Below are 235,468 nucleotides of genomic sequence, written 5' to 3'. Positions count from 1 at the left end.
CTAACCCTAACCCTAACCCTAACCCTAACCCTAACCCTAACCCTAACCCTAACCCTAACCCTAACCCTAACCCTAACCCTAACCCTAACCCTAACCCTCAATGTAAGTTTGGGCTACGTCACTTGAATTGGACTGCCCAAGGTCAAGTCTCAGGCTATTATTGCTATGCTGAGAGCAATTGCAATAGTTTATCATACCTGAGTACTTCCCACGGGAATGCGCCTGTTATTTCTCAATACTAGAGTCAGTGATGTGATCGGCACGCCATATCCAAGGCGACGACGGTGCAGTCAATGGGCAGCTCTGATGCTGTGGCCTGTTCTCCTAGATCATGTACCATCCAACCTCGACCGTAAACGTCGTTTCCCTATTGCGCGAGTCCAATGCTCAACTTCGCTGTTTGTAATTCAATCAGTGAGAATCGTGTACTGACATGTTTCCTGGTAATGGCAAGTCTAGCCTTCTCGTGATGAGAGTCCGAGGATAACGGGTGCCCAGCTGAAAAATCATGACCGAGCCCACTTTTGGATATGCTTGGTTCATGTTACCATTCACCTGTTCAGATTCGCTGGGATGTGTAAATCATGTTACCATCCACTAGAAGCTCGCCTTGTTATAACGGTAAACGCCGAGCATGATCCATTTCATTTGGTGTCTGTTGTAACGGTCGGACTGTGATATACACTTGATCATACGTCTCGTTTCCAGTGACGCGATCAATCTCAGAATCGCGAGGATGAGGCTTGGTATCACCGCCAATCACCTGTTTCGGTTCCTGGACGAAGGCGAGAGATCTCTCCTACTTGATGGCAATCCCGCTGGCTATTATTGTGAGTGTTCCGCGGGCATGAGTATAGTTGAAGCGGTTCCATTATGTGGAATTGGCGATAGTGACCAATTTGTAGAGCCTCGTTCATCACCTGATCATGAGCTTCGGCGGTGATTTGTCCTCAAACGTCTTGACCGTGTTGTGAAAAGTACGATGTCCTTCAAGCCGAGATTCGCTGCTCTGGCTCTTCTGTTGAGAAGGCATCGGCCAACCAACTTGCCCCCTCCCATCTTTCACGGTAGATTCTCGGATCGTCCAGGCTGCTGCTGCAATATTCCTACTTTTCCAAGTCTGACAGTCCCAGAGCCATGATTAACCTAGAAGAGGTCACTGTGGGATGCAACATCATATGCCCCTCCCCGTAGCGGATCCACGTTGGCCAAGCTCTTGTCCGTGATTCATGTGACCGCTGCACTGAGAACCAACCTGGGCAAATGTAATGATGAAATTAGTAAAGGTCAAGTCGACGTGGTGGTGAACTTGTGATCTGTGCTTGAAGTCCTGTTCCTATTTTCAAATGTCGGATCGCTCTCACGGGTTCTAGTGTCCAGGAGCAACTGATTAGAGTACTGTTAGTTGACCTCCCAGCTAGTGACACGGGGGGACTTGGAATTGCAATTTCATCGAGAAATCAGGTCGACTGGTAGATGTGTGCACATCCTGCTTGGTTCTCCACGCTATCCTGGCGATGAACAAGAGTAAGATGTAGGCAGTGACGTTTGGGGCAGTGCATTGGCATCCGACGGACAGTTCACCTCCGAGTCCCTAAAACGGTGCCCAACATTAAGTACCAATGGTGATGGACAAGTATATTCGTCTTGCAACCACACAAGTCCAAGAGATCACCAGAGCCAATGGAAATGAGAACAAGAAGGCAAGACCCATCTCGGACGAGTACGGTTGGACGCCTCCTTGACCTTGAGTACACTCGTAGTCACATTGGCATGCTTCAGGTTCGCGGCTGCCGTAGGCATCTTGAACACATCGGCAACTTTTATTGGTTCTAATGCCTTGGATAATGTACCTCTCGATACTGGCAGCCAGCGATCAAACGACTACAATGCCAATACTCCCCGGAAGAATCCAGACTTGGATAAGCCAGTTCTCTTCATGCCTGGATACCGCCACGAGCCGTCAGGGGACTGCTTTTTCTGCGGGATACCAACCAGCCCAGACAATCCAATTGTAATTTGTCCGTTAGATCCCCAGAACCCAACGCATCAAGGCTGTTGCGGTTTCCATGCTACATTGTGAGGTTGCCAGGCTCAGCGCACAAAGCTTGATATTGGAAAGAACGATGCGGTGCTCTTGGTAAATCCTGCTTGGAGCACTGCCTCGAGACCCGGGAAACCCCCGGACTGACCGCAGGCTTGTGAGACTGTTCACCATTCCTGTAAACTTCGAGGGCGGTGCTCTCGAGCAACTGTAGAGTTACACATGCAGGGCTCAACGTCGTACTCCAGTATCCTCACCTGGATCAGAGTCTCCCCAACCGCTTAGCCAAGGGATGATCGTTGGCTGAGGATGTGGCCCGGCTGAGTCTGCCAACCTTGAGAAAGCCCAGGACAGTCCAGCGGCAGACTACTCGTCAGCCAACCCGAGCTTACCTAAAGCTTGAACGCCACCTTGCAATGTCTTCCCAGTTGGTCAGACCAGGACTGAATGGCGGACCGGTTGCTTGCCTGACGATACCACTGCCGTGATGAAGAATCTGCTGCTACAAGGGGCCCAAAGTTGCCTAGATCCAGACTCATTGGTGTCCGTTCACCACAGAATCAGCAATGCGTTATCTCCGAATCTCTCACGGGTAAACTCGCAGAGTCAGATACAAATTAATGTTTGCACGGGACAGCTCATACTGACAGCTAGAAATCCGATAAGCCAGGATGAACATGCTCCCCAACTCTGATAGTCAGCTGTATCAGAGTGGAAACTATACATGCGAGACGGTCTGAAGTGCATTGGTGGTTGCCCACTAGACTTCTTGGTTGGCTATGGAAGACAGAGACTCCCATTTACGACAGACTGCGAGGCTGGAGTAGCCCGACTGCCTTCGTGGGTTGCAGAGCACTGTGCTATGGTGAAGCCTCGATGGCTTGGTGCCCCTTCCTCTCCGTGAGTAACCGTGTCCGCCCTTAAACCTTACCAGCAGTGGTAACTGTGAAAGCTTGCTCGAGGTTGGTCCCGTATCTACGGCCTCTGTTTGCTAATCCTTTTTGCTGAGGTCTTTCCGGTTGTAAACCCTAGACACAGGACGATGTCCGACCAGAGACCCAGCGAAGTTGCATCTTTCTGCAGTGGTCTCGTCCTCTCTAGTAGAGCAGTTACCAACATGCCGCCGACAGATTACCGCTAGTCACATGTTGATATACCACAGCGTGACACTGTGAGCCAGGCAGCACCAGTAGCAATGAGCCGAGGTGTTCGAGCAGCTAGCTTTGAATACTGGAAACGTCAGCATGGTGTGGGAGACTGGCAAACCTGAGAGCCTCTGTTGATCCCGATGCACTTCAGAACATATACTGGAGTTGAGACACGCTGTAGCTGTTCCAGAACCCAGGCAGACCCAACAGCATTCTCACATGCCAAGGAAAAGGGGGAAGTCAGTGCCGTGTAGTCGTCAACCACCCCTTTTGCCATGGCATGCTGCACGATGTACTCAATCAGAAATATCTCTTTCGCAATAGCTGTTCTTGACATGATCATGTAATCTGTTCAGAATGCCAGCTAGAAGAATGCTGTGGGAAGTCGTGGAGTTGATTGTTGTCTTCATTGGCGGGTGGCGGGTGCTGCTGCAGCCTGCACATGAGTTTGACTTAGACGATTTCAAAATTCACAGCTGGGGTCTGGGCTTGGGCTTGCCCAGCGCTGCCACACGCCACACGCCACGCGCACGGCCACCCGCCACATTGCAACTGGGCGCTGCATGGCAATTTGGATTGGGCTTGGGTGATTTCAATTGACTTGGAGATTTTCGATTGACTTGGATGGTTCGCATGCGATGCACCACCACACAGTTCGATGCACCACGGCGATGCAGTGCCCCATGACGATGCGCCTCGATGCAGTCAGATGCCTCCTGATGAAATGCACCCTATCAATGCACCTATGTAGTTTGAACTTGACTGGAGCTTGGAACGGACCTGCAGACAGTTTCAACGAGCTGAGCTCATGTGCTGCCAAAGTTGCGTGAGCGAGTGCAGTGCAACCGTGGGACTTGGACGAATTCCAGAATCCATCTCAATTCTGCCAAGTCCAATCGCTGGCCCGCCGTTGTCAGATCTGCTGGAGCTTGCGCAGGTACCCGGATGGCCCCCACGTGGGTTTGGCGGGCGCCCCAAGCTAGGCCACGTGCCGGCGCGGGGTTGATGCCTGTACACAGCAAGTCTTCCAACTCCAGCTCCAGTCTTCCACCCTCCATCCTCCATCCTCATCCCGGCATCACCACCGTCATTTGCTTTCCACGCTGCTCCTCCGCGCGTTGCCGTTCGCCCACTGCGTCTTCTCGCGTGGTGCTCTGACACGTTGCGTCTGGTCGACGTTGCTTTCTCGCTTGCTTTCCGTTGATTTCGTGTCTGCTTTCTTGATTTCGAGTTTGCTTTCCCACTTCATTTCGAGCCTGATTTCCCATCTGTCTTCGAGTCTGCTTCACTTCCTTTCGAGCTTGATTTCCATCTGATTTCCTATCTGATTTCGAGCCTGGTTTCCCTTGATTTCGAGCCTGTTTCACTTCATTTCGAGTCTGGCTTCCATCTGATTTCGAGTCTGGCTTCCCTTCATTTCGAGTCTGCTTTCCATGATTTCGAGTTTGGCTTCCCATTGCTTTCGAGTTTGCTTTCAAGTCTGCTTCATTGCCCGTTCGCCCGCTCGCACGCACGTTCGCCCGTCTGCTTTTGCCTTTCCATTGCTTCATTGCTTCCTTTGCTGTTCGTTCGCATGTCCGCACGCATGTTGGCATGTTCGCTTGTTTGCTGGTTCTTTGCTTTCCGGTGGTGGTGTCGGGCCCCTCCTCTTCTTCTTCTCAATCTTTGCCATTCCCGTCCCCCATTTTCTCTTTCATTTCGAATATGATGGTGGTCCGCGAGACCATCGATGGTAAGATCAAGGGTTGCGACCGTGTGACAGCTGTCCGGTCGCAACCTGCAATCCCCCATCCCATTGACAATTGAACTTGACGCTGACACTTCGCAGATCCGATGGCTCGAGCCGACGACACGATCCGACCGATCTCTCGAAGCTTCAACTGCCATTCCCCTCTCCATCGGCCATCGCTCTCCTCGGCGGTCCATGCCTTCAGCACCCCATTCCATAGCATACACTACCTTCAGCTAGTTACCTCAATCCACATCTCTCTGCATCTCCCTGTGTCCCGGTGATCCGCTGTCCCACTGTCTGTCTAGATGTCTATTCCCGTTCTCTGTCAGATCCGACCCTGCTAACTGTCTCCGACTTCCTGCCCGCTGTCAATCAGCTGAGCAAACTGGCGGACTTTCGACTGGCTGATACTCGACTGACTCCCGACTTAGCATGCTCGTCATACTGCTATGGATCTCACTCAGTTGGTTGACTCCCCTGCCCCTTGCCCTTGAATGATTGAAGCTAACTTCTGCTGGTACAGACCTCCCGTGACTCGACTGCCATCTTGACCGACACTTCGATCGACTTCTGCCGCGACCGAACGCTCGAGCCGAGGGCTGCTGCCATGCCGATGCCCATCCCATCTCCTCCACACACACACACACACATGCTGGCCAGCTCTGCGCCGAGTTGATTACCCATCCATGTGGAAGGGTCTGTTGGCACTCTCCATCACCAGCCTTGTCCCGCACGCCCAGCTGTCCAGCTTCGTGGCCCGACAGTCTCGAACACGTCGGTCTGCTGTCTTGCTGACCTGCGGGGCGCAGCCCTCTCCCCAACACCATGAATATCCTGGACAGCTGACTTGGTCACCTAGGTGTCATTGCCATGCTGCCCGCCAAGCTGCCACTTGGTTCGCGGTCGCCACCCTTCTCCTCTCTCCTGTCCTGCTGCCCGCCGGCTGATCGTCCCGATGCCACCACTGACCCTCCCCTCTGCAACACCTCATCGTCACCAAATCTCCTTTCCAGCCTGAGGAGTGAGATCTCGAACAAACAACCAATCACCTCTCTGGTCGCTTGGATGCGAACGGTCCCAGCACTTGCGTTCAAACTGTCTGGCAAGAGGCGTCGTGGGCGATGCAAACAACATCTTTGGGCGCTTCTCTTGTGCCTTTGCTTTCCAGATCCCCGCACCACAGCCTCTCTTCACCATGCTTATCGGCTGTACACCACCAGCACCTGCCACTGTTTCGGTCAATTGACACCACAGTCTGCTGTCAGCCCATCATGGCGACCGTCTTTCCCCACCGTGGTACCCCCGTTTCTTCTTCACGGTCATGACTGGCAAGGCCCAATGCTGCACCCTCCGTGCTACATTCCATCTCAGGACTTCCCTTCCCCGCTCGCTGTCGCACACTCTCTTCTCCGTCGCCCTTCTCTGTACCCTCCACGCCAGAGGTTCCAGTACGGTCTTGTTTCTTTTTCAAGTGGCGCTGGCGACTCCGCATCCACATCATAAAGCCGAGCTCATCATGAAGAACCTTCTCGTACAGCACATCTCCCAGCACAACCCACTGACCCGTTGTCACAGCTCTCTCAGATCCCCTGATCCTAGTTCTTTCTTTCCCGGGAGCAAGCTTCTCACCTCGCTCCTGGGTCTGCCCATGGCCTCAGTTCCCTTCTTCAGTCAATACCGCGGCTCTACGCGATAGTTTGGATTTGTACTCAGCAACTGGCTTGCCCCCGCTCACTCTTGCGCTCTCCCATCTACCTCACCTGTCGGCACCTTCGGTGAGAAGCTCAGTCATCCACACTGGCACTCTGTGATGCGGTCCCATGATGAACGACGGGTTGCAAGCTCGTATTCTGTTGTGAGGTCTTGTTGTGGGATGGGATGGGAGGAACGGCATGAGATTTGGGACTGGGAACAGCTAGGACGTTGTTTGGTGACTTTCAACATGTAGATAGCAATGTAAACGATGGGATCGAGTCATGTCTTCATGCTTCCAAGAGTTCATCGATCAGTCCCGATTGTGCAAATGCATCGCGTGTCACTCTCGTCGCACTTCCCGAGGATACTTTGACCGAATCCCTAGCCAGTTTGGATGCACAAGACCCGCGGTGCATTCTTGCCATGCCAACATCGCTGTCCAACCGCTGTCCGATACACCGCGAGTCTGACATTCACGCTTGAGCTGCTTCGTAGTGAACCCGGCCTTCTTGAAGCTGTATTCTCCACTCGAACTCAGGAGCTCGCTGAAAGCTAACGCGTGTACCCCTGGAGGTATCTCGAAATGCAAATTCCGTCTGCTCGCTGTCTCCATTGCCCAGTTTTTGCTCGCCATCTCACCGTGCAAGAGAGACGTAGAGGTTCGTGATGCAGTACAGGTGAGTACAGCCAGAGATGGCTAGGACCGTGGGTATCAGTGAAGGTCGAAGTCAAGGGAAGCTGAGTATCCAATGTGAGCTCAGCTAGACTCGTGTCCATCCAGAACTCACTCCACCCTTGCTGTGACAGAGCTTCCAGCTTTCCGTTCCCTCTTTGAATCCGATGTGGAAAGACAACTGCTACTGAGAACACTCTCCCCGTATCCCTCTCCATTTGAACGTGCATCACCGTTGCTTCTCGTTGCTTCTCGCTGCTGTGTCAGGCTACTAGGGCCAGTGTGCAATAAGTTGCAGTCCTGACCTTACTCAGTATGAAGAAACCACAATCTTAAGCCACGGTTATGCTCATTCTTGTGATGGCTTCCATGGTCAGCTATCTCGAATGTCGAAAAAACGTACGCATTGCCGAAGCCCAGTCTAGCAAAGATGTCTCGAGGCTGTCGCCCCTTTTCCATATCTATGTGATCAGCAATGAAGCAGTGGTCGTTCGTATGGCAAAAGGAGGTTGACTAGAAGCCAGCTTCATCGATGAGACCAACTCAGCTACACTTAGCTTAGCTACCCATCGTTGCTCTCCGCTGTGCTGGGAATGTATACGTAGTAGCAGATGCAACTGAAACGCCAGCAACCCGCGCCCAGGGTCCTCCCACGCATCGTGCTGAGTACCATGCGACGATATAGGGTTATATAACATCCCGGACAACTCATTCCAGCTCAGTATAACGGACCCCGGAGCTCACTGGATTGAAAAACTGGTATTACGAGTATGACGAAGCCACTACGACTGCTCATGTTGGTATAGATCTCTACGCCCTTCGTGGCTCGGCAAGCCAGAGTTATTAATCGAAACCCATACCGACATCTTCCAATGATTCTGCAACGCAATTTCAAGCTTACATGAGTTCGTGGGCAGCCGCATGCACTTGAATCTTCTTATCACTTGAGGATCTTCCTATCACTTGATAGAATCCCAGATTCCGGGAAATGCTCCAGGAGCAACTCACATACCAGAGCTACTATCAGCGGCCGGTATCACGAATTCTAAAACAGGGGTCCGATATCCATTTCACCTGACAAACGATGCTTGGAAAGGATCATGCCCGCGGGGGTTCACTATTTCACTTGAAGCTAGGCGGAGCTGGAGCCATGACGGCGACCACATTGTAATTTGCTAATATCCAAACAAGAAGACTCAGTTCCGGTGTATGCAACTTGGAACTAGTGAAAGCATTTGAATTCGAACGGTAGGGGTGGTACTTCTCTTGAGCTAAACTGCTAAGACCCTGGCAATCTGTGGTCAGAGAAGTCGCCCACTGCACCAGGATAGTAGGCGTGAAGTTGTCAAATACTTTTTTCAAGCAAAATACCGACTCACTCTGCTTCCTTGTCAAGACGGACAGGAGGAATCATTTTGGATGTACGAGTCTTGCTGCCCCAGCCTTTGCAAGCGGCGGCCGACTTCCAGGAGTTCTCATGCCAATACCATCGTGAAGCTGGAATCAGAAAGTTGTAGAGGCCTTTCCGATGAAACAAGTTTACTGTTCCTTTCCATCGTGACATTGGACGCCTGGACTTGGCCGCAGAGTTGTGAGTCTGGGTGCATTCACAGCCTGAAGTGTTGCGCTCAGGGAACTAATTATGGGAGACATAGTTGTCGAGACTAGCCCCGTGGGAAATATTGGTCTGGTATGCTTTGGTCGGGAGGAAGAGGCGACGATACAGCGGGAACTGCGGGTGCCGGCGTTGGAGGTACCACACTATATACTAGAAGTGCTGCACCCGGTGCTGAAAGGGGCGCATGTTGCCATTTCCGGTGGCGGTGATGGTGCTGTTGCTGGCGATCCCGGCACACCGGAATCTGATGCTGGTGCCGGAGATAGACTCTGGCCAGAGGTCAGGGGGTGCTCCCTGCTGCAGCTGGATGTAGGCCAAGGAGGGCTCCCAGTGGTGCTCCGGATGGTTCTCAATGCGGTATATGAAGCGGTACACCAAGCCCAAGTCTCATGCTACGGACATCCCGTGTACGGCCTGCATATCTAGAGCAACTGAAGGGCAGGTCAATGAAGCTAACTTGAGCTCGACAATGCACAGGGGCATATGGAAAAGCAAACTTCAGTGGCAACTTACAACAGTGGCCCGATCTGATCTCCATCAAAGGGCATCCACTTTAACCTAGATGCTGTACAGTGGAGGGTGTACTCCCCTGTTCTCAACGGAAATAGTAGATGTGAGCAGCGGATCAAGGCCATAATGGACACATCATGGTATCCCGTCCCCATGTCCTAGACAAAAACAATATAAGCATGGGTGCAGACATCGTTCAGGCTGACCAGCATACAACCTGGATCATCTTAGCCACTTGATCACGATACCAAACGAAGAAACAGTCGTACCAAGGACTTTGGCGTTCCGAAGTCGAGTCCCACCTGTTCACGCGAAATTCCAACACCACTGCACCCGGGGCTTCGCCATGAAGTCAGGTCCACGTCACCAGACCTTCCAATTTCACGACAAGCGAAATGGACGAGTCTTCCATTGCAGACAGGCGCTTCCCTGAACTGATGGCTATCATTATGACAGATGGGCCGCTCGCTGGGCTATGCTGAGTACCCTTGACATTATTCTCGCCCACGGATGTGTTCTAGAACGTGACGCTTCCCCGCCGAGTCGTATGCGGGTCACTGGATACTTTGGCGAGTTCCGACTCGCCCCCCACACGTATGCCCGTAGCTGATTCGCATTGGCGGCGCGGCCAGCGACATGTGAAGTGTTATTGGATTCGCTAAACCAATACTCCACAAGTCTGGTCAATTCGAACGAGGGCGTTCCATAGTCTGGGGGTATCGCAACCTTGAGTGAGCGCAGGTAGAATGCAAGGATTGCACGAGTCTATTGCAGATGCGCGGCCTAATAGTATCGGGATCACTCGCGTAGACGAAGAGAGGAATGCACGATGTCATGACTCAGCAGGGGTGCTTACTCGAGTGGCACGACTCGACAGGCTCGCCTCGCGACGGGACGGCATCCCTCTTCGCTAGCCGCTATGAGAGACTCGGACAGTTGCAGCAAAGCAGATACACGTCGAGACTGACACACTTGGCTACATGATAGGTGAGGCATACGCATACTGCAATTATTCCAGACTGGTTGCGTCGTGAGTACTAGTACAAGCGCCAGGGGATGAGCGATTTGTGAGCAAGATGCTCATCTTCATTTTGTAAAGGAAATGAAAAGAGTGGACTTCTCGGCTTCTACTTTGATATACAAGTATATATGCGTGCCCGGTCTACTCTTTTAGCCTGTCTCTGGCCGCCTATCACAGCTTTGCGGAGTTCGCCGGTGGCTTGAAGTGCACTCGCTTATCCGAAGCGAGCTCTCTTTCTGGATGTGAGTTTTGAAATACGGAGTTGTGGTCATCGCCTAAAGACTTCTTGAGCCTACTAAGAGTGTGTACATCTTCTATTGTTTTATATCAATGCTTCTCGACTTTCTCTTCCCGTAGTTATCCCTTGCCCCGCGTCACGTTTCAATCTTTCCGCCATGCCAGTCACAGCAGTCATATGAGCCTCGTCTGCTTATCGACTATGGTATCATTGGGTTTCGTCTGGCTATTCCAGGAAACCGCCATCACAGCGCGAATAGGCCTTAAAGTTTACAGGAAGCGAGCGTAAGACTTCTACAACACTATAAGCATGGCAGGACCGACACCGAGGAACCTGGATCTGTGTTCGGTAACAATACCTAGATCGAAAAGTCCACCATCACCGAGATCCTGGTTGCATCAGAGAAACTGACAATGCTGGCCAAGTATACGATATCCACAAGCTCAACTTAATATACCCGTGCTCCTCTCGTCACTGCGGTCCCTACCACGCGTGCCACGGCTCGCATCGTCCCCAGCCCACCGCTACTGACACGGGATGCCAATCTCCTACTAGACTCTCTACAAAACGGTGCCCGGAGGTGAGAAGCGTAGATGGGATCTCACATGCTCAGAGAGCCGTATGGTCAAGTCTGGAATTATCATGTATGGGAAGTCGAGCGACATAAAAAACCGTTCTAAACAGGATCAGCAGGGGGCTTATAGTAATCTTCAGTGAAATATACAGGCTCAAAGCTGGACACGTGTCATTCCACCAAGCTTCCCATCTTATCCAAAGTATTTAGTATCAGGAACGAGAGCTGAGGCGTTGCCTTTCGCCCTGTTGTCTCCGAGTGCTGACTGTAATCGGCACGGGTCTCATGAGGCTGTGTTTGGGGAAGATATCAGATCAGTCCGAATCGTCAAGATGATTGGAAGAGAGGAATGAAGTGTCACAGCCGAGACTGGGCAAGAACCTATCTCCTCACGATTATCTGGCGAATAAAGTCGGAACGGCTGGTGGGTAAGAAAGGAAGCAAGCCGCCTGATTTGAAGTCCATCAACTGCGCTTTCTCCTTCCTCCACTTTCTTCCCAAATCAGCCTTCCCTGTAAGAAACAAGAAACTCACGAAAACCAGACCACCACAAGGTTTTAACTTCCCAACAACACCTCATTTTCGATACGTCGACATACAGCTTAGTCTTGAACCACCCCTGTGAAAGACAAGAGCGTTGACACCACAGACGATGGTGAATTGGAAGGATTGGGCGCCCGTAGCCTTCTTACTTCACACTCCTGCCGGCAGCGTGCACAGCGTAGTTCGTCTTCGAGGCTCGTCCGGCCAATGTGGATGCCGCCATGTAGCAAGTAAAGAACCTGAGATCAGCCGATTTGCTCCAGGCACTGAGAGCACTTCGCCGCCTGAAAGACGTATACTGGAAAAGTGTCCAAGAAAACGGCTTTCCCAAGACTGGTCCCCGTGATGCGAGTGTAGGGCAGGGTAATGTATACTTAGGGTTAGAAATTAGAAAGCCTCCAACGTGACAGCATAGAACATCCGGATTCCCTTGATGTGACCAAAGGCTCGCTTCCTTCGCAGTACTCCAGCAACGGAGAACTGCTGAAATACACATGTAGACTGGTTCTTCTCATCTCTGGCAAAGTGTTGACACGCGACTGTGATAACCTGGCCATCAGGCCATGTTGGAGTGCAGTACATCAACTCTGCTATGTGTATCGTTAACGTGACGCTGAGTGCCAACTCAAGGTTCGAATAAAGACGACTGTCATCATTTGAGTCACCCGTGGTCATCAGATGCAACAAGGAAACCATCGTGCGATAGTAGCTTGGACATGCCATCAGCTGGTCTATCTGGATTTTGACGAAAACTTGCTCGCTCTTGTGGCAGCTGTTTCTTCAGGACGCCCGGAGTTGACTGAAACGATGCAGATACCTCACCATTTGATATACTATTCGCAACCTATTTCTCCAATAGTCATCCAACTGTATTGCTGTACCTGGATGCGCGACGTAAGCAGGGGAACCTTGTCTGGGGTTCTGAACCGCCTGCGGCCCGATTGGCGGGTGCACATCGAGACTGTGTTGACAAATCCGAGCACCCACTCACGCGCTGGTTGAGCTCTGCGGGTCTCCGGCCCATGGCAGCATAGCGAAAATCACAATTACAGCAAGTGGCGCCGCGACAAAAGACGGTTGGAAATGGAGACCAGACGAGATGTCTCTTTTGATATCTTTCGGCTGAAATGCAGGGTCGTGTAAGCTTTGGGCGTTGATATATTGGATCCGGTAGTGGAAGGATCTGCTGCGGCGTGATTTTGATCTTGGTCTTCGTTCTTAGCCCGGACTTGCTTCGGCGACGACACTGATGACGACGGTGCTGCTACGGGAACGATGGGGGCCTGCGGCGAGGACGAGCAAGCTTGGCTCGGTGGCGTGTACAACGAGGTCGATTACTGTGATACGGAGACTGACTGCTGCCGGCCAAGGGAAGTTGTCGGCGAAGCAACATTTCTTCTCACTCCCCTGAAAATCAAATGACTTGACATAGTGTCTACTCGAGACGGTGCGGTCTCCTTGGCTGGACTTGTTAGTGAAAGCAGCTGCGCAGCTACCTGGATGCACCGAGCATGAGTGCGGGATGCTTACCGGGCTCATGACCGACATGAAGTCATCCTCGGTTGTATTGGTGACCTCACGTAACATTGCACCCTCAACTCGCCGGGCTGTTTCGACGGGTCAAGAGCCAGGGCTGTTTCGATCGGCCTCTCAACAAAGAACTCTGGTATTGCGTACACCCCAAGACAGCAACACGATACTTATGCCAAGGGCGGACCTGGCGGATGGCCCGGCCGCGTTACCGGCCCGACTAGGTGGAAGGCTCGTCACGTCGACTGGGAAAGAAGGTGGTGGACCTCGTCTTATCAGGGGCCATCGTACATCTATTCCTGTCGCTACGGGTTTGAGATTAGCGCAAAAACGAAACGCCGGAGTACTGGTCGCACCCAATGTGATGCAACATCAACTAGGATACTTGTGATTACACGCTGGTCTTGAAGAGGTGGCATCATGAGAACTATAGTCTGCCTTATTCTCATGAATATGATGGATGCTAAAGATAGGTGATCCACGAAGTTACGAGCACCGTTAGCCTGTATTTCCGGAAAGTGACATCCTGTTTCAGGATATAATGGACTCTGTTTCGACAAGTATGGAATAGAAACACTAGACATCATGAACAGCACTGTAAGTGGTATATAGCCGTCCTGTCAATGTCGGCGTCCGCCTCCTGTCCACGATAACAAAGTCAAACTTCGTGATTGGAAAAAGCCTGCCGTCCAAGCTAGCTACTCCGGCTATCGTCAAGTAATCTGGCCCAGGCACGCGTCGTCGACCACCACCGGCAGTCCGAGATCAACAGCCGCGCAGCAGGGCTCGCAAGCGGGGACATGCAGGTAGGGTAGGCACTTAGCCGGGGTGTCTTGGTCGCGGCCTGGGAACGCCAATGGCAGCTCGCGTTGTGGGTGGGCCACCGAGGCTTTGGGATTGCTAGGGCACTGATAGGAGGGCGGCACCCCACCTGGAACGGAGTGCGCTCCGTTGCGGGCACTACAGTCTAGCCTCGGTAGAAAACAAATGCTGATCACGACACCAGACCGACAGTCTTTCCAGGTCTGCACCAAAGTGCGCAGCTCACAAGACCGCGTAGAGGGCTTTCGCATATGACCATGAGCTGTCTTTACGCGTTGAAAGCCACAGTTCGATCTGGTTGGAAGTCGATGAACAGTAGAACCGTCGCACGACATGAGAGCGCGCCAGAGAACCCCGCATCAGTAAAGTCGTCCCTAGCTGCACGAATCCATGCCACTCCAACCACTGCTCTTTTCAACAGTTTCACCACTCCCACACTGTTCGTGACGGCGTCGAAAGCGATCAGCGTCAAATGCATTTGATTGATAGCTGACCCAATGCGACCTGAAAATCTGCAATGTCCGATCTAGATCCCCGATCAGATTGCGGGGTCTGCCGGCCCCCCACCTGCAATGCACCCTCACGAATCGAGGCCCCTGAGGATGCCTGCGTGCACGGCGGCAAGACCAGGGACCGCCGGCAGCGTAAGATTGCGCATGGCGCCAAACACGCCCATTTCAAGGGGCTCAATTTTCATCCAGTCGGTCCATACCGGCTGCGACTCGCCAAGAATGACGTGGCTCGACCAGAATTACGCGGCTCGGCATCTATCGCGACAATGTCGGCTCATTTGAAGTGATCGCCAACGAGCGCTCGTTCGAGTGCCGGCGTGCTATAAAGGCGGATGGCCGCTCCCGAACAGCAGCACAGGAGATTCTACCACACCCACACGCACCATCGCCATCGCCATCGCCACCATGTTCAAGTCTGTTCTCACCGCCGCTTCCCTTCTCGCCTGCACGTCCGCAAGCCCCTTGGCTTTGCGAGACTCGAGCGCAGGAACAGGGCCTTATCCCGCTGTACGATCACCTTCTCGTGTCGCGATTTTGGAGCTTCCTACTGACAAGCGGAGCAGGGGTGGTTCTTCGAGCCTGCGCTGGCCAACTTCACCGTGTACATGCCGACGGAGCCCCCGGCCGACGTGAAGCTGCCGGTGCTCGTGTTTGGCGAGGGCGGCTGCACCAACAACGGCACCCGGTTCGAGCCGTTCCTGACCGAGATCGCGTCGCACGGCTTCCTGGTCATCGCCAACGGCCCGCCCAACGGCACCGGCAAGACCACGGCGCAGTTCCAAAAGGACTCGAGCGCCTGGATCAGTGCCAATGCCGGGAAGCCCGGGCGCTACGCCACCGTCGACGCCTCGCGGATGGCGGCGGCCGGCCAGAGCTGCGGCGGCCTCGAGACGTACCAGCAGCGCGACAACCCGTACGTGAGCTACCTCGGCATCTTCAACTCGGGCTTCCTGCCCCCCAACGACACCACCCTGGAGGGCCAGGAAGACCCCGCCACCATCGCCGAGGTCCACAAGCCCACCTTCTACTTCCTGGGCGGCCCCACCGACGTTGCCTATCCAAATGTATGTCTGGTCCCTATTCCCTCTTTCTTCTGTTCTGACTAACGAACCGCAGGGCGAGCGAGACTACCACGCGCTCACCGGCGTGCCCAAGTGGATCGGCAACTTCAACGTGGGACACTCGGGCACCTACCGGAACCCCAACGGCGGCGAGTTCGGGGTGGCCGCCGTGCAGTGGCTGCAGTGGGTCCTCCAGAAGAACGAGACGGCCAGCTTGTTCTTTACCGCCGCGGGCGCTCAGGCGGCGAACTGGACCGAGGTGGAGAGCGAAGGACTGGAGGGACTATGATCCTTGAACGCACGAATGTACATATCACCACGATGTTAACCTTCCGTTTGCAGCCGTCACTAAGAGGATACCTTGCCTGTCATTCTATCCTTCCTCTGATTTTGTGTAAAAGCTTTCGGTTCGGTGCATGTTACTTGTCCCAGCTCTACTGTCCTTGACGCAATGTCGATCCATAGCTGGAAAACTCAAGTTTCTGCATAAACTATCCTCGAGAGTCTTGAGAGGACCCATGTGCCACCCTTGATCTCGCATCCTTACTTTCCAAGCTCGTGCTGCCTTCCACAACGTCGGTGTACGGCCCATCCAACACGACTTCACCCGCTCCGTATCCCACCCGCGGGAACTCGGGAAACTTCCTCACGAACCAGAAGCGGATGCCCAAAATGATGAGAATGGCAGACGCCGAGAACGCCACCGCCAAGGGGAACCCAATCGGGTACTGCGGGCTGTCCGTCACCTTCCACACGCCCAGTGGAATCGTGGCGTGCCCGACATAGACGACGGTGACAGTCAACCCAACAATGATGGAGCGGGCCTCGGGCTCCGCACGCAGGAGCTCGGCCAGCCAGGCGATGACGGCAGGCCCGCCGGCACTGGTTGCGTAGGTCAGGAAGTAGGCGAACATGATGACGCCATGACTCGAAGGCCAGGCGGCGAGGATGGCGCAAGCGACTATGTGGACGATGTTGGATCCGATGCAAATTTGCCAACGCCAGCCCTTGTAGTCGCCGAGAGCGTTGATGCCGACATTGGTGACGATCTGCAGCGCGTAGCCGCCGAGCGGGATCAAGTTGACCTGGTAGGTCGAGTAGAGGGGCCGGCCCGTCGAGGGGTCCGTCACGCCCTTGAGGTACAGCAGGATGTACGAGTTGGCCCGCCCCGCCCAGGCGTTTTGCGCGAAGACGGCGAGAAACATCCAGGTCAGCGGGTGCCGCAGCAGTAGTACCAGCTTGGCCTTCAGGACCCGCCAGGGGATGAGACGCGCCGGCTGGATGTCGTGGCGCTCCATGCGTTCGCGGGCGATGCCCTTGTCGGTGGCGGTCAGCCAGACAGCGCGGGTGTTGGCGGGAGAGTCGGGCACGATCAAGAGACCCAAAAGGCCCAGCAGCACCGTGATGGCGCCCGAGATGATGAAGAGCCATTGCCAGCCTGCGAGACCATGCACGCCGTTCATGTGGACATAGAGTTGAGCCTGGAAAGGTCAGCCGTATACTACTTCTCTTACTGGAGGAGTACGCTTACCTGCACTACACCCAAGAACATGGCGCCGGCTACATCCGACACTTGGAAGATGGCCAGTCGCAATGCAAGCTCCGCCGGCGTGTACCAGGTCAGGATGAGCGACGTGATGCCCGGCCAAGAGGTGGCGGACATCATGCCCAAGAAGAAACGCAAGACATAGACAGTCTGTGCGGTCTTGGCTTTGTATGTGCTGTAGTCGGTCAGTACCACACATCTCATTACACCCAACAGCCTCACTCACAACATGGTCAGGAGCCCCCAGGTGATCTCGGCAAAGGGCAGCCACAGCGAGGGCCGCAGCTTGGTCTGCAGCATCTGCGACGGCACGATGAAGATGGCGTAGGCGATGCTGAAGTAGGTCTGGAACCAGTTGAGCTCGTTGCCCAGCAGTCCCAGGTCCTCGCGCATGCCCGACACGTAGGCCTGCGTCGTCGCGCTCTGGTCCATCTCCTTCATGATGCCGGCAATGAACATCCAGAGCAGCAAAAACAAGTCCAGCTTGGCGCGGAGGATGTTCTCGGGGTTGCGGAAGTAGGGGACCATACGGGCCAGGCCTCGGTGCTGGTGCTGCTGTGTGGACATGTCGGCAACGGGCGACATCGCCGGAGATGATTTGGTTTCGTCCATGGCTTCACGTCAAGGTGAAGGCTTTGCTGAAGATGAAGTTGGACCTGCATCGCGAGCACGGCTTCATGATATAACTTGGCATTTCGCATTATCTTGATTCGGTCGGACATGACCCCGACGTTTATTGCCTTTTTCAATGCCAAAACCCGCCTTCGGGATGCATCCAACTGCGCATTTGATTGGAGGCAATTGCGTGCTGGGATGACGTGATCCTTGGCACGAATGTTGGAAGACCTGCATATCACCATTTCAAAAATCAAGGAATACAAGCATTGCGATCGCAATTCTAGCAAATCATGGATCTCAGAAACTCCCTGCCCCTTTCCAATCCGTGAACCCTAATCCAGCGTGACGCGCAGCCCCTTGGACTCCCGGCTGGCCAGCGCATTGAAGGCATCCTCGGTCAGCATCAGATCCCGTCGAAAGTCCACATCCCGCAATTGCAATCGATGCCCCAGCCGCCGCACGACGACCGCGATGGTGAGGTACAGCTCAGTCCAGGCCATGTTCATGCCGGCGCACATCCGGCTGCCCCCTCCGAAGATGACCAGGTTGTCGCGACATCTGCGAGCCGCTGGGCCGTCGAAAGGGATCCAGCGCTCCGGTACAAAGGACTCCGGATCCGGATAGACTTCTGGGTCCTCGAGGAAATCCATCAGTGTCATGCCGACGGGAACACCACGCGGGATCACCACGTCGCCGTATCGGTACGACGTGTCGGGCGAGATGCGCATGAAGCGATGAGGCACGCCTTTGCTGAGACGGAGTCCTTCATGCACGACCGCCGTCAGGTATGGCAGCTTCTCGAGGACCGCGCAGGAAAGGATGGAGAACTCGTTGGGCATAACGGCCTCGAGCTCGTCCGCAAGGCGCCGCATGCAGTCCGGGTTGCGGAGCAGGAAGTAGATGGTGTGTTCCATGGCTCGGGCAGTGGTCATGGTCCCGGCGCCCGTTAGCGCATGAGCCTCGTCGATGAGTCGCAGCTCGGACTTCTCCTCGGCCGGCACATCGGCTTGGAGGATGCCGTCGAAAATGGTGGGATGCTCCGGCTGGGGTGCCCCTTTGATCCTGCTTCTTTCATATCGCCGCATCACCTCGCTCACCTTTGCCAGCAGCTCTTTCTGCCGCCGACTGGACGCCTGCATCGCTGCCGACGTGGAGTCTGTGACCAGGCTCGGAAACAGAGGCAGGAGTGTGTGGATCCAGGGGAAATGGCGCATCAGATTGCCACCTCGACTTGACGCCACCAGGCTCTCGTACCAGTCCTTGGCAAACTCGTCATCCTCGAGGGTGTCGTAGGAAACTCCGAAACAGAGATGCGTCACGATGTCGAGGGTCAGCGCCGCAAAAGCATGTGTCAGCGATACCACTCGCCCATGAGAGGCCAGCTGCTCGAGACGCTCGCACAGGCGGTCGACTTTGCCGGCAATCAGAGGCTCGAGCGCACGAATCGAGGCTTTCGAGAAAAAGGGGTTGAGCTGGCTCCGGCGCTGCTTGTGGAGGTCGTGCTCCACTGTCTTGAAGGCCGAGTTTCGTGTCCATCTTGGGGATGTTCGACTTGATCAGCACCTTCGGTCCCAAATTACTGGAGCAAAAGAACCTACGACTGCCTTATCAGCCACTTGGACTTGTCTGATTTTCTCTTGAAAGAGTTCGTATACAACACAGAAAAGAAGTCGGGATCGTCACAGTGCACCTCGTAGGGGTTGATGCGGACTAACGGCCCTGCAGCCCACGATCAGCGAGTGGCTCTCGTGTTCAGAGAATTTCAATTCCAAACCATATTTCTCATGCAGCTCGCGGATCTTCCACGTGTATCGACCTCCTTTCCAGACATCGTAGTAGAACTCGTACCAGTACGTCAGTGACGCCAGTCTGGGCCCGGGAAACACCGACGCTGGACTCAAGTACAGCCGGTAGATCGAGAGACCTGTGATGTATAGCACAAGGAGCAGTGGGCCAAGAAGAATGATGGTTTCCCCCTGCTGGAGTTTCGAGAACCCGTGAGCCAAATGTTCCATGTTGAAGACTTAACAAACATCAAAAGGATTCATTGCAACCGGCGAAATTACAAACAGTCGTGACCATCTATGGCTGCTAAGTCGCAAGAATATGCCGAAGTATGCTGTCTCAAACGCGGGGTAAGGAGATGATAAGGCCCTGCAGGCTGTTACTCAGCCCGTGTCTGCTGACGACGAGAGGGTGTCACCATGTAACCTGAGATGCAGCTCTTCGTTGGTGCGTGCAGATGGAAGACAACAGGAGCCAATCCATTTGATTCGGTCCGATAGCGCATGCCTGTATGTAGCTGACATGTCGAGTTGTTTTCAAGTTCTATGTAACCCCTTGATGCAGTAGCGCTGGGCTTGGTATAGTTGCTCCCATGAAGGGTCGACAGGCCGTTGATGCAATTGGATATTTTATCATTTAACAAACTCAATGGTAAGATCTAGTTTGAGCAACACTATTGTATCAAAGACTTAGCCAGTCTTACGAGTTTCCCGCTTGGCTCTACCAAGCTGACATCAGATACAAGCAAGACTTTGCAGGTTCGCCTTTCTCTTTTGAATGTACACTGCCGTCTCTCAGCACAGCTCTGGTTTCTTATTTGGTTTGTTCTGCCACTCTCCAATCTATTCCGCTACGGTCCCCTCACGGAATCATGAGTGACGAACTTACCAAAACAACCGAGTCCACTGTAAAGGTGGTTCAATATGACCAGGTATCTCAAACAGAAGCTGAACGTCTGGGACTGGTAGCTGACCCAGATCAGGGCGTCGATGAGGCAGTAGACCTCGTACTCGGGCATGATGAAGCCGAGCAGCTAGACCCGGTAGAGGCGAGAAGGCTACGCAACAAGATTGACAAAGTCATATTGCCTCTCGTGTTCGCAATCTACATACGTGAGGGCCTCTCCCATCCGGCGAAGTGATTTCCTGTGCTCAACATGAAATCTTACAGTTCAGTACATGGACAAGTGAGAAATACAGACATGTTAAGAGGGTTGGCAAAAGCACTGACTGGCTGGATGCTAGAAACACCGTGGGATCCTCGGCCGTGCTCGGAATCATCGAAGATAACCACCTGTCGGCCGACCAGTTCAACACGCTGGGCTCGGCTTTCTACATTGGTAGCTCCAACTATTGTCGTGTCACTCCCCCGATCGCTAACCATGATAGGGTACCTGGTGTTTGCCTACCCGCACTCATGGGCGCTGCAGCGTTTCCCTGTCGCCAAGTACCTGGCTGCCAACATCTTTCTGTGGTCGGTTCTGCTGGGCCTCCAATGCCTATGCACCAGCTTCGGCGGTCTATGTGAGTGAGCCTCTACATCTATACGGATTCCACCACTGATAAGCCCCAGTCGTGCTTCGCTTCCTGCTTGGCGGCTCCGAAGGCTGCGTGACCAACGCCTTGATGCTAGTCATGTCCATGTTCTACAACCGTACCGAGTCCGGCCAGCGGGTTGGCTGGACGTTCCAGAGCAACGGCCTCTCGCAGATCGTCTCGGGATTCCTTGCATTTGGCGTGGCACACTCTAGCCCCTCGAAGAAACCCGCCCCCTGGCAGCTGCTGCTCATCATCTACGTAGGCCTCACGCTCTTGATCTCGGTGTGCTTCCTCGTCTTCTTCCCCGACAGTCCCGCCAAGGCCAGGTTCCTGTCGGATAAAGAAAAGTACACGGCCGTCAGGCGGATCGAGTCCAACCAGAGCGGCACCGAGACAAAAGTCTGGAAGCCCGAACAGGCCAAAGAGGCCATCAGGGACCCCAAGACGTGGCTGTTCTTTCTCTTTGCTGCTATATCGTATGTCCACCTTCATATGCCTCACTTTGCGCGTCGGCTGACCCGACAAGGAACCTCCAAAATGGGTTTGGCACGCAGTATGGCCTGATCATCCAGTCATTCGGCTTCAACGCTGTGCAGACCACCGCTCTCAATATCCCGGCAGGCGCTGCCATGATCATCTCCATCACCCTGTCCACCATGATGCTGCGTCGATTCCCGGTGAGTGGCATGGCTGACGTGTTTCCAGTTCTCTACCTCTGACGTGTCTGTTGCCCAAAGAATTCTCGGTGCTACATCGCTGCGCTCTTCTTCGCGCCCTCTGTTCTGGCTGTCGTACTGCTCATGACGCTGCCCTGGGGCAACCGTGTAGGCCTGCTTTGCGCTTACTACGTGCTGAACTTTGGCGGGGCCCCTTCCTGGGCCATGTTTGTGTCTTGGGTAGCCGTGACCACGTCAGGTCATACAAAGGTGAGGAAACTACCGTTCGACGGGAGGATCAGCTCTGACAGAACAAACAAAAGAAACTCGCAGTTAATGCCATATTCCTGGTGGGTTATGCCCTAGGGCAGACACTCTGCACCCAGTTCTGGCGAGCGCAGTACAAGCCCAGAAACTACGTGCCGTACTCCATCTTTCTGGTAGGTTTCGTTCTACTCGTTGTTATCTGCGCCATACTCACCCCATTGTCAGGCCTCATACGCTGGGGACTACGTGATACTCTTTCTTCTTCGGTATCTGCTCAACAAAGAAAACAAAAGACGAGATGCATTACTAGAAACCACAGCCCACGAGGAATACGGCTACGTTGCGAGGGTCGACTCGGCCGGGCATGTCACGCATCAAAAGGTGGCCAAGGCGATGCTGGATTTGACAGACGGGCAGAACTTGGCGTTCCGGTACGCCCTGTAGGTCCTTGTCTAGGCGGTGCAAAGAGATCGTAGTCAGAGTGGACGGGAATGCCTTTGTTGAGCGATTGACTCTGACCGCAAACGTGATGCTTAATAAAGAAATAAAAGCATAAGGAAGCAACAGCGATCACATGCCTAGTTACGAACACAGCTACCATAAAACTCAGAGGTTGAGAATTTCAAGAAATAACGTAGCCTGTTCATGTAAGCTAATTAGAAACGATGTATACCAGCGATCTCGAACACATCCACGAAGTGGAAGACTCTGCCACGGCGCTTGTTGTTTATGAGTCTGGCCCACCTCCTGCCGACACAAATATCACGCCCGAAGAACAACTAGAGCAACAGGACCACACGCAAAGACGACTCGGCATGGATGAAAGCCGCGATGAGGCCGGCTCTCAACATGGGTTTCTGGATATACCAAACGAAGCGACGGTACAGGATCAAGACACGTTCATGAGTGGACCACCGGGTGTGTCATTCGGAACCGCATCCTATGATATACGCAGGTACTCTGACTGGTCGGCGGAAGAGCGTCATCAATTTCACTTGGGACAAGAGCAGGCCGACCAAGCTGTGGAGCAGGCTAACCGAGATATGGCAGTGGCCATAAGGCAGATGAAAGTGGCAGGGATCAACGTGGGCACGCTCAAATCCATCGTGATTGACCATGGTGATGGTAGCAAGACCAACTTGCATAACTTCCAAGGGGAAATCAGCTACAGTCTACCCAACTTCAGCTACGGTGAACTGCCGGAGGATGCGGTCCGCCTTTTCAATTTGCTACGCGAAAAGACGAAGAATGCCGGGTCACAAGTGAGGGCTGGAGTGAGGATGGCTATCCAACAGGTGAGAAGGGTTATTGAACAGGTGGACCGGGTCACCGAGGGGCCGACGGAAGATGCCACAGAGGCCGTGACCGAACCTTCGCCGGAACAGCAAGCCAAACGCATTGCCGAACTCGAGGCCTACGTGACCAAGCAGGCGCGCGGCATCCAACGGCTCAAGGCCGAGCTGGACAGCCTCCATCGCGACAACATCAAGCATCGGTACAACATTGGCGAGCTGGTGCACTACATCCAGTACACGACGGCGGGCGCCGGCTTTCCGAAGGAGCTGCTCGAGCGGGCTCGTCGGGACGGCAGGCCGGAGCTAGTCAAGCTGGCCATGGAGGTCTACGGTTGGCACAAGCAGAGACGCCGGGCGCGCAAGGCGGCGCGTCGAAATGCACAAGCATCGTCACAGTGAAATCCAGGAGTCATGGATTCCCAGTTGGAGTCCTGGACAAGATGGCAGAGGGGCCATTCCACCATGATATAGAAGTGTAAAGATTGCTAGTCGTAATAATTACTCACAACTTTCTCGAATTCCTCCTTACTTCAGAGCGGTGCTTGCACAGCGAGACACACTGCTGCGATCAGACAACTAACTTGACATTCCCACTCCATCAGACTGTGATCCCCACGCCTCCTCGAGCAGATCTTCAATCAGTTGCGGCGCCGGAGCTTTCCCATGAAATTCCTTGACGAGATCCAGATGATCCGTCAGCTGCGTCAAGTCATACGCACCCAAAACGACACTTGCTTCCAGGTCGGCAATCAAAGCGCGTAGTTGGTCCAACCCGCCCCTTTCGGTCCAGCGTTCCTCGGCAATCTCCAAGTTGCTGGGAAGGTCCGCCCCCGTGTGCTGCAAGAGGGCCTCGACGGGCTGGTAGCGCACCTGGAGCGGGCGGCCCAGGCTCTTCTCGACCAGCCGGACCAGCTCGTGCAGGGTGACGGTGCTGGTGACGGTGGACAAGACGCGGGGCCACTTTTCCAGGTCGAGGGCCAGCGCCAGGTATCGCGCCATATCTGTGGTCGACGTCATGCTCATCCTGGCCTCCCCGCCGTCGGTAGGCAGGATCGCCTGGGCGTGGGCCGGGTCGACGAAGAAGCACAGCGGGCGCAGCACGCTTTTGACTCGGGGCAGGCCAAAGTAGTCCATGAACATGCCCGGGTAGACGTAGGCGTACTCGAGCGTGCGCGTCCTCTCCTCCAGTTCCCGCCGGGCCAGCCTGTGGAAGCGCTTCTTGGGGTACGGCAGGACATCGTCGCCGGCGTCGTACTCGACGTTGAACTCGGTGGGAATGAAGCGCCGGACGCTGGGCGACCGCTCGGCCGCCCGGATCAGCCGCACCTGTGCGTCCGACACCGAATCGTTGTCCATGATGAAAGCGCAGATGACGACCTGCACTTTGTGCTCTGTGAGTAGCTCTTGGAGCTTGTCCTCGGAGGAGTAGTCGGCTTGGATGATGGGCAAGTAGCGCTCGCCCGTCAGAGGCGATATGCGGCCGGTGTCATCCTCGACTGCCTGCGCGCATCTTCTTAGCCACGATTCCGAGGACAACAGTGCTGGCTGAACAGTGTCTAACCTTTCTGGACATGACATAGACCTCGTGCTGGCCCGTCTCGAGCAGGGCGTTGGTGATGAGCTGCCCGAGGGAGCCAAGACCTCCAGCCACTGCGACCACGACCATGATGCAAGAATCACTTTGAACTGAATTAAGCAAGAAACATGAAATCAGCTGGAACGCCTGAGGGAGACACAGAGTACTTATTTATGACAAGGATCGGAAGGATGTTGCGAAAAAGAACGTTCAGTCTAGGAATTTGATTGATTCGGCTCAGATCAGCCACCCAGACCCCTCCTCTTGGGGGTGCTGACAAAGATGCCATAGAGAGATGCAATCATTCGCCCCACCACACCGTTTTCCATCAGCTGAGCCGCGTGTACTCGCCGACTGCTGCAACAAGTACGCCGAGCTGTAACGACCGGAATTTGATGGTTTTCGGGGTTAGGAGGCACTGTTCCGATGAGGTTCGATTGGCTTGGATGGCGGTGGTGTTCGATCACCAACTGGCGCAAAGACACGGAGGCATGTTGACACAAGAGCTTGGCTGTTGGGAAGCAACGCTCTCGCTGGCAGTTACTGCCTCGTGCAACTCGCCAACGGGCAGTTGAAAGTCACATATTCCAAGTGTATCTACTGCGCGATTCGAGAAGAGCGACTTCCCGGCACCAGCTGGGAAGCACAATTAGAACGAGTGCTGCCATGTACAGAGCAGACAAGCTACCGATCAATTGGAATGAGTGCTCAAAGCTCTGAGCTGAACCACTGAGTTGATGCTGGGGAAGAGAGCTACAGGTGCTGTGCTATGCCCCGCACCCCGCACTTGTCCAATCCAGCGCCCACAGGTGCAGGCTATCAACCAGAACACTCATCGGCAGATTGCATTTGGAACGTGAATGAAGGAGAGGCTCATACTTACCTTCTTGGAAGTATCATCGATCGGTTTGTTTCGATTCTGGGGTTTCCATCTCGACATACTAGTTCTGTCAAGATGCACTCCCTGTCAAAGGTACCGTGTTGCTGACGTTCGTCTGCAAGACTTCGACCTGCTGCAACCCGGAACCCCGAGTTCCTGTTGGCGTCGGGACTCTGACCAAAACCTGGCGCTCCGAGTTGGCCAACAGTCTCGGAACCCCGAGTGCCGAATTCGACGTTCAAGATGGGGAGAGGGCATTTACCTACGCCGTCTGGAGGACTACATTTTGGAAAACTCGATGACAGATTAGTTGCACCACAAATTCAGCGATTCTCAAGCGTGGGGTTCGGGGTTTCTGGTAGAGGGCCGCTACATTGCACCCAAATCCGACCATGATGTCGCAATTCAAGGTAGAGAGCAGCTTCCTTTTCATGTCCTCTACATGTAGCATCTTATAAATCCAAATGGTGATTTGCTCACTCAGCGTTCGTCATCACTGCAAGCTTCAGCATGTTCACCAAAGGGTATTTAAACACGTCTCATGGCGGTGTCGAAGTGGTTGCTGAAGCTCTGCACAATACACCATTAACCGAATTGACAGCAAGATGCGCATCGCCAACCGAGCAATCCCCTTGGACTCGACGGTGGTAGTGATTGGCGCCAATGGCTACATGGCTGTAGAGACCTGCGAAAAGCTTCAGCAGGCAGGATACCGCGTCCGAGGCACCGTCCGCAGCGTTGAGCGACACCGTGGTTGGATGCATGCGCTGTTCGATAACGAATGGCCCGGCAAATTTGAGCTGGTCGAGGTTCAAGACTTTCAGGCCAAAGGTGCCTTCGATGAAGCCTTCACAGGTACATACGTACTCCATCATCCCAGTCTGCTACTATCGAACTACTTTGACATTCGGTACTGATTGGCTTCTTATCAGGTGCCGCTGGTGTCATCTACCCTTCGATGCCCATTATCTTCGATACAGACCCCGTTAAGGTATATGAGCCCATGATCCAGGGGGTGGTCAACACGTTGGAAGCCGCTGCTCGTGCCGGCGTGCAGCGCTACGTCCTCAGCTCGAGCTCCAAGGCCGTCCATTCTAACGTCTACGATGGCCCGCGCAAACTGACCAGCGACATGTTCAACTACGAGGCCATCAACAAGGTGCGAGACGGTCCGCCTCCAGATGCCGGTGCTTCGTTCGAGAAGATGGTGAGTGTGTACAGCGCCGGACGGACTTTGGCAGAACTGGCGTTTTGGGATTGGATCCGGGAGCACAACTCGCCCTTCGTGGCCAACTGCGTCGTCCCCGATGGCCAGTTCGGGCGCGTCCTGGACATGGAGAACATCAACACCGGCCCATCCTCTTCCACCGGCCAACTGAAACATGCCCTTCAGGGGCAATGGGACCAGATCGGCTTGGATCTCGGTGAGTTGTTGTTCATATTCGAGGATTCTAGCAACCATGCTAACAATGCTGAAAGCCTTCTTCACCGACGTTCAAGACTCGGCCCGACTGCTGGTGGCAGCTGTGGCCTCGGCATCTATCAAGAATGAGCGCATTTTCTCGTACTATATCAACACAACGTGGAACGGCATGCGCAATAAGGTGCGCGAGATGTTCCCCGACCGGCCGGAGCTTGTGCAAGGGGAGGACCGTCAACACGAGAAAAGAGACTTGTCTTGTGCACCGGGTCCCATCGCGCGGGCCGAGTTCATTCTGCGCGAAGTTGGTCGGCCGGGGTTCGCAAGCGAGGAGGACATCATCCGAGACTTTGTGGCTTCAGTGTTTGGTCAAGTCTGAGCTCTGTGAGGTGTAAAGGAGAGTTTCCAAGCATAATCAATGGTTGATGGACAGGAGAAGAGGCACGTAGGCCAAACAAGAGTCCAATGCGAGTTCTCAATGTTAAAATGTGATTATATCCATTATCCTTCACTAGTTGAGGACTATAACCCTGGGAGATCTTCCCTCATGCCTATCTTCCAGCGCCTCAACATGAATACAAGCGATCTAGTCGAAAACTAATTAATACGAGAAGGCAATATCCAGGGGAAAGATACTCACCAATCGAATAGGTAGCCTTGCTTGCTCGATGACGCCGAAGCACGCGCCCAAGCAGAGTCAAAGTCGTCGATGGCCTTTTGAGCTTTGGCCACGTGGTACTCTTCCCGTTTGGATCCATCTGATGTGAGTCTCTCGACGGTGTACCCCTTATCGTCGATGAATCTCTCCAACATCACCGACTTGGCTTTGCCGGATTTGCTGACACCGTGTAAGTGTCCCCCCATAAAACCACCTTGGAATGAAGTCTTGTACTCACCTCTTGCTCCCGCCGTGCTTCTTTGACTTATGATCAGGACCTTTGGTCATTTTGATTCAATAAGAGACGAGTGGGTTAGGTTGTGGATGTTTCAACTTTCGTGGCGGACCTTGTCAAGGGGCAGCGTTGCTTTGGATGTGTGTCCACCGTGAAGACAGGCCCTCATCATCACCTGGAGCTATTTCCATTGATATATCCATATTGAGTCCAGCTTTCGGAACTGCGCTGTTCCAAAACCTAGGGGATCTATCTGTTGTGTGTATCGATGCTTTCTGGAGGCGGATGCCATGAAGCTGGATAAGTCTGCATAAAGTCCAGATTCTGTCCGACTTATTATACAAGTTTGCATAAAAGCAAGAACCGTTCAGTAACGACTTTGTCAGGTTTTGGACTGCACATGACTGCGCCAAAAGTCTCCACCGGGCTCGGCCGCGATCGGTGGGCCGCGAACTTGGGGTTCCAAGGCAGTAGGTTCGGTGGGAGCAATCATGAGGCGTGATCGTAAACGGTTGGTTGAGATCCAAAGGATCTGCAATGCATAAACTTCGTATTTACATTTCGGCTACAGCCAGCCTTATCTCACCGAAAGCAACCGACGAATCACGAGTCCATAGTGAGGGCTCGCAAGCGGGCTCCAAAATCTGGTGCTCTGTGCCAAAACCTGATGGGAAAACTTGGCACATAGCCTGATGCCAAAGTCTGGGGTCAAAGCCTGCTGCTCAAATCCTGAGGTACGTACAACGCAAGCCAGGCACCGCTGTCGCTTCCAGCACAAATGCTGACATAGCTCAAAACATGCTGGGCTATCAGGCAAAAAGTTATATCCACCTGGCCATGCCCATCCTCAAAAGTCAAAACTGAAAGTGGCAGAGCCATGTAAAACTCCTCCCTCGGTGATATTTGTCCCGCCCCTGTCTTGACGGCTCCAGTCATCCTCATCAATTGTGATAGCACTACACTTCTCTTGGCAAAAGCGTACCCTTTTGTTCTAAGCACGATGGCAACTTCCACATCTACCATCCCCAGAGAGGACTGGGAGAAGCATAGAGCAACCATATTTGAGCTCTACTGCGAGAGAGGACTACCCCTCACACGACGAGGCGAAGCCAAGGGAACGGACCAATGTGTCGACTGGGTCATGAGGCGTCAGCACAACTTTGCCGCAAGGTTGGCTACCCGTCCATCTCATGCTCGCTTCCCTGGCCACGCTAACGTTTTACATAGTCAATCGCAATATGAAAGCCAGTTGAGACGGTGGGGAGTCGCTAAAAACCTCAAGAAGGACGAATGGCTCTCGCTTCTAGCTGATCATGATCGACTTGAGGAGATGGGGAAAGAGGTCCGGGTCGTCATCTCTGGCAAAGTCCAGACCAAGGAAAGGGTCAGGAAAGCCCGGCATCGTTATGCGAAATCGTCGGTGGCGAGAACGCATGGCAGTGTACAAGGTATTTCAATCCTGAAACATACCCGCATGTACTATCTCTGACTTCGGGCAGGCACAGCGCTCACACCTGGTCGCCAGGCTTTCGTCGAGATCAAGGAACGTGGCGTATGGAAGCGCTGGTCCTCAGACGGTCTCCTCGCGGCGTCAAACGCCTTGGTCCCGAGCCTCAGCCCTCATCAGTCATCTGTCAGCAGACCCCCTCAAGCATTGCCGAGTATGCCGGCCTCTGTACCATTACTCCAGCGAATTGAGACTTTTCCTAGAAGCCCGGACGTGCCTCAGTCAATACTCCCGGCCCATTCGCCGGAAGAGTATTCCTTCGGAGCCGGATTGTTCAACCAGCCATTCTCAAGCCCAGACTTTGATATCAATCGCTTTGATCCAGAGCTAGGAGTTGTTGGAAGTGGCACAGGCTCCCATTCTACTCTTGGGGCTGGGTTTGACTTCTTTGGATCATGCATAAGTCCACGGGTTCTTCAGAATGATTTCATCTGGAGCGATGACATATGGCCTAACTTCCTGAGGCACAACACTCTCAGCAGTCATGCAGGCTCAGATACCTCAATGAAACTCACCCAAAGGGACTCTGCAGAATCACAGCCGTCCTTAGCGTTACTGTTGCGTGGAGAATATGCCAACATCACAATCAACGGTTCAATACCTCGCGTCATAGAGCGATTCCAGTCTTTGGTTTCACCGGACTCCCTCTTCTGGCAGAGCTATCGCTCATCTACAACTGTTGGTGCAGCGTTTTGTGTTGAAAATGCCCATTTCACTACACTGCTGTACTCGATGATGAATGGATTTGCTAGTCTGGACGATGATTCCCAAGCTTCAGTATTGGGGATGCTTAGCGGACACGAAGGATATCTCAACCACTTGAGGCATCTTCTCCTGAATGGACCAGACTCTTTGGCCAAACAATTAACGGACAACCTCTTTAGGTCAGCTGTCACATCGAACGATGCTAAAACTGTTTCAATGGTGCTTGAAATTACTCGAAACAGATCGAGTATCACTATCGACTTGAACGGGTGTGCGTGTAAGGACCGCGGAGAAACCGTGAGTCCGATAGTACTGGCCTTGCGTTCTGGAAACGAAGAGATGACGAAAGTACTCTTAGAGGCCGGGGCTGATCCAAGGATAGTACAGCCTGCTGGCACTGAAACAAAGTTGTGGCCTGTGGAGCCAGCACTCAAAATCGCCCTCAGGCAAGAGAATTCAACGGATCCGGCCAAATCTCGCATTGTGTCGTCTCTCATAGAGTATGGCGCAGAGGTTACTCGTGAAACGGTCGGGCTAGCTATTGAGCGAGCTGGGGAGGAGCTGCTGGTATTCAAAACGTTGATGGAAGGCCTCCCAGCCGCCAGTCACATGATCATGTTCCAGAAACGTTACGCTTACGCTGAAGAGACGGTGGCCGAAGAGGCTGTGCAGTTCGTTGAAAATTCGGTTGCTACATCCGTCATTCAATGGATGATAAAAAGCTGCGAGTCAACTAGCTGCGGAAAGTGCGTCGCAGATCACCCTGAGGCAATCAACAACATGTTAGCACGTGCTGCTAGGCGCGGGAACGCCGACCTGGTCGAACTCATTGCTCAGTATGCTACATCACCAACTGCTGCTCTCACAGGCGCAGTTCGAAGCGGGAATTTGCAGCTGGTCCGCCTTCTCATCGACAGGGGAGCGCGTGCAGATACTTACGTCAGGATTGAGGGTGACTGGTCTACACCTCTGGCTGAAGCGATTAGTCAAGAGGACATGGGCATGGTCGAAACTCTACAGGAATATGGAGCTTGGGACTGCATTAATGAACCAAACCATTTCGAAGCCGCTACTACCGCTGCAACAAGGGTTGGAAGTATCCGTTACCTTGAAACAATTCTTCATTGCGCTCAACCACGAATGAGGAATTACCTGGACGAGGCTACCTTGGAGGCTGTGAAGCACGACAAACCTCAACTTGTTTTTGCATTATTAAAGCTCGGTGCGAGCGGCGAGAAATTGGTTCACTCCCGCCATTTACATGTCCGCTACGCTCTACAAAACCAGAGTCGGGCAGTTGTCGAGGCTCTCCTCGAGTCGGATTGGGGATATGGTGTATTCGACGACGAGTATCCCTCAGATATCTACGATGCAGCGGACTTGGGCTTATCCATGGAACTTGCGTATGAATGGGGAGAAAAAGACATAATAGCCGCGCTCAGCAGCATGGGGTTCCCTTTGGACCGGGGGTACCACAAAACCCCCCTCGCCATTGCGGTGATGTCAAGAGACATCAGATTGGTGGAACACCTGCTGGAGGCCGGAGCCGATCCAGGAGCAAGGGCCAACTCCGGTTGCACACCTCTTGGGACCGCTGTTGAAGGTCGAGATCACGAAATGATGAATTATCTGTTGTCCAAAGGCTCGACGCCCGCGGACATCAAAGCCTTCAGCAAGGTATTGAAGCAAGACATGACGGCTTTCTCGAAACTCCAGTCAGCGTTCTCAGCCAAGCATCCCTCTGGATTGAAAGGGTTTGGTGGCGAGCTGATCATCGAGGCTATGTATGTCGACGACGGGCCTCGAACTAACTCCCTTATTGAAATGAAGGTTGATCTAGACACTTTAACAAGCTGGTACTTGTTTAGAAAACGAAACAAGAAGGACCTAGGTCTTACAGAAGGCTTTGAAAACGACATGGTGAAGAGGGATTTGCACGAAAGGATAAGTCCCCTGGGATTTGCCATACTCCATGGCAGGGGCCGGAACCTGCAGCTCATTGGCCGACTATTAAGTTGCAATGCCCAAGTCGATAACATCGCTACGGAAGGCGAGTTATGTGTGCAGACACGCAGTGGCGATGGGAAGCGCGTTATATCTATTAGACCGATCAGAAAACTTCTGTTTTTACGAACACCATTACTCCTTGCGGTCGAAATAGGATCTAAGGAACTCGTTGCGATGCTGCTGGGAAAGGGCGCCGATATTGATAGACCTGCGCGGCTGGGAATCGTTTACACCCCATTGCAAAAGGCCTGCGAGATAGGCAGCTACGCCATGGTGGAGTTCCTGCTCCAGAATGGAGCTAAAGTTAACAGCCCTGGCGCACGGCAGCATGGCGGTACAGCGATACAAATGGCCGCCAAGAGTGGTAGCTTGAAAATATCTGAGCTATTAGTCCAGCATGGTGCTGAACCGCATGCTCCTGCACCCGAGTTAGGACGTGGCCACACGGCATTTGAATGGGCTGCTGAGATGGGTCGTTACCACATCTTGCTCTTCCTCTGGAACACGGCGCCGCGAGATGGCTTCAGAGGGATCCTTGATAGCGCACGTGAGCTTGCACGGGAGAATGGACACAGGGGGTGCGTCGATATCATTACATCGATGATGTTCAATCCATCGTCTAGGTTGTTAGTCTCGTCGGACGCGGAGGGAGATGGATGTTGAAGGGTTCCTAGCGTTCACGTTCTTATATTTCAGACTCATATGTCACAGCACCACTTTGTGTGATCACTGTAGTAAGCTTTTGCGAGTATCTCAGTGGTGACTGCGGAGAACCTTCTAAGGCCATTTGCATCATTCACTGCGCCATCAGGACCCGACCGTATGGGTGCCAGGATGCAAGGGGTCTCCGTGAAGTAAGGGATGAGAGTGGTTGTTGGCTCTCTGCGCCGTTGGAGCCCCACTCCACCTGATCAGTCGCCTGCTGCAACTGGGAGACCTTCCGCCGTGGCTGCCTGTTATACATATGAAGTTCTACAGAATATATCACAGTGTTCGATTATTCCACAGCCGCTTGATTATTCCACGGCCGTTTGCCTCGTAATTACGCCACTCCCGAACTTACACTTTCTCACTCGACAGGAACCCGCCCGGATTTGGTGGCACGATGGCCAGTAACAAACGCGCGGCGCTTCTCGGCGCCCACATGGGAAAAATGACAAAGCCATCCGAGCTTCGCCCCGTTCTGACCTCGCTGAACGGCGACAACAGCTGGCTCATGTCCTTCCCAGTCCCGCCCGACGAGGGGCCCACGGCAACGAAGCATCGAAAGGTGTACTACCACATTGTCTTTGATCCATGGTTCCAGTCCTCGGGCGCGGCCGTCACTGTGGCCAGCTGGATCATCTGGGCGGCCCTGACAGCGCAGTCGACCATCCAGAATGGTGATGACGTCGAGCAGATCGCACGCGAGATCGAGCTCAGCGCGGCCAAGGCGGGCTTGGTCGCTGGTAACGAAGAACCAGGAGGAGGAAACGAGCGGATGGTAGACGCCATCGTCATCAGCTCCCGCGTCACCGACCACCTTCACGAGGAATCTCTGCGCCAATTCGACCGCCGCATCCCTGTGGTGGCGGTGCCCGACGCGGCTGTTATCCTGAACGGGTGGGACTACTTTGATACCGTCGTCTCCATGCAAGATATGGGCGGCGACGACGGATCGGAATGGCAAGGCTTGCATCCTAGAGGCCCCTTACCAGGCTGGCTAACCCCGTTCCGCCTGAGGGAGAGCGCGCTCAACTTTGCAATTGTGATCGTATGGTCTCGAGGGCTTGTAGATATCGAGGTTAGTGGAGCTGCTGCTGCACAACAAACACCCCAGCACGAGGCGCTCTGGGTGTCGCCGCACGGCATGCATCTGGAACAGCCGCCGTTGCAGGCGTTCCTGCGCGATACCACCAAAACCGTAAATGTTCTGGCTATGCTTCACCCCCTCAAGGAAGGCTTCACGTGGGGCTGGAACACCGTGTTGGGGGTCACCGGCGGACTGGCCGTCGAGAGAGCTTTGGGCGGCCCCAAGTATTGGATCCCCACGGCGAATGCGGCGTTGAGCTATTGGGGGCTGTTCATGTTGCGCGTGCAGGACATACCGAGAAGCATGGAGTGGGGGCTGGCAAAAGAAGAAAGAATTGCCCGGGAGAAAGGCGAGGCAGTGGTCGAGAGACGTCCCAATCTTGTTCAGGTTAAGAGCGGCGAGTCTTTGGTTCTTGAGTAACTATTTTCGTAGCAGGTGCGGACCACAACGTTTCATTGGTTGGAATTGTAGTACCGTATACAGAAATGTCATCTCGGCCTGCTTGTCTGATTTGAAATGGGAAGATCCTGTCGCTCTTCAAACCCACATCTTGGTTCAGAATGTACCCTCGTTGGCCTCCCTATCATCATGTATCCTTGAAATAGTCAGGCAGCCCAGTCTTGTCGGTCTCGGCAAAGGCTGCACTGAAATACTTCTGCGCAAAGTCAATGAACCCCGTCCAACATACGAAAGCGAAGATGTTGTTCCGCACCCAAATACCCCAAGCCGTTTGCGGTGCCAAGAAACTGTGGACGAGCGGCGGGATCTTCTGCAGCCCGGCAACGATGGGCCGCATCCGGTCGTCGTACCCCTGAAGTCCCGCCGCCAAGTCCCCGCGGTGTCGATGGATCTCGCCCGCCAGCACATACGCCCCGGCCATGGCCAGACTCGTCCCCGTCCCAGTAGGGCCCGGAGCATGGCCTGCATCGCCGACGAGGGCGAACTTGCCCTTGTACAAACTCGGCAGTTTAATCTGCACCATCTCGGAGGCGTAAAAGTCGTCTGCGTCCGCGATCAGCCCGGCAGCCTCGTCACATATCCAACCCGCACCCGTATACTGCTCTACAACGTATTCTCGAAGCGCTTTATCTCCCCTTTGGGCGGCGTCCCGGAAAGGCTGGGTGTCCGGGTGAAACTTCAACATGGTAAGGCGATTGGAGCCAGTGGCGGCATTGGGTGCGTCGATTCCCAGCATGCGCCCGCCGACAGCATTGTACCCATGCCCAAGTCCACCACTGGCTCCCTTGAGGAGATCGCGGCCCGGCGGCGTCGAGTAGTAAGCAGCCCAAGCGTTGGCGGAGTGGACATAGTCTCGCGCGTCACACCCCAAGCCCATGGCGCGGGTTCGAGACGTGGCCCCGTCGCAGGCTACGACCAGATCAAAGGTGGTGGTGGGATGGCCGTTCAGGAACTCCACGGTGATCTGCTCCTTTTCCTCCGAGCTCGTCTGCGACTGCGGCTGCTGCCACTTCATCGAGGCGACTTGCTCACCAAAGACGTAGCTGATGTTTTTGTTGTCCTTGGTCAGGTCAAACAGAACCCGGGATAGGTCGCCCCGCAAGATCTCGTACTCGGAGACCAGGGACTGCTGGTCCGGGTTCCCCGTGGCCGTGATGGTGCCGAAGCGCCGGCCGTGGGTGTCGACGAAGCTGATCCCCTTCATGGGGAGGATCTTGGCTCGAACCGCCTCCTCCATCCCGGGGATTCTCCGCATCACCGTCACCCCGACGGTGCGTATGTCGACGTTTTGTCCGTTGGTTCGCAAGGTCGGGAACCGTTCAATCACGGTGACTCGAGCTCCGGCTTTGGCGAGCCAGTAGGCGGCCATAGGGCCTGCGATGGATGCGCCGACGACGAGAACCGTGGGCTGCGACATGATCATGCTCATGAACAAGGTTGGCCTCCAGAGTGAGAGTATCTTGTGGTGCCATGGCGAATATATAAGATATATATGTAGACGAAGTACAATTCTCCGTGGCAGCGCTGACACTAGCGAGCTGGCTTATTTGGGTTGGATTGGCCAAACAAACCAGCCTTTGGCGGCTGACTAGCTCGGAATAATCGAGCTCGGGAGATACGACAACCCGAATAGTTCTTCAATTACGTCACCGACTGCAACAACTGCCACCCACCCATCAACCAGCTCTTCGAGATCATGCGACATTCGGACATGTAGCGTTGGCCGCAAAGTCCGGCGCCCAAGCTGCGGGCGACCGGACAAGTCCACCTAGTCACCATCAGAAACGGGTGGCTTAGCCTTGGGGAATGCAGTGAGGCAGGAGGCTATCGAGACTTGTAAATTCAACGAAATGTCAAACTCGGCGGTGAAAGCCTAGAAGATGGTAAGCCTAGAAGCGGGCTCCAACTCACATCTGCCCAACGGTTTATCGAGGACAATCTCGACGAACACAGCATACTGTTTATACCGTATAAAGTACGAAGCAAGCGCGGCACACCGACAGCGTCGCATACGCTGGTGCCGCCCGCCTCATCCCTCAACACGGATTTGAAGAGTGGATTTGAACCAACCAGGGAGGAGATGGAAAGTCGAGAACCGCCCCGTTTTTGCCAATATTCTCGAAGGGTGTTCCTCATGTGACCGCAACCACCATTATGGGAATTGACTTCGGTGGGAATGATTGAATTGGTAGAAAGGGGGACGGGGGCGTCAAACGCAAAGTTGAAGATCTGGAGCGTGGCCAAGACCAAGCAAGAGTTGTCAACGGGATTTCAGCCAGCGAAGAAGATGTAGCCAGGAAAATGTCACCAGATATACTTTCTATAATCTAGTCATGTTTTAGCAAACCATGTGATGTCAGGGTCGATTGCCAGTCACGCAGCCATTCAAGTCAAGACCTAAATCTCGGGAATGCATGTCACTTTAGTATGGCCCTAGAGAAAAGAGGTGAGATCCATGTGGTGGTAGAAAAGGGGACTCGCCTATGCACTTGCCATGTTCACTGCCTGCCTAGGGAACCCCCTTTCCCACTTCCAAGCCCAATACGTGCACCTTGTGGCCACGGAGTCAGTCCCGGAGTGGCAGCGAGTCGGATCACCGGTAAAGTACACGGCATCAAAAATTCGACGGCTCTTTTCGTTTCCTGTCATAATGAGTTCCAACGGCCTGAAGCACACGGCTAGAAAGGTTGTGGGCATTTCTTGAATCCAAGTATCCCCAAAACCACAAGATGTTCACCCAGGAACCAAAATCGTTGCCAAACTATTGTTGAAACCTAGTGCCTTCAGGCTATGTCGTCGATAACGATGAGTCGCCAAGATAGACATCACACCCAGCAACCTCGTCCTCCTTCTGACGGGCAAGGGATCAATCATAGGGGCACCGTACGTCCAGAATTGCCCGTCATGCCCTATCCAGAGTGCAGTGGCAGGAGAGTAAGCCAAGGTCGACTTGGTCCTCACCTGCAGACAGTTTCCTTCATATGGCCCAGCATAGATGCAAATCGTCACGATCGATACCTCAATCTAAGCTGTCCGCCTACCCAAGATAACAATAAACCAATCGGTGACAAGTACCACTAGACTACATAGACAGGAGACAGCATATAACCGTGGACGAGCCGAAGGCAAACCGGAACATCGCGTGAGATCACCGAGGCACGAAGGCAAGAAAAAGCCACGTGGGTTGCAGTCAATTAAAATCTTCATTTGCGTGTATTGTGCATAAACCTATGACTGGGTCACATACTGCTCACTGACTATCGTGGTATCAACCGATATCCCTCCCTCTCGCTCACTGGGTTGAAGATGCACACACAACGCCCCTGCTGCGTGGCTGGTATATCTCCATCTGACTGATCAACGCCAAGCGGCCGTCTCTTTTTTTTTCGTCATGAAAATTATCTAAAGATTCGCAATCATTCAAAGCTCTCAGAGGTGTAGTCCGTGGACACGGCCATCTTGTATAGAAAAACTCCCGTAACGCCGCGCGCAAAGAGAAACGATTCCCCGTGGTGAGTAGACACTACCGCATACGGAATACTGCGAGAAAAGAAGGCCAGCGCGGGCCGGCTGCGTTAAAGGATGTACAGGGAACTGAACAGAAGGCTGAATCGAAGCGTGACGTATATACAGCTGATTGTATAACTTGTACAAGGTAGCTCGAGGCTTTATTATTTTTTAGTTGGGTTATAAGGATGCCTTGAAAGCATTATCCTGGTTGGTATCTTCCTTTTTTATCCTACTGTGCCTGGCGCAGCGGGGTAGACTAGACGAGGAGTCAGTGACAAGATCGAGAAATGGAAGGGGACAGCAACACTTACACCACGCGCAAACTGCTATTATTATGTAAAGACAGATGAGCAGCACGCCCTCGAGCCAGTGACTCTCGCCGTCGCCAATGAGGTAGTTGACCAGGAGCACGGACAAGAACAGAACGACGATCTGGAACGTGTCGAAAGCAAGCGTCATCTCCTCGGCGCCCATGCCCCAGCCGATGATGATGAGAAGCGGGAGGAGGAAGAGCGAAACCTGCATGGACGAACCGACAGCGACACCGATGGCCAGGTCCATCTTGTCCTTGATGGCGACAGTGACGGCGGTGGCGTGCTCGGCGGCGTTGCCGACAATGGGAAGGAGAATCAGACCGACAAACTCTTCACTGAGACCGCCCTCGGTGGTAACGGCCGAGATGCCGTCGACCATGAACTCGGCGCAGAGGGCGATGATGACGGTGGAGATGGTGAGCTGGGCGATGGCGACCCAGAAGTGCAGCTGGGGGTCTTCGTCGTCGTCCTCTTCCTCGTCGTCGCCGTCGCGGGAGGCGTTCTGGCGGGCCTGGCTGGCTTGGGGGCCGGCGGTGGTGGCGGCCATGACGGCGATGCTGGCGACGGTGCCGTGCACGCCCTCGGAGGCCACGTTGTTGTTGTTGTTGGAGTGGGTGTAGGTGGCCGTCTTCTCGGAGGTCTCGTTGAAGACGTCGGCGTGGGTCTTGAGCTGGAAGTAGAGGTAGCAGCAGTAGACGAACAGCAGGATGACGCTAACACCCCGCGAGATGGCGGCGACGTGGCGGTCGTCGACGGCGTGGTTGTCGACCTCGTTCTCGTAGACGTTCTGCTTGAAGACGGTGGGGATGATGTTGCTGGCGACGGCGAGGGCGAGCAGGCTGGCGGCGGTCTGGGCGACGACCTGGTTGAAGCTCTGCTTGGGCCGGTTGAAGCCGCCAAAGAAGAAGCACATGCCGAGGACCAGTAACAAGTTGGACAGGATGCTGCCGATGAGGGAGGTCTGCACGATGATGTACTCCTTGTGGATCAGGGCGATGACGGCGACAATCAGCTCGACGGCGTTGCCAAAGGTGGCGTTGATGAGGCCGCCGAGGGTCTCGCCGGTGCGCAGGGCGATCTCCTCGGTCGCGTTGGACAGCATGTTGGCGAGCGGGATGATGGCGATGAAGTTGACGGCGAAGATGATCTTGCCGTCGAAGCCCGTGTAGTTCATGGCGATGCCGATGGGCGCGGCGACGAGCAGGATGTTGATCCAGGAGCCGAGGATGGTGCGCCGCAGCTGGTTGCTCACCGTGAAGGGCTCCTTGGGCTCGACGTGCTTGAAGAGGGCCGAGTCCTTCTTGGGCTTCTTCTTCTTGGAGTTGTCCACCTCGTGGCCGGCGGCGTTGTCGCCATCACCCAGGCCCGTCGTCTTCCTGTTCCTCACGCCGTCGGGGTGGGGCGCGATGGGCACCTCGCGCGAGGCGCCGTTGGTGTTTTCGGCCGTGGCGAGGGCCTCGTTCTCCTTGCTGTTCTGCGACTCGGAGCGGCCGTGGGAGGAGGGCAGGCGGTCGGGGACGGTCTGGCTGTGGGCCAGGAGCATCGAGTTGCGGTTGCCGCGGCCCGTCTCCAGGTCGGCCGTCCGGCTGCGCGAGCCGTGGTGGATGTGGCCAAAGGGATTCCACCCGTCTTTGCCCTCCTTCCGGGCCTGGGATTTGCTGCCAATGAGGTTGACTTGGCTCAGGTTAGCTAGTGACCCTCCGGTTCCCCGCCGCTGCAGCGACTGCATCTCGTGGTCGGACGACATGGACATGGCTGTGCTCCCTCTCTCTCACTACGCAACACGAGAAGGCGCACAGTGCCAAGAATTGGAGAAATAGTGCGCGACAGAAACGAGGCCAAACGAATAGGAGATGATGGAAGAATCATAAAAAAATCAATAACGACAGTGAGAGGTGGTCTGTGTGGGTAAAGGTAGTACGTATGTGAATACGAAGAATGACGAAATGGCTGCCAATGGATGGGGCCTGTCATGTAGCAGCAGCAGCTAGTCGGCGCTCTCTGGCGGCTCTGGGTTTGCTAGGCGAGGAACGCTGGTCCTGTCGCGCTGGTAGCCGGTGCAGGAAAAAGAGAGGTCGAGATGAAGGGAAGACAATTGCAACGGCAACGGCAATGGCCTCGGAGACAATGTAAATGGCCGGCGACCCAAGGGAAACATTGTTCCAGGGGGGAAATGGGCAAAAGAGAAACGTGCAATAATAACCACGGGTTGACCATGCAATTCGCGCGATGGAACAGGAGCCGCCAAAGTTGTGGTTCGCCAAGTGCTGGGAACGGGGTCCCGGTGACGACGGTGTTTAGGAGGTTGATGCTTGTCGGCTCGGTCGCCCTCTCGCCTTGCTTGGCTGCTGGTGCTTGGTGCCTTTTGGCTATGGGCAGCGTACTATGGGTGCATTGCTTGGCCTGCTTAGGCTGCTTTGCCCGGCGTTGGACGAGAACAAATGAACCGAGGGTGGGGGCAGTGGGTCGTCCGCCGCAGGAGGGCAAACGCAGGGGCACAGGCGGGCAGGGTTACTGGGTTACAGGCCTGGATTGCACGCTGCCGGGTGCTAACGTTGTAGGGAGACTTGCTCGCGGTGGGAGATGGGGATGGGGGGAAGTGGAAGCTGGCTTGGCTTTTTTTGTGCTTCTCTTCTTGGCTTCTTTGCTCTTCGGGGCCGACTCGGGGCTCGCTCGTCAATCAATCAGTAGTAAAGAAACACCTGCACTTACGACGCTCATTCTTCAGGTTGTGGAGGGCATTGCGAGTATTTTGCGACATGTTGGCCGGATGGTCGAATTAGACAATGCAAAAGTAAAAGATTGCAGAATGTCGGTGATGGTTGAAGCTGACGGGATTATTTCTTCCGGGTGGTGATTGTTGTTATTGTTGTCGCAGATGCAATTGCGGCGTACAGTAACAAAGAAGGGCGGCCCCGAAATGCCAAGCAACCAACCAAATGATGGCGATCGATCTCTTCCCCTTTGCCCAATTATTAATAATAACAGATAGCTGGTCGAAACGGTTCGTCTAGCAGATGTATGTCGAAAGGGATCTCTTGTCGGTCCCAGGTACTGTCGAATTAGGCCCCTCGATCGATGCGGGAGGTAGATGTAGATTTCCAGAGATGCGAGGGTGATGCAACTCTTGGCTTGGGCTTTGGGGCTTGGCAGCGGCGCACAAGGAGTTGGTTGACGATGAGGAATCAGAGAGAGAGGGAAGAGGAGCGCAAACCAGCTTGCCAACAACAGGACGGGAACGGGCTTGGCTATGTATGTGTATGGGCAGCACTATTGATACCGGATGGGAGAATGTAAAACAAATACCATGGGAGAAGCGGACAGGGGGGGTGGGAGGTCTGGGCTAATAGGATCTGGCCAGGTAGTGTGAGATGATCCAGAGGGCTAAGGTTACGGTCACTGCTGCAGCTTTTCTGTCTTCTGGGTGGTCGGTCGGTCAGTAATGAGATCTCAGGGACTTGTCAAGCTCCGAGACTGGGGTCCGTGGCTATCCAAACTGGGCCCGAGGGGCATGTTGGCTCATTTCCTGGAGGCCAATCTGGCTTGCGCGACGAGTTTTTTGCGTCTACTTTGGGCCAAAGATGGCAATCTGCCTGACTCGCGGCGACGATCTGACACGAAGCCCCCAACACAGCTACACTTGTGCGCGTGGCAATCCAAATTGCGCCTCACATGGAATGCATCGCCATGACATATAAGAATCAACATCACCCCGACAATTGCTAATGACTTGCTGTGTTGCTGGCGGTGCACTCTCGCAGCTTACCGACATCTCACTGACATGCTGCACCGAGGTCGAATGTGGGGTGACGATGGCCCCATACTACAAGTACTGTATGGGCGGCCTCCGAGAATGCTTTGGCTCTTCGTAGGCCAACCGTCCGGCTCATACCACGGAAATGATGACGATCCGAGTGCGCTCGCTGGTCACGAAACGCTTTTTGCCCGCTAATAATCGATTGACTTCCCGGGGGTCAGTGAATGGCACAGCAGAAACGGTCCAGTGCATCCGTGTTTGATGTTTCCCGTTTCCATTGGCCTGGGTTCTGATGTGCTCTGCTGTCGGATGACGTAGGGCAGGAAACCTTCCGTGTCACTTAGTCACGGTTGAGCAAAGTGACGGGTCATGACTGTGTTGCTTTCGCATCTGCCATCGTGTTTTCTATTCGACTTCAAGCCCCTAAAACTCTGGCTAAGCTTTGCCAATGGCCAAGGCCGCTCTTCGTTCGATTTCCCGTCCGGGGGGATCAGCATGACAGTCGATTGCCAAGTCCAGCTGCAATTAAGCATCTGCTCCCAAGACGAAAAACACTGGGACCGTTTTTGCTTGGCCGACCCTGCTATCTTGGAGGGAGGGTCCTGGGCGAGGATCTCTCATTTCACGATAAGGACGACTTTGACGACCTCCCTTCTTGTCGCGTCCTGACTGACGGCTGATTCCCTCGCGATGCACAAAAGCCCTTCCTCATTTGCTTTGGATAAATGCCTCGCCATGCCGCTCTTGAATCGTCATTTCAGCAGTCGCATTTTGGCCTCGACCCCCTGCCGGTCTGCGTCCAAGCCTCTGACCTAAGTGAAATGAGGTCGCCCCCTTAGCTAGGCGCCGTTGACGTCGCATTTCGCACCACTTTAACAAAAACAAGAACCAGGTCCACCCTGAAGCCCACCCACGCGCAGGGGGGTTGCAGACTTGCAGAGTGGCCCGTCCTCACCTCAGCAGCAAGTAGCTAAGCTTAGAAGGAAGCTTAGGGGGAACTATCTCCGAACGACCGGCTAAAACCAGGCTGAGTCGAGCTGCAGTGCCGACTAGGTACTTTGAATTTGGAAAATGCTGGATGAGATAAGCGCCACCATTTGCAACCGCTCACGCATGTGGAAATACTACCTGCTGGAGTTGGTCACGATAACTCCTCTCTGCCTTGCCTGATTAAGCGCGCGCACACGAACTCGATCGGGTACAGTTCCATGTAAGCCATGTCATGTCACGGGAAAAGAGAAGACACGCAGCCCAGTCGATTCCCTATGACGCCCGGCATCTGCGTCGACCGTGGGGAAGAGAAAGCAAGGAATGAAATAAATGCATACACGCACACATGGCGGCCGGGCGAATCAGGTATTATCCTCCGGCCCTCGTAGCGTTTTCTCGACGTGGCACTGCATTCATGTCGCATGCGTTGCTCCAATCACATTGCCGTCGCAAACTGGCACTCAACCGGCTTTCTGCCACACTCTTGACTCCCAAGTACTGTCCCAAGCAGAAGTTCCAAGGGCAACAAGACCTGATTGTTTGTACACCCGATCGGCAGGCAAGGGGTAACACATGTCGCGGCCAGGCCATGTGTGGAATTCCCCTTGGAACCCCCGCCCAATGCTTCCATGCTTCTTCCATCCTTGGTGCTCCGTCAGTTAGTCAGTTCAGGCCTGACCGCTTCCCACAGCCCGGAAAGCCCTTCTCGGTGCCAAGGATGCGTACTCGTACAGCATCTCGTATACATACGTGGGAGGGTGTACAAGTCGTGCATGCAACTTTGTGATTCGTACTACCGATGCATCATCGTACATGGATATGCGCATGCCATGCGTGCCACTGTGGCGCCGGAAAACGAGTTCCAGAATATCTGCATGACATGAACAACTATATAAAGTTTCACAACCCACCAGTGCGGGAGGCTCCTCATCCAGCTGTGCAAGACTCCCTCTCGTACATGTAGAATGGTCAAGCCGTACAAGCATAAATCACCGTGCCTCGTACCAAATTTGCACACGTTCCAGACATCCGGTTCACGGGTATGGTATTCCTGGTTTTCAGCATATACAATAAAATGCTAGCTATCTGTAACATAGATTCGTCATTGTACACGTACACATGGCGCGAGAAACACAGACGACCTACATTTCTGAATTCTTCTGATACGACCAGCTACTAGATATTGCGGCTGGTGATGTACAAACTGCGTATCCAGCACGTTTGTAGTTAAAACCTCTAGATGTGTCTTAGCATTAGCTATAGTATGATTTGTATGCATCGCTACCAATTCGCCATCGTACACGTTGATCTATCCTAGCACATGGCTATTATCCTGGCACATGGTAATGCCTTTCTCGTAAGTGTACTGGAAACCCAGACTACATACACTTGATGTGATCATAGAAAAGTATCGTATCACAACTGATAATGCTGATGCTGCACACTCCCCCGCCGCAACAGCGACCCCCCCGCCAAACCCGGCGTCCCCACCCGAAGACTCGGCGGCCCCCCGCCAAACTCGCGCTGGGAATCCCGGGAATCCGCCCGCTCGCCCAGCCCCAAGACGCCCGGAGGCAGCCCCAGCGACGGGATGGCCGCGTCGGACACCACCGACTCCCCTCCTCCGCCCATCCCCGAAGCCCCGAACCCGGGCGTGCTGACGGCCGCCCCCTTCTCGAGCGTCTCCTTGTAAAAGGCCTCGAGCGCCTCCTCGTCGGCGCAAAAGTTCATCAGCGCCTCCCGCAGGATCTCCGGGTCCCCGTGCGTCGCAATCATGCCCGGCCGCCCCGCCATGGAGCCCAGCCGCGGCGACGACACGGGCGGCGGGTCGCGTTCCCGCTCGCGGTCCCGGTGGATCGACGACGCGCCCCCGTTGCTGTTGCCGGTCTGGGAAGACGAGGTCGAGTTGGAGAAGAGCACGGGCCGGAACAGGGGCGACGAGATGGGCGTGGGCTCCGACATGAGGCTGCCGTGGCCGCCGCCGCCGCCGGTGCTCAGGAGGCGCGAGATGCGGTCGTTGGGGGCGAGGGGCTCGGCGCGCGGCTGCTGGACCTGCTGGAAGGCGGCGGCGCGGTTGCTGTAGAGGCGGTTGGCCAGCAGCAAAAAGTCGCCGTCGTCGCGGATCTCGACAATGACCATGCCGGAGCGGTGGATGTACTGCGAGTACTTGAAGTCGGGCTGGCCCCACGAGTACGAGACGTCGACGTTGGCCGGGAAGTGCGAGGCCGCCTCCATGTCGAGCACGAAGTCGAACTTGCGCAGCAGCGCCCTCTGGTAGTAGTGGCGCCCCGGCTGGCTCTGGGGCGCGAACGAGTTGGGGTCGTAGTACGTCACCGGCCGCTTGGTCGGCGGCGGCAGCGACAGCTTGATGTGGTACGGCTTGCGGAACGGGTTCACGTCCGAGATGGCGCAGGCCTCGGCGATGGGCACCTCGACCAGGCGCAGGCCGTGCTGGGCGGCGATGGCGGCCCAGCTCTTGACGGCGTCCTCGATGAGCTTGGCCGTCACGTTCATCCAGTCGATGCGGATGTGGTAGCAGTTGTCGGGGTTGTGCAGCCGGTCGTAGTGCAGGTTGATGCGCTCCGGCCGGTACGACTTGCGGCGCGGGTCCACGTCGTACTTCATCATCTTGCTGAGCACCACCTTGGCCCGCTTGCCGCCGGGGATGGACGGGGTCGGCGTGGTGGCGCCCGACGTGGGCGAGGCCTCTTCGTGGAGCGACGACGGCCGCGATGCGCCACTCAGGCCCGTGCGAGGTGAGTCTCGGGGCGTCTGCTCGGCCAGCGGCGTCGACGGCACCGACGGGTTGCCGGTGTTGTTCAGCGTGTTCTTGCGGATGTTGAGCCAGCCGGCGGGGTGCGGCTTGGCGAGCTCGTTGGCGATCTGGTAAAAGTACTGTCCGTCGCGGAAGGGGTGCCGGCGCTCCACGTGCACGAAGATGCCCCGGCCGCGCTCCTTTCGGGGATCCCGCGATCCGCCGCCGTCCTTGGGCCGCTCGTCGTCGTAGACCATCAGCGAGTTGCCCAGCTCCACGGCCTCGTCGCGGCTCTCGAGGTCCTCAAAGTTGTCCAGGAGCCACGTCGTCATGTCGGAGCCGATGAAGCAGTTGTAGTGCAGCCGGAGATGCCACCGCCGGTTCTGCATGCGCACCCCGCCGTTCTCGACGGGCTGCTGGATGGCCTCGGCCAAGGTGGAGATGTTGAAGTTGGACTTGGAGAAGCGCTCGCGGTTGGAGACGAGCTGGCCCCGGCGCGACGTCGACTCGACGCTCTCGAAGAGCGGGAGCGTCTCCATCTCGGCCGCAATCACGACGGACGAGTCTTCGGTCTTGTAGACAATGTCCAGCGGGTTGGGGTCCCGCGCCTTCTTCTGCCCGGCGCTCTGGAACTGCCGCTCGGACGGGGGCATGTAGCGGTTCTTCTGCCACGTCTGGGCGAGGCGCTTGATGCCCTCGAGCCGGATCTCCTCGTCGTTGTCCATGTGGTGCGACTTGGAGGTGGAGTAGGGCCGGGAGCTCATGGGGATCAGGACGAAGCGGGCCCGCCAGAACCGCAGGTTCTCCGTCATCTCGTCCGTGTGGCCCGCCAGGTACGAGTCAATGTAGTTCCAGTTCTTCTCGGGCTTGGGCGTGAGGATGTCGATCTCGCAGTTCTCGTACTTGGGCTCGATGTAGGTGCGGATGGCCGGCTTGTACGTCCGGAAGTGCTGGTCGGCGGGCAGCGCGGGCTCGGTCGGCTTCCGCACGAAGATGTTGACCTCAACTTCGGTGCCGTTCACACAGGACAGCTGGTGGATCGTGTTGCCGACGCCCATGAACAGGCTGGTGCCGTCCTCGACCATGTGGTCGCGCGAAAAGACGTCGGCGATCTTCATGAGCTTCTGCCCAAACGCCTTGGCCACGTTGGGCCCCACCACCACCTGGAACCCGTGCGCGAACCGGGCGCTGATGAGCTCGCGCAGGAAGTCCTCGCGCAGCTTCGGCTCTTCCGTGAGGTCGTCTTCCAGGTTCTGGGCGATGTTGTAGGGCTGCCGCTGGAACTCGGTGTCGAGCTGTGCTTTGGTGGGGAAGTACTCGGTGGTCAAGGGCACGGAAGCGGGCGCCGAGAGGGATTTCCACTGCATGACGCGCATCTCGCTCGGGCGGGGGAAGACGTGCTGCCACCGGCTGAAGAGGATGGTGTCGTTGACCTTGTTGATGTCGGGGTTGGAGGGGTTCAGCACCACGAGCCAGGGCGCCATGGCCGTCGTCGGGGACAGCGTCGTCGGGAGCTCGGGCATGGCCCCCGCCAGCAGCTTGTTGATGTTCATCTTCTGCTGGTCGTCCTGCCGGAGCGCCTTGGAGAACTGCACATCGCGGTCTTCGTCCAGTCGAGACGATCGCCCGCCCGCCGCCGCCATGTACGACCCGGCTCCGAGATGGGAGCCCGATCGGAGTTGGCTTCCCGAGTCGTTGCTGGCCCCCGGCTTGATCAGAATGGGCCGGCTCGGGGTGTTCTGGGTGAGTTCTTGGAGGTGGTCTGTCAGCGACACGTTCGACGTCGACCGCTCCATGAGGCGCGACATGCTGTCTTTGGGCGCTATCCGCGGCGAGTTGATCTGGATGGAGGGTCGGCCGGGTGTCGTCGGCGTGATCACCCTGGCCGGGGTGGGTGTTTTGGGGGCCGTCTGGTGCGCGCTGACATGCTCGGTACGTACTTCGGCCAGCGACGTCTTGGGCGCGGCAATGCCGAAGCCCTTCTGGCCGAGGCTGATCTGCCTCATGAATTTGGGGGCCTTGGCGGAGGACTGCAGTCGGGAATGCGGTGCAGTCGCCGTCGCCGCCGCCGTTGATTCCCGCCGCCGCTCGGCCGTGCTGCCCTCGGCGGTAGATTGTGATTGTGATTGTGACTGTGATGGTTCCGGACGGGTCGTAGAGCTGTAGCTGGACGAAAGCATCTGTAGTGAGACATCGTGTTTCTTGTCCCCCAGAGACGTCCCGAACAAGCCGGCGGTATCCTCCAGCAGTTGCCTTCGGCTGGCTCCATCGAGATGGAGGTCGTGCGCTGCTTTCGGCGCCAGTGGAAACCCCCGTGTCGGAGGGAGCCGGGCGCGCGACTCGTCGAACGCCTGCAGCCCCTTCCACAACGACTTCTCGCCCGACTTGGTCAGCCTTTCCGGCACAAATTTCTGAAGTCCGTACACCGGGTCGTACAGCCCATCGGCGGGTTTGCGATGGTGATGGTTATGCGACGATGATGGCGTCGAGGTGGGATGCAGGCTGCTGGACGAGTGCCCGACGCTGCTGGCGAACCTCGAGGGGTCCGGGTACTTGGGGTCGGTATGGAGCGGGGGCGTCTCGATCTCGTTGGTCTCCAGCACGCTCCTCATCTGCAAATCGTAGAGCCGGCACCGGATGGTGAACTCCTCCTCTTCCATGTCCTTGTTGGAATGCTCGGGGGCGAACAGCGTGATGCCGTGGTACGACAGGGCATCTTCGGATTTGCCCGTCCAGTAGGAGACGTGTAGCCACTGGGGTAGAGCAAACGACCACTCCTCGTTCTGGAGTCGATTGAGCGGCGCCAACCGGCCGGACTCTTCGACCAGCCGGGACGGTGACAGGGACTCGGTCATGGTGCTGTAGCTGCCCACCAGCGGCGTGGGCTGTTTCGGGGTGCTGTCGCGGCTTCGCGTGCTTCTCGTCCGCGACTGCTGGTTGGCGCCGAGATAGTGCGGGTTGCGGTAGCGAAAGAGCGGGACGGAGTGCAGGGGGATCTTGGGGATGCAAATCAGGTCGATGCCGATCCCGTTGCCCACCAGCGCTTCCGTCGTCCGTCGCAGGTTCTCGTAGTCGACTTCAAACACGCCAGAGCCGGGGCTGATGACGGCAATGGAGATGCCGGTGCGCAGCAGGTCGCGGTCGATGTAGTCGGTGGCGTACTGGGACGAGGCCATGGTGATGGCTTCGAGGAAGTTGCCGTACATGGCGAGGGACGAGTGCGCCTTGACGCGAGACGCCGTTGCGGAGGCGTCGACGGGGGTGGCGGTGTCGTCGCGGGCCTCGAGGTGGAAGAGGCTGATGTCCTTGCGGAAGATGTTGAACTCGCGCTTGAGCTGGTGCAGGATGGTGGTCCACTCGCCGCTGGCCATCTCGCTGACCACCACCCGATAAAAGTCCTTGTAGGGGCGGCGGTCGCCAAAGGTCTGGTAGCCCGTGTAGAAGTCGTCCTCGAGGGCGTCGGTGGAGAGGTTGGTGTTGATGCCCGTGTCGTACTCGACGCGCGCAAAGAGGACGATGGTGACGAGGTGCTTGACCTGCAGCATGGCCCACTTCTTGAAGAGGGCGGGCAGGAAGCCGTTGACGACCTTGTAGAACATGATCTCGCCGGACCCGTCCGAGTCGAAGTCCCACATCTCGCGCGCCATCTGGATGAACAGCACGTACCGCGCCGACTCGCTGCGGAAGATGGGGCGCGTGTGCCGCCCGAAGAAGGCCGACGGCGCCTTGTGCCCGTCCACGTAGACCGTCGCCACGGTGGCCTTGATGGTGCCCATGAAGAAGACAATCTGGCCCTTGTAGACGGTTCGGTCTACCAGGTCCGACACGGCCAGCCGCCACATGTCGGACCGCGAGAGGTACATGTCCTTGAACGTCAGCTCGACGTGCGAGGCCTCGACGGCGGGCGCCTCGTCGTCGACGGGGGCCAGGGTCACCTGGGTGCCCTTCCGCATGCCAAAGGCGTCGCCAACGTGCTTGGCGACCAGGACCTCGATGGCGGGGTTCCGGGCGCGCACCTCCTTGGACATGTCCTTGACCACAAAGATGTAGCGCTTGTTAGGGTCCTTGGAAGGGTCGTCGGAGGAGGCGTTGCCGCCGCCGGTGTTGGTGCGGTGCAGCAGCAGGGAGGCCTTGGTGGAGCCATAGTTGGAGCTGGCAGTTCGGTCTTGGTCGCTCTTGGCGGGCACGATGGACATGAGGCTGCCGGGCTTGATGTCGCCGCCCAGCAGTTCGAGGTTGAGCAGGACCTCGTCGCGGGTGGGGATGAGCGACTCGTTGATGGCGACGGTGCATGTCCGCGGGGCGATGCGCTTGGGGCCGTTGCGGACGGTGGAGTTGCTCGAGACGGAGACGGTGTCGGGGGAGCGCGGGCCGCTGCCGACGCTGCCGAGCGAGACCTTGTCGAAGCTGTTCCGGCTCAGCTGGCGCAGGTGCGACAGGGGCCCGCGCCGCGACGACGTCGGCGACGTCGTGCTGTTGTTGCTGTTGCTGTGGCTGTGCGACATTGGGACCGTTTCTTGACTAACCCAAGTCGATGGCGGATAGCCTCTTCATCCTGGTGGGACTCGTATGCGAAGGGCGTCGTCAGGGGCAAGAACGGATCGGAATCGCAAGCATGTCCGAGGCAGCTGTAGAGGAGGTGCTTTGCCTTGTTGGCGGTGTTAAGCTGCTGGAAGGTAAGTCGGCGCCGTTAGTTGTGATTGCTCAATTGTCCAGACGGGTCGACCTCTTATCATCGATAAGCTGCACTGGACGGCGGGCAGAAACCCCACTGTCCGCCATTTTTAGTGGGTAGCTCCAGCGACCTCGGCACCAGCCTGCCAGCTCTAGCTGCCATAGATCGAGGTTGTACAGCAGTTTGCAGTAAGCCAGCTCTTCAAGGATTATCAGCATCATCAGCAGTGTGGATGCAACTTCAGGCATGAATATGGGCATTCCAGAATTCATGACAAGTACATAAAATCATTGCTTCAATATTCTATACGATTAGGTATATATTACATCAATGCGACACGTCGATGCCGTGGTCAATTGAGTCCCCCGTCTTTTCCATGACCACCTTCCTGGTCAGCTCCATCAGCCGGTCGGCGAGCGCGTCGTCCTGCGCCATGGCATTCCCGGGTTCGGGCACCGCCGGCGGGCAGATGTACTGCCCGCCCTTCTCGGTCTGGGTGGCGGCGAACATGCTCGAGACGCAGCCCTCGAACTGGGACTTCTTGAAGGGCTCCATGACGGTCGACACGCCGTAGCCCAGGATGGGGAAGGGCTCGTGGATGTGCTGCTTGCTCTGCCTGGTCGACACGAAGCCCGGGTGCACCGCGTTCATGAGCACGCGGGGGTGCCCGGCCTCGGTCACGGTGCGGGTGAAGTGGCGGGCGTACAGGATGCCCGCCAGCTTGGAGCGCCCGTACTGCGGGTTCGGGCCCAGGTCCCGGTTCAGCTCCTCGAGGCTGGCGAACCGGGTGTCGCTGGGGGCGCCCTGGTGGGCGTTGCTGGACAGGTTGACGATGCGCACCGTCTCGCCCGTCTTCTCTGCCGTCGACTTGAGGAGGGGAAGCAGGTGCGAGGTCAGCACGGCGTGGCCGAAGTGGTTCACGGCCATGTGCCGGTCCACGCCGTAGTCGGTGAGCTCGTAGGTCATGACGCCCCGGCCCGCGTTGTTAATGAGGATGTCGAGCCGGTCCGTGTCCTTCTTGATCTCCTCGGCCACCTCCTTGACGTGCTTCCAGTCGGCCAGGTCGCACTGGAACCACTTGGTCCTGCTGACGGCGTCCTCGCCCAGGTCCTTGGCAATGGCCCCCTTGGCGCCCTGGACGACGTCTTGGGAGATGGACAAGATGTAGACCTTGGAAATGTTGTGGTCTAGTAGCGTGTGGATGGATCCATACCCGATGCCTGTCGTTTGTCAGTTGCCTCGATCATTGTCGATCAAAAGGCATGAGCGCGGCAAATACCTTCGCTGCCACCGGTGACGACGGCGACCTTGCCAGCCAGGTCCGGGACGTCAGACAACTTGAACTGGTGTGTGGACAGTTTCTGCGCTGGTCCGCCAAAGTTCTCGCCGATTGTGTTCTAACACGACAGGGTCACTTTTTATGAAGTGTGATGGTGATTGCAGACAAAATCGTGGTCATACCTTGATAGCATCCATGGCGGCGGATGCTGTTGAATAACTAGAAACGATATTGGCCTGGTAAGTGCTCGGAGGGGTTCTTTGGCTCGATGTTGATACTGAGGATCTAGAGAGTCCGGCACGTGCACAGCGTAGACTTGGGCGGTATATAACAAGACGGAGGTTTGCTTGGCCGGCAAGCTGAAGTCCACGTTGGATAGAAGTAGTCATTGCGTCACAGTCATGCAATTTGATTTTCCGTTCTATTGCTATATAGAGTACGAGTTGCAGCGTCTATGGCCGAAACCGCGGGCACTTATACCAGATGCATATGCTTTGATTGGATCATGGGGCGGTCGCCGAAGTGCTGGTGCTGCAGTCTACGGAGGTGGGTGATGGATGACGGCTTGACTCTGCAGGGCCGGGCCAAGACCTCCGTCGTCATGACTGCAAGTAGTGGCGCATACATAGGCCTTCGAGTCTGAATGAGCCCCGGTCCCTGGGGAAGCAAAGCAAATCGCAGATTCGATCTGGGAGAGATGGGTCCAGCTGGTAGGATCTCAGTTTTCTTCTTTTTCCGAAAGGGAAAATCGGGTTCTCCAGATCCCATCGACATTTAACCTATGCCAGGCACATGCCAATAGGGCCCATTCTTTGACTGCACCCAACGGCCACCCCACTCTACCGCAATCGATAGGCCCTATCAGCTACGCTGCTAAGCGACTCACCACCAATAGCTTCATAGAATGCTGCACACATATTCCAAAGCTCTTCGAGCATCATCTTGCTTGCTTGCTTGATCTTGCTTGCCCGCGTTCCATCCGTGCGACATGCACCTCTCCCCTACTGCAAGGTGCCGCCCAAGACAGCAACGGCAGGCAGCATTTAAATATGCTGTCTTGTGTCGTGTTAGGCCAAAAAGTAAGGGGAGTGCAGCTCCATAGCATCGTCTGGTTCGTCCCAAGCTGCACTGGACCGCCGTTTTCCCTTCGTTCGTCGCCACCAAGTCTCGCATACACGCCAACTGAGGTGCAAACCAACCGACAGGCAATAGTAGCCTACAGTAGGTAGTTAACCGTATCCCGACATCCCGTTGCATTGCATTAGCATTGGCTGTCAGGAACCTTAGGCAGGTCGCGCCTGGGACGCGGAGGTGCAGCAGCAGTCCTGAGTAAATAAGTAAATAGCAACAAGAGCAGCAACTGCTGGCTGGCAATAGATCACCCGGTTCTTGACTCGCCTCGGCCCCAAATCGCTCTCCCAAAGGCCAGTTGCCAGTTCATCCAGTGTGACCGATGCGCATACCTGTGTTTTGTTTGCCTTTGCCTGGTTACACACTCATCTTTGGTCCTCCAAAAGCTGCATCTGATCCGCCGCTTCTGGTACTGTCTATCTCGCCCCTGTGCCTCCGAAATATCTTCGCCCTTCTCTTTGATTCCGATCCTGCTCCCCTCTGGCGGGCTGGGTCGACACGGTTTTCTCCATGGCAGGATTCAAGCTCACTTCCAAGCAGAAGCTTATAGGAACCATTGCCATCTCGTTCTCGTTCTTTGTTGCCGAGATCATCGGTAAGATGTCTGTTGTGAATCTAATGTGGTAAGACACTGACTAATCGGACGTCCCTACGTGCTGCAGTTGCATTTATGACTGGATCGTTGGCTTTGCTTGCCGATGCCTTCCACTATGTACGTCTTCTCGCCACTGGCAACAGAGCATTCCGGAGCTGTTCTCAATCTAATATTTCTACTCCAGTTGAACGACCTCATCGGCTTCGTTGTTGCTCTTGTGGCGGTCATCGTACGTGTCGCTCCCTTAAGCTCACTCAAACAAACAAGCAATGACATCTCCAACTCACTTGCACCGTCGAAGGTCACCGAAAATGCCGACTCGCCGTCGGGCTTCTCCTTTGGCTGGGCGCGCGCCTCTCTCCTGGGGGCCTTCTTCAACGGCGTGTTCCTCCTGGCCCTGGGCGTCTCCATCTTCCTGCAGTCCATCGAGCGGTTCATATCCCTGAAGAGTAAGCAAGTCAGCTGGCATCGCGTGGGTGTATTTCCACTGACGCAGATCTCACAGAAATCGAGGACCCCAAGTTGGTTCTGATCATGGGCTGCGTCGGTCTCGCCCTGAACGTCCTGAGCGCGGCGCTTCTACACGAGCACCACGGCCACCACCATAACGACTCGGGCCACCATGTTCATCCAAGCCACGACCTGGCAGCCAGTCCCCCTTCAGATAACGAAGCCGGACTGCCGAGTACGGATACCTCCGGAACCTTGACGGTAGGCTTTCAATCCCCTTTACTTCTCAATGTCAAACAGAGCAGCTGTATGTAAGCTAACCCCAGTCGCCCCAATAACAGCCCATCCTCAGCCCCCACGCCGACCACCGCCACACCCTCGCCGCCAACAGTCTGCCACTATCCGCGAGCCAGCGCGACCTCGGCATGCTCGGGGCCCTCACCCACGTCCTCGGCGACGCCCTGAACAACGTCGGCGTCATCGTGGCCGCCCTCGTCATCTGGCGGGCGACGCGCTACGACGCGCGCTTCTACGCCGACCCGGGCGTGGGCCTGGGCATCGCCGTCATGATCCTGCTGTCGGCGCTGCCCCTGGTCAGGAGCAGCGGCCGCATCCTGCTCGAGAGCGCCCCGGGCGGCGTGGACGTGGGCGACGTGAAGCACGACCTGGAAAAGGCAGGCACCTTCTCTTTATCCTTCACCCCCTCCCTGTGCCCTTCGCTCGATTCGGCAACTAACCTATTTACCTACTCCCCAACAGATCCCCGGTATCGACTCGGTCCACGAACTCCACATCTGGCGCCTCGACCAGCAGAAAGCCATCGCCTCGGCCCACGTCGTCGTCGGCGCCGACGCCACCGTCGCCGACTTCATGCGGCGGGCCCGGACCGTCAACGAGTGCCTGCACGCCTACGGCATCCACTCCACCACCCTGCAGCCCGAAATCGCTCCCGCTACGCCCGCGTCTTCGACGACCACGACCCTCGTGTCGTCGTCCTCCCCGGCCCCGACCATCAAGCCGGAACAGGAAAGCGGGGCGGTTTGCTGCCAGATTGTGTGTGGCAAGCTCTGCGAGGGTCTCAAGTGCTGTGCAGGCGTCGAATGAAGGGGAATGGGAATGGAAATGGAAATGGGGCATGACGGTATCGATACGAAGAAGATCTAGTCTTTGGAATCTCTATGCATGGCCAAGAGACAACGTTAAGCACTGGGTTCTAGGTGGCTACTGCTAGTGACACCAATGCGACGGAGGCCAGCTAAGATTCTGCATCCCTAAGTGTTGTCAGTCGTAGCAACCCATCACGTTGCGCGTTGTGCTCGTTTCAAGCGAGTCGGCATACATACTCAACCCGGACAGAAATTGAATTCATTTTACCAACAGTATCACCACAACCGATAGCCCGTAGCAACTACGTACATTACTGAAATTCAGGATTGTGTTCGGACCAGTTCCAATGTCACAGACAAGCAGCAGTAGTAGTTCTAATCAAATTGTTCTCATTTCAAGCATCAACATCAATCGGCTGACTCCTTGTTCTATCTTCCGCCCCCTCTTCTACTATACATGATAAGACTTTCCCAAAAAACTACAGCATCAAAATGCTTCCTTCCAAAACGCCATGCTGTGCGAAGAAAAAAGACATCAATCCACTCATTGCGTCGTCCAAAGTCAATTTCCCCCTTCTTCCTTTGACGATCGGTGAAGAAACAAAGACAAGCTTTGGAAAAGAAACAAAACCGAAAACAAAAACTAAAATAGTACTTCTTGTGGGGGTATCTCAATGCATATGGTAAAATGATTGGCCTCTCGGCTCGAGAGGACTTGGAAAGTAGTGTCGGTGGTGGTGGTACAAGGTGCCCGTCGTTGGCACCTGTTTGATATGGTATGAGTTGATTCGAGGGAATACGCCTTTCAATTGGCAACGACAGCTCACGCGTCTCCGAGTTCGACCGTATCGAGCCAGCCCCGAATCGCCATCCGCAGAACACTCTCCTTGGTCCTCTGTTGCGGCGGCGGGTGGCCGCCCTGGCCCTGTGCGTCCTTCTCGCGCTGGTCCACGACGTCCTGGACGATCCCCTCCAACGTCCCCAGCACGACCGCCTTACACTCGGCGCGGGGTACCTCTTGTTGTGCCGGGGGGTGTTGGACGTTTTCCGCCACCGAATCGGCGGGTGGTGCGGCTACCTCGGCGGTATAACCATAACCTTGCTGTTGGTCCGAACACAGTTCGCTGTCTCGTCGCTCTCGCCGTTTGCTGGCGGACCGGGACGACGTGGCCGACGAGGTTTCCTTGGATTCGCTGCTCTGCGGCAGGGCGACGACCCTCTCGATAGCCTCGATCAGCGTCTCGTCGAGCGACACCAAAACCTCTTCCTCGATCTTCTCGTTCAGCGGCTGCTCATAGGGGGACAGCGCCGGCGTCATCAGCGTCGAGCTGAAGGGATAACCGCCGCCGCTGCTGCCGCCGCCGGAGCTGGAAAGATGCTGATGCTGCGTCGGTCCACCACTGCCCCGGTCCAAAGGGGAATACTTGGGCTTGATCAGGCGCTTGTACGACAGCCGCTTAATGGTGAAGTTGGTCGTGTCGGCGATGATGGCGCTGCTGACGTCCACCCACTGCTCCGCGGGCGGCCACTCGGACTGCTGCAGCTGTTGCAGCGACACGGGCGGCGTGGGCTCCGCCATGAGCGACTCGCGCACCTTATCCAGCAGATCCGCCTGCGGTGCCACGGCCTGCAGCGCAAAGTCGCGATGGTACTGCTGCAGCCAGCCCGCTACATTCAGCGGCGCGTCGCCGTCGATGGCGATGCGGGACAGATGCCCAAAGCTGTCCATGGCACTGCCGATGCCGGGGGTCGACAGGTAGCCGCTGCTCGACGGCGAGCTGACGGCCGAGTCGAGCGTGGCCAGGTAGTCCGGGAACTGGATGTCCACGTCGATGACGCCGTCGTCCGAGTTGATGGTCGTCTTGACGGGGGACTCGAAGGCGCCCATGGGGTCGGGGATCCGCTTGGCCGCCGAGTCGGAGCGCTCCGCCTTGTTATTCTTGGGCGTTTCCGGCTGGTGGTCCATCGACGAGGTTTTGGGAGAGCAGCTCGAATCCGGCTCGAGGTGTTGCTGATGCTGCTGCTGCTGCTGTTGCGGGGTTTTGCTCTTGGGAGAAGTGTCGACAGAGACGGTTGGCACCGGCGCCTCTTCCTCGGCCGTCTCGGATAGCCTTCTCTCGTGCCCGTGCCCGTGCCTCGTGTTGGGCATGAGGGGAGAGGGGAGCGGGCTGGGTCGGCCGCTCGGCAGGTCCAGCGTGGTCTGGGTGATGGACGCCGTCGAGCCCTTTCGCCGCGCGTTCCACAGCGTGCTGATGACGCTGCCCCAGTTGGAGCCCCGGCTGCTGCGGGATTCGGCAGTGTTGCCTTCGCTGATGCTGTCGCCGCGCCGCAGAGTGCGCTTCAAGTCGTCGGCCGCCGTGCTGCCGCTGCTGCCGGGCCGGTTGCTGCGACGCGTGTCCGCCCGGTGCAGAGACGAGAAGTGGGGGACGGCGGCATCGGGCGTAATGGTGTTGGTGGTGGCGGCGCTGCTCTTGCGCGTGTTCAGGTCGTTGCCCGGCATGGGCAGCGTCGTGTGCCGGAAGGTGGCGTCCGACATGCGTCGTCCGTGCTGCTGCGTGTCCAAGCTAAGGTGGGCCAATTGCGCCGGGATCCCCGTGGCGGATCGGGTAGTGGCCTGAGACTGGATGCTGAAGCTGCGGCCGTGCGAAGCTCCCCGGGGCATGGTGTGATATGGCTTGGTGCGATTGAGTTTGCGGCGCAGTACCTCTTCCTTGAGGATGGGCACGACGACGGGGGGCGAGTGCGAAAAGGAAGCCGATGTCGTAGGCCGGAACGATCGCACCGACGGCAGCTGCTGGTTCGTGGGTAGAAATGCCGACAGCAAGAAGATGAGACGCCGGGCGACCATCTTGTCGTTGGACACGACGATGGTCCGGCAGGGTAGCGACGTGTCTTCCTCGCTTCGGCCTTTCTGCTGCTGATAGTAGCGCCGCCGATACCAGACGGGACTGAGAGCCTGCAGCCAGTCGTTGTGCGTGGCCAGGAATCCCGTCAGCAGGGTGAAGAAGAAGGAACCCTGTTCTTTGCCGCCCGCCCATTTGGCAACCCACCTGGCTTCATCTCGCCAGGGACCCCAACGACCCTGCCCGGTGATGACGCGGGTGGCACGGAGACCCGTCACGATCCGGATGCGAGCCGCGTCCACTTCGCGGCCCAGCACCGTCTCCTGCATCAGGCAGTTGGCCGGCAGTGTCACCAGCTTGGCGTTGGTCTTGGGCGGCTTGGCCTGCGAGGCCGTCGAGCCCCGCCGATGGGTGCTGACGGACGGGGTCCGGGCGACGATCTGGGCCGGCAGGTTGGGGTGAAAGGGCTCGGGGGACGAGTAGTCGACCGCCTTGAGCATGGGGAACAGCATGGTGGCGACGACGGACTGCAGGTGGGTGAGGGCCCGCATGATGATGTCCCAGTGCTGCGTGATGGCGTCCATGCCGTCTTCGCCGCCGTCGCTGTAGGCCGTGTCGAACGACTCGGCGCCCAGCCCCGAGCCCGCCATCGACCAGCCGGACCGGCGCGTCGAGTTGAAGGACGAGGGGAACGAGTCGTTCTCCGAGTAGGAGCTGGGGCCCTTGAAGACGGGCTTGGTGGGGGCCGACCCCGTCGTCGGGGTGCTGGGCGGCAAGTGCAGCACCAGGGCCACCGCGTACATCGGCGTCCTCTTCTGCTTGGGCTGCGGCTTCTTCTTCTTGGGGCCCGACTCGTCGGGAGATATGGGGAAGGGGAAGCCGCCGTCCTCGGAGTGGCGGCTAAGAGGGGTAGGACCCGTGGCCGAAGCAGGCGTGTCTATCTCGTCGTTGGGCAGGTTGACGGGAAAGAGACGGGTGATCAGGACCTTTCTCCGTTCCAAGGGCCGGAGGGACGGGCTGGGCGCCTCGAAAGCGGCCGAGGCCGACTCGGAGGTGAAGGACTGAGCCAGTTTGCTGGAGCGCATGCTGGAGCGGCCCATAGAGCCCTTGCCGTCGCCCACGTAGGGGATCGAGATGTCCGACTTGGACTCGGTGGGGACGATGTGGACCTTGGTCGACGTGCCCTTGTAGGACATGACTTCGGAGTTGGCAAAGATGCAGCTGGTGAAGTTGGCAATTTCCTCGCGGTACTCCCGCGACGCCCGCTGCGTGTCCGATTCAACGTGGTGGTAGTGCCGGGACTGCACCGACGGCCTCCGGTCAAAGGCTCCCTGGCGCGGCTGGGGGCTCTCGGGCTGGATGACCATGGGCCGCGAGTAGCTGAGGCTGGTTTTCCTGGGCGACGTCGGGTTCCGGCGTTCCTGCGCCGACCCTGCAGGGTATCCGTGGGCGGTGGGCGGCCGGTCGCTCACGGCCGGGCCCGGGTGGCTGTCGAAGATGAGGGCCGGGTTGACCGAGCCCAGGCTGTCCTGCATGACGACGACGCGCACGTCGCGCACGTCCAGGTCGATCTCGCCATCGTAGTCGAAGCTGCTGGGGGAGCTCAGCGGCAGCGAGGGCCCGGCCGCCAAGGGAAAGACCTGGTCTTGGCGGTAGTGAAGGGCTTGCGTGTCTGGAAACAGCAGACTGCGGGTGTGGATTTCCTCCTGGACCGACTCGGGTGACGGCGACGGGGGCGCTTGGGATGCTGGCGGGGGTGGGTGGTGGTACTGGTAGAGGACGTCAGGTTGAATAGTTTGCCCAACATGATGAGGTCGCAGGAGTTGAGCGCCGCTCGCCTCGCTGTGGCAATCGAGGGAGAGGGAAGATGGAAGAAGAAGGAATGTAGGTGACTAAGTAAGTAGGTAGGGCAGGCAGAGCAAGTCGCAGCTCACTCCTGGGCAAGTCCAGTCCAGGTCAGGCAAAAGTGAAGATGGCGCCGGCAAGCTTAGCGCTCCTCTACCATGGCAGTAGAGAAACCGATAGCTGAACCCATCACGAACGGCTGCTAGATAGGGCCTGGGGTATACCAGTCACGGGGTTGGGTTCTGGATTCGGGGGATGGAGAGGGGCGCGACTGTTGAAGGTGAGCGGGTTTGAGCAGGCCAAGGGCGGTGCTGGCGCGGGCGTCTCCGTCGCTCTCACGGCTGGGGCGGGCAAAGGTGAGATGGAGATTGACGTAAGCGACCCGAGGTTGAAGCGTGCAAATGCCTGAGGGAGAATGATTTCGAGTGCAAAAGACCAGGACCAGGCTGGAGAAAAGCGACGGGAAAGGACCGAAGATGAGGATGCGCCTGCAGTGCCGTTGAAGAAGGATGCGGCAACCGATATCCGCAAAAGAAGGCTTGCTGATCCACCGCGAGGAATCTTCTGTTGGGCTAGTCCCGGGCGGTAGTCTCGTTGACTAATAACTAGCTGCTAGCTGTCGGAGAGGGTCGCAACAAGCGATGCGATGCGATGCGATGGGGCAGCTGTATGTACGTATTGATGTATCGGGCTTGGGGGGCCTGGGTGGTGACTTGCAGCAGGGAGATGCGAGGTGATGACGACAATGCACGAGTGGGTGGCTGAACCAACCAACCGATTGATTGTCGTAGAAGATGGAGAGAAATGCAGCAGCTGATGGCAGATTGCAGCGCGACCCGAGAGGACGGGTGAGATGAGGGCAGATCAATTGGATTAAAACCAGGCCATCTGACGGTTTGGCTGGCTGACTGATTGACGTCTGTCACTTTGACTTGCAATCCTATTCCTGGCAGTATTCCTGGACCCTGCTTGCTGCTTCGGTCAGATGGGCGGCGACGCGAGTCGGTCGTCGGACGCAGATCAGCAGAATACCTAGGCAAGATGCAGGCGGGTATAAAAAGAGGAATAATGGCCCCAGGATGATTTTAAGTAATCAGCAGTCAATCAATCAATCAATCATCAACAAGTACTGTGGGAATCCCGATGTCGAGAGGGAGTTGGTGGGGAGATTTTGGGCGAGCAGGAGGAGTACTGGGAGGGGGGTTTTGGAGGGGGGCTTTTGGATGTGGACAATGTGACAATCAAGTCTAGTGCTTGTGCCTGTGCTTAAGAATCGACCAAGACCAAGGCTAGACGGCGACGGCGACGGGCTTGACGATTCAAGTCTGGTCTAATCTGTCTGGTCTGATCGGGCTGGATTTGGCACTGGCACTGGCACGGGCACTGGACATGTCCGATTTATGTAGGCTTCTCGAGTACAACAAACACATGCACGCATGCCCATGCCCGACACCGAATCGATTGACCGATCTGCGCATCTGGCTTCCAGAACCTGACAACCTGATGCCATCCCAAGTCTGAAGTCGTGTTGGCCTTCCTTTTCTTTTCTTTTTCCTCGCCGCGGACCCCTCGATGCAACGGTGTTTTGTCCCTTTTGTCGATAGCCCGGCACTGCCCTGCCCGTTGCGGGCTGGATATTCGGCCCCTCCAAGGCCTCTAGTGCATCCATGGTGCACATGCGTAGAGGGGAAATTGGCACGATCAAGTTGCGGTGAGCGAGCCCAGAGAGGGAGAGAGAGAGGGCCCTTATGGAGTCCTCCATCGCAAGCGCTTAACAACGAAAAAAAGAGAGAAGCGCACAGCAAATGCCTTCCGGCGCTATGCCCAGTTGGCTCAAGCAAAGTAACCTCGCCCTAACACCAGCCGTTTGAACCTCACCCCCCATGCTAAGACACGACATGGATGCCATCCCCATCCCCAGATCCAGGCGCACGCCTCACGCCTCGCGCGCGCGCGATGCAGCCTTCTAGGCCTCGTCTAGATCTCGAAGCCGGCCGGCAAAGAAGCCAGGCTGCAGCATCCAGTCAAAAACGCCTCTTCTTGTTCGGCATCTGGGCACGATACTGCTGGGTCAATCTGAATCCATAACAACTGAGACCTGATTATTTTCATTATTACAATCCGAACCAGTGTGATAGGCGATTGGGAATGCCTCTGGCGAAGCGCCCAAGCTAGCAAGCCCGTCGGTGGGTTGGGCTCCAATTCGCCATGTGTGAAAACTTCCGGCCCAACTCGAGCTTGACCAGATTCACACACCGGCCTCTTCTTCTGCTACGATGTTCCCCCAAGTTTCCCGTGGGAATCATCGATTTGAACTGCCACAGCCGAGATTGCCAAGGTGGGAGCTAATCGTTGGCTTCATCTAGGAAGTTGACCGAGTACGCTCCTTCAATGTCCGTTCCCATGCCAAACACGTCAGGTACAGCCAGCCGCACGGAGTCCTCGACAAGAATCCCCTGGTTCCGTCTCTTAGCGTCCGGGTCGCGTGCCCACGGGTTTGGGACTGTCACATCTCAACTGCCACTGCAAAGCTGTACATAGGTACGGTGTGTGGTGGCCGGCCCGAACTGCACTTTTCTACGCACTTTGAGCATCGATGACTACCTGTAGGCAGTGCGAGCGTGCATGTGTCTCTCGAAATGGTGAGAAAGTCGCTCTGCAATTGTGCAGTTATCCATGAGTTGTAGGATAACTGTCAGCCGGTGTCAGTGATTGATGAGCGGGTCCGGGCTAGGCCTCTACTCCGTACATAGGAGGTATTTAATGAAATAGCAGTGAACCTGGACTGGCGGATGAGCAGAAGCCGGTGCATCGCTTCTCGCTAAGATTGGCTCTGCTGGCCATGGTATTGTATTGTTCCTTCGCCATTTCAGCTTTTCTGCTACATCGGAATTCATGCACGCACATGCCCAGTCGGCACCCGGAGCTGGGACAAGCCTCTAGTATCTCGTCTTGTCGAGATTGGAAAGCATCACGTAATGAAGGCGGCATGGCGATTTGGATAGACGAGATTGACTCTGCGCATGCATCTGTCGTATGCGCCAGTGACCCATCTGGACGGGCCGCTCCTTTTTAGCCAGGACCCTGGAAATCTCCTGCCTGCCATTGGCAATCGGGTCTGGCCTGGCTGGCCTGTCGAAGGTCAGATCGCAAAGCAACCGGTGTGAGAAAAGGTGACTGATTCAGCACTCAGCCCTGCCTGGTCAGATGACCTTTTGTTTCTTTGCTTTTCTCGTCCGCGGCTGAGCCAACGGCAACCCCAGCAGCTCGGTGGTCATGTCACATACAGTCTGCTTGTCCCCCGTCGCCCTCTATCTAGTAGTACTTCCAATGGTCTATGAAGATCAACGTGCCTTGAAAGGCTCTTCCGGCTGCTGCGTTCCTTCGACTGCTACGCATCTATCTACATACATCCACCCGCCTCATTCCGGGTGTTCTTGTCGATCGCAATAGATTGTGAGCCGGCAGCAGCGAAACACAGCGTCGTAATGCTAGCTGTGTCATACTTGACGCTTGCCTCTCCTCTCCTCCAGTCGAATGGGGTCTCCTAGTTTTCCTTCGCCTGACACATAAGTATCTTCTTCTCGAGGTTCCCATCCAATCACGGCCGTGGTTACCGTGACGCGCATTGCTTTTGGCCAGGCTCCATGGAGGTTGGGAGGGGAGGAGGCAGTAGAGGAGGGTCTGTTTGGGACTGTTATGCGTGAAGGGTCTTGTAGAGGGGTAAAATGGGTGTGAGGGGTTGTAGAGAGTCGACCCCTCCATGCTAGCCCTCGACCAGTACTGCGAGACTGCCTCGACCCCTCTGCCCCCCCACACAAGACCAAGCTACATCCGGGCCAGATCTTCGACGCCATTCGACTCTGCTCTTTCGCCTCGAATGGTATGGTCTCGTGACCTTATCTGATTTCCAGAAGACACTTTTCATTTGCTCGCGTTGGAACGATCTGCAAAATGGTATTACAGTATGTAGAAGCTGAGGGATATACGTTCTCCTAGCCCTCATTGTCCATAAGCTGCAGTGTACTTTGGTGCAGCACCCGGCAATGACGAGCAGCCGCGAAAGGCATCTGATCTGACGGCTTGTCCCCATGTGTAACCCTCTCTGCAGACCTGTACCCCAAGTTCTTTCCTCTCCCCCGTTCTCGTCCCTTTTCGTTGTCTCGATTGGCCCGACGCTGCCGAACCGCATAGGCTGACTGCATCATTTCTCGCGCATGTGAACCACTCTTCCGACACGCTGGTAATCAACGTAATGGGCTGACCAACCTCTGTACTGCTCTGCCGACGTGTCAGCACTTGACGCCGTCTCGTCGATCAGATACCAGATGCTGGTTAGTATGAGAATTAAATCCAGATAGTAACTATGTCCTGTATCAAATTCAACAGACACATGTGCGGATTCTGCCAATATGTCAAGTAGATACTTGAGCCGTGTGTCCACGGCTACGTCAAGGCTCTTCATTTACAACGAGTTCATTGCTTCGTACTTTACGAGTATATAGCTGTAATAAGTGATATAGGCCTCGAATCAAGAACCTCATTGCTCACACGTTGTCATGAGCGTGTCAGTCAGTGCCGTCGCTGTCCGCTGAGACGATGACGGCAAGAAGAGGGACATGGTGGAGGTGGGGCACAAGAAGTCTTTCTCGACCCGGTCGACCGGCACCTCCCACCCAAAACTTGCTCGACTCCCAAGTAGGCCATAGGGTCCAATCCCACGAAGCACCACCACGAGCCCACCACCTTCCGTTCAACAACATCCGACTGCGGAGTGCGGCTAGGTGGGGAGAGCCGGGGCGCCGTGGTGACCAATGTCTTTGGCCAGCCCAGAAGCCAGCCTTCCTCAGCCTCAATGCCGGCTCCAATAAACGGCATTGCGTAATCTTCAGGCCGGGGAGGCGGATAGAGGGATCAGGAGGGGCAACAATAAACGGGCGATGCTGCCCCATCTCCAGCCGGCTTGGTCTTTGTCGACAGCATCGGAGCTTCCATCGAGCCGACGCTCTATGCATAGAAACTCTGGGGATAACTCGTCCCGCTCCTTGCATTAATTGCGTTGATAAGGCGTCTGCGGCTCCTGACTGGCTGTGACTTCCCCCGATACCGCGCGCCCGTCGGCATCGAACCGAAGACGGTCAACCAGCCAGCATTGGCGGGGTCCAGGCTAGGCAAGATACGGCAGCTCCAACCTTGTCGGCTCTTTCCGACCGCGCCGGCCCACCGCTCCTCCAGAATTTGTCTGGCAATTCTCGAGGGAGTACTCCTTATTGTATTGGTTTTTGTTGTTTGCTTGTTCTTGGTCGGTCTCCGTCTTTGCTGCTACCAAGTTTTGTTGTTGGTCTGTCGATCTGTTGCGACTCTCGCTACGTGTAGTTAGTAGTAGCCTGCCTTTTCTTGGTCCCGCGTCTCCATTCGCCTACCGCTCGCTCCCTTGCCCAGCCGCTACGCCCAGCCGCCATGACGGCCACCGACGAGCGGAGCCCGCTGCTCCCGGAAGCCAAGCAGAACACGAAGAAAAACGCCGTGTCCAGACTCTGGTCGCGGATCTGGAGCACGCCCAACCGGGTCGTCTTCGCCGGCTTCCTGATCACCATGTCCTTCTCCGTGACCCAGGTCCCGTACGTTGCTCTGATGCCGAGGCCATGTGACAATTGACGCCGCAAATCCCACGCTCAAATGCTTATCATGCAACCTTACCTCGTGATTCTTGTTGGCGCTAATTGTGATGTAGTCTGTTCTACATGTTCCACATCATGGAATGCGACGTCTTCTACGGCAAGAACCCGCCCTTCGAGGGCGCCGGGGACCGGTGCAGCCGCAACGAGATCGCGGCTGGCACCGCCACCCAGTTCTCCATCCTGGGCATGAGCACCACCCTATGCGGCACCCTGAACCTCTTCTTCTCGGGCTGGCTGGTGAAGCGGTGCGGGCCCCGCCTCGCCCTCATGCTGCAGACCACCATCCCCGCCGTCCGCGTGCTGCTGCAGATCCTCGGCGTGCAGGCCGGCGGCGAGGCCGGCATCATGATTATTCAGACGACGCAGCTGGTTACCGTCTTTGGCGGGCCGGCGGGCTATATGTGAGTGTGCTGTGTTGGTGTTGGTCAAAGATCAAGGGGACTGACTTTTGGTTGGATAGTCTGGTGGTGAACACCATCGCCGGCGAGGTGGTGGAGCCGCTGCAGCGGACGGCTCTCTTTGGCAAGCTGCAAGGCATGATCATGCTGGGCATGAGTCTTGGCCTCTGGGGTAAGTCGATTCGGCCCCTTTCACATGAGTGCGAGACCTGACCTGTTATCACAGTGGGAGGCATGATTGGTGACCGGTACGGCATCCAGAGCCCGTTCCTGACGGCTTTCTGTCTGTTCTGCTTTGCCAGTGTTTACGCGCGCGCGGCCTTGCCCTACATCTCGCCCGAGTCTCTGACGGACGGCAAGAAGACCAAGACCAATGGAGTCTCGGGCTTTCTGGCGCCGCTCAAGGTGTTGGCACCTCAGCGGCTGCAACTTCACAGTGGGCAAATACGAAAGCATTACGGGGTTTTCTTCCTCTGCTGCGGTATCTTCCTGGGTGTGGTGAGTATCGTTCGATGCTACTTTCTTACTTTCTTGGAGAGCAGAGCTGACGATAATGTCAGGTGGCAACGGGCTATGCGCCCATCCTGATCCAGATGTACGCCACGGCCGAGTTTGGCTTCGATCAGGCCGACAACGGTTACCTGATGGCCGGGAACGCCTTGATGCGCGCCTTCTTCCTCATAGTCATCTTCCCCCGCATCATCGCGGCCGGGCGGAAGTGGTTTGCCCGCAGCGCCACGATCCAAAAGAAGAACCACGCGGTCCACAACCAGAACAACAGCAGCGACGCCGAAACGCCGACGGGTGAGATCCCTACCGACCCGCGGCAGTTTGAAGCCCCGTCGGCAGGGCAGGCCGAGGAGGAGCCGGTGGCGATGCCCGAGATAGCGGATCCGGCCATCGAGAAACTGGCGTCGCAGTTTGATCTGCTCTTCCTGCGCTGGAGCCTGGTCGTGGATGGGCTGCTGACGGCCATGACGGCCTTTGCCACGCAGGGATGGCACGTGTATATCGGTAAGTTCACAAATTCTGCAAGACTGCAAGCCACCGAGGCACTTGGTTTGTGTCATGGCTCATGGCATGGCATGGCATGTTACATGATAGACTGACTGACTGACCCGATGACCAGCCGCCTTCATCCTCCCCTTTGGGTCGGGGTCGGCGCCTGCCGCCAAGGGCGTCATCACCGAGATGTGCCCCAAGTCGCAGCGGGCGGACGCGCTCAACGCCGTGACGCTCGTCGAGAACATTGCGCGCCTAGCCACCCTCGGGCTGTTCGGCTTCGTCTTCGCCGCCCTGTCCGAGGTGGGCAAGTCGTATCTGACCTTTTTCTGCAACGCGGTAAGCATGAACTTTTCTGGTCCCTCCCTTCTCATAATATATTATGCGGTAGAAATCAAAAAGCTGATCACATGTTTGCTTCCTCCAGGCCATCGCCGTACTCGGGATGGGGGTTCTCCTATTCTCCCACTTCCCGCCGAACGAGAGTACGCTGGTGGAAGAGCATGATGACGTTGATGATAATGAAAACTGCGAGACCGCAGTATAAACTACGTGGGTGAATTATGATTAGATCAAGGGAATGCATAGGAGATCTCGTAATTAGACAGCGCCATCACTTTCGCATCCAGCCTTGCATGGATGTTTTGCTTTGGCTGTTTGAAAGGGTAACGTTGCATGAGCTGGACAGCAGCTGACTTGCGAAGTAAGAAGAATGATTCCATGCCAGGTTAACCGTTAGTATAGACTAGATATCTCGATACGGCGTAATGATAATAGCTGCTCAGCCACATCGTACTATGCGGTTTCCTCAATCAGGCATAAGCCCCACGACGAGTTTTGCGTCTTACTTGGAGCGCAATACGGAGGCTGAGTAGTGTGATGGCTCTTTGTCCAATGACAGAGATGGTTCTGCCATTTCGATTTCAGCTAAGGGGCTTTGGTGGCTTGGGTGGCGCCAGGAAACAACGTGGTTCGTCGATGGGCCGTTGGGATCTCCCGTCAGCACTATGACGCATGTTTGGCAAACCGTCGCCGCCTAGGCGTTCTGGAGCCTCGTTCCCGAACCTCGTATTTCAGCTAGCCTCGTAGGGGTCGTAAGCATGACCTGCAGTAGGATTTAGGACTTGGGAAAAATGATTGCAGATTGCCAACAACTCCCCGTATCCAGAAGCTGACCGCGACCGATACCCCGAAGCCGCGTCTTAGCTCAGAAACAGACACCATCGGGCTATAAGAGGGGATCTCGACTATAAAAGGGGATGTCTCAGTCGCATCACCAGTGCATTCCAGTCTACGCATCAGACAGCAACCACTTCCGATCCCTCGACTCAAAACCCTAGATATTAACAAACCTTTCTATTTCACCAAATACCAATCACAACACTTCGATACAATGGTCCACAAGGTGATGGCACTGGCCGCCGGCCTCGTCTCTTTCGCCGGCGCTAGCCCCATGGGCGCCCGGGATGCCGGAAGCGATCTCTATTGGCCCGTGACCGAGTTCCAAGCCAGCAAGCCGCACCTGAGCTCCTATGTCAAGTAAGCTTTGTCGGTCTTTTCCATTCGCACGTCCCTTCTGTCATCATCATGAGATGGCTCCTTGACTAACGCCATGCCCACAGCTACCACTTCAAGATCGCCCTCCCGAAGCCCGACTCGCCGGTGCTCGAGTGCCGCCTGACCCAAGACGCCGGGTCGTCGGGCGCCACTTCCCTGCCCTACGTCTGGCCGACGGCGGCCCCCTGCAAGGACGCGGCCGGCAACGTGGTGGACAACATGCAGTGGACGTTCTCGCAGGCGGCGCCGGACAAGGACACGCCGGCCGTCAGCAAGGACGCGACCTTCAGCGTGACGTACAGCGAGCAGCCCAACACGGTCTACCGCGGCACCTACGTCATCCCAGGGTCGCAGATCTTGGTTTCTCTCAACGACGAGGCCAACCCGTTCGACAACGACGTCGGCTACGGGGGCCCTCAGGAGTTCCGGTTTACCGACATCCAGGTTGCGGTTTGAGCCACGGGAACGGAGCTGGGCGGCCCGGGTAGACTGAGAGACAAGAGATTGACGAGATTGATAAAGCTTGAATGCGGATCTACAGGCGGAGGGTTGCAGCGATGTAAGAGCCGCGCGTCAGTTGGGTTGTGTGGAGCATGGAGTTTGGCGGACGGTCGATCATGATATGCCGGCCTTGCTTGTTGGTAATGGTATGCTACACAGATAGATTTCAATTCATTCATCCTTTTTCTTCCGTCTTTCCATCGTCATGGCTTCAATTGAGAGGCCTTATCGACACTATCTGTAGGTTCCATCCGGCGTGCCACATTGAGGACTCGACCGGTTCCCGACAGGCATTGAGGAAAGCTTGGCGCAAGCTGGCAGTTTGTGGTGGGGCCCCAGGCTCGGACCGACTCTGACGTAGCTCTTGCGATTTGGAAGAACAGTAAGCATTTTGCACAAGCGAAAGATACTGTGACTGTGACACGAAATACGGGATACTGTAGCCAGGTGTACAGTACTGGGAGACTGGCCAGGTAGCCATGCACCAGATTCATGTAGATAGCCGCCGTTGGTGCTGCATGCTGACAGGATCAAGAGTGACGGTCTGGCAGAGGTCGAATGGTCTGATTGATGCACTACCTAATAGCGCACCGCACCAAACGGCTAGGCTAGGCTGCATCGGGTAGAAGCCCAGGGGGACAGGAGTGACACACGACCTATTGCCTTAGGCCCTCCTTGGTTCTCTCCAAACCCTCACCTCCTCAACGGCTTTTACATACATCCGACCTTTGTCGTCATGATCATCGCCATCAATCAATTCAATCCGTCAATCGCATTCGATTGTCTACTTACTTACTCGGTGACAATGGCCTGGATTGACGAATAACTGAAGATGGTAGCCCACCCAGCTGCCGGGTCGGGCTCCCCACAAAAGCACCCCCGGCGGCCAAGGCAAGGAAGGCCAAGGCAAGCCATGGAGCCATGGAAGAGAGGCCTGGGGTTGTGTCTTCTAGTGCCACCAGCCGTGGGCAACCTGCAACCACGGAGCACAGCACTTTGGGCACAGTGGGTTTCTCTTTCTTTCAAAGGAGTGCTGGGCGTAAGCATTGGCATTGGCAATTGGCACACGACCACGCAGCCTGATTGATGAAAGAGCGACGCGCGATCGAGGCAGCACGAGAAGAGAAGAACACGGCAAATCCAAGACAATCAAACCAGACCAGGACTCCACCAAAATCCCCATTCTTGCTGGTGCGTGCTGTGCCGTTTCATCTTGTTTGCTGCATCCCTACACGTACTTCTTTAAATCCCCCCCCCTAGCCTGCCACTTGGGTCCTGGGCAAATAATAAACTGACAAACGTCCCCAGTCCTGTTCCTCGTCATGCTGGAGTTGCTGCTGTTGTCGCTGCTGCCAAGTCCCAACTGCTTCCACCTCTAGAGACAAAGAGTCGGTCGGACCTGATTGACAAACAAAACAAGACAAGACGCAAACACGCACGCGACACCATGCTTGCGCCCGGCGTGTTGCGGCTGGGCGTGCGACTGGTGCGCCAGCTCCTCGTCGCCGTGCCCGTCGTCATCTTGCTTTTATGGGTCCTGCTGCCGAACGACCACTTCCTGCGTCTTTGGGCGCGCTTCAATCTCAGTCCGGTGATTGACCCGACCCTGACCACCAAGCAGTTCTACACGGCGCCCTTGCCGCACCCCGTGGACCTGAACAGAGATGTCGCCCTGCTCGTCAAGTCCGGGTACGGCACGCGCCACCGCATGCGCGGCTGGCTGGACCTCATCCAGCGCGGCATGCACTTTGACCAGTTCCTCTTCGTCGCCGACTTCGACACGGACGACCTGGCCATGGTCGACGCCAAGGGGGAGCCCGTCGTTGTCCACAACGTCGTCAACATGACGATGCACCGCGTCATGGACAAGCTCAACTTTGAGGAGCAGAAGCGCTACCCGCGCATCGAGAAGTACACCACGCTCGAGGGCGCGCTCAAGCATGAGTACAACACCATTGCCGACAAGGTCGCCCAGGAATTTGGCTGGGAGATGGACGCCATGAAGGTATGTGGAACGGAGGAATGTTCAATTATCTATGTACTTCTGCTGACCTTATCAGTTCATCCCGAGTCTGGAACTGGCCTACACCACATTCCCCGAGGCCAAGTGGTATCTGTTGGCGGACGACGACACATATCTGATTCGTCCCTCGCTCGAGATGTTCCTGGGCCACCTCGACCCCAGCAAGCCCCTCTACGTGGGCAATGCCGTCGGCGCCTGGAACGGCCGCTTTGCCCACGGCGGCTCCACCGTCTTCGTGTCGCGCCCGGCGCTGTCGCTGCTCTTCAACGGCCACCCGGACGTGGTGGAGGCGGCGTACATCAAGTCGCTGCATACGCTGCTGGGCGACCACCTCGTGACCAAGACCTTCCAGCGCATCGGCCTCTACCTCAAGGAGGGCTACAGCCGCTTCTTCAACGGGGAGCCGCCCGCCAACGCCAAGATCCGCCACGACCGCATGTGCGACCCCATCATCTCCTACCACCACATCAAGACGCCCGAGGCCATGATGGCCGTCCACGACGTCTTTGGGAGAGCCACGACGCCGCCCCGCTGGCTGGACACGTGGCGTCTTAAGGGCGCGCCGACGATGCAGCAGCTCGAGAAGCAGCCCATCATCGCGGACTGGGACCACGTCGGCGGGCTCGACGAGTACACGCACAGCAGTAAGGCCGACTCGGCCGAGGCCTGCCGCGCCAAGTGCAACGGCAAGCGCTGGGGCACCTGCGTCGCCTGGACCTTCATCGCCGAGGGCAAGGTCTGCAACATGAGCCCGTGGATGATTGTCGGGCAGACCGAGGTGGGCCGGTCGACGGGCGTCAACACCCAGCTCGTCCGGAAGCTGGCCAAGGACTGCCTCTCGTCCATGGATAAGGTATAAACCGAATGGCCGAAGACACGATACGAAATAAAAGAACAAGACCAACTTCTAATGCTATGCTACGATTGAATCCACTGCCAACTTTGTCACATCGATTCGACCTTTCCCCCCAGAAGACCAGAAACCAAACCCCAACCCACCCTCAATGGGCAAACCGGAAATCGAGCCGTCGGCTACCTTGGAGTCTCGTGTCCCGTGTGTAAGCCGTTCTCTCCTCTTCCGTCATGGCGTTCCAGATCGTCTCGCGCTGCTTGTTCCTCCACATGTAGTATGCCTTGGTGGCGAAGAACAAGAAGATGGCGAGGACGTTGATGGCGACCAGCGAGCCATTGCCGCGTCGGTAGAGGGGCTTGTCGTCGTCTCGGTAGATGAAGTTGCCTGTGATGTAGCCTAGCTGGACTGCCATCTAGCAGGGTGTGCATGTTGTCAGCGGTTAGGTGAAGCTGTCGAAAATGGAGGTAGGGGACCAGACCACACGCACATTGTAGACGGCGGCCGACACGGACCGGGCTCCCACGTTGTTGGAGTTTTTGGAGGTCCAGGCGACCAGGATGGCGTCTATTCATTTATATTCTGGTGATCAGCCAGGAATCCATATTGGATTGGCCCAAACAAGACCAACTCACGGCAGTACGGGTATGACAGGAGAGTCGTCACCAGCGCATACGTCCCCCACATGTCGTGGATGAGGCCGGGCCAGCAACGCAGCGCGATGAAGCAGGGCAGCGTCCACCAGACCTGGAGGGACGAGACCAGGCTCTGCTCGCCGACGCGGTCGGACAGGCGCGTCAGGAGTAGGAGAGTGACGATGTGGGCAACGCTCTATGGGGATTATGGGGTTTCACCCCCAGCTGTTAGACACTTTCATAGATATTCTTGTTCCCCCTTGAATTGATCGACCCATGTTGTTGTTTTTTCTTCTTGACTTACAGACGGGATGGTGAGAAGGTTCGTGTCGAAGGTGGTGAAGCCTGCCGACCTGAAGATCAAGGTAATGTACTTCTCCGGCGGGCCCTGGGTGATGCAGACCACGAACCCCAGCACATACAAGGGCCACAGGTCGTAGTCGCCCAGAGCGCTCCAGAGACGCCGCGGCGTGATGGCCTGGCGGTTGTGCATGTCGCCCTTGGAGGGGTCGTCGCGCAGGACGCGGTTCACGGCGATTACGGTCTCGTCGTCGGTGAACCAGCCCCGGGGGCGGAACCACGTTTTGGTCTGGACTGCCGAGGCCGGCATCATGAAGAAGGAGGCTAGGCCGATCTGGGCGGCGGATAAGCAAGCGGCGGCGACTTGTGAATATCATGGAATATTGCGGGACGGTGCTTATGCGAGAAGGAAACAGTGCTTACGAGAAGGGTAATCAGGCCTTCGATAAGGAACAGCCAACGCCTGTGCATCATATGGTGTAAGTTGACTAGTCAGTCGAGTAAACATGAGAGAGGGATATCGGAATAACTAAGTATCAGCTCACCAGCCGCTCCAGCCAAGTATCCCACGCATCCGCAAGAGGGCGAATGCGAGCAGGGAGGTCAATATGCCCGTGACCGACAGAGTCGTGAAGAAGTAACTTTCACGTACGCATGTCAGCAAAGCTCCGGTTCCCTGTATGAGCATGTGGATGTGTGGGTGCACCTCTCCCTCTTCCTCGTCAGCTGGGGTTAAAGGAAGATGGACCTACCTGAGCCGGATGGGCAGCTCTCTCGACGTGTAGAAGTAGCTCAGCCATAGAATCACGTCGGGTATGAACCCACCCTGCCATTTTGCCATTTCGGGTGAGCAAACTGCACGATTTGACCAAAGAGCGAAAAGAAAGTCCGGTGGAGGTGAAGGATGACATTGCACAGTGTTAAAAACGCACCTCTAGCAGTCCGAGCAGAGCCCTGGTGGCTAGGAAGCTGCCCCTTCCTCTTAGAGCGCACTGGGAACAGGCTACGACGGACCAGAGACAGATCTGGGTGGGGATCCAGCGGTCCGGCCCGATCTTCTTGGACACGAGCTGCGAGGGCAGTTCGGCGAGGATGAACGAGATGAGGAAGACTGTGTTTCCGTAGTTGTAATCTAGAAGGAGGGGATTTCCCCTCAGTCAGAATATATGTTCTAGAAGATGAGGTTGGATCTTGGGGTTTCTCAGGAGAAGTTCTCTGTGCTTGCGGAACTTACCATCGGTCGTGAGGCGGAGGTCGTCCAGCAGGTTGTCGGAGACGGCCTGGACCAGGTTCCCTCGGTCGACTTGCAGGCCAAAGAACATGATGCACTAATGAGACAAAGACAATCAGATAGCGCCCGGATGAGAGGGCAAGGTAGCGAAGAGCCTACCGCCCAGAGACATACGCGCCAGTCCACCTTGCGGACGACGGCTCTCTCCTCCGGCGCAGTCCAGGTCGCGGCCGGGTCGAACACGTGGCGGCATTCGTACCGGGAGTCCTCGTAGGCCTGCGTCCAGTGCGCCGCCGCGTGATGGTCACGGAAGGGGTTATGGCCTCGGTGCCCCTCGACGGTGGCGTCCGGGTCCGAGTGATGGCTCGAGTCGATGCCGATCGCCGTGGAAGTGGACTCGACATCGAGGGCGGCAGAATGGCCGGTCCGGGTCGGTGGGACGGACATGGTCGAGGGAAGGCGAAGTTGCATGTTACACAGTGGCTATGTTGTGGAAGCTTTGTCAATTGAAGTGATTTACATTACACCGACACGGAAGCTGGAGTAGGAGGTTGGACTGATAGGAGCAAGGCTTTTTGGAGAATGACCAAGTGCGGGGATACTCATGTTACACACACTACGGGGGTCGTTTACGCGAGTCTCATATGCCAATTACCTATCCTTGCCCCAACCCCACAACCACCTACATGTGCCCCTGAACCCAGCGCGGCCGGTACTGCTCGTCCAGATACCCCTCCTCCTCGGCCGTCAGCACCTTCCCTCGCGCCCCCAAGACATCGTCCAGCCGCGCGACCGAGCCGAGGCCGACGACCGGGGCGGCGACCCGGCGGTTGAGCCAGGCCAGGGCGACGTGGCTCATGGGCCACCCCCGCCGTCGCGCAGTCTCCTGGACGTGGCCCACGATGGCCCGCGACGCCGACGCGTCGTCGTCGTGGTACAGCGCGCCGTTCTGGGTGGCCGTCGACCGCGGGCTGGCGCCGTTTTGGTCCCGGGGGCGGGCCAGCTGGCCCGAGGCGAGCGGGGCCCACTGCAGGTTGTGTGTCAGTCAGAGACGAGGTTATCCTTCTTGTCCCAGTCACTTCTGTTGGAGAGACCAGAAAAACATACCGGAATCAGCCCCACCCCCGTCTCGTGACAGTACCGGTTCATCTCGCGCTCCTCCTCCCGGTAGAGGAGGTTGTAGTGGTTCTGCATCGAGACGAACTTGGCGTAGCCGTGCTTGTCCGCGGCCTGCTGGAGCAATGCGAGCTGGTACGCCCACATGGAGCTGGCGCCAATGTACCTGACCTTGCCGGCCTTGACGAGATGATCCAGGGCCCCCATGGTTTCCTCGGGGGGCACCTGCTCGTCGAAGCGGTGGATCTGGAGCAGGTCGATGTACGGCGTGCCCAGACGCTCCAGCGACGCCGCGACCGCGTGGAAGATGGAGCTCCGTGAGAGGCCTGTTGATGATAGATTTTATTAGCCGCCATCGGAATCGTATGGATCAGCCCGTGTCTCACCCCATGCGTTCATGTAGTCCTTGCTCCTCGCGGCCTCAGCGCTGTGCGCGGCGACGCCGCTGCCCACGTCCAAGTTTTCGGGGCCGCAGACGACCCGGCCGCACTTGGTCAGCAGCACCACCTTGCTCCGGGGATGCCGTACTTCCGGAGTGCTTTGCCCATGATCCTTTCCGACTCGCCGTTCGAGTAGACGTTTGCCGTGTCCCACTTGCGGCGTAGGCAAAAGGAATGCGTCAGCTGTCATGAACTCCTCGCACACGCAAGCATATAGAGGATAATGCACAAGGTATGTAGCCGGCTACTCACCGTATTGACCCCTCGATCATACGCCGCCTTGAGCAGTGGCAGTGCCTGGAGGATGCTCTCTTGTCAGCATGGAATCACCTCCATACTATCAGATTCGGTCGCACTCCAGGTAGATGGCCCGCCTCACCTTGTCCTCGCCCAAGACCCACGGGAGCCGCTCGGGGCTGCCTATCTGCAGCCCGCCGAGTATGGGGTTGGACACGCGGAGGCCGCTCTTGCCCAGCTGGGGGTATTCCGCTTTGGTCTGGGCCACGGACGCCTGCAGCGATGCGGGCACGGTGGAGAACTTGCTGGCCTTGATGGCTGCATGCTTCGCGATCGTCATGGCGCTGGACCGTCACTGGCAAAGGTTTCGAGTTCCTGGAAGGATGTTGGCGAAGTAGAGCTAATTACCAGAGGAGAGAGTGGTGCCAGTGTCAGTTGTTGCTCCTCAGCCACGAGCTGCGATTTCGACTGCATCGGGTTGATCGTGGCGTGTGGGCGTTTCTGATATGGTCATCGTCGAGGTCATCAGATCCCTTTCCGATTCGGCTGAATCACTTGGATCACACTCAGGCACGCGAAGGGGTTGTAGTTCTTGGAATTGACCCCAAGAAAGGAAATAAGGACAGTGGTTAGCTTCGTGGCCAAATCTGCGTTGTGTGTGTTCGAGAATCCAATGGACCACCCGTAACTGCCCTTGGCCATTATTGACTATGCCTACTGGGCCCCTCGAATCGGTCGTAAGGGCCGCTGGGAGTTCCTAGAGGAAGCCCAGTTGGCCTGATCGACAGTTCCTCTGGACCGATTGAAGCACAAGGCCTTCTACCATCCGAACCCGGACAAGTGCGGTCGCTTCTCCTCTAAAGGGGGCGCACTTCTTACCCGACGACATCTACACCTTTGACGCGGCCTTCTTCTAGCTCAAGGCTGACGAGGCGCGAGCCATAGATCCCCACCAATGTCTCCTGCTGGGCAAGATGGTCCTCGTTAGGGACCCCGACGACGCGGTGCTGGCAGAGCGGCCGTCTCCCTTGTTGCCGGCATTTAGACGAAGACTCTTGCTATGAGGAAGCGCGGTTCCTGTTCTCTCTGCGCCATCCATAGAAAGACCTAGGAAGCGGCGGCGGCAGCGGCGGCAAGGCGCACGGGTATCGGAAGGACGGCAGCCCCGAGGGTCTCATGGCGGCCCTGGCGGGCGAAGTTGCCGACGTCACTATGATGGACGTCGGCGAGGTCGCGCCGGGCCGCAAGCTGGACGACTACGGCCTCGAAGCCTGGTCTCGGTCGAGCTGCGCAACTGGGCCAAGCGCGAGTCGGGCGTGAACTTGGCGCTTGGCGCCATTGTCGAGGCCAAGAGCTTACGGGTGCTGGTCGACGACATTCTCGCCAAGATGGGGTAGAATTTGATTGGGTGGTTTATACTTTATCTGAAGGACATAAATCTAGAAATGCGTTCATTTCTAACTAGCTCAGCTGTGTCAGCCCTAATCTTCCAGTCATTCAGAGTCCCGGCTTTATCTTCTTGACCTTCACCGGCATCTACCACATGATCACTGACCCCAAGCCCAACCCCACCTCACGCCCCCAGCGCCTTCTCAAAGACGCGGTACTCGGTCGGCCCGCGCAGCAGCGCCGCGATCTTGGGGTACTCGTCCTGGAACACGCCCAGCCGCACGACCCGGTAGCCCATCCTGTCGTACCAGGCTTGCAGCCGGGCCTTGAAGGCGTGGTGGAAGCTGGACGGCACCAGCAGCTCGAGCCGCGAGATGGGCAATTTCAGCGTCTCCTGGATGTGCCCCTCGGCGAACCGCACCAGCGCCGAGCCCGTGCCGCCGCCCTGGTGCGCCGGGTCCAGCGCCATCATGCCCAGCTCGCCCACGTCGGCCGCGACCTGGCGGATGCGGATGCAGCCTATGGCCTTGCGTTCTTCTTGTGTCTCTTGCTGGTCCGGAGGAGAGGTAGGAGGGGAAGTAGGAACAAGGTAGGCCACGGCCAGCTCGCCGGCCTCGATGATGCTCCGCACCTCCTGCGCGTCGGTGCGCTGGAAGCCCTCGACGAAGATGTCGCTCTCGGTGTCAAAGTAGACCCGGTTCACGATGCCCGTCAGCCTGGCGACCAGGGCCTCGTCTTGGCCGTCGCTGCTGGCCGCCATTTTGATTTCGACGCTGCCAGGGGGTTGCTGGGCTGCGGACTTGGGCGGTGGCGGCGGCGGTTGGGTGGTGACTTCCGGCACCGGCGTGATTGTCGTGGCCGGGACCACGGTGTCGGCGATGAGCTGGGACGCGGTGGAGAGCGGCGGTGGTTGATCCATTTTGGCGGACGACGGAACTAAGTAGTTGCCAGATAGCATGTATTGAAAGAGACCGGAATGGTTCTGGTACCGACTTCAAGCAAGTGGCATATTGTGGCCAGCAATGACTCGAACCCCGTTGGATGGCTTCAGCTACTTGCGCCGCATGGCATCCATCCCTTTCCTAGATCGGCGCGCTAGAACAACCAACAGGCTTCGGTGGGGGCCGTTTTCCATACATATTCCATCCCTTCCATCAATTGATTGCGGCTGTCGCAGAAGCCGGAAAATGTTCCGATGCGGCTCCCCCATCCAATGCAGTTAGCTGCCGCCGCCACATTGGAACAGAAGAAAGTGAGACATTGGGTTGAGTTAGGTGCACGTGGCGAGATTGAGATTGTCTGGGATTGTTGCTAGCAGTAGGTAATCTGCCATTTGATTGAAATTATTAAGGTAAGGTAGAGTACGTCCAATCAAGCACATGACAAGCATCAACTGGACAATCGTATTGACACGAGATGTCACCGACGGCGTAGATGATCGGTTTTATGCATGTATGTACGTGTGACAGACCGTTTCCACCGAGACCTGGGACATTCATTGCCTTTCGTATTTTTCCCCCCTTCGTCTATATCCATCCATCCATGCTGCTCTCGCTCGCTCGCTCCCGCCCTTTGCTGGGGTATCATCAAAGTGAAAAAAGTATTAACACGCCATCGCGTCTAAAAAAGTTTGCCGACCGTAACCCGATCCAAAAGAAGAAGAAGAAGAATGTTGTTTTTCTCTATCAAAAATGTCGTCAAAAAGAATTGATGTAGGTTTTTCTTTTCTACAGAACGACCACGGCGCCCAGGAAGCCGGCGGCCGCGATCGCCAGGCCGACGACGCCCGAAAGGCGCTGGGCGCCGCTGGTGTCGGGCGTTTCCGACGGCTGGGAGGCCGCGTTGAAGGCGTTGTCTGAGTCGCCCTTGTCGTCGCCGCCCGAGGCCGCGGTGGGCGGCGCGGCGGTGGTGGTGGGCTTGGGAACGGGGGTGGAGGAGGTGGAGGTGGTCTTGCAGAAGGGCACGTCGGAGGCCATGTTCATGAGGGCGGGGCACTTGCTGAGGGCGCCGAGGATCTGGGAGCTGTGCGACTTGTACCAGTCGCCGACCTCGCTGGTGTAGGAGGCGTACTGCGCCGAGAGGGTGCCGTTGAACGAAGGCGTCTCGCACGGGTCGGTCGGCAGGGGCACGGCGGCCAGGGCGGGCGGCGGCGTCGGCACCAGTTTGTAGAAGGGCATGACGTCCTGCAGGGCCTGGGTGCACTTGGCGTCCAGCACCTCGCGGTGGGCCACGGGCGACGGCTTGGACGACGGCGCGGGCGTGGCCGTGGTCTTGGGCGGCGGGGCGGGCGCGGCCACGGTCACGTCGACGATGACTACGTGCTTGTCGTCGTTGCTTTCGTCGGCGGGCTTGTCGGCGGCGGGCCGGCCGAACTGCGAGTCGGCCGCCGCGAGGGCGAAGAACAGGGCAGAGACGACTGACGGGGCGTGCATGTTGGCGGATTTGTTGGTGAAAGAAAGACTTGGTCGGATGGTGAAAAAAGAACGGAATTGGTCTTGGTGGAAAAGACTAGATGATGCTATTCCCAGAGCGCTTCAATAAAAAGTTGAACAGAGATATTAGAAAGAGAGACTGTGTTGATGAAACGAAAAAGGGGAGGCGCAAGCAGGGCGAGCGCGCGAAGCCGACGGGCAATATGGGGGTCTTTATCCCAATCCATTCGCCAGGAGCAGGCCAACCAACAGGAACGGGGACGGGTATCTCGCGCTGGCCTGTCGGTCTGTCCCTCCACTCCCAGAGCAGATCTGGGATGGAAGCCGAGCCAAGATGGAGCAGGGCCAAGGAGTTAGGGAGCGCAGCCCCTGTCCGTCATGCAAGGTACAGAAATTCAATGCTGGCCATGCCGACAGCCAAACAGCACACGGCTCTTATTTTCTTCCCTGCTAGCACCGACCAAGGACCATGCTTAATTTGGGACGAACACTCCGCCACTCAGCACCCAGAAATGACCCATTCTGCCATGACCACAAACAGTATTCTGGAGCGAAGCTTGAATGAGAAAATCACCGAAGCGCCCATGATGAGTAATGAGTGATCTGGAAGATCGCCATTGTGTATCTTTTTGACAGGTACTGATGTGCGATGCATTGCGACTGCACTTACATCCACTCGGGTGCTACGATCAGTACTATTTAGTAGTACGATGACACCGACCTGACTCCAGAAGCTGACTCGACGGACGGCGGTGACAGGCGGTTGGGTTGGGCCTGAACCCGCCTGACACAGCTTCAGTAGCCTGCCCAGACGGTTTGGACGGTCGCAGGTGTGAACGCTTAGACCAAGTGCCGAAGCGCCCTCCCCAGATTGGCACAGGAGCGTCCGGTCCCACAGCGTCGAGCGTTTCATCCTGGCTGGGTGCACTGCGTTCCTGGCAGTCTGTTTGGCAGAATGGTCACAACGAGCATGCAGGATGACAGAATGACAGAAGGCAATTCATCGCTGTGGACGGGAACTCGGCAGCAAGCCTGAGAAACGTTTTCCCTGGTTTCCAGATCAAACAACATTCCTATTCATAGGCCATGTTCAAGTTATTCCCTTGTCAAATAAAAATTTCTAGAAACAAAATGCGGTTGGCGATCGAGAAAGTCTTTCATCTGATGGAAAAATCCAAATCTTTCAAAGCGAAACGCTAGCGGGCGATGGGCGCCAGGATCAAAAACGGGCCACCGAGATTAATCCCACAGCGCCCATTTGCGCCCTCTCGGCCAAACCCCATCCGCCATTCCATTTAATCACGGCCGTCAACTGTGCTGCATCCCCAGCATCGGGGAGTGTCGGTACCTATAGAAAGCGTAGATAGATAATGGTGGTATTGTCTGTTTGTCGCCACCCTCATTATAGCCGTTACTAGACACAACCTTGTCATCGACATTTCGTCGTCGCATTTGAGAGGAACTCGCTCAGTCTACCCCGCGACCCAATTGCGGTGCACCGGCTGTCCCAGCAGAACTCTCGGGGCAGGACAACACCACTTCCACCATCGCCCTCGCGGTATTGACGTGGTCGTGGCTCTGCATTCTATTGATAGGTAGATGGTACTAAGAATAACCAAGCTGACCTTGTTCAAGTGTGGCATAAGGCTTACAGCAAGTATCCAATTGCCATCCATCTTCTCTCTGGCCTTGAACACCTGTACTTATATTGCAGACTACGAATAGACCACCAGTGGTGATTGCCGTGTTTATGTATCAGTTTCGTCCAGATATGTGATCTGTCCGAGCATGCTTCGTATCTTTAGTTGGTCGAGTTTCCCAGTCCATCCCCCCGAGAGATGCAGCGGAGGCGACACTGACAACAGCACTCATCTCACAACTCGCCCAAATCCCGCCGGCCGTTCCGGCCAACGTCCCGACGCCTCGCAGCCGTGCCGTTCTGCTTTTGCAAGCGTGCCTCCGTCGGCAGGAAGGCCGTGGGGAACCACTCGAACAGCGGCTCGTTCGTCGCGTTGGCCATGTGGTTCCGGATCATCTGCCCCAGCCCCTTGCCGCTGAGCCAGGCATAGTCCATGCCCTCGCCGTTGAAGCCTGCCGACACCCATTCCTGGCCGGCGGCCGGGTTCTTGACGGGCCTCTGGGTGAACTGCTCGGCGAGCGGGCCCACGAGCGGGAGCGCGTCCGTGGTGAAGCCCTCGACGCCCGTCCAGACGCGCTTGGTGCGGCCCGCCCAGATGTCCGGGTGCAGGTCGGCGGGGAAGTCGGTGCGCTCGGCGCCCCAGTTCTGGTAGCCGAAGTAGGTGGGGAGGGCCCCGTTCAGGTACGCGGCCACGACGGAGGGCGGGGTTCCGCTGTCGTCGTACTGGTCCCGGTCGTCTTCGCCGGGGAAGGAGACGCCCGCGCCGCCGCCGTACATGTACTCGCCGTGCTCCGGCTCCTGGACAATGTAGTCGAGGCCGCCGCGGAGAAAGAGGGACCAGGCCCGGCCCCCGGGGAGGCTGACGTTGTTGTGGTAGGCGGGCCACTCTCCTGGCTTGGGTAGCTATGACCAAAGGAGATGAAAGTCAGTGATTGAGTGGCTCCTCAACGACAGAGGGGATGAGATACATACACCGGCGCCTCCGAGCTGAGCGCTCATGCTCAGGAGACTACCCTGGAGGGCGTTGCCAAGAACGGGGACGAAGTGAGGGGACCAGGAGTTGGTGGCGTAGACGACGTGGTTGGCCAAGATAGTCCCGCGGTCGGTTGTCACTTCGAAGTTGTGCGTCGAGTTCTTCAGGGCGTTGACGGAAGTGGCCGTGGTGTGCGTGTCGAGGGACAAGGACTCCGGGTAGGCATCCAGCAGCATCTTCAAGCCGTTGGTGACGAAGCGGTACCCCCAAATGGCGCCCGCCACCCTGGCCGTCCCCGTCAGCGCGCCGACGGCGCCGGGCATGAGCGAGACCCGACGGGCCTCGTCGCCCGCCAACACGGACCACTCGTCGCCCACCTCGGGCACCTCCCGCCGCAGCGTCTCCCACTGCGCGACGGCCTCGGCGAACGGCGCCTCCTCGAAGTAGACGTCCAGGCTGTCGACGGGCCGGACCGAGGCCGCCTGCCTCGCCTGCTCGGTGGGCAGCCGGCCGGCGGCGCGCAGCAGGGCGTCGACATGGCCGGCGCGGAACTTGGTGATCTTGGCCGCCTGGTCCTGGGTGGTGACCTTCTTGGCGTCGACGTACTCCTCGTACGACGAGGGCCGGATGTGGCCTCCGTTGCGGCCCGTCGCGCCCGAGCACGCCTGGCGCGCTTCCAGCATGGCGATCCTTAGAGGGGCAGGAGGAGCCTTCTTGGTGGTGGGGGTGGTGGTGCTATTGTCGTCCATCAGCAAATGCCAGGCGATGCTGGTGCCCGACATGCCGGAGCCAATAATGACGATGTCGGCGCTCTCGGGGAGCTTGGGGGACTGGTGGTCGGCGACATCGGGGTGCGGGGGGATCTGCCAATACGAGATGGAGGGGTTTTTGACAGGATAGCCTGGGTCGCTCTGGCCAAGCACCGCCGACAATAAGATACTGGAGACAAAGATAGATAGTTGCATGATGAAGAAATGTTGACCTAGGGTGAGGGATGAGGGAGGAGAGTCGACAGCAGGCGAGTGTCGGCGGGCTCTTGCAATAGATCCCCTGGTCGGCTCTCTTCTCAAGATTCGGGTGCCTTCCACATATCTATGCCTACCCACATTGATCGAATGCGTTCTTTTTCGGTGAGTTAGTTCAGAGAAGGCAGGTGCGATCGGATGAAAGCGGGGTTCTTTCGGGTGTCCGGCGCATCCAAGGACTGTGTCCCGGTGCTGCTGCAGTGATACGCAGTCCAGCAGTGGAACGATTCGGAGCGCAGATAAGGCACCACGGCGCAGTTACTGCGTCATGAATCGACAGCCATTGTGAGATCCCTTACACTCAGTATCTCGGTCGCCGTCAGAGATTTGACTGTCACAATCAAGAAAGTCCTGCATAATGAGAACAGGGATGTAGATAAGGCAGGCTGCTCCAGCATTGTTGCACTTCCCCCCGCGCGCCGGGAGGTCGCCGCGGCAATCCTACCGCCACCGAAGCCGCTGCTTCAATGCAGGCGTATTCTAGCCCCCCCTCCAAGCGAGCAAATCAGATGGCGACCCTGCATTGCGGGATGCCCACTACCTTAAATGGCATGCCAGACTTGGAAGCTCTCATCGCTTACTTCCCTTAGCCCCAAGGTAATTTGTTCTAGTTCTGCAGTAGTCAACATCTTGTTTTTTTACTGTGGCGTCAGTGTTGATAATTGGGAACATCGGGTTTCGCTTATTGTCGCCATCTCTCGCTTCCGCGCCCGCCGGATCCAATCCACCGCCGAGTCAGTTCTCCGAGCGAGAATGAAGAACACGACGGATTCTATGATCGAATATCAGGCCATCATGCGTCATTCTATACAGTACCAAGGAAGCCAATCCAACATCGAGAACCCTCCCGCCAAGTTTTGCGACCATGTAGATCCACGACATGCTTATCCGTGCTTGCGGGTTTCCAGATCTTCCTTCAATGACACAGACTCCCGCGGGCGGAACACCAGGTACGGCCCATCGTGGGACGAATTGAACACGTCCCAGGTGCAGAACTCCCCGGGCCTCCCCCTATCCCTCCCTTCCCCGACGACGCCCAGGTCGCCGGCGGCGGCTGCAAAATCAAAGTACCAGAGGGACTTGGCCAGGACGACGGACGTCTCCAGATAGGCGAGCGGCTTGCCGACGCAGTTGCGCGGCCCGATGGAGAAGGCGGAGAAGCCCTCCCGCGCCGCCTTCCTCCTTGCCTCTTCTTCGTCACGCTTGGCTGCCTCCGGTGGGTTCGCCGCCGTGTCATCATCGAGAGGCAGCCAACGCTCCGGCTTGAAGGCGAAGGGGTCGGGGAAGATGGTGGCGTTGTGGGCCAAGGCGTACAGGTTCACGCCAAAGAGTGTCCCCCTCGGGATGAAGTGGCCGTCGACGAAGAGCGGCTTCTTGTCCGAGGCCACCTGCTGCCGCCACAAGTTCCCGGGCGCCGGCGGCGACATGCGCAGGGCCTCGTCGATGCAGGCGCGGAGGTACCGACAGCCCGCCAGCCGCGGCCCGTCGCAGATGTCGTTGCCGCTCGGGAAGGCGGACCGGATCTCGGCGGCCAGGCGCTGGTAGCAGTCCCGGTCGCGCGACAGGTAGAAGAAGGCCGCCGCCATGGCCGTCGTCACCGAGTCGCCCCCGGCCGCCAAGAATACCAGTGACTCCTTCCAGATGACACTGTCGCGGGTCTTGGCCGCCTCGCCCGGGGGCAGCTCGTCGGCGACGAAGGAGAAGAAGTCGGGGACGGCGTGGGTGTCCAGGGCGAGACGAGATTGCACCATCTTCACCAGCAGGCGGCTGAACTTCTCGCGCGTTTCGTAGAAGATGTAGTCGAACACCCAGTTAGTGTGGACTTTGTAGAAGGCCGGGAAGTGGTGCGAGATGTTGCCGACGAAGAAGCTCAGCGTCATGGACCTCGGCAGGAAGCGGTTGTCCTCGCGCGTCTGCGTGGCCAGGTCGTAGCCGAGCGCGAGCTGGCCGATGATGTCGGCGGCTAGGTGGCCCAGCTTCTCCGTCATGTTAACGGGCTGCGGCGACGACCCGAGCAGCTGCTCGAGGTAGATGTCGACCTGGGACAGAAGCGCCGGCTCGAAGGACCGGATCGAGCGTTGCGAGAAGGCGTGGCCTACTATCTTGCGCTTGTAGGCGTGCATCTTTCGATCGAGGGTGTTGAACACGCTGTAGACGCCGTTCCGGGTCAGCAGCTCATATGTGAATGACTTGGTAATACGGTCGTCGTTCTGATAAATGGCTGGGGGGCAATGTGTCAGTATCTTTGCCTCAGCCTTGAACCACCGAACACAGCTGTAAAGCACATACCCTTGAAAGCACTAGGAGAGTTGAAGAGAAGCCTGTTTGGGGCAGGCCTGATGACCGTCCCTGGTGACTTGTTAGTGCCGCAAACAGACGTTCACAGTCTGAGTGTCTTCACGCGTTGACGTACCATGCTTCTCATGGAGACCATGTACGACTAAGTGTAGACGCTTCTGGGTAGCGGCTAGACCGGCGTAGACATCAGTCAATCTCGCCAGCAGTGGCCCAGGGTAGTTGCGCAGCGGGTGCAGCAGAAGACGGTACGACGCGGTGAGGACGAGCTACGAGATGGCAGACAAGCATTGCTCCAGGTTAGCAGACAACCAGCGCCTCAAATAACGGAGAGAAAAGAAGACACAGTCTCTTACGATTAGAGCAAACCCATACACCCCATACCCGACGGCCATCCCAAGTACATCAAGAAACAGCATGATGTCCCTTTCCAGTATGGATGGCTTTGTTCATGAATGGGTTGGAGATTTGAAGTGGAATGGAATATGAGATTCAGAAGAGAGCACAATACACTACGAAGAAAAGAGGGCGAGTCGTTGCCTGAGGTGCTTGTAAATACGCGTCCGACCAACTTATCCCTTACTTCCCTAGGCATTCCAAGCAACATCACTTGTCCGCCGTCCATTGGTTTCATCCGGATGTGCCGGCCACAATGTTCCTCCGAGCTGATGACGGCACTCAGACGATGCATGAAACTCCAGAACGACACAGTTGGTGGTTTGTTCTATAATTGAGAGTTCTTGACCAACTGTATGGGCTTGCCTCTTGACCCAATTACTCGGTTGCTGCCAGCTGTCTCGGATGTAGGCTGATATCGATGCCAGATGCCAGAAAATGCGCCAGCCCATACTTGGTTAGGCGAAGGAGACGATCACTCCTGCTTCCCCGCGTTTTCCTTCGATCATCACCCCCTGTTTCCCCACAATCAGACCCTGGTTAAATGGACGGAAATATGTAACCTACTCGTTACAAGGGAACATCCCACCAGTGGAGTTTTGCCGACAGACATTCTTAACATCCCACTGGGGGCGGGCCAAATAAATTCTCGACAGGAATCTTCGACACTGCCTTTCATAAGACCTACTTGGTCGCAATATATTCAATGCCCTGAATGTCTCTGAAGCGAGAGATTCTAAACCTTCTGTTCAATCTTCAGGGGTTGTAGTTCCAACATGCGTTACGCCAGCTTACCGATATCTGCGGCAGCAATTACTCTCACATGGGCTCGTCTGATTGCCAACGAGACATCGGGATTCCTGCTGTTAGCCAATGACCGCCTGGTGACCAGCGTAAGCAAATCAACAGGCTCCGTCAATCTCTTGACGCTGGACGGACAGGACCTCCTCGGCAGCACGGATGGGCGCGCCGGCAGAGGCCCGTATCTGGACTGCTACTGCGTGCCGTCCGGCTTCTACACCCCGGGCTCCAAGGATGCCACGTACAAGCTGATCACGGGGGCCGACAGCTCTGGGGTAGCTTATGGCGGCATCGTTATGGGCGAGGTCTACAAGCCAACCGGGCAGCTACTGGAGCAGTACTGGTTCCTCCGAGACGGCGAGACGGGACTCCACACCTTCAGCCGCATCGCCTACTACAACGAGACGACGCCCTTTTTACGCAACTTGCAGGAGTTCCGGACGCTCTTCCGGCCCAACACGCCGCTTTGGACCGACCTCGTCACCGACGCCTTGTTTCACGGACCCGCGCCGCGGCCGAACCCGGCGGCCGGCGGTTCGGGTATGGCCACGACGGTGCAGGACGCGACGTGGTACTTGGGAGACCGTGAGGGAGACCCGTACGTGGAACAGATATCGGATTACTTCACCAAGTACACTTTCTCGGCGGTCTGGCGGGATCAGCTGGCCCACGGCCTCTTTGCCGACGGGACTCAGGGGAGCGCCGACAACGCGACTTTCGGCGCGTGGCTCGTCATGAACACCAAGGACACGTACTTCGGGGGGCCCATCCACTCGGACCTGGTGGTCGATGGTATCCTCTACAACTACATGGTGTCGAACCACCACGGCGACGGCACGCCCAACATCACCCACGGCTCTGACCGGACGTTTGGGCCCCAGTACTTCCACTTCAACAAAGGCCCGGCCGGGGCCCCCATGAAAGATCTGCTGGACGATGCGCTGCAGTATGCCTCGCCGGAATGGAATGCCAAGTTCTATGACGATATTGCACACCACGTCCCCAACTACGTCCCTTCGTCTGGTCGCGGTTCCTGGAAAGCCCGGATCCGTCTGCCCGAGGGAGCCAAGAGGCCCCTTGCTGTCTTGTCCCAAAACGGCGTCGACTTTCAGGACAACGTCGAAGACACCACGGCCTACCAGTACTGGGCCGACATCAGCACCTCCGACGGCACCGTGTCCATCGACCGCGTCAAGGCGGGGACGTACCGACTGACGGTGTATGCGGACGGCATCTTTGGCGACTACGTTCAAGACGATATCGTGGTGGCGGCGGGCGCGGCTACAGACAGCGGCGAGATCGAGTGGATTCCCGAGTCGGCTGGCCGAGAAATCTGGCGCATTGGAACACCGGACAAGTCAAGTGGCGAGTACCTACATGGTGACGCTCCCGACCCCACTCACCCCCTGCATCCGCCCGAGTACCGGATCTACTACGGCGCCTACGACTTCCTGGACGACTTCGCCGAGGGCGTGCGCTTCCACGTGGGGCAGAGCGACGAGGCGCGGGACTGGAACTACATTCACTGGTCCGTGTTCGGGGGATATGCCAACTTCCGGCGGCCGGAGCAGGAGGTGGTGGGTATCAACGGCAGCAGCATCAACAACTGGACCATTGCCTTTGACATCGAAGATGCTATCGTCCTCAGGGACACGACCGAGGCGACGCTGACGGTGCAGCTCGCGGGCGCCAAGACGGCGGCGGGGAATACGGACGTCTTCAACGCGACGGAGCGGTACAATGACCTGCCGTTTGTTGTGTCGGTCAATGAGCATGGCTTGGAACCGTGGATTATACCGTGAGCAAACACTCCCACATAATGGCCTTACTGGTTTGCAAGAGAACTAATCGCAATTGGTAAAAACTAGGTACTACCACTCCTCTTCGTGTGGCGTCCGGAGTGCTATCGTCTGCTACCAAGTCGCCCACAAGTTCACCTTCCCTACCGAGTACTTGACAAGCGGTCTCGGCATGACCAATGAAGTTGTGCTGAGCCTCCCTTTCAATGCCACCGACTACGAAAGTGCGTTGCTGCCGAGGAGCGTATATGTGCAGTACGATGCTTTGAGGCTCGAGGTCAAGTAGTAATCCGTCATAGAGAGCCGTCTTGATAGCACCCATTTTTATTTGATTATTCCAATTACTCTATGTTACTTCAAGGAAGCAATATTAAATACTTCGATGCTTTTCTGCTATAGTAGTCGTTCGAATGAAGTAATGGGTTGTCGATACGTCAAAGACTTGGCCATTTTACTTTGGGAGGGACTTGGTGGCGTGCGGTGATTTCTCTGCTCATCCTGAGCCAGCCCATCTCGCAATCTCCGCCGCCGCCTTCTCCCTGCCGGGCCGCGCTTTGGCCTTCTGGCTGAGCTTTCGCACCTTCTCCCTCATCCCCGCCGCCTTCTCGTCGTCGATCACGGTCATGAACGCATTTGTCAACCCTTCCACCGTCCAACCCGGGGCAGTGCCGCGACTGCCGTAGATGCCAATACCAGACGTCTCGGCCAGGGCCGCAAAGTTGTACAAGTCGGCCCACAGGGGCAGCACGACCTGCGGCACGCCCGCGTAGATGGCCTCGTGGTAGCAGTTGGAGCCGCCGTGGTGCACGCTGGCGACGATGTCGCCCGTCTCGAGCAGCGAGACGGGGTCCACGTCGATCCAGCCGGAAATCCTCACGCGCCCGCCCGCGACGAGGTCCGAAAGCGGCTCGAGCTCCGCCGTGCGATTGCCTGCGTTGACTAGCTTCCATAGCACCTGCGCGTCTGGGTGCTGCTCGAGTGTTGTACGGATGGCTGCCGCCATGGTAAATGCCTGTTGTGGGCTGTACTCGCTTACGCTGCTGCCGAGGTTGATCAATAGAGTCTTCCCTCGCCCCCTAGCCAGCCACGACGCCAACTCAGCGTCCTGCTCTGCCGCCGGCGCGGCCGACAGCACGATGGGCCCGGCGCAGGTCACGTTGGGAGGCACCACGTCGACGGGGATACTAGCCCCCTCAGTCGTCTGCGTGACCCAGGGCACGTTGGGCCGATGCAGCTTGTAAAAGTTGATGGGCTCCCGGATGCCGCCGTGCTCCTGCAGGAACCGCTGCTTGGCCTGGACGGCGGGCATGTTGAGCACGGCCCCGACGAACCGGACCGCCGACAGCGCATTCTCGGGCACGCGCCGCCACGGGAGCGGGAAGCCGAAGTCGGCGCCGACGACGGGGTACTTCCACAGCATGCCGAGCCGGGGCTGGTCCGCCACGAAGTTGTCGACGAGCGTGTTGGGCGTGACGAAGGCGCGCAGGCGGCGGGCCTCGCGCGCGGCGTCGACGCCCGGCAGGAAGAGCGTGTCGAGCACCACCACCGCCGGGTCCACCTCGTCGATGACGGCGCGGGCGGCCCGGTAGATAAGCAGGTACTCCTCGCCCGTCCAGGGCGCGAGGCACTGCTGGAACTGCCGGGACAGGAGGGCGACGCTCTGGTACCCGGGCGGCTGGGACAGGGTCTCGACCCCGATGTCCGTGTTTTGGTACATGGCGCGGACCCACGAGGGGCCGGGCAGGCGGTGGAAGGCGACGTCGCCGGCGGCGGGGTTGACGCGCCGGGCGAACGACGCGATCCGGGCCAGCTTGGCCTCGTCGCGGCCGTGCACGCCGTCGGTGCTATCCAGGTCGGACATGGCCGTGGCGAAGTGGACCTCGATGTGCGGGTGGCGCTCCAGCAAGGCCTGTATTGTGGCGAAGTGCACGTTGGACAGGCCATGGGCGCCCGTGACGAGGAAGAGCACCGTGTTGTTGATTCCAACCACCGTGTCGGCGTCAATCTCTGGCTGCCCGCCCTGTTGGTAGAGAACAAGGGCCCATGACACCACAGCTGCGATCAAAGAAGCCACGAGGCCGAGCTTTTGGCGCGACATCTTGAATCCCAAAAGCACACAAGAGGACGTTATGTTACAGGGACGGTTTTGCAGAGAAGAAAGAAGACGGAGGACCGCCGCATCATTCGAACCGTATTTCTGTAGCCGCCGAGCCCCATCCCTTGCTTCGTTGATTGCTCCCGGTCCGAATAGGAGGCGGACCCCTGCGTGGTCTCCATCACGAACTGGTCACTGTTCAGTGGGCCAACCGGACGGTTAGCGCCAACAGCCAGGATAAGCCCTGGACTATAGCGAAGCCCACATTTCGATTGACAGAATCGATACTAATGCTACTGCGTAGTTCAGGGTGCAGGTGAGTGTCCGCAGAAGAATACTTGGCCGGATGATATGATGTCTTGGCATCCTGCCTGCAATGTAAAGAGTACAAGTAACCAACGCCGGGGAGGGAGTATCATCAAAAAGCCTCTCTGCGGCGGGCGTGGCCATGTTGTACAAGCATGTACATGAGAAACTCAAAGCTCGACATGGATGTTGGACATGGAAACACCGAATGATTTGTTCCTCCCGACCCGGCTGGGCGGTTCGTTGGTCATGGCTGAATGGCAAATGACAGGGTAGGTTATGTGGCAAGGGGCAACGGCACCGTTCCAGGCATAATAGACCGGGTCACGACTCGAACTAGACCCAAAGGGGATTTCTAGGTTGTGGAAGCGAGATCCGCATTTGGGCTACCTGTTCGTATGAAAGTAACAGGGAAGCAATAACAAAGATCTTTTAATACTCGCGAATTAGCTGGTGAGAGGTTCTTTTAGGGCCTCAATGAATCCTACTGCCGTGAGACGGCGGGAACCATGGGAAGACTGAAAGGGGACAGCCCAACATGCTCCAAGCACTTTACTTCCACTCTTTATCAAAGAAACGCAGCACCGTCTGATAGCCCCGAGCGTACTCCTCCCTCACACGCGGGTCCGCCAGGTCAGCGCGTGCGGCCATCCATCCATGGACCTGGTCACCAAAGACTTCGACGTGGTGAGGCACCTTGAGCTTGCTCTCAAAGTCCTTGATGGCGTCCTCGGGCTCCTCCTGGGAGGCCAGCAGGACATACGGCACGGGGATCTTGTCGGCCATGGCCGAGTCCACCATGGCGGGGTGAGCAGCCGCCGCGACGCTGAAGAGGTTGGAAGAGCCAGTGGTCACAAGCTCGACGACCTTGCCACCCCAGCAAAACTGTCTATGGTTAGTCTTTTGGTGGTAGCAAGGGATACTGTGGGTTTCTGTACTTACACCGATGATGGCCCATGATGTGATGGCAGGATGGGCAGCCTGGACGGCCTTGACGTAGTCTGGGAGTGCATCTGCGACGCCACTAGGCATGTTCTTGCCGAAGAACTCGCCGACGAGCTTTTGCTTCTCCTCGGTGTCCGGAGGAAACCTGTTGAGGTGTTATTAGTCCACAGAACGTGTTTCGGGGGCAGTACACAGGAGGCAGACGTAGAGTACTACCCACCATTCCATTGGGCAAGGGCTGCCATGGAACCAGTCAGGCATGAAGACCTTGTGCTTGCTCGCTAGAATGTCGGCGCCTTGCAACGTCTGGTCTGTGTAACCGAAGATATCGAACACGGAAATGATACCGCGAGTTGCCTGCGCTGGGCCGGTGATATCTGTAGATATGACCAGTTAAAGGACATTAGTCGGTGTTGGTGGACTGGGTCTCACATGTCTTCATGCCACCAAGTTGCTTGTAGGAGCCTTTGGCCGTGTATCCAGACGCCTCAATCGGCGGGATGTTGCAGCAGGCCTCATTGTGGCCATGGGTAGCAGGCATGGTAGACATGGCGGCAGCGTGGGAAGTGTTGCGGATCAGTGTCAAGGGAGAGTTGTAGGGGGACTCGGCGATGGAAGTAAAAGCTGCTCGGGGTGTAGCGACTGAGGGGACGGTAAGTGAGGACGATGCAGATAGTAGTAAAGGAGACGGGACGTTTCCTCTACCTGTATTCGAGACAAGCGACAGTACAGCACGGTTGGGAAAGCGCAGCTTTGAAGACATGATGTCAAGCCCAGGTTGGTAACTAGAGTATCAGAGCAGCAAGCAGGCAAGTTGGGACGACTAATTTATAATTCGGCAGCCAGATTTCAGGTTCATCCTTGAGGTCATACACCATTAGGTGTTCTGTTTGCTTCCATGTCGCACGTCCGCTGTGTGACTGTTCCGGAGCTTCAGCTTCCCTCCGCGGAGATATTAGTGGGGCTGCGAACCCCTGCATTGCCTCGGGGATTTGCTAGGTGCAGGGGTAGTGAATGAGGGATCCAGGCTGACAGCTTGAGCCGACCCTTCCATTACAGACTATGCATTCAATGCCTGCGATTATTATTACAGCGGATAGTGAGCGAGGCAGATCTACTCAGGGGTAGAGTAACCAGCTTACTTGAAAAATCGTTCAAGGCTGGCTCTTACTCCTGAAATATAGCAACATTCAGTTTTGAATTCATCACTTGGTGGGTGTCTATGAGACTCTATTCTGAAAACCCATTACGTGAAACAAACAGGACTTGTGAGGCACTTGTTCATGTTCGATGTATCTACGAACATGACAAAATTCCAAAATCAGGGGATGTTGAGACACAGAGAAATGGAGTTTCAAGTGTCTTCGTTTGGCCAATTTATCTCCATCCAATTGTGTAGCGCCTGAGCTCCAGGTCCTTGAAAATCCATACCCAAATCGACATCTGCTTCCTCTTGCAAGGGGCTCGTCGTAAACGTACCCCAAAACGACGGTAGCATACTTCCATTGGCTCCTGTTCGAGTTAATGCTATTCACAAACAGAGGGGGGTTGGGGACTGACCGACAGAGAACCCTGTATCTGTGTTGAAAATGGTGTCTTGGTCGCTGACAACGTCATTGAGGTTGTCCCTACTACTACTTATCGCGGATGCAGACGACTCGTGGAGTGACACTAGGGTCTCGCGAGCCTCTCCGGCCCTCGCAAGAACAAAGCCAATCGTATCAACCGCCCTCTGAGCTTCTTTTGAAGCTGCGATTGCTCGGTCCCAGATGTCTCTTGCACCTCGCAGCGCCGACATGATGGCATCCCTCTTTTCGAAGGTCTTTCCACGGTGGAGCAATGAACACAAAGTCATAGTCGCCGTAAGAAACTGATGATTCATGATGGAGGTCACACGCCAGCGCAGTGTGTCAAGTTGACCGCCGGGGCGCGTTTCCTCATCGAGATCCTGTTATAAAGATTGAACATTAGTACAACGAGAAGGCAGTTAGTGGACAATGAACCGCTTGAGATTTCATATGGAAGTAATTGAATGACTCAAAGAAAATGACTGCGATTGGTATGAGAGAACCGCGTCACTAACCTTTTGTAGCTGGAGGGAACCCAACGAGGCGTCGAGACAAGCTCTGCGAGAGTGGGCAAACGTATCCTCATTGGGATACGAGGACTTCAAATGAAGGAAGCGTTGGTGTAAAAGCAACTGTCCTTTGTAAGACAGATGACTGAGAAATACACGCGACATGATGACCTGAGGGGAATCTGTGATGCTGGCCGTGATCGGCTTCATCTGCAGAGGTTGAGGGATAGTAGATGCTGCCTGGTGCAGAGCTTGGTCAAGTCGCATCACTTCATCGTAGGTACAGACCTTGACGCCCCCAGTCAGGTCCGAGATCTTGCCAAGGACTACCAGCAGTCGTCTGCGGGCAATGACGCCGGTACTTGTTGTGTATTCAGTTTCGGGTCGGGACGGAGGTAGCTCGGTAGATCCGACTTCCAAGTCGGTGTCATTGTGGTTTCGAGGCTCGCCGGTATCGCATTGCGACTCGGCTACCATGCGCGGCATTCCCATCTGGCTGGAGATCAAGATGTCACTCAGCAGAACCGTACCCCACAAGCGGCGGCGCATCTCACGTTGGAGGGGCGTGAGGGCAGGGAAGTTGCTGGGTTCGCGGTGATAGCCCATGCGCATGGCCGTGTTCACCTCGAGTCCAAGCAAAAACCAGAGGTCGTGATCCGCGTCAGGGCTTAGTAGGAACTCGATATACAAGTAGTGGATCATGGTTTCCAGAACGTACGGTCCAGACTTGGTATATTCGCCCGCGACCAGGCACTGGGCCGTCTTCTCTCGGTAGATGTTCACGGGGAGGATCGCGTGCTCGGCATCACCCGCGTGACTCATCTCAGACGCACCAGAGGTAATAACAGCAAGGCAAATCATGCCGAAGAGAAGACCAAGCCAGATCACAGGAGTTCCGGTGGGATTTGCCCAGAAAGCCTCATACTATTCCAATATTAGCATGGTGTATAAAGTAAGGCATACCCAGTGAGTTTAATCCACTTGCCTCCAGTAGAAATGTTGGACCATGGACAGCTACTGGGCGGTCAACCATGAAATCGCGGGCCGTCGATAATAAGACTTGATGCACTCACAACATGACACGAGATCCATCCGATTGAAATACCGAGAGACATAACGGTCGACAACTGTTTTAGAAGGCATCGCAGCTAGTATCTCGGTACGCGATCCGGGTTGACAGCCATACAGGAGTAGAGCACGAGACGACCTCCCGACTGTCTCGCCGCGCGAGTCGCCTTCCCTTGAGCCCTCGTCGAGAGTCTCCACTGATTCAAGATGCTCTCCACGGTCGACATAGTGTCGTAGATCTGCTATGCTATCTGCAATGGCGGCCCAGTGGTCGCTGCCGACATAGGAAAGTTCTGTGGCACTGATGTGCATGCTGCCGCATTCGGATCGCCCGCAGTCTGGCGTGTTGTGGGCCGAGCTGCTACCAGCCGACTCCGGCACCGCACTAGGAGGGCGGGGCACTGGAGGTGGCGCTGTCTTTTGGGACATCACTAAGCGCTCGAGGTGCACGAGACGGTCGTGGAGATCGGGCACCCTGGGGGCCGCCGGGGATTGTGGACTTCGTAGGAAGCTTGTTTGCTGGTTTTCGGCGTACAGGCATGGCTGACCACGAGCTTGGCAATTGGAGCAAGGTTGTTTGCGATCGCAACGCGATCTACAGACAACACGGGCTAGTAAGCATCACTCGCTGTGAGGAAGACACAGGTTAGCTGAGGGGGGTTATTACTTGCGGCGGCGACAGTCGACACATGACAACTGCGGCTTGTCTCGACGGCGCCTAGCAGCTTGGGATCGCGATCCAGAGGTAGAAGGGAGCCCGCCGTTCTCGATGGTGTCGGCTACGAACGGTGGCAAGGCCGGCAAGTGCGACGTGGGTGCGGGGGATGACATGAACCCGGTGTGGCAAGGCGACAGGCAGAGACGGATTCAAGCAAAAAACGAGAGCAAGAAAGGGGTTGGATGTGTACCGAAATTACAGAAAGGAAACTACTCCAGCAATGGTGGTAGAAGGTCGGAACAAAGCAGTGGCATCGGCCGACTGCAGGGATTCGAATACCGGCGGCATCCTGCGTATGTACACTAACCATTTGCAAAGCAGTAAATCCTAGCACTGCTTCCTGGTGAGGGACATGCATGTAAGACGGCTGGCAATGGGAAGACATTGATAAGGCAGCGCAAAAGTGGAGCAAGTGAAGTAAGGGGGTAGGTAAGCATTGGCGTCAAAAGGGTACCCCGCGTTGGTCGGATAGAAGAAGCGAGTCGGATCAATTGATGCGTTTGAACAAAAGTACCTACTCGCACCGCGGTTAAGAACATACCTATGCGCCTCGAGTGCTACCCTGCGGCCCGCTATCCATCCCACTGGGCCCTGCCACGCTAGCAGCCACCGTCCGCGGAGCTCCGCCAACTGCTCCGCGGCCACAAGGCTGCTAGCTCCGCTTTGTCTCCGTTGAACGGGCTTCAGTTACGATCGAACCCACGTAATAGGGTTCAAGTCATGTATATTCTCTTCATAGAAATCTCATCTACTTGGGCAGGGATCACCAGCTCCCTTCATACTTCGATGAGATGGTGACCCGTACGCTACGCTCACGTGACGCCTCTCTTGGGCAGTGCCAGTAGCCCCTGAGCTGGCGATACCGACTGTCTCTATCGCGCAGCAGTTGGAACTTAGCCCTTGACTATGACCTGATAGTATCTATTGTTCATGGCATTGCCTCCGTTTGCCTCCGTTTACATCCGCGGAGGGCCTTATTTGGCTTTCGCGCTGGGCTGGGAGTCACCACGAAGCCTGTGGGCAGCGCATAACCGCAAGGGTATTGAAATAGTGTCAATGAGCCCTCCAATCTCTGCTCAATGTATGTTTTCGTTATCCAAGACTTTTGTGGCGCGATCTCAACTTTGCACGGAAATACTTCGTGTAAGTTCTACCATCCTACTTGCAACCATGTCCACAACACCAAAATCTCAACCTAACAGCGGCACATCATCAGCAGGTGTTGCTTCACAAGCCGCCGCACTTGAGGATGGTCCAATTGAGAAGACTGCTGAAATGGTCGATCCCAATGTTGTCGACTGGGATGGACCAGAAGACTTGGCCAATCCGCAGAATTGGAGTGATGGCAAGAGATGGCTACACATCGGCATTGTGTCCCTGCTTGCACTTGTGACGTAGGTTACCATCCCCGATTGCCTGCAACCTAGACAAGGCATTCTGACACTTCCATGGCAGAAATATGGCCCCGACCATGTGTGCACCCGGAATCGAGCAAGTCGTTCATGAGTTCGACATCGCGTCTCCCACCGTGAGCACGCTTGCGATCACGCTTTATGTCCTCGGCCTGGGCGTGGGACCGATGCTCAGTTCCCCACTCAGCGAGGTGTACGGTCGCTTGCCCGTCTACCACACCGCCAACATCGTTTTCCTGGCCTTCTTCGTCGGCAACGCGCTCAGCCAAAATGTGGCCCAGTTTATGGTGTTTCGCTTCATCTCTGGATTCGCCGGCGGGACGCCCATGGCACTTGGTGGTGGAAGCATAGCGGATGTCACCTCTCTCCAGACGAGAGCGAGTGCTATGGGTCTCTTCAGTCTGGGACCCCTCACCGGACCGGTAAGTAGCCATTACACTTCGGATGTCCTCGACCGCGTCGCTAACGTGTCGTGACCGCAGGTTCTCGGGCCCGTCATCGGAGGTTTTGTTGCCAGTAGCCTGGGTTGGCGCTGGACATTCTGGCTTCTCTCCATTCTTGGGGGCGCCATCGCCGTCGCCGCCGCCGCTTTCTTGCGCGAGACCCACCCCAAGGTCCTGCTCGAGCGCAAGACTGCCAGCCTCCGCGTTTCATCCGGCAACGTTAAGCTGCGTTCTAGTCTCACTCGGTCGCACTTAACACCCAACCAGGTCCTCACCCAAGCACTTGTTCGGCCGACCATGCTACTCATCCGATCCCCTGTCCTGCTCATCATGTCTCTTTACGTCGCCTTGGTGTTTGGCCTCATGTATCTGCTGATGACCACGTTCACCGATGTCTTCGAGGGCCACTACGGCTTCACCACGGCCACTTCGGGGCTGGCATACTTGGGCCTTGGAGTCACTTTGATAGTGGCCATGGTCGTTTTTCGCACCGTGGGCAGCCGGGTTCTCGCGGCCCGCATGGAGGCAGAGGGGGTGACCCGACCGCGGCCCGAGCATCGATTGATATTGATGATCTGGTTCAGCCCCTTTGTGGGCCTGGGTCTGTTTCTCTACGGCTGGACTGTCCATTACCAAGTTCATTGGATTGTACCCATCATCGGCACTGCGCTGATTGGCTTCGGGGCCTTTTTCGTTCTTGTAAGTAGTTTCAACTTCACTTCTTTACTCTGGCTTTTAGTAAGGCGACTCACACGCATGATGGGAAGATGCCCACGCAGTTATATTTAGTCGATTTGTTCGGATCCGACGCCGCCGCTTCTGCACTTGGTGCCAACAACCTGCTACGGTTTCTGTCCAGCACTTTTCTTCCGCTAGCGGGTCCGCCCATGTACAGGACGCTTGGAGATGGTTGGGGAAACACCATGCTGGGGTTTCTTGCACTCGCCTTTGTCCCCGCCCCTGCTATTCTACCGGTTTGGAGAGCGGCTCCGTGCCAAATCGGCCGTCGAGGCCTGATATACTGGCTGTACCCACGATTTACCCCTGGAAGGTCAATATCCAGAGTAATGAGAAAGGGACAGATTTCAGTGTGGCCTGCCCTACATAGATTGTAATTATGGACCATCAATGGTTGAGGAGTGATGGACAAGTAGACTATATCGATGTTGTCAATCAAATTCCTGTATTCGAAACCAATGTCACTGGAACCAACCATTTTAACAGCAGCGGCTTGCGAGATGATAGTGTGATATTTTCTGGAGTAAGACCTGAAAGAGGATCGATGATAATTTGACAAGTTGCCCGCTCAATGATAATTATTAAGCGGACTTTCAAGTAGCCACAGACTCCGACACGAATTTCGAGTCAAATATTCGATAAAGAATGCCATATTACAAGTCAATATAACCAACACATTGTCATTTGCATGAGAACCGGAGTCATCCATGATTACGTGAGACCGCGAGTCCCCCGGGCGGATGTGTCGGGTCTTACTTGACCATGACCTGCCAATCGGGACCTTCAGCAGGAACTCGGTGAAACCTCCCGGATACGCCACATACGTGCCTGCTTATGCTAGCTACGTGGTTCAAGGCGGAGGGGATGCGAGAGTCCCTTTGATTCTGTTGCCCACTTTCACCACCTTTCGTCAGCACATTGCTGCGTCATACTGTGTTAGCTGATCTCGAGTCTTCTCAGCTTTGTTTCTGGTGTCCCGCTGTCATGGGAGACCAAAGGGATCTCTCCATCGAGGCGTTGCCTGCAGTGTCCATAATGTCGTCCGCATATTCTGGAGAGAGCGACGGCGAGATGCCCGCCGATCCGGGCAGTAAGTTCTCCAGGTTTCGACCCGGCTGAGGTTTTACCGTGGCACACCATGGAACCGGCACACCGTACTGACGAAGTCCAAGCTACCCTGCGAGTTCGACTGTATGATAGCGAAACCTCAACCACTACAGATGCATTCTTTCTCAGTGTGCCGACTGTGAGCATTGAACATGGCGACCTGTCCAACCTCCGCGCCGAGATGGCCTATATCAAGGCCCATAGAGAATGGTACGTCACTCTGGCCTTGTTTGTGATATTTAACCCACTGACCGCCTTCGGCCTCTGCAGCGCACTTTTGCCATTCTGCGACAGAAATGGAGCTACGGTGGAAGACACCTGGATAACTAAGGAGTATCTGGAGATTATCTTGGAGGTAGGACTGAGTACCTCTCTCGGCTTCGCCATCTTCTCCTGCTTTCCCGAGCCTATTGGGGTGGATTATTGACAGTACCGTCTTCAGGCCGACGCGGCGGAGACGAAGATACGAGACGTCTTTCTCAAGAAAGCCACGAGGCGTACACCGATTGGCAGAACCTTTCCCAGTTTGGATCAGAAGTAAAACTTCCTGCCTCCAGAGAGAGTGGCTGCAGTATACTGAAATTGTTGCGCCAGGCACCCAGCAGACCTGAATGAAAGGGAGTGGGCTATGGTGGCTCAAAACAACTCGTTCTTATACGGATTTACCATCATCCGCGGCAGTCCAGAGAAGGATAAAGAACACCCCAAGGACGGTGGGAAGATTCCAATCAGAGGCATAGAGAGGGCAAAGTTTCCGGGTGAGAAACCATGCATACACCTACTCCAACTTTCTCGCTCAGTGGAGCTTACCTGGTCCAACATCTCAGCGTTTCGTTTCAAGGAAAGGAGCATCAGCTCTTTTGAGCTGAGGAACGATCTGGCCAACGATGATACCCAGTTATACCTTCGTATCCCCGATTTTGTCGTAGACGATCGCTCTTACGTGTCTGTCTTTGACACTAGTAACGAGTTCCAGTCTTCCCTCGCCATGTCCTCCTTTTCCGAAGGGGACATCAAAGCATCAGCGTAAGTATCGAGTAAATGCCCTAGTGACATGGAGAGTCCGCTTATCATCTACCATTCATAGGAGCGGTAGCGTATTTGGCATGGGGATCGGGGCCTCCGGAGGATACGGGAAGACCAGCAGACCCGGCTCTCCTGAAACCACAATGAAGGCATTGAAGGAGCTGCACGTGGCCTATGCGGTGAGTTGATACTGTCCAAGCCACGTCCCAACCAGTGAGCCCATCAGGATTCTGAACAAGGCACCCATCAACAGTTTCCCAGGGTAACTCTGAATCTCGACGAATACAGTTTGGAGATAACGCCCCAGTGCGCCGATGCTCTCAAGAGCATCGATGATAAGGCGTCTCTCACGGAGTTCCTCGATACATTCGGTAAGACATCCCGAACTGTGTTTGGTCAGAGACCCAGCTTGCTGTTGTAAATGCTCACACAATGACCCAGGCGAGTTCTTCACGACCAAAGTCCAACTGGGTGGACGGCTATATGCCTCAGATGCGATGACTACCGCCGACGCAGCCAACGTACAAGACGCGAAACAGTCCATGAGAGCAGGGGCAGCGGCCTCATTCAGCTCATCCCGGATTCCTGGGTCAGCTAGCGTCAAGCCCGGCTGTGGCTCTGCGGGTGAGAGCGGAGAATCCTCCAAGTCCTCGGCACGCCCAATATGCTGGGAAGCAAGTGGCGGGGACCCTCTGCTGTGCAGCAAGTGAGTGTCTCATGTTATCCGGCTCTTCTTTACCGAGCCTCTCCTTCGCGTAAGAAGTACAGTTCGGTCCTGACGACGACTCCCACGTATAGCCCTCCTGCCTGGTGCTCGACCGTGGCATCGTTCCACAACTGGCGGACCATCAAGGTAAGCGAGACTCGCTACCCAGCCTCGAACCCGGGCGTAGGTCTGACGTGTTTCAATTCCAGCAAGAAAAGGTGCACCACATGATCGACATGCTGGCGCAGTTCGCAGGAAGGGACCAGTTGCCATCCCAAATCAAGGACCTGCCCGACAAAGCTCCCCCGCAGCCACCCCGATTCCGACTGACACTCGTCGACGACGTGCCGCGAAAACGGCCGCTCAATCTCACGGTCATACCACCAAGTGAGTTCACTGTAGGTGAGTATCTCTCCGCTCCTTGTCTACCTCCTATTGCAAGTCCATCGCGTTGCTGAAGTAAGTGAACCAACCCGCCCCCACATAGAAACCGCCTGGTCCGACAACTGGTACGGCGACCACCGACCCGACCCCATCCCGCCCGAGGCCGCCGACGTTGGCGAAGTGGGCTTCTGGAGCTTCCAGTGGCCCGAGCACGACCGCCTGGGCCTCGTCAACGGCAACGACGACTTCGAGGCATACGAGGTGAGTTCAGCGGCTTGTGGAACGGGCCACGCCACAAAGCGACATGTAGTAACGATCCTCCCGGTCATAGGTACTGTACCAGTTCCCCTACCGCCTCGTCGGCGGCGACGCCGAGGCGCCCCTGTACGTGAGCGGCTTCCTCGTCGACCGCGAGAAGCCCTCCCGGATCGTCAGCGACAAGCTGCACTGCGGCCCGAGCCTGGACTCGGGCGACCTCCTCGTGTTTGAGGACGCCGGCGGCGACACCGACAAGCACTCCAAGCCCATCCGCGCGGGCGCGCTCGTCACCGTGCGCATCATCGAGGCCGCCGACTCGGAGAGGGGGTACGTCAGTTCGGGCGGGGACGATCTCCGCACGGGCGACGAGGATACGCGGAGTCCCATCACGACGCTGGGTCCCAGAGAGAACGCGATCGTGTTTCGCTACCAGCCGATTGAGCAAGGGTCGCGGGAGGGGAGAGGACGGTAGACAGGTTGATGCCATGTATGCTTCATCTGGGATAATTGTTAGGGTTGCAGCGATATATATGACACTCAGGAGGCCAGTCAATCAGAGATGAGTGCAGTCGTCAGGGTTCCTCCGGTGTCTGCATGTACAGTTCCACGTAGCAAGCAAACTGCCTTTCCACCAAGGCATACATGTGTCTGAAAGCATTGCTTTTATTGTCATTGTGTATATATATAAAGTCTTTGACCCGATAAGTAAACAACCCAAAGTGCTGTTTTGGGGGGTGACGCCGACCCCGCAGAGCCGCCTGTCGCTCGGGAACCCATAAAGATGATGATCGGGATTTGACGCCTTAGAACGCCGCCGAGAAAAGGAAGAAGAAGAGCAAAATGCCTTCCGCTGCTGACTTTCGCCCACTACCGATGGGGAAGAAGAAGAAAACAGATAAAAACGCCCTGAAGGAGTAAGCAAAGCTTGGCCGCCCCCTATATGTTTCGTCATGGTCTCTTTTGTATCATTTGTCTCTCTCTCTCCGGTGAAATATGCATCTTGGTTTTGTTGGTGTCTTCTTCCCCCTGCCTGCTGCCCATAAATAGACGAGTCCCTCTGTCGTAGTTGGTAAGAATGCTTTTCTCTTTCTCGCTCTCTATACTTGCTTCTTGCTTGCATCATGCGATCGGTCGCCCATTCCACTTGGCTTGACTGATTGCCTCAAACTCTCTTGCGGCCGCGCTTCTTCTTTGGCTTGCCAATCTCAACCACTCGCCTGCCCATCGTCGTCATCACAGACTTAAACGATCCAGACTCAGGCGGTCATTACTCCGCACTCTCTTCACGACACCCAGCTTGAAGAACTTTTCTTCGCCGCCCGCCGTCCGGCCGCCAATGTACCACTTATCCGCGCCCCTCGCGTCCCGGAACCCTTCGCTCGAGCTGTCGCTGCCGCGCCGTTGTCCCCGGCCGCCTCCGGGTGACGACGTGGGTATGGGCACGCCGTGTCCCGCGCGAGGGGAGTGGATGGGGAGCTGGTTCATGACGCTGCCGGCGCCTGGTGCGCCGGCTGTCGTCGAGGCGGTGGAGGAGTTGGGCCCAGGCGTCGAGCTCGCGATGCCGCGGGCGGCCCCCGGCGCGGAGCCGGACGAGCTGCTGGACTGGTTATGTGTGTGGGTCTTGGACTGCTGCGAGGCCGAGAGGGCGGAGGCGGAGGGGGGCGCCTGGGGTCGGAAGGCGGCCAGGAAGGAGGAGAGGAAAAAGGGCCGTTGCGAGGACGGCATCGTGGGGGACGGGGTGGGTGGTTGGGGAAAAACAAAGATGCCGGCAGCCGTGGGTGTGCGCGCTGCGTCGATCAAGACAAAGTAGAGATGGTCCAGAAGCAAGCGGTGACGGGTGTGTGGTTTGGTAACCCCCGACCGCTAATTGCCCACAAGTTCCTCCGCCGAAAGGGCTAGTAGTGGTGGTGTTTGTGGGTGGTACTTGTGTGTGGATTGCCGACGATGAACCCTATTGATTGATTGTGCGAGAGACCTGCGTGTTTCAAATCGGATCGTTTTGTCTGTCTCTGTCTCTGGTATATGTAGCTGAGTTGGTTGAGGCTTGTCTGCGATGCACCGTTGATTTCGTACTTGTGTGTCCGTGGGGGTGTGAGTACGTGTGTGTTTGCCGTGGACCCGAGGCTTTTCGCAGGGGTGGTGGCTGTCGGGTTGTCGGGTTGGCTTGGACGCTCGTGTGATTGATCGTGATGCGCAAAAAGCAGACGCCGTTCAATTGTTACTTGGGCTGGTTCTCCGTTCAACCGGTACCGCAAACTCGAGTGCTACCAACCTAAAAAGAAGCTTGATTTGATTCGATTTGATTCCGGCCAGCTGGGTTTCCTTCTTTTGTGCTTCGAGGTTACAACCGAGAGAAGACCGAAGTGTGATCGAACTATAGTGGATTTCGCGGGGGATCGAATATACGGTTGCGCTGCTGCAGAAGCGAGGGGTTGGTCTTGGTTGGCACAGCAGAAATCGGTCAGGTTATCATCGTACGACTACGACGGTTATCTGATTTGGAAGGGCAAGCAGAAACCCTTAGCGGTTACGTCGGTTTGTCGTGGCCAAGCGCTCGAGGGAGGGTTGCACACACAAATGCAAATGCAAGTTCACACATCCAGCCAAGCACCAAGGCCAAGTTCGGGGAGAGTGGGCGGTCATCGCACATGCAAGTCCCCAGCGGTTTTGCAGGCGACCCGCCCAGGCTGCTGGCTGGGGCTGGTTCGGGCCAATCAAAGCAAGACAGTTGGTGAGCGAGAGGGCACGCTAGAACGTTAGAACACACGCTATGGGTACCCCTCTATCGGCCATTGTCGGGTTGTCTTTTTGCTCTGTTCTCGCTTTCTTTGATCCCCAGCCCACTCAAATGCTCAAACCGCAACCGCTCTGGGAAAAGTCACAGGTCACAATGGCACTTTGCGGGGAGCTTGGCTCTTGCGGGGGATTATTGACAGATCGTACGATGACTCGATTCCCACTACTAATAATAAAATGTCAGCTGGTACACACACACTGTGACCTGACTCCCACGGATCCGGTAGATGAGCACATGGAAAGAAACGGGGACACCGAGTGGCCGGTTAATCCTCTTCTTGCGTTGCGCCACACCACCCAGCCCGTATGTGGCTTTTGCGGTTGGGCGAACGGATTGTCTCCCTTGCCCCCCTGAGCGCTCTTTATTAGCAGTACCAAAATCGAGATCTATTAGCAATATTAAGTAGCTGTCTCATCTAACTATGTAGACACCCCATACAATCACCACATGAAACGCTGCACATTGCCGCCGTCGAGAAGACTCCCGTCCTCGGCTTTCCAGTAGAAAGGTCTGGTCAGGAAAATGTACATGGTGATGACGTTGATGAGAAGGAACCAGATAGACTCCAAAACCAGCCGGACATCATACCGATTGCCAACTCGTACCAGCCAGATAGACGACGGCTTGTCTGTCGCGATTTGGTCGGTTCCGAAAAAGTCGTCCATCGACCACGCAGGCACCAAGAGTCTCCAAAACACCCACGGCAAGATGAAATAACGGGGTTCCACCAGTGGGGCCGTCATGAGCGACAAGGTCGTTGTCAGCAGGAGAATGATGACGGTGGATGCCGGGGGTGATTGAGAGGTCCCGCCATTCAGGATTGAAAATGAAGGTCGCGTCGCAGAGGTAATGATGATGCTAGGAGTAACGGCTGCAGGCTTGGACGATTTGCTGTCGTACAAGGCAGACCAGGAGAGCCAGCCGCAGAAGACGTACACGGGTACGAGCGCATGCCTGACGATGCTTCCGCGAAGAATAGAGTACCGGAAGACGTAGAACATGTAATGGCGGTTGTCGGCGAGAGTGAATGGATGGATGATAGTATTGAAGTGCACAATCATCAACCCGACCATCAGGCATGCAGCCACCAGCAGCGTTGAGAGTAGCGGGCCGTTTGAAAAGACAGCATTGAACACCTTCAAAGCGAACTGCTTGTTCTCAACGTGGCTGTCAGACTCGCGAAGCCAGCTACTGGCTGAAGTTGACGATGACTTGGTAAGAAATCGGCATACTGTGGAGAGGCACCGGACAACTTGTGGAATGAATAAGGGTGCTGAGAAGAAGGCAAACAGAGGCCAAATGTATAGCATCTGGGCTGCATGCAGAGTCGCAACATGATTCGACTTATCACCCAACACGACGCCCTCGTTCCAGACAACAAATGCTGCGAAAAGACCCATCGTTATGATGTGGGGGTAAATTCGTCGCAGCAGAGTGAAGAAATTCCACCATGCAGCACATGCAAGACTGAGGACACACAAGGCCAAGTCGCCCGGCCACGCATCGCCGACAGGAGGGTCATATACTTCGCCCAGCGTGTACCGCCAAGGGAAGAAATGGAGCTGTGCACCGCCCACCGACGGGTCGTAAACATGACCTTGCGTGTACCTCGGAGGGAATAGTTGGAATTTTGAGTGCGTCGCGGTGAAAGGAGCATCGGCAGGCTCTTGGTTGAGATCTTTGAGAGCTGCCACGGCTTCGAGGCCACCCATGTACACCACGACCCAGAACACGTTGGTCTGCCTCATGCACAGCGCGCATACACCCAGCGCGATCGTGTAAAGATCATTGAGAAAACCGGGGGGTCCGGTTTCAGAGGACACCCTCGATGAATGATTGGAGTAGGCCACAAGGACGACGCATGTTGAGAGGACATCAGTGTAGAACAGCCCGGAGAAGAAGAACAAAATCGGGAACAGTGCGATGTTGAGACCGGAATGCAGTGCAAAGTTTGATCTGAGGGGAGACCATCGTGTTCCCTTGACAAAGAATTGGGAGAAAGTCGCGAAGAGTGAGGTCCAGAAGATGGCGACAACATTGAACTGGCGGAGGGTTTGAGCTGAGCAATCAGTCTTGCCCGCAAAACGAGACCATGCTATGGCCGCAAGATACCTGCAAAAATGTCAGCCAGGAAAATTCAAATAATTGACAGGATCGCAGACAACTGGGTTAGCTTACAGTCCAGGAGGAGTGGTGATCTTGTCATCCCATTGTGAGTATCTGCCCTGGCAGTAGACCTGGGTTTGCGGGATGTGGAAGAACTCGTCCTTTTTACCCCTAATTAGTACACTGCTCATTGAAGAGGAATCTCATCTCTTCTTGTCAACTTACCAAGTAGGGCGAAGGGACCGATGCATTGACATAACTTAGCCATAGGGACGCGAAGGCGACAAGGACCGAGTTGAGAAGCCCAAATTTGACAATTGCCTTTAGATCGAGTTGGTCGCGTTTGTACTGCTGCGAGAAACTGCCCAGTGCAATGGCAAGCACGCCTGAAGAGGCAATGAGAAGGAATTTCTGACCCAAGACCAGATCCAGGGTCCCAGTCAGAAGCTCCATCATGAAAACTCTGGAGATGCTCAAATCATGATCCTCTGGTATACAGGCAAGGCAACAAAGGAGTGTAATGTGCTGCTGGCAGTGTGTTGCCTGCTGTTCTCAGATCTCAGATGATGAAGTTGCGATGTGGCAGCTGCAATCCAACACGGGAGTGGAAAGACAGTGTGGAGCCGGGGCTTGGTGAGCATTGACACACTGTATCTTGGGGTCAGCAATTCACCATTACTTCAAGAACGGGCATCCGCACACTGTTCGGCGCATTCTCCGATCATATCAGGTGCATCTTAATTTTTTACAACTGTGAAAACTGAAGGGTCTGATTGATATTAATAACTTCAACAATCCAAGCCTTGGAGGAGATTGTCAAGTAATGAAGCTCGAAATGCCCTGTAGCACCTGCCAAAATACATAAACACCAGTTCCTGATTCAGTTTCTGTTCAGCCTCCCAATTGATCCCTGACCAAACAATCCTGCTTTCCATATGCCAGCTCGATCACATTAAATTTGAACGAACAAACGAACAGGTCACATTGTTGCGCTTACTGACCTGCCAGGATGAGGTTTGGTTAAGTACTTAACCTGGCCGGCTTTCAACTGGGTGCTCAGCTCCATCCTCCAATTCTCGTAACGTAAAATGCTACTTAGATCTGGCAGGTCAATAGCAGAGGAAAGCCAGGCTGCCGATAGCTGCATTCTTACTGGCTTGACTACATCATTTACCGCTATGAATAGATGCAACAATTCTCCAAGAGCTGTGACATAGAACTGAAGTGACAGGAGTGAGATACAGAAGGCTAGCCGCATGCCCGCCACTGGCGCACTGTACCTTGGACCCCTACGGCTAGGCCGTTTGGGGCGAGCTTAAATCCCACCCCCACGGCAACGCAAACGCCCTAAGCTTTTTGACTGCATTCCAAACATCGGACCTTAGCTGAGCTGAGAGACGTACGACATCATACCCAAAAGCCTCAATTCAACCGATCCTCCTCCGGTTCAACTTTTTCTGTTAAATCCCCCCTCCCCTCCAACTGAGTGTCGTGCTACCCAAGTATGCAATCGCCGAAATGGCGTCCTCAATCCGATTCACACAGCGTGCCGCACGCTCTTCCACAGCTCTCTTAGCTCAGTCCTTGACGAGACAACAATGCCCACGCCTCTCGCGGTCCCTGCCCGTCAAGCGATATAACTCGACTACCCCGACAACTTCTACTACAACCTCGCCTGCTCCGTCTACGCCTTCTACGTCGGCCCCTGTCACTCCCCCGACCCCTGCCGCCTCGTCCTCGTCGACATCGTCGTCGTACTCTGCGCCGCGAACAGCCTCGTACAGCCCTTCCCGCGCCAAAATACTGCTCTACTCCACGATCCTCGCCACCTCGGGCTATCTCGCCTACTTTTACGCCACCGACACCCGCGCCTCGGTCCACCAATGGCTCGTCCCGCGGCTGATCCGCACCCTCTGGCCCGACGCCGAGGACGCCCACGACGTCGGCGTCAAGGCGATGAAGTCCCTCTACCCCGTCAACCTGCACGTCCGCGAGCGCTCTGGTGCCAACGCGGACGCCGGTCTGGGCCTGTCCGTCTTCGGCCACCCCCTCGCGAACCCGATCGGCATCTCGGCGGGTCTCGATAAGCACGCCGACATCATCGACCCTCTTTTCGCCCTCGGGGCCGGTTTGGTGGAGGTGGGCGGCTGCACCCCGCTCGCCCAGCCGGGCAACCCCAAGCCGCGCATGTTCCGCGTGCCTGGCATTGACGGTCTGATCAACCGCTACGGTCTCAACTCGCACGGTGCCGACGATATGGCTATGCGCCTTCGCAACCGTGTCCGCTTATACGCTCGTGCCAACGGGCTGACAGAAGCCGAGGTGCTGAACGGCGAGGGCTCCGTCCCGCCCGGAAGTCTGGCGCAGGGCAGACTCCTGGCGGTCCAGATTGCTAAGAACAAGGACACCCCGGAGCAGGACGTCGGTGCTGTGAGCAGAGACTACACCTACTGCGTCTCGCGCTTGGCACCCTACGCTGACATCCTTGTGGTCAACGTATCTTCGCCCAACACCCCCGGTCTTCGCGACCTTCAGGCTGTCGAGCCCTTGACCGAGATCCTGAGCGCCGTGGTGGACGAGGCGCGCCGCGCCAACCGCAAGACCAAGCCCAAGGTCATGGTGAAGGTCTCGCCCGACGAGGACGAGGAGGCCCAGATGGAAGGAATTGTCCAGGCAGTCTGGCGAAGCGGCGTTGACGGCGTGATCGTCGGCAACACCACCAAGCGCCGGGTCGGTATCGTCCCGCCGGGAGTGGCCGTGACTGCTAAGGAGGCCGCCACCCTGGGCGAGACCGGTGGCTACTCGGGCCCCATGATGTTCAACCGCACGCTCAGTCTCGTGAAGCGCTACCGCAAGATGCTGGACGGCCAGAGCCTGGCCCTGACCCAGCCGGGCGCGGACGGCAAGCGCGCCATCCACGAGGCGAAGAAGGACATTGCCGACGAGGCCGTCGGCGCCAGCCTGGCCGGCCTTGAAGGGACGCCGACGGGCATGGTCGAGGACGACACGACGACGCCCTCTCTCCAAGCCGTCCACGCGCAGCCGCGAGCCGGTCCACGACGACTCGCGCGCCCAGAAGGTCATCTTCGCCACCGGCGGCATCTCCACGGGCGAGCAGGCCCTCCAGATCCTCAACGCGGGCGCCAGCTTGGCCATGGTCTACACGGGGCTCGTGTACGGGGGCGCCGGCACGGTGACCCGCATCAAGGGGGAGATGAAGCAGGTCATGGAGGGTGGGGAGAAGAAGGCTTGATTGAATAGATGACGCGAAGAGCATGGCAAGAGAGAAGTTGGAAGTTGTTTCCCTTGCGGTTTAGACAAAAACAAATGTTAGCATACGAGGGGCAGAGAAAGATGACATGATTGATTGAGTCGAAGAAGAAATGAACAGTTTCATGGTGTATGATAGCGTTACCAGGTTCTGATGGGGGTTTCAGCGAGGTCATATGTACATCACGCGACAAGGGTTTGCCCATAGAGCAAGAACAGCATAGAGTACAATGCGAATTTGGCTATGGAGAGCCAACAGTTTTCAGCACCTCAAGTATCACGTAAAAGCTTCCCAGTTTGGTCCCAAGTCATGTGTGTGGTAAGAAAGCAGAAGTCTATTGTGTCATTTTGTACAAGAGTTGGCCGGCCATGCTGGGACTATCGATCCGCAAAGCTGTTCTAGTTCCCCTTCCTGCTGCTGCTTGCCTTCTAACCTTCTCTTCTCTACCACGCACGCGTACGCTGAATTGGGTATCTACCAACCATCATGGGGAGAGACGCTGCCGTTCGTTGTCGTCGACGTTGCGCTTAGAAGGGGTTGTCGGAGGCGGGGATGTCCTTGACGTAGTAGCTGCGGAGGCCGGGGACCTTCATCAGGATGTCGCTCTGGACGCGGGGGATGCCGGAGGCGTAGAAGATGACGGCGAAGAGGGCGACACCGCCGAAGGCGCCGGCCTTCATGCCCCTGTGGCAGTGGAAAAGAGTCACAGGTCAGCTGGTTGGTTCCTGGTTCTGCAACCTTGACTGGTTTCCGCCCCATTGACTGCCTCAGACTGGGTGGGAGTGTAACTTACAGCTGGGTGAACTGCTTAGGAGTCCATCCGGCCACGTTAGGCTGGTAGTGGTACCTGTTTTTGGTGAACCTTGGTCAGCCAGATGCCGCAGAAACCGTAATCTGCATCTCCGATGGGCGATATATAAAATATCGAGGAGATCGTCTGGTTCCCAGGTTTGGAGCCCCCCAAATAATTTGCCAACCATTATTGCACCGGCAGTACGGCTCCAGAACCCCTTTCCCTCGACGAATTCTCCTCTCTCAACGACAAAATGGAACGCGGTCCGCTCGAAGACTTCTATTTCCACTCACTTAGGACCGTATGGGCTCTTGTAGGACGGGTACGCGCGGTTCTGAGGGCCGCGGCCGCGGACGAGCTCTTGCTACAACGGAGACGAGAGTCAGCAGCTTCCCTCGCATCTTCTTCCCGGCGGCCGATCCCCGGCAGTTGGCCAGAGAGCTGCGATGAGTGGTCGTCGTCGTCGTCGGAAACTGAGGCGGTGGCAGACAGCGAAGCCAGCGAAGACAGCGGATATGACGAAGATGACGAAGATTGGGTCGGCGACGACGACGACGGCAGCGACAGCGACGACTACGTGGTGATACAGTGATTGGGCCTCGCGGGGTTGCAACGTACCGTCTTCTCGAAAGGCATGGCTGCGAAGGTGGGATGGCGGACAATTGGGGGTGGTGCAATTGGCGTTGTTGGCTTTGGAGGGTTCGGTCGGTAACTCTCAGCTCTTGCGCGACATTCAATCTTCAATTCCTGAAATCTGAAGAGGCCGGAACAAGCCGGCCGGAGAAGCCAACGCACGCAAGCCACAACCAACTCTTTTTGGGTGGAAGCTTATTGGATAGGCACGCAGCAGCCACGTTAACCGGGAGCTTGAGCCACACCACCCTCCAACCCTCTTTCCCCAAATTCGCATTCCTCAGCTGGTGTGGAGAAAGCAATTGGCAAGCGGCTGCTGCTACTGGATTGTCTGTGCCTGCTTTTGCGTTCATCCATCCATTTTACTTGCATCTGTCAAACTAATAGAACCGACTGATCTCCCGAGATCATCGAGGTCGCAAGGCCGCAACAAGTTCTGGTTTTCTTATTACTTGATCACATACATAATACCACATCGTTTTTTTTCTTCCTCACTTTCTCTCGTGCTTTAATTAGTCATGGACAAAGTAATCGACGTGCGCTTCGAGCGCATGGAAAAGGCCCTCGCGAACCTGGTCGACTCCATCGCCAAGTACACGCCCAACACCCACGCGGCCACCGAGCTGAACGCCGCCTCGGCCGACCTCGCGCAGGGCCTCGAGGAGCTGCAGACCCACCAGCGCAACCACGCCCGGATCCAGCAGCTGCGCGGCGTCTCGGCCAGCCTCGACGGGCAGATCAAGGACACGCTGGTGCAGCTCGCCCAGGCCCGCAAGGAGCTGACGAGCACCTCGACCACCGTCTTCCCCGACAAGGGCACCTACCCCATCAACTACACCGAGCTCCTCAACTACGGCCGCCACATCGCCAAGACCACGGTCCCGCCCTCGGGCGTCGCCAACGCGCCCCTCGCCAACAGCGCGCCCCCGACCCAGCCCGAGAGCGCCGTCGAGTCGGCTGCCCCTACGCCGGGCGGCACTCCGAACGGCGTCGCCTCTGCCCCCAACGGCGCGCTGGATCAGCTCTCGGGCCAGCAGACCACCACGGCTCTACCCGATCACATACAAGACAGCCTGAACCCGCTGGCCGGCGCCATGTTCGTGCCGTGGCCCAGCGAGGCGCACATTCGGAACGGCGCACTTGCCCAGCTGGACTTCCTGTCCAGCCGGGGCATCGAACCCGAAGGCTTCGATCCGGATGAGGAGGAGGCAGAGAAGAAGCGCAAGGAAGAAGAGGAGCGGGCACGCGAGGAGCAGGAGCGTCTGGACAGGGAAGAGAAGGAACGCCGCATCAGGGAGCAGATGGAGCTCGCTAGAGCCGAGCGGGAGAAGGCGCGCGAGAAGGAGGCGGCCGAGCGAGAAGCCCGGGGCGACACCGGGAATGCGGATGGTCAACCGGGCGGTTCTGGCGCGGCCGGCTCGAGTGCTGGGGGCAACAAGCAGGCCCAGTTCCAGTTCCTCCAAGACGACGATGACGAGAGCGATTAGGGTGCGATTAAGACGCACGTGTACTGGACAGTTGCTCCAGAGGAATGATCGTCATTCGCGGTGTGTTTCGCGGCAGGAGCCGGTTCAGCAGACCACAAACCATTTGATTGTAGTGGGTCGCGCGAACGTCTCATCAGGGGCGATTCCACTCTGGCCATAAACAGGATAAATGGGCGGTGTATCCTTATTAGAATCAATCGCGAGCATTGAAGACTCGCTGCCCCGGCGATGCTAATCTCTGCCTGTCCCTGATTGAAGGCGTTGGCAAATCGATAATTCTGCCGACTAGTTGATTTACGGCTAGTCGTCCTACTTTAGGGGCTCAACATTCCAAAGAAGGGGGACTTCTGCATTTCCAGTATAAGGCATTTTGAGCTCATTAGCATTGCAGTGACGATCTTGACGAAATCTGTCTCATGTGAATATTACCCACTTGTCTCATCGATAGTCCTGGGCCTATCCCTCCTCCAGTTTCGTCCCTGCGTTCCCTTTTCTCTCTCGTTCAGATTCCCTGTCACGGCCATTCCTTCCATCCTCATGGAATTCAGGTGCATCTTGGTCCGAATGCCGTGACGATGCCACGAGCTTGTCTACGGATCGCCTGCGGGCTCCTGTTCCTGGGCACGGTGGTCTTGCTCCTGTGTATCCCCCGGGAGCTGGCCTTGACGCGTGCCGTGTACGAATACCACCGGAAGCTCACCGTGGGCTCGTCGGCAAGCAGCAGCGGCTGGTACGAGGAGTCGGACTCGCCCGTCCCGCCGGGGCCGGCCGGTATTTCGTCGTCCGATGGGACATCTTCGGCGCCGCCAGCAAGCCACTCACAGCAGCAACAGCAGCAGCAGGAAAACAAGTTCCCCCATCTGGCGAACCTGTGCCGGGACGCGCCCTGGAACCCGAACCTGACGCTCCACTGCCACAGCGGCTGCGGCGCCGATCAGCTCTCGCTGTGCGGCGGCCTGGCCGAGGCTCGCAACCGCGTCCAGACCTGCCTGCGCCTGGCCATCGACGCGGGCGCCGGGGGCGGGCTCATCATACCCCCCATCGTCGCGGTGGGGGCGGAAAGCAAGCAGTACGTGTGTCCCGGCAGCTTGTGGGATATGGCGGGCCTGCAACAGACACTGGGGAACTGGTGTCCTGGGCTCAAGGTCCGGACGACGGCTGCTTGTCGCGATGGTGAAGACGGAAGCGCGAGCGACAAAGCTGAGCATGGAGAGGAGGAGCGGCAGGTCAAGACCGTTAATTTGCCATCCCGGTCCCAGAAGGACCCGCACTATAGCATTGCCACATCTTCCTCATCGTCAAAGTCTTCGTTTCGAAAAGTGGTGGAAGGGTTCCTCCACGAGGCCAGCCTCGGCACCGAGCCTGTTGTGGTCCGCTACAGAGATCCGTACTTGGCGTGGGACTATGCGGGAACCGGGGAGATGGTGACGGTGCGCCGAGACTTGTTCCAGGCGTTACAGTACAATGCGTCTCTGCTTGCGCTGGGTCGTGCAGTTGTTGATCAGATGGCGGAGGTCACTGAGGCAGATGGTCGCTTCATTGGCGTACATCTTGTTGGCGAGGACGAGTGGGCCAAGACGGGAACAGGCGGTATCGAAGCCCTGATCAGGGGCTACGTGGAGGCTATTCGGGGGATCGGTTCCCCTTCTACGACAACTTCTACCGCCAGCGCCAGTGCCGGCCGTGGCGATATGAGAAGAAGGAGGAGGGGTATCAGTGGAAACGATGCGACGCCAGACGACCAGATACGAACTGTCTACCTGAGCTGCAAAGATCCCGCAGCTGTACAGAAGTTGCGGGAGACGCTACAGCCGCTCAACTATACGGTATACGACACGCGGACCCTGCTGAAACCTGGGGATGACAGAAACCACCAGCAGCAGCATGGCAACGAGATACTCTTGGCGCAGATCGAGGCCCTAGGCCCCGAACAAAGAGACGCCATCGAGTACGAAGTGCTCGTCCATGCCCGGTACTGGTTGGGCGTCAGCACGTCGCCTCTATCCACACTGATAGCGCACGCGCGAGGCGGGATGGTCGCCGAGGAGGAGGCGACGCCGGGCTGGTTCGAGAAGTACGTCTACCCGCACAGCGCCCGGATCGCCGCCGCGGACGGCAGCGCGGCGCGCCGGGAGTACGCGCGGGACATGGTGGTCCGGGGTGATCGGGTTACGAAGCTGTTGGCGGTCAGCGGCGATGATATTACGGATTACTTCCCCTGAGTCGAGGTATCGGATAGGATTTGGGTACTTGGACAGGTAGATTTGGGTCATGCACGTCATTAATTACCTTGGTTAGGCGTCACGGAGCTCTTGGATAATCGATTTTAATGCAACGCATTTACTACTTAATAATTAACACCACGATCTCTGAGAAGCTACCCCCGCAAGAGTGTGATACCAAAGGGACCAGCCCGTGAAGCCGCGTTTTGGTTTCCTCGAAGTTCTTCAGCCACGGTTCTTCATTTGAGGCCTGAACGGCACAGCATTCGTAACACCCCTGAGTCTCACGTGACAATGGGCCGTTACCAATCCCCTGGGTGGTTGCCTAACATCAGGCCACAACAATAACAACATTTCGAAACTCTACCCATAGTGACTACTTTGCTCTTCACAGACTCGAACCGTTCCGAAAATTCAAAATGGACCAAAAGCCCCCGATAGGTTTTGCCTCGCGGACGCCAGTGCCCTTGGACCCCGCGCGGCCCTCGCTGGCGGGCTTCCCGGACCACCTCCTTTCGCTCATCTTCGAAAAATTAGCTGAAGATGACCTCATCAGGGTCTCAACAATGTGCCTTTCTTTCTACGAACAGGCGCGATACATCCAGCACCGCGTCGTCCGTATTATTTTATATCATGGCGACCGTGAATACGTCAAGAAACGCCTCGATATGGTGGCACGTCGCGGGTGGCTGCCGGCTGTCCGCGTCCTGGAGGTCAGCGGGAATCTGCGTTCCAGAGTAGAGGATGATGAGGAGACCAAGGAGATCATGGACCAGCTCAGTCTTCTGGTCCCCGGCATGACCGGGCTCCGTCATCTGCACTGGCGAGTCTGGAACCAGTGGGCCACGGTGGCAATCCCGCCACTCGTGCTCAATTCCCTGCCCACACGGTCGCGCCTTCACGTATTGCTCTACTGCGGCGATGAAGCCAGATCCGGACTTGCAGCACATCAATTCCTTGTGCGCCTGGAGAGTAACCAGAACCTTCAGACCGTTGCTTACGACGTGTCGTACTCGAGTGGCCGGGAGAGCATTCCCCAGACCATGCGAGCACTGAAGAAGGTTCTTCTCTCTTGCCCGAATCTGACCCGGCTCTATTATCAGTGTGCAAACTCCGGCTGCACAGATCCCCTCTGGCGACCGCAATTGGGGCGCAGTAAGTTTACCATCGGACTGGACCTGAGGCATGGCGAAATCCCCGCCGCACTCGAGGAAGTCAGCCTCGGATCGTACGACTGGGGATTTCAGTATGGACCCGGTGACCACGAAGACTTGCATGTACGCTCAAGCCTGGAATACGTCCACTGGGCCGAACACTTGGACTGGTCGCGCGTGACCACGCTCCACTACGCGGATGGGGCGACGGCGGATTACCTGGTACCCAAGATGGTGAACCTGAAGAACCTCGAGCTGGGCTCCAACACCTGGTGCTATACCGAGGGCTTCGTCCACGACGACTCCCGAGGCGTCCTGAGCCAGGTCTGCTCGCCGCTGGAGGTCTTGTGCTTCACCGGCTACATAGGGCCGGGAACCGACGGCTATAACACTCACCCCCTGAACGCCGCCGCCGCCAAGTTCGGCGCCAGCCTGCGGGAGCTGCGGGTCCACCACGCCGACGTCTGCACCTCGGCGGCCTACGGCAAGCCGTCGGACCTGCTCAAGCTGGGCGCCGGCCTCCCCCGCCTCGAGACGCTGGAGCTGGACGCCAGAATGGAGGAGGATCTCGTCGGCCGCTGCTGCCTGGTCCACTACCCGCCGTGGGTGGACTACCTCGACGCCATCGCCGCCGGGTTCGCGAGCCTGCGGACGCTGGAGCTGTGGGCGGTGCGGCCCAACATGTTCCGCATGCCCGCCCTCGCAGTGGGGTCCGCCCGTCGCACGTTGGCGCGCCTTCGTCAGCGCAACCGGCGCATCCAGCGCCTGGTAGTGCATTACGGCACCCGCCACGGCCCCAGCTACCATGACCGGATAGACCGTCGCCACTTCATCCGCCTCGAGTGCACCGTGGCGTACACGAAAAGCTGTGATAACGACGACAGTAGCGGCTACTACATCCGGGTGACGAGCCCCGGCCTCGGCTCCGCGCAGAACCGGCGCCTCGACGAGCTCGCGCAGCTGGCGGGGGGAGATGACGAACGCCCGACCTGGGACGGCGACGTGGCCGGGCTCGAGGAGTTGGGGATGCTTCTCAAGGCCACCATGGACGAGGGGCCGCAGGTGCGGCGAGACTGGGAGAAGTGGAGGGCCCATCTGCCGCCGTGGAAACAGGAGCAAGGCTTCGTACACCGCCTACCATACAACCAGGAATGCTCGGTGACTGGTGAAGGCTATCAAAGGGATGATTGGCGGCGGCGCTGGAGGTCTCAATGGGCCGTCTCGGCTTGATGGCTCACAGCGATTTGAACGCTGCTGGCTGTGGCGGGCGACTAGGCTGGATTGAATTCCTTGTCCGTTTTGCTGCAAGCCGATTAGTAACATGGCGCCGTCAAGTAAACATAGTTCGTACTGCCCTTTGAATCATTTTCAATTATACTTGATTTCAACTGTTTCTGCCTTGCTTACCTACCAGAACAAGCAAGGGGGGTCACCCATGATCCTCCGAGTCTCACGTGACGAGGGGGCTGCTGTTGGTTATTGCTGCCATCCCTTCTGTCCACCACGCTTCAAAGAAAATCAGCAACCTCCCACTTTCCTATTCTTTCCCATTTCTGAAGGGACCAGCCTCTGCTATTTTTTCACAATGAAACGAAAGTGCGGTAAGGTGCGGAGGAAGGACCGCAAGAAGTTGCCACCCGTCATTTCCTCACGAAAGCCTGTGCCGCTGGACCCCACGAAACCCTGCCTGGCGCAGCTCCCCGACAACCTCATTTTGCTCATCCTAGAACCGCTACCAGTCGAAGACCTCCTTCAAGTGGCGCCTGTGAGCTCCCATCTATACGACCATGCTCGAGACGTTCAATACTATGAAGTTCACATTGATCTCGGCCGCCGCCAGCATGCCCTCCCACGTCTCGATCTCGTGTTGCGCCTCTGTCGGGTCCCAATCATTCGCAGTCTGGTCATCACGGGCCAGATTACCGGCGAGGCCTCCGAGGCGGAGATGGACGAAGAAGTATTCCCAATACTGTCTCGTATCGGATTTGACATGCTCCGTCATGCGTTTGACCTCCGCGATTTTCACTGGCGTGTGCAGAATGGGACCACGACGGAGCCGATTCCATACTTTATTCTCGAATCATTGCCGGCACGGACACGACTGCACCTGACTTTCCATCATGACTGCAATGACGAGACCCAGGCATTGGCGCAGGAGTTCCTGGCGCGCCTCCAGGGTAATCTCAACCTGAAGTCACTCGTCGCCGGCGGGCGGCGAGGAAATGGCGGGGACAAATCTGAAATTATGCGCGGGCTGCAAGGGCTTCTGACCTCGTGTCCCAACCTTACCAGCTTCTCAGGGTCGGATCATGGCGACAACTTACACCACCGAGGACCCCGCCTCTCTTCGGTCGGGCTGGGGCTCATCGCCGGACAGCGCCCCGCCGCTCCTCTCGAAGAGCTCGGCCTGGAAACGTACGAGTGGGGATCCTACCGTGACGACCGATCCTGCTGGCTGGAACGCGAACGCCAAGAATGCGTCTACTGAGCCGACAATTTGAACTGGTCGCGCCTCACCGTGCTCCGCGGCGTCGACGACAATACGGCCCAGTACCTCGTCCCCAAGCTTACCAACCTGCAGCGCCTGGAGGTGGGCGAGGCCTACCGGCACGTGTGCGAACGCGACGTGCTGGAACAGGTCTGCTCGCCGCTGGAGGCCTTGAGCTTGACCAGTTACACCGAAGTCACTCATAGAGATGACCCCACCGGGCCGTACTACGACCCGTGTTTCCGCCCCTCCGGCATCCTGCGCTTCGGCGCCACCCTGCGGGAACTGACGCTCCTGGAGCCCATCTCGGACGCGGGTCTCCGCGAGCTGAGCCGGGGCCTTCCGCGACTGGAGACGCTGGCCCTGGATCCCTACATGCCATATTCCGCCCTCGGCCCGTCCTACGACGGGGAAGAGTTCCTCGAAGCCGTGGCCGGCTTCCCACGCCTACGGTCCCTGGAGCTGTGGACGGCCTCGAGCTGTTACATACCAGACCGCCCGATTGCCGTGGATCTGGCACGCGCCGTATTCGCCCGCCTCCGGGCGCGGAGCGACAGCGTCCGGCGCCTGGTACTGCACTCCGGGGCGAAACCCAAATACCCCACGAACTGGGAGACGTTTACCAACTTCATCCATCTCGAGTGCCGTCTGGTGTACGAGGGCTGCGCAGGCGGTAGTGCCAGCGGGGAAGGGGGAGAAGAAGAAGAAGAAGAAGACATGCACGGCTATTACGTCAGCGTGTCGAGCCCCGACCTCGGGTCCGCGCAGAACTTGGAGCTCGACCGGCTCGCGCGGCTGCCGCCGAAAGACCGCCCGATTCGGCTCGTGGCCGAGCTTGGCGAGCAGGAGATGCTGATTAAAGCCGCCCTCGAGGGGCCCCAGGTAAGGGACGAGTGGGATGCCTGCCAGCGAGAGAAGGCGAGGCGAGCGAGCAAAGACAAAGTAGCCGAGCAAAGGAATCGGTTCTCCCATCTGGCCAGCAACTTGCGCGAGAGCCGGAATAAGATGTGGAAAGGGCTCCTGTCCCAGATAGGCCATGTCGAGCGAGATCCGCCGGGGTGCTGAGTCAGGATGAGCAGGGGGATCCCGGTCGGCTGTGCCGCGCAGATGCAGATGCGGATGCAGATGCAGGGCCGATGCAGGAAGACGTTCCGCCTCCGCAGTGTGGAGACCCGGAGCCAGGGTTCCCAGGCCAATCGGGATATGCCATCTTGCTGGGTTTCGAGGCCGCTAAGCCAATTTTCGAGCTTTTTAAGAAATCGTCAGGCCCGAGAACACGCGAGAACAGATCTCGACGCCGCCCCCTCTCCGTCCAGCTGGGAAATTTGGGCCGGCGAGACATGGCGCTATTCATTGATCGTGGTCGGGCAGACTGCACGATCTCGTATTTATTCCCGCTGAGATAACTGCAGAAACAGGTTAGAGTTCTTCGGGGCCAATTAGAAGTGGTCCTTTGGTCAATATAAGATGATGCGTAGGCTGCACCGCTTGGACTGTTCTGTCAATCGTGCTCACCCGTCCTGTGTTTCTTGACCGTTGCACGCCTTGACTAGCACTTGCTTTTTCTCCGAGAATGGGTCTCTCTTCGTGGACCGCCGCCTTCCTGGCGCTCGTGGCAACCTCTGCCCTGCCTGTCACGGCTGCGCCCTCGCCATCTGCAGGCGAGACGTGCGCTCGGCCATATGTGAGGAAAGAATGGTAGGTTGGCCCGCACACTCCCGATTCAAGGGTCTTGAGATGTAACTGCATGATCGAGCCCGAGCACTCATGCACGCACACCCGACCAATGGAGGGAGGAGCTGACTCGAAAACACGATGATAGGCGCCACCTAACGGACGACCAGCGCCAGCAGTACATTGGCGCGGTCCAGTGCATGATGAGGCGGCCGGGTATCGCTACTGCTACCCTGCCCATCGTCCGCAACCGGTTCGAAGACTTTCTGGCCACTCACGTCAAGCAGACCGACTTCGTGCATTTCGTGGTGAGTGTCGTCCCCCTATCTGGCCGGCACTGCGAGTCAATCGCCGTCGTATGAGCGAGGACCCCTACTGACACACTTCATCTCCCAGGGCATCTTCTATCCCTACCACCGCCTGCTCCTCGCCGAGTATGAGAAGGCCCTCTGGGCCTGCGGGTGGGACCGCAGCCTCGGCCAGCCCTTCTGGGACTGGACCCTGGACACGGGCAGCAAGGAGGCCTTTCTAAAGTCGCCCATCTTCGACACGACCCTGGGCTTTGGCGGCAACGGGGCCTACATCCCCGGAAACCTGAGCCACCCCGAGCTGCCCGGCTTTGTAAGTCACTGATGATGCTGCTGCACATTCCACATCACATGTCTCTCTCACAAATGACTGACACCGATTCCCAACCATAGACCGTCGGTCCACCCAACGACATCCCCGACCGCAGCGGCGGCGGCTGCGTCCTCGACGGCCCCTTCGCGGGGCTGGCCACCCACTTCGGCCCCCAGAACAACACGGAGCCCAAGCCGGCCCGGCGCTGCCTGCGCCGCGACTTCTCGTACGCGTCGCTGCGGGACCGCGCCAGCCCGGCCCAGATCGCGGCCGCCATGGCCCTCCCCAACTACGGCGACTTCGAGTTCGTGACGGACTCGCAGTCGTACCACCCGGCGGGCCACTGGGGCGTCGGCGGGCTGTACGGCACCATGACGGACACGTACGCGTCGCCCGCGGACCCCATTTTCTTCCTGCACCACTCCAATATAGATAGGGCGTGGTGGTCGTGGCAGACGCGGGACTTGGCGGCGCGCGAGAGGGACATGTCGGGGCCGCTCGTCATGTTTGACTACGCCAACGCGCTCGGCGGGAACGCGACGCTGGAGACGCCGGTTTGGGTCGGGTTGGGGGAGGGGCGGGTCGAGGTCCGGGTGGCGGAGCTGATGCATATTCAAAAGGGGCTGTTGTGCTATACCTATGAGTCGTTGTATTAGTAGATTCGTCTTTGTCTGTTAAGTACCTCAGGGAATATCAAGATTGTTCATGTTAGGTTCTCAAAGGTCGGAGCGTTCAACCGTGCCTGTCATAACCAAAATCAAATCAATTAATCGCTAAATTCGCTAACAGTAGTACTGTGTCTCCTCAAGGGGTGTATTTCTTCCACCCGTCGGCATTGTTATCTTCCCGCAGCTCCTCCGACTGGACGCTGACCTCGGTCCGCTTGTATATGCGCCCGTTGGCGTCGCGCGAGCTCTCGGCCGACAAGCCCGCCTCCATCTCGATATTGAGCGGGTCCTCGTCCGAGTCGAACTTGGAGCGCCGGTGGGCCGTGATCTGCGACCGGAACGTGTCGTGCTCCGTCGCGCGCTGGTAGTTGGCCCTTACGGGCGTCGACTGCGGCCCCCCGCCGGCCCCCGACCGCGTTAGGGAAACGCCCAGGGCGCGCAGGCACTTTTCGAAGACGGGCTTGCAGAAGGGCGTGCAGGCGGCGATGACGCCCAGGATCTGCTCGAGGACGGTCCAGGTGCTGATGGTCACGTTGAGGGCCGGGCCGTCGATGCCCGGCGTGCCGAACTTGCCGATCATCAGGATCTTGACGAGCGAGGAGATGCCGGCCAGCATGCCGAGCGACATGAGGCAGCCGATGACGACGCGTTCGCGGAGGGGGCGGTTCAGGTTCCAGAGGAAGGTGATGGGGGCGAGGGAGAGCACTGGGTTTCCGTATCAGCGTGTCACATCCGATGGGCACGGCTGGAGGAAAGGCAAACTCACTGATGTCGGTGACGATGCTGATGATGGCGCCCGTCGTCGCGGCCGCCTTGAGCGACGCGGGCGGCAGGCACTGGGCGTCGGCGGGGTCGGCGAAGTCGCCCCAGGCGGCGGCGAGCGGGCGGCAGGAGAAGAGGGTGAAGAAGAGGTTGCCGACGCCGTAGCCGCCGGCGAGGGCGATGTTGGTCCAGACGACGCCCTGGAACCAGTAGTCCTGCTGGATGTGCAGCAGCGTCAGGCCGATGGACGCCTTGATGAAGGCCATGGCCATGCCCCAGACCGGGATGGCCAGGTACGAGCCCTTGTTGCCCGCCATCACCGCGGCCGTCGGTTTGGTGCCCGGGGTCAGGAACAGGGACGGCATAAAGAGGGCCCAGTCGGCGATGGTGAGAGCCTGCGTCGAAGGCGCCGAAGGTTAGCTACATGCCAACATGATGCACGCAAAAAGCAAGTTGCGAAGGGCGGACAAAAACAACTTACATAACCGATAATGATGCAGGTGTCGGACCAGACGCTGCGGCTGCGGGTGCTCTTGATCATGCGGTAGGCACATGTCGCGGTTCCCAGCGCCACCAGCGGTATCGTCACCCCATAGTAGATTTGCGCGACTCGAACCGCTTCATCGCTGATCACATCGAAGGCAGGCGCCGGCCCCATGGCAGCCATGTTGCTGGCTGTTTGTCGGTCGGCGATAAACCAGAAATGTGAGTATGTAATCATTCACCTTACGTGAGCCTCACCGGTTCGCCAAGGAAGTGTTGTGCATATTGGGAAGAGGCAGGACGTTTGTCATATTTGACATGGAAACTAGACAGATCGGTTCGCAGCCAACGAACTAGCTAGCTCCGCAAGGTTGAGCTGCGGGCTTGGAGCGGTGCCAAGTGCGTTTTCGCACGTCGTATCTCGGCCGGCTGGGACCGGGGGGTCGGTTCGTTCTCCAAACTTCCCCCTTTTTCAAGCTTGTCAGAGCCGCAGTGCCAATGACTGGCACGCTGAGTCGAGGAGAGCGGGCTTAGACCCCTGCAGTACATTTACTACTAGGTCCAAGAATCCACGTTCTGGATCGACCAATCTGGATAGCTGTGTGTGCCCTGCTCGTTTGTTTCCTCTTTGTGGATTGTATCTTAATAATTCGCCGAAGATAAGATCTCGTTATGTAAGTTGCCCAACGTCCAGGCGTTTTTTGTTCTCTCTCCCACACAAATTCAAGAGACGAACTTGACAGGAAATAAAAACCCATTCCGGGGCCATGGTGAGAGCGGAGATGAAATCTCTAGCGCCTGAAAATACTCCCAACGCGTGGTAGGGACCCCGCAACGAATGAAACCACTCCTTATATCAGGCCGGGCCGGTTATATAAGCCAAGACTCATCGCGCCCTCCCCCATGTGGCATTCACGTCTTGACGTTTGCCATTCCCGGGCTGGCTGGAGGAGCCCACGCCATGCATCGAACCAGTTTGCCATCTCCACGTCGGCGCCCACCATGTTTCCGGCATAGCGTTGCAGCGCAATGTCTTCAGCGGCTCCACCGGCAGGCATGATAGCGCAATGTACTCCCCTGTCCGCTCGGGGCGGAGCCGTTTCATTCGACCGGGGACTCTGGCTTTGGTGACTTCTGCGGCCAATTCACCGCGGGAGCCGCCAGCCAAGTCCGTCGCGCTTTTTCCGATAGCCTTAATTCTGGACTCCAACGGTTTGGCGTGCAATGGCACGAACATATGCAACACACATATAGTTTGGCCGGTGTGTTCATGATTGATCCCACGCATTCGGTTTGGCAGGGATCGCCGCTACATGGGCCACATGGGCCAGAGCCAGGGTTCAAGGGCATACGAAAAAAAATCTTTCCGGGAACCAAAGTTGGCCCCCGGCCGCCTGGACCTTTTCGCTGTCGACGACATCCAATCATGTTTATTGTTGGCCTACCAGAGTCGCCTTGAATCAGCTAGCTATGCAGTCCGTGAGAAATCGTACATACTTAATCTCAACTTCCTTTCGGTTCGGGTTTTTTTCCTGTCCCTACTCAGCAGTCTGATGGGTGATCGTTGACATCGTTTCTAACGAGAGCTGCCAGGCCCCACCCGCAGTGGGACGCCCTAATCTGACTTCTGTCAAAGGTGTCGAGCGGTAACTCTACGAAGCATAGCGTGCTGATCATGCTGAGGATGTCTGGCCGTTCTTTGGCCTTCCGCATGACTATCCACCCTGCTCTCCGGCACTCCCTGGGGCCTACATCACAGGCCGGTCTCCTATTCTGTTGGCACGAGGTTATCACACATTCGACATAACACAATCCACGGCGCGCTTGATACAACACAATCCCTTGAGGCTCACTGGAGGATAGAGTCACGGCATCCAGCCGAGCAAGTCTGTCGGGTGAGATCCTCCGTGCACTCTCTAGTGCTATTTCCGTGATGTTCGGTCTCGGGTCCATGCCGTCCCATCTCAGGCGACGCCTGACCCATCTATCCTATGTTTAATCTCGCGCTTATTGAACCACTCTTGGCGTCTATGAAACGCCGTCGATCGGCGTGTTATTTGCCCCATGAGACCGGTATCTTCGGCCTCGAACTCGGCCTCGAAGGCGAATCGTGCCTGTCATTTACTCTGTGCTGGCGGCGGGTCTGGTGTCGGCACGTCAACGTCTTTTTGCATGAGCTCCAGGGGGAAGTTGCAAATGGGGGGCTCTGGCGGAGTAATGGTACTATCGACCCGGCCGTTAGCATCCAGTGCCTCCTGGGCGGGGATTTGCGGTCTCTCGAGAGTAGTAACACGGAACGGGCAAGGGGCGTTCTCTCTTTGCCCCATTGAGCAATTCGTCAGTCCTAACAGACACCGCCTGAGCGAAACGCAAGTGAAAATCTAAGCACCGGAGAAATATCTCTATCAATGGAGATATTATACAAAAAGCTGTTCCATAATAACTCCTTCCACACGTCGCGTTTGGACCGTACATACACTTGGTCCTGAGAACCATTTCATGCTTGGCTCCATCGTAAGCGTCATGATTGTGAGCACACCTTCTGATAAAAATGGAACCAGAGGAAATGCGATGCCATATGAGGTCATCACAAAGCTCGAGGGTGATGGCTCAATACGCTCACTTCCTTGCCCTTATTGGTTCTCGGTGACCTTGTCATGAAGAACTAGTTGGCTTGCCCTCTGTACAACTTCAACTAGTCCCCTCGTGGGCTGCTGGGATTGGGTTTCATTAGAGTCGAAGAAGCTGCCCCGGCGGACTGAGGCATCACTACCGATCCATGCGTGCTGGACATCATTGTCCATCGTACACAGAGGCATCACCCCATCCTGTGGCTCAATGTCAGAATCACATTAAGCCCTCGAAAAGACCGTACGAGCACCAGGTGCATCATCACTTACCTGATCGTTCTGGTGCGGTTCCACGCCTGACTGCACCTCTGTTGGAGGCAGTGATTCTTTTATCCTCCGCAACTCGGTGCAAACCTCATCGATTTTCCAGCGCTCTTTGGCGTCAACGACAAGCATGTGACTTGTAATCAAAGTCAACAAATCGCATGCAAGGGCCGAGCTGTTCGTGTGGTCAAGTATTTTATCTGTCCACTGTGAGGTGGTTAGTCTCGTCAAACTGATCAAGGCCGGTAAAGCTCTAGCGGATGTAATTGGATGGAAAATCTCATACCTCTTGCACCGCCGGTTTCACTATTGCGAATCGGTTTCCATCGTTGTCCTCCTCAATGTTAAAAAAGTTGTCCTCCGTGAAATTGATGGTGTGAGTCTTGGTCTGACGAGCCAAAGTGTCATTGAACTCATCCGCAGACACTTGATCCAGAAAATACCAGACGAATAGCTCAAAGTATACGCAACCGAGCGACCATATATCGTACCTCGATGATATATTCAGTTGGAGATCCACCTCAGGGGCTTCATATCTTCGCGTGGTGCCGTCCAGGTCGCTATAAGGGACTCTGGACTGTGTCGACTGAGAGTGGTACCTCGTCAGGCCCAGATCTGAAAGAACAAGTAGAGGCTGGTTCTCCTCGTACTTATTGAACCAGAGAATATTCCTGGCTTTGATGTCTCCATGGCGTCCATACTCACGAAGAACAATTTCTGAAGGCGGCGCCAGCTTGCGCTGCTCAACTTGCCATGTTGACATCCCATGGATCCGCTTGAGAGATGTAGCAATCCCAAAGCACTGCGATGAGATCCATTGATCATCGAGCATGCCTCTTACTTCTGTGTCCTTCTCCCAAAACTCCTCGAGGTTGCCATCGGCCCACTCAAAGATAAGGAAGAACCTGTCACCATGCTGGAATGTTAGGAGAAGCTTGATAAGGTGCTTATCATGTTGCATTTTCCCAAATGTCTTCTCAAGAGCGGATAGTTCTTTCTTGTAATTGTTCCTATCCGAGGCATGGATTTCCTTCAGAGCGAAGTATTGAGGCTTGTCAGGGTCCTGGCTGAAGAGTGAGTCCTGTGGATCGGTATCAAAGATGTGGCATTGATTGAAAATTACACTTACTGTATGTGCAGTGAAGTTGTGGTGACTGGGGTGTATCGCAACCTGATATACAACTCCTCCGCTACCAGCACTCTTTGGCGTGTACTCCAACCATGGAAGTATAACGTCTCGATCAAACCGGTACGAAGAGAGGCTCTCTTGTTGAAAATTGAAGTAGGGGACAAAGAGATACTGCTGATAGGTTTTGAACAAAACCATCGCGTTCAGATCCCATTGTTTAACAAAAGAAGGAACTTCACTTTTCCCATCACTGCTGATTGGAAGGTCCCTGTCCCAAAGATTCGCCTGGATAAACTGGTCCATGTGATGCAAGGAATCCATAAGTGTCAATATTCCCAGTATGCGCCGTCGACTCTTTGTAGTTCCTAACAGGTCGGTAGGTTGTATTTGGCGGATCTTGCTCCTGTAATCTTTTGGATGCCACTCTTTCACGATTGCCTTTACTGTCTCCAGGCAAAATAGGGTGTCGAACCTGTCAATAGGTATGTACAGATTGCGACTGATTGGGGTGTCACTCAGTACAAGCCTGGTGCGAAGCTCCTTACGGACGAGCTTGATGACGCCGCGTTGGGGGTCAGGCGTTAACCCCAGATGCTTTCTGAGCTCCTGGGAGTCCATGTAGCGCGTGAGAAGAGTGCCCCTGGCTTTGCTTTGATTGCATTTGCAGGTCTGTAGCGATTTTGGATCGGGTGCAGCGTCGAAGCCCAAGTCAGATACGGTACTGATAGATAACTTTCGGGGGCGGAGACCAGGATGTGGTTTGCACTTGTCGCCATGGCTATCTTCGGGTTGCTCCACGCTCCCCTTCGGGCCGACAACGAAGAGTCGAATAGAGACGGGTCCTTCCTCAACAGCATCCCGTTGATTCTGCATAGTTGTCTGTTGGTATGTCAGCCAGCGGTGTGTGACACGACTGGCCACTCAGACGGGTTAAGTTCCAGGTTTGGTACACATGTCCAGGTGTACGCCTTAATTAATAGAAAGATGCAGCTCTGAACCGAAATGTGGCTCTCAGCGAGAAAGTACAGGGCGGGCAATGTCGATCCAAGTGGAAAATGTATCATCCAAATTATGGCTTCAAGCTGAACAGGGATGTAGGCATGTGTTTTTGTTTTTGTTTGTGGTGGCTGATGACCATTCGGCTTTGCCGCAGCTCTGCTATGCAGCCTTCACCGAACTTTCCGCGTGACTGGCCTCAAAACGAAATGGGCTGACAGAGTCAAGATTACGTGTCAGGCTTTCCTGGGTACCTTGCACTCAAAGCCCAACCAATGCACTTACGCCGGGCGTTCAGGGACTCACGAGGCCCGCCCCTCTTGTAGGTGCAGCTGTACGCCCAGTACCATCGGGCGGAGGCTGAGTCCCAGCGCTAATTCACAGCGAATGGGACAGACTTGCCCATGTTTCAAAAATTGCCATGATGCTGCTTCTTGCGACAGGGCTCAAAAGGCATTTGGCTTGTTTTTTGTAGGACTGCTATTGTTTTTACTAAATAAGTTCCAAAGCTACCGAATATCAATGAAAAAATATGCCTCCCTCGTATCGGACCGTTTACTTTTTCACCCCTCGAATAAACACACTGAATACTTATTCTGCCATCTAATTCAAAACCTTGGTACACCTACTCCCATAGAACCTGCGAATAGCGACCGCTACCAATGCCGCAACGCGACTTTAAACTAGTGAGGCGCGATCCGAATTTCGACGTTCTCACTGAGCATCCTGATCACATTCGTCCCTCGGAACTGTCAGACTGCCTGCTTGGTACGTACGGCCACGATGGCTTCCAAATCTCTCTGCGACGAAACGTGTATATCATATACGTCAGACGCGAGGCAAACAGTGCTCAATCGGTAAGAGGCCTGGAACATTTCAAGGAGGTCATTAGCTTAGCGAACACGCAGCTCGTTTCTAAGAACGATATGTCGACCAGACCGGGGTGGGATTTGCCCAGCAGTCAAAGATCATCCGATGTCGAACAGGCAAGAAAGGTGCTACTGGAGAAGTTAACGTAGCAAAACCAAAGACAGTGTAATGGCTCGTCAACAACTACTGGATAGCTAAACAAGTTAACATGTCACGTCTTTGGTGCATACACTGCCTAGTACCCTTGTCATTGGTTAGTGTGCTCTAGCTTGCACATCATTGTTGCCTACTTCCAACTTTCGACTACTAAGTAAAGGCCAGTGTGCACTTCCGCATTGCAGAGACCGAACCACCCATGTACGACTATCGCGAAGATTGCTTCGGTGACATAAGAGTCTGCCATAACCTACAAAGTTTATTACCTCCTATCTGACTACATCACTGTTTCCCGCACTCATAAGAGCGGTCAAAACGGCTGCATATGCTGCAGTAACAGCAAGTAAGTTCTCCGGCTCCGTCGTCGAGAATATTGCAATACCCAAGACAAAGAGAAGTATTGACGTTGCCAGAACCACCAGCGTCTTGGTCGACGCGTAATTCCAGGTCAAAATAAACATTGGTACGATGATTATCATACCACCGATAACGGCAAAGCCCAATCGCCTCAATGTGTTTCTCAATTTGGCCCTTCGTTCCTCCTTGGCCATCTCCTCCCATCGTGACGTACCCAAGCTCTGGCCTATTGCTGTGCTATGTTGCATAAGCTTGTGGTTGAAAGACCCCAAGAGGTCTGAATCCTTGAACAAGCTATGATGCTTCTCGTGCGCTTCCAGTTTCATTTCCGCTATCAGCGCAGCTTGCAGTTGCGAGCCAGGTCCATTATCGAGCCGTGAAGCTGCGATGTCTTTCACGAACCGTGTGTTCCAGCGATTGCCATGAATGAACTCGAAATTCCGGAGGGCATTTGCTGTCATGATGATTAGAAAACGTGCAAACTCAAGATACAACGTACACATACTGTATTGGTGTAGAAGTTCCTCAATAGTCTCCAACTGCTTGTCCGTCACTTCTTGGCTTTCAATGTCGCTAATGCATTTCGCTAGCTTTCTTTGGGTATGATGAATAGCAACAGCGTAAAGAGGACGAAAGTCAACTACAGTGACGCTGCTATTTATCCAATGCCTCGTTGAACCACGTATAAAATGCGTCACTCGCTCAAGATATGGAAGACTAGCAAGCCCACCAAGAGGAACGTGCTGGCTCGGGACACTGTCTGTTTCTGACTCGAGCATTTTGCCGCTAGCCGTGTGTGACAGTGAGACATGTCTTCCCGGATAGGCAAAGGTTGAGGAGGGAGACTATGATATGGTGATGGACTGCCGGGTGATTTACCCGAGGTTTTGTTGGCTACGCAGGTTGGTCCCGGGAGACATGCGTGAAATAAACGAGAGCCTGCTGACGCGCATAAGAATCGGTCATCATCTCAAACCCAGAAGATTGATCATGATCAGTATTAGCGCTGCGACTGTGGTGGCGCGGCCCTTGTTCAGGCATCATATTAGCTATGTGGCGTCCAGTGAAGAGACCGCAAACAGGCCACACCGATATCGAAAGTGCAGCGCCCACAGGGCTCTTTGCAGGGCGAGCCTCGTCGCTGTGCATCAGATCATCTGCAAGGCGTTTTCAGTGAGGCGAGGCTCTGAGCGGGGTAGATAAATCAGCCCAATCAGCATAAGACTCGCAAGCCTTCGTAGGGGGTAAATGCTGCTGCCGGAGGACTTGCCGATCTTTTGCCGCCTCGGGGTGTGATTAGGTGCAGCTCAGATTATGTGCAGTGCGCCACTAGCCTGCCGTACAGCCCGTAGCCTGATTTTGGTAGTATTGGGCACACCTTCATTCTGATTCTATCGGTGTGTCCTTCATTCAAGTTCAGACACGATGAGATGGTAAGTGTATTTACCCCCCGGACCTGCTTGCTGATTTCTCCTAGCTAGCTATCGAGATTACAGCGAAATACGCCAGCATTTACTTTAGGCCCGGTTTATTCACCCCAGTCAACCTTGACCAACTAATCTTTAGGACATGATGTCATGCTTTGGCACAATGCGCTCAAAATTCAGCCCACGGAAAACGGCCGAGGCTCGACACATTGACACACAGTCCAAACTCTTTCGCAAGTTGGTAGAAGACCGCTCTCTCAATAACTTCCAAGACCAAAGCTTCTTGCCATGCGACAGAATCAGAGACCTCGTCACGAGGGAGAGAGTGAGGTCTGCACTCGCTGGCCTAACCTCCGACAATACAGGAACGCCGGTCAGCATTCCAGATCGTACATCCCTTGAGAACTTCATCCTTTCCGAGCCTGGTGCGAGACGGCTTTTCTTGATTCTAGCTCGAACAAGGTTATTGAACCATCTGTTCGTTCTCAAACGCCACGAATTTGATGATGGTAAACTCCCAGTCCTTATCAAGGGAACCCCAAACGCGCGAACACCAGGATATCCATTCCAGGATCGCGAGAGAAACGGACGGCACGATTTCTTCAGCGAATGGGACTTTAACGACTGGAACCTTGTATGCAGCACCCAATGGGAGTTTTTGGCTCCTAAATTTGGCGGCGAGACCTTCCACTTCGAATTCCACACCCATCACCCTCTGCCCTACTTGGGACGGGAAGATAAGCCTGCAGATGATGGGTTCTTTGGAGAAGTGCTCTTCACAAAGATCCACAAGTCACATTTGGCGAGGGACCATTGGCATGGGGTACGCATACCCTTCACGTGATGTCGTTACCCATACTTACCAGACACATAGCCAAACAATGAAGAAACTATCAATATCGCCATCAAAAGGGCCAAGGACCACAGGGAGCTTGCCGGATTCTTCGATCGCGAAGCCAATAATCTCCAGAAAATCCAGTCCTATAGGTCACCTCATCTGATCAAGCCCATCGCTGCTTATAAGCATGGTACTGAGAGATGCCTCATGTTTCCATGGGCAGATGGTGGCAATCTGTGGACCTATTGGGTGACACATGACAGTCCAAATCCAAATGGGGATGAAGTAGAGGTTATCTGGCTCATTAGCCAGTTCGTCGGGCTATGTTCGGCTCTTGAAGAACTACATACGAACGAGACGGAACACTGCGTCCACGGGGACCTGAAACCTGAGAATATTCTGATGTTCAGCCGCGAGGAGTCTACACCTATACTTCAGATCGCCGACATGGGTCTTTCTGCATTCCATCAAGAGGCAAACACGAACATGAGGGTAGCCTCTGGCGTGGGCTCTGGAACTTCCCGATACAAGCCCCCTGAGCATGATCCAGACAGCCCCCGAAGCCGCTCCTACGACGTGTGGTCAATGGGGTGCATACTTCTGGAGCTCTTGGTCTGGTTTACTTCTGGAAAGGGTGCTTTGCAAGAGTTCAAGAAGCAGACCCCGTATTTCTGGTTCCATCAACCAGGTGGAAGCTATACCATTCAGCCCGACGTTCATGTTTACATGAAAATCGCAGGACAGAAGCTCAGACCCGAGTCTTCGTTCATGGATATCCTACTGCTGATAAGGACGCACCTCCTTGTCGCCAAGGACAATCGATACCAGGCAAAGGACCTTCACAATAAACTCAACTCGATCCATATTAGCTGTCAAGAAGAACCATCCTCGTACCGGGTTGCCACAGTGTTCCCCTACCCTGATCCCGATACGAGAGAGATAAGACAAGAGCCGCCTAGTATCCTCATCAGCCCGACTTTGGATGTACCGAAACCACGCACCAGGAGCCCTAGACCCCTGCCTCGAACCGACCTGGACGCCCCTGCAACCGCTGGGGGCGTGGAATTGTTCGTGACGGAGCCACCGAATAACCCAAACTCGAGTTATGGAAGCACCAAGAACCGGGATGTAAGTTTCGCTCCCTTGTAGCGACGAGTTGAGCGCGGCTAACATGATTGGGTAGTATGTTGGTTGACCCCCTCATTCGACTAAAGTTGCTGTGGAACTGACGGCGGTGCTACATTAAACAGAACGCGAGTAGTGGATCTATGATGCATAGCTCATGAGCGTCAGGCTGTACTAACTTTGTTTCTAGTTGGTAAGTCTGCTAGCCCCCCCCCCCGCGCAGCTATAGCGGACTGCTTGATGACTGATACTTCAGCAGATGCAATCAAGGGCTCTCCAAGATTCATGGGAATCTGTTCCGGATAACGGTTTTTGCAATATTCTTTTTCGTGAGGTTGATTGGGATCAGGTAAAGCCGAAAGATCTTGAGGAAACACCCAGGCTATGCTCTGGTTTCCATAATTTGAACTCGTTGGCAGAAGTGTTCCCTGCATCCTGCAATTTGTCGGATCTGCAGATTTCATCACTCAAGTGCGACCTCTGCAAGATGCTTTTGGACAAGCTACGGGATGTTGAGATCCAGCTGCCTAGTTTGATCACTTTACAGTGTAACGAGACTCACGTTGGCCTTTATAAAGGCCGGGACCTGCTATCCCTCTATACTGATCCATGTGAGTCTACACGAGAAGCCCCCCATGAAATGTCACTGACATTGATCGCAACAAGTTTCACATCGTCACCAGGGAAGACCGCCACTTGGCCTGCCACGGCTCCTTGATCCAGATAGCATGGATCACTTTAAACTCTTGCAGCAGTGGCTTAAGCTGTGCGACTCTGAGCACGACAAATGCCGCCGAGAAGTCAAGAAAGGGCAACCGAGCATGCCGACACGACTTTTGGAAGTTAGCAAACCTCCTCGTCTGATAGAATCGAGATCAATTACCCCAGAACGTTACGTCGCCCTTAGTCATTGCTGGGGTATTGTGTCCAAAAGGTTCAGTACGGTCGAAAGTAACTTCAGTCAACTCAAAAAGTCTATCGATATTGAGGCGCTTCCGCAAACCTTCCGAGACGCTATTCAAGTCACCCGAGGCTTAGGCATCAAATATATCTGGATTGACTCTCTCTGTATCATTCAGGATGATGAAAAAGACTGGTACCGAGAGGCGGGCAAGATGGAACTGGTCTTTAGCGAGGCTTACTGCACAATTGGCGCCAGCTCCGCCCGGTCGTCAGTTGAGGGTTTTCTCGCACGCGGCCCTCCACGTCGTTGTTTACAGCTGTCAATCGCTAACACCGGCAATGTCTTCGTGTGTCCGGCCATCGACGACTTCCACAAAGATGTGGAGCTTGGGCCCTTGAATAGGCGTGGCTGGGTCCTACAAGAGAGGGCTCTTTCGCGCCGCACAATTTACTACACTTCGACGCAGGTATACTGGGAATGCGGCGAGGGAGTACGCTGCGAGACGCTTGGTTGCCTCCAAAAGTAAGACATTGTTGCTTCTTCAAGTTCTTTACCGCCTACACCCCCTTTTTCTATTTATCCTGTATTTCTTTCTGTTTGGTCCTCTTTTTGTTCTTGGGTTACAGGTTGAATCTGGTTCGAAAGAACATTATGTGGAATCATGCGAGCTTTTTCATTAATTATCAGCTGTAGCACTCGAGCCAACTTCCTGGGCGACGCGAACTTTCCCAATTATGCGTCGAGGTACCACCGAGACGGGCGGCAGTTGCTCGTGCAAAGTCTATTTGAGTTCTACTCAAGGCTCGATTTTACGCGGCCGACAGACCGACCCGTAGCCCTTCTAGGCCTGCAGAAGCGCATGGCAAACGCCTTCTGTACCAGTGCCGCCTACGGCATGTTCTCGGCATTTTTCCCCCGCGGCCTTCTGTGGAAGCGTGCCCAGCAGCTCAGTTGTTTTATGGAGCCTATACAATGGGCACCCGGCCACCAGGTGCCCAGCTGGTCCTGGCTGTCCAAACTCGGCGCTATCGAATACTTGCGTCCCGAGTTCGAAACCGTCAGTTGGGCTACGAAGGAGTTCAAGAGACCCATGTTGCGAGATAACGCCGAGGGTGATGTACGGAAGGAAGGAGAGGAATTCTTGGAGGGATTGGCGAGGCCGGTGTTGTTGGGAAAGGGAGAACTTTCGCCCATTGTCTACGATCTCAAAGATGACTATGACAGGGAGAGATTGCGTTGCATCGTCATTGGCCGGGACAAAGTGGATACGCATATGACTGCCCAGAAGTTCTATGCGCTCATTATACATCCTAAAGCCGACTGCCCTAGTGATACATTCTATGAAAGAGTTGGTGTGGGGATCCTGAGAACCTTTCATATAGGTGATGGGGGGTCTTGGGTAAAGGTTATATAGGACATTCAATTGGTGCGGGATCTTTTCTTGAGTTATACAACTGATGGATTTCATGAATATACATGTTGTCACCGCTGGCTGCCACTCACATGCATTGACAAGGCGCAATTCTTCGATATGGTACCTGCCCTTATATCTAGAGGAGACCAGATGCCCGCTCAATTGGGAACCACAATGCATTCTATATAGATATACTATTGGACTGGGTATCTGATATGTGATTTTGATGCCATCTCGAAGAAACGCAGTTCCACTAACTTCGGTGATCAGTAGAACGGTTCTGTTGATTTCAGGGGTAGTACCCCACTTTTGGGTAAACGTGCCGACGGCTGGCGGACAGCTGCTGGAGGTAACCGTTTCAATCCTGGACAACTCCAACCAACATCTCCCCGCAACTCGGTCGACGGTTTGGCCGCCTGGAAGACAGTTAGCCGGTCTAACAGGCATTATTGAAGTACCCGAGCAATTCTTATCGTTTGAGTCCTCGCCATGGCCTGGTACGACGAGTCAAACGTCATGGATTTTGCGGTCACAGCTGTGAATGAGGTATCCAACATTTCCCTCGGCATCGCCGTGAAACAGTCGCGGCCGCAATACGGGATCCTCGGAACTGTCTTATTTCTCGGTTGCCAACTCATCGCCAACGAGGAGCACAACCAGCGTGAATGGGTACAGCGCAACGTCCCGAAGCTGCTGAGGGACTTGGACGGCATGATCTGTGGTGTAGGTTCATCTCCAAGCTCACACGCTGAAGACTTTTCAATTGAAGTACCATATTAACGCGAGAAACGGGAAGTGGACGAGCGATGGATGGCCGCACTTGCTCGATCTCGCAGAAGCTAACCACGGCACAAAACAATACGTGCGAGCTCGAGCCAAGATCGAAAAAGGGCTTCTTACCATGGACTACTCGACAGTCAAGGAGCTGGCCGCGTATGTCCATATCTTTCTCAAACGCGCAGGGGCCGACACGGCATCAGCCGAGGAGCCCAAACCCTCACCGACTACCACACCCCCAGCGTTTGCGAAGGAGGTAAAACTGGTCTATAAAGTCTTATTCAGACACTCAATCTGCACTTGTGATACTCCCACCTCACTGCATGAGCAAGCCCGTCACTTGACCAGGCTGATGCTGCCGGTGCCAGCGTCCGACGAGAAGGGCACTATGAGATGGGATTTTCTCTTCTCATCCAAACCTTCAAGCAACTTAACGAAACAAGTGGGTTGGCAGGACTTAGCTCTGCACTTACCGCCACCCGAAAAGTCCATTTCCGCCAAACGGGTCCATTTCGGAAGTGAGGCGGGCACTATGATCTCGGAAATGAAGAGGCAAGATTACCAGCACGTCAGGAAAGGGGCGCTTTGTCAAGTGCTACAGGCGGAGACGAACTCGCGAATATCCTTGATGGTACAAGATGGCAAGCTTCAACAGCGTCTCGCAGCGGAACCGCTTGCGCAAATAGTGGACCAGAGCCCGAGCTTGTCGCTGGCGTCGATATTGAAGGCGTATACTCTGACTGGGAGAATGAAGGCGATGTTGGCACACATCCTGGCCTTTTCGACCTGGCAGTTCTACGAGTCCGACTGGCTGAACACGCCGTGGAACAGTGATACTATCCACTTTCTGAGACAGCCTGACCGGAAGAACCCCCATGGCGACCCAAAGGTGTATGCGACAAGGCCCTACTTCGCTGCAAGCTTTGACGCAACGGACCCATGGTTTTCGGAGTCGATCATGACTCGAGGGCTGATACACCGTTACCCCAGGATGCGCGCCGTTGGCATCATGTTGGTAGAGATTGGGATTGGCTCAGTAATCCACCAGCCACCCGATGGGGGATCCCAGATGGACACAGTCAAGCGAGCGAACGCAGATTGGAGCACTGCACTTGAAATGGTCAACAGTGAGAGTCCCTGGCCAGATTGCGATTTCCCTCCCTATAAGATCAACACCCCTGCTACGCACCACCCCTGCTATGCACCAGCCATCACCACCAAAAACAGCATTTTCGGCCTATCCGTATAAAATCGAAATAAAATCGTAAAAATAAAATAAAAGTAGTTTTAAAAATGCGATTTAAATTTATCGAGAGATTTTTATTTTATAAAAATAAAAAAATCTTTAAAGTGGGGAAATTAACCTTTAAAATTTAAAATTTTAAAATATACGTGAAATATTAAGAAATATAAATCTTAAAAAAGAACGGAATTTAATTATAAATATTATTAAATTATATATCTTTTCTATTCTATTTTAAAAGCCGGATTCGAATTTTTAAGTTTTAAGTTTTAAAAAAAATTATTTATCGAGTTATTTAAAGAAATAGATATTTCTCCACTTATTTTCTTAGAGAAAATCTTTAAGCTTTAAAATAAAAATAATCCCGTTAATTAGAAATTTCGAAATTTAAAATCTTATTAAATTCGATTTTTTCGAGTTTTTCTACGATTTTTATTTTTTAATTATAATATAAATTTATTAAAATAGAAAAGCTCGATTTTCGCGGGGAAAATTTTAAAGTTAAATATAAAGTGGATCCCGATTTTTTAAATTTATTTTAAAACTGTGACGTTAATCTCCTAAATTTATAGTATTTTTTAAATATTTTTATTTTTTTATTATACTATAAAGTTCCGGAGATATATGTAGTTGAAATCGAGTGTTTTTGGTGGTGTTGGCGGGTGCGTAGCTAGGGTGGTGCGTGAGGGGGGTGTTGATCTTAGGGAGGCCGTCAGGGCTTGCCTTGATCCCGAAACATTTGTGTGTGTGCCGTTCTCACCGAGCGATACCGACGATGAAAGAGACGAGAAGCTGGAAAGGCGTAAGAGGCTGGTTTATGACAAGGTAGTAAGTCCACTGGAAGGTATTCTCAACGGAACGGGATGGAAGAATGAGATATCTTCCACGGGCCCGCTGGAAAAATATCGGACGACGACACGCGACCAACTGGAACCGGAGGTGGCCATCACCCAAGAGACGCGTTCGACGGAGAAGAAATCGGCCGAGAAGTGGCTGAGGATGGTCGATTCACTCAACAGGAAGATCATGGGGATGACCACGTGTGTACTGAGACCGGAAAGGGTGAAGATTGCGATTCTGGATACTGGTTACGACCCAGACACCCCGTTCTTCCTTCCATATAAAAGAAGGATAATAGGATGGAAAGACTGGGCGGGCTTCGAGCTTTTTGCCGTGGATATATATGGATATAAGACGTACCTACTCGGCCTAATTATACGGATTGCTTTTAAAACCGATATTTTCGTAGCTAGAGTAATAAAGACATCGGCAGACCTTGATAACGTGGATAATATCGCCAAGGTAAGTATTAGACGAAGGCTCTCTCTAGAACCGATTAATAATAAAGGTTAATGCATGCATTAAAGGTAATCGAATAGGCGTAGCGAGACTATAAGGCAGACCTGATCAGTACGTCTTTTAAGTATACCAAAGACCATCTCTATATTAACAAAGCCATCCGCTCCGTTATTAATAATCGGGACGAATTAGTAATCTTTTTCGCGGCCGTTACCAACTCCGGCGCCAACGTTATAAAGCTGTTTCCCGCTCGTCACAAGTCCGTTATCTCGATCCGCGGCACGTCAAGCAATGGCTACACGGCCGACTTCAACCCGCCCCTCAACCCCCGTGAGTACTGCGCGCTCGCGACCTTGGGAGTCGAGGTTCCGTCTCAGCCTCTAAGCACGGATACCAGTCAAAGGTCGGCGGTCAAGAGCGGGACTTCAATCGCCACCGCCATCAGTATTGGTATTGCCGGGCTGCTCCTGACTTACGTGAACCGGCAGTTGGGTCGCCCTTCATATCATGAGGTCAAGAGCCGGCTACTTACCAGAAGGGGCATGCTGGCCATGCTTGAGAGCATTTCCACGCCTTCCATCCATCGTGAGTACCTCTACATCAAGCCTTAGTGCTTAGAGGGCTTGTCGCCCGATACGCTATGGGCGAGGTTCGAAGCGACGTTGCTAGGATCTGGTTGATGGAATTTTCCTTCTTCTTCTACTCGCGGGTACTTATTCATTATGCAAAGATGTCATGCTTTATGAATCGATTTAATAGTTCCTATACACTCTGTATAATATGTTGTGATAGAAGCAAAACCTAGCAACTGTCTCATGGATTGCAATAACCCAGTAGGCCAATACGAATTACTCATCGTTCTGAACGATGGTAATAGAGACGCAGTCATCTTTAATGATTGTCACCAATCCACCTTCTGCTACCGCTTTCAAATCCGGGGTTCCAACGGACCAGACCGCCAGCTCAGCTCCTATCAAAGCGTCGTCATCGTCGACTGTTTGGTCATCTTCGTCGGAGCTATCGCCATCGCTAGTGTTAAGGAATTGCTGCTTATGTGTAAACTCGTCGATGTATAAACGCTTTTCTTTTTAACCTTTCTATTTAATCTTAAGTAATTAATAAGTAAAGATAATAGTATCTTTTAATTTCTAGCTATTATAATTATTATCGTTTTTTTTTTATAGCCGATACTTACTTTTATATCGATGTTACTAATAGGGATAAGAGCTATAATAATGCCTTTTAAAGATATATTATACGACTTAGCCGATTCTTTATAAGCGGAAAACTTTTACGTAATTTTTAGCTTATTAATTATATAAATAGAATGGCTATTGAAAACGAAAGAGTTTTTTTATATAACTACTTATATCTTTAAATTAGATATTTATTATTAAATCTCGTTATAGTTTAAGTTTTTAATAAAGTACTTAATGGTTAAAGTTTTAAATATATATTTAGTAAAGGCGCTCTTTGACTGTTCACTAGAGAAACTTAGGCCTATAAATTACAGGAATTAGGCCTAAATTATAAAGGTATTATTACGGCCCGTATTATAGCTAAAGGTATGCTCGGCCTTAACGACTTATTCGATATAGGGATAGCGCGCTTTTAGCGCCGGGTCGTCGACACTGGACAAAACGTAATATAGACGTAAGGGGTCAACGATAATCGACCCTAGACGGATCGGCCCGCCCGGCCGGTACGTGAAGTTTGGCGTAAGGAAATAAGTCGGTCGTTACGCCATGGTAATAGCAATAGGTAGTAAGTATCCAGGCTTTTGAGGAATGCCGGAACAGAGCACTAGGAATCACATACCATACCTGTCAATGTCCCCCGCCTCTTGTTTCAAACCCCTCATTTGGGAAGTGTGCCCCTGCATATAACCACCCCCGAATCATCCCCATACGGCATAGCTTAGGTATATACCTCCGGAAAATCATATCTGGTCGACGACGCCGCTTAGTTCTTGACACCAGACAACTTGCCATTTATTAATTAATGCCTTAATAAGAACATTACCTTTAGATACCACAGCGTAGTATTAAATTATAACTGTACGCCCGGTAATATTTAACGCGACTAAAGTATATTAAGAGGCATTTTAAGAATACTGTGGCATTAAACGATTAATAGATTATGAATAAGTTAAAAATTACTTAATAAACTTTAACCTTTAAGTATTAAGTATTAAAGTTTTTACCCATTACTATACGTTTTTAAATATATAATTATTACTTAATAAAAAGGTTAAGAACACGGTTTACAATATTTTAATAATATTATATCTCACCTTGTAAGATTATAAAGCCTTCGATATGTGTTTAGACTAATGCATAATGGAGATCAGCCCCGTGAGTTTGCTGCTTATATAATTCAGCTTGTGTAACGCTCTCGAAAGAGCCGCCAGAAGAAAGGGGTCGCCGCCAGGGTGCTTTGCTGTCGCCGGAGTTGGCACGCAGATTTCCATCGCCGTTTTCGGACGACTCAGACACGAGCTCAACGGGGAGCTTAGAGACAAGTGGCGACGACGGCTCCTCGATTACCAGCTTGAACGAGGCGAAAAGGGACGTGAATCTCATATTGAGTCGGCTCGTGAAGATCGGTGTTAATATTCGCAATGCCGGTAATCGTTCGCGGCTCCAGAAAGCGGACAGTTAGTTTGTTCCTGGTAAACCTGTCGACCTCCGACGCCACCTGGAGGCAATTCTTATCAACCAGGGTCCCCACGGTAATTCCTACACCTTCAACCCGGAGTCTCTCAAGTCGCCGCGGCTTAACGAGATTCAATAACGTTTGATCGAAGCTAATCTCTTAAGGCGTAATCGGTTTATTTATACATAGAAGTACTCCGGTAAACTAAATGTCCAACCTCGTCACCTCGGAGAATACCCAAAACTGGATCCGATTCCTATCCCGGAAACAACGCTGGACCCGAAAGATCAGGAAAAAGTGGCAACGGTTCCAATGTCGGCTACAGGTCTTGTCCCAGTCCTGAAGATGGAAGTGATTGAGGGCGTGGCTCCATTGACAAAGACTGGCACTACGGCATCCGGGATAACCCAACTAGACGTTTTGAAGATAAGCGATCCTTCACCGTCCATTTCTACCACCACCCAAGTCTCTCAGACTGTTAGCAAACTCGACTACCTATACCCGCCGGCTGTGAAGGACGATGACCTTGCTTTTCGCTGTCCTTGCTGCTGCCAGGTACTACCTGCCATGTTGCGAGAGCAAACAGATGGAGGTGAGTGATTTACCCACATAACACGCATAGTGGGACTCGTGCGCGTTGCTTACTTTGTTACGCCTGCCACAGGAAGCATCTATCCCAGGACCTTTGCTTTTACATTTATTTCCTGCTAAACTGCCCGAGTCCGTAAAGGCTTTATAGAATAAAGTAGTTGTAGAGCTCGTATTTAATGGAAGATTACTTTATTAAAGCGTATTAGGTTTATTATGCCTACCTTTATAGCTTTATATTTAAAAAGGAGGCGGTATTAATATCTTATACCTTAAGCGAGCATAGTAATATTATATCGAAACGTTAAATACTTTCGCTAATAAGGATATTAAGAAGGTGTATATTAACTAAGATTAATGCCTATTTAATTTATAAATAGCTTAAGTATAAAAATATTTATATTAAGGAATAGGTTATTATTAATTATATAACCGAGTATATCTACGACTTTTCTTTATTTTCCTTACCTTAGGCGTTTAACGAAGATTAAGATAATATAACAACGAGGATTTAACGAAGTACTTAATTAATAAACGCATAGTTTTCCGGAGTCGCTATATAAAATATAGTTAACGTTATTCCAGAAATAAATAAACGTTAAAACGGCGGTACTTACTACTTCTACCAGAACAAGTATTTTATAGAAAGTGCGAATAGGAGTAAAAGTAGTATTGAAGGCGCTTTAATTTCGACCACCTGCCGAAAACTGGAAGATATGAGGAAGGAAGGGTCTTTGACCTATTCATCAGAAGGCGAAGCAGAGATTGACAAGAAGCTGTACGACCAGAGCAACTTCGATACCTCGCTAGAGGAACGTGTGGCAAACCTCCACGAACGTATACGGGCTTCATACGTCAAAAGCTTTGATAGGAGAGAATTCATGCCAGACGATGCAATTCAGCAGATCGTGACGCCGGACATGGCCCGAGACCTTTTAACCATGAGCGGCGCTGATGATTTGGACAGACTTGTTGATTGGACTGTGCAAGGTCGGGGAAGGAAACGATTCTTCTTGACTCTGCTTGCATCAGTTGGACTCCAGAACATATCGCCATTCCTGGAGCATGATATCAATGATGAGCTGCTTCCGATCACTTGGGGTCGTCACACAGTCGAGTCTGGTTCTCTTCGTATCGTGATGCATTCCGTCGACGATATCATGGTTCGTCGTCGAGCTGCAATAGCAATTGATAACTGGACTAATCATCAGATGGAACTTTTCACTGGACGTCAATGGGAGTACACAGTGCCCATACTCGGTAAAGACAGGTTGGTCTTCGAAATCACGGAGAAAAGAATATTGCCTTTCTCGACAATGGTCCGAATAGACGTCGATGGTGGAATCTTTGACGAAACTTGCAGGGCCGAGATACACAGGTCTCACTTGGACAGCCGGTTTTGGCCTCCAGACGTTTCCCCCTTCTCCAAGTTGGTAGGCACTGGAATTCCGAGGCCCGAGTCACAAAGGACCCAAGTCGTAGTTCAAAGGCTGAGGAGAAGTCTCGTGGTAACGACTGACACTTCACACACTGCTGCCAAACCCGTCAATGTTTCCCAAATCAGGGACTGGACACGACAGATACAGGGGTATAGGTCACTTCATATCGTTAAGCCCATGGCTATGTTGCACCAGGTCGAAGACGATCGATGGCAGATGGTATTCCCATACGCCGATGGTGATACCCTGGAGGGCCAGTGGGAATCGACAGACCCTGATGACCTTACCCCCATGGAAGGAAAGTGGTTCGTGGACCAATACGCAGGCGTCTCGTCGGCACTCGAAGAGATCCACGAAACGACGTCCGAGTTCCATTGTGGCGCCCACACAGGTCTGAAACCCGAGAAGATACTGCTGTTCGATGATGATACGCCTAATCACACACTTCGAATCGCGGATATGGGCCTCGAGCCTCATCGTATGTGGCCCGCCGGCACGAGGCCCATCCGGGGGCAATTATTTCGAGAAGGTCGAGTGTCTCGATACACTGCCCCTTTCATGGGCCACAGCTTCGACAAAAATGAGGAAAGACCAAGGGAAAGTGACATATTGGCACTCGGATGCATACTCCTGGAGCATGTGATATGGGTTATGTCAGGCTATGATGCTTTGGTACATTTCCGGCATCGCACTGAACTCTTTTGGGATCATTTCCAAAACGATGACGATGGTTCATTATATGTCGGCATCCATGGATATGCAGGTCACTACATCGAGCTTACACTGCCATGCCTGGACGTCGACACTGCCTACACGGACATTCTCCTCCTTGTCCGTGACCATATGCTGGTCTGGCCAACACCGGCTGACGCGAAATCGGTCCGTCAGACACTTGAGCGGATTGGACGCAAATGCGGCGAGTCGCTGCATATGTCGTATACCCGTCGCCCGGATGTTTTGGAGTTCCCGAAGGGGTTGTTGGATGAGTTTGATTGGAAGAAGAAGTCACAATTCATCTTTCCATAGATATACTAGCATACACACAGTACCCCATTCAACGGTATACAAAACTACCAGTGTATTTGTGCTATTTTTTGTTGGTTGGGTAGGACCCCCCAGGCTGACTCATGACGAAAGACTGATGGGTTGAAGGAAACCGGTAAACTACTACCATAAGGTTATCATGTCCAAGTTACCGCAAGAGGGTGATGATCTAGCCGGTATGATTCCCATGATATATGTCTTGTGGCGTACATGATATCCGGGTACACTTGGCAGCAACAAGGGCACCTAAACTTGGTGCTGTTGTCAGGCCTGAGCTGGAGCATGAGCATAGTACGAATATCCAAATCTTTATGAGGTTTGGTCCGTACCAAGCGTTGCTGATGAGCTCTTGGCGGGTTTCATATCATATATATCAGTGGTATCAAGATAGTCAATTGCGACCTGTAGCGCTGTTTTGCTAGGTTGCTTGACCCCTGATTGCCGCGCTGATTTCGGTAAGTACTTCTTTGCAAAGTGGCCAAGAGCTTCCAATACCCTATCAACGTCTCTTTTGGCTTCATCTAGGGGGTCGGTTGCCGTGGGGTTATCGCCTTCATCCGAAAACGGTGATATGGGTCGCTTCGATGTATGTGTCGATTCCAATGTCGGTGTCATATTGTGTAGGCTCTCCAAGGATTCGGTTGTATCCGTATCATGGGCTGTATCGCACAAGCAACGAAATTATCATGAAGCGGGATAGGAATGCTGCATGTGTAAGCTCACCAAGAGATTTGCAATGTTCCAAATTTTGCTGTAACGTGACTAGAAAACGCGGCACCATGTGTTGATCACTCTCGAGATCAGCTAGTAGTGGAGCGTTCGAGGAGCTATGGTGATGTTCGCATAATTCAAGGCCAGTTGCACATCTATCAAAAGTCTTCAGGCGGGTCTCTGCCCACCAGTCGATCTCCACGTGTCCCAGGCGCCTACAGTCTGAGAACTGCGCCTGGCATTTCTCAACGAGACTGTGGATACTCTGGTCGCTCATATCTGCAATTCGAAAATCATGCTAGATAAGGTAATGCAGGTGAAGTCTTGTGGCGCTTGGCCCATAATTAAATAGCACTTGAAGAGGTCCATGTGAACAAGCCCGGCACCTGATTGCGTGTTGAGTTTGCCCAAGACGGTTGCGGCAAAATTCCATGGGTCTGGAATCGGACCAGGAAGCAACAACCGACTAGTTTCTACCTAACGGGACCTGTTTGCATTCCAACCGCGGCCGATCGCACCCACCCGGCAGCTAATACTACTTTAATCGAACCCCTGTGCCTACACTGTCTATCTTTCGGGACGATCTCGGTACTCAAAACACACCACCCCCCACACCAAGTGCATACATATACGTTATGTCTGCTTTGATACCAATCCGACCAAGAAACAGCGAGACTTTCTGGGTCCCAAAAAGTATATGATTGTGTTTGCCAGTTGTTCGCATTTGTGGTATGTGTGCATCAACACGCATTTGGAGCTTGCGTTAAACCCAGTGAAGTGAACTGGTCCACGCCACGTGACATCAAGCTCCCACGAGATGTTTGTGCTTTTGTCCTTGACTCGCACCGGATGCTCCGAATATATCATAAGAGGAGGTTTGGGAGGGGAAGATCACCAACGCAACCACTAACAGTTAACCAACAACATTCCAGCAATTCTGCCGCCAGAACGTGCCGATGCCTGCATTCGCATATATCTGCAGAGTTTGGCCCCTTAGTATCGGACGCGATCCAATAAAATCAACTCCACCAACATCCCAAATCCACCACTATTCAAGCATTGTCACTTCTCATTGCTAGTTATACATTTATCGGTCTAAGTGATCCCGTAGAGTTCGACACGTACCTGAGGATCCTGCTGGACTCCCTCCTCAGTTTCCGCCATGGTTGCTTGATCAAAGATGCCCCCTTGGGTCGTGGACCACTTGGGGAAATACGTCGTACCCACAACAAGAGATACGATGATGTCACGGAAGAGCGTGTCGATGACTTTTTGGCTCGTTTGAACATAAGCACTCTACGGTCGAATGCCCTTTTAGTCCACGACTGAGTGGGTTCTAAGAAACTTTTCCTGATCCTCGCCCGCATCGACAGGTCATTGCTTTTGGATACAATAAGAGAACACCAGTTCAACGGTAAGCACCGTAGACAGATGGTGAGTCTTAAAGCAGGACGCATATAGTGTATCATAACTAAACCCCCCTTGCACCTATACTTCATGCCATCATGATCTTCCCATGCTTTCCTCCAATCCATGCAAACATCCGAAAATTCGCAGCCGTTCCTCCCCAGGCCCACCGCACATAGCACCGCGAATCTCGTCCTCCTGATAACGTCGCCCTGGACGATCAGCTTGGCACATCCCTCGGGGGTGCTGGATCACAAACCTCCTAAGTGCTCATCGAGGTCACCTCTGGTATCCCAAGGCAACGCGAGCAGTGCGAAATTATGGATATGGTTGACGATATGCCTCACAAGCTCCCAGCCATGGACTTGGATATTTTCCGACTTGGGCCAGTCGCATATGGGTCAAGCGTCTAGCTCCGTAGGCATGCACTGTTTTGACCTCCTCATAAGTGCGGGTATTCTGGTCTCTGGCCAGCCTCGGCGGTGTGCCTCGCGGGTGTGCGCTTTCCACGCTGCCTCGTCTGGTATAACGGGACAGCCTCGACACAGAGTACACACGTAGTATTTCTTCACTTTGTGGCATCGTTGCCCGTGAGATTCCCACAGCTCTTTTGTGGCAAACAGCTGATCCGGGTTCGGGCAATCTGGCAGGAAGCAGGTGTAAGGACGGATATCCAGGTCCATATGTTCCCTATCATACTTGTATCCAGCATAAAGACTCATACATCAAATGACGCTGTTTTGAAAGAACCGAATACATACTTCCATCTGTATATGTCACTAAAATGGGGGGCTGGGAGGTCCCGGCAACAACAGGGACATCTTAAATCAACACGATCGACGTTCCAGACTGGAAAGGGATAATAATAGGGGGGCTCAACGCGTGGGATTGGGCTATCGGCGGCTGCAAACAACAGAAATGGGGCGGATTTCGTGATTGGGATGGTAGTGGCTCCAGGAGCGTTGGGTATGGGATCCAGCCCACCGTATTGTTGACGGGCAAAGAGAAACCGGTTACGCCGTCTGAGGTTAGCATTGACCAAGCGTTTCTGGATCTCGCTCAGCTCCGACGTGAGCTGGTACCTTGACTTGGGATCCGTGTGAGATGAGGATGGCCCCTGGTCAACTAGCTTGGCTTCCAGATGACGTTCAAGCTCGGTATAAAGTTCCGGTTCGAATTGGCTGTCAGCATCATCAAGCCTTGACGCATACCTGGCACGGCAGTCCGCGACAATGCCAGTGAGCTCATCTAGCAATGATTCAACGTCCCCTTTGGCTTTCTCCAGGAGGTCAGCTTCCGGGCCGTCATCGCCTCTTGTGGGTGGGGTGGTCTGGGAATCCTCCGGAGACTCGTTCATGCCCATATCCCTGGCTGTTTTGGGGGTGTAATGTTAATATATGGCCGTTCTTGGCATTCAGCAATCTGCAAACCTACAATATGATTTGCATTCCTCCAGCTGTTGGCAGAGGCTGGACAGCGTGTCGCGGAGCGTATCTTGACTGTTGCGATCAAATAGTATGGCATTGTCCGGAGGAGTGTGATGTGCAGGCTCTCCAATATCAGCCGCCCACATGATGAATTTTCGGAAACGTTTCTCCGCCCAATAGTCTACCATTAAACGGCCTATGCTCATACACTCTATGAGCAACGCCCGGCATGGTCGAACGAGACTGTCGAAACTCGGTTGATAGCTCATGGTGATGGTACAAATTTCGGGATAGGTATGGTGGAATGAAGCGTTTTGTCGTCCTACAGTGGCTTTTCGGAATAGATGAATGTTGGATCAAGACCATAAAATATCGAAACCTCAAGCACCATATATACCCATACGTTGGGTTTGCTAGCAATGGTTGCAGCAACATTCCACGGGCCGGAAATCGTAGTCATTACCTAACTCTACGCCTTCGCTGTCTACTTAAAAGGAACATCCCAGTACCAAAGGCACGCAATCTTCCACTTACGGTGCCTTCACAACTCCCAATTAGTAAAGAGCACATGGAGTGGGAGACGGACGAGGTGGAGGGGAATGCCGCGGGCCTGCGCAAACAGGAACAGACGTTTCGGCTTTTCCGACCACACGAGTCGCCTCATTTGACCAAAGACACTACTAACGGTGGTAACCTAGTGGACCACTCAACGAAATGTCTACTGCAGCAGATACAGAGAACTTATCAATATGAAGCTCTTCTCATGATAAAAAGACTTGGCATTGATAAAAAGAGGCTGACTGCCTGGCGCCACCAATTTCGACGAGAAAAGAAAATGCAACGTCGGCCAGCCCCGCATCCACCAAGGGCGATAAGGGACCCCCAGAGCCTGACTGCGACTTTTCCGTCGTCAATAATCAATGCTCTTGGGTAAACGCGGCGTAGGACAAAACACGGTCTCTTGCTTGCAATTCAGACAGGCTGCCTGGACATCGCATGTCAAAGGATGGCGCAGTTTGCGTACCAAGGGCTTAACCATACCGGTCGGCAAATAAGACTGCTGGAACTCTTTCCAGGGTCGGGCCCAGTCAGATGTCGTCTCCGACATGCTTCTCTCGACGCGCATGAGCGTTATGAAGCCCTCTCTTACTGTTGGGGAGCGTCGAAAGCGACTGTCAGGATCCTCGTCAATGACCTGGACTTCCTCGTCACTCCCAACTTGCACACTGCACTCCGTTATCTGCGGGGTGACAGCGAGGACCAGACGAGGACGCTGTGGGTGGACGCTATCTGCATCAACCAGAACAACAAGGAAGAAAAAGGGGTTCAGGTGCCCCTGATGCGAGACATCTACATGTCCTGCCAAAACGCCGTGGTCTGGCTTGGCGAGCACGATATGTTCACCAAGACTGCATTCGAGGCAGTGACGTTTATGGCCTCGCGATCGGATGAAGATGGGAAGCTCAACTACTACGAATGGAGGATGGTCCGACGCGGGGAACGCAAACTGCGCGTTTGGGGACACATTCGATACATAGCCGAGGCTTTGCATACGGCCGCCGCGTTCAATTCCCTCTTCGGTCGTCCTTGGTTCACACGGACATGGGTGGTGCAAGAGCTGGCACTGAGTCCCCGGACCATGGTCATATGCGGCAAACACGTGATTGACTGGGACATCATCAGCAGGGCGCATGGGAGATCAAAGACTAACTTCGAAGTTCCTAATCATCTGGGGACGATATTACGGTTCCGGGACTGGCCTGGGGACTTTCCAGACGACCTGATGTCGCATATGCTGATGGCGTGGCACAAAGAGAGTCTGTACGCGAGGGATAAGATATATGGGCTCTTGGGACTCCAGACCACCCACGGCCAGGAACTCTCGGTGGATGTCGACTAGTAAGAAGACTTTTCCTTTGCCATTGGCTTATCCCATCGCTCGTGCAGATACATACATATCTGCGTCTGTTGAGTGACCTTCCCAACGAATGACAGCTGACCCTGACGCACAGTGAATCAAGCGACAGTGAGATCTTCACCCAGTTCACAAAGGCGTACCTCGAGAAAACAGGCAACTTGCAATTTCTTGCCATTTGCAGAGGTTGCAAGGTCGTGCCAGCCGCCGCCGAAATAGTACCATCATGGGTGATTGACCCTGCATACGACAAGAACAGGGAACCTCTCCCAGACCAGCTGATCGGATGGTCCTTTGACGGTTGGAACCGATATCCGCAAGGCTTACATGCCGGAGGTGGGAGCTCCATTTGCACGCCAGTTTTCAATGGGAACTTGCTGGGCCTCCAGGCCCTACAGCTGGACGTCGTGACGGGAGTCAGCTTGGTCAACACCCCTGCCTCCGCCCGAGTCGGCGATTCGTACGCCAAAGGCATCGTCAACTCCATCGAGAGCGCCGTAACATTTGGCCGTTTCTATCTAGACGCAAGAAGCCGCTGCTTGGCTCCCTATGGCGGTGCAGGCACAACCTACACCCATACCCGCCAGACCAGACTCGATGCTTTTTGGCAGGTCATCCGCGGGAAAGACCCGACGTACGAGAAGGAGCGGGCGACTAGAGAGTGCGCGGACATCGACGGGGTTCTGGTCAGTCTCGCTGGTCTAGTGAAGATGGGAAGGTTTGTGGTCGTGCCCGTTCTGGCTGTCGCGTACGCTTACATGCTGGTCATGAGTGGGATATTGGGGTTCACTTCGTACATTGAGTTCTTCGGGCGGATCGGCATCACGAAGCAAAGGCGGCTGATTACCACGAAAAAGGGCTACATTGGACTGGCGCCACGGGAGACCCGGGTCGGGGACGTGATTCTCGTACTACAGGGATACTGCGCACCGATTGTTGCTAGACGGGGACAGCGTTGGAGGGTGGTTGGTGATGCGTACATCCACGGGGTTATGGAAGGGGAGGCCTTTGATGAAACAAAATGCACGCGTGTGTGGTTTGAATGATATGTCGGGGCGAAGGATTTGAAGCTGCATGGACTTGGTCGACATGCGTGGTGGATGTGGCGAAGGGGTTGCCCCTATTCGAAATCTCGACGCGAGGCTAATTGTGAGCAAGGATGACTCTATGATCAGACCTCCTGGATTCAATAGTGGTCTGTTTTGTATCGAGTTGCAGCGAGCCCCCATTCTTAAATTTTTCTCCGGCTCTGCCAATTTATTCTTTCCAACAACATCTTTAAGAATGACCGCCAGAGTTCAAATTGCAAGACAGAGATCCAACCTCAAGTCAAATAAGACCCAGAAATAACAGGGACACATAACGGCAATGTTTCTCATACTCTTAATACTAACCTTTACTGGCTTCTGTTCCGCCAGCACCTGTGCCACCGAACCCGAGGTCCCCAACATGAGCTGCATCGACCACACTACCCCCAACGGCACCCAGGCCGCCATCCACATCCACACCAACGCCACCGCGCAGCAGCAAGGACAAGGAGGTCCCGGGAAGCAGCTCCCGATGGCGACGTTCTACCCAGGAAGCCCGGGCCAGGCCCCCATCACCGAGTGCGGCAAGGGCCTCTACGAGGACGGCGACGCGTACGCCGACATCGCGGCGACGGGCGCCGACTGCTACCTCATCTGGTCGTGGGCGCAGTCCAACGTGGGGTTCTGGACGCTGACGCCGGACAACCTGCGGGCGGACCCCTGGACCGTCCTCATCATGCAGGGGAACTGCGCCGTGCTCATGAAGACGCTCGACGGCCAGATGCCCGACTGGGCCATCTACGTCGGGGACCAGGACGTCGCCACCCTCCTCAGCGTCTCGCTCAGCCGGTTCATGGAGCCCAACGGCAAGATACAGGCGGGCGGCGTCTTTGACTGTCCCACTTCCAACGGCAAGGGCGGGGAGGATCAGGTGCCGATAAACTGGTGGATTAGAACTTCGTTGGGTATCATCACGAAGTGAGCGTATCAATGAGTCCTAAATACATTATAGGATGTGTGAGTGTCTGACCAAACTCATGCAACACTCAAACGGGGCGATGTCCGCTGCAGGATCTCATGATCAGTGACTCGATGCTGAAGATATTCACTTTATGTGTATTTTGGTTAGCATGGTACTGTCTCTGAAATATGTTACGAGGCATCGTGCAGGAGCTTTGGAAGTAATTGTGAGATAGCTACTCAAAGATCCGTGACACCGTCATCAAGTGTTGGCCAGTGAACCAGGTGATATTACCAAACTAACCCATCTTCCCCTTCTGACGTGCATCCCAAACACGTTGCAAAACAGGTGTCATGATTTGCGGCAAATTGTCATAGTCTAAGAATTACATGGTGGCTGAAACAACGTGCCAAATCGTGATGAACCGACACGACGCCGAGCTTTGTGACAGTGTGGCGCCATGCTATTCACAAGTCCACGACCGACCCTGGATCTGGCAAAATGAGATTTATCAAATATTCATTAACCCGTCGCGTTGACACGAGGGAGTTGGCCTGGATGCGCTACTAAGAGCTGGCGCCGCGCGTCAGGGGGCTGGCTCCCTGACCGATTCGCTGCAGCTCCTGCATCGGCGCGAGTGACGATGGAGACACCTCCCAATCCTAGCACATCGCCGCCATGGCCATGTTGATCTGCGAGTCTAGGAAGTCGTCCTGCCCCGTGGGTAGGTTGTCCTGGTGCAACAGCAGGGTCGCGTCCCCGTTCCAGATGGCCTGGGCCAGCGATCAGCCGAGACCAGGTAAGCTGGAGGTGTGGCCGGGCTCCGGCTGGATGGAGAGCAGGATTTCTACTACGCGGCGCTCGGTGAGGCATTTGTTCCTTCGAATAGGGCTAGGCTGTGAAAATGATGTGCCAGCTAGGGGACGCAATCGATGCACAAACATTCGACCATGTTGATGCCGAATGCAGGCATCTGCTGCCCAGCCACAGTCTTTGGTACCATCACTGGGGTGGATGTTGTGCCGCATTCTGGCATAAAAGGGTGGAGCGCCTTGAGTTTCTTCGGACTTTACAACACTAAAATTGCAGTGCATTAGAGGCTCTGCATTAGAGGCTCTGCTTTTGATACTTTGTTACAATAACCATGTACCCCTCCAAAAACAGCGTCATCTAAGAGCCATTCAATGAAACGGCAGGCCTGCGGTGTGACTTGACATGCATGCATCGGACAAGGAAAAGAAAAACACTTGCACCCGCGGCTTCTTGGTTCTTTCAGCGCTAATTTAGCAGTGTACCGTCCCTCCGCTTCATTCCTAGTAATAGTACCAAAGTCGCCAAGCTACTGTAAGAAGAGTTTCGGTTACGTGGCTTAATTGGATGCTAAGGGGGGTCTCAGCTGCACCGCCCGGAGCCGTACATTTGCGTGGGTACCCGGTCGTACGGCGTTGACGAGAGAGAGGGAGTTTTAGCCGGCAACGGCGACGGGAGGGCGTGTTGTATTAGGGGGCATCCTCGCTAGCGGATAGCTTCGATATGGAAAAGGGGCTGGCACTGACGAGGAGGGAGTAGCTGATAAGGGGCTGACGTTAACGGGGCCAGCTGTTAACGGGTGTTGGCGTACACGATACCTTTCGCCGCGCAAAGCGACAGCCAGTTACATCCTAACATCCAATTCGCCGTGTTATCTACTCTCATCCCACATAACGAATGAACTTTCGATTGGTTCAGCATGCTTTACATGCCATGTCGGTGCTAGTAAACTCTCAGTTGGCACGGCTGCTGTGGTACTGCAAGTCCACAGATCGAAGGGATATGGAAAGGTGAACGTGAATGACCCCTGATAGTTCCTGATACTCCCCATTACGACCATCACCCATCTTGGTCAGACCTGAGGGGCTTTCTTGCCTTACATATAGTCACAGCCCAACAAGGATGTAAAGCAAAAAGTTGAAAGTTGCTGGGACTTCCCACGAGAGCTGGTAAATTACCCGCGGAATAATCAGATAGGATATCGCCTTCTGCCAACTGACCACACTAGTCCAACAACTTAGGATTAGAAATACAGGCTGCAGCGTATAATAATAATAATCTACACTATCGTCGTTCTTTTCAGATTATCTCATGGTGGCTCTTGTCATTATCGGCAGGATCACAAATGTAGGGCGGTTTAGCTCATGCGCTACGCCACGACGGCGTGTGTGTCATCCGGGGCGGTTCACAGGCTAGCGCGCGGCACAGCCCCCCAATCAGGTACATGTCTACGTCTCCATCGGACACCGTCGATTGATAAAAGGGGACGAGCATCTGCCATGCTCAATGCACAGGCCGAGAATCGTACATCATAGGCCTAAAGAAGACCAACATGTCTACCCTGCCGTTCTCTTTGGATGCGCTGCCTGTGGAGATCCTGTGCTGCATCCTCCGTCGCCTGGACCCGATCACGCTCATCGCCTTCAGCCAGACCTCGTCGCACTATCGCAAAATCATCAGCCCGTCCAAGGTTCAATATGCCGAACGGCTACTCGCCCTGGAGCTACTGGAGGAGCATGGAGGGGTGACCACCATCTTCCGCCCGAAGCACAACGTCATCTCGCCGGATTGGCGGGACCCGGCGTGCGAGTCGATGCGATGGGCCTGCACCAGCTGCCTGCGTCTTCTCCCACACACGGCCTTTGGCAACCACTTCATTCTCGGTCTTGGCTACCGCAAACCTGAGCCCGGCTCGCCCGCGGCGGAACCGGTCTCCAGCTGGGAAGCCCTCGCGCGACGCCCGGTACTGGCAGGACCTCAAGCGGTACAAGCAGCGACCGGACGTCATCTTCGCGCAGAAGCGGCTGCGGCTGCAGTATTCCGGAGCGAGCACCGACAACTACTGGCGCTTCGCCACGGCGCGCGACGCCGAGTACTCTGGTAATGCCGTGGCTCGGCTCAAGCTCGCCATGGCGCAACCACCGGGCTTCCAGCCGTCGCGCACCGAGCTCACGCGGGGCTGGGTGGAAATGGCCCGGTTTGCGCTCGAGTACGAGCGCCGCCACGCCGGCTACAAGCGGCACCTGCGCCGGTGCCTCGAGTGCAACTGGCAGCGCGGCGAGCTGCGGCCCCACACGACGCAGCACGACGGCACGCTCGGAGGCACGCTCCGGGTGCCGGTCGCGCACAGCCGGCAGCTGTACTTTGGGAGCGGGCTCGACCGCTACTTTCCCGGGTTCTCGTACCCGCCCGGGAACGAGCGCCCGGCGCACAACGCCCCCATATTCACGATTCACCGGGACAACGCCAGCGACGAGCCCTTCACCCTGCACATGGTGCGCTGCCCCGGCTGCGCCCGCTGGCAGGAGCTGCGGGCGTTGCGCGTCGGCTGGTGGCCGGCGCGCTGGACCGTCGGGTACGGCATGAGCGAGATACGCGGCGACTTCGAGAGCTGGGACGGGCGCAAGCTGAGCGCGGCCTTCTTCGACGGGCTCATCTGCAATCATTGTCTGGCGAAGGACGGGATGGACCGGCTGCGCGAGGAGCTCGTGGGGTTCTGGCTGAACTGCGTCAATGCCAAGCTCGAGAAGCTGGCCGACCAGCTGCGGAAGGACTTCTTCATGCTCTACTACACCGCGCTCCGGATGCCGAAGAAGAGCGCGTGTAAGCGCATAATACAGAAGGAGATCCTGCCGGGCGTCCTCAAGCCGGCGGACGTCGCTGAGTACAGGCCCTACCTGCCCCCTGGCCGGAGCAGCTACGTCGAGCCGTCCTACGAGGACCTGGCGCTCTACCGGCTGCGGTACGGGCAGTGGATCGAGGCGTTCGCGCGCGTGGGCCAGGATGAGGGCGAGGGACTGCAGAACGTATCCCATTTCGGGAGGGGGTTCGTGGAATGTCAGCAGGACATCGTGGGCGAAGCGTATAACCGCGCCGAGGAGCACTTTCTGTGGCTCAAACAGTGCAAGTACGCGGTGCTGGAGAACACGCAGGTCCTGGTCGACTGGGCTCTGGCGCGGGATGGGGCGGCCTTGACTTGAGCAAAGCAGAACCTTCATAGGAAGCTTCTGGGATATAGTTAGATCCTTACAGCATGTTTAACCATATGTCCGACTCTTACTTGAACTGCTACCGTCTCGGCGCCAACTTGCCCAAGTGTAATTTCTAGCTTTCTCGATTCCTTCCCGAGTTCCTGTTCTTCGTTCCAATGAAGGCACGAGACCACCCCTATTCATGCCGTTGCAAGCAGTACGTATCGCGAAAGCCTGGAGTATCTCGGTACTAAGCTGCATTCCAATTGCGTGTGTCAAGACTAAAGTTCTTTGTGGCATCGGTTCCTCACCAACTGAGAAAGGAACCATTTCACTCTTTGTCGTTGCTGCGAACTGCCCAGTTTGTTGATACAAGTATGGTGTAACTTCTTTTGCCGAGACACCAGCACTGACTCGCTGGCGAATACGATGCGCTCCATGTGACAATCCCCATATACTAATCCTATGCAGTACTTGTATTACTTAACCAAATAACGGCTGACGGGCGGTGAATTCGGGGACGCGAGGTGCACTGCAATTTTAGCTGCGCAAGCCCAGATCTTAGTCACGTGCAGTCAGCCCGACCTGGAAAATTGATCTTGGGCCTGCAGTTTCTTTTTAGTGCGAACGCGCGGAAGCTCTTTCCGGATCTTCCGTTCGCTTCACTGCTGGTCAAGCGGTGAAAGCACATTATCTCCCGCCTCAGTTCCACAACTCTACGTGCACCTACATTGATATAATAATGCAAATTTAGCCGCGGATCCATAGGTCAACATTTACCCAATGAGTTTATTAAAATCGGTCGTTGCTAAACAGATACGTGCGTTAGTATGCGGGAAGAAAGTCGAAAAATTAATGAGACAGATTCCCTGTGCATGTATGTCAGATTATAGCACTGCAATTCTAGCTATTGAAGTACCCTTACCCGCAAAAGCTCGTTCCAAGGCTTTCGGCCTTTTATCGAGCCTCCTGCAGGTATCCTGCTGACGTACAGGCAAAGGCTTACCGTTGGAGCTATCATATCAACGAAGACATGCTATTCGCGTCTAGTCTAGGTCGAAGCCCGACAGGCAAGGATTTCATGTTCCTAGTAGGCATTTCGAGAAACTGTCCGCGTACATCGACTCCGAAATTTTGCAAAAGTACATCCGGATACAATCACCACCGCACAGCTCCGTAACTGTGGGAAAACACTTATGACGACCATTTCCTGGAAGAACTTCAAAGAATATGTGCCTTAAAAGACACGTTGCCACGTGACGTCGCCGGGCTGTCCATATCTAGACCTGCTACTTGTTGCCGAACAGTTGAATCATACGAAATGGGGAAGTTGTTTTGACACTTACTTGTGTCCATTGTCACCCTCAGGTTGCACCGCCTACCCCGCCATGAGCGGGGGCGCCTGAATGTAAAAGCTGAGTTGCATGGCCGGTCCGAACGCCACGGAGTCTCGAGGTCCGGGCCCTCGCGGCTGTAGCAGCCGTCGAACACGGTGGACGGGTCCAGAATGTTGTCGCCGGGTGACGTCCGGCGCCCTGCAGGATAGGGATTGTTCTCCGCTTGGCAAGTGGTCCACACGGTGGTATTGGCTGGGTTGGTCCACTGAAAGGTAGGCGACTGGGCGTAAGTAGAAGAACGACGCGCTCTACCACTGAAAGAGGTCGTGGTCCTCGGAGGCGTGGTTGACGAGGTTCGGTACCAGCAGTTTTAACGCCTTCGCGGTTCGGCCCGAGCAGCCAGGCGCCCGGGCGCGGTTGCTGTCTGAGGACTTGGGGGCATCATCTGCGAGGACCGCGATGGAGAGGAGGGTGAGGAAAGACAGCTAGGCGAGACCCATTAGCGCGATGGGGAGGCGGACAGAAACACAATTAATTCCAAATCCATATACGTTTGAGCTTGGTCTGCCCAGCTGTTTGTCCCTTTATTGTCGCTTGTACGTGGTGATTTAATTTCTTAAATGACGAAGATCCCAGAGGAGGAAGAGCAGCGGGGTCTTTAACCTGTTCGGCCAATGTCATCTCGTATGCCCTGACGACAATCATGAGTGTGGCATATGCCCAAATGTCAGGCTGTCTACCCTCGTAATCGTAGCCATCAGCGAAGGGGAAGCCGTTGTAGACGGCGTTGATGAAGATGCTGCCCCTATATCGGGGTTGTCTTTATTATATTGCAGACCGCATGGCCACTTCAAGATCAAGCCCCGAATTCAGTATTGATGAGTAATGGGTAACGAAAAATTGATTGTCCCCCCAATCTCCGTTAATCTTGCTCTCTGCTACAGATACCCGGGGACATCATCCCGATCGTGCATCTTGGCTGCTGGGAGAAGCCTACAGAAACAAGTAGCAACTTCGAACCACTTCGTTGAGCCTCATTCACGTGAATCGCAGCAGAGTCTTTACGTCATCCATCTATTTGGGTGATGGGAGCTGTGGCCGTTCAGTGGCTGAAAGGACGGGGGGCGCGGAAGAGGGCTTCTTCGCCGACGACTCGCCCGGGGAGGCAGCAACCAATAGGGGCATGTTTGGCCGGCACGGCCTATCCCCCACATACTATTTCATCTGTGCCATGTAGATCAGCGAGAGATCGCACGGCGGTGCGCCAGGGCTTGGCAGCCATCCATCTCGTCCACGTTTCGTTGGTTGCGCACGGTTTGAAGCAGGCAATGATCGGTGGCGGGCCGGCCCGCTTTCCTGCATGTTACATCTTACCAGAAATCTTATGTACGATCCTGCATGCCTAGAGTTCAGCTGCCCTCTTCCCGAAAACATTTTGTTATAACGGACGACGGAGTCAGCATCAACCCTGTAGCTTGGTGCGGACCGCTATAGCCGCACGATCCGTCCCGCCATTGGTCGGGCGGCAATTGCGGGAAGTGGTCGGAACCCCACAATATGTTATACGGATGGCTATCATTATTTTGAACAAGGAGAATAGAGTTTATAACCCTAGCCAACCCCGTAACAGTATGTGCTGCTAATAGGCGGGAACATCTCAGAGTCAATCACTATGTATGGGGGTATATATGCAGGCGTCACCGAGATCCACGCGGCTGTCGCGAGTCATGGCCATCGTCTGAAATTTTACGGGGCGCGTGTCGCTAACGATTCATTTTCCTTGCCAGTCCACCACCATTACCCCCCGCGTGAGATACACGTTGCACTACATGGCCAAGACTGTTTCCCGCAACCCCAGTCCCTGGCTTCGCTTCCCGCCATCGACCAGCGGCTCAGGTCGGCCGCTGGTACTCCCCCTTAGCCACCATTTCGTTGATGGTCTTCTCTGTGACCATCATGGCCTCGACGCCGGCGGGCGTGCCGCAGTAGACGGTGGCCTGCAAGACGGCCTCGCGAATCTCGACCTCGGTCAGCCCGTTGTTGATGGCGCCGCGTGTGTGCAGCGCCAGCTCGAGCCACGCCTTCTGGGCAATGATGATGCCAATGTCTGGTTGCGTAATATGGTCAGCCATGCAAGAGCGGTGCTTTTGTTTTACCTAGTAGGGAAGAGAGTTTGCTCTGGAACTGGTCGGGCCACTTACTCAGGAGACTGCGCTGCTTCCGGTCCAGACCGGGACGCTGCCAGATGGTGCCCCAGGCCCACTCGGTGATGAGTTGTTGTCCGGGCATCGTGAAAGGGGTCGCGTTCTGCAGGGCCTTGTCGACGTACTCGTCGCCGAGGACGGCGCGGCGCACCTTGACGCCCTCGTCGAACAGTTGTTTGTGCAGCTCGTCGAAGTTGGGATTGGTCGACATGGTGAAGATGAAGATGACTAGCAGATGTTTAGAGGATGACCAGCAGATGACGAAACAAGTAATGTTTCCGAATGTAGCTTGTTTGTAGTGGGTCTTTTGTTCCTGTCGAATACGATGGCAAAAGAATGAATCTCCTGCGAGGAGTGAAGAGGTTCCAAAGGGAGCGGTGCACGACGAATGTTGGTAGGCTATTCTTTACTACCATGTTCCATCCGCTACAGACGCTTTTAAGTCGAGAGAGAAACCAAGAACGACTTCCGTCTCTTTCTCGTGCGGCCGCTTGGAGTGTAAGCAAGCCGCGGAGTTGTGATGTTATGAGTCAGCATCGTTGGTAACTTCTATTTGTCAAGTCTTCGTCAGCAAATCATTTTCCCATGGGATCACACCATCTACCCAGATGAACACTATACTACGTCGGCCGAACGGATCGGGACCGCATCGTAAGTTGGCACCCGCCATTGATGGGCGGCAGGGGGCCAAGGCTTGTTCTTGGACAGGATGGAGCCGCCTGATGGAGAAGAACCCCCACCCCATCGCATGCACCTTTTCTGTCCTCCGGCCTAAGTGGGTGTCTGCGCCCAGGGGTCCCGTCCGTGCTTGCGTAAGTGGCTTGGAAAAGCTTGACCAATCTTCATCTGCATCTGGACGGGAACCCTACCCGTGCCGCCGCATGGCACTCTGGGAGGCTCGAAACCATCATATAAAGTTTTGACCTGCAGCTCGGGAGCAGTTTACATTACGTGACAGATACCGGCCGGCTCGTAAAGCTTGCAGCTGGGTGCAGGTCAGTGAGAAGCCTTGCTCGCCTCATGACGCGAAGACTATACTCCTGTCTTGGTTTTTTTGCCAGCTTAATTCCGCCCTGTCTCTGCTTTCTTATTCGGCAGCTGAAAGGCGCGATGACAACGGCCAAGGCTGAACGGTAAGGCTGCCCAGAGATTTAGCTGCCGCCCAACCCCAGATCTGATCCCGCGATGGAGCCTGGGGCCTCGTCCGATGGAAAACTCGCCCACTGGTTCGCGCGATCTGCATCGTGGCAGCCCACTCGCTCCGCCCACTCCGTATTTTCCAAACCGATCCACCACGGGGCCGAGTACAGACAGAATCGCGACCTTGTATAGCGATCGGGCCGTTAGGAAAAATTCTCTCATGCATGCAATGTCACCCCGTGCTTAGACGTGCAGCCGCCAGAGGCTCTACTGCCACCAAGCTGGCCGCTATCCAGTTATTAGACTTTTTCACGGTCCATGAAACAACGACATCTTCATGGCGGAATAGCACTCTGCCGCTCGAAAACCCTGATTCTGATGGCCCTTCGTGATTTCCACTGCATATCGCGTCAAAACCCTGCATCCAGGGTCTTCTCTCGAGATCGAGGCCCGTGCTGGTCACTCGCTGGGGACCTTGTTGGTGTCAGAGGCCAAGCGCCGTAAATTTTGGTCTACGTTCTGTCTATACGGCGCGTCGAAAGCAAATACTTGGTCTTGCGAGTTTCTTGTGAGTCAGGCCGCGTGTATGTCGCGGCCAAGTCCGTGGTTTGCATCGTGTTGCTTACTCTTTCAAGATACACGTCAGCGGCGGCCAATCCGTCTGGGCAGCACAGTTGCGGTGTCATGCTTACTATAGGGCTCCGATCCCAGGAGCGCCGGGGCATAATGACAATGTGACCCGAGAAGCTGACAGCGTCGCGGGATGAAGTCTGATCTGTGAAGGACGCCTCGCGGGGCTCCTCCAGACTGCCCCTGTCGGAGAGCTGATCCTTCATGCGCTTGACTCAGACACATGCGTCTGGTCGTCAGACTCTTGACTCTGTCGCGGCTCTTCGTAAGGGGCTTAGGGTGTCACAAAGGGGACGCTGTATAACGGCCAGACTAAGAAGGTACATGCTATCCAACGGCCAGGACGATTACCTATATAAAGGGGGTGTTACACATCCTCAATCTTCACCTTCATCCCCTCGAGTAGTCCAGGCAAGTCTGATAACAGCTCAGCAACTACCACACTACATCTCTTCGCATCCAGTTTACAACATGACTGTCACAACTTTCTCTTCTACTGGCACAGCCGCCTCCGGGCCTGGCCATGCCCACATCGCCATCGTGGGCGCCGGACCTCGCGGGACGAGCGTCGTCGAGCGCCTCGTGGCCTACGCACCCGACCTCATCACCCCGGGCAAACAGCTCACAGTCCACGTGATCGACCCTTCATCCCCCGGCCCCGGCAACGTGTGGCGCACCAACCAGTCCACAGAACTCCTGATGAACACCGTCACTTCCCAGATCACCCTATTCACAGACAAGAGCGTCGAGTCGGCGGGACGCATCGTCCCGGGGCCGACCCTGTACGAGTGGCTTAAAGACTCCCATCCCGAACTCGGGCCCGACGACTACCCGACCCGGGCCCTGTACGGCGAGTACCTGACCTGGGTCTTCAACGACGTCGTGGCGCGGGCCCCGCCCAACTTCCACGTCGAGGTGCACGCCACGCGCGCCGTCCGCCTCGACGACGGCCTCAAGGGCTTCCAGACGCTGGCGCTCGAGGACGGCACGACGCTGACGGGCCTGGCCGCCGTCGTGCTCGCCCAGGGCCACCTGCCCCTCGAGGCGGACCGCGACCAGCGCGCCCTGGCCGCCTACGCCCGGCAGCACCGGCTGACCTACATCGCGCCCGTCAACCCGGCCGACGTGGACCTGTCCGTCCTGCGCGCCCAGGAGCCCGTCTTCCTGCGCGGCCTGGGCCTCTGCTTCTTCGACTACATGGCCCTCCTGACCCTGGGCCGCGGCGGCCGCTTCGAGCGCACCCGCCCCGCCGGCAATTTGACCTACATCGCGTCCGGGAACGAGCCCCGCCTGTACGCCAGCTCGCGCCGCGGCATCCCCTTCCAGGCGCGCGGCGACAACGAAAAGGGCGCGTTCGGGCGCCACTACTCGATCCTCATGACGGACGAGGTCATTGCCGACTTCCGGCGCCGCGCCGGCAGGGGGGACGCGCCCGATTTCCTGAAAGAGGTCTGGCCCCTGATCCGCAAGGAGGTCGAGCTCATCTACTACGAGGCCCTGCTGCGCCGCACCGACTTCCGGGACCGGTTCCTGGCGGTCCCGGCCGACAGCGCCGAGGAGACGCGGCTGCTGGAGCAGGAGCTTGGCGTCAAGGCAGAGCAGCGCTGGTCGTGGGAGCGTCTGGGACGACCCCACGCTGCCCATACATTTAACAGTGCCGCGGAGTGGCAGGAGTGGCTCGTCGGCTATCTGCGCGAAGACGTCAAGCACGCCTCGCTCGGTAACGTCTCGGGGCCCCTCAAGGCGGCGTTGGATCTGCTGCGCGACCTGCGCAACGAGGTCCGTCTCATCGTCGACCACGCCGGGCTCTCGGGCGAGTCCCGCCGCGCCCACCTCGACCGCTGGTACACGCCGCTCAACGGCTACCTATCCATCGGCCCGCCCCGCGAGCGCATCGAGCAGATGATCGCTTTGTTGGAGGCCGGCGTGCTGACCCTGGTCGGGCCCTCGCCCGAGGTGGTCCCCGGCGGCTCCGAGCATGAAGATGCTTGGGTCGCTCGGTCCCCTGAGATCCCCGGGTCGGCAGTTCGTGTGACGGCGCTGATTGAGGCCCGGCTGCCCGAGCCGGATCTGCGCAGCACGGGCGACGCGCTGCTGGCGCGGTTGCAGGAGACGGGGCAGTGTCGGCCCCATGTTGTGGATGGGTACGAGACGGGCGGGCTTGATGTGACGCACAGTCCCTTCCACCTCATCGACTGCCAGGGCCGGGCGCACCCGCGGCGGTTCGCACTTGGTGTGCCCACCGAGGGGGCGCACTGGGTCACGGCTGCGGGCGCGCGGCCGGGAGTCAACTCGGTTACGCTGTGCGATACCGATGCCGTGGCTGGGGCCGCGCTGCTGACGGCGGTCAGCGGCCTGAGGAGTCTCTCGCCCGAGTTCCGGCCCATGGTGCAGAGCGAGTCGATGATGATCCAGCCTATCCGTTTGTAAGGGGCTGCTGGTATGGGCTCGCGGGAGTGAAACAAAATATGGAGAGTGGAAGACTGACGACTGAAGAAGATTGGATTTGGAATGCCGGCGTTATCCATGTTTGCTTTTCCTTTTTGATACAATACTACCTAGATTTGTCCTTTCATTGGAGTGTATATATCAAAAGTTAGCCAAGATTGAATAGAGTGCTTCGAAACTATCTACCTATGGTCTCATCATCTCAGACGGCCGCTCGCCACTGATGTCTGGATATTGGTCCTGCCGGGCTGTTTGCCTATTCCCACTGTCGCTGCATTCAATGCTGGGGTCTTTTTCGATGAAGCCGGGATGCCAGACTACTTCCGACAGCCCCTCCTAGTCTGTGATGTCACCCGCCGCATGTGTGGTCCGAGGACCATCCAGTAGCTGCCACCTCACATATCCCAAGGTGTCCTCAAGTGTTACGAGCTTCTTTATAGTGAACTGCAATGGCAGTCTTACATGCCAGCATTGCATGCCTGCCTGCCTGCGTCGGGTACAATCTCCGCTTCCCATAACTGCTCTGCGACAGCAAGCTATCCCGGCATGCGGACAGCTCCATGCCTCTTGCCGCCGATCCCGACGCACCTGCCGCACCTTAGTCTGAAGGTATTACCGGCAAATCTCGGAGTTGAGGTTGCCGAGTTGTAGAATCTCGGCATGACGATGGAGACTAGTAAATATATCCCAAAATATCAGCCGCGAACATACCCATTGGATGCCCTTGTGCTGCGCAAATACTAGCATCCGTCCAAAATGTTCCTTCCCGATATATGTATTGATAGTGACTCCCCATAACCAACATCTGCATCATCCAGCTTCCGAATGTGGAGCTGATGTCAGGACTGGCTGCATATATTCACCCAGACGTCCCGCGCGTCAGGCTACGCGCCCAGGTCAGAACTGACTGTTGCTCCATGCATCCTATACGTCCTTGACAATGGGAAGGGCAATGCCAACAAGGCGTGACTTAGTGGGCGCCAAAGTCACGCCAACTGGCGCGTAGCTGTCTATGAGTATTGCGTCAGCCCTCGACATACCGGTGACTTGCCTCCCCCCACCTGTGTATCGCCATGCACGCCTCCATTCAATGCCCTCGCATATTGCATTCAATATGGCGCGTCGGCCTTCATCGCCCTTTGGGGGCGCCTTTTGCTTATATTCACACATTTATTCACCCGATACATAACAGGAAAATCCATGACCGCCGTGAATACAAGCGGTGCATCCGGTGCATCGAGGAAAGAACGGCCGGGGCGCGACAAGGGACGGCATCGAAGGACAAAGTATAGCTATATAAGCCCCGAAGACCTCGCCGTTGTCCTCGACTTTTCTTCTCTCCTCCATCACAGCAGCAGCAGCTTCAGCTTCACGATCAGCACTCATTCCAAGATATTTACCACAAAGCTTCACGGCCTCGTTTCTCGATACGGTCGCGCTCGTTCGCATCCCACTGAAACTCGTTTTCGTTTTCGTCAGCTTCATTCTCGAGCCGCCCAATCTCGTTCAGCGTCATTATCGTCTTTCGAGACCTTCTCGGCTTCCAAGGTATGCTCATTGTCATCGACGCTGTCGCTAACCCCTTTTCTCGTCGTACTCATTCTCGACCGCGACGCCATCCACGTCGTTCGCGCTTCGGTTTATGTTGTCCGCGCTTCGGTCTATACCGTCCGCGCTTCGGTCTATACCGTCCGCGCTTCGGTCTATATCGTCCGCGCTTCGGTCTACGTCGTCCGCATTTCGGTCTATATCGTTCGCGCATTCATTATGCAAACGCTAACATACTCATCTCAGGCACCAGCATACTCAACTCCAACACTGAATCACTCAGCCCAGACACAGACACAATGGCCGGACTCACCTTCATCGCCATCCTCTTCTCCGCCTTCGTGGCCATGGTCGCCGCCCACAGCGGCAGCCTGACCTACAACCCCTACGGAGGCGCCACGGGCGCCTGCGGCCACGCCATCAACGACGGCGACAACACCGTCGCCGTGGCCCCGAGCTACTTCACGGCCTCCAACAGCAACAACGACCCCGTCTGTGGCAAGACCGTCAATATCATCTATAACGGCGTCACCACTTCGGCTCAGGTCTGGGACAAGTGCTCCGCATGCGGCGATGGGGACCTCGACGCCACGACGGGCCTGTTCACCAAGATCGTGGGATCGACTGGTCCTGGCCGAGTCAGCATCGAGTGGAATGGTATCTAGATGGAAGGGCAGCTGGAAGTGGTGGGATATCATGTATGGCCTCATCCCCTGGAAGAGGGAGATGGAGAGATGCTAGTCGGAAATTTGTGGGTTCATAGACAGACGCTAGCAACGGATGCAATGTGCAGGTTCAAATGTTGAGATGTAGCAGTAAATCTCACATATAGTACTGCCAGTACATACGAAATGGATCGTTGACCATTCATTGCCTTGCGCGTATACATTTGTGTGAGGTCTGCCATATATCTAGACGAATCTAGTGTTGTATGCGCTTATGCCAAGTGCCAAGTGCTGACAAGCCTTCACTAATAGCAATTCGTGATGGAATCAAGCTTTCCAGCGCCGGTATCCGATTGCTTGTCTAAACCCCGACGCGCCAATCAGAATGCGAGGATGCGCGACAGCCCCTGTCCAATCTCTGAGACCATTTGACCGCTAGCCACCAAAAGGGCAAGGGGTGGTTACGGCGAGATGACGGTCTGGACGGTGCCCCCGGCCGCTAAAAAGACCCAAACCGAAAACATGCCATTTTCGTGGGGGGGAGACCCTGGCGGAATGGGAATAAGATACGACCAAGAACAGGGTCCAGGATCCAGCTTTCCCATTATCTGGCCCCGGCAGAGATAAGACGAGCGAGAAAAAAAAATCCGTCCGAGTCCACTGCGGCGATGAGAAATTTTCGGCCGTATATAAGGTTGGTCGCGTGCCACTCGCGCGCTTTCTTCTTCTGGAAGAAAATGTGTGCGTGGTAAGCGGCACCTTCCAACTTGGAATCTCGCAGTCGATCCCTCCTTCCCGAGACGAGACCCCTCCATTGCTTGCATCCCATCCCGCCTTTCTTTCCTTCCATCCAATCTCCCCCGCACCCTTGTCTCGTGCATACGCATAAGCATGTCGACCGCCGCCGACCTGGAGAAGGGCCACGGCCCCGAAAAGCCCTTCGTAGCCGGCAATGACGTGCACTCCAACAACAGCGTCATGGTCGACGAGTCTGCGGCCGTGAAGGAAACCGGGACAAGCAATGGCGATGGTCGCGGCGTGCTGGCGAGCATGCGCCGCTTCGAGTCCAAGATGGACGCCATGTTTGGCGTCGAGTCCGAGGCCATCAGCCGCAAGCGGCCCGAGGACAAGCGCCACGTCCCCTGGCACGAGCAGCTGTCCATGGCGCTGCTGTGGGCCTCGAGCACCATGAACACCAGCTGCTTCGCGACCGGGTTCCTGGGCCACGAGCTCGGCCTGTCGATGGGGCAGTCCATCGCCATCACCATCTGCGCCTCCCTGATTGGCAGCGCCCTCACCGGCTTCTCCGCCACCTTCGGCGCCGCCACCGGCCTGCGCCAGATCTCCATGTCGCGCTTCAGCTTCGGCTGGTGGCCCAATAAGCTCATCGCCGCCCTCAACACCATTGTGCAGATCGGCTGGGCCTCGGTCTCTTGCATCACCGGCGGTCTCGCTCTGACTGCTGTCGCGGACGGGCATCTGTCGCTCATTGTCGGTATCGTCATCCTGGCTGTCTTCGCGACGCTGATCTCGTTTGTGGGGTTGAAGGCTATTCTGGTTTACGAGAGGTCAGTAGTTCTGGTGGTTTCTTTCCCCTCCTTCAATTGTGCCTTGCGGTTCGCAACTTGAAATCTTTGCCACCTTCACTGTGTCTGCCTGTAACATGGGGATTTACGATTCTTCTCTCCACAGATATGCCTGGGTCCTCTTCTTCATCATCTTCATGGTCATCTTTTCCGAGACAGGCCGCTTCGCCGACAACACCTCGCCCAGCAAGCTCAAGGGCGCCGACCTCTCCGGCAGTGTCCTCAGTCTGATCGCCATCGTCTACGGAAGCTCGGCCTCGTGGTGCACCATGGCCTCGGACTACTACGTGCACTACCCCGTCGACGTGTCTCGGGTCAAGGTCTTCTTCCTGACCACCTTCGGCCTCGCCATCCCCACCAGCATCGGCATGGTCGCCGGCTGCGTCGTGTCGTCGGCTCTCAACAACCGCCCCGACTGGGCGGCCACCTACGAGGACGATGGCCTGGGCTTCTTGATCCAGGAGATGCTGTACCCTCGTGGGTTTGCCAAGCTCATCTTGACCCTCCTGGTCCTGTCGGGTATCAACGTCAACGTTATCAGCATCTACAGCGCTGCCATCTCGTGCCAGCAGATCTCGCGACCTTTTGCAAGGGTGCCGCGCTTCATCTGGACGATCCTGTGCTTTGCCGCCATCCTGGGCCTGGCCTTGGGCGGTCGCGAACAGCTCAACGCGTACCTGCAGAACTTCCTGTCGCTGCTGGGTTACTGGTGCACCTCGTACTTCGTCGTCATGTTCGTCGAGCACTGGGTCTACCGCAAGGGCAACTTTGCCAACTACGACCTCGAAGGCTGGAACGACCCGAGCCGCCTGCCCCATGGTATCGCCGCCCTCACTGCCTTCCTCCTCGGCGTCGTCGCCTGGATCATGGGCATGGTGGAGACGTGGTACGTCGGCCCTGTCGGCGCACTCATTGGCTCTTCGGGCGGAGACGTCGCCAACGAGTTTGCTTTTGTCGTCACCCTGGTCACCTACCTGCCGGCCCGCTACCTGGAGCTCAAGATCTTTGGGCGGTAAGATACTATTATCTTCGAAGAGAATTTTCAAAGTAAGCAAAGCAATCTAGGGGATAGATAGGTACTTTACTCGTACTATCACACACCCGTATAATAAGCAAGACCACGAAAGGGATCTTTCCCCATGTCCCAAACCCTTTCGGTTCTGAACAGGTCACCTCTTATCAAGCCGCCTGGCCGGCTTGGACGCTCGAGAAAGCGCATCAGCGGCTCAAGCCAGTCGTGGGGTCTCGATGCTCTCTCGCCTCTGTGGCATTGGGTCCAGACTCGGCACGGCACTGGCTTTTTCTCTATGCAGCCGATGGCACACCAACACAGGTGAAGTATGCGTAGGATCATCTCAATCTGGTAAGTCAACTGTAACGTAGAAGCGCGATCGGGGTCGTCGTCAATGGCGTTTGCCGCATTCACGTTGGTTGTGCGTACGGTATAGCGTGTCGTGCGTTGACCGGCGTTTCGTGTGTCCCCTCCCACATTCGTGGGAGGCTGTTCACGTTGCGAGTCTTCCATTGGCCCGCCGTGTATCGCGGGTTTTGGTCGTACGGTAGGTAGGTGTTGTTCGTCTATGCGTGTTTGCTCTGTTGAGCAATTACATCAGTTTGGATACCTAGTCTCTGCAGCTTACTTTCAATATGCGTATTTGGCGCCTCTTCAATCTAAATGTTCAACTTCATCTTCGTCTCGTGTGTTCAATGTGTTTTTTGTCTTCTTCAATCGTGCAATCAATCGTTGAGTTGCGATCACTCAGCCCAATGCATACCTAACCATCAATCGCGGGATTGAGGGTTGAAGTTCTATTGATGGCTTCGGAGGCCAGTGAATGTTCCCATGTCGCCGGCTAGGATGCCAGTCCTTCTGACTTGATCAATTTGATCAATTGAAGACTCGAAGATTCTGAAGTTATATTATGGCTAATGTCGCGATTGATAAAGACCTCAAATCCTTCGTTGTACTGCACATCACCACCACCAGCGACTAGATCCCTCTTCCTGCAGATCGCCCTTACTCAAACCAAGCTCATCTATCATTACGAAGTTCACAGGCGCCTCTCTTCTGTGACCTCTGGTTACTGTCTCCATCGCCGGCCGATTGAACACACGGATCACTTAAACTCTTAGGATCCGATCTACACCCTCTCAACCTGAAACAGACGCAGGTCGAGAAGCGCGCCAGCTCTGAAGCCTTTTACAGTAAGTAAGCCGCATTCATCTCGACCGCCTTTGAAAGGCAAAGGGTCGATTGCATGTAAATATGCTATCGATGCAGGAAACGCGTCGGTCAATTACATACATATCCAACGAAACAAATAACAGAATATTCTTCTGTGATACGCCGATGACATTATGCTGAACAAAAATACCGAATCAAGTTCGTTACTCTACGACGTACCTTGTTCATGTTCCTTCTCACTGATACAGGCTGCGTGATAAAGAGAGCGACCAGTAAGAAGCGAGCTGCACTATATGTAGCTGGGCGTTTTCATTGTTACACGACATGAATGAGGGGGTCCAACACAACCAGTAAGAAACGAGCTGCACCGCAAAATTAGGTGCGCGATGGCCAACAGCTTTGGCTGGGTATTGCCCTACAGTTGGAACAACCCCAGTGGCCTTTCCGCCGCCGTACGTGATGACATGTTGGGTGGTAGAAAGGCAATGGGTTAAGTGCATGGAGTCTATCGTTCCAGAGGCAGGTAAGCGAAAATAAACCGGAATATTTTCCTGGGAAGCTCGACGATGTGTCGCAATGTGATCATGTTAAATCGGTTTCGTTGATTTGCGATATGAGAGGATGGCTAGCCCACTCAACCAAATGTATTGCTTTTCTTTTGGTCAAATTCCAATGCGACCCCGAGGCGGTGTTCAGTAAGAATCGACCTACACTGCAAAATTAGCTGCGCAATGGACGTTGTGACTCTGACGTTCGAATACTTAGGTACGTGATGCCTGCTAAGAAGGCAAAAGGCAGCAAATCCGCAGATCCCCTACTTCAGTTCCAATGTTGTAGCTGCACATCCGTTGGCCGTTTCACAAGGCAAGCCTCACATGCAAGTGGGATGATGACTATGATAGGAGGTTGCATTGTGGAAAAAAAGCCCACGGCCGGACCTAATGGCCCGGCCGAGTCGCAGCAGTGCGAGAGTGCGTACTCGTATCATTCCAGTTGCCAATCGCTGATCCTCTACCCTCTGTCGCATTGATGGTGGACGAGAGCCTCCAGAAGCTCGTTTGGGCTACCGTTTTACTTAGCACCCCCCGACCCCTGGCGCTGCCCTGGCGTAGTGCACCGAGGGCTGCCCTGCCGCCCCGTTTTCTTCTTCACATGCAAAAAGTGTCGATTATGTCGCGCGTCTTCTTAGCAGTCTCTGACGTCAGGCGCAGGGATTCTCCAAAATAATCGGCCAATTTGGGCGGAGCTTCAATGCTTGTTTCTGGTATCCAGGCTCCGATTGGCATCGCGGACTGATGTAAATAGTTCGTAATAAACTTGACGATCCCGCTGCCAAGGCATGCTCCGTATCCTTACCTTACTTATATCCCTTCAATGGTATCTTCCTCAGTTGGTGAAATAGTGAACGGGAAGAGAGAAAGAGAGGAGAGACACAACCACCACTAAACTTGTCTCAATCGTTCTGTACGCTACCGAACAAGCCAATAGGCAAAAGTTGACGATATGCCGTCCGAATCCAAGGTCGAGAACCCGTTGTTCCACCCGTTCTTGTTCGTCTACCAACTGTGGCAATGGATCATCGACTTCATCCTGTCGCCGTCGCCCCCGAAGCCCGGTGAGCAGCTGTCGCGGCCCAAGATCGCCATCATCGGTGCCGGCATCACGGGTGTCGCGTCTGCTGCCCATTGCGTCGGTCATGGCTTTGATGTCACCATCTTCGAGGCGGGCGACGAGAAGAATGTCGGCGGTATCTGGAGTGTAAGCGAAGCCAAGCTAATACCCAGTCAATTGGCGATTTACTGACACCCTTCGCTCAATGCAGAAAGTCAACAACACCTCGAGCCTCCAGATCCACTCGCTCATGTACCGTTTCCACCCCTCGGTAAAGTGGGAGCGCGGCTACCCGGACCGACAGCAGATCATCAGCCAGGTGCGCCAGGTTTGGGAGCGATACGGGCTCGACAAGAAGACCGTGTTCAACAAAAAGATCGAGAAGGTCTACAAGGACGACAAGGGCCGCTGGATTCTCGACGACCCCTCCAACGGCGTTTACGAAGGTCTTATTGCTGCCATCGGAACCTGTGGCGACCCCAAGATGCCGCACCTCGACGGCATGGAGAAGTACAAGGGGCCCAAATTCCACTCTAGCCAATTGACTGGGTAAGTGGTAATACATGAATTGACGTTTTTGATTGTGAGCTAATAGTTCCTTCCCCGTAGTAAATCCGCCAAGGACAAGACCATGATCGTCATCGGCGGCGGCGCGTCGGCCGTCGAGGCGCTCGAGTTCGCGGCCGACGAGGGCGCCAAGAAGGTGTACATCATCGCCCGGTCGGACAAGTGGATCATCCCGCGCAACCCCATCGTCAACATGCTGCTGGCGCTCAACATCTTCGGCCAGGAGACCATCTTTTCGTTTATCCCCGAGTTCCTGCTGCGCAAGCTCTTCTACCGCGACCTCGAGGACCTGGCCCCCTACAACAAGGGCATCTTCATGGACACCCCCATGGTCAACTCGGACGTCATGGACAAGCTGCGCAGCGGCGCCGCCGAGTGGGTGCGCTGCGACATCCAGGACTTCACCGACCGCGGCATCCTCGTCAACAAGCGCGAGAAGGGCGTGCCCCCCGGCGGCCCGGGGCGCACCGTCCACATCGAGGGCGACATGGTGGTCCAGGCCACGGGCTTCAAGCGGCCCTCGCTGAGCTTCCTGCCCGACGACTGCTTCGAGGAGCCGTACGGCGCGCCCAACTGGTACCTGCAGACCTTCCCGCCCAACCACCCGTCCGTGTCGGCCATCAACTGCACCTACCTGTCCGCCATCGGCACCGTCGGCAACTGGCACATCGGCATCTACACCCGCATTTTGTTGATGTTCCTCGCCGACCCCCTGACGCGGCCCCGGCCCTTCTGGATGCGCCGCTGGATCGACATGACCAAGGTCCTCAAGGCCACGGCCCCGACCGGCGCCTTCGACTTCTTCACCTACCTCGAGCTGCTCTGGTGGTTCGCCTTCTGCGTCACCATCAACCCCTTCCGCTGGAAGTGGGCCGCCTTCGTCTTCTTTGGCATTGGGTCCGCGCTGCCGAAGCGCATTGTACGCGTCGAGGACCGGATGCGCAATGGGCTGGGGCTGCAGCACCAGGAGGTAGAGAGGGATACGGGCAAGAGCTTCTAAAGAGGTTGACTTATTTGGCAGAAGAGGAGAAGAAGAAAGGATTGGGTTGCGCAAAGGGGTGGCAGACATTGCTGCCAATCAAAATAGGTTGGCGTTCTAACAGGAAGCAGCCTGAGCAAGATAGTCAACTAAGTCTGTTCTGAAAACTGGAAATGGTTATTGGCGAGGAATAAGGAAAGGCGTTCTGGTTTGAGGCACAGCGGATCCGATCCGAAAAAATTGAGGGAGACTCAAGGAAGTGAGAACGATTTGCGAAACAGACCATGTGGTAAACAATATTGTACGATCGAGATGGAGCATAATGTGCTGGAATATAGCTGTAGATCTACAAACACCTAAGGGGATCATATATCTGAAATAAAAGGGTTTTATGACACAAATTCTAACTTTTATTTTGGGTATCAAGACCGTCTCAGTACAGGAACAGTCAAAATCTAAACACACTATACATCCACCAAGCAACAATTCCATCATCACCTCTTGGCACGCTTGCCGCCGCCCCTCTGGCCGTCCATGGTCTTGACGCGCTTCTGGTAGCCGCCGCCGACGATCTCGCGGGTGTTGCTGCTGAAGCCGCTGTTGCGGTCGCCGTCGCCGACCTCGCGGCCGCGCTTGCGGCTGTTCTCGAGCAGGGCCTTGGTGCCGCTGGCGCCCGAGGGCTTCTTGCGCGTGAGCCGGTCGATGCGGTCGACGTTGCCGAGGTCGCGCCAGTCCTCGCCGCCGAACTGCATGGCGCCGGTGCGCCCCTGCTCCTTGTTGCGCTTGGTGCGGTCCTTCTTGCTCTCGGCGGGCAGGCGCGTGAAGTTGGTCTCCTCGTAGTCGCGGCGGCGGTCCTCGTCGGCCTTCTGGTACGCCGTCTTCATGCCGCGGCCGCCCGACACGATGGTGGTGCCCACGCTGGGCTGCGCCAGGGGCTGGTCCAGCACCTCCTCGTTGACGAACTCGTTCATGGTGGCCGAGCGGCCGGGGCGGGCGCGGTCCCGGGCCTCGCGGCGCTCCGTCGTGGGCATCACGGTCGCGCTGATCTTGGGCGGGCGGTACACGCCGCTGCGGTCGGCGTCGGACGCGGCGGCGGCGGCCATGCCGGCGGGGTTCTTGGAGGCCTGGAAGCCGAAGCTGGGCAGGGCCGAGCTGGCGTTCTTGTCCACCACCGGGGCACCGCTGTTGACGGCGGCGCCTCCTTCCGCGTCGCTCTCCTCTTCGTCGTCGGACTCTTCGGCTTCCCGCATGGCGGCGCTGTGGGCGGCGTTCTGGGTCTGGCGTTCGGTGTCGTCGGCGGCGCGCAGCATTCTGTCCAGCTGGTACTCGAGCTTTTCTTCCAGGGGGCGAACGCCCTTCTCGAGGTAGAGGCGCAGCTCGACGAGCTTCTCGACCACTGTGTTGGACAGGTCTGAGTCATCTTCGTCGGAGTTCTTTGCGTTTCGGATCTTCAGGAGGATGAGGAAGACGAGGTTTTGCAGGTAGGACAGAAGCAGTTCGTTCTTGGTATCGAGCAGGGACACGCCATTCTGGGGAGGCTCAATGCCGGCCAACTTCGGGGTAGCTTCGTAGGCAGATGTCAATGACTGAGTCAATGTGTCCAGCAAAGCTGGCAGAGAAGTGAGGGCCGCCATCTTATTTGGCGATACTGTTTGGCTGTTTGGTGATACAATCTGGGGAACGGCCGATGGATTGTACCAACTCAAAAAAAGTTCAGAGACAAAAAAGTAGCGATAAGGCGCGATAAGCAAGAGACGCCCCACTGTCTTCCAGCAGCCTCCCGCCTGTGAGTTTGCAGGTTTGCAGGTCCAGTAGCAAGCACCCCTGTCGGAAAATCGGATTTAACGTACCGGCTTGGGTGCCAGTTCCCTGGGGACAGCTAAACCGTAACAAGGAGGCCCAGCTATTGGAACCTAGCAGGGCCCCATTCCCAACTGGATCAAACTGAATGCGCCGCTAGTGACAGAAGAAGGCCATGCATGCTAGGCCGTCAGCTACTGCTGCATCAAACCTCCAAGCACTTGGCCAAGCTGCTCCTGAAAATTGTTGGTGTTGTCATTTCACAAGGAATTCTCGAAGGATAGACCAAATCCCTGAATCAACACGAGGCCGCAGTCAGGATTGGAGATACAGCCAATCCCTTGATGTGATCACCTGCGCTCTGGTGTTCCTTTAACCTGCTACCCCCTCCAAAACATTTGTGTATCTGCATACGTAAGTGTCCATAGCTCCCTCGACTTGCTGATCAGTCCACGTCGCAATCTTCCGTCATCCTCGCCAACCCTGCCACCTTGCCTTTCCACATGCATTCAATGTCCATCTTCGATTAAGAACCATCAGCCCTACATTACTTGCATGGGAAAACTCGAGCACATCAGCTGCCCCGTATCGTGAAGCCGAGCAACTAATTGATCCAATTGCTGTAGTTAGCCCTCCTTTTTATCCTCCTTCGCCATGCGAGGCACCATCGGCGCAACGTCCTCGGCGACGTTGATCGCGACTCTCCTCGCCTTACCTCAACTCACATCCGCCTTCTACCTCCCCGGTGTCGCGCCGACCTCCTACAAGAAAGATGCCAGCGTGCCTCTATACGTAAACAGCGTCAAGCCGGTCGCCGCCTCCCAAGATGGCGTCCTCCACTCCGTCATGTCGTACGACTACTACCACGAGCGCTTCCGATTCTGCCAGCCGCCCGACCCCAAATACGTGTCGGAGAGTCTAGGCAGCATACTGTTCGGCGACCGCATCATGACCTCTGGGTTCCAGCTGGAGATGGGCCACAACCAGACCTGCAAGTCGCTCTGCGAATCCGTCTACGACGAGGAATCCGCCCACTTTGTCAACAAGCGCATCATGCAAGGCTACGCCATCAACTGGCTCGTCGACGGGCTCCCTGCCGGCCAGAAGATCATCGACGAGATTACTAGCACCACCTTCTACAGTCCCGGCTTCCAGCTCGGTCAGGTAAGCCTCGACGCGGCCGAACGCAAGCCCTACTTCAACAACCACTACGACATCGTCGTCGAGTACCACGAGGTCGGCGGAGACCCAAACCAGCTGCGGGTGGTCGGAGTTATAGTACAGCCCGATTCCAAGGCTTACAGCGGCGCCGTCGACAGCAAGTCCTGCTTGAACGACAATTTGCCTCCCGTCATGTTGGCTGAGGATGGCAAGACCAAGGTCCACTTCACCTACAGTGTCTACTGGACTCGCTCGCCCACCGCCTGGGCTACTCGATGGGACAAATACTTGCATGTCTTCGACCCCAAGATCCACTGGTTCTCCCTCATCAACTCGGCCGTCGTCGTCGTGGTCCTCACCATTACCGTCACCTCGGTGCTGTTCAGGGCTCTGAAGAAGGATATTGCGCGATACAACCGTCTCGACCAGATCAACCTTGACGACCTCTCCGGAACTTCTGCCCTCGAAGATGGCGTCCAGGAGGATTCCGGCTGGAAGCTGGTGCATGGCGATGTGTTCCGCACTCCCTCGCATCCTCTTCTGCTCTCCATCTTCCTGGGTAATGGAGCTCAGCTATTTGTCATGACCGGCTTTACCATCTGCTTTGCTCTCCTAGGCTTCCTGTCTCCTTCGAACCGTGGCTCCCTCGGCACCATCATGATTCTTCTCTACACCATTCTCGGCTTCGTCGGTGGTTACTCATCCGCCAGAGTCTACAAGTCGCTGAACGGCGAGAAGTGGAAGCTCAACATTGGCCTGACCCCCCTGTTGGTCCCGGGTATTGTTTTTGCCACCTTCTTCTTCCTCAACCTCTTCCTCTGGGCCAACCAGTCGGCTGGAGCTGTTCCCATGAGCACCATGCTGGTTATTATCTGCATTTGGTTCATCATCTCGATCCCGCTTTCCTTTGCCGGTTCGTGGCTCGGTTTCCGCGCCCCGGCCTTTGAGCCCCCCGTGCGCACGAACCAGATCCCCCGTCAGATCCCGCCCACTACTACCTACCTGAAGCCCATCCCTAGCATGTTGCTGGTGGGCATCCTGCCTTTCGGCGCCATCTTCGTGGAGCTCTACTTCATCATGAGCTCCATCTGGTTCAGCAAGATCTACTACATGTTCGGCTTCCTCTTCCTCTGCTACGGCCTGATGATCATCACCTGCGCCGCAGTCACCGTGCTCATGGTCTACTTCCTGCTGTGCGCCGAGAACTACAACTGGCAGTGGCGGTCCTTCCTCGCGGCTGGCATGAGCGCCGCGTACATCTTCGCCAACGCCCTGATCTACCTGGTCAGCAAGCTCGCTCTGGGCAGCTGGTCGGGGACTGTCCTCTACATCGGATACAGTGCGCTGCTGTCGTTCCTGTTCTTCATTCTTACTGGTAAGCAAACCCCTATCCTCACTTCTGATCATGCCATATCTAACACCACAACAGGCTCCATCGGATTCTTTTCGAGCTGGTGGTTCGTCCACAAGATCTACTCGTCCATCAAGATCGACTAAGTGCTTGACTGGCGAGAGGTGAAGTGAAAAGAAGCAGCTTTTTAGCGTGTTGCGGCAGTTGGTGATCGATCTGCTGCAAGAAGTGTAGAGTGTTTTGATATCCGCCCCAGAAAGGGGTGCCGTGGTCATTATTTCGGGCCGGTTAGATACAACTAGGTGGGGAGGTGGAAGAAGACAAAACAGAAAAGGGGTAGAACTGTGCCAGCGGAGGCTCCAAAGGGGGTTCACCGGGCGGTTGCAAGATGTGAGATTCGAGTCAACGGCTTTCACGGCAGCAGCATTTTTGCGAAGAAAGATAATGCGGAGTTTACCGGTTCTTCTCGATGATATCCCGAGTTATTCAAGGGTCGAGGTTGCATCGATGGGGCGTTTTTTCGCTGCTAGTGGTTGGTCCCTGGGCAAATGGCGTGACTACAGGGTGTACATATTATGTGCGATATTTTGGAAAAGCTTAGAACTCCCATTTCCTAGTTTCTTCTTTCTTGTGGTCCTTCTGATAACGCAGGCTGTGCGGAAGAGTGAGAACCAATCATGGCGAAAAGTCCGGGATTGCGATGCAGTGGTAGGGATGGCTGTACTGTATGCCCAAGCCATGCTTTCAAGGCGGGACGCGTAGGCAAGGCAGACTTGAGCGGTGATTGGAGAATCACAATTGCGAGGCTTTAGTCTGGAGCGTGTTGATCTCCCTACAATGCCTAAAATTGCAGTGAAGGATATGTTTAGATATAATTAACATATGACATGGGGAAATGTATATGCATGTAAGACTGTTATGCCCATCCAGTTGTCCATTCAAAGATTTGCATGGCTGACTCACAAGCAGCAAAGGTCTAAGTATCAGGCTATTGGTTAAGGCTGTGTGTTTGTTCTTGCATGCTGATAGCCGGTGTATAATTGGCTAAGTAATTATGCCATCCAACCAATGGGCATCGAGACAGAAGATTGTCAGCGTTACTGGGCGTTCGCAATCGTTCTTGATAGACTACAATTGCAGTGAATTTAATAAGCTGAGAAGTTTAGAGCAATCTTACAACCTTACCGAACTTGGTGTGACGCGAACCATCACCGCCCCTAATGATTTGACTATGGGCAATGTCGCAGACTCAGTATCAGCGGAGGCCGCGATATACATGAAGGCTGCGTAAGAAGATCCAACCATGTTGAAAAGTTCGGGATTGCGAGGCATTGGGAGGCCTGGCTGTAGCTGCGAGCCTAAAGGTAGCATGCTACCCAGGGTATAGAAAACACGAAGCTTGGGCAGACTTGAGTGATACTTGACCAATCAAGTTCGACGGCCCTCCATTCTAGAATTGAGTCGATCACCCTGCATTGCCTAAGACTGCAGTGAAGAGCGTCCTGGGTAGCCCACCTTTAAGAGCTTGTACCTAAATCGCAGTGTCGTCTTACATTGCCTTGGGCAACGCCAGTGTGCTTGACCAATGAGGTTCGTCAGCCCTCGAAATTAGGCTTGTATGTTATTGGAGATCCTATAGAATTGAAAATTGCAGTGAACGGGCAGGGCCGCCACCATGTGCTACCTCAGCAGCAAGGGACCGGGCTGTGTCGTCCGCCCTGCAGAGCCTAAAATTGCAGTGCTTGCAGCAATTAGAATTGCAGTGGAGTCGAAGTTCAGGGATAGGTAGGCACCCATTGCCTTGCATTGAGGAGGACATTTCAGCTCTGTGGTTTTCAGTGCAATTTACCTTGGTATTGCGTCACAACTGATGGGCTTCAACTGACAACATCACTCATATCTGACCAATTATAATGCAAATTCGGTAACATGCAAAATGAATCACATTTCAAACACTTGACTACGGGCATGCCTGACAAGCAGCAGATTTATGAATGCTTTTCAATGAAGTTTGTGCCTGTTTCTACTTTCTGATAATCGATGACCGATCCGGAATTTGATCATGTGGTCCTCCAGTGGTCTTCAATACATGAGGGATTGCCAGTGTTAATGGGCGATCGTGAGCGCTCTTGAACGGCTAGAATTGCAGTGCCTGCTGTCGCATTCATTGTGTTGTTGTCCTACATTGATTTTCGAAAGTAAAGTGTTGATCGGTGTCAAAAATCGCTCTTCACAGACTAACATTGCAGTGCAAGACCAATCAATACCCCGGGATCATCGGTCTTACTATCATCTAAGCTCAAGCAGCAGCCAGCCAGAGAAATTATTACATAAACGGTCAAATAGGTATCTGCGAATGTTGATACATTGACGTCATGCCCACTACCGGGTAATGTAAAGGGATGAAGTAAAAAGCAATTCATATATGTCTCCCTTTCTTTATACATGCTCCGCCTGGCCAACCTCGATGTCCTCTTTCTTCTGATGCCGGACGGCCTCGACACGGCGCTCGAACGCATCGCGCTCGAGGCGGTTGCTCCTCCACGGGGGCGTGTTGGTCTCGAAGACGAGGTCAATCTCCTCGAGCGTGCGGCCTAGTAAGACAAAAGTCAGTTACATTCATACATCATACAGGGGAGGTGTCAACAATGAGGGCTTACCAGCTGTCTCTGGGTACGTGAAGAAGATGTGGAAGAACATGGCGGCGCAGAAGACGCCGAAGATGATGTACGTCTTCCACTGGATGTTGGTAAACGCGGGCGCGACGAAGTAGGCCAACGCGAAGTTGAAGATCCAGTTGGTGGCGGCCGACAGGCCCACGCCCTTGGCGCGGTACTTGAGGGGGAAGACCTCGGAGGCGTAGATCCAGGCGGCGGGGGCCCAGGTCAGGCCGTAGACGCCGACGAAGATGTAGGAGCAGGCGATGACGCCCTTGGCGGGCCCGCCGCCGGGGAGCTCCCAGCGCAGGTTGGCGTTGCCGTCGATGTCGGGGACGGCGTGGCCGTAGCTGGCCATGAGGCCGGCAATCGTAAAGTGCAGGGCCATGCAGACGATAGCGCCGACGAGGAAGAGCAGGCGCCGGGGCACGCGGTCGATGTAGGGCAGGACGAAGCCCGTCGTGACGAGGAAGATGACGTACTGGATGGCCGACGAGTAGAGGGCCGTGTCGCCCGTCATGCCGGCCATGCGGAAGATGTAGACGATGTAGTACATGGCCACGTTGCCGCCGAGGAGCTGCTGCCACATCTGGACCGTGACGCCGCACATGGTGCGCTTCCAGACGCCGCGGCCGAACATGCCCATGAAGCTGACGTCGCGCGACTCGGCGGCGATGCGCGCGGCCTCTCGCACCTCGTCGTACTCGGCCAGGACGGTCGGGTCGGTGCGGTCGCCCTTGGCGTGCAGCAGGGCCAGGGTATCGAGGCACTCGTCCCAGCGCTCCTTGCCGGCGAGCCAGCGGGGGCTTTCGGGGAAGAAGAAGAGCGCGGCCAGCAGGATGGCGCCGGGGATGCCCTGGACGCCCCAGGCGACGCGGAAGGCTTCGGGGCCCGTCATGCCCTTGGCGCAGCCGTAGGAGATCAGGTACATGATCAGGATGCCCCATTCGATGGCCCACTGCTGGATGCCCACGATGCGGCCGCGGATTCTCCCGGGCGCGAGCTCAGCCAAGTATACACAGACCTGCGAAGAAGTGACACCGATGGCGAGGCCCGAGATGACACGACCGGCAACCAGGTGGGCGACGTTCTGGGCGCTGCACTGGAGCGCGGCGCCAATCATCCAGACGACGGAGGCGATCATGAGGGCGCCCTTCCTGCCTAACCCGTCAGCGAGCCAGCCCGAGGCGATCGCGCCGACGAAGGAGCCGGCCGACATGGAGGCCGTAATGCCGCCCTGCAGGTTCGAGTCCGGGGAGCCAAAGTAGTCGAGGTACTGGTCGGCGCCGATCCAGGCCGACATGGAGCTGATGTCGAAGCCGAAGAGGGCGCCGCCGATGGTGCCGAAGGCGGCGAGGACTAGAGACAGTGGGTTCAGAGTCAGCGAAGGAGCACATCATATTGCCTGGCTTATACAATTGGGAAGAGGAAAGGTGCCGTCGTCCACAGGAGTGGGAGGCCAGTTGAAACGTACCGTAGATATTCGTGATGGTATACATGGTGATGAAGGGCTTGATGGTTCAAGTTGAGTACATTGGCTGGCAACTCTTGTTGCTGTTGAGTTGTGGGCAAGTCAATGCTTCGCCGGTGACTTGGGGCTAACAGCACATTTGCTGGGCGACGATCACTTAGGTGAGTTCGATATAGGGGAGTCGAGTTCCTCCGTAGCGGCTTGAAGAAGACAGAACAGCAGGAACCAGAGAATGGGAGGACGATCACTACTTTATATTCGTCTTGGCTATGCATCTCAATCACACACACAGGCCGTCTCTGTTCGCCCATAACCACCCCTTGCCCTGATCCCCGGCCGTCGGTCCCCATAGCCGCATTGGCATTCCTCATCCTGGAACTGGGGACTCCACCGTCCTACTGCCGCGCGCCGGTCCCATGGACTAAAGTCCACGGCATCAATCGATAAGCACCTGACTGGTGCGCCTGGAGTTATCTGGGTTTCCTAGGCTCCCACGATCTATCCGCAACGGCCAGAGGGGGGACAGTGAGGTCATAGTCGGGAAACCCCAGACATTCGAATCAAAAGGGCCGAAAAGGCCACCGCAGAAACCGCTGGCAGAGTGGCTCGACCCTCAAGTGGGACTCTCTTGCCAAGGCAAACATGGTGAGAGCCGACGTTGGTGCTGCGCGGGAGTTTTGGTCCCATACGAGAAAAACATGAGGGAGAGCCCCACGGGGAAAGCCGGGGGTGGGTGTGTGCTGAGGAGCCCAGGATTTGGTGGGCCGTGCTAAGACGGAGAATCCTGACAGCCAGTCACCGGCAGTTTAGCTCAGTTCTCCATCACACTTATCCATGTCGAAGGGAAACGAAACGCGCTCAGCTCTACTTCACTGCACATGTACGCTGTTCCACTTTGATGGAAGCCGTTGCGGCTCTTTTGAGCATGAAGAGCTGCAAGGGACGGGTGGCGGACGGGATGAGCGGGAAGCCGGGCCACCGGGATAGAAATGATGAATGTGGTGTGTAGCGCGGGTCCGACGGCAAGTCATCACAGTCAGCATGAAGAGATGTTTCGATTCATCCATTCATGACAATTCGGAGCTCGCTTATATTGAAGCTGAATGGCTGAGCCCTGGTGAAAGAAACACCTGAGTTGGTGATGGGTGTTTCCCCATTTCCCCCAAACCAAAAGGATGGAGATGGTTTCCCCACATCGCCTACAACACCAAGACGTCATGCGGAGAAGGCTATAGGCGCGCCAATCAGAGGTCATCTTTCCATCTGTCGATTCCGATTCAGCATTGTGGGCGAGTCCTCGGGTCGAGGAGATCGGCACTCGCTTTCTACATATGTGGTAAGAAACCCGGGTTGACCTGTGGGGAGACAGGAGAGCTGCTCCTTGAGCTTCAGCTTGAGCCTCGTGTCTTTTCGGGTGCTCGTGACTACTGGTTAACAGTGCATTGTTTGTTTGGCTCATGAACATATCTGTTTCGTAATTATGCCAGGAAACTTGCCGAATTGATGGATATGTTAATTGATTCTCTATCCTTAGAACCCGACTCCGCATCATCCTTAGATTTTTGGTGCATTTCTCCATGAGCTTGCCTAAGCTAATTTTGCAGTGATATGGATACGCTACAATCATATGGAACAATCCACGTAAGTTAAATAAATCATTTGACTAGATCGTATCTCGTGCTCATAACAACACGTTTTGTAGTAATACATGAGTTCCCGACTCCAAGCCCTGTCGCCCCATTCCTCGATGCACTGCTCTCATTACATCATTATCCAATCCCCATTTCTCCCAATCCCCAAGCCAACACGCCTTCTCAAGAACTCGACCAAACGCATCCCCCTCAATCAATAGAAACCCCCGAAGGCGTCCCCGAAGCCAAGTGGTTATAAGGATCCTTCTTCCCCGCATTCGCCGACGGCACCGCGGTCCCGCGCTCCTTGAAGTGCTTGTCGGCCGAGCTGTGCAGCGGCGCGTGCCCGTCGTCGCCGGAGCGCGACAGCGCCTCCTGCTCCCGCTGCTGGTGCTGCTGGTCAGAGTGGTGGGGGCGACCGTCTTGGTGCATGCCCGAGGCGACGGCGGCACCGGCACCGCCGGCACCCACGCCGAACCCGGCGACGCCGGCCGTGGGGTTGAGGCTGGTCATGCCGGCGGCGGCGCGGGAGCGTTGGGGGTCGTCGTGCGACGAGGTGGTGGTGGTGGTGGGGGATGTGGCGGTGTTGAGGGGAAGATGACGCGGTAGGCGTGTGAGCAGTGCGCCTGTCCGTGGCAACCGACGACATGGTGGGGTGCGACGTCGAGCCGGTATTAGCGGCAGTCTGACCAGGGTGACGGACTCCCGTCGGGGAGGAGTCGCCGTGGGACAGCATGTCGTACCCAGCCGCGCCAGCGCCGGCAGCGGCACCGAAGGCCGCGACGTTGCGGACCTTGTGCTGATGCTTATCGTCACCCTGGCCACTGACACCCGAGTCAGTAGTGGGATCCGAGGCATGGCGGTCGTTGTGCTTTGAGGGCAACGGCAACATGCTGCCCGTGGTGGCGGGTGATGTGTCCTTCTTGTCCTTGTGATGGTGGTGGTGGCTGGTAGAGCTGACAGGCTCCGCCGACCGGTTCAGGGTAGACGAATCGACCGGCTCGTGGTGCCTGGAAGTGGTAGTGGGCGCGGGGATTCCCGATGTAGCGCCAGCTCCAGCACCATGCTTGTTGTCGTCATGGTGGTCGCGCGCCAATCGAGAAGCACCATAGCCAGCACCGGCACCAAGACCAGCACCAGCGAGCCCCTTCTCGACGTTAGAATGGCCCGAACGGTCGGAAGAGCGAGGCGGGTCGGCCCTCTGGCTATCCAGCGACGTCGGGGTCAGGTTCTCGTGGGCCCGGCTGGGGATGGGTATCTCGGACTTGTGGGCAGAGGGGTGACCGCTGCCGAGCCCGTGGGTCTGGCTGGAACCAGTGTAGTTATCGCCACGAGTACGCTGGCCGGTGGAACTCGCGGCAGTCAAGCTCTGCGGCGTGTCGTACGCGACACCCGATCCCGATGAGGTCTGACCAGGGCCAGAGGTGTGGAGGTTGGCAGCAGGCGACCGCGGCGACAACTCCTCGTCACCCATCTCCTTCTGCCTCAAGCTGAGACGCTTGAGCTCCGAGTCGGAGAAGAGACCGGCGGAGTCGCTGGGCTGCCAGCCCTCGTGCTCGTGTGTGGGCGCATTGTAGGGGTTGACATTGCTGACAAACTCGTTTTTCGGGTCGGGGGCGTCGCCCTCCTTGCGGTGCAAGAAGTCGTAGACTCCAGCGCCAGCAGCCGCGCCAGCACCTGCACCAGCCAGGTTGCGGCCAGTGTGGGAGTGATCATGGCTGCTGGTGGAGGAGGCGGTAGGGTTGCGGTCGGAACCGACGGAACGGTTGGTGGTGGTGAAGGTAGACGAGTTGTCAAGGGGGAATGCGCGGTGGGTGCCGGTGGTGTTATCGGTGCTGCTGCCGCTGGGGTGGATAGACCTGGAGGTGGTAGAGTCGTCGTAAGGTCCGCCCTGCTCGTACTGGCTGGTAGTGTTGTTGCGGCCCGTTACGGTATCAGCAACGCTCTGGGCCGTGTTGGCGACGGCGTTGTAAGCTCCAGCCGCCATGCCGGGCTCAGTGCTGGAAGTGGTGGTGTTTCTAGTTCCAGTGGGGCCAGCACTAGTGGTAGGTCTGTTCTGCTCGTATTGGCTGCCAGTGGCATTGGTGTTGTTGTTGTTGCCCGTGACGGTGTTGGAGATGCCCTGAGCAGCGGAAGCGGCGGCATTGTATGCGCCCGCCGCGATTCCCTGGTTACCAGTTGTGTCACTCGTGGTATTTCCAGACCTGGTGGGTGAAGTAGCGGAAGTAGTGCCAGACGGAGTGTCACGTTCGACTCGGCTGTTGTTGCCAGTCAGGCCCGTGTTACCAGCCCCCGAGGTACTAGAGGTGGTGGTCGTCAAAGGCTTGTCATGCTCGTACTGGTGCTCGGTCCCGCTGCCACTGCGACCCGAAACCGTGTTGTAGAGACCCTGAGCCGCCGAGGTGATGGTGTTGTACAAGCCACCGCTGGGCGTCCGCTGGTGCTCAGCCGAACGGTTCTCGCTAGGGACGGTATCATCCGCGGCGCTGCCGTGGCCGACGACGGTGTTGTAGACACCAGCGCCGCGCGGGGCGCGCGCCTCGGGCCCATGGCCGGCTGATTGCATGGCGACCTCGGAGTCGCCAGCCGCGGGAACGTGACGGTGGACCGAGGTGTGGTCCTCGCCGCTGCCACTTCCGGTGATGGTGTTGTAGACGCCCTGCGCTGAGGGCAGGTTGCCCCAGTAGGTCTCGGAGTGGTCGGTGCTCGACTTGTCCCGACCATTGCTGACGGTGTTGTGCTGGGCAGAAGAGTCGGTGCCAGGAGCACCAAGCGTGGTACCGGATGAGGCGCCGCTGCCGAGCGTGGAGCCCTCGGTGCCCTGGTGGGCGCGGTTGTGATCCTCGCTGCGAAGCAGGCCGCGGGATGCAGGCTCGTTGGCATGCTCCTTCTCGTAGGTTGACCTGTCGGTCTTGGCACCACCATAGTAGTTGCCGCCGAGCAGGCTGCCCAGAGTGGATGTGTCGTTCTTGTTGTGGCTGGCCAGCGATTCGGAGGGGCCGGTGCCGGTGGAGTCGTTGGGCATGCTCACGCTGGAGCGACGGAAGTGGGAACCGCCGGTGGTAGTATCCTTGTTGAGGGTGCTCTGGGGGTGCGACTGGAGCGCGCCCTTTTCCACTGTCTGGGGACGAGAGTGTGTGACGTCTGACAGATCGCTGTCCGGCGCAGTGTTGCCGGCGGCAGTGTTGCGAACTGTGTCTCTTCCGACGGTCTCGGGACGGGAGCGTGTGACGTCCGACAAGCCAGAAGCTGTCGGCGTGTTGCTGGCAGCAGAAGAGCCGTGCAGGGCGCCCTTCTCCACCGTTTGGGGGTGAGAGTGTGTGACATCGGACAGCTTGTTGCTACCGGTGCTGCCGTGAAGAACATCATCCCGTCCCACCGTCTTGGGGTGGCTCCCTGTCACGTCGGACAGACCGACGCCCGAGTCCTTGTGTTCGTGTCCGCGGACACCCCCCTCCTTGCCAGCCAAGACGTTGCTGCCGGCGGTGGTGGTGTTGGATTGCGAGCCGAGCTCTCGCTGCTCCTCTGCAACGGGTGTATCGGCGGGGAAGGCGCCAGGAGTGTGGTGGTCGACCAGCCCGCGGGAAGCCTCGGACGAGTGCTCGGGGTGGGCGCCACCAAAGGTTTCTCGTATAGTATCGGCAAGACCCATCTTTTACCTGCTGCAAAGGATTGGATGATGGGATTTATGGGGTATATATTTCTTATTTAGTGGGGGTCGGATTGGGGGGATATTTGTTGATGAGATAAGTACTGGGAGGAAGGGAGAAAAACCAACAGCACGGAGCGGTGGCATGGCAGCAGTCATATAGGCAGAGGAGCAATGCCCATCCCATAGTGAGACTATGATCACATCATCGATCCTCCTCGATCCCTTCCCCTCCCCCGCGTGTTCTGCTGCCCTGCTTGCCCATTGTTGCGTGCTGCCCGCTAAAGGCCAAACAAAAGGGACGGGCGAGGGAGAAAGAGACCTCGGTGACATCACCGGTACGTGTCGATTATTGGTCAATTGCGGAGGAGAGCTCCTGCAGCTGCAAGGTGTACTGTACTGCTAGAAACCTCCCGCGGACGGTCAGGTGCGGCGGTTCAGCTAGGTGGGAGGACTAGATGGACGCAGAGCCCGCATGTCGTCGTCACTATTGTCTCAGCCGCGGCGGTAGAGGCTGGGGTGGTAAGGAAGCTAATCATTTGGCGGCTGCAGATTGGGCTGGCGTAATCCAGCAGTGCATGGTAATGTGCACCTACGTAAGGCGAATAGCTGTGTGAAAAAGGAGCATCTTCAGCTGCGTCAGTGGATCGTCTTAGCGCCGCGCTACCTCCCAGACATCCTTTTCCTTGAAAGCCCCATCTCTCCAGGTTCCCGAAGAATGAAAGACGTAGTAGGAGCAGGTCCAAGAAATCGGTCGTAGGATCAGATTGACCGCTTGGACCCATACTGTATCCAGACAATCGCACAAAGACACACAATGTGCGACCTGATGTCATTCAAGGCTCGGGTCGGATCCCGATGCACATTACGCAACTGGCAATTGGCATCAAACCATGGACTTCTCAACAAGCCCATCTGGAGAAAATGCCGAGACGCAAAAGGCGACATGATGGTAACTGGACCCAGGTAATGCAGTTCAGGTACCAGTCGATTATCGCGGGGTAATTGATAGGTACCCTCATTGGAGCCCCTGATTCACCTTGGGGAGGAAAAAGAAAATAGATAGACCCATCTGCCAGTGTTTGCAATCGAGATCTGCATGGAATTCTTGATACGTCATTGACTCATTGTTCTCTATCTTTTGATGCCCCTTCTACTCCCCAGCAACTCAAGCCACCCAAAAATACCACCTTGAGCTTGTAGCTTCATAAGGCGTCAGTCAACTGATACAACGAGCCAACTGTGCTAGACGGCGTATGCCGTCCCTGTGCACCCGTATTTCCTGTCCAATCCTACCCCGGACATGTGTTGTACACAGTCTTGCGTCGTATATATGGTATCTCTCTCTCTTTGCGACGCCCGCTTCTTTAGCAACTATTTTCAAAACGACGGCATTGCGACTCAAAGGGTAGGGCAACGTAGTGGCCAAACTCGAGTGAACAGAGCCTCGAGAGACTTGTGACTTGAGATACTGGGCACCTAAGTTTGCGATTCCTCAAGGTAACCTGGTGGGCTTGTTGACCAACATGCCTTTCATAAGGTAACTGTGCTGCGTCATACGAAATGGCTCTGTCGTGGGACCAATAAAGGGCAGGGAGATTGCCGAAGAGATAGTAGTCGTTTGGATGTGCAAGCCTCCGACTCGTGCCTAACGAACCTAAAGGCCCCCGCAGAAGTTGCCGAATCTGTCATCTAGAACCACAACTAACAACGAGTTGCGTCCAAAATAATGACATTGAGGTGGCTTCAATAATAAATCGGTGCCAGCCATGGAATCGCAAGTGCTCCGACTGCGCCATGATCTCCTCCAAAGTACGCTCGGCCGTCAAAATCGTGGTGAGGCAAGCTTAGTTGGCAAAGATCCTGAGCTTCTTGTCCACTCCTCCGGTGGCAATGATACATCGAATCTTTACTTCGGGGCCCCCTGGTTTGACACCGTTGCGCTGAGGGGTGCCGGCGGCGCCACTGTTGTCTTCATTGTTGACAATTCCTGGTGCCCATCGGAGGCAAGTGACGAATCGTTCATGTACGTCCTCGACCACCTTGACGCATTTGCCATCTTGGCTAAAGTCCCAGCATCGCACCGTCTTGTCGTCGGAGGCCGAGAGTAGGTATCTGCCCGAGGGATGGAACTCCAGCGCCCGAACCCAGTTATCATGGCCTCTTAGAGTCAACAGGCACACCCCGCGCGAGTCCCAGATTCGTATGGTTTTGTCTCGCGATCCGGTAGCCATGAACTCGGCTGTGCTGGTGGGCGGTGGAGGCCTCTTCAACCCGGCCACCTGGGAAAGGTATTGATATGATGACGGTGGGGCAAATGCGCAACATTCATTAAAGTGCTCGTGGCCGAACATGACCACCTTGGCCTCAGGTTCCGTCGCAGAGATGTCCCAGAGTCGAGCCGTCATGTCATCGCCGGTCGATATGAGGAACCGCCCATCGATAGAAGGAGAAACGTTTCGAACCCATTCGCCATGCCCGCGAAGGGTCCTTAAACAGTATCCAGTCGCAACATCCCATATCTTGAGCGTCTTGTCTCGGCTGGCACTGACAAGTTGGCTTCCCGATGTCGGGGCTCCTGCAACCCCCGAAGGTATAAACCGAATGGCGCTCACACTGTGGTCGTGGCCTGGGAGGGTTCGGATGTTCTTGTATTCGTTCGCCGGGTCCCACAGCTTGATGGTCAGATCAGAACTGCAGGATGCTAGAAGGGTGGCCCCTCGCGGGCCTCCGAAGTCAACGTCCAGGACAGCTCGGGTGTGCCCTTTTATTGTCCTTTCCAATTCGCCTAGCTCGAAATCCCATATTTTTATTGTGCAGTCGTCTGAGCCTGAAGCGATGGACGAATAGATTGGGTGAAACGCGACGCAGTTGATGGTATCCTGGTGCGATTCCAACGTCCGTTGCGGCGGGGCTTTGGGCAGCCATGATGCTGGGTCGGCGCGCTTCGATAGTGAGAGGGGTGTGGCGTTGTCGACCTCGGATTGTAATGCCGTATTTCGAGCCTCAAGGTCCATGACCTGCGCACGTCGGATTAGGTGTCAAGATCTCGAGCAACCCATCCTGAACCGAGGTGGGCGGGAGAGCGGTGTCGCAACCACGTACCTTCTTCTGTAGACGGACAATGCTCGTCCATTTTCTCTCCAGCAGGTTTTCGTATTTCTTCGCCGTGGCGGCATCGAACACATCTTCGGGCAGGTTCAGGTCGGCCCTGACGGCGGCGGCGGCATTTGGTAAGTTGTTTGCCGCCAGGTATGCGATAATGGACTTGTGCCTGTGGTGATTTCGCGCGATTAGTGACCAGGGAACGGCAAGGCAGATAGGCCATCACGCTTGAGGGCGAGGAGGAACGTACAGCTCTTCGGCTTGCTTGTTGGACAGTGAGAGGGCCATTCTGAAGGCGGGGTGTGCTCGTCCACCTCTTCTTCAGGTTTGGCCCTGATATGGCTGGGGAAAGGAGGTGAGGTCGGCGCACGGTCTGAGGTCTCGTTGCAGGTGATTATCGGGAGCAGTCAGGTACATGGTGGTGGTGGCGGCCTATGTACCCAACATCCAGTGCCGTCAGAACAATGAGGGAAGGTACCTCCTGCGAAACCAAAAGTGTCGGGCCTGCACAGACCATCCAAGGTGCCAGCAGCAGCAGGTGGCAGGCGAAAGGCGGCTCTGTTTATTGCATACGACACGTTACTAGCCTAAATGGCCTGGCCCCGTTCATCAAATGTCTCACTCTGGCCTTGGTCCTTATCAATGCTTCCACTCTTTTCCTCTTTAAATGCAGCAAGTCAAAGAACGGTGCAATTGAATGAAATGGAATCGGTCGCCAAGTGAAAGCTTCTGCTTCCTGTGCTGAATGAACAGTGCTCATTGTTGAGCCTGCTCGTGGGCATCAGCATTCCTTGGAGACCGCTGTAGCGGGGCTATTGCTTTGGGGTTGATCCTGTGCTAACGAACAAATCTTAATTTGTTCACCGCCAGCTCACTGGCTGACTGGCGCTTCACAAACTGGTCATTTGATTAAGAACTCGCCTCAGGTGGGTAGCTGGCCTTATGCTATTGCCCATTGAAAATCAATCTCATCTGGGAACAGCACAACCCATTACATGTCATATTGATGAGACCATGCATAAGTACTAAACTTATGGTCTGGTCTGATATCATGCAAGAACAGGGTCTTGGGCCTGAACTGGCTGCTGATGGGCGGTGATGGTCAGCAATTCTGCAGTGGCTTCGGCTCATGCCTTCTGGAACGAGAGCTGCTGCCGGCGAGGGTGACCAAATCATTATTATCAGGTAGATGATGCCTCAAGACGAAGTGTGGGCGGATTATTGTTTATTCGATACACAATTTCGGGCTCGTGTGCTGCAGAGGGGTAGCTTGGGCGCGGGGTTCAGAATGTAACGTTCTGGAGTGAATGCTTTTAGTGGGGTAAATCAGTGATCTTCAACAGCCTGGCCATGTGCTCAAAAGAAACAGCGGGAGGTAATGCCTCTGTTGCGAATAACCAATTCCAGAATTTCTCTCTGCGTGTGTTCTTTTCTTTTTCTTTTCAATACATTAAATGGAAACACAATAATTATAATTTATAGCTGAGATCAACCAATGTGATTGGTGACGTTTTTGACTGGTTTTTGACATTCACTGCATTCCCTTGAGCAATTGCAAAGCTCCAAACAACCCGGCATTTGCAATTCACTCTACTGGCCAAGGCTCTCGCTGAGCTGGTAGATGATCTTATACGTGACACTGCAATACCAGAAAGATGCCGAAAATAGAGTGATTACATCCCAGCGGGCGCGTACAGGGTCTGTTGTGCTCAATTGACAGGCAGGGATCTAGATCTCCTAATAGCACTAATGCAACGTCGTCACCCAACTAACCAACCTCCATACTCACTGACCCCACCTACGATAATTCGGTTCCCAGCCCGATTGGCTTCATGCTGTGTGTAAGCGAGTGTAAGCAACGATGCAAATGTGTCGCATCATCCCCTGACCTCAAATGGCGAACAAGCGAGATGGGTTGTGCAAAGGGAAGATCCAACTTCAATTACACAGACCTGGCTTCAAGACGGCAATCTGAAGCGGTCGGGATTGAGCTGCTTGTGAGTCCAGGATAAATGAGTTCCACGAACCCGGAGGCACTCGATGAACATAGGCCTACGGCAGGACTTCGCCGGGTAGCAGAGGGGAATGATGTTCACATTATCAACGATTACTAAGTCATATAGCAGACAAGGACCCCACCGATTTTCTTCCCACCACCAATACCACTAACGACAAGAACCATCTTCTCACGCCATGGCCTTGAGCGTCGTATCCAACTTGAAGCACTTGTCCGCAGACGGGAGCTTCTCGTTCATGTCCCACTGCAGATGCGGTATTCGCAGTTAGAAACAGAGCGAATGCAACCCAGGACCACTTGGGGGTACCACTTACGTGCTCGTGGACGCAGCCGCCCACCCATCGCCATCGGTCTACCGTCGAGTACCGTGCGTAGGACATGTTGGTGCTGGCATCGAAGCACCACGCGCTGTTGGCCGCGGATCCGGCCGGGTTGCCGCTGCAGAAAAGGGGCCAGATGACAGCAGGGCCGCTTCCGTAGCCGGGGTGGTGTTGCTACGATTTGTGTCACGGGTTAGTGTCCGGCGTGGAGGTCCCGTAATGCAGCAATGCAAGAACCATAGGATACTGGCTTACGATGTAAGAACTGTCAATGTACGAAAACATGGCGGCCGGATCACCGTCCACCACGAATGCCTTGTAGAAATTGTAGGCACGCTGCGCCGTCTCCTCTGCAGTTACGCTGGCGTCGGGCTCGCAAAGAGCAGGGGGTGCTTTCAGATTGCATAGGTTTTCGCCTCTCGCGATAAGACCGTCGTGGCCAGCTGGGGCAGCCAGGCCGAGTATCGGGGCCAAGACGGCGGTCGAGAGGACAGCAATGAAGGAGCGCATTTTGACGGATGTGTGAAGCGACAAGGTGGAGCAAGAGTTGCAAGATGATAAGGCCGTCTCGTTCAATGGGCGATACGGCGGCTATTTAATGCGCGCATCTGACTCGGCGCGGTACCCAACTGCCGACAACGCATGATGGTTGCAGTGTGGGGAAAGGATGGCCCAGGGGGGCAGGTGGTAGCCCGGGAAATTAAGATACTATAAATCAATGCAGGCATTAGAATGGAAGAATGAAAGTCGCGGGGGAGCGTCTTGGTAGTCCTGCCAAGCGTATTACTTTATCCTCCTTTCCCGGCACATGATATTACTATTCTTCCCGATACTTGATGAACCCACTCGTTATATCATTCGCTGTCTTAACGCCGACATGTTCGACATATTAATCATCTCCCCGTAGATCATGTTGTCCACGATCGGCTGCCAGACGGTACTCCCGGACGCGTCCAGGCTCTTGGATCCCGATCAACTCGTGCACCGACGCTTTTATATCAATGGGCGCTTCGAAGCAACTTTATTATTGGAGCTCAGCTAGTGTTGGCGGACTAGCCGCCGGACGTTTGCTGTGGGTTCTTCATCCACTATAGGCCAACCCGGTCCTACTGTACTTACCTCTTACAAGCTATTGAAGCACGACACGATTTCCATGAAGCAAGTTATCCTGCTGGTGTACGCGAATGAGAGGTTGACCCCAGTATTGATATTTAATTAGAATATTTGTAGGAGGATCGGAATTGTGTTAGAAGGGTTTGGTCTGACTAGTTTGCTGGCCAATTAACGCTCTGATAGCGTCGGGTACAGATATTACCCTCTTAAACAAGAGGTTAAACAATATTAGTTTAAAAGTTTATATTTATATATAAAGTATTAATATATTATTAATTGGTAAGGTTTAAAACTATTTAGTTAGCTTTATATAACGCCTTCTTTTTTTCCTTCCCTCCCTTTTTTAGGTTTATACTATTACGTGTGGCCCCGGCTTGGTTCGTTACCGCCTCGATCGATTTACTTATTATCCTTTTCGTCGAGCCCTCGATTAATACCTAAAATTAAGGTTTTTTTTTAAATAATTATTATAATAAAAAAGAGGGGTTTAAATCGAGTTTTTTATTATTATTTTTTATTATAAATCTTTTAAAGTAATTTAATTTATTTAATAAAGAAAGTTTTATTATCGTTGAAATTTTATTTTTTTAAAAGGAGTTTGTAATCGATAATATATTATTTATAAAAAGCTGGCTTAAATAAGGGAGTTTTTTTAACTTTATATTTAATAACTTTTAAAGGTTTTTAAAATTATTTATATTTTTTTTAAAAGTTTTATAATATTAAAATAAATAATTTCGTATTATTTATTCGTTATTAACTTCTTTTTTTCATAATATATTAAACATTGATTAATCTTAAAGATTTTTATCGTTATAATAAATAAATATAATAATAAATAATATATATAGGAATATTCGTCGATGTGGAATGGCCGCCGCATCCGGCGGTTTCCTCCTTCGGAAATGGCGGCCGCTGTTTGCCTCAGGCCGCCAATCTCCTTCTGCTGTTTCTGCTGTCAGCGCCCCACAAGGTACGTACCTTTTTCTGCCGGATTTATATTTTGCGCCCACCCCTCCCCTCATCGCTACGTCCCTCACCTTCTTCTTTGATTGACACCCCCATCCCCCCCCTTAGCCAGCGGACTGGTTGAGACGCTCGGGGTAGCTCACCAGTTGCCACGATTCTTGTCGAGCGATATTTTGTCTTGCCCTTCGGCCACATTTTCATAATATTCACTGTTGAACCAGTCAGGTTAGTCGAATGCAATCTAGCCTGACGTGCTCAGCGAACATCCCTTCCACCACGAACGGCGCAATTCTTCACAACCATCGATCGCGTCGCCAGCCCCCGACACACCGGCAAGGCCGCTGCTCCTCCGTTGCTATTTCAAATGAGGGTCCCTACGTTTTTCTCGGTTCTGATCATCAGGCCGTAGCCTCCATCTAACGAGGAATTCCGCTTCAACCTCCACCTGGCAACGGACCTGCCGTGCGTCATGCAGGATCCCAGGGCAACACGGCGTAGGCTACATTACTACCTGCGTTAGGCGTTGAGAAGGTCATTCGTGGCGAGAGACGCCTAATGAAGGGTGGCAATCCGGTTGGCACCAGTCCTGATTCTAATCCAGGTCACCCCTCCTCGCACTGGTCGAATGGCGGCAAGGTTCTCCCTAATTCAACATACTTCGACAAACGATGGCGGCTTGGCCGTCGCATCTGGCACCACCATCAGAGTTACCTGCTCGACAGTACCAATAGAATGACTCATAATGGTGGTTACATACCTTCGCCGGCGTGGCCCACAGGTTCAGGTCAGCTAGGTTTACTCCTACAGATGGCGCCCTGCTTGGCCTGCAGCCCACTTCCAGTCGACTTTTTGAGAATGGGAACGATGAAAGTGTCGTTCTAGGACGAACAACTTCTTGGCCCCGGCTTCGCCGCATTCGAAAAGGGGCATATTCCACAATTCTTTCGTGACATGGCCGCTCACACGCCATTACAATGCCCCTTTGCACACATGAACGCCAACGCCTACCTTTCTTGGATTGCTTCAAAAATACAGGAAGTCAATCCGATTGGGGTGTTTCGGGGAGATTGCTCCCCAGGATGGGTCAGCTGGGCTACAGAGTCGGACCGGCATTGGACCAATCGCGGGGCCGCCGACCATTGTTGCCCCTTGCGAGACTGACGAAACTGTTGGCGCCTAGGGTAACGCCAGCAATGTGGGATCGATACGTGCAGTGACAGAAGCAATCTCAAGCGTCCGCACTTCAAGGCGTCGTCCAGGGTTTTCGTATTTACCAAGTGAATGCATGGCCATGACGGACGTTGTTGCCGTACAGGGGCTACTCCTGATGCCTGTTCTCTGCGTTTGTCCTCTCGTACCCCAAACCGCCCCATGTGTTGGTGAGTCGAGGCAGCGATATTCCACACTACCAGAGCTGGAATGATGCCATGCGCAGAGGCAGCTGCTGCCTTGAAGATTCAATGAGGTCAGAGTGGCAAACGCATCGCCATTACTGCAGGGGGCTCAATGAGGATGACGAGACTGCCTTGGGCTGGTACTTGATGTAGTCAGGGTTTCGGAGTAGGATAGCAGCCGGGCCCTCGTAAACGCATGATAAGGGATACGCAATCCGTGGCGTCCTGACCGCTCATCATACTTCCCCCAAACCCTCCGCCCCCGAAGGGCGACGGCTGTGAAGTCTAGGGTATGAGGGTAATCAAAGATTGCCACCAACCATGACGTCCAACTATGCCCCAGTACCATTTACATCGCCCCCTGTTTTTCTTCTTGCCGGAAACCAGGAACTCCCACCCATAATTAGAAGACAGTTTGCATCCATTACTGTTACAGCGACCAATCACGGGAACTCCGACGACATTGGTGTGGCAAGCTTAGGTAGAGTTCGCTCGTGGGTCGAGTCAGCCCAGTAGCATCTTCCCGCACATGCGTAACGTTTCATTCGCACCATGTGCGGAACATGGCCGGTAACCGGGCATACAGGAACAACGCTGCCTACTTTCAACGTAGGCAGCGTTGCCAGGTGTCAGGTGTGAAGCTTCTATCATTAGGTCCCTGATGACGCTGCTGAATGATCGGTCGTAGTTGCGCCTTACAGACTAATCCTGTCTGTGACGGGCGACTGTGGTGTTGAAGTGGCTAGGCACCGGACCATCGCCGGTGCTTGGCTCCAGATAGCCGCTTATTGGTCCAAGAAAATGATTCTAGTGCCAAGTCAGGATGGGATCAAGACTGCAACGTTCCCACTGACGAAAGAGGCAATGGGTAAAACTGGTACTCACCAATTAGGAAATAGAGCAAGCGAGTCGATTAGGGGGCTGGTCCAGGACGGTAACCTGCTGCCAGATATGCCATTGGCGGGACTAGTTGTCGCCTCAGTGTTCGAATGCGTCACCAATATCAAAGTCTGCCTATTGAGACTTGGTCTTACCAGTTTGGCTCCTAAAGGGGCAATTTCTTATCTGGGCAATCCAGGGCATGACCGAATACTGTGAGCTCATGCCTATATAAGTCATTCTCTCTATGCTCATCTCTCTCAATAATGGCATTTCATTCCACAGAGTCATCGACCATTTTGACAAACCCACCACTCTTCAGAATCAATCCGTTTATCATGTCGCTGCAATTCCAACATGTTGATGTGGCAGCCCAGCTCAAGGACAAAGCCAGACGTAAAGCCGAGCGTCAAGAACTTGCGAAGCATTCAGCCACCAGTAAGCCAGGAAGCTTGCGTGCCGACCCAGATACTACAAGCGAGCAAAAAAGAGCTTCAATTAAGACAGTCAGATCGGCTGACGTGGATGGCACGTATTATCCTGGTGGACTTTAAACTTTCGGATCTACAAGAGTCGACTAACTCGATAGCCTAGATCATCCGCTCTGTGAGACCAACCATCCACAACAAAGTGATCCACCAGCATACAATGAAGAGCTTCGGGCTCTTGGTGAGCAGGATCCGGACAAGGAAACTACAGGTATTTCAACGGACCAGCCATGTCCCGCTTCGACTTCTCCTGTAGAACCTGCCCCCAAGGATACGTCCATTGCCTTGTCCCACAATGGCTGCAGGTCGCCCCCGGGTGAATCTCGCAACCTTCCGTTACCGACTTCGAGCTTTGGTGTGCAGACACCTGCCAGTCCTGCAATATCCGGCTCCAGTGGAAACAACCGAACCGAACCCAGTACTCCCAATGCCAATAGGGACGAACTTCCGACTGAATGGGAACTTGAATCCATCCTTCAAAAGCGAGTCATCGAAGGCGTCTTTTACTCATTGGTCTCCTGGAAGCCCACCTTATTGCCTGAGCGCGTTATCCATCCAGACTTGATCGACGCCTGGAATAACTATAGGCACTTGAACATCAGCCCTCAAATCGTTCTCAAGGATCAGCCAGACCAGTGGAAGGGGCTTGCTGTTGGAGAAGAGACTATCCAGGGAACAAAGCACTATTTGATTTCCTGGGAGCCCACTCTCCAACACCCTGATGATATGGGCAACATGGTTGAGCTGGAGGAGGTCTTTAAGGCGAAGTCCCGAAATAAGAGGAGTGGTCACTCTCATACGCAGAAGGCACAGTGTCCCAACGGTGTTCGCAAAAGAGGCCGTGGTCGTCCGCGTAAGGCCCCCAAACTGCATAGCCTGGCGCAGTAGATTCCCTCAGGAGTTGGAATTTAAGTGGGACTCGCCTTGCGTAACGGAGATTAACGGCGCTGGCATGATGAGCTTATTTTACGCCTTAGAGTTGCTCAATCTTTGCATAGTTTAAATCTTTATGAGTGGCCTTTTCTGATTGATGTTCATCCAGTTGTTCAGGGCAGGACGCAAACAAGAGACGGTATCTGCTATTGATCACAATGGAGGCCATCTTTTTCATACGGACAATAACCTTGGTTCGAAAAAGGCCATTTTTGTCGCAGTCTACAACCAACCAATCACCTTAGCTCTACCCTGACAGGTACGTACCTTTTTCTGCCGGTTTTGTTTTTATGTGCATGATTGTGGGGCAGATTCACGAAGTCTTAACTCCAAATCCCCCACAATAAAGCCCCCTTTTCGACAATCGTCAAACGGCCAAGGTAACCTGCAAATTCACGCTGCCTCGACGAGCAACAAGGCTTCGCCCTTGTACCCCTCATTCTCGTTGAGACACATCTTGAGCCGTGTGAGGCCATTGTTTAGTCAATTACTGTTAGCAATTGATCGCTAGGTTCAAGTCATCTGGGTCTGGCCGCCCTCTGATGATGATCCCCGAAGAACGTCTATCCCTCACTTCTATCGTACAGACAGGAGCAATGATAGATCAGTTTACACAGTGCATCGAGTCAGTGTATTGTATTATGACATGCTCATGGGATTTTTTACTTCTCGCGCCCTCGGAATAACTGTCCCGCGCTGCGTTAGTGGGATGGTCAATCTCACGCCAGTTGCACCTCCGCAAAGTCCCATGAAAGCACTGGACAATAAGGATGACGTCCTGGACAGCCACGGTGAAGATGCCCGGCCTAAATAGGCGAACTCTCATTGGATAATTATCAACAACCCAAGGGCACGGAATGGTCAAATTTGGATAAGCTGCGGCTGGGTGCGTCGATAAAGGAAGGGAAAACCCTTGAATTGCTCAGAAGCTTTGTTGACCGTCAGTTCGCAGAACCATAGCATTGAGCAGTCTTGATGATGAGAAAGGGTGGAGTATTTTGATCATGCCCAAAGATATTGTGCAATACGCATCGCTATCACGCTTTAGAATCAGTTTAGAATCCTGTGCTTTCTAGCTTATTCATGGAGCGGTCACCCGTATCTTGGCTAGCAGTTAAGGCTCCACGGTTCGACAGCCATGGCAGAACCTTCCGGGATCCCATAATCGTTCAAATGCTGTTGAACGATCAAGGCACAGAAAAGAACAACGAATGGCAATAGAGAGCGATCAATGTGGGGGTGGGATGGCTGCGACATCACAGCCAAAGACTCTTCGTATACTGATATAAACCTAAGGCACTGGTAACCGACTGCCCAACGACTATAGACGTCAGCCAGCTTCTGTAAGGTGCAATGTCTCATCACAAATCTTAAGAGCAGCTTTTTCGATTTTGTGAGTTTGTCATTGGTGACTTTTGTCCAGCCAAGTCGTATTTGGCTACAAGGTGTTTTAGGAAGGTGGCGGTGTACTGTAAAATGATGTATATTGAGAGATGGCATTTCATGCGGGTATGTCCGAGGCTGGCTCTATATCAGATTAGGGTTGTATAAAACCCCGGAAGTCTAATACAGGTTGAGGAGTCCATATTACCGGATGAGGAAGCTTTCCCACCTTGGAATTTCCTCTTATGGCCGAACCAGGGGCAACGTAATGGTAGCAGAACTCTTTACGAGCTTCGCCACGATGTACTTCGGCTAGATGAATCTCATTGATGCTCATGAGACCAAGGAATGCCAATCTTCTAGACCTTGTGTAAATTGGCGACTTAACTAAATTGAAGTTCTACGCTCAAAGGTGTAGCTGGGTTGATACCGAAATCAAGGAACAGAGAGAGGAGAAAATAGAATGCAATCAGGCTCTGCTGTGAGACGCATTGTGGGACACATACCCGTTAGGGGGTAACGTCCTAAGTAGGAAATATAAATGGTTGCAAAATGGGCTGGTGGCACTGACTGACGATATCGATTACATCTGGAAATTACTCGTTCAGGAAATCAGAACAATGAAAATATTTGAACGTCAGTCAAGCACCCCAAATATTCCCATGCATGCCTATCTTCACGAGGCTCCCTCGCTGTTACCATTCACTGTTCCTTCCTATGTGCTGAATGTCCAGCAATGATAGTGCCACTAACGTCCGTCACCCCATAATTGACCCCCCCCTGTAGTTGACCCCCCTGTCAACCTCCACCACGATTCACCGCCATTTCGATTCAAAAGAGGATTTCTCACCCAATTCTGACCCGAATCACCTCATTTTTTCAAATATATACCTATTGTCCAATGGTGCGTTTATATACTGAAGATGACATCTCTGCCGCCATCAAAGATGTGGCAGGCGGTAAGTCTATTCATAAGGCTGCCCTCTATTGGGGTATTCCACGGTCTACCCTTATTAGTCGACTTCACGGCCGACAATCACGTCGAGAATCAAAATCCACCTATCAGAAGCTTTCTCCAGCTCAAGAGAAACATCTGGCAGACTGGATTTTAGCCCAAGAAGCCCTTGGCGTCGCACCAACGCATACGCAAATCAAGGAACTGGCTCAGCGCGTTTTGGCCCTTCATGGCAACCCTATGCCATTGGGTAAAAACTGGATAGAGTCATTCCTTCGACGTCACCCAGCCTTAAGAACTAAGAGGCAACGTCGTATCGATTCCCAGCGCATCAATGGCGCATCAACTGAGGTAATCAAGTCTTGGTTTTCAACCAAATTGCGTATACCTCAAATCCAGGCTATTAAACCTGAAAACAGGCATAATATGGACGAGCACGGTATCCTAGAAGGCCAAGGAGGCAATGGCCTTGTAGTAGGCAGTTCCGAACTGCGTCCTATTCAACAAAAACAGCCTGGTTCAAGGCGCTGGACGACCATATTGGAATGTGTATCGGCACTCGGCAGGGCCATCCCTCCTTTGGTGATTTACAAGGGCAAATCGGTCCAAGAGCAATGGTTCCCCCAAGAACTCGGCGAATTCAAAGGATGGAAGTTTGATGCAAGTAATAAAGGCTGGACGAATGACGAGATCGCCGTCAAATGGCTCGAAGATGTCTTTATACCGGAAACCGCCCCCGAACGACCCGAAGGATGCCCGTTTACTTATTCTGGATGGGCATGGCAGTCATACAACCGACGATTTCATGTCCCTTTGCTACCAGAATAACATTTACTTGTTATTTTTACCCCCTCATTCATCACGCGTTCTTCAACCCCTCGATGTTGGGGTCTTTGCCCCTATGAAGGCGTATTACCGGAAGGAGATCGGTTTCCTGACCTTATTAACGGACTCAGCCCCTATCGGCAAACGGAACTTCCTTATATTCTATGCTAGAGCCCGTAAAAAGGCTTTATCGGCCCAGAATATCAAGGGTGGTTGGCGTGGTAGTGGTCTTTGGCCCGTATGTGTTGCCAAGCCACTTACCAGCCCTCTTTTACTCGAAAATAGCAACCGAAAGCGACCAGAAGAGACAACACAGGTCTCAGCTAGTCAAGATAAGGCCCTCACACCTATCCAGACTCCTTTGGCTAATAGTGTATTATGGTCAACACCAAAAAGGTGCATTGATCTGGAGCGCCAGATTCGACACTTTCACCAACTGGGTCAAAGCGACCCTACTACACAACGCCAGCTATTCAGGAAGATCCAAAAAGGATACCATGAGAAGGATTCTCTATTAGCTAATGCGGAATTGCAAATCCAGTCCTTAAAAGAGAAGTTGGAGCTCGCAAGGCCTCGAAAGAAGCGAAAGGTACAAATCAGCCCAAATTCGAGATTTGCATCAATTGAAAGCATACAGTGTACAAGGGAAGGGCCGGGCCAGGTTGAAATTGAGGAGTCGGATTCTGAAATATCTACTGTATCTACAATTGAAAGCGATTGCATTATAGTCCAGAATTGAAGGAATGGTGGCTATTTGGAGTTGTTGGTCAATTTATACCTTGAATTTTATTGGGGGGTCAATTACAGGGGGGGTCAATTACAGGGGGGGTCAATTACAGGGGGGGTCAATTACAGGGGGGGTCAATTATGGGGTGACGTACGTTATAAAGCCCTTGAAGATTATGACCTGGTCGTCTACTGGATTCGCAAAACATATGTAGCTTGGAGGCTATGTCTGAAAAACATAGTTTTGTGGCAGAATAGAATTAACTCAACATGCTCAGTCGGTGGCTCAGGCAGCTCAGGCAGCTCAGGCAGCTCAGGCAGCTCAGGCAGCTCAGGCAGCTCAGGCAGCTCAGGCAGCTCAGGCAGCTCAGGCAGCTCAGGCAGCTCAGGCAGCTCAGGCAGCTCAGGCAGCTCAGTCATGAGCCCTGTCATATTATCCGGATCCAAAACATGACCCCGATCTCGCACTAGCTGGTTCTCAAGGGGTTCACCAGCTTGATCTGGACTAGGAATTGGATGCGACTCTCCATATTCCATATTTGTTGGCCAGCCACAGAATTGGCATTTTCTTTCCTTTCACCAACATAACTGTTAGGGGCGCAAAACGTAGCCACATACCACCTGAAATAGCCTCGCACCGAAGCACATATTACCCTTGAAGCGAAACTGGAGTTGAGTGCAGTATCGGACCCCTGCGCACCGTAAAGTCTGAAATACATATCCTCCCAAGTACTGTTTTGACGTAGCCGTTCGATTTGCCGTTGTCCAGTATCGTTCAGCCAACTGCTTCTATTTATGCTCTATATACCTAGGACCGGATTCAGCCTCAATTGGGCTGCACAAAGCCAAGGCGCCGAATCGAACTGGGCCAGAAATCTTTCTCGCCAAAATGGGTTCTGGAACAGAACAGCAGCGGACCAGCCGAGGATATCTGTATCTGGCTGCCACTTGGACGCACGCCCGATATAGCGTAGCGCCAGAAACGATGCAGCCCCGACCACCATGGCCACATATGAAATGAGCTCCACTACACCCGTTGAGTCAAAACAGTTGGACGCGTCCGCTTCGAGAGACTACTTGAGGTCTTCATCTGTACTGTATCTGATGCATTCAACTCGGCGCCAGATGGGCTGCCTCTGCTTCTGTAGCTTTTCGATTGTCCGTATGTAGCTACCTAGCTATGACAGACATTGAGACAAACCTAGCCCTAATGAGGGCTTGCTCCATTTCAACCAGGAGAGTACAACCCAGAAATTCCATCGCTCAACTTGCTGTCCATGCGCAGCATTTTCAGAGAAGTTGCAAAAGGGAAGCTTTGTTTCCCGTAGAAACGAGAGCAAAGCTCGCTAGCTAGATACAAAGCGGTGCTTGGCCGGAAGCGGTGCTTGGAAAGAAGCGGTGCTGGGGACAGCTCGAGTGCGGGGGAGCAGTATTGCCGACTTAAACTTGGTCCCTGCCCTATTCGATCTCGTTACTGCTTATATGACTCGTAAATGAATGTAAATTGTCCAGGATAGACGATGCACCTGCTGTATAAAGGATCAGCGCATCGAATTCAGAAGTCACGCCACATTAGTCCATTACAACGTCGTAGAAAGCCCGGAACTGGCGGCGGCTGTAGATGAGCTGCTTGCCTACGAGGCCAGGCTGATTGATCTACAGTATGTATATATCGTACTGTACTGTACTGTACTGTACATCCGAAGAAGCGAGCATGAATTAATTAACGCGACAGTCAAGAGTAGGAACAGACGTGTTGCATGTGGGCCTCGACCTGGAGTTGTTCGGATCACTGGATTGAAATACTGTAAATCATAGCTCATATTGAACCCCCCGGAGCCAAAAACTCGCCCACAGGCTTTAAGGGAGTTACAACAGAGTTAGAATCTGGGCTGACGTTTCGGACCCACGTAGAAAAGCGACTGACCCTAGCCAACGGAGCTCTCCAAGGCATCCAGCGCATCGCCCGCCAGCGAAGAGGGCTCGGGCTGAATGCCCTGCGCCAGTTATACGTGGTCTGTGTAAGCTCGGTGGCCGACTATGGATCCCTGCTCTGGTTCGGACGAAGAGGCTGCCAGTCCCTGTGGGGGCAGTACCAGAAGCTCCAGAACCAAGCACTGGCCACGATCACGGGAGCTTTCCCCAGGTCACCGACCAAAGCACTGGAGGTCGAAGCTGCTCTCCTCCGCCGGAATGCAGGCACATGAAGCTCGCATACCAGTATGCACTTCGCTTCATCAAGCTACCTAACAGCCACCCCGTCAAGCAAGCCTTTTCCAACGGTCCACAAAACCAGCTTGTTCTAGGGAACAGCTACAACTGCGGGCTTCCTCAGTCCCCAACATCCTGCCCCACACAGCTCCAGTTCCTCATTCTCTTACTGAGAAGTCTTTCTAAATCACAGAACATAGAGAGGACGGACCAATCTTGGTTCCCGCCATGGTATAGCCCGCTCCTGCGCCCGGTTATTATCAGCGTGGGGAAAGAGGAGGCAGCGAAGAGACATCGTGAACTCCTCCGAACGATCCCGCAGCACACAGCGATCATCTACACGGATGGCTCCTTCGACGCCCGAGGGGATCCAACGAGGTCCGCAGCGGGCCTCTGTTCCTTTGCTCCGCACACGAGAGCAACCAAATGCTACTCCTTGAATCTGGGCCCAGGCCTCCGGATTGCGGACGCAGAGCTCACATGCATACATAAAGCCCTACGAATTGCCCGATCATGGAACGCTCCCTGCTACATCTTTACCGACAGCCAGGTCGCGCTCCGGCAGACGCAAGGAACTAGCTATCTGGCCAGGCAAGTGAACAGCATTGCAGAATCTCTCCAACAGCCTGTCCAGCTCCATTGGTGCCCGGCGCACTGTGGGATCCGGGGCAACGAGATTGCCGACAAGCTAGCGAAGAAGGGGCTTCAGAAGCCCCTCCCACGACACGGTCGGCAAGATCAGCTCGTATCCCTCAGCTGGCTGAAGAGCCAGATCCACCAGAAGGTGAAAGAAAGATGGAAGCAGCTGTGGGACCTCGAAGAACAGAATGAAGACCATGGCCGGCGCGTTCACGGCCTGGGGAAGCAGTACCGACTGCTGACTAGAAAGCCGCCGAAGTTTGCGATGAAGCCCTTCGACTACTCTGGATTCTTTCGGAGTGTCACGTCCGCGTATATCCAATTACGTACAGGCATAGGACACATAGCAACGTACCTACGTCTCATAGGAAAAACCGACTCGGACGTCTGTAGGTATTGCGGCAGAACGAGGCAGACGACAACGCATCTCCTCCTCTACTGTCGGCACTTCAGCAGGCAGCGACAGCATTTACAGAGGCAGCTCATGGGGCTCCCTCTCACGACTGGCGTTCTTTTCACTACCATGCGTGGAAAGGGGGCTCTGCTCTCGTTTCTACGGGAAACAAAGCTTCCCTTTTGTTAACTTCACTAGAAAGGCTGAACATGGACAGCAAGTTGAGCGATGGAATTTCTGGATCTGGACTCTCCTGGCTTGAAAGGAGTAAGCCCTCATCAGGGCTAGGTTTGTCATAATGTCTGTCATAGCTACAGTCGCTAGCGAAACCTACGTCCTCTCTTCACTCTTTGATAGTTTCCGTTTAGACCCTTTTTGCAGGGGTAGCTGTTAACACCATGTACCCCGCCATGCTCGCATGTACAGAGTCGAGTTTTGGCTTTGCTTACCCCTCCCCTTGTACATCCATAAATCGATTACAATACTCTGCAATTACTTTATGCTACATAAGAGCTAGAGTTAGAAACCGCTAACAGTCTATGCTCTATTCGGCTTTGCAATCGTTCCTGTAAGCGTCTATAAGCAGATATTCTGACAGAACTCGGTCATCCTTACTGTAATGAATCAACGCCAGAAACGATGTTGACTGAATTCGTTGTCAAAAAAAAAAAAATTCAAAAAAAAATCGCAGTTCCTAGCTCTGGCTCTTTTCGAGCACAAAGTAATTCCAAAGTACTGTAATCGATTTATGGATGTACAAGAGAAGGAGAAGCAAAGGCAGGAATTAGCTCTATACCTACGACCATGGCAGGGTACATAGTGTCAACAGCTACCCCTCAAAAGCGGGTCCAAAATGGGAACTATCAAAGAGTGGATAGAGGACGTAGGTTTCGCTAGCGACTGTATGCGCCGTGCTAATACATAAATGGTTCTCGGAAGGTATGATTAGATACCCCTTTCTCTTCTAACTCTGTTTTTTTTTTTTTTTTTGAATCAAATTTATTGTCCGTATGCAGCTATCTAGCTATGACAGACATTATGACAAACCTAGCCCTGATGAGGGCTTACTCCTTTCAAGCCAGGAGAGTCCAGATCCAGAAATTCCATCGCTCAACTTGCTGTCCATGTTCAGCCTTTCTAGTGAAGTTAACAAAAGGGAAGCTTTGTTTCCCGTAGAAACGAGAGCAGAGCCCCCTTTCCACGCATGGTAGTGAAAAGAACGCCAGTCGTGAGAGGGAGCCCCATGAGCTGCCTCTGTAAATGCTGTCGCTGCCTGCTGAAGTGCCGACAGTAGAGGAGGAGATGCGTTGTCGTCTGCCTCGTTCTGCCGCAATACCTACAGACGTCCGAGTCGGTTTTCCCTATGAGACGTAGGTACGTTGCTATGTGTCCTATGCCTGTACGTAATTGGATATACGCGGACGTGACACTCCGAAAGAATCCAGAGTAGTCGAAGGGCTTCATCGCAAACTTCGGCGGCTTTCTAGTCAGCAGTCGGTACTGCTTCCCCAGGCCGTGAACGCGCCGGCCATGGTCTTCATTCTGTTCTTCGAGGTCCCACAGCTGCTTCCATCTTTCTTTCACCTTCTGGTGGATCTGGCTCTTCAGCCAGCTGAGGGATACGAGCTGATCTTGCCGACCGTGTCGTGGGAGGGGCTTCTGAAGCCCCTTCTTCGCTAGCTTGTCGGCAATCTCGTTGCCCCGGATCCCACAGTGCGCCGGGCACCAATGGAGCTGGACAGGCTGTTGGAGAGATTCTGCAATGCTGTTCACTTGCCTGGCCAGATAGCTAGTTCCTTGCGTCTGCCGGAGCGCGACCTGGCTGTCGGTAAAGATGTAGCAGGGAGCGTTCCATGATCGGGCAATTCGTAGGGCTTTATGTATGCATGTGAGCTCTGCGTCCGCAATCCGGAGGCCTGGGCCCAGATTCAAGGAGTAGCATTTGGTTGCTCTCGTGTGCGGAGCAAAGGAACAGAGGCCCGCTGCGGACCTCGTTGGATCCCCTCGGGCGTCGAAGGAGCCATCCGTGTAGATGATCGCTGTGTGCTGCGGGATCGTTCGGAGGAGTTCACGATGTCTCTTCGCTGCCTCCTCTTTCCCCACGCTGATAATAACCGGGCGCAGGAGCGGGCTATACCATGGCGGGAACCAAGATTGGTCCGTCCTCTCTATGTTCTGTGATTTAGAAAGACTTCTCAGTAAGAGAATGAGGAACTGGAGCTGTGTGGGGCAGGATGTTGGGGACTGAGGAAGCCCGCAGTTGTAGCTGTTCCCTAGAACAAGCTGGTTTTGTGGACCGTTGGAAAAGGCTTGCTTGACGGGGTGGCTGTTAGGTAGCTTGATGAAGCGAAGTGCATACTGGTATGCGAGCTTCATGTGCCTGCATTCCGGCGGAGGAGAGCAGCTTCGACCTCCAGTGCTTTGGTCGGTGACCTGGGGAAAGCTCCCGTGATCGTGGCCAGTGCTTGGTTCTGGAGCTTCTGGTACTGCCCCCACAGGGACTGGCAGCCTCTTCGTCCGAACCAGAGCAGGGATCCATAGTCGGCCACCGAGCTTACACAGACCACGTATAACTGGCGCAGGGCATTCAGCCCGAGCCCTCTTCGCTGGCGGGCGATGCGCTGGATGCCTTGGAGAGCTCCGTTGGCTAGGGTCAGTCGCTTTTCTACGTGGGTCCGAAACGTCAGCCCAGAATCGAACCAGATGCCGAGCCAGCGAACCGCAGGCTTGGGTATCACCTCGGCGTCTTGGATCGTTATGGTGTCCAGCAGAGGTTGTCTGCCGCGGTGGAAGTGGATCAGCTCTGTTTTGTCCACTTCGAAGGTCGCGCCCGCCTTATCGGCCTTGTCGAAGAGTAGTCTCAGGGCGTCTTGAAGCATCCGACAGTTCTTCTGCGCCGACGTCGAGCTTGCTGCGAGGGCGAAGTCGTCCATGTACGACAGCTGCAGCGTGCCATTCTGTGCGGTGACTCTGCTCGTTCCTGTAAGCGTCTACAAACAGATATTTTGACAGAACTCGGTCAGCCTTACTGTAATGAATCAACGCCAGAAACGATGTTGACTGGATTGTTTGTCAAAAATTTTTTTTGCCGTTTCTAGCTCTCGCTCTTTTCGAGCACAAAGTAATTCCAGAGTACTGTAATCGATTTATGGATGTACAAGAGAAGGAGAAGCAAAGGCAGGAATTAGCTCTATACCTGCGACCATGGCGGGGTACATAGTGTCAGCAGCTACCCCTCAAAAGCGGGTCCAAAACGGGAACTATCAAAGAGTGGATAGAGGACGTAGGTTTCGCTAGCGACTGTAGATAGCTGCATACGGACAATAAACTTGATTCAAAAAAAAAAAAAAAAAAAAGGAACGCGCAGAGCCAAATAGCGCATAGATCGTCAGCGGTTTCTAGCTCTAGCACTTGCGTAGCATAAAGTAATTCCGGAGTATTGTAATCGATTTATGAATGTACAAGGGAAGGGTAAGCAAAGCTGAAAATCGACTCTGTACATGCGAGCATGGCGGGGTACATGGCGTCAACAACTACCCCTGCAAAAGGGTCTAAAACGGAAACTATCAAAGAGTGGATAGAGGACGCTGGTTTCGCTAGTGACAGTAATTGGAGATTACGAACAAGGCCTCTTTTGTCATGGTTCTGAATCATCGCAACCCCTAGTGCTCTCGTTTGTCGTGCCTTAGCCAGTTGCATGCCAGCCCTGAACTGGGTTGCTAGCTTGGAATGATTCCATTGAAAGATACCATCATATCGTTTCAAGTCCTGTCCTAGGCATGGTCTGCTTCTATTGAAGTCTACCTTACGACAACAAGCATGAAAAACGAGTATTCCCTAATTTGACTCAATCGCGCACAGGGTAACAAGCCACCTTACCACGGCCAACAACAGCAAAGGAATCGAGACGAGGGCATCATTCGGTTGGATGTCCGCACGCCACAACAGGGTTCGTAACAACTGGACCGAACCCTCGCATCATTAATACATCATTCCCTAGGCTAGGCCGGCCACAGACGAGAGGTAGCAGGTCATAGCACCCAACGCTCCGACAGAGGCTCGGCATTTTGATGTTTCAGCAGCACGCGGTGCCACCGAAATAGTATGTATGCTTTCCGGGCATCGGGGTACTTCAAAGCTAACGGATATCCTGCCAGATTGGTCCAGACAATGGTCCTAGAGAAGAGCACGGTGATGTACCTGATTTAGGTCCACTCATCCCTCCCACCGAGTCAACCTCCGCGGCGCTGAGTCAGATCATGATGAAGATGAAAATGAAGGGTATACGCAGCATGTATCAAGTGTTGGCTTTAGACACCGCTCAGTCTACTGGTCTCTAGGCAGGCAAGGCCCCCGCGTTCCAGAACATGCTAGGCCAGACAGCAGTGGGTATGCCATAAGAAGGTCTCCGAAAGTATTGGGCGCCATCAACGGGGTAGGTGTGATCCGTCGGAACGGTCCCCAGCCCATCCTTGAAGGGACCGGAGAGAGTGTAGCAGATCCGCAAGTCTGCACAGCCAGATTTCAGTCGGGACACTCTGGGGCGAGAAGCTTCACCATAATCAGTGGTGGCTGTCGGACATACCGACCTGGTGCTAATGCTGGCCCGCCAGATCATCCTTCTCAATCGTACAATACCTCTTCACGCTGCAATCCTGGATCTTAGGGTTACTTTGGTGTCTCACGTCAACCTGTGCTGATAGAATTCACATGGCCTTTGCAGATATATTCAGACACGCGCCGTCTGTTCCCCCGGTCCCCAACCTTCCAATCACATGCTTGGGTACCCAAGAAGGACTTGACGGTCTGGGTTTCCCGGGTGGTATTAGCAGTCCAGGCAATATTGGAATGGACCTCTCTGCTATTCTACACCATCTGATTTTGACCAACCCGAATGCTGTCCATGGTGATGCAGTCCACTCCCTGGAGGCCTTGGATCGTATCATCACAAGTCTTATGGAGGATTATCCCCAGTCGAACGCCGCGCATCCTGCGTCCCACGAGACGATATCCAGGCTACCCAGGACAAAGCTGGAGGAGGGGATGCTGGGACCTGAAGCTTGATGATGTAGGCCTGGGAGATGAAGTCGCCGTGTTACCGTGTAAGCATTGGTTCCATGACGGGTGTGTAGTGTTGTGGCTCAAGGAGCACAACACCTGCCCGATTTGCAGAGCCTCGATCGAGGGGGAACAGGCAGGCCAGTCTCGGAGAAACGAGGCAGCATCGGGTTCGGAGGCAGGGCGATCTTGGACGCCGCGTTCAAGTGCGAGGCGGCATAGGCCGAGCTTGCGTGAAAGCCAGTGGGACCTACTGGAGTCCCTAGGCGACTTGCTTCGGATTGCCCGGGGCAGTTCTGATAAACGAAGTGGTTCGCAATGGCATAACTCTATCTTTTCGTCTATTGACCTGCCTCTGCCACGGCCCTCAAGAGCCAGAGGCCCTTCGCCTCCAAGTCGCTCGGCATCCGGACCTCCTAAGGGCTCCATTCGCTGACAGAGATAGTGGTGGTCCTCTGTACTGGATCAGAAACACGTTTGGTAGGAGCAATCGTTCCTGATCTGACGTCACTGCAGCATATCCGCCCTCCCTTCGCTGTGTAGATGCTTAGGAAAAGCGGACTTACGCAGCTACCCGCCAGTTGATGACGAGCGACGCGCGCCTTAGTTCAGGTAGCGATGTCCTAGGCCAGGCGCATGAGTATGGGGTGGCGAGGGTAACACATCGAGCATGCGGCATGTGAGACCGGCCGGCGGCGGACCGGACATACACGTTCATTGTACAAGTTTATACCGGATACGTAAAAGCTAGCCGTTTTAGCCGCCGAAAAAGGAAGAAGGATAGGAAACGCATCAGCCATGGGGGTCGTGAAGATACCCGTGACAATTACCATACATTTAGTTAACTTAGATTTTACTAGTCATTGAAGTGTACATGAACGGGCGCTAGCAACAAACAAGTCCCAAGCCATATCGATTAGTGGACGCAGCAGTAGCGGCAAAGGATGCTTCGAAATTGATGCCAAACACGCTGATCCTGGTCGTCCGTGAAGGGGTCGTCAACCTCTTTGGCACATCTTTGCTGCTCTACAAAAGCCACCGTAGGCCCCCGCCGAAGTATTCTCACGGTATCGAAAAATGCCGCCTCGACGTTCACACCGTACTTTGCCGAAGTCTCGACAAATCCGCAGCCCAGCTGGAGCGCAAGAGCATGGCCCTCTTGAGTCGATACCACTCGCTCCGATTCGACATCGCACTTGTTCCCAATAAGCAGTATGGGCCCGAGGTGATGTAGATCTAGTGATTCCTTCGTCTGTCGAATATTCGCGTAGAGATCTCGTACGTTCGAGAAAGACGATCTGGAAGTAATGCTATATACCAGAAAGAAGCTTTGGCCGTGTTGTATCCATTGGTCACGCAGTACGGAATAGTCTTTTTGGCCAGCAGTGTCTAGGACTTGGACTGCACATGCCCGTCCATCGACAACGACTTGTTTTTGGTATGAATCTTCGATGGTGGGGTCATACTGCGGGACAGCAAAGTATTGATTAGTATGAGATGCAGGTGGGATTCGGGAGCAACTTACCGTTGGGACAAAGTGGTGTATGTAGAACTGGATTGCAAGTGCGGTTTTCCCGACACCTTCTTCTCCTAGTAACACCAGCCTATGGAGTGGTACTGCGGAAGACATCGCGAAACCGTAGCTTAGCTAACGACGAGAGTCGGCACCGACGAAATTGTTACGAATCACGGTATAGATAGGACACCATACGCGCATCGGCCCTGACGTGTGCCATTGTTGGTCATCGTCCACTTGCAGATTGATACTCATCCGTCCACCAGTCTAAAATCCCAACCGCTCCCCTTGTACCATTTTCGACGTAGAGAGCCGATTCATACGGAGCCAGAATCATCCAGCATGACAAAAGCCTGGAATCCCCTGCCATCCGTTTGTACTGTTTCCGACCTAGAATCTCTTTCTGCTGCATCCCTCCAGAGCTCGAATATTTTCACGCTCTGTTTCTGGCCCTGGCCCCGTCGACCTCCACTGTACGGATGCAGAGCTAGAAGAGTAGCTATGGCGACTAGCGCGACCGGTAGCCTGCCAGAACGCCCCAACAAGCGCGCAGAGCCGATTTGCGACCCCGCGCCATTAGGGCCAGCTCGCCAACTTTCTCTGTACCGCACAGGGTTCTGCGATGTCTTCAGCGCGCTTGCGTGCTGAAACCCGGCGCACGAGCGAATGGAAACGGCGATGCACATCCCGCGCGGGCAGCAGGTGCCGGACCCTGAACATAATTTTCTATGCCCAGTCTGAGTTACATACGTTCCGTCGAGTTTCCCAACTCCATTGCCGACAGTCACTGTTCCGTCAATCAGTCGCCTGCCACGCGAGACCGAGCCACGGCCAAGCAACACGATCGCGCCACCAAGCCAAAGTCGTCGATTTCGAGCCCAGCCGAACGCCAACGATGCCAATGCCGTGAGGACGTAGATGGCGACACGGAGGACGAGTACGATACCGGTCTAGAGTATATTGCAGCAGCTCTCACTGGGTCCGAGGCAGCTGCCTCCACCACAACCGCAAGGTGAGTACAGCTTCTCGACTAGTGACCACGTAACGCTAATCATAAAGCAGGCGCCCGAGCTCCCGGACAGAGAGTGGAGCGGCAGCCCGCCCGCACCGAGCCCAGCTCTACGACGAACGCTACGCCGACCGCTGTGACGAATGCAGGTGCTTCGTCAGCACCCACAAGATACCCGACCACAGCGCGATGGATGCATCGCTGCAGAGCGCTGTCTGTCAGAACAGCCGGGTGGCAGCTTAAAGGCCCTTTGCGACGAGGCGGATTGCTGGAAGACCTTTGGGCACGTCTCAGCGGTATCCATTTCGGTTGAAGACGGAGGCACATGTTGATACGTGAAAAACCACAAGCGCTAGCTCTGCTGGTATGTAGATCGCTTCTGGTGGACCATGTTTAAGGAACTGCATTAGACTCTGGCATATCAGAGGCGCATCAGCCAGGCAAGTCTGCAGCATCGAATATGTGTGGCGTCCAAGCTACAACTGTGAGGGCTCTTCTTTAGCACAACCTTTGTTGCGCCGCGTGCGTGCTGATATGCGAAGCGCTCAATGGTAGGTTAAAAGCATCCTTAAATGACAGTAGATATTGAGAGCCTCCTGGAGAGTTGGGCTGACAGACGCATTGCCCTGAGAAAGTATTTCTGCAACGTATGCCACAAGACGGTGTCATGCACGGTTTACCGGACGAATGTTCGTTTAGTGAATCAGCAACTGAGCAGATTTGGTTCGCATTCTTTTATTCGGCTGGAGTTCTCGTCTAATTCTCGTCACTACGTAACAGCTCCGAGACCGCCCTCCTCAGCTCATCGTCAATCCTTACATTATGAATATCCATTAACAGTACGACATTCCTGCCACTCGACCTGGCCGCATTGTAGCACTCAGTCGCCAATATCGGTACTAGTAAGATTGAATATGGGAGCGCGCCAGACTCTATACAAGTCTTTGCTGTTTTTTCAACCTCGGATTGAGCGTTCGGCCCTAAAGGGACTTGAGATGCGACCCTCCACTGTGACTCGTAGTATGTTAGAAAGAGGACATGACGCCTGGCAAGGCCCAAGATCTCTCCTTTTGAAATGCGTTCCTCTCTGTATGCGATCTCTTGTTGCACCTCAGGGACCGGTACTTCTTGTGCTGCTGGTGGATCGCCTGTCATATTTGGTAATCCGGGCGTTAAAGTTGCGGACCTCGTGGGACTTATGGGCCGGATCAAGTCCATTGCTCCCTCAGACAAAGCCATGCTGTCCCAATCAGAACCCTCCTCGACGCTGGGATATAGTTCACCTCTGTCAGTGACCCAAAACGCGCGGAAAACGCATCTGCGTACGAAAAACGAAGTGATTTCGCCATTCTGAGTCATGTACTGAGCCGGGGCCTCTCCATACATGTTTTCGAGGTAAAGTAGTTTCCGATCAATCATGTGATGTTCCAGCTTTGGATATCCACATCGACGCTTTAAAGTCGTGGCCGTTGGGCATGCCAATCTTGAGGCAGACTGCCGCCTCTGGTGTGACGTAGTTGTAGCCTGTAGAATTTCGTCCGACTCCTTCAAGACGGAATTGATAAAATCCCAGCATCTGTTACGATCCGGCTTTAGCACCTCAACCATAACAGCTCGCAGTCTCTGTGCGCCATTCGACTTTAGAAGTAGTGCTTCAATCTTCTTGTTCCTTACACCCAAACGGTGTGCTAATTTCGCGAACCTCAATAAGGTACCTTCTTTGGCTTTCTCACGGCCGGCTTTTGCTAGGAGGCCCTGCTTCTTCTGCAATGGCAGAGGCAGTCGTGAGTAGTCTCGCATGCAACAGAGCCAAAGCTGTTTTTCCACGTAACCAAACTGTTGCTCAGGTGGATATTCTTTCAAAGCAAAAATGCCTTGTCCTGTCTCGATCTCGCACTGCCAAGGTCTTCCACTAGGCTGCGGAAAATTAGCGCGTAGGGAAGCTTTGATGGGAAAACACTGTTTGGGCTCTTCGATGATGGAGCGCATGCTCTCTGCGCAGGACTCCAAGTACTTCAGGTCTTCGAACAGAGTGAAAAAAGATGGAATCAGATAATCGATCTCAAGTAGGTCGCCCCAGATGCTTCCCCGTTCGCGAACGTCAAATTTGGAAAAGGCTTCCCCAGACTCCATCTCATATCGCAACAAGTCTGCATCAGCCTTTGAGTATTTTGGGCACCTGAGCTGCAGCTTGCGAACGGTCGCTGTGTCGGCCTTTTGCAGCTTAGTGGCATCGTGATGCAGAATCCGTGACCATGTATGGTAGATGTGATCGAGATAATTATTGATCTCCTAGACAGCTGTTAGAAATGATTTGTAATTCTTGGCGACACTTACCTCCGGGCATTTCGAAAACAACGTTAGCAATTTATGTAGAGTGCTCAATCTCATGTCTATCCAAAGCCCGGTTATGATGAGGAGTCGGTCGAACTTTTCCCTCAAAGATTCGAAACGCTCGACCTGGCAAAATTTTGTCAAATACTTGCGCTTATGCGGTGATAATTTGGACATCCAGAGAATTTCAAGGTCGGCATTTGCGTCCATCTGAAATCGTCTGATATTCCGATAAAAGTCCCCATCGTTCATTGTGTTCCAAGGTGTGCTGTCCATGATCACTAACGTCTATGTAAAACGAGACAAAACGTAGAGGTCTACTTTGAATTATATACGCACTCGTTGACTAGGGCTGTATTGATTCTGTATCTTAGTTACTCCTAGGATAGCAGTTTGTGTTGCTCCTTCGGAGTTGCTCCTAGGGTGGTAGTTGCTCCTAGGACTGTAGTTGCTCCTAGGACTGTAGTTGCTCCTAGGGTGGTAGTTGCTCCTAGGACGGTAGTTGCTCCTAGGGTGGTAGTTGCTCCTAGGGTGGTAGTTGCTCCTAGGGTGGTAGTTGCTCCTAGGGTGGTAGTTGCTCCTAGGGTGGTAGTTGCTCCTAGGACTGTAGTTGCTCCTAGGACGGTAGTTGCTCCTAGGTAGTTGCTCCTAGGGTGGTAGTTGCTCCTAGGACGGTAGTTGCTCCTAGGGTGGTAGTTGCTCCTAGGACTGTAGTTGCTCCTAGGACAGTAGTTGCTCCTAGGACTGTTGCTCCTAGGACTGTAGTTGCTCCTAGGACGGTAGTTGCTCCTAGGTAGTTGCTCCCTAGGTAGTTGCTCCTAGGGTGGTAGTTGCTCCTAGGACGGTAGTTGCTCCTAGGGTGGTAGTTGCTCCTAGGGTGGTAGTTGCTCCTAGGGTGGTAGTTGCTCCTAGGGTGGTAGTTGCTCCTAGGGTGGTAGTTGCTCCTAGGACTGTAGTTGCTCCTAGGACGGTAGTTGCTCCTAGGTAGTTGCTCCTAGGGTGGTAGTTGCTCCTAGGACTGTAGTTGCTCCTAGGGTGGTAGTTGCTCCTAGGACTGTAGTTGCTCCTAGGACGGTAGTTGCTCCTAGGTAGTTGCTCCTAGGGTGGTAGTTGCTCCTAGGACTGTAGTTGCTCCTAGGACTGTAGTTGCTCCTAGGACGGTAGTTGCTCCTAGGGTGGTAGTTGCTCCTAGGGTGGTAGTTGCTCCTAGGACGGTAGTTGCTACTCTTGCTATACGGGAAACACTGTGCGAGGATCTTCGAGCTTTCGATAGATGCAGCAAAAAGAGATTACGCTGCTGGATGATTCAAGCTCTGGGGTAGGTAGCCTTCTACGTCGGAATGGTACAAGTGGAGCGGTGGGAACATCAGGCTCCTGCGCACCCGAGCAGGTATGGGACGTATCACAAGCTGTCCGTAAGGCGTTCATTCCCGTCTCAGTGCCACTTGAGCGACGATTCCGGTTCTGCACCACAGGAAGGGCCAACAGAATTAAGGACCGCAAACAGCCCGTGAGCCTCTTCGAGCTGATGCAGCAAAAAGAGAGTACAGTATGCCACTGAATTGTCGTACGTCGATAAGAGTACAGTTGGATACTACGGTCGGACCAGAATGGTTGTTTCGGCTTTGCGGCGCCCGCTCGCTAGTTTTGCTCATTGGGAGCCAATACAGCCTAGAGAGCAAAATGCAGGAGCAAAGCTACTCGTATAATGCATCTCTAGGACGAACAGGTCTACAGGCCACTATAGGAGTAAAGGCAGAAAATCCTCGCGAGACGTTTCGATTGTGAACGCGCGAGGTACTGTAACCTCCTATGTCCACTTTACACGCTATAGTTACCGCCATACTGCACATACGACCCATGCGACTGGTATGTAACGTTTGCCGTCTTCTTCCGCCGTAGGTTATGATCGGCACAATTCCTGATCTTGTGTCTGCATTCCTCCGACGACACGCAATACGCCGCTTCCAATATGTATGTCATTTGTATGTATCCACCTGCCAATTAGAGACTCTCGAGTAGGAAGTACTGATCCATCACTTACACTTCTAGCAGAGGCGAAGTTCTGGACGAAACACAATTTGCAACATGCGTGTGAGGGCCAAGTTGGCAGCATCTAACTCAGCAGACGTGGCTTTGGCCTACGCGTGAGCAAGCGGCTCATCTGCAGCTGCCGTCAATTCTGGACTCTACGTGTTGGAAGTACCACGTGTTCTAGCATAGATTCTGACTAAGAGGCATTCTCAATCCTACGGTCCCCCGTTCGAGAGGCAGATCAGCAGAACGAGGTCAACCGGGCTAAGATCCGATTCTGGATTACCAACCCTGAATTGTTCCAGCAGCGCTTCCGCCCTCGCGCGTGAACAACCCTTTCGGTGCTGCTTCTCAGCCCCTCATTGAGACGCTGGATGATTCCGGCGCGCCACTGACTCTCCCGGTCCTAAGCCATTTAGATGCCTGCAGAATTTCATGAGCGATATTTTGACCAAGGACCAGAACGAGCGCGTGAGAATGTTCAAGGCATTGAAGGAGGGCACCCGAGTATCTCAATGCGTCATCCAAGGTTTTATTCCCTCTCGAAAGATAGGGTTGTCCAAGCCCGAATCGTGACTTTATGATTATTAGGGAAAAGGGACCATTACAATATCATTGCGGCCGGGTGGGCAATATCTCCGCATTTCTCTGCGAGCTTATAGTATTGTACAGTACGTACAGACTTCGGACCCATGTATCTACATTCTACCATAGCCACGATGTCCGCTTCGGAGCTTCTGACTCGGTCTATAAAAGTCCACCCGTTATCAACTTCCAGGTTACCAAGTTTCAGCAGTGGGATGCCAAGGTGCTTAGGCAACGATCTCCTCTACACCACTCCTAAGACCGAGTTCTGTCCCCAAGATTCCAATGCAGCTACCACAGGGGCCATAACTAGAGTCATGCCGCGTACAGTAACAAGTGCCGATATCGCAAAGTAGATATAGTGCGCCATTTCAGCATGATCTTCCGTAGAGCAATAACATGGGTACATGGTAACGAATGAATCCATTCCGCGTTCCTATCAAGTTGCCAAGTCGGCATAGTCAATTAGCGCACTGTGGCTAGTGAGCATAGCCAACCCCTTGGCCCGCCGCTACCCGTCCAATACGCATACCTTTCCTTGCATACTCTAGGGTGAAAATATATTTCTAGATATACTGTAGATATGAATCACATATTCCAGCGCCAGAAGATGGAGCCATCTCCCATTCTTCCTGTTTAAGATAGCCTATAATGGCGTCCGGTTGCATTGGTGCATCACTATAGACCAACTCTTCAACAAATGTTGGTGACCGAGCCAAAGCGCACACGACGTTGACGCGGAAGCGCTGGGCGGGATGCTATCTCGGCATTGTGTCTTGCGACTGCTAGGTTTCGAAGCAGTCGTTCCTCGATTTCTTCCCGAGTGGTGTCCGCCTTCTTTGTCCCACCAAACAATTGCATATTTTGGTGGCAACCATCATAACGTGAGCGGGAATGAACAGCTCGAGATTCATTTCTTCTATTCCTGGCTAGATAGTCGTATTTACCTCCAATATCTACGAGGACATACCGAATCGAGCTATGTCGATGGTGCGGGTACATCCTGCGGGTGCGGTGTTCCCGCGAGTGTTCTCGTCTGGGCCGGCGCGAGTTCGGATTTCTTGGCGTGGACTTGTCATAGCTTCTTTTTGCGTATCTCTTGTCTGCGGTAATGCGCGGTCTAAGCACGAGGCAGCTTGAGAAGTTCCCCATCGATTCTGTGCTGGTTGGTGCTGTGCCTAAAAGTCTTACGAAACCTGTGAGCCGACGGCCTTTACATAGATTTATCGACGATCAACGAAAGACCACAGGAAGTGGCTACTCCAGCTCCGTCATGAACGGCTCTGGAGGCCAATATGAGCGGGAATGGGCCTGCAGGTAAGAGAGGGCCATCTCTGGATGCTTGGCGAATCCTGTGTACGATGTCCTCGAGCCACTGCTAACTTTAGCAGGCCAAGTCACAAGGGCCGGAATGAGGTCCGCTAGCCAAGCTGAGAGAATTGCCTATACTGGCAGCCGATGCGGCATAAAGCGAGTATGTTGCTGGACGGCTGGCTTAAGATCATGATACAGCCTGTGATGATGGTGCTTTTTGGAGCATCCCAGTAGTTATGGAACATGTGTACACTGGGCGACACTACAAGCCTAATTAGCAAGACTTTGAGTTTCGTTTCCACTTGGATCCAACTACGGTAAAGTACTGTATAGCATAAACGGCCGGAAAAGGCTTTCGTTCTGGTCATATTAATACACACCCACACACAAACACAAGCCCTGCTCATGCACAAGGCAACAGTAAAAATAAAAAAGAGTCATGGCATCTAGTCAGGTCACTCAACAAACGGCACACCTGGTGCCGTTTGGTGTGTTCAGTGCAACTATGCACGAGTTTGCAGTCCACCTCTACAATGGCCAAGTTCAGGTCCAAAAGCTAGGCGCGGAGAATGTCCAGCTGCAAATCAAGGTAGCGGCGCTTTTGGAGCAAATCAGTGAGATGCAGGCATCTCGCGATCTCCAGGAGCAGATGTTGACAACCCAAGCGGATCTCATCAGTGCTCTCGAGAGCGAACAGCGTGGTTATAATCCGCTTCTCCAGTCACCCACAGTCTACCTGCCCCTGCCGCCATCGCCAATACTTGAGTCTAACCGGTCGACACCGGCATGCATGACCGAGCCTACCGTGTGCGATGTGGCTGTGGGTGACGTGTCGACTTTGGCCCAATATGGCGAGCCGACCGGCCCCGAGACGGCGAAGCGGCCAGCAAACGACGACGCCACTGGGACGGCGAAGCGAAGAGTCCCGGTGGAAAACTGGCCCTTACCTGGGTAGCTTCAGTGTCGGGAGAGGCATGTGGGCGAGGCACGACTGACCGAATCCCAAACCGGAAGTGCACGCCGCCCCTTCTAGATGGCTTGGATGATGGGAATCCAATGGTTGCCCTTTTCACGATGGCTCTACCTAGTCGTCCAACAATTGGAATGAAGTACATGTGACGGCATGGGCGGCGACGTTGTTTCCGGCCTTGGCCTTGTGTAGGGATTTATCAGGTTACATAGTCATCCTGTTTGTTGTATACCGTAATACAGATACACCTACTTCACGGAGTAGTGACGCGGCATACCCACGCCTCAGCTGTAGACTACATACCATTCGACGCCTAGCGCATGCCATCGCCCATAAGAAGTAAACTGAACTCGTGATGTTTGAGATTGTGTATACCACGTAATCGGAGGCTTCTCAATCGCCATCCACCTGTCCTCCTGTCTCCTGATCTGCGCATTCGCTTTCCTCTATTTGCCACAGCGACAGACTGGGCCTCGCAGAGACTCATGCTATAGTTTGCGGCGAGGTCTGGAAAAACACAGTTTGCTGCCACGAATCTGTTCGTTACAAAGCAAGACACCTTAACCAACAGTGCTGTGTCCCAGTAATGCGTTAGGATATGTTTCGAGGCCTCCCTTGGCAACAGAGCTTCAGGGGGATTGTCATCCTTGGCCAACTTTTCTCCTTGAAGTGGAATTTGCACGGGCTTTTCTCTTTCGACTTCGTCACCCTTCCAAGTCTCCCGGCAACTAAAGCCACACGGGTATATAGCCCAGGTGCCCGGCCTCTACACTCCTGGATTTTCTCGTCCTTCCCTTCGTCAGCAAAGCCTTTACCCTAATCCTGTTATCATTCCTTCCGGTCATGCCTGCACAAAATCGTCCTTTCAATTTTATGGAGCACAGAGAGCTTGGTGAGAAGCTCGCACATTGCTATAATCTAGCCTATGAGTTCGAGGAGTCCGCCAAAATGGTCCAAAAAAAACTCGGTGACCTGCTTAGTTGCGACTGCAGTTGTGACTGGGACTGCAAACTGCTATTTGTGGGGACGTCCTCCGCGGACTTGGACCCAGATACGTTGAAATTCGACTGCCTTCCGTACTCCCAGGCGTGCCGGCAAGTCCATGATTGGACGGCAAGGCGGCGTACCCTGCCTACTTAGAACCCCTAATCTCTTCTGCTAACACACTCCTATCCAACGCTCACGTTCCCACAAGCCATCTCCACGTCGCCGGGTTTGGTTTCTTTGGCAATGGCTCGTGTGTGACAAGGGCAGTAAGGGCTTGGTTCTGACTCAACTAATAATTGACTATGGCACTTCTAGGGGCTCTGGTCTTCTGTCTTTCCTCTCCATCCGGAGGGTGATTCGTCAAGCTTATATACACCTAGTCTGACATCCTTCGGACGTCTTTTATCTCCTTAGCCGCCATACCCTTCAGGAATGTTGTTATCCGTTGGGTCGATATGCATGCCTTCGTTGGCATGCGTGTGACATCGTGATACTCTTTACAACATCTACAACAGCACGTATTAGGCAGGTTGCTCCCCACTGAAGACCATTCGTGATTGCGGGATTTTGATTCTGGTTTTGCTTTTACATCGATGGCTCTACCTAGTCGTCCAACAATTGGAATGAAGTACATATGATGGTATGGGCGGCGACGGTGGGAGTATATGATCCTTATAGCTCCAATCAGGAGGATGGTCGAATTTCATGCCATCCAAATCGAAGTCTGTGGGGGAAGTCCCCCTCGTTATTGATTCGAACTTCGTTTTCGGTATCAAGTATAGCATTTGAGCTAACGTATGACGCTTGAGTATTTGGCGAAGACGCTCGGGGGGCTCCTGTCGCGAGCATGTGTAGCGGTATTTCAGCACTTGTGAGGTGAGAGGCTTCACACTGATAGAATACTTCAAACCCTCTTCCAGCTGGTACCATGTCTCGAGCGAAACCGTTGGTTGTTCGATGCCGAAACTGGAATATTCCAGAACCGCAGTCGGTGTTCCTGGCTGGGTGATACGTAGTGTGTCCAGGTCCATTTTCCAGGTTCTGGAGTCTCCAATTCGTCGACGAGTCCGGCTTAGTTCCTGGTTCGGGCTTGCATTCACCCCTAAACACCAGCCAGATTCACCACACCTTGCGATTTCGGCTCGGACATCCTTGTCCGCCCCTTTCAAAGGAAGCACCTCGTGGTCGAGAAAGGTCGTCTTGGGGAACACCGAGTAAGCTTTGTTCCAGGCGATGAAGTTCATCGCCTGCGTGGTCGGCGTGCGACTGACAATAGTTTGGATGGGTATGAGTCGTGTTTTCCTCAATATGATGAACAACTCGCCACGTCGTAACCGTGTAACCGACCCTAACCGGACCCGTTCTTCCCCAACCAGTAGGTATCCTTGCGTTTGAAGGTACGCCTGGACCGGATCCGCCTTAGTAGCCTTTGCCATAATTGCCAATGTCTTCGACGTCGTCCGGGAGAAGAACTCGGTAGCAAAGTCGCCATAGATCAAGGCCTCGCTTGCACCGAGGATACTGCGGAAGGCCTGAGGGTCGTGAACGAAGGGCATCAGTTTAGTGTTGATGTTCCATACACAGGATTGCACTTGGGATCGCAGTCCCTGCAAGTTTGGCATAAAGATACGAGTGACTTGGTGTCGAGCGCACCCATCAGGCTCTTGAAAACGGGGTAGTAAATGGAGAGAATTACTACGAGGGATAGACGTGGTTGGTGTGGTAGACGCCTTCCAGTGTGACCACGCTGAACTGACACAGTTACCGCCATTGAAGAGATGATGTACGACGGGAGCGTACGGAGTGCTAGGAGTTTGTTTATATTGTAAACGAGGTAGAGTGGAGGAGCATCTAGCGGAGAAGCCAGTCATTTATATACCCGAGCTCGTGTCTAGCTTACGGTAGCCATTAGCGCTCTCATCATTGAGGCCTACTCTCTCGCCACTGGGTACAATTACCCCTATCTGAGCTACACTAGGCATTCAACTCCAGCCCAACGACGTCACCTATGATTATGCCGTAAGCAATCACCATATAGCCTTCCACAGCTAAAAAGGCTCTCGCGATACATGGCTGCCAGGACCGCATTTACCCACGCAGACCAGGCAGCCTGGTGGCGTTTGCGTGCATAAATTTAGTCTCATCATTGTCCAATGAGTCTAGCAGTGATGATTCATTCCCTCTTCCACCTCCGGCACCTCTCTTGACTGCTACACCTCTGCGAAGGCCATGCCTGTCTCCTTCGTACCGAATACACTCCAACCTCACCAGTGCTTCGCGCGCAGCCAAACAAACAGCACCCCGCAAGCAAGCAGAAGACCTCGACTTGTGGAAGAAGGGATGCTGCGAAGCGTCAGCCGGTCTTGTTCGTATGGCATGCTGTGATCTCATACAATCATGGGCGGCAACTGTCCGGCGTATAGTATGTCCAGGAAGTCCGCAGCGTCGTAGGACCAGTAAAACCCCTTGCGAACTAAACCCGTCATGATCTGTTCTACGTACGAGACCATAAACCGATGCATTTCTCGTCGGTGACTGACGTCTGTCGATAGTCTTCCACTCAGGTCGAGGGCTATTGTTTCGTCATTAGATCGACTCATCAATGTGTCTATACTGGTCTGTTAATTAGTTTCACCGTCCCATTTGACGCAACACGTACATCCGCTACGCGGGCGTCCGTGGGCAGGGACAAAAGATACATGATGGCGGATACGATCTGTTGCCGCCGGTCAGTATCTAGAAATGTTGCTCAGCCCCAGAACACATACCTGCATCATGATACTCGCAACCTCTATTTCGGATTGCAGTGGCGCGATGGCAAAGAGGTCCAAGTCCAAGTGTTCATGGACCACTGATGTGGTACGACCGTTGCAGTATATCCCTAGGAGTTGTGCAAGACTGGGATGGCTGATTTCGGAGAGGACCCCCAACTCCGAGACCGTGAACCGGGGGGCCTGCCGTACTTGTACGACGTGCCCGACACCCGACCGGTGCATTCCAAGCCAACCACTACCGTTGGTGCCTAGGTGGCGATAGTGGGTATGCGCAGTTTGGTCGATATAGAGTGGGGGCCTTGCCCGGACCGTCACAAGGTTGCGGTCACGGCAGAAGTCTGGCATGCGCTTAAGAGACATGGTTGCCGTCAGGCACCATTACTTTGAACTTCACACTACGGAGATTATATACATTGCATAGATGGTTGATGGGTTATGCCACTCGGATACAGCTGGTGCCGCAACTATCGCCTGAGGTAAGAGCTGCATGCGACGTGAGCCGTTCTGTGAGGTCTAGAACCATCGCAGTGGTGCTTTGAAACGAAATAGCACAACACCGTACTGTACAGTACTGCAGCCTGTAAATTATGATTTAGCTTTTGCGAAGCTAAGGGACATCCCGGTTAGGAAGTGCTTCTTCGTAGCCCAGTCAAACGTATCTTGCTCTCAGCTCTGCATTCGGACTATGGGCCGGTACTGCATGTTAGTATACTACTGGCTCACATCTACCATTCGGGGAAGAACTAATGGAAGCCTGTATCCAATGCGGCCAGCAGTCTATGTATCAGGTCGGACCTTGGATGGTTCACGTCTGGCAGAAAGGCTCATTGAGGGACCTCTGAGACTACCTATATTCGACTATCCTAGCTTCTGCCTCTTAGAAATGGGTGGAGCCACAGAGCCTGGAGTGTGCTCTGCGTGCAATATAGGTGCAGCTCTTGCTACGTCAGAGTGATTCATAGCTGTCGACTTGCTCACAAGAATGCTCAGAGTATAATCCCACTTCACTAACCCACATAGCACCGATGGTTGTAAACTGAACATCTTGTCGTCCATTCCTTCTTGGTTTACCTCTTTATGGTGAGTTTCGCACAACGAATCGAGCACACCCTTGTCGCCAAAGTGTTCGTTTTGGTGCTCGCCGTATTTCTCGTCGTACTTTACTCTTAATTCCTCTGCAGTCCCATTGGGAAGATTTCTAATATAGAGCTCGTTTGCAATATAGTCGCTCATGAGCAGACATTGAAGAAGGTAGACGGCAGATTCAAGAAAAGAAACCTTCAAGTCGCTGAGTCTTGTCATATCAACTTTACAAAGCTCCAATTTTGAGTCGAAAAAGGCGGGCTCTCCTAGAAACACATAAGCTACGAACTATTAGGATATTGAGGCTTCCCCATACCTTGAATAGACACTTGCGGGAGAGTAAGGTACAAATGAACCTTTGCCTTATGCATCAATGACAATAGTAAACGTTCAAAGACGTTGTATATCTGCCCTTCTGTCTTTCCATCGGGCACCTCAATAGCAAGACACTCCTTGTTCTCGGCTAACACGCCATGGAATACAGCATTAAGCGTTTGTAGAGTGTAGAGAACCTGCACTACGACTAGATTCAATGACCAATGTGGTCGGATCCCCAAGCCTTTCAAAGCTGATGTAAGATCTTGCGTTGCCATGTTTTATGCTTCCTTTCGTCATATATAACCTATCCTGACGAAAAGCTGCGATGTGCGACTATAGTTCTGTACGGTATGTACTAGTGCAAAGCTTGTGTAGAACCGTGTCTGGAAGCCGCTTTTATGTGGATTCCGCTCCCCTGGTCCTGTTATGGCGTAACAGCACCAGCTGGGTAGCAGCATTATTGACGGCTTCGAGGGCCCTCGGCTAGCGCAAGCCGTCTCGTAGCTTTTGCAAAAATTCGTTGCGGTTACGGCCTTTTATTACCAGTATGACCTGTCCATGTACCTATTTGTAACACTAGGTACTCTCTAGTGGTCCGCCTCCCGCCTCCCTCCTACTCTCCCAAGCGCTGTAGGCAACATCGCACTAGTGCGTTTGCCTCGTGGATGCCTACGTAGCCAAGTCGCCCCAGGGGAGGCGAACCACATCGACTGCAAGAGCCGCATCCAACTCCATAAAAATCTTCCTTCTCGCCCTGCTCCGACTAGAGAACTCACTCCTTCCGTGTTTACAATCATAAACCATCCCGCGGAAACGTCACAGCGCTACTGTGGTCAACTCTTGGAGCTTCTATTATCTACCCAATCTTACCCAAGCCAATATGGCTGATCAAGCGGAGTTCCACAAGAAGGCCAAATTATGTTGCCATGTTTCTGTGTGCGATCAAAGAATTAAGCCCAAGAAGAAACAAGTTGAAAACCACATTTTGAAGCACGATCCTGGGTCTGTAGCACATGTTAATGTCTCCGAGGTATTGCGGGAATTGAGGGAGCTACCCTCACCGTCTTCCGAAACGTGCGATCCCCACTGCCTAATTCAACGCCGGCATCTACTGACATATTACTAACAGCCAGCCATCCCTTCCTCCTGGGCTTTCCCGCTCAAGCGCCGCGAGAACTAGAAACGATACTAACTTCAAGGGGGTGACGCGGGTTGGGAGGTTATGGAACCCAAATGACCCAGATTCCAGCCCACCACGCAAACGTGGAGAAAGGGAATCAGAAACAGGCGGCCTGGAGGTTTCCGACGAGGATGAGAAATACATCCCACAACTCAAGACCCGTCCCATAGACCACCTTCAGTTGGTCGCTGAAGTGAAGGGGATCTATGCTGGTCTGGTCATGGTGGAATCCAAGTGTATCGAAGTGGACAAGGCGCAAAAGGACCAGAATGATGCGAAGCTGAACGACGAGCAGTGGCAGGCTCTTATCGCTTTGCACCGCACCTTACTTCATGAGCACCATGATTTCTTTTTGGCCTCTCAGCATCCGACAGCGAGCTCATCGTTACGAAAACTTGGGGCCAAATATTATATGCCAGGGAGGATGTGGAAGCACGGAATCCATACCTTTCTTGACGTGCTGAGACATCATCTACCCGACTCTCTAGAGCACATGTTGACATTCATCTATCTCGCCTACTCCATGATGGCACTGTTGTATGAAACGGTGCCTGCCTTTGAAGCGACATGGATGGAATACCTGGGCGACCTGGGTCGGTACAGAATGGCGATCGAAGATGATGATTTACGAGACCGAGAGGTCTGGACTTCCGTATCACGACGTTGGTACTCGAAAGCCTCCGATGTCGTTTCAGGGACTGGTCGGTTATATCATCACCTAGCCATTCTGGCACGCCCGAACGCGCTCCAGCAGCTGTTTTACTATTCAAAGGCCCTTTCCGCTTCGGAGCCCTTTGAATCGGCCTGGGAATCGATCATGACTTTGTTTGATCCATTGCTTGGCTCTGGTAGTAAACGCTCGCGTCTCCTACCTATCGACTTCGCTTTTGTTAAGGCTCAGGGTATTATGTTTAGCGGCAAACGTAGCGATGAATACCAAACTTCAGTGACAGAGTTCCTCGGCAACCTTGATAACCACATTAGCAGAACTACTCGAAACTGGATGGAAAGCGGGTAAGTTATTCACGCACTTCGGACGCCGTGCAATAGTTGACAGTGAACAGTTACTACATTGGAATCTCCAATTGCTGCGCCTTGTTATGTTGGGGCAAGGAGAGTAGCAGTTCCATCTACGAGACCATCCGGACCAGAAGAAAATCAGGCTCCCGCAAGGAAGATGACGAGCAATACAAGAACAGGGAGATCCCCGACCCCAATCACCCTGACAACGCAAAGGCCCTGGAACAAGCTCGTTGTCTTGCCGAAGGGACGTACAACAAAGTTTTCTCTAGATTTGCCGACCCTAATATTTTGCCTTACCTACATACCATACTCGTATTCCATCGCTATCTGATTCTTTTCCCATCAGCTATGAGTCTGCTCGAGACAACGTTCCCTTGGAAACTGGTATCAGCGCTTCTCAATTCTTTTCTGCATTCGTACCACGAATATGAGAGAATTCAAAGTGACGAGTTCCCGAGGCCGGTCAAACAATCACCCAGACCACTCCCAGAAGACTTCGCCCTCCGGGGTTTAGTTTGGGCCGACAAGTACGTCCCGCCCGATTGGTTCTCTAATAATAAGATTGACGATGACGAGAAGTATTTCAAGGTCGCCTCTATGACGGATGAGCGAAAGGAGAGGGTTCTTTGGCTCGGCATTTCTATTGCGCGGCATGGCAAGTGGCTGCTTTATGACGACAAATCTCACCAGTTTTCTGTCCCTTCTCGATTCGAACAGGGTATCAATATCATGAGTGTTAATACCGATATCGGCATGGTCTCCGAGCTCAACCTGTCACGAGCGTCCACGCTTGTCCCATATTTAGCCGGCAACAAGGCAATGGGCAAAGCCGAGAAAGGCGATAAAGATATACCGGATATCGAGGATTCCAGCCGATATGGCGAGACATCCCATCTTTGGACCAGGCTATCACATTACGCTGAGAATTTTGCGGAGTGGTGTGGGTGCTGGTGTGGACGTCGAAATAAACATCCTCCGTGCACGAGAGCTCCGAAGCCTCGACGATAGCTAGAGCGAGACTGAAACTTGGTTCCGTAAGAAATTTTCAAAGTAGCCATTCTATGAAAGGGGCGATGAATGGGTGCTGGGTGGATGAAAAGCTACGATGAGGAATGTGGTCTGACCACAAATTTTGGGGTCCAATCAACAAACATCTTTTTGCAACAGAGACTACAGAGACTGCAGCCTGGATATTGGACGGTGGAAGAAGCGGGTTAAGGGGTTGGCTGGTGTCAGCCACGGGAGAAGGTGGCTATGCTAGGTGGGGCGAGCTTCCAGTTCAATTGCAGTCAGTGCTCGAAACAGCAATAAATGCCATAATCAACTTTCTATCGCGCTGGCAACGCGCCGCATAACGTACGCCGAAGACCGACGACCGACGGTGAGCAATGATGTGATCGAAACTGGTCAGAGCGCTTCGAAGGCAAAGGCTACTATCACCTCGCCTTCACGACAGTCATTAGGTCCACTGGGAAAAGAGCCCCCGAAAGGCAGCAAAAAGCCGTGTGATTCCCACCCGGATTTGGCTACAGAGGACATCAAGATGAAGACCCAGCCGTATCCAAGGGTAAAAATTGAAGAAGACCCCAAAGAATCAAAACTGTATGCGGAGTGTGCAGTACGCTGCATAACGGGCAAAAGAATGTTTGTCTTCACGGATGGTGGATCGTGTGACCAGGCCTCTTCCGCAGCATTCACCTATATATACTTGCCGGAGGGACAGGCCGAGTGGCAGGGACATTGGCATGATGAATCATATGGTATCATTGGCGATACCCGGTCGCGAGAAGCCGAGATGATTGCTTTGACAAAGGCTCTCGAGGCTGAGGCGATGGAAGCAAAGCGGCAGGCGTTGGATGCGGAAAGCCCGCTGCGCGTCTTCGTCTTCACTGATTCTCGAGACAATCTTTATTTCTGTCAGGCCATATTAACGAATGGAAAGGTGTCCAATGCATCTAGGAGTCTGGCGAAATATAATGTGAGCCGAACCCTAGAAAGGATGGTCAATCGGATGCAATCTATGAACTCCACGGTCAAGCTCGAGCTTCATTGGGTGAAAGGCCATTCATCAATATATCACAACAAGCGGGCCGACAAATTTGCCACTAGCGCTTTACATGCCGTAATTGAACACATACAAAACTCCAGGCATGAAACCGCGAGGGATAGCAGAGGATATGATCTCATACCCTTCACAGACATGGAACAACGGCCTAAGAAAGTCATCGCTCAGCGAGCTCGTGCTATTGAGCAAGAGCTTCAGAAAGAGATGAGGATCGCTACTCAACAACAGATTGATACGATAATTGCTTTCCAAGCCAGGCTGGAGGCGCAGACTAGAGCGGTGGAGCGACCAAATGGCGCTAGGTGTGAATTGTAAATAGAGAGTCGGTCCTCCAGTTAGGGAAATACACAATCTGAAGAGAACCACACCTGGTGGCATGTATTTTGCGACGAAGGTGAAGGATTGTCCAAGGTCGATGCTCTTTACAGCGGCTGCTCCATCATCGTCGCAGACAGCGACAACTTTGTACTCAAACGGTGGCCCTTTGGCCTTTTGGCCATCAGTGTTCGGTAGCATAGCTCGCTCGCGTAGTGCCTATGTAAAGCAAATAGTAAGTGCCCGCAAGATAATACGTACGATAGTCTGCAAATGTTGATGTTCCGCGTCTCGTGGTTAGAGGCATCCAGCGTCGTTGATACTAGAGAGGTGTTGGATTGCAAGCTGCCAGGGGTAGTAGAATGATTAGGGACGTGGGTGACTGTTCATGCGTCGCTAGAGGTCCAGCGGCACAAGAAGAGTTCCAGCGTGGTCCTAGTCCTACTCCGACAACATTACAGAGCACCTGCGCTTGTAGAACGACCAGGGCGCTGGATAGCAGGTCTGGGGAGTGATGGAGTAGACGCAAAATCAATTGCGGGAGAAAAAGCCATCGTGGGAGGACAAGGTAATATATAGGGACATAGGATTGGGTGTGAAGGTGGGTGTAATATGGTGATGTAGCGAATGCGAAAAAAGAGAAGTAATGGAGGAACGAGACGTAAGGAGTTGACACATAATGAGTGGGTGGGCCAGAGCGCTGTGCCACGCCCCACCTTTAGTAGGAATCGCTTGGCGCATCGTTCATTCACACCTAGCGGTGGCCTGCACGGCCGCAGGAGCGGGCTGGCCGGGCGGGGAATGATTGGTGCCTGGCAGCTCAAGGTGAAGCAACAACCATCATCAGTAATGATGCATCGATCACACATGACCCAGCCTCGTACGCGTGTCCACTGCAGTGCTGAGCGCGTACCGAGGAGGTAACGAGGATGAGTACGAGGAAACACCGAACAGAGCAGGACTGGGCACTAGTTGGGAATGAAGGTGTACGCGACACTAAGCGAACAAGACTTGAGCCTCTATTCACTTTCGATATGTCCCTGCAGACTTTCGTGACATGCCTGACTGTCGATGCGCCTAGAGGAGCCGGGTTAACGCAGCGTGCCATCCGCGTCATCGGGTTGAAAAAGCCATGACAGAAGCAGGTCACCCCCAGGAGACGGCTGATAAAGCATCGACTGATGATCGCCCTGGCGCAACGGGCTAGGCGGCGAAGGGGACGACGGTAGAGAGCACGCGGCCTCTAAGGCACTGGCGCCCACTTGTATTCCATATTTCATATCACACGTGATAAAGGTACTAAAATGTATTGAATTTATATTTTTGTTCATAGCTCGGCATTTGCCTCGAAGTTTCCTTCTGCGCCATCTACGCCGGCTGTAGACGATTGTAGAGCAGGCCACGCTTCCGAGAACAACCCTCGAGCCGATCCGCGCCATGCTTCCTTTTCGTCTTAACCGTAGACACCTGCCGGTGTTTGGGCGCTGGCCGGACGACGGCTTGGTCAAAGTCAATCACCATAACACGCCCGCGCTCCACGTTCCACAGCAGGTTGGCATCGCGCAGGTCACCGTGGTCCACCCCTGCCGCCCACACCGCCTCCAACGAGCGACGCCTCTGCGCCTCCAGCTCCGCCGCCTCCATGCCCGCGTCCGCCGCTGACTCGCCGCCCCACGACATGAGCATCATGTGCACCACCCTCCTCCCCCCGGTAGCACGTACCCCCGCTCCAGGTGCACCAGGCCCAGGTGCACAGGCACCACCCAGCCCTCGAGCATCGCCAGCCGCGCGTAGACCCGGCACTCGTGCTGCAGCTGCTCGAGGCCACCCGACAGTGTCCCCTTGCCGACAAAGGTGTAGCCGTATGGTCCAAGTTCCACTTTGAATAGCACGCCTGTCGCACCCCTCTTACCCCACCCACCTAGCCCTAAGCAACCTCGGTATGGACTGTCGCGCAGCTGCTCACTGACCAGGCGTGTGAACTCGTCGGCCGTGACAGGGTGCCGCAGGCCATCTCCGCCCGCGACACGATGCGCGAGCACATTCGGACAGCCGTCGTCGAGGGCCCAGCCCCTTTTGAGGCCTAGCAGGCACGCCTGCGAGCAGTATTGCCGCGTAGGCGCCGAGTGGCGCGTCTCATCTTCCTCGGAGCTGCTATGCGATGGGCCGCCCTTCCGCTTCTCCACCGGCCTTGTCCACGGCGGCGGCAAGTCATCTTCCGGCCCGTCCTCGTCCTCGTCGTCGTCATCCCGACGAGACGACGACGACGGCCTACAGGACGGCCTCGGCCGCAAGGCGACTTTCCGGCCAATGGGACTTTCGTCGGGTACAAAATCTGGGTCGGCTCGTCGTGCAGGGGACGATGATGCCGCCTGCGACGACTCCGTCTCCTCCGCGGAGAACTGCGCGGTATCCTCGTACGGCTCTGCCCATGTCTTCAAGACCGCCTTCGCGCTCTTCAGCGCGGCGTCGAGAAAAGGTCCCTGAAGCGCATCCGATTGGAGACTCAACAGACAAAAGCTGCTGAGCTGCGCCACGGCCGTGTAGATCCGTTGTTTCGCCCAGTTTTCGCACGATGCGTCGCCCACATCTTTGCTGGGCACACACGGGTGGCAGAACAGCGTTTGTGGATCGGCCCGGTCGACGTGGAGTAGCAGCAGCGACTCGCCCGCTGCCACATAACCATACCCAACCCCGTAGGTGATCATGTAGTCAAAGACTTGGGTGAGCGCCATGGCAAGCCGCGCTTCGGCTTCGAATTGCACTTGCGTGACACCCGTCCTCGATGTAGTCCTGTTCACTTGTCCAACGACTTCCATAAATAAGGTTTCCTTCGCGATGGCCAGCTTCACATGATCGGCCGCAATTTTGTGAGCGGCCTTGTAGTCATATACAAATGCTAGGCTTTCGTCCCCGTCGGGCCGCGTTCGGAGCCCGGCTCCATCCGGGTTTGTCGGTCGAGGCTTCCTTCTCAGCTCGGACGCTGCTCGTTTGTTCGGCCCGGTCCTCCGCCGCTCTGGCTCTTCGGTATCCAGGTCCTCCTCGTTCGGCAGTGGGGTTCCGCCGCTTGCGTGCGCGATTTCGCGGTTGTTGCCGCTGAATCGTAGCCGGCTGAACCCGTATTTCGCGCGTATGGCTTCCTGGCCACCCAACTGCAGGAGAATAGCAAAGACAGGATCCTCGACTGCAACCCTTTCAAAATGCGTGACCGCGTCCTCGTTGCCCGCCAGCCTGTGGGAAATACTCCTTCCGTTGTCTCGAGTAGTGCTCTCTTGGTAGAAGAGTCGCTCGTCTCCACAGGCGTCTAGGATGACGTCGAACTGTTGTTGGCGGAGTGAATCGGCAAACTGGGTCCAAGGGCGAAGCCATTTTGGGTAGAACTTGCCGTCGACTTTTGTAAATCCCGTGGAAGATACAGACTTGTCGGCAAGCTTGAAGTTTTTGTAGAGGTAGGTGTGGCAGTTCTGTAGATATTCATCCAGCGTAGTTGGTTGGTTTTCGCGTCTGAGTTGTTCCTCTCGTGCCTCTGCCGCCTCTCTAGCGCGTCGCTCTTGCTCCTTCTCCCGTCGCTCTTGTTCCTCTCGTGCCTCTGCCGCCTCTCTAGCGCGTAGCTCTTGTTCCTCTCGTGCCTCTGCCGCCTCTCTCGCGTGCGTGAGCTCTTCGATTTCGCGTCGGAGCCGTGTAATCTCCGAATCAGACATTGGGACCGTAGTAAAGCTGCGGTGGTTGATCGGCAAATTCTCGCGGTCAAGGATGGTCGTTGTGACACAGGTCTGGTTCGAACTTAGAAACTGCGGAAGAATTGGAGACGAGACCTGGGGGTTGCTTGTAGGATCATGAAAGCTCAAGTTCATGAGATTGGAGAGCGCGGAAGGAAGGACATAATGGCTGGTGGTAGTATGTGCAATGGCCGGTTGGTGTGTTAAGGTAGAGTAGTTGCGAAAGGGAGGTGATGACGAGAAGGAGAGTGGTGTTTGCCTTTCACAGTGACGCGGTTTGCTCGCATACGCTTATGCGCAAACTAGTGCAAGACAAAGCCATCCACGCAATTGGAGACTCCCAGGCCCGCTCGGTGTCGGGGCGCAATAGCTGCTGCTCTAGTTCTGTATCCAAAGATCCAAAGGAATTTGTATCCACCCATTTGTCCATGTGCAGCTACGTAATATATTGCTAGGAAAGACCGTAAGCTAAGCGGCGCGGTGATGAGGGCTTCCTACGAATCGGAAGAATACAAATTCGAAATCCCAACGCTAAAAGAACAAGAGCACCCGAGCAATTCGACCTCTCCAGGATCACAACAGCCGCTAATAGGTATTGAATCAAGGGAGCCGATCTCGACTCAGCGCCTCCTAAGTTAGCGCTGAGGCGACGGCCGCCAATGGCAACCAACCCCACAACAAATTTCGCCGCGTCCAAATTGTCTCGACCTACAACTTCTCCAAAGCATCCCTGATTACGCCTACGCGACCCAGACAGAGATGCAGTACGTACGCCTTACGAAGCATGACAATTGCGCTGCCAGCGCTCAATGCGACTTCAATGGTTTTCTGTTAGAGTCGATGATGCGCAAACACGTGCCGGCCATACCCTCCGCTGGGTCTACTTCATGCAGACTATAAAGCCCCGATGCGGTTTCGTCCCGTTCAAAGGCGATGGGTCTTATCGCCCTCGTTCTACACACCCGAAATTACCATCCAGAAAGCGAGATAAATGCAATCCATGGCAGTCTACGGCATTATCGACAGTTACGAATACGATGCTAGCGAGGGCGAGGTGTGCGTCACTCCAAAACCTCTGTCAGAGTCACGCCTTCTGCACCATCATGAAGCTCGACACGTTCTCGACGCCACCGACGAAATCAGCGCGATATTGATGCAAAAGCTCGAGGGCTTTCAAGAAGACTTGCGGGTATACCAGCGGGAGAAGAGCCGTAGCCGTGATGAGTTACAAAACATGAAGAACGAGATGATGCAGGAGCTGTGCATGGCCAAGGAACAGATGCTGGAAGAGCTCGCGTCCGCAACGATGGCGAGGATGGAGGGAGTCGAGGCGTGCCTGCCACAGCCGCCATCGGAACCTCGACCCCGACCGCCATCTCCACGACAGCCAGGGTCTCACGCAGTGCCGGGGAAAGTGACGGAGGATGTAACGGAGGCTGCACCAGAGACTGAGCCGCTGCAGGTGGAGTTGCCGCCAAACGCCAAGTTGGCGTCTCAAATCGCGCCGAGCAGACGCTACATGCACAACAAGCGGGAGACAGACAAAACACGGAAGTCTGGGGAATCCCCTACAGCGAAAGGTGCTGGCGCTTGGAGAGATGTGCAATGTGTTCAGCTTAACAATGTACTGGAACATTGTCCATGCCCGGATGGAAATGGCCATGTATGTTCCCGGAGGCCAGGAAATCCCCGATCTCGACCAGGTGGTGAGTGTACTTGCTCCTTGGGGCATGTCCCACGCTCACTGAGCATTCTAGGCCCGGAGCTTGCGCGGCCGGCAGGCTCGCGTAACCCAACGGGCTCGAGTCTTCCGCACGTCGAGGCCAGTGCAGAAGCCGTCTTTGAAGTCAAGCCATGCCAGAAATACGAGGCAAGGCTCGATAGGCCGAGCGCTGCGATCCCAGAGGCGACACAGTGCCGAAACAGGCCATCCAAGCCCGCAACCCATGACAGGTTTGACGGGTTGCACGCCGTCGACGCAGGACAATATTGATGGATCCTCTGCCGTGCAACAGGGAGCGCAGACCACTCATACGCCCCGCGATGGAGTTGCCGAAGGATCGGCGGCAGAATTGTCGATGGGATGCAATGAGCGTCTCGACTCTCCAATGTGCGATGCGGTGGCTGGTGACGCCAATGGCTTTGAAGTTGCAGGCGCAGCGATAGGAACTGGCATGGTAGCAACGGCCGGTGCCTCGCAGCCCACGGCACTGGAACCCGATCGGTGCCAGCCAGGCAGCAGGGAGGAGGGTATAAGCGAAATGAGTGCAGAGTTCTCCCTAAATCCTGAATCCGATACGTCTAGCTTGACCAATGGGGATACCATCGGCTCGCACCAGGAAAAGGAGCGGTTGCATGACCAAGACGGGCACGATGGGGATTCCTCAACAGAGATGCCAAATATGCCCCTGATTGATGTGAATGGCCTAATGAGAAAGTTAGCATTTGGCCATCTTCGACAGGGTACAATGCTTTATACGATACGGACCTATAAAGGAAAGAGCGTAAGGCAGAAACAGATCGAACGTTGG

General features: G+C 54.7%; 70 protein-coding genes across 70 annotated transcripts; 34 read left to right on the top strand and 36 right to left on the bottom strand.

Annotated features, from left to right (window-relative positions):
* Nucleotides 1-6,185: 6,185 nt before the first annotated feature.
* On the bottom strand, nt 6,186-6,746 carry PG985_005943 (uncharacterized protein; the record flags this gene model as incomplete). The annotated part of the gene is made up of 2 exons (XM_066825712.1): nt 6,186-6,513; nt 6,685-6,746. 2 exons carry the CDS (start codon nt 6,744-6,746, stop codon nt 6,186-6,188), a joined length of 390 nt encoding a protein of 129 aa, XP_066688872.1.
* Nucleotides 6,747-15,065: 8,319 nt separating this feature from the next.
* PG985_005942 (uncharacterized protein) lies at nt 15,066-16,010 on the top strand (the record flags this gene model as incomplete). The annotated part of the gene is made up of 3 exons (XM_066825711.1): nt 15,066-15,167; nt 15,224-15,724; nt 15,777-16,010. The coding sequence occupies 3 exons, from the start codon at nt 15,066-15,068 to the stop codon at nt 16,008-16,010; spliced, it is 837 nt and encodes a 278-aa protein (XP_066688871.1).
* A 202-nt stretch (nt 16,011-16,212) lies between these two features.
* On the bottom strand, nt 16,213-17,852 carry PG985_005941 (major facilitator superfamily domain-containing protein; the record flags this gene model as incomplete). Its single annotated transcript, XM_066825710.1, has 3 exons — nt 16,213-17,202; nt 17,253-17,442; nt 17,494-17,852. 3 exons carry the CDS (start codon nt 17,850-17,852, stop codon nt 16,213-16,215), a joined length of 1,539 nt encoding a protein of 512 aa, XP_066688870.1.
* Nucleotides 17,853-18,217: 365 nt separating this feature from the next.
* On the bottom strand, nt 18,218-19,900 carry PG985_005940 (P450 monooxygenase; the record flags this gene model as incomplete). The annotated part of the gene is made up of 3 exons (XM_066825709.1): nt 18,218-19,421; nt 19,484-19,604; nt 19,660-19,900. The coding sequence occupies 3 exons, from the start codon at nt 19,898-19,900 to the stop codon at nt 18,218-18,220; spliced, it is 1,566 nt and encodes a 521-aa protein (XP_066688869.1).
* A 641-nt stretch (nt 19,901-20,541) lies between these two features.
* PG985_005939 (MFS general substrate transporter) lies at nt 20,542-23,825 on the top strand (the record flags this gene model as incomplete). The annotated part of the gene is made up of 10 exons (XM_066825708.1): nt 20,542-20,782; nt 20,841-20,856; nt 20,915-21,009; nt 21,059-21,193; nt 21,243-21,684; nt 21,735-21,885; nt 21,946-22,134; nt 22,188-22,304; nt 22,357-22,562; nt 22,808-23,825. The coding sequence occupies 10 exons, from the start codon at nt 20,542-20,544 to the stop codon at nt 23,823-23,825; spliced, it is 2,610 nt and encodes an 869-aa protein (XP_066688868.1).
* Nucleotides 23,826-24,002: 177 nt separating this feature from the next.
* PG985_005938 (phosphoserine aminotransferase) lies at nt 24,003-25,092 on the bottom strand (the record flags this gene model as incomplete). Its single annotated transcript, XM_066825707.1, has 2 exons — nt 24,003-24,926; nt 24,988-25,092. The coding sequence occupies 2 exons, from the start codon at nt 25,090-25,092 to the stop codon at nt 24,003-24,005; spliced, it is 1,029 nt and encodes a 342-aa protein (XP_066688867.1).
* A 1,395-nt stretch (nt 25,093-26,487) lies between these two features.
* PG985_005937 (uncharacterized protein) lies at nt 26,488-27,681 on the top strand (the record flags this gene model as incomplete). Its single annotated transcript, XM_066825706.1, has 3 exons — nt 26,488-26,737; nt 26,815-27,306; nt 27,362-27,681. 3 exons carry the CDS (start codon nt 26,488-26,490, stop codon nt 27,679-27,681), a joined length of 1,062 nt encoding a protein of 353 aa, XP_066688866.1.
* A 257-nt stretch (nt 27,682-27,938) lies between these two features.
* Nucleotides 27,939-28,248, bottom strand: PG985_005936 (uncharacterized protein; the record flags this gene model as incomplete). The annotated part of the gene is made up of 2 exons (XM_066825705.1): nt 27,939-28,140; nt 28,199-28,248. The coding sequence occupies 2 exons, from the start codon at nt 28,246-28,248 to the stop codon at nt 27,939-27,941; spliced, it is 252 nt and encodes an 83-aa protein (XP_066688865.1).
* A 5,271-nt stretch (nt 28,249-33,519) lies between these two features.
* Nucleotides 33,520-34,626, top strand: PG985_005935 (uncharacterized protein; the record flags this gene model as incomplete). The annotated part of the gene is made up of 1 exon (XM_066825704.1): nt 33,520-34,626. The coding sequence occupies one exon, from the start codon at nt 33,520-33,522 to the stop codon at nt 34,624-34,626; it is 1,107 nt and encodes a 368-aa protein (XP_066688864.1).
* Nucleotides 34,627-34,792: 166 nt separating this feature from the next.
* On the bottom strand, nt 34,793-36,082 carry PG985_005934 (oxidoreductase; the record flags this gene model as incomplete). The annotated part of the gene is made up of 1 exon (XM_066825703.1): nt 34,793-36,082. The coding sequence occupies one exon, from the start codon at nt 36,080-36,082 to the stop codon at nt 34,793-34,795; it is 1,290 nt and encodes a 429-aa protein (XP_066688863.1).
* Nucleotides 36,083-38,399: 2,317 nt separating this feature from the next.
* Nucleotides 38,400-40,242, bottom strand: PG985_005933 (calcium proton exchanger protein; the record flags this gene model as incomplete). The annotated part of the gene is made up of 2 exons (XM_066825702.1): nt 38,400-38,431; nt 38,487-40,242. The coding sequence occupies 2 exons, from the start codon at nt 40,240-40,242 to the stop codon at nt 38,400-38,402; spliced, it is 1,788 nt and encodes a 595-aa protein (XP_066688862.1).
* Nucleotides 40,243-44,652: 4,410 nt separating this feature from the next.
* PG985_005932 (Vacuolar membrane-associated protein iml1) lies at nt 44,653-50,496 on the bottom strand (the record flags this gene model as incomplete). Its single annotated transcript, XM_066825701.1, has 1 exon — nt 44,653-50,496. The coding sequence occupies one exon, from the start codon at nt 50,494-50,496 to the stop codon at nt 44,653-44,655; it is 5,844 nt and encodes a 1,947-aa protein (XP_066688861.1).
* Nucleotides 50,497-50,993: 497 nt separating this feature from the next.
* Nucleotides 50,994-52,142, bottom strand: PG985_005931 (uncharacterized protein; the record flags this gene model as incomplete). Its single annotated transcript, XM_066825700.1, has 3 exons — nt 50,994-51,886; nt 51,946-52,063; nt 52,128-52,142. 3 exons carry the CDS (start codon nt 52,140-52,142, stop codon nt 50,994-50,996), a joined length of 1,026 nt encoding a protein of 341 aa, XP_066688860.1.
* Nucleotides 52,143-53,586: 1,444 nt separating this feature from the next.
* Nucleotides 53,587-55,225, top strand: PG985_005930 (uncharacterized protein; the record flags this gene model as incomplete). Its single annotated transcript, XM_066825699.1, has 6 exons — nt 53,587-53,671; nt 53,739-53,788; nt 53,856-54,120; nt 54,177-54,432; nt 54,474-54,765; nt 54,881-55,225. The coding sequence occupies 6 exons, from the start codon at nt 53,587-53,589 to the stop codon at nt 55,223-55,225; spliced, it is 1,293 nt and encodes a 430-aa protein (XP_066688859.1).
* Nucleotides 55,226-56,050: 825 nt separating this feature from the next.
* PG985_005929 (uncharacterized protein) lies at nt 56,051-59,877 on the bottom strand (the record flags this gene model as incomplete). The annotated part of the gene is made up of 2 exons (XM_066825698.1): nt 56,051-59,817; nt 59,841-59,877. 2 exons carry the CDS (start codon nt 59,875-59,877, stop codon nt 56,051-56,053), a joined length of 3,804 nt encoding a protein of 1,267 aa, XP_066688858.1.
* On the top strand, nt 59,876-60,504 carry PG985_005928 (uncharacterized protein; the record flags this gene model as incomplete). Its single annotated transcript, XM_066825697.1, has 3 exons — nt 59,876-59,954; nt 60,122-60,288; nt 60,361-60,504. The coding sequence occupies 3 exons, from the start codon at nt 59,876-59,878 to the stop codon at nt 60,502-60,504; spliced, it is 390 nt and encodes a 129-aa protein (XP_066688857.1).
* Nucleotides 60,505-65,375: 4,871 nt separating this feature from the next.
* PG985_005927 (uncharacterized protein) lies at nt 65,376-67,543 on the top strand (the record flags this gene model as incomplete). The annotated part of the gene is made up of 7 exons (XM_066825696.1): nt 65,376-65,536; nt 65,650-65,997; nt 66,057-66,166; nt 66,221-66,492; nt 66,555-67,008; nt 67,124-67,335; nt 67,424-67,543. The coding sequence occupies 7 exons, from the start codon at nt 65,376-65,378 to the stop codon at nt 67,541-67,543; spliced, it is 1,677 nt and encodes a 558-aa protein (XP_066688856.1).
* Nucleotides 67,544-68,389: 846 nt separating this feature from the next.
* Nucleotides 68,390-69,009, top strand: PG985_005926 (uncharacterized protein; the record flags this gene model as incomplete). Its single annotated transcript, XM_066825695.1, has 2 exons — nt 68,390-68,535; nt 68,619-69,009. The coding sequence occupies 2 exons, from the start codon at nt 68,390-68,392 to the stop codon at nt 69,007-69,009; spliced, it is 537 nt and encodes a 178-aa protein (XP_066688855.1).
* Nucleotides 69,010-70,501: 1,492 nt separating this feature from the next.
* PG985_005925 (uncharacterized protein) lies at nt 70,502-71,936 on the top strand (the record flags this gene model as incomplete). Its single annotated transcript, XM_066825694.1, has 2 exons — nt 70,502-71,059; nt 71,115-71,936. The coding sequence occupies 2 exons, from the start codon at nt 70,502-70,504 to the stop codon at nt 71,934-71,936; spliced, it is 1,380 nt and encodes a 459-aa protein (XP_066688854.1).
* A 142-nt stretch (nt 71,937-72,078) lies between these two features.
* Nucleotides 72,079-73,172, bottom strand: PG985_005924 (MFS general substrate transporter; the record flags this gene model as incomplete). The annotated part of the gene is made up of 3 exons (XM_066825693.1): nt 72,079-72,335; nt 72,563-72,758; nt 72,867-73,172. The coding sequence occupies 3 exons, from the start codon at nt 73,170-73,172 to the stop codon at nt 72,079-72,081; spliced, it is 759 nt and encodes a 252-aa protein (XP_066688853.1).
* Nucleotides 73,173-73,403: 231 nt separating this feature from the next.
* PG985_005923 (allantoate permease) lies at nt 73,404-74,540 on the bottom strand (the record flags this gene model as incomplete). Its single annotated transcript, XM_066825692.1, has 5 exons — nt 73,404-73,503; nt 73,615-73,688; nt 73,795-73,994; nt 74,097-74,190; nt 74,268-74,540. The coding sequence occupies 5 exons, from the start codon at nt 74,538-74,540 to the stop codon at nt 73,404-73,406; spliced, it is 741 nt and encodes a 246-aa protein (XP_066688852.1).
* A 235-nt stretch (nt 74,541-74,775) lies between these two features.
* On the bottom strand, nt 74,776-76,226 carry PG985_005922 (aldo/keto reductase; the record flags this gene model as incomplete). The annotated part of the gene is made up of 5 exons (XM_066825691.1): nt 74,776-75,120; nt 75,201-75,535; nt 75,596-75,845; nt 75,924-75,986; nt 76,029-76,226. 5 exons carry the CDS (start codon nt 76,224-76,226, stop codon nt 74,776-74,778), a joined length of 1,191 nt encoding a protein of 396 aa, XP_066688851.1.
* Nucleotides 76,227-76,596: 370 nt separating this feature from the next.
* Nucleotides 76,597-77,206, top strand: PG985_005921 (uncharacterized protein; the record flags this gene model as incomplete). The annotated part of the gene is made up of 2 exons (XM_066825690.1): nt 76,597-76,623; nt 76,988-77,206. 2 exons carry the CDS (start codon nt 76,597-76,599, stop codon nt 77,204-77,206), a joined length of 246 nt encoding a protein of 81 aa, XP_066688850.1.
* A 253-nt stretch (nt 77,207-77,459) lies between these two features.
* Nucleotides 77,460-78,194, bottom strand: PG985_005920 (Ribosomal protein S18 acetylase RimI; the record flags this gene model as incomplete). Its single annotated transcript, XM_066825689.1, has 1 exon — nt 77,460-78,194. One exon carries the CDS (start codon nt 78,192-78,194, stop codon nt 77,460-77,462), a length of 735 nt encoding a protein of 244 aa, XP_066688849.1.
* An 808-nt stretch (nt 78,195-79,002) lies between these two features.
* On the bottom strand, nt 79,003-79,707 carry PG985_005919 (infection structure specific protein; the record flags this gene model as incomplete). The annotated part of the gene is made up of 1 exon (XM_066825688.1): nt 79,003-79,707. One exon carries the CDS (start codon nt 79,705-79,707, stop codon nt 79,003-79,005), a length of 705 nt encoding a protein of 234 aa, XP_066688848.1.
* A 1,873-nt stretch (nt 79,708-81,580) lies between these two features.
* Nucleotides 81,581-83,284, bottom strand: PG985_005918 (FAD dependent oxidoreductase-domain-containing protein; the record flags this gene model as incomplete). The annotated part of the gene is made up of 2 exons (XM_066825687.1): nt 81,581-82,249; nt 82,319-83,284. 2 exons carry the CDS (start codon nt 83,282-83,284, stop codon nt 81,581-81,583), a joined length of 1,635 nt encoding a protein of 544 aa, XP_066688847.1.
* A 944-nt stretch (nt 83,285-84,228) lies between these two features.
* PG985_005917 (uncharacterized protein) lies at nt 84,229-86,058 on the bottom strand (the record flags this gene model as incomplete). The annotated part of the gene is made up of 4 exons (XM_066825686.1): nt 84,229-85,565; nt 85,634-85,693; nt 85,758-85,908; nt 85,996-86,058. 4 exons carry the CDS (start codon nt 86,056-86,058, stop codon nt 84,229-84,231), a joined length of 1,611 nt encoding a protein of 536 aa, XP_066688846.1.
* Nucleotides 86,059-86,811: 753 nt separating this feature from the next.
* Nucleotides 86,812-88,921, top strand: PG985_005916 (uncharacterized protein; the record flags this gene model as incomplete). Its single annotated transcript, XM_066825685.1, has 2 exons — nt 86,812-88,634; nt 88,705-88,921. 2 exons carry the CDS (start codon nt 86,812-86,814, stop codon nt 88,919-88,921), a joined length of 2,040 nt encoding a protein of 679 aa, XP_066688845.1.
* Nucleotides 88,922-89,128: 207 nt separating this feature from the next.
* On the bottom strand, nt 89,129-90,733 carry PG985_005915 (uncharacterized protein; the record flags this gene model as incomplete). Its single annotated transcript, XM_066825684.1, has 1 exon — nt 89,129-90,733. One exon carries the CDS (start codon nt 90,731-90,733, stop codon nt 89,129-89,131), a length of 1,605 nt encoding a protein of 534 aa, XP_066688844.1.
* An 855-nt stretch (nt 90,734-91,588) lies between these two features.
* PG985_005914 (dienelactone hydrolase) lies at nt 91,589-92,531 on the bottom strand (the record flags this gene model as incomplete). The annotated part of the gene is made up of 4 exons (XM_066825683.1): nt 91,589-91,921; nt 91,979-92,126; nt 92,202-92,358; nt 92,414-92,531. 4 exons carry the CDS (start codon nt 92,529-92,531, stop codon nt 91,589-91,591), a joined length of 756 nt encoding a protein of 251 aa, XP_066688843.1.
* An 804-nt stretch (nt 92,532-93,335) lies between these two features.
* On the bottom strand, nt 93,336-95,555 carry PG985_005913 (fungal-specific transcription factor; the record flags this gene model as incomplete). The annotated part of the gene is made up of 4 exons (XM_066825682.1): nt 93,336-93,493; nt 93,542-93,929; nt 94,065-94,982; nt 95,172-95,555. 4 exons carry the CDS (start codon nt 95,553-95,555, stop codon nt 93,336-93,338), a joined length of 1,848 nt encoding a protein of 615 aa, XP_066688842.1.
* A 1,459-nt stretch (nt 95,556-97,014) lies between these two features.
* On the top strand, nt 97,015-99,971 carry PG985_005912 (uncharacterized protein; the record flags this gene model as incomplete). Its single annotated transcript, XM_066825681.1, has 6 exons — nt 97,015-97,238; nt 97,300-97,678; nt 97,739-98,398; nt 99,398-99,527; nt 99,658-99,754; nt 99,815-99,971. The coding sequence occupies 6 exons, from the start codon at nt 97,015-97,017 to the stop codon at nt 99,969-99,971; spliced, it is 1,647 nt and encodes a 548-aa protein (XP_066688841.1).
* A 561-nt stretch (nt 99,972-100,532) lies between these two features.
* On the top strand, nt 100,533-102,390 carry PG985_005911 (uncharacterized protein; the record flags this gene model as incomplete). The annotated part of the gene is made up of 8 exons (XM_066825680.1): nt 100,533-100,570; nt 100,632-100,749; nt 100,824-100,941; nt 101,012-101,276; nt 101,339-101,423; nt 101,486-101,678; nt 101,764-101,921; nt 101,992-102,390. The coding sequence occupies 8 exons, from the start codon at nt 100,533-100,535 to the stop codon at nt 102,388-102,390; spliced, it is 1,374 nt and encodes a 457-aa protein (XP_066688840.1).
* Nucleotides 102,391-103,151: 761 nt separating this feature from the next.
* Nucleotides 103,152-103,643, bottom strand: PG985_005910 (uncharacterized protein; the record flags this gene model as incomplete). Its single annotated transcript, XM_066825679.1, has 1 exon — nt 103,152-103,643. One exon carries the CDS (start codon nt 103,641-103,643, stop codon nt 103,152-103,154), a length of 492 nt encoding a protein of 163 aa, XP_066688839.1.
* Nucleotides 103,644-105,155: 1,512 nt separating this feature from the next.
* PG985_005909 (Dol-P-Glc:Glc(2)Man(9)GlcNAc(2)-PP-Dol alpha-1-2-glucosyltransferase) lies at nt 105,156-107,274 on the bottom strand (the record flags this gene model as incomplete). The annotated part of the gene is made up of 3 exons (XM_066825678.1): nt 105,156-106,827; nt 106,894-106,982; nt 107,047-107,274. 3 exons carry the CDS (start codon nt 107,272-107,274, stop codon nt 105,156-105,158), a joined length of 1,989 nt encoding a protein of 662 aa, XP_066688838.1.
* Nucleotides 107,275-108,339: 1,065 nt separating this feature from the next.
* Nucleotides 108,340-110,074, top strand: PG985_005908 (FMN-linked oxidoreductase; the record flags this gene model as incomplete). Its single annotated transcript, XM_066825677.1, has 2 exons — nt 108,340-109,815; nt 109,850-110,074. The coding sequence occupies 2 exons, from the start codon at nt 108,340-108,342 to the stop codon at nt 110,072-110,074; spliced, it is 1,701 nt and encodes a 566-aa protein (XP_066688837.1).
* A 545-nt stretch (nt 110,075-110,619) lies between these two features.
* PG985_005907 (uncharacterized protein) lies at nt 110,620-111,521 on the bottom strand (the record flags this gene model as incomplete). The annotated part of the gene is made up of 4 exons (XM_066825676.1): nt 110,620-110,776; nt 110,886-110,939; nt 111,179-111,249; nt 111,504-111,521. The coding sequence occupies 4 exons, from the start codon at nt 111,519-111,521 to the stop codon at nt 110,620-110,622; spliced, it is 300 nt and encodes a 99-aa protein (XP_066688836.1).
* A 515-nt stretch (nt 111,522-112,036) lies between these two features.
* PG985_005906 (Mediator of RNA polymerase II transcription subunit 4) lies at nt 112,037-113,005 on the top strand (the record flags this gene model as incomplete). The annotated part of the gene is made up of 1 exon (XM_066825675.1): nt 112,037-113,005. One exon carries the CDS (start codon nt 112,037-112,039, stop codon nt 113,003-113,005), a length of 969 nt encoding a protein of 322 aa, XP_066688835.1.
* Nucleotides 113,006-113,580: 575 nt separating this feature from the next.
* On the top strand, nt 113,581-115,227 carry PG985_005905 (uncharacterized protein; the record flags this gene model as incomplete). Its single annotated transcript, XM_066825674.1, has 1 exon — nt 113,581-115,227. One exon carries the CDS (start codon nt 113,581-113,583, stop codon nt 115,225-115,227), a length of 1,647 nt encoding a protein of 548 aa, XP_066688834.1.
* Nucleotides 115,228-115,646: 419 nt separating this feature from the next.
* Nucleotides 115,647-117,611, top strand: PG985_005904 (uncharacterized protein; the record flags this gene model as incomplete). Its single annotated transcript, XM_066825673.1, has 1 exon — nt 115,647-117,611. One exon carries the CDS (start codon nt 115,647-115,649, stop codon nt 117,609-117,611), a length of 1,965 nt encoding a protein of 654 aa, XP_066688833.1.
* Nucleotides 117,612-117,966: 355 nt separating this feature from the next.
* Nucleotides 117,967-119,934, top strand: PG985_005903 (uncharacterized protein; the record flags this gene model as incomplete). Its single annotated transcript, XM_066825672.1, has 2 exons — nt 117,967-118,816; nt 118,871-119,934. The coding sequence occupies 2 exons, from the start codon at nt 117,967-117,969 to the stop codon at nt 119,932-119,934; spliced, it is 1,914 nt and encodes a 637-aa protein (XP_066688832.1).
* A 508-nt stretch (nt 119,935-120,442) lies between these two features.
* Nucleotides 120,443-121,820, top strand: PG985_005902 (Tyrosinase-like protein orsC; the record flags this gene model as incomplete). Its single annotated transcript, XM_066825671.1, has 4 exons — nt 120,443-120,567; nt 120,692-120,851; nt 120,940-121,164; nt 121,245-121,820. The coding sequence occupies 4 exons, from the start codon at nt 120,443-120,445 to the stop codon at nt 121,818-121,820; spliced, it is 1,086 nt and encodes a 361-aa protein (XP_066688831.1).
* Nucleotides 121,821-121,968: 148 nt separating this feature from the next.
* On the bottom strand, nt 121,969-123,261 carry PG985_005901 (uncharacterized protein; the record flags this gene model as incomplete). Its single annotated transcript, XM_066825670.1, has 3 exons — nt 121,969-122,537; nt 122,599-122,989; nt 123,076-123,261. The coding sequence occupies 3 exons, from the start codon at nt 123,259-123,261 to the stop codon at nt 121,969-121,971; spliced, it is 1,146 nt and encodes a 381-aa protein (XP_066688830.1).
* Nucleotides 123,262-125,710: 2,449 nt separating this feature from the next.
* On the bottom strand, nt 125,711-127,973 carry PG985_005900 (Serine/threonine protein kinase; the record flags this gene model as incomplete). Its single annotated transcript, XM_066825669.1, has 4 exons — nt 125,711-125,905; nt 125,978-126,178; nt 126,258-127,052; nt 127,101-127,973. 4 exons carry the CDS (start codon nt 127,971-127,973, stop codon nt 125,711-125,713), a joined length of 2,064 nt encoding a protein of 687 aa, XP_066688829.1.
* A 1,418-nt stretch (nt 127,974-129,391) lies between these two features.
* On the bottom strand, nt 129,392-129,940 carry PG985_005899 (uncharacterized protein; the record flags this gene model as incomplete). Its single annotated transcript, XM_066825668.1, has 1 exon — nt 129,392-129,940. The coding sequence occupies one exon, from the start codon at nt 129,938-129,940 to the stop codon at nt 129,392-129,394; it is 549 nt and encodes a 182-aa protein (XP_066688828.1).
* A 1,129-nt stretch (nt 129,941-131,069) lies between these two features.
* On the top strand, nt 131,070-135,187 carry PG985_005898 (HET-domain-containing protein; the record flags this gene model as incomplete). The annotated part of the gene is made up of 5 exons (XM_066825667.1): nt 131,070-131,729; nt 131,781-132,872; nt 133,129-133,480; nt 133,536-134,295; nt 134,575-135,187. The coding sequence occupies 5 exons, from the start codon at nt 131,070-131,072 to the stop codon at nt 135,185-135,187; spliced, it is 3,477 nt and encodes a 1,158-aa protein (XP_066688827.1).
* Nucleotides 135,188-135,676: 489 nt separating this feature from the next.
* On the top strand, nt 135,677-139,117 carry PG985_005897 (uncharacterized protein; the record flags this gene model as incomplete). The annotated part of the gene is made up of 5 exons (XM_066825666.1): nt 135,677-135,910; nt 135,957-137,207; nt 137,838-138,509; nt 138,593-138,617; nt 138,663-139,117. 5 exons carry the CDS (start codon nt 135,677-135,679, stop codon nt 139,115-139,117), a joined length of 2,637 nt encoding a protein of 878 aa, XP_066688826.1.
* Nucleotides 139,118-140,830: 1,713 nt separating this feature from the next.
* Nucleotides 140,831-141,088, bottom strand: PG985_005896 (uncharacterized protein; the record flags this gene model as incomplete). Its single annotated transcript, XM_066825665.1, has 1 exon — nt 140,831-141,088. One exon carries the CDS (start codon nt 141,086-141,088, stop codon nt 140,831-140,833), a length of 258 nt encoding a protein of 85 aa, XP_066688825.1.
* Nucleotides 141,089-143,365: 2,277 nt separating this feature from the next.
* On the top strand, nt 143,366-144,214 carry PG985_005895 (uncharacterized protein; the record flags this gene model as incomplete). The annotated part of the gene is made up of 1 exon (XM_066825664.1): nt 143,366-144,214. One exon carries the CDS (start codon nt 143,366-143,368, stop codon nt 144,212-144,214), a length of 849 nt encoding a protein of 282 aa, XP_066688824.1.
* Nucleotides 144,215-146,751: 2,537 nt separating this feature from the next.
* PG985_005894 (uncharacterized protein) lies at nt 146,752-147,923 on the bottom strand (the record flags this gene model as incomplete). Its single annotated transcript, XM_066825663.1, has 3 exons — nt 146,752-147,048; nt 147,192-147,721; nt 147,785-147,923. The coding sequence occupies 3 exons, from the start codon at nt 147,921-147,923 to the stop codon at nt 146,752-146,754; spliced, it is 966 nt and encodes a 321-aa protein (XP_066688823.1).
* An 860-nt stretch (nt 147,924-148,783) lies between these two features.
* PG985_005893 (HET-domain-containing protein) lies at nt 148,784-150,738 on the top strand (the record flags this gene model as incomplete). The annotated part of the gene is made up of 2 exons (XM_066825662.1): nt 148,784-149,676; nt 149,790-150,738. 2 exons carry the CDS (start codon nt 148,784-148,786, stop codon nt 150,736-150,738), a joined length of 1,842 nt encoding a protein of 613 aa, XP_066688822.1.
* A 322-nt stretch (nt 150,739-151,060) lies between these two features.
* PG985_005892 (uncharacterized protein) lies at nt 151,061-151,702 on the top strand (the record flags this gene model as incomplete). Its single annotated transcript, XM_066825661.1, has 1 exon — nt 151,061-151,702. One exon carries the CDS (start codon nt 151,061-151,063, stop codon nt 151,700-151,702), a length of 642 nt encoding a protein of 213 aa, XP_066688821.1.
* Nucleotides 151,703-152,359: 657 nt separating this feature from the next.
* On the top strand, nt 152,360-152,583 carry PG985_005891 (uncharacterized protein; the record flags this gene model as incomplete). The annotated part of the gene is given in 2 exon segments (XM_066825660.1): nt 152,360-152,480; nt 152,492-152,583. The coding sequence occupies 2 exon segments, from the start codon at nt 152,360-152,362 to the stop codon at nt 152,581-152,583; spliced, it is 213 nt and encodes a 70-aa protein (XP_066688820.1).
* Nucleotides 152,584-154,043: 1,460 nt separating this feature from the next.
* PG985_005890 (uncharacterized protein) lies at nt 154,044-155,691 on the top strand (the record flags this gene model as incomplete). The annotated part of the gene is made up of 2 exons (XM_066825659.1): nt 154,044-154,454; nt 154,510-155,691. The coding sequence occupies 2 exons, from the start codon at nt 154,044-154,046 to the stop codon at nt 155,689-155,691; spliced, it is 1,593 nt and encodes a 530-aa protein (XP_066688819.1).
* Nucleotides 155,692-158,911: 3,220 nt separating this feature from the next.
* PG985_005889 (4-carboxymuconolactone decarboxylase) lies at nt 158,912-159,434 on the bottom strand (the record flags this gene model as incomplete). The annotated part of the gene is made up of 2 exons (XM_066825658.1): nt 158,912-159,126; nt 159,221-159,434. 2 exons carry the CDS (start codon nt 159,432-159,434, stop codon nt 158,912-158,914), a joined length of 429 nt encoding a protein of 142 aa, XP_066688818.1.
* A 2,030-nt stretch (nt 159,435-161,464) lies between these two features.
* Nucleotides 161,465-163,423, top strand: PG985_005888 (FAD-NAD(P)-binding-domain-containing protein; the record flags this gene model as incomplete). Its single annotated transcript, XM_066825657.1, has 1 exon — nt 161,465-163,423. One exon carries the CDS (start codon nt 161,465-161,467, stop codon nt 163,421-163,423), a length of 1,959 nt encoding a protein of 652 aa, XP_066688817.1.
* Nucleotides 163,424-165,288: 1,865 nt separating this feature from the next.
* PG985_005887 (plant expansin) lies at nt 165,289-165,654 on the top strand (the record flags this gene model as incomplete). The annotated part of the gene is made up of 1 exon (XM_066825656.1): nt 165,289-165,654. The coding sequence occupies one exon, from the start codon at nt 165,289-165,291 to the stop codon at nt 165,652-165,654; it is 366 nt and encodes a 121-aa protein (XP_066688816.1).
* An 891-nt stretch (nt 165,655-166,545) lies between these two features.
* PG985_005886 (uncharacterized protein) lies at nt 166,546-168,256 on the top strand (the record flags this gene model as incomplete). Its single annotated transcript, XM_066825655.1, has 2 exons — nt 166,546-167,222; nt 167,347-168,256. 2 exons carry the CDS (start codon nt 166,546-166,548, stop codon nt 168,254-168,256), a joined length of 1,587 nt encoding a protein of 528 aa, XP_066688815.1.
* Nucleotides 168,257-170,928: 2,672 nt separating this feature from the next.
* Nucleotides 170,929-172,603, top strand: PG985_005885 (uncharacterized protein; the record flags this gene model as incomplete). The annotated part of the gene is made up of 3 exons (XM_066825654.1): nt 170,929-171,183; nt 171,248-171,585; nt 171,646-172,603. The coding sequence occupies 3 exons, from the start codon at nt 170,929-170,931 to the stop codon at nt 172,601-172,603; spliced, it is 1,551 nt and encodes a 516-aa protein (XP_066688814.1).
* Nucleotides 172,604-173,076: 473 nt separating this feature from the next.
* On the bottom strand, nt 173,077-174,216 carry PG985_005884 (uncharacterized protein; the record flags this gene model as incomplete). The annotated part of the gene is made up of 1 exon (XM_066825653.1): nt 173,077-174,216. The coding sequence occupies one exon, from the start codon at nt 174,214-174,216 to the stop codon at nt 173,077-173,079; it is 1,140 nt and encodes a 379-aa protein (XP_066688813.1).
* Nucleotides 174,217-175,036: 820 nt separating this feature from the next.
* PG985_005883 (uncharacterized protein) lies at nt 175,037-177,040 on the top strand (the record flags this gene model as incomplete). Its single annotated transcript, XM_066825652.1, has 1 exon — nt 175,037-177,040. The coding sequence occupies one exon, from the start codon at nt 175,037-175,039 to the stop codon at nt 177,038-177,040; it is 2,004 nt and encodes a 667-aa protein (XP_066688812.1).
* A 2,293-nt stretch (nt 177,041-179,333) lies between these two features.
* Nucleotides 179,334-181,050, bottom strand: PG985_005882 (sugar transporter; the record flags this gene model as incomplete). The annotated part of the gene is made up of 3 exons (XM_066825651.1): nt 179,334-179,488; nt 179,555-180,910; nt 181,026-181,050. The coding sequence occupies 3 exons, from the start codon at nt 181,048-181,050 to the stop codon at nt 179,334-179,336; spliced, it is 1,536 nt and encodes a 511-aa protein (XP_066688811.1).
* Nucleotides 181,051-182,863: 1,813 nt separating this feature from the next.
* On the bottom strand, nt 182,864-186,305 carry PG985_005881 (uncharacterized protein; the record flags this gene model as incomplete). The annotated part of the gene is made up of 2 exons (XM_066825650.1): nt 182,864-183,279; nt 183,344-186,305. The coding sequence occupies 2 exons, from the start codon at nt 186,303-186,305 to the stop codon at nt 182,864-182,866; spliced, it is 3,378 nt and encodes a 1,125-aa protein (XP_066688810.1).
* A 1,844-nt stretch (nt 186,306-188,149) lies between these two features.
* Nucleotides 188,150-189,695, bottom strand: PG985_005880 (uncharacterized protein; the record flags this gene model as incomplete). The annotated part of the gene is made up of 3 exons (XM_066825649.1): nt 188,150-189,322; nt 189,408-189,576; nt 189,658-189,695. 3 exons carry the CDS (start codon nt 189,693-189,695, stop codon nt 188,150-188,152), a joined length of 1,380 nt encoding a protein of 459 aa, XP_066688809.1.
* A 1,898-nt stretch (nt 189,696-191,593) lies between these two features.
* Nucleotides 191,594-192,254, bottom strand: PG985_005879 (uncharacterized protein; the record flags this gene model as incomplete). Its single annotated transcript, XM_066825648.1, has 3 exons — nt 191,594-191,668; nt 191,739-191,918; nt 192,000-192,254. The coding sequence occupies 3 exons, from the start codon at nt 192,252-192,254 to the stop codon at nt 191,594-191,596; spliced, it is 510 nt and encodes a 169-aa protein (XP_066688808.1).
* Nucleotides 192,255-196,365: 4,111 nt separating this feature from the next.
* On the top strand, nt 196,366-197,475 carry PG985_005878 (uncharacterized protein; the record flags this gene model as incomplete). The annotated part of the gene is made up of 2 exons (XM_066825647.1): nt 196,366-196,537; nt 196,694-197,475. 2 exons carry the CDS (start codon nt 196,366-196,368, stop codon nt 197,473-197,475), a joined length of 954 nt encoding a protein of 317 aa, XP_066688807.1.
* Nucleotides 197,476-200,284: 2,809 nt separating this feature from the next.
* On the top strand, nt 200,285-201,422 carry PG985_005877 (transposase; the record flags this gene model as incomplete). The annotated part of the gene is given in 2 exon segments (XM_066825646.1): nt 200,285-200,665; nt 200,682-201,422. The coding sequence occupies 2 exon segments, from the start codon at nt 200,285-200,287 to the stop codon at nt 201,420-201,422; spliced, it is 1,122 nt and encodes a 373-aa protein (XP_066688806.1).
* Nucleotides 201,423-201,598: 176 nt separating this feature from the next.
* On the bottom strand, nt 201,599-201,946 carry PG985_005876 (uncharacterized protein; the record flags this gene model as incomplete). The annotated part of the gene is made up of 1 exon (XM_066825645.1): nt 201,599-201,946. One exon carries the CDS (start codon nt 201,944-201,946, stop codon nt 201,599-201,601), a length of 348 nt encoding a protein of 115 aa, XP_066688805.1.
* Nucleotides 201,947-212,992: 11,046 nt separating this feature from the next.
* Nucleotides 212,993-214,822, bottom strand: PG985_005875 (uncharacterized protein; the record flags this gene model as incomplete). Its single annotated transcript, XM_066825644.1, has 2 exons — nt 212,993-214,528; nt 214,574-214,822. 2 exons carry the CDS (start codon nt 214,820-214,822, stop codon nt 212,993-212,995), a joined length of 1,785 nt encoding a protein of 594 aa, XP_066688804.1.
* A 4,120-nt stretch (nt 214,823-218,942) lies between these two features.
* PG985_005874 (uncharacterized protein) lies at nt 218,943-219,458 on the top strand (the record flags this gene model as incomplete). The annotated part of the gene is made up of 1 exon (XM_066825643.1): nt 218,943-219,458. The coding sequence occupies one exon, from the start codon at nt 218,943-218,945 to the stop codon at nt 219,456-219,458; it is 516 nt and encodes a 171-aa protein (XP_066688803.1).
* Nucleotides 219,459-235,468: the final 16,010 nt, after the last annotated feature.

The sequence above is a fragment of the Apiospora marii genome, assembly GCF_038362585.1.
Source record: "Apiospora marii strain CBS 49790 chromosome Unknown utg000003l_segment0_segment0, whole genome shotgun sequence".
NCBI lineage: Eukaryota > Fungi > Ascomycota > Sordariomycetes > Amphisphaeriales > Apiosporaceae > Apiospora > Apiospora marii.
This window is presented reverse-complemented; position numbering and strand designations above follow the sequence as displayed.